A 246,353-nucleotide genomic window follows, 5' to 3' on the forward strand; every position below is an offset into this window, starting at 1 on the left:
AATTGTTTCGTCTATCCACGCTGTGAAGAGAGCTCTTAATATGAAGCTCAAAACTACACACTAAAACAGCACAGAATCTGGAAAATATAAAAGCTAAAACCTAAGGCATCAAAACAGGGTCTGACCTCCCTCTCTCTGCTGGGACAAAACTGCACTTTACACCCTAGACAGTTCACCAAGATATCGTCTTCCACCAAGCTCAGAGAAAAGGACTTTAGAACTCACATTCCCATGAAGCTCTCTTCCTGCTGTCATCCCCATCACCACAGCTCCTGAGGCTTCTGCCCTCCAGAGCAGCACCAGAGAGCAGCAACCAGGCAGTGCTGCACTCATCAGCATCTGAGCTGCTCCTTTCCACCTCCTCCTCCACAGGGGCAACAGGGCCAGCTATTCTCCAGGTGTCCCAAGGCTTTGTAGCTCATTAAAGAGGCAAACAGAATGAACATCTTTTTCTTCTTGCACTGTTTTCATAATTTTTCTTTAATCAAAGAAAAAAAAGCAGCAAATACAGGCTTTGAACTACAAGGGTATTTTCTCTTTTCAGATGGACTTTGAGAAAAAACTGCCTGAAACTGCTGCAAATAAAACCAGAACAGATAACACCTTCAAGAACAATATCAACAAAGAAAATAATCGCCAGATCCGTGGTTACAATTCCGAAGAAAATTCATATACAAATATAAGCAGAGAATCTCGCCTCTAGAAGCTGAGGGACAAGGGACATTTAATCAAAATTTAGCTCTTCAGTTTCCAAAATTAATAACTTCTTTTACTGCACTTACCATCTTGTAGGTGACCAAGAGGGAGCAGCTGCTCTCTATAGCAATAAAGGCCAGATTTTTATTCACAAATCTCTTGGCAGGCCTGAAAAATGATGGGACAATCGGGTTTTAGAAGCACTGCTATTTCAGAAGAAATGCTTCATGAATTTTGTTGTGGAAGCTTCCCCTCAGACACAGCTGCAATACATCTGCATCACATGCTCTATTCAGCAACTCATCATTGAAGGGAGTGTGCAAAGTGAACTTGAGATAAATTAAGACTTTGGAGAAGTTTGTGAGATATCTCACTAATGTGAGTCTGTGAGCTGCCCTCTGATGGAGGGAAAGAAGAGAGGTCAGGCTGAGCCTACACCCAAGTATCACAAAGAGTCTCCTCACAGGAACCCTGTATAGACCAGACTGGTCTTTCAGTCACCAAGGTAACTGTGGTTGCTCCCTCTGGGGAATTCTAGTTTTCTTCATAGCTTCTCATTGTAAAAGCTATAGGACAGAGTAACAAATTTTACTTTGAATTCAGGATAGTTCTTTATCTGTGTTAGTTTTCACCTCAGAAGGATCCACTTCTATGCAATAAAGAAAATAAACCAACATATAATGATGGTCATACCTCTTAATTGATAATTCACGCTGAATTTTTTAAAAAAGACACGTAGTTAGGCAAAATAACTGTCTGGTACACAGTCTTGGAAGCAGAGCCCACTCAGTGCTCAATTCCAGTGAAACACATTTCTTTGACAACTTGCTGGTTGAAAATAAAAGCCAACAGATCACCTCTCATCTTGACTAACTTCTGGATATAATTTTTCAAGAAATATATTTGTTTTAAAACAAAATTTGCAATTCAGTGAAACAGACTGAATGAAAATATCAAAGACAACTCATGGACCCACCTGAAACATTTAGCTTGTATTTCTTTGAAGAGTCCCTCTGTTGCTTTTGCTTTATCAGTGACCATCTTTATTATGATGCAGATGTATGTCAATCTGGTCCTTGAAGTTACTTCCCCTGTCTGGGTTCAAGCTCTACCCCTGGAAATGGTCCCAGGATTTTAATAAGAGAACAGAAATAGCACCCTTGCTTGCATGGAACAGTTCATCAAGAAACTGAGAACCAAGTCAATATTTGTCTTAATCCCTTTTACACGGCTCTTATAATCTCGTTAAAACTTACAGCTGAGTCTGGCTGTAAGACAGCTGCTTGCCATCTCAGGTCACTTGCTTTCCCTTCCTGCTTCCACACTTGGGATTGCTACCAACTGTACCATTTATGTCTCATGGGCACACACCTTACATTTTCAAACAAACAAAACTAAATCATACTTTTTTCATCAAAATACACAAACACTTAAACAAATATTCCACATTTCCAAAAACCAAACAAAAACCATTATTACTACTTACCTTAACTATCAACTTATACAACTTCCTGTTTCTACAAAAACTGTTAACCCTCAAAAATTATAAACTTTACAACTATAACAAATATTACCAAATACCCATCTTTTATTAAATTCAAAAATATTCATATATCTATTAATAGTTTTTCAAATAAAATTTTTACTTCTACACACAAAAAAACCCCAATCATACTTACTAACACTTTCTACAAACTTTTCCTTCATTAAATATACCCCAAAAAAACCCAAACAATAACCCCACATACACAACTCAAAAATTAACCACATTTTTAATAAATTAAATACTCACCACACTTTTAAAATTCCTGAATCCCCCATAAATCAAACAATGATTAAAAATGATACCACACTCTACACACACTTTGAAGCAACAACAAAAAAATAACTGAAACAACACCTCAAATAAAATTAAACAAAACTTTATATATCTTTAATTTTTAATAACTCATTTAGAAAACCTAATCCTCCAATTTTAAACCACTTGTCAAATAACACAAAAATGAAATTTTAGAAAATCATCCAATTTTAATCAAAAACCCTAAAACAAACATTAAAACACCATTTCCACAAATAACTTAAAATAAAAATTATACTTATATTTCCACAAATACAAAACCCAAATAAATCCACACAAAAAACATAAAACCATATCACACTGAAACTCACACCAACAATTCCACAAACAAAAAACCAAACACACAAACATAAACCATACAAAATAACCACAATTCATACCAAACATTTCCTATTACACCTACAAAAACTACAAATCTTAAATTTTATATTAGTATTTAGACTAAAAAAAATTAATATAATAAAACTCTTTAAACAAAAACATAGTATCCATATTTTTAAAAATCCTAAAATATCTAAATTTATAAAAATTAAATATTAAAAAAACAACTTAATACCTTATAATTAACCAAGCCCTAAAGAAATACTAAAAAATTTACTCTCCACTTCCTGAGCCTTTGATCCTTCCAGAAGCAAATCAAGCCTGTCCACTTTGGTTGAAAAACTGAGATTATGAAACTAGGCACAGATAAATCCTAAAAGAGATTAAATTTATGAAATTGTTAGCCACTAGTAAAAGCAGTACAACATAAATGACTGAAAATTTGAAAACTCAGTCTAGCTGTGCCTTGAAGCCAAAATAATTGAATATTTAATTGTTATAAATGCCTGAGCCAAGTATGACCCTGAAATTACTTTCTTACAAGACTATGGTTTGAATGCTCACGAGCACTCACTTTTCAAGTATACAATTGCTTTTAATTATCTTTGAATATTAGGAATAATAAAGCTCACAGCCTTTTTCAAAGAGATCCAAGTTTATTACTGAAAAAAAAGTAGTAATCAAATTTGCATGATACAGCAAGTAGTTGCATTTGTAAATGTAAACCTTGATAAAGTAAACAGCATCCCAAAGACAAATTTATGCCAAAAGTGTCTTACAACAGTTAATCAGATTTACAACTTTTTCCTCAGTGAATTCTTTTACTTCTGGAGTACATAGCTGCTTGTAAAAGCAATCTTAAAACACAAAATAAACTGAAAGCTGACATGTTGGAGGAACTTACAGCTTTTGCACAGAAAAGCAGATTTCTCCAAAAATGCTCTCTGATACTGTAAACTTGTTTTAAATATTACTTACAAAGTGTAGATTTGTGAGTAGAAAAAATAGCTGAAATTTTGTTCTTACTGCTTACTTAGAAATTAAGTTGTATTTAAACATTACATAAATTTCAAATATATACACATTTTAAGAAATCTGTTATGATCATGATATTGCAAGTTAGCCAGTACTATCAGAGTTAAAAAAATGACTGAACTATCTTATTCACCTAGATTTCACATGAGATTATTTCAAAGAACTGAAATTTCAGTGATACTACTCTAGGTAAAAATTAGAGCAAACAGTTTGGAAGATTTTTCAATACGAAACTCCAAGTCAATTAAATAGAACAATAAAAGAAAATTTCATCCTTTTTTTTATTATTATTAACAGAGAAATCATCTTGTTCTCAGTGGTTAAAATCTCACCAGCGTTAGACTCCATTGGATTTAATCCTAACTTCTCACCCTGTAGCATCCGAACAAGTAGCTCATGTTAGTAAGAATGCAAACTCCAGAGAACAGCCAGCAACAGAGGTTGTATCAAGAAGACAGAATGAGCCAAGAGAACTCACACAAGGTCATTTTGAGTGTAGCGAAGAGGGAATACACTGTGACATTTCAAGACTACATACCAGTCCTGGATTTAAAAAGTTCCTGTATACCATGGAGTAGTACAGATTTCCCTTATTGTGCCATTAGAACTTTGTCCTGTTGTGGTAACGTTGTGCTATTATGGTTATGCCAAGTTTGTGACAATCTAAATTTCTAATAAACGTGTTTGCAATGGCAATATCAGATAAAAAAATGTCAAAATAAATCCATTGTAGAAATTGAAAAATTATACAACTGTGTAGGGCATTTAGGATGTATGTGCATCTGTAGGAAGGGACATAATGAGAAAAGACAGTGGTGCTTGGGGAATTGACTAAAAGGACAGAAACAGCACAGACAGAGGTGCCCCATACTTCCTCGCACTGCTTCATCCCACCAAGATATACTGATTTGTAAAAAGCACCAGACTGCTATTTGTGGACTTTCTGTTTTGACATCTCAGTCAGGGACATCCAAAAACAGCGCGTAAAAAAAAAAAAATCTGCTGTTACAGAATTGCCCTGGAAACAGGACTGTCACCAAGAAAGCAGTTTGCAATCAAACACTGAGGATAAGTAAAGAATAAGCCAAAGGAGAAAAAAAAAGAAAAGATCACGAGGCCTGTCCCCAGGGATCATCCTCAAACCCTTATTTTTCATAGCCTGTTGCAATTCTGGAGCAAAACTTGCTGGAGTAAACAGGAGCCCTTTGCTGCCCAGTGCTCATTCTCACCTCCACATGCTGGTTCTGAATTTGACCTCATAAGAATGTGTGTTTTGCAAGCATGAGGTTGAGTATGAAAGAACTCCAGGAATTTTTTAAGCTACTAGATTTTCTACTACAGGAATATTGGTTAGAATTCATTTAAAACTTCCAAAGAGTGTCACTGTATGCATTTTAGTCAGACAAAGCATGCATTGGAAGCAAGTAACAGATCTGCCTAGAAGTGGAATTATATTTGAATTCTAGAATCAGTCTTAACATCAAATAATTATTACAAAACGCTGCCCTTATATTTGTTTCAAACTTTGTCCCCAAACAAGCAACATCAGCACTTCTTGAGGATTCCAAAAAATATAATGCTTCTAGAAGTACTACTGCATTGTAAGTGATTACTGATACCACTATCTTTTTCTCTGTCCATTTTCTTATTAGAAACTAAATAGAAAATGTGTTTTTTTTTATTTTCCATCAACTTTATCATATTCATAAGTAGCTGTTTGTATAAAATGAGTTTTATTGATAAGGCTATTGTCCAGTATATAGAAAAAAATCTAGTTTCTAATAGTTTTAATGAAAATTGGTGACATTTACAGGCTAACTATGCTAATTTGCCTCCAAACAAACTGTGACACAATGCAAAAGTTTGCTAAGTCCCCCAATGCCATGTAGGACTTGGCAGGTAAAGGACTTGGTAGTCCATGGACTCCATGGCTCCAGAAATTCTCTCTGGCAACACTCCCAGTTGGAGTCTGAAGTGGAGGAAGCCACAGCAAGGATGTGCATTACACATATGATTAGGCTGATCATCTTAAGGGCACATTAAGAATAAAACACTACCAAAACTCTTGCCTTTCCCCATACTTGCCCTGAAGCTATGTTTCCCAATGTATTTTTCCTTCTGTATAACTTTTTATGAAGCAAACTTCTGGAAATTTATTAATTTTTCCATTACGGTATTTATCGACTAACCTATATTTACCAGTCTGACTATACATTTTCCTTTTGAGCTTTCCACAGGAGACAATTGAGCCTGACTGTGCCTCAGAACACAATTTATGACAAGCTGTTGTTGGAAAAGGGGTTGTTGATGTGTATCTCATACTAGTGAAAATATGTACTTCCAAAGAAGCAGCTAAAAAAAAAAAAAAAAGCTCAATCGCTATTGAAATTTTAGCCCTGTCACCATTTTTTCTATAAATCCTTGAACGAAAACGGTTAGGAAAAAACTGAATCATTAATGCTGGAAAACATCACCAAAATTATCAGGTCAAATCTTTGACCAAATATCACTATGACAAATAAATCACAACACTAAGTGCCATGTGCAGTCATTTCTTGAACATTTCCAAGGATGATGACCCCACCACCTCCCAGGACAGCCCGCTCCAATGCCTTCAATGAAAAAATTCTTCCTGATGTCCAACCTGAACCTCACTGTGTGCAGCCTGAGGTTATGTTCCCTTGTCTTGTCCCTAGATGCCTGGTAGAAGAGGATGACTCCCACCATGCTACAATCTCTTTACAAGTAGTTATGGAGAGTGGTAATACTCCTCTGAGCCTCCTCATCTAACTAAACAACCATACCTCCCTTCAACCAACCCTTAGTCTCTCCAGATGCCTCCACAGCTTCACTGCCCTTCTCTGGAAATGCTCCAGCACCTCAGTGTCTGCCTGGAACTGAGGGGCCTAGAACTGGACACAGGTTTCAATGCATGGCCTCACCAGTACCAGGTACAGGGGGACAATCAGTGTCCTGCTCCTGCTGGCCACACTGTTTCTGACACAGGCCAGGATGCCACTGGCCTTTGTGCCCACTTGGGCACAGCTGGCTCATGCTCAGCTGCTGTTGGCCAGCACCCCCAGCTCCTTTTCCACTCTTCCCCCAGCCTGCAGCACTGCAATGGATTGTCGTGATCCAGGGACAAGACTTGGCACTTGGCCATACTGAGCACTCCAATTACCTGGGCCCATGGATCCAGCCTGTCCAGGTCCCTCTGGAGAGCCTTCCTGCCCTCCAGCAGAGCAACAGTCCCACCCAACTTAGGATTGTCTGCAAACTCACTGAGGATGCCCTTGATCCCCTTGTCCATATTATTGATAAAAACATTAAACAGAACTGGCCCTAACAGAAGTGGTTCCTTTGGGGAAATCACACTCCTGACCAGCTGCCAGCTGGATAAACAGCTTTCACTACCACCCTCTGGGCATGGCCATCCAGCTTTAACCCAGCTAAGAGCGCACCTGATGCCACCTTCTCCAGGAGAATGCCATGGGTGAGAGTTTCCAAGGCTTTATGAACTCATCATGAGATTTGCCTTGTTTCCAAATATCCAAAGAATGATGCTCAATCAGTGTGCTGGGGGAGTCTGAGCTCAACATTCAGGCAAGTCTTAGCACTCAGTTGTGAATACTCTTAATGCCTCCCTCTTTGTAGAGACAAACTTAGGGGAATCACTCATTAGGATGGCCAACAGAACAGAATTCTTATCTTCCTTTTTTTATTCACCAAAATTCAGATCTCACACATTAGGCACAAATTTAGAATAAAAAGTTGTAAGAAATGAGGTGTATCTCATGTATCTGGACTTTGTGCTACTCCTGAAATGGAAATTTCTTTTGTCTGGATCAAGATGCAGAATTTGATTAAGAATAATTAACACATTTTGAACAAATACTTCACATATAAAAAAAATCTGGTTGCTCATGCAGTCTCTCTAAGGGTGCATGCTTAGAGCAAACTTTTCATAGATTAGATCTGCAATGATCTAAAGCATTTTTGCACAAACTGAGGTTCTAAAGCTTTATCAAATTTCACAAATGCAGCCTGCATGCACAGTCTAGTCATACTAGTCATTTTTTTGAAAAGACAATATTTAAAATATTAAAAGATCATTCACCATTCAAAAAATACATTATTCCTGAGGACAGTGTGTGCCTTACTCTATAGGAAAATAACGTGCAGTCAATGAAAACAGCATACTGAGCAAAGTCTAGCAAAAAAGTTTCTCAGCTTAAGCAACTGGCTAGACAGTGGCAAGATCTTTACACACTGTTGATGTCCTCCAAAAGTAAAGGACACACAGAGTGTTTCTCCAAACTTTGTGTCCTTTCCCAGTGCATAAAATGCACCATGTCAGATCTACATACTTGCCTTTCATATGCTCCTATATCTCAGTGTTGAAAAAAGTTCAAAATATATATTTATATTTTTATATATATATATGTAAATCTCAAATACAAAAAGATTATTTAATGTGGTTTTTCAAGTCCAATTGGAATTTGCCTAGGTATGTATTGACACGTGCCAATATCAATAGCAGAAACAAGAAAGTAATGTTTCTGATTTTTGCCTGATTTTACCCTGTATCTTTATAACTTGGGCCAGCCAAGACATTTTGTTTTTAGAGAAAATATTACAAAGAGCTCACTTGTGACCTTCTGAAGCATTCAAATATTATCACAAGGTGGCGCACAAATAAAAACTGTGACACACGGTTACTGCTGTCAAACGGTGCTTGACAGTCCACAGAATGAGACAAGAGAGACAATAAATTAAATCAAACCTTGTGATTCTATTAGCACTGAACAGAGTGAAGTAATTTTTTTCTGATAATGACTCCTGAGGAACTTAATGCACAACCCAGAAAATGAAGGAACAAAACAGCCTTTCCAAAATATGGCAAGCTGAGTTCCATCTGCCCTTTATCACAGAATGAATGGGTAATGTACCTGACTGGGCCAGATCTTCTAATTTCTTTCCTCCTTTCATGCAGTACTATAGGTACTCCTAAAAGTGCCTTGTTTGGTAACAGAGCTGAAATTAACCAAGAAAGCTCATGAATGTGGTGAAACAACTGAAGAACTTAAAAAGTCTGATATTAGGCTCTCTGGATACAATAGATCCTATTTACTTACTTTGATGGGCTTTGGACTCTTGAAATTAATTTCACTGAAATAAAATAAAATTACTGTGCTAATAAATGCAAGAGAATACTGGAATCACACTTTTTAATTACACAGGATAGTGTGAATAGCAAAAATTCAGGTCTTTTCATATCTGTCAGCAGTGATTTTGCTGCAGCTTTATCCCTAAAAATAATGTCAAAATTTGTAGACTTTGCAGCTACTGTGCTTTGCTGACTCTTTGTTTTTTAGATTTTTCTCATCCAATACAGAGAAGCATTACTTAAAACTGTATGAGAGAAACAGAACAACTGTAACTGTTTATCTGTTCCCTTCCCTGCAAGGCATCCCTTAAATTTGTTTAAACATTAAGTGCTTTTCCTGTATTATGAAATGTTACTAACAGACAATTTCATCACCAAAATGTGACTATTAACCACAAGCAACACTGCAGTATGCTGTTTGCATATAAAAATTGAAATTTGATAATTCAATGAACATCTACTTTTTTAGTGATTTTATCAAAAAAATTCTCCCCAAAGTGTAAGAAGGCATAATAATAATAATATTAATAGTAAATCACATGTGTATGCATTTATATACAATCTGTATATATATTTGCCTGTATCCAGCTCCAATGTTATGACATACTTAGGCCAATAAAAGAAGTGTACATTACTGCAACATTTACTATTACAATAAGAAGAACCTTACTACAAATTGCTCTTCTTCTCCTTCCCTGAACAAGCAAGCCACAATGCTATACTGTATGTCTCATATATATTGGCAGAAGATTGCATACTATAAAGATAGAATTGTATTTTGAAGAGAAAGTCAATTGCACTGCATGGGAGTATGTCAAGTTAGCACTCTGCGAATTCATGGAATCATTGCCCAGGCAGATCAAGAGGAACAGTAACACAGTTAGCATGAAAATGACACTTCTTTCATCCTCGAAGCATGTGGAGATGGCCTTTCACACACAAAAGTGCAAGGACAACTCAACAGCTGTGTAATTTTCAAACAGAAAATTACCTTCTCCTGGTGCTGCTGTTTTCTTTCTGAATTTGGACTTTTTTGTTTTCAACTAGATGTATAAATTATTGACACTAATGTGCAAATCTTATACTGCATAGTATATATTTAGCAGCCACAGACCCCTTTTTTTAGGGTAGGACCACATCCACAATCTCAACAAGAGACTAGGACAAACCTGACAAAACAGTAAGCCTGAAAGATCAAGTCATGGCCACAAAGGCAACAACTGCTCTTTTCTTTAGAGGCATTACAGATGGAGCTGAGCAATCAGAAGCTGTAGAAGTAATGGACATCACGTAAGTTGGTTTTAGTCATGCCCTTACTATATAGGTTCACAGGTAATTTTCTATTTTCATCATGCTGATAGTATCTTCATAAACAGCATGAAAATCTATTGCCTTTTTCAAAATAGTGTCCAGATCTTTACTCTCTCTGCACATTTTTGAATGCCAATTGTCATTGGAGCTCATCGCAGTTACAGGTAAGACTTTTCATTGACATCACTGGAAACATCTATTTCTCGGTGCCCATCAAAGTATGGAACTGTACTGCCTAGCAAGAACATAAATACACCACCATCAAATCTCACACGGTTGCCAGACTGACTTCATTTTGTAACTTCGCTCTTCAATTTCCAAGTGTTTTTGTTGCAGCATGGTAGTGACTAAGGCCATTCATGGTGATACTGTTTCCCATTCTTTTTCCTTTCTCTTTGCAAATGTTCCAGTTCAGCCTCATACATCATTTCCTGGACTAAGTATTTCTCTCTTCTCATTCTGTCACACAAGTCTTTGGGTATGTCTGGAATTAGGTAGGCAATGAAAGACTTTATTCCAAAAACAAGGTGCTGAAAAGAAAAACAAAAATAATTGCTTAACATATCAATAAGTATTCCTTTGTAGGACTACACTTTAGAGCCTAAAAGTCTGTGGCAAAACTGGAACTGAGATTCAATTTGAAAGACAACTCCTTTGTTTGTTTGTTTGTTTTAATAAAAACACTCCTATTGATGTTTTCTAAGGAAAACAAAGGGTAGAGTTAGTGACTTAAATGAAGATGCGTACAACTAGCATACAAGATATGCTAATTTGATCAACAAATACCAATGCTACCTACAAGCAGTCTTTGTTCAGGGCTTATCATGGAAATAGGTAATCAGAGTCCTGGGGAGTTCGGAATACATACTTCAAACTTAGTATATATGTTTCAACTTTTATATTAACCAAGAGTCATGTATCATTTTCCTGACACACATTCTATCTTGTAACAACTGCGCCTAATATACACAAAACTTGCACTTCTTTTTCAATAAAATAGGAATGATTGGGCAGGGAACCAACACGATGTATAAGATGACTGTTAAGGAAATACGATTTTAGAGGAGTTCTACAGCAAGTGCATGCTCTGTCAATTCTGTTTGAAGTAGCTGATAGTCAACAGTTTGGGGAAGACAATTTTTTTTCCTCTGTCTTGACTGTAATGAACAAACAATTGATTAAATTGACAATTTACTTATAGGACAACTATAAAGAATCAACTCAGACCTATAAAAGGTAGAAAGGGATTGCTCCCTTTCACAACTAACCTCAAATACTATGATGAAGGCCAGCCGTGCTGCCAGGACATGCCAAAACTGCAAAGTGAATTCATACGGAGTCGAACTCCATGGTGGGGCTCTGTAGTCTCTGTACCTGCAGAGCAAAGAGAAACCCAGTGAGTTACCAAACCCAGTGCTCTCTTGAGCAACTAAAACTTTTGACTTGGTCAAGGGGTCTCTGGTTAATCCCAGATCTGGCTAAAAGGAAAGAAACTGAAGTGAAAGCAGACTTCAAGAGCAGTTAAACTGAAAGGGAGAGCTGTCCAGGATACAGGCTATTAAATAAAGCTGTTTACGAGACAGTACTTTTTGCTTCCAAAAATCCAGAGCAAACGGTTTCTTTTATAGTTACAAAGCTGAAATGTTAAGTGTGTTGATTCTAAACTGGTTCTTGTCTTTGCTTATAAGCATTTGAGAGTGTCCAGACAAAGTTTGCATAAATGAAATATAATTCTATTTTAAACTAATGCTCAGTGCAAAACTAAGTCAGAAAACAGGAGTGCACTCATATCCTATTTAATTTTTATGCTGTATTTCTTATATTCATCTTGCACAACTGTTTGCAATCTCAATCTGGGTTAGAGAGGCAACAAAAATTTTAATTGGGTATTTTAATTTATTGACCTCCGAATGCTTAACAAAATTGAAATGAGGATTTTTACCCTTCTTGGAAGCTTGTAAAACTTTTAAATTAAATAATTCATAAAAATGTGAAGATAATGGCTTGCAAGAGTCCTACAAAAAATTCAAACACAAATTTCCAGTATGTTAGCAGTGTATCCTACCACACACTCTTTGCACCCGAGGCCTCCATGTTGAACAAACATGAACTCCAATGCTTTTATGGGCAAAAAAGAAATGCCAGCAATTTCAGCACTTTCAATTTACTGTCTGCAATAATGTCCATGCCTGTATTACAGTAAGTGAGAGCAAGGAAACGTACCGACAGTATCCTGAGTATCCCATCCCAAGTTCACTCAAATCAAATACTGACAAACTGCTGTTGACATATCCTTTTAAGCATCTGAAAGAAAAAGCCATGTGGGCAGCACTTTCTTCATAAAGTGGTTATACAATAAACACATCCTCTATGTAAAACATATTCTGCTATCAGATACTGTGACCACAATACTTTATTTGCTTATCAGGACAAAAGCAATTCTGAAATTCATGCAGAGAAGAAAAGTTTACTGGAAAAAAAAAGACTAACATCTGTTTCAGCTATAGTACTGTTTAAAAGTCTACTTTCAGCACTTGTCATGATTTTGCTTCTTACCTGCTGGGAGATATAAACCAAAAATTGTTGCTACAATGTTTTAAACTGTTTTCTAAAATTACTGAACTTTGAAAGATGGATAGAAAGGCAGAGAGCAGAATAATTTAACACCCTTGCAGAATTGGCCACTAATAATGCAGCATATACAAAAAATAACAGGTTTTATGAGTTTTCATCAACAGTAACACGAACAGTGTATATATACCAAACTGTTATATTAAAGGCAAAAATGTATTACTATGTATTACAGAAATTATATAAATATATTGGCTTATGACTGTAGGAGTGAATTTTTGCTGTTGCTTGAAAACCACACAGACATTAAAGATATCCTATCTTCTTTAAATCTGTCTTGTAACTTAACTAAAGCACATTTGAAAGTCAAAGAAGATATAAGAAGAGATGCATGAGGAATGCTTTTATAATCCTGGATCTTCAGGTTTGCTGTAATACCTCAAACCACTACTGACAAAAGAAGAAATAGAATTACTTAGTGCCCTCTTAAATGGGTAGGCTGCATCAAGTAGCCTAGCATTTTTCTATATGTCTTTTTTCATCCTATCCCACCGCACTATTTTTGCCCTTAAACTCTCTTTTCCTGTGACAGCTCAGGAACCGTAAATCACTATTTTTGGGAGCATGTATGTGTGTTTGGGAATGTATTGGGACAAGACAGCATAGACCTACTGCAGAGAAGAGGAAAAGCTTATCTAGAAAAGATGTGAAAACTCATGCACAATGTACAAACTTTTTTGTTTGCATTCAGGAGGGAAGAGATGATTTTCCACTTCTGTAAAGAGCTACTTCGCAAACTCTTTGAAACAGATGACTTACTCACTCTTCCCATCTAGGAAGGTTTGCACAGATGTAAAGAAATGTATCTGATATATGTTATCACAGAAATACAGCAGTAAATTGTGCTTCCATTCAAAAATACATGTATATATAAAGAATATCCTAATTACTTTTCTTGTCTGTACCCTTGATCTGTACAGGGACCATATTTGTATGCATAGACAAAACGTGGAATGTAATCAGAAGTAATGGCAATGACAAAGGCATTGGTGATGACAGCCAGAACGCCAATTCCTTCCAGAATTCCATACCAAATACCTAGAAACAAGACAAATTTCAACAAAGTAGTCAGTTTTTTATAGTCATATTAAGTCATTAAAGTTATATCAGTGATAATAAAGTCATTATTAGTCATACGGTTTTCCTTTCTTGTTGAGAATGAGTTATGAGACAGAAAAACAAGTCAAGATAAAGCCATGTCCCCACATTGCAGCCACCATCCATGCCACCCAAATGAAATCTTACAACAGGGCACACCCTGCTGAGAAGATACAGCCAAGCAATAAAGACATAACAGTAATTTTTTCTTATGAAGGCCAAATAGGAGGTTCTGGAAAGAGATTTCTTATTTAATTAAATTTTATATTAAAAGTTAATTCAGTCCTTTTATTTAATTTCTAAATTCAATTTATTTTAGACCCAGAGTTCCACAAATCAGAAGCCTGAAATACTTTTAGCCTGTTTTCAATATTCAAATTATAATGATTCCTTATTGCAAATGAGAAACAAATGTGAGTAATCCTCTTTGTAAATCAACTGTAAATCAACTAACCATCCTTTTGTTGCCGAAAAGAAAAGCTGTCACTGAAATCTGTTGGTTACGTTACCATCTTGACACATGAAATACTTCAGGAAGCTGTTCTCAAGAGGAAAATCCAAAGAGATGGTAGCTGACAGTCACTGGGTTCTCTTACCTATATCTGTTGCTCTTGCAGGCATGGGTCTTCGCCACTGAGTGACAAACTTGTATGCATCTAACCTGATTTCTATGATGTTGTTGAGCAGTGCCAGGAGAGGTGCCAGGGGGAAGGCAGCAACAAAGATGGTGGTAAAGCCAAACTGTAAAACTAGACAGGCATTTCCATGGTTAGAAATTGGAAATTCAAAAAATCTTTTAACACGCAACATAGTTCTACCTTCTGAAGAAAACCAATACCTCCCAAATTTGCTCACCCATCTCTAAATATTCATCCATTAAACCATGGAGATTCATAGGTTGCAGATTCCAATCCTTTTCCCATTGAGGTAGAGAAATTTTACTCTCCACTGACTGCCCTCTTCTCTTCATTTTGCGTCGTGACCACCAATTCTGTAATAAACTTTATTAGATAAAGAGAGTATTAATGACTGTATCTGCTCACAGATTTAAATATGTTCTGGTACTGTTCTGAAATAAATGGGCCTGTTTTAAATAGCATCTGGATAATTACTTAAATATTTTATGGAAAATTTTACAACATCCTCTTAGATACAATGCAAAGAACTTATAAAAGATCTCATAATTCTGCATTATAATTTTAATTGTCTTTAATGTAGCATGTTTGGCTTTGTACAAATAAGCTTTTTAAGAATATGGAACATGCTTGCATGGACTTTTTTATTTTGGTAGGATTTACCTGAATGACAAAATTGGAAAAAAAAAAATCACGCAAAGCAAGAGTTCTAAAAAATAAATAATGCTTTATTTCAATCCTGTAAAAGACAAACCAGGTCAGTGGAACTCAGTAAGAATGCCATAGTAAAACACACTGAATACTATAATACATACATTTTTGAACAAACCTAAAAGCCTAGATATTCTACAGAATATTTATTTTCTTAAAGCAGGAAAAAGTGTTTAAAAAGGTATTGCTGTATGTGGAAATATTTAAAACTATTCCTCATAAAGCTGTGCAAAAATCTTTTCACAAAGTACTCATAAATATTAAGGAGATAGGCTCATGAACTAAACTGTTATTTAAATGAAAAATATCATCTAGTACTGACACATGGACCAACTAAAGACTACTATTTTTTTCTAGATAATATGGAAAAGAGACTAAAGATGGGAAATCCCTTTCTTGTAAGTATTTTTATAAAAAGGCTGCTCTTTTTTCTCTCAAGCTAATTTAGTGTTTGGCTCTTGATCTCTCTTGTTACTGAAAGAGCAGTTTTTGTTTGTTTGAAAGATAAACTGTTGCCTATGTTGCAAACAATGGTTTTGTCAAAACAAAACATTTATTTCTGTAACAGAATATAAGCATGTTCTAAAATAAATTTTAGACAAAGTTAACATCCTGCTTGGCTGAGAAGATAGGAAGCCTGGCAGTTAAAGTAGGTTTCTCAATTTCAAAAATCCTCATTCCACAACATACAGTACACTGTCCCTCATGTGCAGAATAACTGCAATTGCATGTTGTGAGCAAAATCCTTTCTAACATATTTTCAAGGCTGAGACTTCAATTTGATCAGTATTTGATGATCAACATTTTACAGGAAACATATTCTTACAGTTTCAAGAGAAATGTAAGACTCTTAGCTCATTAGTCATTTCAGAGGCTGAACAACTCTGTATTATGCAAAATGAAATCCTAATAAAGAACTTAACATACCCTGAGAATCGTTATCTCAGAGTGGAAGACAATGCTTTCCTTGCAAATAAAGTGACAATATCTGAGGTGCAATGAGTGAAAACATTCTGCAAACATAAAACCACTTCTCCCTAGCAGTGAATCATGCTAAAATGTATTTACTGTTTTTAAAATGAACTTTAACATCTGAACTTACGGATAGCCTAGTTCCATGAAGTTGTTCCACATTTGTTTTAAAACCATAATAACTCCCATTTGTAAGCACAGATCTATCAAGCAGCCACTAGGATGACACTGAAATGAAGTGGAAGAGATCAACAGCTAAAATCAGAGAATTCATTTATTTTTTATTTGTTCAGTGTGCAAATAAAAAATATTAAGTATGTGTGTTGAAAAACACTAATCTCCATCTGCAGAAACATTAAAAGAACTGTTAATAAAATAAATATTAACAGACTTCAGCTGAACAACCTTTAGACATATTATTAGATATTAGATCATATTGCCTAATTTAAAGGTATGTGTGCTACATATATGATAAATTATATAGACCGTTTCACTTAGACCAATAAGTACTTACTAATTTCAAAAAAATTGAGCAATATTTATTTTGCAATAATCTAAGTCTAAAGAAAGATTCACTAGCAGAATTTCTGGTACTGGTATGTTATCCATATTAAACTGATAAATAATTACAGAACTATTTTTTAATTAATTGACTACAAAGTTATAATATTTTACTCTGTGGCTACCAGATTTCAGTAGAAGAAATCTGATTTTCAGAGAAAAGAAGAAACTTCAGCATACTGGTGAGCTGCAATTCTAACATTCTAGTTAAATTTTGAAAATATTATTTTTCTTTTTTCAGAACTCTATAAAATTATAGATTATTTTGGGTTAGAAAGAATCCCTTAAAATGATCTAGTCCAAACTTCTGCAATAAGTATGGCCATTTTCAGCTAGAGGAGTCCCATCCAACCTGACTTCGAATGTTTTCAGGGATAAGACATCCATCACCTCTCTAGATAACCTGTCCTGGTGTTTCATCATCCTAATAATAAATAAAAAAATATTTAAAAAACCACTTCCCTACAGCTAGTCTAAATCTAGTCTCTCTTAGTTTAAAATCATTAATCCTCACCCTTTCTCAAAAGGCCCTACTAAAAGTTTGTCCCCTTCTTTCGTTCAAGAACCTTTAAGTACTGAAAGGCAGTAATAATGCCTCCTTGGAGCCTTCTCTGCTCCAAGCTGAGTATCTCCAACTCAGCCTGCCTTCATAGGAGAGCTGTTCCAGCCCTCCGATTCAATTTGTGGCCCTCCTCTGGGCCCATTCCAACAGATCCATTTTTTTCTGTGCTAACAGAAATTTACAACGTTGATTAAAAAGCTGATGACTTTATATTTATGTCCTCTATCCAAAAATTCCAAGTACCAGGAGATTCCAATCTCACAGGATTCACAGTGCATGTGAGGTAAGGGACTATTACTGATGGCTGTTCCCTAAGACAGAGGCAGAAAGAACTCGTGTGCCTTGGTCAGAGTACAGCACACTGGAGAACAAAGAAGGAAAAACCCATCTCCTGGATCCTATCCTTTGCTATATATAAGAGTTTAACATTTGCTGCACTTGGAATAATAAAATCTTTAAACTGGGCTTCATCCACTTCCTTTTCACTCATGGAAATATCACAGGAACATAAAACAGGATTGTTTACCTCTTCCAGCCTCCATCTGTTAAAAAGCTTGTTGTACTTTCCTGGGCGGCCTGCAAATCTGGAAAATAAGATTTCTGTTTCTCAGTGGACATTCCAGAAACATCCTGTATCAGTAGCTGTTTCATAACATTCACTGAATTCAGGTAATATCAACAGAATAAATCACACAGGCTTAAATCTGGTGTCCATAGGATATGGAAGTTTCAGAATGCAAACAAAGACCATCATTTTGCAAGTGATCATAAACTTTTATTATGCCCTGAATAAAAATCCTAGCTTCAGAGATTTAAGATGTTAGCTATTCAAACTCTAATCTACTTCTAAGAAGACAAGCAAGCAATTACAACTAATAGGAATTAACTGCAGCTCAGGGATCTGCTTGCCCATGTGAAGCGTACACTTGATTTGGAAAACAAATCCCAGCTGTTGATGACCTCAATGAAAGTTATAAAAGAGAGAAAGAAACCCATGCCTGGTCCTATTAGATACAGGAGAGAGCAATACACACAGAAATTTTGGTATTGTATGGTGAATACACCACTGAATGCAACAAACAGATTCTCACCAACAGTCTTTACTAGGCTTTTTTTGGTTTTGTTTGCTTTTTTCCAAACAATCCTGACCTGAAATTGTACTGTAAAACTTAATAGAAGATACCCCAAAATGTTCTGTAGGTTCTGCAGGAATAGTAAGTGTGCCCATTACAAAATTGAACTGAAGATGAAGCAAGGCTAGATCTGTGCTGTATCTCATGCTCTAACCTAAAGATTCACACAAAAATTGGAGTCAGAATTTCTGCTTCCTGCTCTTGTATAAGTTTTGCCAGACAATATTTACTATTTACAGAAATGCATTATTGGAAATGTAACTCAAAGGGAATAAACAAGAAAAGATTAATAAAGCCTTTTAACACAGGGCTAAATACCCACATTTGAAAGTGGCAGCATTTTCAAAAGTTCTGCTTTCTTATTTAGTAAGAAAGAAATGTACATTAGCATTAAAAAGTAGAATTTTTACTCTTTAGTTTCATGAGTAAACATTGCAATGGTCCAACCCCTCCAAACATTCACAATTATATTTAGTGTTTTAATTGTGCCCAGAAAGCAACTCATACCTAAACCTTATAGTTCCATCTGTCCCTGTATTTTCTTCAAATCTGTAAAATTAGTGAAGATTCTGAGTTCTGTGCAAGTTTTCTTTTAAGTGCAATTGGCAAGCGTAACTTACCTGCCAAGAAAAAAGGCAATGTAGAATATAGAGCTGTTCAAGTTGACAAACTGGAAGAGGAACATTTTCAAGGCAAAGCTGTTTTCCCACTCAGATTCTGTTCTAGGGTGCTCTTCAGAAAGACACAATATACATTATATAAACTACAATGAAATTGAGTTGTGCATAAGTTTGCTCACAAATCAATCAGTATTAACAAAACAAGTGATGGTTTTAAATCATGGTGCCCCATCATGTTGCAATTGATTTCTTTTCATTGCCCCACCATAGACTATGTTGTTTCTATGTGAAAGCAGAAGATAGGAACCCCTTGGTTCAGAATAAATCATAATACTATGGGAAGATACTTGTTTCACTTCCATGAAAAAATCTGGAAACCAGTGTGAAATTTTTATCTTAAGATTAAAGGTATTTTGATTAAAAGAAAAAAACTCACCACAAAAAAAACCCCACAAAACCCAACCAAACAACAACAAAACCCAAACAAACAAAACCCAAAGCAACCCACTGTCGTGGTTTGAGAGGAAGTGAGTTTTTGGGAGGTGGTGGTGGTCAAACCAATAGGTGCTCAGATGTGAATATTGGCACCTGGTTTGGCCATTGAGGATATGGATACGCCTCTGAGAACACAGGGATTAAAAGCGAGGAACTCCCAGGAGAACTCTCTCTCTTGGTTCCGGTGGATGGAGAGGTCAGACCTGCCCTGCCCAGCTGCGGGCTGGGCGGGGGAGGTAGGCCGGAGCCTTGGGTAAGGAAAGGAGGTGAAGGCCCCTGGCCCCGGCAGGACAAGAGTGAGTTCCCCACAGATTATGGAAGGGTGGAAGAACTCTGTGAGGCATCAGGCAGCCCCCCTTTCCCAGGAGGGAGAGATATAGAGAGAGAGAGCTGCCAGTGCTACCTTGAAATTTGATAGCACTGGCCTGGCCGAGAAGGAGAAGGGAGGGCAGTGGGAAGAGTGCCCGGCAGAGCCAGCGTGGGAGTTCTGGACGAGTAGAGACTGTGATTTTAACCCTTCTGTGGGATGATGGAAACCTTGCAAATGCTGATCCTCCGGGAGTTGAAGGAGGAGAGAGACGGAAATAAAGTAAGAGGAAATACGCAAGTGTGATGAAAGCTGTGAAGGTTGAAGAACGACTGAGAGAAGTTGAGAAAAATCCTAGGTGGAGGAGATGATGGAGTGGCTTTTGGCTGGACTTGTCTTGTATGGCCATGGACAGAACCTTTCCTGTAATACAGAGACTGCATTTTAGGGGGAGGCGATGGCTTGGTGCCAAAGGAGTGATGTGAGCGGAGACGACAGGTGATGAGGTGATGGTGAGATCCCTCGGCCCCAGGGGGTGAAATACTGGGGGGGACTAGTGTCCCAAAAAGGTGAGAGACTGTAGTTTTCTCCTGGAACTGGGCGAAGCATCCTTGAAAAGGGAAACCCTAAAAGCAGCTCTGGTCCATGTGCAATGGTGAGAGCACTGAACACGGAAGGAAGAAGTCATGAAGGTGGTTGCTGAGTGACGTGGAAACACAACTGAACTCGGCTGTGTTTCCAGGGAGAGCCTGTGGCGCAAGGGGGACTCTTCTCTCCTTGATGAAATGAGAGGTGATTGTCGGAAGGGTGGAGATGAACTGAGTTGATTATTTGAAGGGTGATGGACTGGTAAAAATCTAAGGTTTTGTTTTATGATGTGGGAAATTGAGTGGGGGGAGGAGAAACATTTTGAAAGGTTTCCATTTTGCTCTGTGTGTTAATTTTATTGTAGTTATATGATAATAAAGTTTTTTTTTCCCTTTATTCACAAGTGGAGGCCTGCTTTGCTCTGTCTCTGATCGCATCTCACAGCAGACACCGGGGAGGGTGTGTTTTCATGGGGGCACTGGCATTGGGCCAGCGCCAAACCATGACACCCACCCACTCCAAAGACCTGAAAGAACTTGGAATCAGTAGAGCTGCCAAGGGAAGCAGAGGTGAAAGAGTCACCTAAAAGCCAGTTGATTTCTAATCCAAGCTTCTCACCTTCTAAATACTTTTGTAAAACCTTTACTTCATCCTCAAGAGCTCCCTTTCATAAAGCTTGAGGAGTGCCAAACAGTTTATAACTCAATGAGGAAAGGACAGAGGTTCTCTCTCAGCTTCTTTTGGAAAGAAATGCAGAAACATGTAGTAGGACTACAAGTGCTCTGTGTGGGTCTGCACTGCCTTGGATATCTTTCCTTAAGATTATTTATGTCTGAATTAGAATTTGGTGATAACGTTCACAAAATAATTTTTACAAAATCTATCTTTGATGGGCATATCAAACTTAGAATATAGTACATTGGTAAAAGTTTTAAAGCACATGAGTTGTAAAAGCATATGAGTTGTAAGTCTAAACTGCCTGGATTCGTCAGTCAAAATTTGTACTACTTAACTACTCTGATCTACTGATGACTAAATTTGGATAGAAATATACAGGATACTACTAGCTTTACATAAGGACAGTTGTTCCCAGAAGGGTGCCCTTTTCTGATGTAAAACACCTTAGCAAGAAGAACATGCTACCTATCTGAAACACCTAATGTTCCATTATGTTTAATTCAAGAAATCTTTTTTGAAAAAAATTCTTTCATGTATTTTGGGAAAAAACTGCTTAAACACTTAAAAAATTATTTTCTTTCCCATTCTATGACCCATAACAATACAAAATACTTTAAAATGAATAGAAATAATTTTGATATGAAAGAATACTTTAAAATATTTTAAGAATTTGATTAAGTTGGCTATAAATTCTGAATTTTTCTAGTCTGTTCTACTGCCTGTTAGGTGAAACACTATAAAGCTTTGAGCACCTCGTTTAATACTTTAACCGAAAGAGGGAGCTGTGGAATTTAAGCAGACAGCTGGCATTTAACCAAAACAAGATCACTTGCATATTTTGACATGGGCTAAAAGTGTGCATGTAAAATGAAACACTAAACAGTAACACATTGACACAGCCAGAGACCTTAAATTCTGTCTTTGCTTTCTTGTTTTCTATAAGCTTGAAAGCTTTATGTCTGTGATTGAATCATGACTAGAGGCTTCAGTATAAAATTTTAATGTTACAGAATTGGAGGTACTATATAATTCATGACTTAACATTTTTATCTGGGACAACTTAATTTTATCTTAACCCATTTTTTCCATCAGAAAGATCAAATTAAAAATTAATAAAAAAGAAACAAAGCATTTGGGGAAAATAGAAAAAACCCTTTAGCATGCTAAGAAAGAATAAGTTTTGACTTTCGCTCCAAAATAAGATTACTATTTTTCAACGTATATCATGAAACATTAAAAGCAGAAGTATAAGAATAAATTCCTTATTTTATTTCCTCACGGAAATGATAATATATTTTTTTCTGTGATATTTATTACTTGCTTAGGGAAATGCCAGAAATGTACTTCACAGATCAAGTTTTCAAAACACTTTTTAAAAGGTAAACGAAGAAGTATACTATAGAGGTATATGCCAGAGCCAGCAAGAACCACACCATTAGAAAGACCTACATACCTAGATCTGTCAGGAGATAGGCAACTTTTTCATACACCTAAAAAATAAATGAAATGGTGTAAGTATAGGACATCCTGGCTGTAGTGATGACAAATCCACATTAAACAAGCATCAAAGCATGATATTGTCTTGCTCTATAGTATCGAGGTGTCACAGTACAGTTTTCCTTTGCATGAATATGGGTACTGGCTTGAGGATATCAGCCTTGTATTGAAAACTTCTCTTTATATATTGACCATCTCAAGTCTTTATTTTGAATGTCATTTAGCCCCAGGCAGTTGCCAACTCTGAAATATATTTCCTTCAGTATACTACAAATAGCAAGTTATTTTTGATAGCTTTGCTTGCTCACTTGAATATACATTTTATGATGTGGAGTGACCATACATAATAACAGAAATAACTAGAGGACTCTGATCTGAAGAATTATTTCTTATTGCAGCAAGTGCAATTCCTTAAGAGAACTAAAAGCCAATGTTTGCTGGGTTATTATTCCTTTTTATGTGTTTGTGCTTGCATGGGAGCAGAAAGATGATAAATAATAATGCAGCTGAAATAATAGAGTTTCTGTCTGTGTAATGCTGTAAGAGCAAATGATTAAACCTGTGCTGTTACATGACAGAAAAAACTTAACACCAAAATCATATATCACAGTGATTTCAGGACTGTGCAACACTGATATCACAGCTGAATTTTAATAAGAACTCATTAATCAAAAACAACCTAGAAACCAAATTCTCAGTCAAGAAAATAACGTAGTTCAAATTAGAACTACATCTCCAATTAGAGATCTACTGCAAAAGGTAATATTAAAAAAACACAAATGTAAAAAGCATTAATCTATACCCCTGTAACTTGGTGACATAAGCAAAGATGTGCAGTGACAAAATAAGGAGGAGTTAGAGAAAAACATTAACAAACATTGCATCAGAGGAGAAAAATCCACTGCAATAATAGCTTCAGATACTGCTACATGAAAAAGCATGAACATCTAATACATGGGTAACTCAGTAAGCCTTTAAAAATTTCTCTTTTTAATTGCTTCTTTAAAAGAACAGAAGACTTACAACATTGAGTGACATGATGATCATAAAATTGATACAGACTCCAGTGCCAGATGTTGCAAACTGCCAATACTTCTTGATGAAATACCACTTGAAAGAAGCAAACTGCTCCATGGCTACCAGTCGATACACCACAACTGCAAACACTGCAGTAAGGACGAGTGAAATCTACAGGTATGCATTTATGAGCAGAGGTATTAGAACAAAAGGAATCACATCTGAAATTATATCCACTGAAACAATAAAACTAGCATTTTAAAGATTGATATTTGTTTTGGAGAGCAGAATTTGAGAGAACAAAAAATCAAAGATGAGTTACAACATTTCTTTACTGGTCTTTTCCAATATAACAATATTCCATCTTGGGAAACAAAGAGACCCCTGAACAAGCAGTAAGACGGACAATCAGTTTTGCCTATCTTATGTAAATCCACTAATCTTAATGAATGCACTCATGCTGAGTTACTATTTATATCAGAGTAAGATGAATTACAATACAACAGTTCTAATATTATTAAACATCACCATGAAGAATATTCCTGAGACAGACACCATCAGTCGACTGAGCTTATCAGGGAAAGGCTGAAAAGGTTCAGATTTTCCGGTGATAGGATTTACTCTTTCCACTTGGGAATATTTAGCTTCAAACTGGGGACGCAGCTCTTCCTGGAACGACAGGGTGGATTCCATTTGTTGTATTACTTATTTCTCTCAAGAATCAGACATACATGTAGAACATGATACTGATATAGATCATTTTTATAATGCTGCAACTCAAATACCTAAATAATTTGCTCTTTTGAAAATATTTGGAAGTAGTGCTGGAGAGCAGCAAAGAACAGAAACCACAGGAGCCTTCCCCACTATGTGAGGGTGTTAAAAAGAATCATAGGTCATATTGCTGATTTGGACACTAGATTGTCTGCAAATATTGGTAACAAAACTATAAATTAGGGCCAGTTATAATGGTGTTGTTTGTGTTATGAGAGCCTTTATTAAAAATAGCCACCGGCTTCTATGTACCCATCCACAAAAAGCTGTAAAAAACAAGTGAAGACTATTGACTTAAACTGCAATTAAATCACCAATATAGGCAGACTACAGCTATGCTGACTAGTAATTTATGGAATAAAAAGAATTATTATTGCTGATGCTGATAGCAGAATGTTCGAGGATAAGCTACACCTTTCCAAGGATACAAAATCTAGTTTCTGTCTTGTTGCTTGTCTTGGTCCTATTTTTATGCAGGATTAGGAATTTCCAGAACAAGAAACCATAGAACTGACAGGCATTTGTGCTGACATCAGAAGCAGCTCCTGTCCTCTGTATGGAAAGTATTTGCACTCAGTTTTTCCAAGGATACTTTTAATAAATGTAGAATTATATTTGGTTAGTTGCAAAGGCAAAGTTAGTTAGGTGCAAAAGGCAAAGTATCCTTGTACAATCTCAAGCATACCTCTGTATTCTGCAACTAGTGCTACAAATACAAATATGATCTGAATGACAAACTCAGATGACTGATATACGATATGGATTGAATACTGAAACTTTGACCATGCTGATAGCATGGTTTACGTGTAAACTTCTGTTTCTTCTTACCTCTTCATCTTCCCAGTCTATGAGGTCCCAGTCGTAAGTCAATACAGCCCTCCGTCTTTTCCAAAACTCTAGAAAGACTGTTGCTGTGGAAAACAACTGTACTTTAATTACAGGGGGGAAAAAAGGGCCATGCAGATCTTAAGAAAATCAGCAATGTAACATATAATTAGCCACTTTCTGACAGTTTTCCTCATAGAATCGGAAAACTCTAAGCAGCTTCAGGATAATCCCTGTTAAATTTAAAACAGTACTTAACAATGTTTATCTAAGAAACATATTTTTCTTGTCTGCAGTAGCTGTACAGAGATAGGTACCCGTCAACATGAGACATTGCCATCCCTTTAAATTCATCATTATATTCAAAATATAGACTCTTCTCTTGAAGAAACAAGGAAACACATACACAATGATATTTATTAATAAAGAGCCAAGAGCTATCTCTGTTTATTCAGTTCAAATAAGAACCTGACTTCTTTCCCAACTATACCAGTTTTATACTGTAGCAGTCTTGCTACTAGAATAATTCTTTAACAATTATTTCTAATCTAGGTGTGAGAGCATAATCAGATTTTTCATGTACTTAGGGGCTTGGGTAAGATCATTACACCTAATAAATAACTCCAAATTTCCAAAACACTGTAGAGTCTGCCACTGAGGATAAGACACCTTCTTTAGGGTGTGACACCTTGTTTAGAGTGTTTTGATGCCTATCAAAACATAGAATTGTCCAATTGTTCCTTGAAAAACAATGAATTCAAATAGGAAGTAAGAAAATTTGCTTCCTTCTAGAAAGCCAACTGCTTAGAAGAAGGATTTTTAACTCAAAATAAACAGGATGGTCACATATTCCTATCTTTATCTATATTTCTGTACTATGTTTAATATCTTTTTGGGTTTCTATACATACTTGATACATAATTAGTTATATATATTATACGTGTATCTACATAATTATACATTACTTATTTATATAATATATGCTCTTCACATTGCTCTTAACAGTGTTACATACAAAGAAGCTAAACTGGGGATAATACACAACTCAATAAAAAAAACCCAAACGAACAAATTAATAAAACCAGCCCTTATTCTCTCTGCCCCCTGCTCAAAACAAAACAAACAAACAAAACCCTAAAAATAAACTTTAAAAAAGAAAAACAACAAAACACAAATGTAGTTATGATATTTTATGAAAATCCTTTTGTCGGGATTTTCTTCTCCTGAGAAGCTGAGGGCCTCAGCTTCAAAATGAAAACAAATTACTATCTGCTGCTGTGGAATGCAACAGGTGCTTTCTTGATTGGTCCATGTGAGGTGTTTCTACTTAATAACCAATCAAGGAGGCAGCTGGTTCAGACTCTCTGGGAGTCATAAGCCTTTGTTATACATTCCTTTCTATTCCTGTCTCATCTTCTGATGCATCTTTCTGTTCTTTTAGTATAGTTTTAGTGTGTTTTTTTTAATATAATATATATCATAATATAATAAACCAGCCTTCTGAAACACGGAGTCAAGATTTCTCCATCTCTTCACCCTTGTCCTGGCTGCCATGAAGACCACACACAAACCCTCTAAAAAAATCACTCACAGGAAAAAGCATGACAAAGTAGGAGAGGCTTGAAGACAAAAGAAATGTTACTTTTTTCAGGTATAAATCTCCTTCATTCAAGTGGTGAAGTACCTACATACATGGAGATCCAAATAATTAATGATGCTGAAGAATAACTTATTATAGAATTTACTGTACTGTCATATGAGAGCTCATATGTGGGAGTTAAAAACTAGATGATACCAATCTGTTTCCTATATAGAAAAAATACCCCTCACCAAAACCTCACTGAACAACATATAATGAACAGCAGACCTACTACAATCATGTGACTTCAAGGTGAGGTTCTCATTTATCTCAATCTAACATTTGAAAAATTAATGCTTATACACAGTTTCCAGTTTTGTACTGTAAAAGAAGTTTACATCAGCACACAAATTCAGCCTCATTCATAACTTCTGGACTGATTTAGTTTTCAATTTTCTCCTGGCAGCATTCTGCCACTATGACACTCACTGCTCAAGGCTACAAAACATTATCCATCAACTTCCCAGGTTAATTGTAAAAAATTCTAATTCTTCACAAGGCAGCATAAATCTTTAGCATGCTCTTAGAATCACTGTCTGCCCAGAAAACATTGCCTTGAGAATACCATCCATATATGTTTCATGACCTCACTCCATAGCAACGTGGATTTCAATTAGCAATGTGGTTTTGAATGATTCCCTTCTGAGTATGAGGTTTGTTTATAGAACCATGGAATTTTCTTATGAAATTAAGCTTTTGTTCCAGAATCATGAAATGGTTAAGATTGGAAGGGATCATCTGGTCTAATCTCCCTGCTTAAGGAGGGTCATCCAAGAGCATATGGTACACGACTGCATCCAGGCAGTTCTTGAATATCTCCAAAGAGGAGGTATTATATATATCCACAACCTCTCTGAGCAGCCTTTTCCAGAGCAAGCAGGAGAGAAGTCCTTCCTCAGATTCAGGCGAAAATTACTGTGCATTAGTTTCTGATCACTGTTTGACACTGAGCAGATACCGGCTCCATCCTCTTTAACACGCTCCCTTCAGATACCTAGATACATTCATGAGATCCCCTTGCAGTCATCTCACCTCAAGGATGAACAGGCCCAGCTCCCTCAGCCTTCCGGCAACTCCAGGAGCTCCTTGTCTTTCTTGACATGAGAAGCCCAGAGCAGGACACACCACTCCAGATGTGCCTCACGAGGGCTGAACAGAGGGGCAGGATCACCCACCTCGACCTGCTGGCAGCGTTCTCCCTAAGGTACCACAGGATCCCATTGGCCTCATTGTCCACAGGCCACACTGCTGGCCCATGGACAATTTGTCATCCACCAGGACCCCCTGCTCCTTTTCCACAGAGCTGCTTCCCAGCAGGTCAGCCTGCTTGGGGTTGTTCCTCCCCAGGTGCAAGACCCTGCATTTCCCTCTGTTGAATTTGACAGTTCTTCTCTGTCCATCTCTCCAGCTTGTCGAGGTCCCTGTGAAGGGATGCACAGCACTCTGGGGCCATTTCTCCCATCTTTATGTCATCTAAAACATACTGAAGGGGCATCTGCCCCTTGGTCCAAGTCACTGATGAGTAAGTTACACAACACTGTGAACCAGTACTGAACGTTGGGGGACACCACCAGAGACAGGCCTCCAACAAGACCCTGCACCAATGATTACAGTTCTCTGGGATTGAGGTGAGGCTGACTGCTAAGTAATTTCCTGGGTCCTCCTTCTTTTGCTTAAAGATTGCGATGACATTTGCTTCCTTTCAGTATTTGGGCACCTCTCCTGATCACCAAGACCTTTTAAAGATGTTTGTGAATAGCCTAGCTATGGTGTCTGCCAACTCTTTCAGCACTTGTGGATGCATCTCGTCAAGGCCCATGTACTCGTGGATGTCAAGTTTGTCTAAGCGTTCTCTAACTAATCATGTTTGAGCAAGGAAACTGACCTTCTTTTACCCTGGGCAGCTGGGACAGAGATTTCTGGGGCTGGTCATGTCATGGAAGACCAGGGCAAAGAAGATGCTCAGTAGCTCTGCCTCTTCTGTGTCCTCACCTACAAGGGCCTCCCTCCACTTAGTAATGGGCCACATGATCCTTAGTTTTCCTTTTGTTATGGATAAGCCTTTGAATAAGCCTTTCTTGCTGTCCATTATATCCTTGACTAGATTTAATTCCAGACGGGCCTTGGCCTTCCTTGTTTCATTTCTACTTACTCTGATCACCTCTCTATATGCATTCCAAGTGACATGACCATGCTTCAATCTCCTGTGTATTTCCTGCTCATGCTTGACAGGAATTCTTTATTAATTCACACAGGTCTTGAGACTGCTTTGCCTGATTCCTTTCTCAATGGGATTCATCATTCTTGAGCCTGAAGAAAGTGGTCCTTGAATATTAACCAGCTCTCTTAGACCCCTCTTCCCTGCAGGGCAAATTCCCATGGGATTTTTCCAAGAGATCCCTAAAGAGGCTAATGTGACCTCGCCTGAATACCATGATTGTAATTTTACTTGCTGCCTTGCTTCCTCTTTATCCAGTACTGACCTCCACAATCATGTGATCCCTGCAGCCAAGGCAGCTCCCAACCATCACATTTCCAACAAGACTTCCCTGTTTGTTAGTATGAGGTCAAGTAACATGCCACTCCTTTGGGAATCCTCTACTACCTGCTTCAGAAAGTTGCATTAAATGCTTTCCAGGAACCTCCTGGACTGTTTGTGCTTTGCTGTGTTGCTTCTCCAGCAGATGTCAAGGTAGGTGAAGTCCCTCACAAGAACCAGTGCTGTGACTTTGAGGCCGCTTCAAGCTATCTACAGAAGACCTCATCCACTTTTTATTCCTGATCAGCTGGCCTGTAGCAAACACCCAGAACAGTGTCACCCTTACAAGTCATCCCCTTTATCCTGACCCACAAGTTCTCAACTTACTCCTACCCCAAGTCAGAGCTGAATACATTTCAAGTCTTGCCTCACACAGGACAACTCTGTCACCATGTGCTTCCTGATCTGTCTACTCTAAACAGTGTGTGCCCCTCCATGACAACATTCCAGCTACGTGAGCTATCCTACAACATCTCCATCAGCAGACTGAGATCAATATTGCAATTGATATTGATCAAGATGAGATACATTTTGTAATCACCAGTATTATTTTAGGTGATTCTTATGTCATTAAGACCTAGGGACATAACGTTTCCAGCATCAACATGTGATAAATCAGTGAGATTTCTATTGTATAACACTAACCTATTTTACCAACTTATTTGGGTCTTCACTGAGTAACTGGGTTTGGTTAAATAAAACCATTAAAAAATTGAATTTCTTGCAGGTTCTGTATAAAATAAACTTTGAACTCAACACGATGCAACCCTCACATGGAATGACTCTCATTTTTCTGCTTGTAAGACTGCAATGGAACAGAAGCAATACTGAGACTGGAGAAGTAAAAGAAACAAGTAAAGGAAATAGTTCAATTACAAAAAAACATAAGTTTCCAGTGCAACTAACTTCACAGAGATTTATTCTGCATATGACTACCACAGTAAGTCCTTCTACCACAAGTCATGCTCCACCAACAGCTGCCAATGTCAAAGAGAATGTGGTGAAAAGAACAGAAATTATCAGTGAAGCAAAAAGCATATCCCTGAGGTCCTCTGATGGCACGGCCTTCTCTTCAAATGTGTCAAAAAAAATGGAGTAACTCAGTCACAAATACCCACAGAATGTCTTTAGCAGCATTTAGAACAACAGGTGACTTTTCTGAAGTGACCAAAAGTGCTGCAGCTACATTTCCTTCCACAGTGACACCGAGTCATTCCACAGTCATCCATACCATCCTTGGGGCTTTAGAGCTCCCAGTGACTCTTCAGTCAAACCCACCACGTTGTTCCCCATCAGTGTCATTCTCACATCACCCATGGTAAAGCATGACAGTCCTACCCTAAATTTCAACCCCATTCAGCAGACAACAAAGCTAAATCATAATTTCAGCAACCCTCCGACTGCATCACCAAAAGATGTCAATGAAGGTAAGTATCTAACTAAAATCCAAGTGGTTTAATAAAGTTACAAAGGTTATATGAAATATAACCTTTTAAAAATTTAACTGGAGGCTTTATGAGACATGTGAACGTACAAGTGACCTAGTACAGACTAAAACTAAAGCTCACCCAAAATAAAACATGTACTTTTCAAATTATTTACACTTTAAATAATTATTTAACACTTCCCAGAGTGGGAGAACCTAGTGACAGGTATTGCCTATTTTCACTGAAATGGACTTTCAAAGCAGATGTGTAGAACTTAGATTTAAAATATACACCTCATCAACTTATTAAAGTTCAGAAATTTTTGTGACCAAAGATGACTTCTTATAAATAGTTCCAAAGGAATTACTCACTGTGCCTTTAATTACCAAGTTAAGTATGCGTGGGAAAACAATGGAACATAAAACTGTCATTGCACTTTTCAATCCTGCTATTCTGAATCAGGTCTTCAGGAAAAGAAAAGAAGGCACAGTAATTTTTTACATTATTTAGCTTTCAAGCTTTTAAACACAGGACTGAAAGTACAGTTTGTACTAAGAACTGAAGGATCATCAGACTTTCAGATTTCCCATCATAGTTAATACATAGCTAATAATTACAAGGCACCTGATTTTTAGCTAACATCAATTGAAAAGGAATGAGAGTTGGAGAGCACGTTCACTTTCAAGAAAAACTGAGTATCTTGAAGACAATTTTCATGAAATTTGAGGGAAAATCTTGAAGAAATGCATTTATTCTGCTAATTGAACAGGTTTATGAAGCATTACTGAATTTTTAACTTTGCACACACAGAAATTGAAATTCAGAGGCTACAATTTTAACTGCTGTCTTAAATGCTTACAAATAATTGCATTCAAAGAAGGATTACTCTTTTTTTTCTTTAATTAAAAAATAGTTGTGGATTCAGTAATTAAACCTGAAACCTTTTTATTTGATTAAAAACTCATTTAGCTGCCTTTTTATTTTTTCTAAACCCCCGTTATTCCCCCAAACTTCAAGGATGGAGATGTCTGTTTTCATTTACATAGGCAGAAAGTTTCTGCAGAAAGGCTGGTTTACTTACAGCTTGCAAAGTGTTTCAGACTCTTGCTGAAAAGTCTCGCTCACTGGTTTTATAGATTTATTATTCCCATTCAACTATTTCATCTTTGGGTTTTTTTCTCAGACAAAAACAACAAAGAAGAAGTAATAGCTGGCATCTCTGCAGGAGCCATTCTGGGATCTGTATTAATTGGCCTGGTTAGATATTTTATATGTGCTACGAAGATGCCGGAGTCATTTTCCCACAGACGGCTCTATGCTGACACAAGCAGTGACCCAGGTAAGGAACAGTACAAGTTTTGCATAAGAACATTTCTTATTTCTGCACAAGGCTGCTTAAATAGTCTCATCTTACTGAATTATTAGGATATCATCAACTCCAGCCAAACTAGCTTTCAACTGACATTAATTTACTATTTAAAAATTTTAGCTTAACCAATACGCCTCTTAACTCTGTATCTCCTCCTTACAAGTTATGTTTTTTATGTTTTTATCTAGTATCAGTGAACCTGTTCAAAGAATTGTGGGCAAGTTTAAAACTATAGCTCAAAAGCTCTCCCAAACCTTGATTAACTGAAAAAAAGCTAGAATCTTTAGTCATCCAATGTCAATTACAAAATTAAGAATGAAGCTATATCTGTTTTCAGAAGTAAAAATATTTTTAAGAGGTTTAAAAAGATGACTACTTTTGTCTTCTCCATGAGTATGTAAAAACTTGTATTGAAGTGCAATCACAGTCCAAACATCTATATCATGTTCCTGGTCCTTATTTTTAAATATTTAAACAAATACTGAGAGGCCAAACATACCCTTTTTCTTATAGAAAATAAAATAAAAATAAATGTTGGCAATATGCCCTTTCCAGCTTAAAAGCCAGAGCTGAAAGCTGTCAGAACATCAGATTAGGAAGCAGCTTTGAAAGCTGACCACCTATGTAAGTGCTGAATGGGTGTTGCTAGAAGGACATGAGTTATCTTCAGAAATAATGAATCAGGGCCCTCATCTCCTCCTGTTCCATGTGTCAGAAAGCAGTTAACTGGACATACATGTGATACATGTGAGGGACTGCTGAATTAAACCATGAGGTACCCAGTAGATAGTGATTCAAATCCTTCAAGCCATATATAAAAAAATAAAGTTATTATGTTATTCCTTCAGTTCTTCACTAAGACAACTCTCTTGAACCATATGATAAGAGTCAGAGGTGCCTCACAGCAGACAAGACAAAGGAAGACAATGCAGAGTGCCCATCTGATGGCATTCCAACGGCTGGCATCACACCATCCCACTCTTCATTACAATGTTTGCTTCACATTATATTCTTGCCTGTTATCTACATCCCTTTCATTTTTCCCAAAACAACATGGCCATTGTTACCTTACAGCCATCACTGTGCAAACAGTATCTTGAAAAGTAAGGAAAAATCACAAGATACACCAACATACAACAGGCAGGGTTCGGTAGCAGAGCATCACTCCTCTACTTTGTAATTAAATGATCAACCTCTGCTTTTCCTGGAAGGATATTACACTTGCTTTGTTAGAAATAACACAGAAAAATAGCACCCAGGTAAGATTCTGCTTTGTGTAACTTTGGTCAACAATGTAACAAACAAATTTGACTAGGATTACAATGATATTTTAGTATCAATACAAAAAAAACATCCTCAACTTCACTACTTTGAAGTGAACCTATTCCATCGTAATATAATTTCTACTGGAAAAACGTCTCAGGTCGTTATTTCCTCAAATTTACATCTGCACCTTCTTCAGTGAATATGCCAAGATTGATTAGGCTTACTTGAATTATTTAATTTGGATTACTTGAAGTTTGCTGGGGAGTATGGAATTACTGAGTAAAATGAGCTACATCTAACCTTTGACTAGATGACACTGATTTAGTATCACTATCAATGGGAAAAAAGATGACAAGCTTCTATTCCTCTGTCAAACAGATCTGTTGTTTGAATTGCAGGCTAGATCTGTGGAAATTATTTAAAATGTGTCTGTATTAGATTAGATAGAAGAAATACTTAACAAGGGAGAAATGGAATTATCTCTGATACATATATAGGTATCCTAAAAAGCATGGTCCAGTTCTGTCCAGCTAAAGAGCAAAACTATGGCAATATAAAGCAATAAAGCTAATTGTAATAATAATATAAAGCTAATTGTATAGCTTATCTGCTTTCAATTACCAGACATGTCTAAATAGAAAGAAAGAATATGTAAAAGAGACAATTGTAAAGACACAGAACAAACAAAATAAAGCGTAGAGAAAACTACCCGTGTGGGATATGTCCTGGTTATTAAGCTCTGCTAAAATGCTTTAATTAGTGTGGAGACTGTGGATCACACTGATGGACTGGAATTATCTCACTGTCTGCAAATGTTGTCATGAGGTTTTATTCAATATGTGAGTAAATTACATGCACATACATCCCAGAGAGAAACTATGTCAGTCATACTGAATATGAGCAAAACAGGTATTTATTTTAAATATTAAAGACTTCAGTCCAAAAACAGCGTATGTCCCATCAATACCAGGGACGTAGTATCCTAACATATCTAACATAGTATCCAGCATGTTTGGTAGCAGACTGAAAATCTGAGACAGATTCACCAATATTACATGAGAGTATCACTCTGATGCTTGAAATGAAGAAAAATGTAATGCTCAGCTTTCACCCTCCTTAGCCCATATAACACCATCTTTCCTGTGGTGAAGCAGTGTCATACAAGCAAATTCCTCCTTATACTTGAATCTTGGCCTCAGATGAAATTGAAAAGAGCTCTCTTGGAGGAGAGCTTAGAGATGAAGAGGTGCTAAGAAGCTACCTCTGTTGTCTGCACTGCTAACTATATAATTAAATGCACTTTTTTTTAGGAATTTTTGACTGTAATAACTGGAAGACAGTAATAGCAAGATTAGCTGTAAATGAAGACGTATCAATGAGGAAAGTAATCAAAGTGTGCCCTGTAGTTACAGCATGGTAATTTTTAACAATCCAATCATAATTTTTGCATGTAGAGGGATGAGCTTCTGTTCTCCATGTAACTACTTGATGTTTGCTGTTGTTCGTATATTGTTACTTGCTTTTACAATGCCAGCCTCCAAAATTTGTGACATTTGTTCTTACTTTAAGTTAGAGTCATTAATATTTATTCATACATGTTACATAAATAAAGTATTGTGTAGCATTTCATTCAAAACTGTGAAACTCTGGGTTGAATGCACACAGCTCTATTAATGTGAGCTAGTGTCATTTTCTCAGTGTTTACACAGACAAACATGTTCATTGGTAGAACCAATTATGTCTGGTTCTGTTCTTCTTCCCTATTTCCCAGCAGCAAAATCCTATTAGCTGCAGTGAAGGCTAATTCTACTGAGAGTTTAATGCTAGGCCCATTAAATCTGTCTTTTATGGCACTATTACACTGACCGTCTACAAGAGGCAGGACTGTTTTTGCCAACTCCTGCTCAGCAGTTTCCTCTGTGGATGTGCCCCTGCTTGGCTTTGAGCTGCACAATACGATGTGCGCAATGGCAGTGGGAACATAACAAGAGATTCAGACTGGGAATTTCAATGGAAATACCTTAACTGCAGTAAGCACTTAACCTCAAACCTTTCCTCTACTTTCCTCTAATTAGCTCCCATAAAACCATTCCCATTTATTCTACAGGAATCCTCTACAAGATGTGATTTTGATATTGGCTCAAGATCAGTAACACAACCCACATGTTTTCCTCTAAAATGACTTTGGCCTAAATAATATAAAATTCAGGCTTAAAGACATTTAGACCCAAACCAAAATCATTACATTAGGTGTTTATACACATACATTTACAGAAAATGTGTAATAAATTACAAGCACAGAAATTTAAGTTAATGAAAATGAAAAAAAATTAGTTTGTGTGGCAGAAACAAAATCCTTCTTTAATTTTTATCAAGAGCTATAATTTTTTTTATAATCATATAAAAGGGTCAGGTGAACTAAAAAAAAAACAAAACAACTAAATAAAAATGTACTTACCCCAAATTGCCATGAAAATTGCAAAGAAGACAGTCCCTCCATTATCAAACAAATGTGTAACCTGAAAAAAAAAAAATGAACACATCAGGAAAAAAATAATACTGCCACCTCATCTTTTGCCCCAAATAGTCTTTTGTACAAATAGAGTACATAACTGGTGTCAGAAACCAGAAGCTAAGCTTTCTCATAAGTAGTCCTACTAGCATGTTTCTTCTGCCAAGGTTTGTCAACGTCACACTCTGACTTCCAGTATAATTTGAAATCTGCTGTTCCAGACCATTACTTCATGCATCACCAGTCATTTTGTTTCACAGACACTGAGCTGTTTTGTCCAAGTCCAGACAGACTAAAATTTTGTCCAGAATTCTTGTCATATGGTAAGTCAAACTTAATCTCAACCATTTCTATTTTAAGGTTTTTATGAGCTAAAAAACCATTTCACTTTTCTCCGTCTGCATACTTACTGTCTCTTGATTCCATTTTGTTCTTCTACCTAGGTATTTTGCAATTTCTGGTGTGATTACTTAAGTTTGAAGAATAGCTTCTTGTAGCAAAATATTTAATTGTATAAAATCTTCGCCTTAGTTTGACAGAGCAAAGCAGGAGCAAAAATTCAAACAGAAAGTAAGCAAAGGAAAGAGGGTAACAAGATAATTACAGAGGAAAAACCTTAGGAAAAACCTAGGAAAAACCTTAAAAAGGTTTACTTATGACGTCCTCACAGAGGAATTTAAAAGTTGATGAAAATAATACGAATTTATTAATAAGGAAATGCTCACAGAAAGGAATTTTAGAAAAACTCCATATCATTTCAGAGCACTCCCTTATTAGAAATATGTATTACAAAGGCTGAAAACAAAATCTGTAGAGAAACAACAAGTGCTTTAGGAAACTTGGTAGAAACAAGCACAGTCATTATACAACCACAATTATCTTGATAGTAATAATACAATAATTACCTTGGCATATATGCAGCTTTCGTTGAGTTTTTGTAGTGTGCAATTGCGTTCACACATAGGGCACATAATGGTTTCATTTGCTTCACAGATCTCTTTGCTTTAGTAGGAGATAGGAAAATAAAGGTTATAAAAACACTTCTAGCATTCACAAGGTTTTCTGAGATTATGCCATTTATATTCTCTGTTTGTCAACAGTGTGTACACCACATAACTCGGCAAATAAAATAAATTAAAAGTGAAGTTTTGGCTTGGAAAGCCTAATCCTAAATCAGGAACCCAAACACTATGGGCTATATAGTAGCATACAAAATTTCTGGGCATCATGTTACACTTCTCACACTAGCAAATTCTCTCCCAAATATCTCAAACAGAAAAAACAAAAAATTGCTCACTACCCTTCAAATGCATTTACAGCCTATTTTTCTAAATTGTTATAAGATACCAAACATTCAGAGGATATACAACACTGGTACATATACAATGACCTCAATCAAATGACATCATTTGTATGTAATTGAGCAAAGAAGAGAGACACTATGACAAGAGGCAAAAGTCAGTATGAGAAAGGAATATTTGCTCCCTTTTGGTGGCACCCGTCCTTCTTCTCCATTTCCAACTTGCCCATGGCAGCCAGAGAGACGAACTACAGAGAGAATCTTGTTATACACAGAGACTCATGGCCCTGTGCTGAGCTGGGCTCCTGACATAGGCTGACACATACATACATACATATATATGTGTATATATATACATATATATATCATTCACATGTAGCATATATTAATATAATGTTTATATATATATATATATATATAAATACATATACATATATATAGAGAGAGAGCGAGAAAGAGAGCACCAACTGCTAGCAGACCCTGAGCATGGAGGAGAGGCAGGCACTTTGACAAGTCATAAACGAAACAAACTAATTCTTAGATGTGACATCGTGCTGCATCACCCTCAAATTACAAAACTTATGGCTGGCATGGTAAACAATGTTTGGTTCTATGGCAGTACATAGTCCTGTATTTGCTTATTACTTCTCTACTGAAACTGTGCTGGATATCTGGAAAAAAAAAGAAAATGATCGTTTCCTGCCTGCAGCCACTAGATGGGCCCATCACTGAGGAAAGTATCCTTCTGCAAAACTGATTTGATCATCTGGTTAGTTCAGATTTTGTAATACACAAGACATGAAAAAGAGGGCTTTGTGATGGAATTTATCATACTTAAATAAACACTTCCTAACAGCCATGGATTCCTCATAACAGGCATAATAAACCTGTTTCATATGAAACAGTGTTCAGCAGAAAATATTGAATGTGGGGCAACATGCCAGTTCTGACATTGCCATAATGCCCTAACACTGTGTTTCAATTTCTAATTTCCACTGGGTTTCCTGTGTTTAGATTTTTTTAAGGTAACATATCCAATTCTGTTTCTTCCATATTGCCATTGAACACTGCATTTGTGTATGGTGATAACTGAAGTGCTTAAAATCAAATGATAGATTTTAATACTCTTACAGATGCTTATCTAGAATTTTCTTTAAAAGAATGCAGAAACACCAGGTAAATAATCTCTCAGTCCCAGACTACAGCAAGAATAAGAACAGGTGTGCAGTCCAGATACCTGCTAATGGATGACCCCTGTCTGCTCTAGGTACAAAGTTTCTGTCTAATCCTCACTAACACCTTCCAGGCTAAGTAAAAAAAATATGGCAAGGATATGGCAACAATATCTGTTATCAGTGGCCTTTAGAATTGCCTAAGTACATAAGATGATACAGAAAACATCTACATATATTTTATCAAGCCAGGCATAATCAGCTCGAGTCACACATTTCTTCACACAGCTGTTCTTACTAACACAGTCGTAAGCAATGCACTGACAGGACAGCGCTGTGTCATGACTGACCAGAGGGACTGCACACATTCACACAAAGGCAGGTAGCACCTTCTCCACAGAATTAACACAACCAGATTACAGATGTGAGGCTGGCACAGAGCGCGTGGTTAGGACTTCTGCCGTAACCCATCCTCTGACAGTACTGTGAAATGAACACTGGTTAATGATAGCTACAAATAAATATATGAATATTCACCTTCCCTTGCAGGCATATAGGGCTTATGTGAGGGTTTACCTAACTTTCAGTCTCTTGTTTCTGACACAGAGCACAGAGGCCTGGGTCCACTGGCACTCTGTGTAGCACAGAACAACTCTGAGGTGCCTCAGGATGAGACACAATAGATCCAGCCCCACAGGAACACACTCAAATGTGCTTTGTCTGTGTTTTCTCTACAGCTACTAAGCAGCAGCCAAGGGAAAAATCTGAGGACAGAAACCCTCAAAAGCTAGCCTACCTCTGTGCTCATTTACAACACCCTGCAGCAAGGAAGATAACTGCATTTTTCTGTTAAAAAGGAGTCGTACCTGCAAGTCTTCCTGGGAGAAGCATGTGACACACAGGAGGTGATTGTCCTGTCTATTCTGTGCTGGTGCAGCCTCATCTCAAATATAGAGTGCAGTTTTGGGAGCCATAATGTAAGAAAGATATATAGCTCTTAAGAGAGTCTCCAAAAGAGGGCCACAAGGATGGTGAAGGGCCTACAGGGGAAGCCATATGAGGAGCAGCTGAAATCACTTGGCTTGTTCAGTCTGGCAAATAGGAGACTGAGGGGAGATCTCACAGTAATCTAACAGTTGGAATCTAACAGCTTCCTCTCCTTCTGGTTACCAGTGACAGGACCAGAGGGAATGCATGAAGCTGTGTCAGAGGAGCTTTACGTTAGATGTTAGAAAAAGGTTTTTCAATCACAGGGCAGCTGGGAACTGGAACAGATTCCCCAGGAAAGTGGTCACAGTACCAAGACTGAAGGAGTTCAAAAAGAATTTGAATTATCTCAGGCACATGGTGGGATTCTTGGGGCTGTCCTATGCAGCCCCAGGAGCTGAACTTCAATGATCCTTGTGAATCCCTTCAAACCCAGGATATTCGATGATTCTATGATATAAAAGTACATAATAGCTTACTGTTGGAAAGAATGAAATTATTAAAAATTTTTTTTCTTTCTCTCAAAGAGTTGCCAGTGATACACCTTTCTCTTCCACAAGGAAGAAATACTAAGCTATACCTTGATAATAGTAGATTATGGCCCCTTGCTCCCCCTTTGATGGAACTGTGCCATTGTACATGTGACAAATATAGATTGACAGCTCAGCAGCTGTGGTCCCTGTGTGTGGTTGTGATATTTTGTGAAAATCCCTTTGCTAGGATTTTCTTCTCCTGAGAAGCTGAGAAGGCCTCAGCTTCAAGTGTAAACAATTTGTTATCTGCTACTGTGGAATGCAGCAGGTGCTTTCTCAATTGGTCAATGTGAGATGTTTCTACTTGGTGGCCAATCGAGAAGGCAGCAGCTCTTGGACTCTCTAGGAGTCACAGGACTTTGTTATTGATTCCTTTCTATTCCTGTCTCGCCTTCTGATTATTTTCTCTCTATTCTTTGTAGTATAGTTATAGTGTGGTCTTCTTTAATGTAATATATATCATAATATAATAAACCGGCCTTCCAAAATGGAGTCAAGATCTCTCCTTCCCTTCACCAAGTCCAGACTGCCCAGAAGACCCATGGTAATAAATGGTGACCCCAGACGTGGCAATACCTGTGCTCTAAGAACAGCCTGACCCTCAACTTTAGATCCACTGCATTTTGAAGATATTTATGATGAAAAACAATCCTAATACAGTATCTTAAAGATAGCATCATTTCCTGGCTGTTACGTTTATTGCATTTAATGTGGTTTGAATTAATACCATTTCTCAGGAGTTTGCTTTACAAAGCAAGCTTTAAAAAAAGTGTTCATTAGAGCACTGTAGAATATAACTCGCTGTGAAATAGAAGTTAAAGAAAACTCCTTAGATAAAATTTGAACATGGTCTTGCTCAAAGCCAGAGAAACAACTTTTTCTATGAAATCTGACTCCAAGTATACATGCAGCCTAAGCACCCAAACTGCTTGGAGCAACAGCTGCAATTTTAAGAACAGATACTGATACTGTCTGATAACAGCTAATGGAATACTTTGCAGTACAGTGGATCGTCAGAGAGTTCCCAGAAGTACAGTCAGCACTTGAGCACCCTCATCACAACATCTCAATTGTCATAAACCCTTCCCAGAGCAAAATCACAAAAGTGGGAAACTTGAAAACTAGGTTCATTTTATGAGGTTGCAATCTCCCTGACGCTGAGTCTCCTGGCTGCAAGTTACACTGACATTAATAAGAATTTTGTTAGAATCCAAGTTTGCCACTATTAATGAAGAAGGAAAAAAAGACATGGGTAAAAGTTGAAGTTTAATAACTGTACTACACTCTGGAAGTTATAGGAAGATGTAGGTAATGAGGGAATATGGCTGTTTTTTCACCCATTAGCCTTAATTAGATCAACAATTACTGCAGTATCTGCAACATAAGCATTAGTCCTTACAGTCTGGTCTGTTTTTCCTTAGTGGGAATCACTGCAATGCAGTGATAAGAATGGCCACTGCCAGCAGTACACATTTGCTTGATGCAAAACAGATGTACAAAGTGTAAATACTTGATTCAAAGACCCAATATTCTATTTTGGTTATTCTTACATTATTACCATATCTGCAAAACATTTAAAAATACAGCAATCTAAGTTGTGCCAGACTGTTCTTAATTAACAATAGGCTATTACATATTACTGAGTAGAATTTTACCTTACTTGGCTGGAATCCATTGTAAATAATCCATAGAGGAAAACAAAGAGCCCAACCAGGGCAGCAGGAATAAGCATTCCAGTATACCATCCCAGCCAGGCAAAATACAGTCCAATTTTTTCACCAAAGTATCGCCTACATGAAAAGGAAACACATATATTGTTTAAAACTAAATTTTATGGTGACCTCCATCTATCTCTACCATCACAGTAGTAGAATAATTCTAACAAGGAACTATCATTACAAGTTTCTGACAAAATTGTCACTTTAACAAACAGGGTTTTTTTGGGCTAGCATTAATATTTTACTGACACTAACTGCAGATTTATGAGAACAAGGACATAACTGCAGTGCCTTCATAATTGTCATGTTCTTGCAATGACTAAGTAGGTGGACTAGTAGCAACATTACTAAACGCAGGATAGACAGATAGATGGATGGACACAGACAAAAAGATCTGGAAAGGGATAAGGTAAGTTAGTATAACCTAAGTATTCCATTTAAAAAAACATTTATGATAGATAATCATATATAGATAATATGACGTATTTCCAACTACTAGTAGTGAAAACAATGGTCTGAAAACACAAGCTGAATACTGAACTTTAATTCTTCAAAACCTGGGTATCAATTGCTAGAACAGATGAAATAGCAGTGATCAGAAAGTCAATCAAGAATGATACAGCACAAAATTGTCCCATGGCACATGCTTAGCTCCACCAATAATTGGTTATGACTCAGATCAGGAATAAAAACTTACAGTAAGGAAAATGAATTGCTGGTATTCAATGTCAGAGGAGGAAACTGTGAAACCCAAACATCATCATTATTTAACTTATATGTATTTCTCTGTTTTACATCTGGTAACCCATGACACTAAATCTAAGACATATAAATAAGAGATATTTAAACCCACATGGAAAGGTTAAAATTGGGTTGCATTTTAAATCCTCTGCATCTGGTAACTCTGACTGTCCATGTGGATAAGAGTCTGCTTTCAAAGGTGCTCTCACAAGGGGCAAGTGTGTCTGATCAGCAGACTACATTATGGGTTTGTATTTTAAGTTTCACACTGCAAATTCTTGAGCAGTTGGAACTACATGTTCTTTAAGCAGACTCATTTGAAAGTAACCTACAAAAGACCACCCAAAATAAGCAACTTCGAGAACTCCAGCCTTATGCAATAACAGGGAATATCTAAATGTTATAGGAAAGCATAAGGAATTTATGAATACAGTTAGCACACTCTTGCCAGGCTTTTTGTACCAGAGAAAATCTTCAAAGTACTAATACCTGATTAAATCAAGAGGTTGGTATTTGTACCACATTCCCCATCGTGCCCAGCGCTCATACAAGAGGTGTCTGTGATTCTGTGCTCCGTGTGTTTTGATGGGATGCCTGCTTTTGTGGCTTCCCTGAAAAAAAACACAAAGAAATGTAAGTACAATTCCAGGCACTACATAAAATGTATACGTTTCTTAGATATTTTTGATTATAATTTTAATAGAAATGTTCTTTATATTTAATAAATAGGTCTCTTATTCTGGGCACATCTGGAACATGTCATCAGGAGCTAAGGTAAGCCTGACATAAGAGGCAGGGTTCCATACACTTCTGAAATGGCCAGTTTCTCTAATAATTAATGACTGAAACATATTAATACAAGACTTTAAAGAAGTACTCAGCTCTGTTTTTATTTCACTAATAGATGCCTATTTGTATGCCTCCGCCTATTTCAATTTTTCAAGAAATGCTTGTGGTATATTTTTATTTCTTCTATAAAATTTAAGAATTTCTAATATGTCAGCTCTCTTCTCCTAGACATTTTCTATCACTTTCTTTCACTACTGTTGAAGGTATAGAAAAACATATTCTTTCTGTAGTACATACTTTCTAAGATGAAGGAAACTGAATTGGCATTATTTTGAAGCTTCATAGGACTCTCGAGGCATTAAAAGCAAAACAGAGTCAGTCTGATCCAAAAGGAGTCCTTCCAGGCCATGTCTGACATTTACAGACCACCTAACAGACTAAAAGAATAGCCTCACGCTTGGCAGTCAGAAGGCATCACACAAATTTGCTACAATAATCTTGAGCAGAATTCTCTTGCATTTGTAATTTTGCTCCAATTCTGAAGCAGGACATATCCCTTAGCTGAACTTTTTCCCCAAAAAACTTCCATCACTCAGCAATGGTAAAGAAAATACTTCATCAATTGTTGACTGCACGTGAGCCAAGTAATTCTTGTGAGGAGAGCAGAGCTCTCCAGAGGCCACCTCAGTTAGTGATCAGACACATTCTTGACCTTGGCAAATGCAGTAAACGAAGCCATTTAGATTTTTATCAGGTATTCGAAATCTTGAGCACTTCTCGAAGTTCAAAGAACACCATCAACTTGTTACAATCTGCTGATTCTCTGACTTAAGAATGAGCTAAAACCAAAGCTAAAAAATAGCAAAAAGTCCAAGTCTACTCCTTTTTCCTTACAGTCAGTGCAGCAGCATACCAAGATGTCAACACCAAGTGTGACTTTTGCAGCATCTAGGAATACCTAGGAAGAGCACATCAACTTATTCTCACAGCAGGCTGGATAAATGACTGCAAAGCATTACCCAGTATTACATGTTTTCTTTTTTTTTCCCTGCTTCTTTCCACACTGTTATCCATAAAAGAGTTCAAGTCTTAGCATTCCCGCTGGGATCCTGCTGGGATCCGCTCTTATTTGTTCATGTGGGAAAGAAAAAAAATAATAAATTGGGTGGTCCACCACCAGTCCTTAGCATCAGACAAGGAGCAATTAAGGTAAGATTTCACTAATTTTAACTGAGATGCAGAAACAGTAGTTTATGCCATAACAAAGGAACATATAAAATAGGTATGACAGCACGGCTTTAATGCCAGAGAAAGCTTAACAGGCTTTTATGGCAGTACAGCCAGCTTTTCCCTAAAGTCAGTAATGCACAGCTGAAGCATAAACAATGATGTTACATTATTTATCTAAAATACTCCTTTTCTGTATTCCTACTAATTAATTATTAAAACTAAAGTATTTAATAATTTAAAAATTACTCTTAGCCATTTGTAAAGCCTTTGAAACATGAAACCAAGTCACAATATTCAGCCAAAACACCCAGAGTTCAGAGCTGCAACTACCATGCTCCTGAGAGCATTTCAAAGACTGAAGATGTGCAGCTTGCTTCTTCTTTTCAACATTAGAAGATTTTCTGAAAACCCTCTTAAGTCAAACACGGGTTTTTAGTTTATTTTGTGGGTTTACAGTCTTTAGTAGAGTTTTAAATACTGGAAAAAGCATTGTCAAGTGTAGCAGCGTGGGGTTTAGATGGTGGTTGCTGCTACCTCTATCTTATTTCCCAATGAGCATCTCCTGTGGAACAGCCGCTTGGGTGAGCATTCAGGCAAGGCAGTCAAGTCCACACACCACACTCACTACAGCTGGCTCAGCCAAGACAGGCAGAAGGGCTTTTTACAGGGTCAGTTCCAGCGAGGTTTATTTCAGCATGCTGAAGGGGAGCCAAGGACAAAAGACCAAGCATGTGCTCTGCACAAGGCTTTTATAGGGGGGCCTATGGGGGCGGTGCCAAGGAAAGATGAGGCCGGCCACAAGGGTACCACAACCAGTGAGGAAACAGGGAAAGGAGAAACCAGGGGAAGTTGTGACAAATGGGGAAAGGAACTGGGATGGATCAGTGTTGCGCAAGACTCCATGGGGAAGGTCTTTTCTGTCCACCCAGGTGCAGGGAGACTCTATGGTAAGCCCTGGGGATTTCCCTGAGGGGAAAAGATCCTGAGGATTCCACAGCTCCCCTGTTTTTTCTTAATATGAAGACTTCCCCAGTGGACATCTGCAGACACTTAACTAAACAGGGAAACATGAGTAAAACAATTAAAACCAAATCCAGCTCCTTCAACAGTCTGAATAGTAACCATCTCTAAATAACAGTCAGTCTCAATGCATATTAGAAATTATCCAGAACTATTCTGAAAATACTAAACAGGAAATAATTAAGCAGTCTCCCTGTGATCAAGTGGCCAAGTTATTAGAAAAACAAATCCTTCTGTAGGTGGCAAATAAAAATAATTTAATACAGCTAACTGGAACAATTTGGAACAACTGATACTCTCCTTAAGAACTCAACAGGCAACGCGCAGTTCAAAGAAATCAGAAAATAATTATAATATTCTAGTCAAACCAGAAAATGTTCCAGGATGTTATTATAATATCCAAATTATCAAAATATGGAAAATTTTAAAAGCCAATATCAAAGTAAAAGCTATAAATAAAAGAAGCATCAACAAATTACAATATGAAATTAAAAGTTTGCAAGACAGAATTAAAGTGAGATCCCATACCACTAGTTGAAGCTTTAATCTAAATATGAAACTAAAAATCAAATTAACCAGGTTACCTCATGTGGTGGAAATGCTGCTTCATATGTTCCATTATTTAGTAACCTATTAATACCTAAAAATCCAAAAAAGCATTAGTTCTGATATAAATTTTTCATACACATTTATCAAGTCACATTTGGAGAATGTACTTAGTGTTAAATTATAAGAATGCTGCTGAAGATGACAATCAATAACCCCACCAACTACTTCAGCAGGCACTGCTGATCCTTTCAGATTTCTGGCTCCGTCAAACTAGAGAGCAACTTGCCAAAGCACCAAAGCCTGAAAACTTCCTCTCAGGGTTGAGTGCTTATACCAGACTGATTGTGAGAAAATAGTTACATTCACACTGTATTCCTCAGAGCATAAAATTCAGATTTTATGGGTGATCACATGATCTGATATACAGTGTGGTATGGATAGACAATCCTTTAAGGCAGTGAAACCCCTGCAGGGTTAAAAGCTATTAGGTAGCTATTTAGCTACCAGCTAAAACCTGGTATTTTTTAAATATAAGCCAGCTGACAAGTTCATATCAGAGCAGGGCTTAGTGCCAGACTGACTACTGCATTTTGGATCAGTTTCTAGAGTATTCCTAAAACCAGATTTGTTGTACTAGCACACCACATTATAAAAATTGAAAAAAATAAACAACCGTTGATAGGTACAACAAAAAGATTCAACAGCCTTTAAGAGCAAATCTGTAGCCAAAAGCTTCCCCAAGAAACAGGTACATATGGTGGAATACAGATTTGTCTCTTCAAATATACAAATTATACTAAACTAATCTTATAATGAAATTTCCCATCATCAGCTGCAAAGGTGTTAGATATGAACACTTATTCTTCCTGTTTTTCTTACTACTGCTTTTGTTCAGAAACTCAAGCAACATTATTTTCTGTAATTGAAATCATCCAAGCCTCCGCATATTCAATCTTTAATTTAATTCCTGTAGAAAATATAGAAAATCACACATATATTCCCTGGTCATTGAAAATGGGTAGTTAGACGTTCTAAAAACTATCACAGTATTATGAGTGTTGATGTAAAGCAAATTTAGTCTTAGATCAGCTATCTCTGAGCTACGCAGACAACTCAAATAAACCAAGTGTAGCATACATTGATTCTACTGGACTGAAACAGATGGATAGAAGCTGAAATACTAGGATCAGTCCCTGAAAACATTGTCAGCTTTCTGAGGTATATGTAACCCTTACTGTGGTTCTCAATAATGTAAAGATACAATAATCTCTCCATTTTATTTTAATGAATGAGTAATTAAGTGAAAAATATTGCAAATTTTCATGGAGATATGTAGGTAGAAAATGATGGGATATTGCTTCAACCCTGTTACTGTGTGAATGAAAAGATTTCAAGAGGAAAAAACTGAGTTTATTCAAAAGATATTTTTCCAGGCAATTAAAGATGAACAATTTTATAGCTTTGGGTTAGGTAAAAAATACATCATTCTCACCCATTTTGGATTTTCCATCTTCATACTTAGTTCTCTGTAGCACATGATGCACAATTCTACTTCTTGTGGAATTGCTGAAGAAACTGTCTTTGTTGTTTATCGTAAAACTATTAAAATAATGAATGTCTTAATATTCAAAACAATGCACACACGTTGAAACATGGCTGTTCAAGTGTTTTCTTTTTACAATGATTTAGTGGATGTTTACATTCCTTAAGATATAAGGTTATACACCATTGCAGCCAGTCTAATAAAGTTATCCTTATCACAGACTAACCAAAAATATCCTACTATCTAGTTAATTTCCATTCTGGATATAATTAATTAAATAAATATCTTTAGTTACAGTGGTGGCCTTAAATTCAAATTACTTACGAGTTGCCAGTTTTTTGTGCAGTGGAAACACCAAAATTACTATTTTAAAAAAAAAAAAAGTTCACGCACTGGAGACTTGGGAAGAAACTCCACAACCATTTTCCCTTAAAGGATCAAATAAAGCAACCTTGGCCAGATGGCTCCATTCTGGACATGAGAATTCTGATATGCAGGTGCTTCTTCTGCTCAGCTGTGCCAAAAGTGATGCTACTACAATTAATTACATCAGCTGAGCTGATTGAGAAAAAAACCACCAAAACCAGGGGATTGATTCAGTGCAGTATGGTAAATTACTGGAAAAAAAATTGAGACTATAATGCAATTACTCTGTTTTTCTGGGGTAAAGTCAGTTCACTACCATTTAGTTTCTTTACTGAGTGGAAAAAATCCCGTTTATCCTAATTCATATTTCTACTTTAAATTAACTTTTCTCTCCTAAAACAGTTATCATAATAACTTTATGATAACTTTAATAAGTTAAAGAAACAGAATTTTAAAACCTAACTCTATAGGTACTGAAAAAAATTTATGTCACATTTTAATATAGCATTGTCAACATGCTGATTTGAACACATACAGTTTTGTTGTATATATATTTGTATTTTCAGAGGCAATAGATCTTTTTAAATGCAGATCTGCTAAGAGAGAAAAAAAAATCATCACTTGTCTTCACTTGCTTCTGGTGTTCCAAATCTCAACAGGTATTTGCCTACATAAAGTAAGTAATAAGCAAAGAAAACTTGAGCAAGTATTTGCATTTTATAATGTAAGGGAACAAAAAACCAAAAAACTTCTAAACTAAAACGGCAACATTCATCTTTCCGTCAAATTTCAGATTACGTTACTGAGTGACCATCCAATACCAAGTAACAAAGAGCAGATTTTCACTTTAAGAGAATAAAATCAAATATGATACTTGGTATTGCCAGTGACCATCTGTCAGCAGCTACCTCTCTGGCCCTTGCTCAGAAGTGAGAAACAGAAACCCTTGTGGTCCATGCACTGCCTTCCCACCCCAGCACTCACTGGTGGATGCGAGCGCGGCTGAAGGGGGCTGTGTAGCAATCTGTTTCCTCCAGATCAGGTAGGGCCTCCTTATCCAGCTTCATGGGATTTCTTGGCAACCAGCTTTTCAGCTCTCTAATATTCCTCTGCAAACTGAGACAAAAAGAAGTCAGATTTACACACTCTCAATTCCTTGTCATTTCTATCACCAGCACTGCGTATTTATTGACATAGTACTAGAAATGAAATTAAATTAAAGCAGGAAACTTCCACATTAAGTAAACAATACAAAAGTAAACAAAAAATAATGAGTCAAAAAGCAAAATGAACAATATTTATTTGCAATCTATCTTGAACACTTCACTTGAGTAAAACTCATCCTAAAATTAGTGGGATTACAACTCAAAATGGGACTGTGGTACTGAGTCTACAGAAATTAATTTTCCAAGGTTGTTCATCTGGCAGAACTGCAGATGCTTATGCTTTAGCCAAGAGCATACCTAGCTGCACTGAACAAAGCAAATGAAACTCCTCCCCACTCTCTTGCCTGGCAATGTGGACACTAAAATTCATAAAATTTTTAAGTATATTTGAGAGTACTAAGGATCAGATTATGGTTTTCTGATTGCAACAAAGTTTTTCCCTGCAAAATTTTCTTAAAAATCCAAGAGCTGATATTGCCTTATGAAACAGTATACCTAAATATCAAATAAAATAAAAGGATATGTTATGCCAAAATGGTCATGCAGTATTTAGGCAAAAAAAAAAAACAAAAAAACAAACAAAAAACACCTAGATATGGCTTCCTCCAGATTCTTAAAAATTGATACTACAAAACACAAGCAGAACATCAATGCTGTATCTTCAATTAAATTACATACTGGCAACATAAATGTTTTTTTTCTCTACTGGCACGTTGCCTAAATGATGTCTCAGGACATCATTTATGCATGGATAAATCTAGTCAAGTGCAGTTAATTTTTCAAGTGAGCAAATACTCACTTCAATTTTTCACCTATACCTTTTCATATTCAACTGCAACGCAGCATGGTTATTTAAGGAGTAGATCTCAAATTAAATGTGCCATATCATGACACAATTACCACACCAGAGATTCAGAAAAAATCTAAATTTGAGAAAATCATTCCCCAAATAGTACCTTTTTCAGTGGAATTTGGGTTCTACTCAATGAATATGTATGCATGATATATAAAGCATATATATTTTTCATCCATAAGAAGTGTGAAGCCAAGCAACAAATTCTTTTCTCTGAGGTGAATACTTCATTGCCGGTGCTAAGCAGAAGCACAGCTACACACTTCATAATGCCCATAATAAAACGATATATTTCATGTTAATAATATTTCATAATGTGAATGTACCACATTTCATAATGTTAGGTAAAGACTAATAAGTAATGATGTGGTAAATTGCTCTCATGCAACAAACTAACCCTTATGAAAATGTACTTCTTATTATCAACATCAGCAAAACCAGAAAACCCCTATTTCGCACAGTATCAGATAGAAATTTCAGCCAAATGTGGGAGAAGGATTTTACAGTTACATTTAAAATTCTCAAAATTTTCTTCTTGCTATACATTGCAAGATATTGGTGCACATTCTGTTGTAACTGATACTGCACTTGAGGGATACCACTTGTGTTCAACACCAACCACTGTAAGCCAAAGAACATAGTATGTTCATGAAATTGGAACATAGAACACAGTTCACAGGCAGGTGGATTATTTAAGAGTCTCCTTAATAATACCTTAGTGAGTTGATTATCTTTATTAGTTCAGCAGAAGCTCTCTTAGTACAGTTTACATAAGCGCAGTTTCCCCTTTACTCTCTTGAACCCTTTTTTTTGTTGAACACTTGGTGACTTTTTAGTCAAAATCCAGAATTCTTTTTTTAATGCGGGAAATATGCAGATGTATCAGGGAGAAAAACAATGCATCTAATTTCAGATTTTTCATTATGAAAGTACTTTAAAATTGGTTGTGGGAAATCTCTCGATCACTTGTAGAAAAATCTAAAAACCGTTGATAAATATTATGTTAAAGAAGACTGCTCTTGTTTAAAATTCATGGCTGCTTCTTTCAACATGAAAAGCAGAATTGGAATAAATTAATGCTTATGTCCACATTACATTTGCAGTTTCTCTTCAGAGAAAAAATGTAGTGCCTTAAGTGCTAGATAGCATAGAATTCTGCAACTGAGAAATGTATAAAAATTATCCAAGAGAGATATTTTTCTTATGTTATTTTATGGCTGAAGAAGAAACTGAATTTTCATAGAGCTTGCCTTTAAATACAAATTTTTGCCTAAATTATAGGACTAAGTATTAGCATTTTTACTCAGAGTGGCTTTCTAGGTTAAAAGTAGCAGTTTAAACAGATTCCTGACTTAATCTGTTCAATATAGCCTATTTAGAGACAGTAAAAGCAGAGACAGCTGCTCTGGGGAAGTCAGTAGTTCAGGCAAGGAGATAAAAAATGTCCCAATGGAATGGTGCTGCAAAGTTAGGGGATACTGATTCAGGTATGCTTTTACTGAAACCACTCCAGCTGGTGCTACAGGAACACCCCAGACCAAGGGACAGCACTCTGAAATGCATGTGCATTTAATTCTTAGATATACAATTTAATATTTTATGAAGACACTTGTAATTTCAGCTTTGCTCGACTCCCATTCTCAGTTTGACTCTTCTGATTTATTTGGTTGGTTAGTCTTTTTTAGCAGAACAACTTCACCCAAAAATCCTTGCAGATTATGTTTACTCAACAGACTGCAATGTAAAGGAACACAGTATATAGATGATTTTAGCATTATCTGATCAAACTCATGGAATGAGATACCAGAATTAAGCAGCTTCACCAGTTATGTTAGACAGCTTTGACAGCAATCATCACCCAGCAGTTTGCTTGGCGTTTCTGTCTCTCGAGACTGGCCAGAAGTGTCAGCTATATGCAACCAAGTTACCTGGGCATGGTGTGTTTCCATGTAATGGGAAGCACATTAGTGTTGACAGATTCAACATACAGACACAATCATCACTAAAAAAAGAAAATTATCATACCTTTGTTTACTGGAATGATATCAACAATTTCATTTCAGTGTGCAGACTGAAATCCCAAAGATTTTAAGTCCTTTTGCAAAGCAAACTTACTGCAAGTCAGGTGCTGAACAAAGTCATTTTTCATTCTCTATCTTTAGAAGTATTAAGTGATTTTACACGTCAGTGGGCAGAGTGCAGCAGCATACTAAGACAAGTGGTTTTTTATTTTCTTTTCCTTGATGCCATCCTTTACCAGCATGAAATCAGGAGGTCCAATGTGGCAAGTACAAGACAGTTTTAATAGATTATTCAGTCTTCAATCTGAGAGTTCAGACAATTTTTGCTATCTACCCTATTTACATGTATACTTATTTCCTTTTAGAAGAACAAGGCTTTCCAAATACTGCTCATATTGAATATGATACATTTATTTCTATAGTGTGGTTCTATGGATAGAAATCAAGCTTCATAAAATTAAATACAATGTTAAGAGCTTTTTAAAGGTGTATAAATGAACAGAGACACCATATAGATACCACATAAAAGAAATTAAGTATTACATTTCTCTTGTCCTTTCATTAATGCACCTAATAATCTTTTGCAGACCTTTTGAAGAATATTTATAGATACATATCTACCTATCATTATATGATGCCAATAAAGTTAGAGAAGTGTACATGTCACAGCAGGTCTAATATACTAGAATTATACTAGAATACTTTGTATTCTTAAATCATAGAAACTTTATAAACTTAATATTTTGATATACAAAAATTTCATTATAGTTCTTCACTGTAGCTCATATAAACTCTATTTAACTTAGAAACTTTAACAAGAGATTAAATAAATTACAGAGAAGCAGTAAAGTTCGAAAAGTTGCAAGATGCAAGGTAACAATGACAGCTGTAGCATTGAAAGTATGCATGTGATGTGCATGTCAGCAATTTTAGAGTTAGCTTTCAACTTTAAATATAGCTTCTTTCTATATTTCTCTTGTTTCACACAATTCTTCTGTGCACTGAATTATATAAAGTGCCAGAAAATATGTGCATGAAGATATTCATATCCAAATTCTCACAAAGCAACTCACAAGTAAAAGCATTCATCTCAAATACGAAATCAATCTGGCATGGAAATTACTTATTACTTGATTCACAGGTACTGTGCAATTTCAGTTGCATCTTTCAGACATCTGTCCTTCTAAATAAGGAAAACAAAATGTATGTAATATCCAGGACCCACCAGATGGATTATAGATGAAACGAGACAATTTTGAAATAAAGCTTGTTGATTCTGCCTTTTATTGCAAGCATTTCACATAGACTTTTCATAATGCATGCTAAAATGGAGCAAGCATGGGAACTGGGAAGAGGACAAAACGCAGTTGTAAATCTATGTTATAAATTGGTTTACTTCAACATATGTTATGAGCTCATATGTTTAAAGTTTTCTCACTTTACCCTTCAACATTCTGCTGTTGTTAGCTGATCATCTTGGAAACTGTTATCATGAGACTCCCTAAATTGCTCCAGAGAAACGAGAGCTCTTTACCATCTGAAGTGACAATAAGAGAACCTAAATCAAAAGTGATCTCATCTCAAGATCCATCTTAAGAAAACCTGTGATAGGGAACTCTTCCGGGAGATTTCCCTAAGGCGAAATATTTTCAGGTATCCTTTCTGCTGGGGATTGGGATTTAGAAGAGAAAATTATGTCTGACTAAAGTGATGGGGAGTAACTACAGCTCAGTGTCCCCAATTCTCACTCCCTAGCACTCTCTGGCTCCTTTCCCCTGCCCCTACAGCCTCTTGTACCCTTTTTCTGGCAGACAAAAACACCAACAGTAGCAGCAGCTAGCTACAAGTGAGTTTTGCAAGTTATTCTATCAGCTAGCAAACAAAAATTCAAAGCAGCCTTCAGCATGTGGCATTAATTTGTTCCTGATCACGAGGACACACAGGAGATAAAGTACGTTTGCATATCTAAGGAAGTAGCTGACTGCCAGAATCTGAGACACACACTCAAAAGTATCCTTCATGCTAAAGAGGTATGCCTTGGTGTCAACAGATATAAGGGCAGAGATAGATCCGGTATAAAATCTTCGCTGTGAAGATAAGGTCTCTTTTTTGTTTGTTTCCCAGGCATAAACATTTTTACATTTTAAAAATGAGAACTGGCAAAGCTTTAAAGATCCGCACCTTATTGCGGATGAATATTTTAGCACTTTGGGCTGATATATTTTGAGTTTTCAGGAGAATAATCTAATTTTCCATGTTTCACAGATAAATTTACAACTACGAATGGGTTTTCTTTAGCAATGACTATCTGACAAAATTAGAAGCTACACATCACCCACCAACCTGCCCATGGTTTTGCTCCTCCAATCAGTGTAATAACATTTCTTCCTGAAAGAACAGCAAAAAATCATCTGAGATTAATCAAGTAGGAGACAGTTGAAAAGGACATATACATTACAAAAGAATGCTAGACATTTTAAAACATGCATTTTCATAGACAAAAACATGAAAAAACACTTTTAAAAGGCAAGTGAAATAGAATAAATCATTACAATAACACAGTTTCACATTTTTCACATTTGTTCTAAAATAACATTTTAGATTTGTAGCTACTGACAATAATGATAACTGATCAATAAGTTCGTTCTTTTCTCTCCACCCTTCACCAGTTAGAGAAATAAAACCAGAAATTCCCAGTAAAGTCTTCTGAGAACAGTCATTTTGAAACCAAATGGAGACGTATATGCTACATGGTTATATTTCCCATATCTAGTTTCAGGCTTTCAGGCTTTTTTTTTGGTCTCCTCCTATAATTTCACATCACATTTCAACCACACAAAAGCCTTGATATTGCAGATTACTCAGGAGTTAGTAAGATCTGCAACTACACACCTGGGCAGTACGTGAGATTTATTAAATTGCATTACTTACATTGAAGATCCACTGAAATTAATACCTTAAAAAGAGGGTGAAAGACTCCTTGCCTGCAAAACACATGGCCACTGGAAAATTATGTATCTACCAATCTGCAGACTGTTGGCAGCCTAACACTTGGTACTGCTAGGGAGGATTGTAAATGAAGCAATGAAGGGTATTAAAGGATTTTCAGACTTTTTTTAACAAAACCCTTATTTAATTCCCTTTGGTTATCCTTAGCTGTTTTGCACAGATGGAGTTCAGCTGTTACAGATACAAATAACTTTTTAACTACAAACAATAATAATTATGCGTTCCAAGATACTTGTAGACAACATTAAAGCTTTGCCTCAGTTCTAGAAACACATAGTAGTTGTATTTCTACTGACAGACCATATAATTAACAAAAATACCCATAAAAGTTAAAAAACTGTAATTCAGTCATGACCTAGCTTTGATGCTTACGCAAACCCTGTTTGAAACCATGTACATATGCTTCCAAATAAAGTGGCATTGCAAAATCAGCCATATATACAAGACAGTAATGCTTACTACACACTGACTATTGAAATTTTAGAAAAATTTCATTCTGCAATTGAAACACTGAGATTCCATCAATATTACATATATGATACATATTATATATCTGCCAACACATGGTATAATGCCGTGCTAAAACAGTTCTGGGGTGTGGATGAATCTCAAAAGTATTTTTACTTTTCAGAAACAGAGAGAAGTAGCCTGTGTGATAATAATTCTGTTGATTTTGTTTAGATTCCTGGATTGAGCAAAATGAAACTAAGAAGTCTGAATTGAATTCTTCATGTGTTATTCATACATGATATTAACATATGGTATATTTTAGTGAACATAACTAAAAGTCAAAATTTTGCAAAACTGTGCAAGAGCAAACAGGTATACTGCATTAAAGTACTGCAGGGAAGGTTACCTGTCATCTTTAACTTTGTAGTAGAACCAGTCAGAAAACACTGATGAAACAGATAAAGCCTCCGAGAAATAATTTGCTTTTTAGAATTACAGAATATCTCAAGTAAGAAGGGACGCACAAAGATCTTTAAGTCCAACTCTCTTCTCCCCTTAGGCCTACTTAAATCTACCTGAGGATGACCTAAAACTTTTTGGGAGGAAGATGTTCTCATTCACTGAGTAATCACTAATTGTGGGAGAACTGTAGCATTTGAGGTTCCTTTGTCCATTGAAAGGTTACCTCAGGAAAACAATATACACCATCCAGGTAGGAAATGTTTCATCAAAAAAAGCAAGTTCAACACTTCAAACAGAAGTGTTCCTAACAGAATATGCAATTAAATTATAAAATGTGGGGTCACAGGATGCTGTTACAGGAGTGTCGGTTTATATTTTTGCATCCATGAAAAAGCCATGTGGGCAAATATGAACAAAGATGAAGACTTGAACTCTGTCTCTGCAAGTTTCTAAAGCACAGGCTTCTATAAACAGAGAAGGAAGGTATCATGAAAAACTGCTCATCACCTGCAGGGGACACTTTAGAAAGGCTGCTGGCAAAGCAACACAGACCATTCTTCAATTCTGCTACATCCAGCTTGTGTTTGTAACAGAATTGTGTTGAGTTTTCTGTTTTAAAAGGTAAAGAAATTCAAGAAATATACTGAAACAGTCACACCAGTTCTAGACTGCAATATCATTTAAATTCCTATTAAAATATTTTTAAAGATAACAGAAATATTGACCAATTTACTATTTTTCCACAGTTCTATCATGAAGATAGGGGTGGAAAAATTTCTTCCCAAATACATATATTTCATTGTGCAGCAAAACTACCAAAAAGGTGAAATTGCAAAATTTAGTATTTCATCTACTTTTGGTTTACTGAAATGAACTGGATAAAAAGAAGCCAAAGCAACAGTCCAGGAATAAAGACACTTTGGGGAAACACTAAGAGAATATATTTACATGGCATTTAATAATATAAAAAACAAACATGACTTAGAATGCCATAATTACAAAAGCCAGCCTTTTTTGACCTATAAATCTATGAAGTAACTAACATTATGAAAAATCCAAACCATAGCTAACATTAATTTGCAAAATTGTGGTTATCAAAAGGAGGAAAAAAAAATTTAAATGCAATTTTGATTATGTGTGTATACCCATAGATAAACACTTCTATATTTAATATTCTGGCAAGTATTTTTTGAACTAGATAAACTCAAATAGCACTATAATAATATTTTTGAACATATGGAAGATGACTATTACAGAAAACATTTTTTTAATGGGAAGGCCTTTGAAGGCTTAATGGGATGATGCGATAACTCACTACAGAACTGGGTATGTAGAGCAAGATTTGATGATTCACAAGCACTGTTTCTGTCTTAGGACCAGTGCAGGAGAGCCACAGTGCCGTAGCATGAAAGACTGAGCACTTGGCAGTTTGAGTGGGAAAGGAGTGCTGCAAGGGCATTTTCCATGGGTCACACAACTTCGGCACCTAGTTACCACTTTAACTCATGCATACTATATGCTCTTCTCTCTCTTTAAGAACATTATTAATCAATTTGAAAAGGCACATTTTCTCCTTTAAAGACTTAGGTATTGTTGCAGAAAATATTAACCTGTGCCACAAATTAATAACAAAAATAATTTGTCAATATGATAGAACTTGTTTTGCACTCAGACAAGGTAGTCAGTTCAGGCCATTATTCTCCCTTAAGAAAGCTACTGGACCTCAGTTTACTCAAATTGTGACAATATGTGTTATATTAGAGACATGGAAGACACTGTCATTTCATCTGCCTTTCTGTAAGACTCCAGAAAAACTCAAAAATAATGGAGGATAGTCTCCATCTGAGCTTGAGTATCTGAAACTCTGCCAAGAACATCCAAAACAATGTGTGAACTACTGTTTTCTAAAAGACATATGCTCAACTTGATATAGAGGGCAAGTTTGAAAACAAGTAACACAGAGTACTGTGTAAAAATGAGGAAAGAACAGGACTTATCACTTGTTTCTCCTCTCTCCCTATCACATCACTAAAATAAATATGAGCATGCCTGGCTACAGAGCAGTAAAGAATGCATTTTTAGAGTTGAGTAAGTGATGAACTTTCAATATTAAGCACTAAATCATAGGTTTCTTAAAATAGTTTCCACAATACCTGAAAGGCATCCTGATGTTCATTCTTTCTGCATATTTGCACAATGTCTCCCATGGGCAGTGAATTTTAACAAACATGATATCGCTGTTGGTAACAGCTGGCTGTAAAGAGCAGTAACATGCAAATACATATTAATAATTTAAACCTACAGCAACCACCCTTCTAGAAGCATTCTTCAGGGTCAAATTCTGATTTTGGGCCCAAATTGGGCATGCAACTCTGAAAATAAGTGCTCTTCTAGACAAAGGAAAATCAGTAACCTTTTTCCCTTACAAACTCTGTAGTATGTGTAGACAAGTGGGACAAAAGGAGTCTGTACGGAAAGCTCTGTGGTCATGAACATAAGACCTTATGCAGTACCTTTTTACATGGAATAAATTTTACATGAAATTAATTTGAAATCTCAAAAAAATCACCTTAGATAAGCAGATTGAAGATCATTCTGTGTATCTCCCATTAAAGGAGAAGCATGGTCAGTTGCTAGAGACATGAGAACAGATGAGAGAAGGCTCCAGGTTGCCAAAATGGTAACTCAAGGGAATGGTTCAGTAATTCAGTTATCTGCTGGGAATTTTTAAATGTGTATGAACTGGGATGGTTTTTTGTTCAAATTACAATGTGTACTCTACACAAACGTTTTTCATCACTAATTTATTTATACATAAGAGTTTCAGCCTTACAGATTTCTATATTCACGTTCTCTTGTGAACACTTCAGCAGTTCCCCACCCTCTTCCCAGATGTATTTGCTTGAGATTTTATAACTAGATATTTTGATATTTGAGTTGAGTCTGATTAAAGGCTCCAAAAACCTGACTTTGCAAGGTTTGGTAAGTAAAGGAAAAAGAAAATGTAGTTAAACTTAAAATGTTTACAATTTTACCTACCTGTTCCATAAATCATATCAGTTCCATACTACTACCTCAAATATTTTACTTTCTTAAAAGATGGATAAAATACAATACTTGTGGGAAACAAAATATTTCAGATCTTATAAACCCATTTGTTTCTGAATGTCAGTAATTCTGAACTGACAAAAGCTAAGATTTTACTAATTATTCAAATTGGAACAAAACCAGATATTTTTACTACCATACTGTAACAATTCTTAAAAGCCTTAAAACCAAATTTTAGTCAGGTTAGCTGTTTATGAATATTCAACATGCTATATTGTGAGCTATATCTTGCAAGCTCACTGCTTAAACCCAGAACACGTATTCCAATTCTACTGAGATGAAAAATCAAGATGAAGGACACATGAACAATAGGAGCTTACATCAGAATAGACTAAATATATACCTGTTCTGCAGGTCATTCATGAGACAGCAAAAATCCAAGGCAATGTTTCCCTGGCTCCATTTTCTTTCATTTTTTATTAATACTACTATTACTAGCCACAGATTAACCAGAATAGTGACAACCTTAACCCCTTGAGAAACAATGAGACATTTAACATCAGGCATTCTGCTGAAAGACATAGAGGTTATATATTAGAGCAACAACATGGGTTACTGAAGCTGCTTCTGTTCTGCAAGCATGAGAAGCTGGAACTTCTCCCTCTGTACTGCACTACACTTCTGTGTACAAGCATGTACCTCCAAACCATTTTAAACACACACTACCAAACTATTCTTCTTATTAGTTTAATAGAGTTAAACAGATGATGAGAACAGCCTGATTGGAAAAGCTTGTAATTTCGTCTGGAATCTCTTATCAGTTCAGTAAAGTAGGATACTATTATAAAGGGATTTTTTTATGCCACATAAGCTACAGGACTCACCTCCCGTTCTAACATCAACCCTTCAGCTCTCAAATTCTTCTCAAATGTGCTCCTTTTTTCTACCTGTGGGCTTGATTTCTTGTAGACCAAAATGTAGTCAATGCGCTTTTTGCCATCTTTGAAGAAGAGTCCTGATGATGCCATGGCGTCACTCTAGCAAACATAAAAGAAAAATACTCTAAATATGGCATCTATAAAGGTGAAAAGCCCCACTGTGAATTGTATATAACATAGCATTTCCTAAACTATGGAAACAGCCACATATCTAAAGGATGATGAATACGCAACAAATTCAGGAGAACAAAAAAGTGATACGCATCAGTTGCTCAGTATTTCAAATTAATTAGAATAAAACGAACTAAAATGGCTTTGCAGAGCCCATATTCCAGTTATTTCAGCTGTGCTGAAACCTTAACATTCTTGAGAGGTGTGTATTGATATGAACTTTTGTATATCGCTACTTTCAATTGGGAATTAAAAAGAAAAATAAAGAAGTCAATTAAAGCAATTTTTTCCGCTTTGCACCTGTGCAAATTTTATAAAAGAAACATACCTGTGTTTTCTCCAAGACAAAAATAAATCTAAACAATTAAAAAACAACGTTATTTATCAGAATGTTTGCATGGATAGTCTAGTTGAAGTGCTTTTTCAATGTCATGTTAGCAATGTTTCCATCTTGACTAGTTACTTCCCACCACGCTTGCAAACACAGGGAATTACCAGACCTTGATATGGAAAACGCTGCTTTACATGCTGCTGCTGCTAAGGAGCTATTTTTGCATTCTGTGCTTTGCATGCTTCAGAACAGAGACAAACCAACTGGTGACAGACGACAGAATGATAAAATCATTAGGTTAGGATGGACCTCCAAGATTAATGAGTCCAACCAAACACCACCTTGTGACAACTAAAGCATAGAACTATGTGCCTCATCCAGTCGTGCTTTGAACACTTCCACAAATGGTGACTCTGCCACCTCCCAGGGCAGCCCCTTCCAATGCTTCACCAACCTTGCAGTGAAAAAATTGTTCCTGATGTCCAATCTGAGTGTCTCCTGGTGCAATTTGAGGCCATTTCCTCTTGTCTTGTTGACTGGTAAAAGGGGCTTATCTTTATCTTGCTACAATCTTATTTCAGGTAGCTTTAGAGAGAAGGATTCCCCCAAAGCTCCTCTTCTGACTTAACAACTCCACTATCTCCACCCACTCCTTGTAAGACTTAATCTCTCTAGACCCCTCACCAGCTCCACTGCCCCTTCTCTGGACACACTCCAGCACCTCAATGTCTCTCTCTCCTGCAATGAGGGGACCAGAACTGGATACAATACTCAATGTGTGCCCTCACCCATGCAGAGTACAGAGGGACAATCACAGCCCTGCTCTATTTCTGATACAGGCCAGGTGCCATTGGCCTTCTCGGCCAGCTGGGCACATATTCAGTCAGCTGCTGATCAGCACCCCCAGGTCCTGAAAACTTTGAAATCTGAAAGAGTAAACTGAGAAACTATCATCATCTTCTGGAGAATGCAGCACTCATTTAAACATGAACCATTCAGAAGAATGTTAGTTTCAAGAAGTATACATTACACCCACCATAAATGGGTCCAAGTGTTTATGAATGCTGCATCTCCTGAACAATGGGATTATGTTGGTCTTACAAATTAATCCTATCTGGATTATTTAGATATGAAATTTACAATACTTAGTTATACCCAACAGGGTATTCTCTATTCAAATCTAGAACCATGTATCAGTGCATGATATCAGCATTATAAATACTGGATACCAGTTCACTTGTTTCTATGTGAAATGTTTTCTTACGCCTACATCTCTCACTGCCAGCTTTCTACACAATTAGTGCTTCTGAGAACTCCTCAGTCCGCAAAACCTAAAGCATTCTAACAAGATATTTTCCTCTGCCTTTGCTTTTTTAACTCCCAAAATAAACAATAACAGCAGTCTGTCTCAGACCCTCTACCGTTACAAAGGAGTGTATCATCTTACACCTGAGAACATTATTTAAGTACATTAAACTTCAATTTAGAATCATAGACCTCTAAGATCATTGAGTCCAACCATTAACCCAGCACTGCACCATGTCCCCAAGGGTCACATTATACACCTTTTAAATTCCTCCAGGGATGGTGATTCCACTTCCCTGTGCAGCCTGTTCCAATGCTTGACCACCCTTCCAGTGAAGAAATTTGCCCTAACAGCAGATCTAAACACATCCTAATTTAACCTGAGGATGTTTTATCTTGTCCTGTCATTTGCTATTGGAAAAGGCTGAGCCCCACGTGGCTAAAGCTCCTTTCAGGTACTTGTAGAGAGCCATAACCCCCTGCCTGAGCTTCCTTTTCTCCAGACTACCACCTCCAGCTGCCTCAGCCACTCCATGTAAGACTTGCGCCCTGAATCCCTCTTAGAACACACTCCACCACCTCAATATCTTTCTTCATATTCAGGTAAATAATATCTGAAGTCCAAATTAAGGTAGTCAAGAGCGTCAACCAAGACTGTTAGTGCACTGAATATAGGGCCTGTCACCCCTTCTAAGAATTCTGGTAGTAAAACCATTATTTTTTACAATGTTATAGATTTAATGATCTAAATCTATAAGACCCAGAGGTTTGAGGGTGAGGCAGTAGATTGAAGGTTCAAAAGTGCAAGTTTGAATATGCAAGTTTTTAAAACACAAACTTATTCAGGTTCAAGACATGAACAATGAAGGATTCCTGCACAAGTATTCTACAAAACCAGACCAGGCTGCTTTTATGGTTCATGAAGCAGGCACAGTAAGATACAAAAAGCCTGGCCAAAACTCCCCCAAAGGGGTGATCTGGAACTTCCCTAAAACATTTCCTGCTTATGCAATTTCTGTACAGGCATGCTGCAAATTACACCCACCTTTTGTAATACACTTCTACTGCCTTTCTTTGGATTATTATTTCTAGTCTTTCTTTCCTCATTTCTGAAACATCTGATTTTCTTCTGTCTTAGAAAAATATGCTTTGTTTCTCAAATTAATGACAGTATCCAAATATGACCTCACACTTATTAACATCAAACAGAATTATTTGGGGTCAATGTTAAAGACACAATGAGCAGTGAAGACAGTAGAAAGAAATCTTCTATCCCAGTTTATCCCAGACCACTTTCAGAGAACAACCCCCACAGGTTTAGAAGTGCAATACTGAAGCCACTTACCACATTCATGCAGTGAACCTGGCCTATATTACACTGTTTCATGACTGAATCACTTTAATGCTACTGGCACCATTAGTTTCACTTTTGTGCTATTCACAAGCAATGTTGACCACCTATATTAGCAGTAATATAATAATTACTTAAGTAATTAAGTACCAGTAAAAGAATTTATATGGCTGATTTGTGTGGATTATTTAGTTGGGTTTTTTCAGTTGATCTGAAGGAGCTCCATAACATGAAAGGGCAACAAGGAGCAGTAATTTCAATTAAACATATAAGTCAGGGTATATTATCTATACCTAGCACAAGGAATCAGCTGTTAGTACAGTGAGCATTCACGCACAGATCATTTATTATTTATCTGCTGGTTTAGACCAATACATTAATTCATTCTTTCACCTTTTTCAAGAGAGAAAAGAATCAGAAAAGGAGAAAAGCATCAGAAGAAATGTTTCGTGCAAAGTCCTTACTCTATTCTGTTTAAGATGTCCTGTTTCACCTGAAAAATGTTTATAAAAGAACTAATCAAAATTCTCTTATTCTCTCCACCACCTTACTCCTCCAGATTTTCTGAAACAGTATCCATCTGTTAAGCTTTCTTACACTTACACACATATGAAAACTCGTTTGTTTTGAAAAGTAGTTTTAGAGCATTGCAATATAGTTCAGATAGTAAACTCAACAATTTAACTTAACCTTGGTTCTTTCATAGTCTTTAAATAGAAGAACTTCAACTGTGAGGCTGTGAGACACCACTTCACTCAAGCTTGGCCATTATGCAGAATCATAATACAATGGCTTGCAACAGAGTAAACTATTACCTGAGGCTTAATCAAAAAAAAAAGAAAAGGCAGAATGCAAATATTTAGCAAAGCTATAAAATAAAAAGATTATATTTTCATTCAAATATAAAAAAAGAACTTCCTTGGATTTAGGCAACATGGAGGGATTTTTTAATAAACTATTTTTCAGATTCTAATTAATTAGAAATGCCCTTTTTACAAAGTGGGAACATCTGGTTTACTGGATCTTTCTCTCCCCAGTTAATTTAAGTAGCACAATTCACAGTAATTGTAACTATTTCAACTTCATTACGTCTCACTATTGTTCTGATCTGTAAATTAAACTTTTATCATTTTTTCGCCCCATACACAGAAACAAATATTTCTAAAGAGTTGAAACCATTCTCAAAACAGGAGGAAATTTTAGATTCATCTAATCACTGTATCCTAACTCAGTTGTATATTTTGTTTTCCACCTTATACTGGTAAAAAGTTTAAGACAGTGAATAATATACTCTACTTAGGTTAATTTAGAGGTTAATGAGAACCACACATAGGTACAACATATATGTTGTAACCATTTATTTCATCTTCAGTCCACCACTGACAACTTTCCCCAAAACTAACATAACAGCAAGCTTAAAGCCTGACAAAATCTCTATAGGTGTTTACATTTTAATGGCTGTTAAGAAAATTCCGATTCACTTGTTAAAATATTTGCAGCTTAAACTGTGCAACAGCTAAATACAAGTACATTCAAACCACTATGAAAGGCTCTAATTTGTTTATACATTAAAGGTACAGCCTAGGAGAGAGCATGTAACTAAGAAATGTAATTAATTACTTCCCTCTACCACCTGCTCAGGGTTCAGCCAGGGTCAGCTCAGATTTCTATATATTCAGTAACTTTCTATAACATGGTCCAGCAGCCCTCAAACCCATATAATCTCAAAAAACCCAGAAGACCTCTGATAAGGATGTTCACAGCTCATTTCTGGGAGAACTACTTGCTATTCCTTGTTCTGAATTCAGGACAAATTTGGTTTTTTTGCAAAAACCACCCAAAAAGTGATGTTTTATACATTCATATGGTATCTTAGAGCCCAAAAAGGCCAGTATGGATTGTCATATATATACATATATTTATGTGTATTTGTGTGTATATATGTACATACATACACTCAAACATACAGACATGTATACATGCATATACACTATCACACTCTACACTTGTAAGAAAAATCGGCTAGGAACGGAGTAAGAAGAGCAGAAAGGCACTTAAAATGCAAACACACACTGGTTGCCAGAGGTGTATCAAGAAAAAGCAGTTTTCTGTACATCTTCATGCTTTTAAGACAACTTTCAGAGATAATAATGGATTAATTCAGGGCTATTAAATCAGGAAGTAAGCAAAAGTAGCCATGGAAACAATTTGAAGAACTAGGGCTGAAATTTTGACAGAGGTCAAGTCAGATCTGTTAACTTCTTAAGCATGGCAACTACCTAAAACTGAAAAATCTACGTGAACAGCTTTTCTGTTCTATCTCTGAGAAGAATGGTTCTCGCTAATAAAAGAAAACTTTCTTCCAATATAATTTATTAATCATTTTGATTGATTTATCATCTTCATAAGATGCTAACAGATTGAAAGATTACCGGCTGATTGATGAAAACCACTTCATTTGTTAAGATTACTAATTCTCTCAAACACTGTTACCATCAACTTGGCATTAACATCTTCAGTAATACTCATACCAAAGGATGTCACCATTTAAGTGGTGAGTGTCCACATCCACAGCTTATGGTTCATCTTACACCTGAAGTATTTTCTGGAAATAAATCCATCTCTGATGCTAACTATAGTAGATTTATTCCCATGAACAGAAGTAGGATATCTAAATAATGCTTGCTTTGTTTCAGGATATTTAAAAATGAAAGCTGGGACTTCAGTGAGTTTATAGACTTCTTAAGTTACTTGGAATTAGCTGTGAAGTGTTTTTAAATAGTACTAGACCCATTTTTTACATTCTAAAAACATACTCTGATTAAGAATAATCTAAGGCGTGCTTTATGTGAAATTTTCTAAGCATACATTTAAGTTAGACTTCATCATTTTGTGTTTGTAGGAATGTCTAAACCATTAACAGATTTAGTAGAATCATCCTTTCAATCACTTAATTTCAAAAACAGATTGATGATTTTAAATGTATATTTGTTTAGCGTTTTTTCTCATGCAAATAACCTAGGAAAGAAAACTGGGGACATATTTGCATATGCAAAGACATCCAAACTATCCTGGGCATCAAAGACAACATGACAGGCTGCCATAATTACCCATGCTATCGAATTTCTGTGAGACTACACTGCTGGGCAGAACAAAGCTTTTTTTCTGTGGAGACAAAGACTTTCAGAAATATCTGACCTTCCTAATTAAACCGCAGTTTAAACTTTTAGAATTTACTAATTTAACAACTACTTTAGCTTCTTCACAGAGGATTTTTTTTCCATTTATAGTCTACTCAGACTTAGAGAGTAAGCATGAAAAATGCATTTGTATATATTATGAAAAACATACCTGACTTCAGGAAGGGAGTGGGTAAGGTGATATGCAAAATTTTTAAAGGAAGTCTGTTCAATATTACCATTTGAGGGAGCAGCAATGGAGGATGTTTGGAGACAGGAGGAGATTTTTAATATTTAACCTCTTCTAATTTGCTCTTCAGGTCTAAGAGGGATGTCTTAAGAAGCATACTAACATGACCACTGAAATTTTTCTTTACATGTTTCTTTTCAAACATTTTCAACATTAAGTTGAAATTGCTTGCCACTTACCCTGAATTTCCTGAATTTTTCTCTGAGCTTTTTTTGGCTTTTTTTCTTTTTAATAAAACCTCATGGGAGATGAGAGCCAAGCACTAAAAGCACAAGCATGAAGTCAACTTTTGTTGCACTTTATCACAACCTTCCATTCTGGGATAATGATTTTTATCTGTTATCATTGCTTTTAGGTTTTATTCACTTCTTCTGTGTTATTGGACTGCATTTTTGGACTACCATAAAAAGGCAGTAAATTAGGCTATTGTATAGTTAGCATTTCTTCATAGTTCCTGAATCCACAGTGATAATAATGCAAAGCTTTGTTCCAAAAATTTCTTATTTACCTTCCCAGACAGCAAAATGCATTACCTATATAAAAATTTACAGGATCAAGAAGAGTAACAGTGATATAGTGAATGAAAACATATGGAAGAGCAATTTCTCAAATATTCCCATCTTGCTACTATACATGCAATAGCAACAGGTAAAGATTTGGCTGCAACTGATTTTGCTACTTCTCTGGGAAAACATTGCCTTCCACTCAAGATAAATCTGTTTAAGCCTGCTTCCCTTTCCTAAGGAAACTAGAGCATTGCAAGTATCAGCCTTCCACTCAGGGACCTTCTCATTTTCTACATTTCCCTTGCAAAGCAGATACTACTCATTTTTGCTCAACAGACACTTGCTGGCCTCATTTTTCCTTGTGAGACCCCTTGGCAGAACTACATACATAAAGTGGTACTTTCTGTGCAATTTCAAGAGCAGCTGGTGATGAAAAGTTGGCAGGGATGGATAATGATAACAGCTTTTTCATGAGTCTGAGCGACTCACAATTTTTCAGTACAAAATCTGCGGATTCTGAAATATACCAACCTACACTATAGGAAACTACCAGTTATAAATCATAATCATGCAAAGAAGAACATTAGAATACACTGGCAACCTGTTGCTATAAGAAAATTCTCTGATTTTTTTTCAAAGCTTTAAAATGTAACAAGAAGTATCAGATTTAGGGAGGTATCATGCATGTAAGCTGAAAAACTAAACAATTCCTGAAAACAAAATGTGTATTGGCTTTCATCATGTCAGAAAGACATGTTCACTACCACTGAAGGATCCAGGCATCTTACTGCTGAGAAAGATAATGGCACCAAGAAGTAATTGCAAACAAATTTTTTTGCAATTTTCCCCATAATCTCTCAGGAATACAACAACCCTTCCAAAACAAGAAAAAATTAGAAACATTAAAAAGAAGTGAAGAAGAACATGCTTTTATCCTTGTACTCCTGGTCAATGCAGTGTTTCTCATTCTCATTATCCGGTCAGACCGAGGAGGCTTTTTATTGTGACAGATCAGTTTACACTTTAAATATGTTAGAGTACTTACCAGTTGTAAACCTGTACTGCAGCATTCTGTGTTTGCAGCAGTCTCAGAAAGAATTAGAAGCCTTCTTTTGTTAGTTTTATATCAATTTGGGGAAGAAATTTCCCTAAGGCTTTTTAAACAAATTGCCACCTATAATAATATCCAAAGGCAAAACAGTAGTATTCCTTTCTACGACTAATCTAAATTCCCCTTGCCTTTTTCCTGTGGAAGCAGGCAAAGATAAACAGAAGGAGAATCCTACTTGGTTGCTTCGGGTGCTGGCTTTGGCTGGGATAGAGTTCATTTTCTTCACAGTAACTGGTACTGGGCTGTGTTTTGAATTTTGGATTTAACCCAGCTGGGGTTAAACCAAGATACCTCATTTGCAAAAAAACAGTCCTTCTAAATGCAGAAGGAAGTTTCCAGAGTAATTGTTGCGATAAAAGGAATTCTCAAAGTTAAAAGCCAGAGGCACTGTGATAAGACTGTTTTTAAACTCTGAACCAATTTCTTCAGGAGATTGGTACATACAAGGACTGTGACATAAAAAGTGTATTTTTGTTTAAACTTAATACAAATATAAAACTCCTCTTTGAACTTTGAAAGGAAGTTAGCTTACTGGCTAACTATGAGCTTCATAACCATCCTGAATGCAGGGCTTGGAAAAAAAAAGAAAATAACCACTAGTTGTATATTTCACATGGAAATAGGAAAAAAAGTATTTTGCTTTAGCGCAGTGAAATCCCTGTTACTAGACAGACAGTACAGCATCTGTTACTAGATTGTTTTGGCAGCAGCCTTACCTCTTATTAAAACTATTTAGTGCTCAGTGATCATGATCTAAATTCTACAGACTCCACATTGCTTTTTCAGCCCCAATTAACATAAAAGGCATTGCCTATTTAATCAACAAAATCAAACAACAACATCCATTATTATTTGTCTTCGTTCAGCTAGTCTTGCAGAAACAGACAAAAAAAAAAATCTTTGAATACAAGAAGTTCTCAATGCAACAGTTTAGATTAAAATGTAACCAGTAAAGGTTATAGATATATGACCTATATATATGTCATCCCTGAAGTTTTGTTTTCATGTCACAAATTTCCAGTCTGTAAATACAATTTCCTGTACGTCGGAATCCAGAACATCCCTCTGGGTGCCCTGGATGGCCAGAGCCGCTGGCAGGGGGCTCGGAGACCCTGGCATGCAGCCAAAGACACACGTGGGGTTTTGATCTTAGCCCGTGGAGCAAGTTACTAACTCTGTATGAAGAATTACAAGCCACACACACAAGTTTAGGTATTGTAGTAGAAGTAGTCACGAAGTGAAAGGAAGGATTTTTTAGTGCTGTACAGGGGAGTTTTAAGCCTTGTACGCAGGGGTCCAAGTTTTGTACATGGGGGTCAGGAGTTCTAAGATGAAGGGATTTGGGTGTGCCCTGTCCTCTTTCTTTCTCCTTCCTAACCTCCATGTCTTTGGTGATGTTGGCACTCACAGATTGGTTTAGAGTAGAAAGTCACCATTCAATATAGATAGTAGGTATTGGGGAAAAGTATAAACATGTAGTACGTAATATATGATATCAAAGATGGCACCAGCCCCCTGGGAGGGCAGTGTGCCTTTGTCTGAGCTGCTGAATGGGCCACAGCAGTTCAGGGAAAAGAATCTTTTAGATAAACAACAATAAACAACCTTGAGACCAGACAACAGAAGACTACTGAGTCTTTCTTCGAAGGCACGGGTTGGAGGAGGGACTTTTCCATCTTTCAGGGGGCCCGCAATCCGGGGCTGGAAACCCCACACCTGTAAACCTATTTAAAAATTATTACATAGCTACTAAGCATCCTATGAAATGAAGCCTCACAGGACACATTTACCTGTGTTCCAGAATACTGCAGTAATGAGTGTGAGTAATGATGAGGAGCGTGGCAAGCATTAGAGCTGTTGAAGGACTCGTGAAGAACGCATTCAATGCCAAAATCACAAAGAGCCACAGGTACCATCCATGAAACAACTCTGGAATGGTTTTCTGAAGAGAATAGCACATGTGCTGTGAGTGCAGCAGAGAAGCTTACAGTAATTCAAGCATTTCTAGAGATTTGTAATACAGGATTACTGATGCTTACAGTAAAAAAACTGTGCTGCAGAATTCACTATTTCTACAGTGTGAAGAAGAAAATTATTCAGAACTTTTTGAGGTTAAGTCATTTCTCATATGTATGCAAGCAGTTAGGCTTAAGGGAAAGGAGAATTAAGGGTTGCCTAGTTGAAAGTATGACTAAAAAATATACATTTTGTGAACAGAAAATCCATCATAATTCTTTGACATTATAGTGGATTAACTGCTGGAGAAAACACATTGTGATGAATAGTACCATTATGCAATTACTAAGCAAGATAGCAAGCCAGATTTATCTGCTGAGATGAGATGGCTTTTCCAGTGCTTTAGTTGAGGTTCGTGACAATGCTCCTACACTCACCTATACATAAGTGAGTGTTATCTTTCATTCCATGTGTCTGGATATCATTTTGATACTGCTTAGAAGGTGGCTCTTATACTCCATCTAGATCACTCTTGACTGACCATTTGCTACATGAACATACTTCTTCTACGCACTCAGAATTTTTGAGGCCTCCCAGACAACATGAATTCCATTCCATGTTCAGAATCCTATATCTTAAATTCCACGCAATATACCTTTATTGAAAGAAGGCTACTATCGCATAGATGAGTCAATAAAAAATATAAGAATCCTTGATTTTATATAATTTTGCTTGATTTTAGTACAGAGAATTCCATTCACTGATTCTGTCACTCAAACTATAATATTGTTACTAAAACCCTCCAAAATCATCAGGATGAATAAAATCCTCTAACACTGTCTTCCTAATGTTAGCAAGCAAGTCAGAATTCCAGCCTCCAAATAAAAATTCATACAAAAACTTTTTAACCTATTTATACATTTTTAGCAAACAAAGAAATTTGTGTTCATTAGTTCTAAATTACATAATTCTCTTTCATTAACTAATATGCTATCCTCTATTGCTTATTTAGTTCTCTTTGAACATCCTAATTAGTCCATATTATTAATATCTCTTTCCTCCAGCACACATACTTAGTCTCTTCTTTAAATTCTAGTTGCTGCAAAATGCCCTTGTGATGCAAAAATCCTGCACTCCTTGTATCCAATTTCAATAATATAGCTCTCTTCTCCCTGGCTTTCTTCACTGAAGCATATCAAGTTCAGTTTAACAATAGCAAGTTCAGTTTAAAAAACTAATTTCAGTAATTTTATGCATTTGTGTTCCTATAACAGCAGCTCATGACAATTTTGCTAAATGGTAACTAAAAGTGATTTAAGACTTAACACACTGCTTATGATTAATTAAAACAATTAATTAGAAGTCATTTTAAACCATTACTAAAATTATATTAGAAGTTTCATAATTTCCAACCATTTGGGAGCAACCTAAATTTCTTACCTTGAGATGCCTGTTTACTTAAGCTGCAACATATGCTGCTTTAAAAATCGCATTTTAAAAATATTGAAGCATATTCTGACAGTTGATACGATTTAATAGAATTTTGTGTCCATTACCTTTAAAGATGATTTGGTTCGAGGTTCTGTTTTTGGCCTGGTGAGCTTATTTTGAATAAGCAATGACTGATCTGTACGAGCATCATAATTCCCATGTTCTGAATCATCTGTGTATGTATCTCTGTCCTTTCCTACATCTGAAAGAAAACCAGAAGAAAACAGTGGGCTCATTTTAGATCATAATGGATAGAAAGAAACAGCATTATTACAGCCACAATTGAGTATTCTTTTTATGTATGCACTTTTTAATACACTTATTTTCCTGTTCAAGCTTTATACTTGAAATGTTACAATGTTCATCTTAAATTAGAAGTGACTGCTATTTTTAGTAGAAGGTCAATAGAAATTTATTTTTATTAGCCTTCAAATAAAAAAGTCCATAACCTCCTTTACAGTAGTTCTAAAAAACAAAGTAATATGAATATTCAACTGCTTGACTCACAGTTGTTGAGGCTCAGAATGTTTCACCAAACAGGCAGCACAGCCTGCAGACTAGAGTAACATCTCATGTTTTAAATCTGAACAATCAACTGAAATGCCCAGTTCCCCTACACACACGCAGATACACCATTTGAAATTTTGCACAGTAAGATATTGCAGTAAGCGCTTCAAAACACATTTGAATAGGTGTACCTGATGGTGGTAGGAAGTAGGAGGTCTTCATGGAGGAAGCGCTTGCTTTCTCACTGGATTTAGTTTTAATTGTTCAGCTGAAGATTTTATGAAAACTTAGTTGACTACCATAAGAGCTGCAGGAAACTGAGGACCTCCCTCAGAGATCACCCATACTGTCCATCAAAGAACCATGACAATTCTTGCCCTACACACCCAGCAGGAGTAAAATGAAGGGCAATGCCTGTGCAGTGCTGGACTGTAAAGTTTTAATCAATGTTGGAAAATGGCTAGTCTTGAAAAACTGTATTAAAGATTAAAAAGATGGAATAATCATTGCCACACAATTTTATCTTGGACAAACTGGAAAAAGAAACATATTCAGACAAATCCTGAGTCAAGTTCCCATCTCAGCTTTCACATCAACATGGGAAAAGTCAGGTGGACTAGGAACAGCATTTAGCTCAGTAATTCAAAATCCTAAACAGAAGCCAAGGAAAAAGTCGTGGTTGCTGTGGGAACCACAATCTTGAATTTCATGGACTTCCAATTCGTAAATGTTCATCTGCAACATTTAAGTATTTTTTATTAAGTTGTTCAGTTAAATTCTCTACACTAAGTACTACAGAAATTTAAAAAACCAAATAACCACAATAATCTCATGCACCCTAAACATTTCGCATTTACTGAGCGCTATTTTTTCCTCAATTTAGTTACTACATAATGATTATGTAAAATGTTCCCTTGATAATGTCTAACACTGATATTTACCATGGTAAATCTGTGATATGATTTCTTAATGTACAAAACAGCTCATTTTAATTGTCAATGTGCCTAATTCATGGGTTTTACTTATTTTAAACAATGATGTAACTTGATATACAACTTACTCTCTGCTTAACAAAAATGAATGTAGTTAAAAGAAGGCTTCAGGTAAGTATATAAAAAAAAAAATAGTACTTAGCAACTCTGCAGATTTGACTTATGCCTAGGTTTGAAGTCTTAGTTTTAGGAGCCAGTAAAATGAAGAGACAGGCCTATGAAATCTAAATTAGGTCATTTAAGCTGAAATAAAGACTATACTTATATTAAGAAGTCTATTTCTATGAGGGAAGTTTTAGAGGATTAGACATTATGAATACACCTAGTAGTAAAAACCAAAAAACCTTAAAACCTTCGCAAAACCTTTGCAACTTTTTAAATTTAAGTAATTTGAAGTTATTCATAAGTTTTCCCTCTGTGCTCAACACACTTTAGCTGCTAAACATTCTTATGCTTTCAAGAGCACATATTTCAAACTGCAGCATCTCCCTTCTGCAAAAAATTCTTTCACCTGGAGACATCTGCTATTTTGCCTGAAACGTAGTCAAAATTTGTTTTGGCAAAACAAAAACCCAAAACAACCCTTAAAATTAAAGAAATTTATAAAGAAACATTTTCTAAAATTCAAAGATACTTCCTATTCTATCTTTCAGCAGTTGATGACTTATTTTATACATAAAAGCACTCTCCCATGATGTAATGATATTAATACAGTAAAAAGGGGAATATTATTTAGCACTTGAACAAGCCCCTTGAGGCTGTAAGCTGCTGGTCCCTGCTCCACCGTGGACCTCCCCAGGCTCGAGGGGCACATCCTGCCCCACCACAGTCTTCACCACAGGCTGCAAGACAATCTCTGTTCCAGTTGAAGTTGCCCCTGTGTATTTTTTTCTCCCTTCTCAAATCTGTTATTCCAGAGGCACTTCCACAGCCACTGATGAGTTTAGCCTCACCAAGCAGCAGGTCTGCCTCAGAGCTGTTGCCATTGGCTCCACCAGACACAGGGGAAGCTTCCAGCAGCTTCTCAGAGAAGCCAGCCCTGCAGCTCCATCAGCCACCTAACACTGACCACACAGACCCAACAAAGCTGCCCAGGTAAAAGAGTCTCACCGACACAAACACAACATGCATGACCCTTTACAAGACCTCTCTGTGTGAGTTTCCAGAGTACCTACTAACAGGAGAAAGATTTAAACATCCATCTTTTTACAAAGTCTTACGTCTCAAAGACCATGTTCAGAGGCTGATCTCACAAGCAGAGGCTCACCCCAGGGCAGCAGAAGCAGCTCTGGGCTGGGCTCTGGAGCAGCAAATTCCCTCCCCAGCAGCAGCTCCGACCCAGCAGCCACCTCAGCCCCATCCTTTACCTGCCCAGCTCCTGTGCTATCTCCCCCCTCAGAGAGAAACTCTGGGATAAGTGCAACCAGACGCCCTCCTCCCCTGAGGCTTGGCCACTTCTTTGGTTTTCATAAGTACTCAGCTGTTAATGTGTCCTAGCAAGTTATGGGAAATAATTCTATAAGTAAAAAGGAACAAAAGGAAAGAAACCCAAACCCCAACAATCAAAAAAACTAATCAATGCTTCCTGACATATAATTCGGCAATACTTAGCGCATGACAGTAAGATTTTCCCTATAAGGTCACTTACATGATAAAACATTGAAGACAATTTCATTTCTGGAAATTCTTTACACAAAATGCAGGATAGAAATAGATAGAAAAGTCCACATTTCAAATCTTATTTTAGGGTCTTCTTAACTGCTTGGCTATCTTTCTTACTATCTTAGTTTTCTGAAGGGCCAAAACTGCATTTCAATTTTATGACAGGGGATAAAAAGCACTTGTTCTGATTTCTCTGTATCCTGCAATCCAGCGATCTATTTTATATATACACAGTAGTGTATGGTAGCAAATGTTTTTCAATTGAAATGTAGCATAAATATTCCTAAATAGTTTCTATTTCACAAACTTTGATGTGACAACTCTACTCAATCCTTTGAGCTTTTACGCATTTAAGGATAGGCTTTGCAAATCTTCAGTAAGAAAGAGATTATTGGTCAAGTAAATAATCCCCTTTTGTCCTAATTTAGATCATAGGAAAAGCATGGAGAAGAACATCACTAGACACCTAGATCAATGATATTGTGACGGATTTAAGTCTTATTTTATTTTGCTGTGCACCAGGAACACTGTATTATACAGATAACATGGAAAGGTTTTCACCTACCTGTGTATGTATATTTAGATATGAAAAACCATCATAACTACCAGAACAACGTTGGAGCCACAACCTCCACCAAGAAGGCTTCAAGCATCTGCTGCTTGTTGCTCTTCAGCCCAACCTTTTATATCACTCATGTTGATGCACTGCACCTGTGTGCCCTCTGTTCCCTGTGTGATTGCTCAGCATCCCTGAGCACTCCATGGCTCCTTACCTTCAGCAGCATTCACCTGTCCTGCACAGCTGTACCCATTAGGGATCAGCCACTGCCCCACTCCCAATCACCACAAACTCTGTGCCTACACAAACAGACAAAGACTCTTCTCAATGTACAATTACTTATGACCTTTCAGACAGTGGTAACTGTTACATAGAATATTTTTAATTTTTTTAAAAGGGAGCCAGTCATATATTTTTGCTCTTTAGAGGAGTTAAGATGGTGTACAAAAATGCTAGGGGCTCATCAATATTTTGAACTGCATACTACATCCAAAGACTAATCCTTTATTATGTTCCCACGAGCACTGAACAGATTACATAGCTTCTTCATCCATACTGCCAGCTCTCCAGGCATGAACCAGCTCCAATATGGGAGCTGGACAGCTCTGGATATAGCACAAACTGTTCTCATGCAGCTTTTCAGCCATCTCACTACACAACTAGAACAGATGTGACAGCCCCTATTTATGTAGGCACTGGCCACAAACTTAGGATAAAATTATTCTAGAAGGCATAATGGAAACACCACATTTCTGTTGAAGCAGAAACTGAAGCTGGTTTCCTTGAATCATATCTTCTGTGACCTTTCAGTCCCTCTTTTTATATAAACATTGTATGTACTGCACAGGTTATACATATATATGTGCCCATTTCAATTTATCATAACATCACAAAATTGACTTACAAACACTTCAATAATTGAGCACCGAAAAGCAGTTTTTATCATGCAGTTATTATGATTCCTTGTTGTCTTGTTAGTTTTGGTTCAGCTCTTCATTTGTCACTTCACTGTATTGCAGCATAGCATATAAATACCTCGGGTTTTATATATAAACTCTGTAGAAATTGGATTCAGGATACATTCAGAATACAAGGCATCTATCACAGCAAAATTGTTAATTATCTAGGAAGGCATTCATGTCCTGCTAAGAAAGGTGAGTTATTATGCACAAATCCTCATAACTAATTTAAGTTAGGGGAAAAAAAACAGAAGTGAAAAAAGAATAAATTAGTTAGTGATGTTTTACTTGCTACTGAGTGTTACTTTTGTTCTTATTTCAACCCAGTAATCTCCACCTTCTGTGTCTCCCACCAGAGGTGGGAGGCGAGTGAATAAGTCAGAAAGAGGGGCATTCCATTATGCCTGAAACCTCAAAGTTCACGTTTTATGTTACAGAAGCTCAATATTTATGACTTGGATTGAACATACCGCCGCCTCAAACTAAAAACACTACTTACCACCTATAAGTGGCAGAGGAAAAGTAACACAAATCCATAATGTCCTTGATCCCATCTATCCTATTTATTTATGTATAATTAATAAAGGTGTAATACATTGTCTTTTTACTTCATAAATCCATTAACAGCATTAACTAAGCTTGTCTGACAGATTTACGGCCTCAGCTATAGCAAACTGAAATAATGGAGAAGCTTTCCACTGAAGTCCTTTATTTGATGCCTGTTAATCTCCTTCGCTCAAGATAATTTTGTCTACAAACAATTCAGAGGAGAAAGCCATTTGGCCTACAATTCTACAACACTGCCTAATTAAAAATTCACCACATTCACTTAATTCCAACTTCCTTTCATGTTCTCAGGAGAGCAGTTTGAAAATATTCACTAAGATGACGATACCCATTCAACAGCTTCTTTTCAAACTCTATGAAACTGCCTGAGTACCTACAACAGCATTGTTTTAACCTATTTGGTGATCAAAGCTGAAGTTGCAATATTCCTTTTTCAGGTTTATTTTTTACTTCCCCTCCCCATCTACATCCAGACTCAGGATAAAATTGAAAATTTTAGACTTGGACACAAATTCTTATCCACATAAACACAATACTTAAGGACCAACAAACTATATTTTGAAGGTATACAGGCCATTTTGTAACATGCACCTTTTAACTGTCCCTTATTTCTCTTCATGAATCTAACAGATAATGCTGATATAAAAATATGGCAATTCTTAGTACTGACCTCTGGCAGTACTGTATTAAATACTGTTTTCTCTTGTGCTTGTAACTGACTAAACTTATCAGTTACATTTCTATAACTTCTTTAACTGTGAATAACTTCACGGATTTCACTTATCTAATTTCGGATTGACTCAACATGAGCAAATTCATTAATCAAGTTAGTAAAGGGCAACTATTTAAATACTTTTTCTTCCACGAGCATAGCTGTAGCCAGAAGAGAAGAAACATCCACCCCAAAATTTAACACAATTTTGAACTGAAAAGAACCAATCTATCTATCTTCTCCTATGCCCTTCCTGTATCTTGCTGAGCCCTCCATGTATCTTTTCAGGTTAAAACTAAGTAATGGGAATGAAAACCAGCATCATTTATTATGAGAAAGAATTACTGCTGACATATATAAATACACAACAACAACAACAGCATGTCTATGTGTAAGCAATTCACAAACATAGTAAAATAGAGCAGGATATTAAAAATAGAGCAGGATATTAAAAAGAAAAAAGAAAATAAGGAGATCATAACAATAAAATCTCCTAGTATCCATGCTTGCCAACCAATTACACTAGGAAAGGGCAGCAGCTTTTACAGGAACTTCACCGAGACTTGATTTTCTTATATAATCTTCATGCCAAGTTTTTGGTCTGTGCCATGATTTTGGAATATCTGGTTTTGAAGAAGTATCAATTTCACTATTTCCAGTAATTATCTACTCAGGAAACTTTGAGAAGCCCTCTTATCTATCATATATTTTAGGCATCAAGAAAAGTCAATGCTAAATTATGTGAGAGGTGAGCAGACCTAGCTTTCTGATAGCAGATATCTTTCATTCAGTGTGAAGATATGATTTCTTGTTTGATGTTCATCAGCTGTGAGCAAAAATATCTTTCATAGTAGTTGTGCAAGGTGCAGAAATATTTTTGTGTCTGTATGGGTAATATAGGTGTCAACTACTTCATCTTGGAACTTGTAAATTACTACCCATGCGGGTATTCACAGATTCAATTTGCAGTTACAAGGACAAGATTATTCTAAGAATAACCTTTTTCCTATTTACTCTGACTTAATTACAATATCAAAATGGTAGCAAAGCAGTACAAAAAGGGCTATTTTCTCCATTATGTTTTTTTTGTATGTAAACATCTAAAACCAACATACAAAATATCTATAAAAAGCCCAACAATAGAACTGCAGCCACGATAATAGTGAATGACATGACTATACAGGAAAAATAAGTGAATAATAAAAACTTTAAAGGAATTTCAAGTACATTGTTCAAAATTATTGTTTTATGAAGAATTGTTATGGGAAAAGGATACACTCAATATATGACACTTCTCTGTCTTCAGTCCCTACTTTTAGTCTAAAAGGTATCAGGAAATTTATGACAGCACACATTTCTTTAGTCACACTTAGTCTCCTCTTTCAAAAAAACATGGAAGTTCAGGGTAAGTATGGCCTTTCCACACTTAAATACTGCAAGCGTAATCAAAGAATCAGTAATTTGTCATTATCTCAGTTCAGACAACAACTTACCTGAAAATGGATCACCGTATTCTGTATTAGATAGCTTAAGCAAGTTGCTTTCCAAAGTCTCCATCACTTTAGCTGAAATAAATGCAATATTTGTATCAGCATTCGCGTATGTTTTCTAAGTAAAAAAAAAAAAAATCTTTACTGTAAAAAAACACTTTCAAAGCGGTCAGTAACTCAAATAAAAAACTTTGGACTGAAATTCTGAAGAGCACTTTCTAGCAATAGAAAAAATAGCAAGATCGCTTTAATGAAGACTGTCTGTCTATTACTAAGAGAAGTTTAACTCAATAAAATAACTCACTAGAACAATAATTAGTGCCTAGTTTCTATCAACAACGGAAAGACTTATCAAAATCTACTACCAGATGAGTTAATCCTACAAAGCTTCACACACATCTGGCAACAGAGGATGGCAAGAGTTTGCAACAGGTGACATACAGTGACTGGGATTCCAACTATACTAGTTTCTCTGATAAGGTATGTGCATCTGTTAAATAAGAAATCCTAAAATAAAAGTAGATCCCTATTTCACACAAGCTAAAATTTGGAGGGATTTTTTTTCATTCATTTTCATCCTTTCCATACCACTCTTCCCTGATTCTACTGTTCGTGAATGAATGCATCTCCTCCTACATGATCATTTATAAAGACTTTTTTTGCCTAAAGCCTATTATTTATTCTTTCTTTCTCCTCTAGGACAGACTACAGAAACCTTCATACTTTTCTCCAGCATAAATGAGCAAGACTTTCTTGTCTTATTACCAGTGAGAAGGAAATAATACAATCATTGAGAAAAATAAAAATTAGTTTAAAACTCACTTCAAACACTATAAAGATTTACCCAAGAACCTGTTAATATAATATGTGTAGGTGTTTTCTGCAAAAACATTTATTCAACAAACCATAGCTATCTAAATAGATCAGAGTTTATCAGAGCTGGAGCAACCTCCTGAAAGAGAAAAACCTCCTACCTCGTTCTGACACTACATCCACTGCAGCTGCCGACGTCCCTGCGCTCAAAGGCTGGGGCTGGAGCTGTGGCTGCACACGGTTTGGCTGCAGAAATGATGAATGCTTGCTCAGGCTCTGAGGATGTGTTTGGCTCTGGGCAAGGCATGGCATAGATCTCCTAGAAGGTTTTAATGGGTGCTCTTTCACTGTCTCACTCTTGCTTGTATTCATACCTGAAGTAGCCAAAAGAAAAATAACATAATAAACTCTAGTATATTGGGCCATGACAAAGAAAGATGGCTAATTACAAATCCACTTAGTAAGCCACTCCTTAACTAAACAAAAATGCTGTGCTAACAGGTTTGCAGTTATTAAAAAAAAAAACAAACAACATAATGAACTAAAATACAGATGCTAATAGTATTCCATTCTGTAAATTATTCACATTTTCCTTTCAAAGCTACAAAAATTCCCCCTTCACCATTATGGAACTAAATTAATGTTCTTAATCCTTTGACCTGTTGGGTAATCTTTGTAAAAATAACACCGGAGAACAACAAACAAATGTGGCAAAAAAAGACCCCAAGCATTCCAGGGTCAGTTAGAACAAAGCAGCTGTGACAATGATTTGTCTCTTATGAGTTGTTTCTGAGAGACCCAGAAATTAAGTAGCTTTCCTAAGTTTACATGGAAGAAAAACTCATTATTATATACCTCCTGATTCAATACAGAGCAATGACACACACAATCCTTGTAAAAGTTAATTCAACATTGTGCAAAATCAAAGTCCAGTAGTGCAATTAGTCTCTTTCACTGTACTGTTTCTCTGCTTGACAGAACAATTTACTTTACAGACAAGTAAGCTTCTGTTGCCTCAGAAGATACCATAGGTCTTCAAATAAGTGTGTGCAGAAAGAACTCTGCTTCTTAACAAAAAGGCTGCTGTGTGCCAACAGAGAACACAGCGGGCACTAGGCTGGCGCCCTTGACAATGCCTTGCTCAGAGCAGAGCAATGCCACATGCGTCTGTTGTGCTACCTGGAAGGTTTCTAGAGAGTCTCCTTTATCATTCTTCCTAAATGGACATTTATTAGACAAAAATCTGCAGTAGTTAGACACAGCGATGGATAATATAGAATAATATATAAAGACAAACTTCATAATTGTTCTGGATGGCTTCAGTGATCGATTTCCTAAGCAGGGATAGGCTGCCAGTAACTATGGACCCCACCGCATAATTATTAGAGTTCCCAAAGAGAAATGTTTCTATCATCTACACTGGAATCAGTATGTGTGGCAAGATGAATCACTATTACCAAAGAAATTTATGATAATGCAAATAACACCTACTGACATTCAATTTTAACCCAAATTTAAGTGATACATATAAAAAAACAGAATGTAATTATCTTGACATCACACCTCAATTTAAAAGAAAACTATTCCCCTTTGCTCTCTCTTATTCTATATTACCCTGTGTCATTTCAAACAGATTCCTTAAGATCATGCTGCTTCTGCTTGAAAGTGAATCACAGCAAAGTAATCTCATAGCAGATTTGCTCTTATGTTATTGGTATGAACCACCTTAAAATTTGGAAAAGTGAATTCGTACTCTGGTAATGTGCCAGAGTCCAGTTCTGTGATAGGCTAGTTTTGATGGCACTTGCTGCTGCATGCAAATGCTTACCCAGGACAGCATGTGGCTGATACCATCAATTGGATCATTAAATTGATTTACTGAAATTATTTTCATTCCTTCCTCTCTTTTCCATAAAGTAGTTTTCTAGACTATATATTTCCAGCTAGAACTTTGTTACACAGTCCTTGCTTGTTCAGGGACCTTTTAATCTGCAATAGTAGACATATATACACCTAGCAGAAAAAGCCCAATAGACTTGGTTTTCTATAACAATTTCATTTATTCATTCTTTCCTGACATAATATTCCTCCGGCAGCTAGCATGAGCATGGAAACAATTACAGCATGAGTGTAGAAATTCCTCATGTCAGCAAAAAAGGTAAATAATGATTATGGTTTAATTAGATGCTGCCTTTTTTATTTTAGCACTTCTGCCTTGGAAAGTCTTCTTTCCAAGGGGATGCTGGGGATTCCTGTTACAGAGGCAAATCTCTATGTGGCTCAGAGCCAGAACAGAGAGCTGTACTACAGCTGTAGAGCCAGAACAGAGAGCTGTACTACAGCTGTAGAGCCAGAACAGAGAGCTGTACTACTCACAGCTTTCTAATAGGTCAGGCAGGAAAGATGGAGCTAGAATATGATGAGCTTTTCTGGTTTTTAAGTTAGTATGCACAATTTAATTGCATGCTCAATATTATGCCAATCTAGAAAGACTAAATAAAGCAACCTCTCAGAGGCCTTCAGGTTTTGGCCATTAGAAACATAAAGGAAAAATTTTGCTATGCCTCATTCCATGAAGTACAGACTCAGATAATAATTTTGGTACTGTTAAGAAAAAAAATTGTCTTTCATTTGCTCCTTATTTTAGATGAGGAAAGTTTGGCAGCTAGTCTCTATTAATTGTTAACTCAATGCTAGAAGCAAGGCTGGAGCAGTGCAAACCTCATAAAGAACAGACCAGTAACTATTCCCCATTTAATCTAGCATAAATCTTACCATGAAAAACGAGAAGCTTCTATATAAGCCAAATCATAACATCTGCTTTTGGCCAATTAATGAGGTACACATCACGTGTGCTGTGCTGCTTGAGGCCTTGCCCTGAACAACTCTTAGGCACCGACCTACTTACAAAAACAGAAGTCGCTTATTTTGGCCACTGCATTTTCAGTCATAACCAATACTGCTCTATATATTTCCAGTTAGATCTGAAAAAATACCCCTAACCCTCCTCCTTCCCCCCCCAACCCTATCCCCCAGATTTCATTTACAGAGACAGACCTACTTGTGGTTTATAACAAATGCCAAGCTCTTGGTCCTATTATTCAATTCCAGTAAGGTTGATTATATTCAGCTGAAAACCTGATGCTAGCAAAACTTCAGTGGAGAACTGCAGATAGGCAGAGGGTACTCAGGACAATGACCTGGCTAAGGCTTACAGTATTTCCATGGGAAAAGTGCTGCATAGCAAAACTGGAAAAAAAAAACTAAATTTGTGCCAGAAGATATTTCTTGGGGGGGATATTCTTTTCCCTGTCACATGGTTATTTGAAGTGCTTAAGTTATATTTTTAAGTCTTGAAAAACTTCTGCAGAAAAGGTGCATGTATTTTACTACTACTACTTTCAAAACTCTACGGTTTCAAGCATCTGAAGCCTGAAAGGGATCATAACCTCTGGCATTACTAATGGCTACACCAACCAAGCATCTCATTAAAATATTTATTTCTCCTAATTATTAATTTCATGAGTTTAAAAGTTTATATTTTTTCACAGTCATCTCATTACTGAAAAACACAGCCCACCAGATGGTTAGAAATTTTACTGAACAAACAAGCTATCCTAAGGAGCCTCAGTCATAGGACTTGAGTTTTCCTCAAGCAGAGATGTTGGTATCCTCTATTCAGTATGGGCAATACTACTTTTGTTGTGTGGGAATGGCTTTGAACAAAACAAGGAAGAGCAATTGCTTCAAATACTGCAAAACACACTGTGTTTATGTTCCATCAGATAGATTGTGGCTCCATCTAGACCAAGACAAAAACTTAGACTATTCTAAATCTTCACATGATGAAGCAAGCTCAGAATCTTAAGACCGGTATCTTTAAATTTTCTTATTTAACAGGTCTACTTTTCACTGTGAAACTCAGTGCAACTCCCAAGCTTTTTAAAATGGAAGCTTTAAAATTGATACCTTTGTCACAAAGTCAACTAGTACCAAAATCAAAACAAAGTACCACTATCTAGAAGCAGAGTTATTATACATTTCTCTCCTAAAGACATTTGGGTGAGACACAGATCTCGATGACTTCACATCCAAGGTTACAGATAAGGGTAAGGAAGAGGCACACAGTATGCTGATGTGAGACCCAGAAGAACTGATGAGTTGGGATACTTAGAAGAACAGAGGATGCTCCCTAACCCCAGCTGCCACTTTGCCCTGTGACTGTCAGTTTTTGTTCTCCCACATTTGTTTGCTCACACTGAAACAAACCGAGATGCTGTTTTGTTGCCCATAGCCATGTATGAAAGTCACACTGATTTTGGCAGTTCGTGGCTGTACAACTATTGCTCACCTGAGAACTCCTCTGCAGATCCTTAGAGCTCTCAATCCTGAAGAGCTGAGCATTTTTTTCATGTTTGAACTGCAGTGCAGTTTCCTGGTAGCTTTAAGTGACTGCTGAGAGTCAGCATGTAAAAAAGGCTGCTTGGAGGAAAGAGCAGGATACAATGGAAAGCCTGTTAAAAAGACAGCTCTTTTTTCATCTCCTTCAGCAACCTTTGTGCCAAACTCAACTCAGCTACTTGAACATTAGGCCCTCGTAGGCAGCTCAATGCTGTGGAGGTGTACAGAGCTATTTAAAAAATCTGTAATATTACAGTTTTCCTAAATTACAGGGAGAAAGTTGAGATTATTACTAAAGTACTTAAAAACTCTAAAGGTTAAATTCCTGGAAAAAAAAGTTACCCATGCTCTTTCAAAGCTTATTATTTAAAGAGAAAATTATATCCTTTCAACAAACACAATTAAGGAAAATGTACAGAACTATATAACTCTTCTATGTTCATCTTTGCACCTGATTAAGATTTCAATATTACTGGAAGATGTTTTTTCTTTGCATGCATAATGCATTTAATTAATGTTCTGTAACTTAATGAAGTTACAGAATTGCTCATATAGAACATAATTCTTATCTGTTTCAAAACTAGATGCAAACGCATTTCAACCATTATTTTGTCACTTTTTAAAATATACACTGCATCTCCTCCCATAAAAACATGGAACATCCTTCCACCCATCTCTGACCTTTGGTGGAAAAAGATTTAATTTGCAACAGGTTCATGAGAGGCTGCAGAACAATACATCCTGCAGGATACATGTCTTAATACATACATATACACACAAGAAATTAGGAGTGACAAAAGGTCTTCCCTGACAATGCCCTTCGCTGAACACACACCCCCATCACAAATGCATTCAGATTGATCTTATCTTTTACAAATGAAGCATCCTACTGAACCTATCAGGCATATTAAAACACTTTAGTAAGAGTTATGAAATACCAAGATGACCCTGATCAATTAAAAGTCAGTTAAGTCAATTAGATCATCTGAAAGAAAAGACAGGGAATTGTGTTTATCAGATGTTATTAAACTCATACCATCTTATTAATTTACATTTGAAAGTTTTAATTTACATTTGCAGCTTTCATTTCAGATTTGCAAATAGTTCTTACATGTTAAGAAGCTTATCTAACTTTTCTAGTTATGGCAGCAATTAAAAGATACTTTCTCTAGCACTGCAAAACTTGCCTCACTTTCTTTCTTAGAGCACTGTCCATAAAATTATTAACGTTATAATAAATTCTGTGGAATTAAATACTGTAAGACTCTGTCCAAAATTTCTCTCATCTGCCTCATGATCATCGTGAAAAAAGGCAGAAACTGGGACCACCGAAAAAGGATCCCATTTTGACATCCTGGTTTGGTGGGAGCGTTCCAGGGTCCCGAGGCCGGAGCAGAGCTTCTGGCCTGCTGAGCCATTGTTTGCAAGTGTGTTTGCTGTATTGGAACACGGGACCTAGCGAAAGGAGAAGGGGCACATTGACCTTTCTTCGCCTCTATCTGCTCTGCGACAATGGCCTGGAGTTTTCCACCCCCAAGCTTGGCTGGACTCTCTTCTGGAATTACCCTTTGGTGGTCTCCTCAGAAGAACCTTCATCTACTGTACAACCACCATGACAGATGGACTGAGATGGGAGAAGCCACTCCCTCCAAGACTGATACATGAAACCCCTATATGGAAAAGACTCCTTTTCTCCCCAAGGACTGAAAACTCTAACCTGGGAGGGGAGGAGGGCAGTGTGTGTGGGGGAGAACAGCTGATCAAACTGAGATGTTTGCCTGCAGGTAGTGACTACTGAACCAAGAAAACAATGGCTCTCCCCCACTGCTGACCAGATGACATCATAAGACTATTGTATCTTTTCTCCCCTCCTTCCCAACTTTCAGTAGAAAATTCTAATAAAAACCCTCGAGTCAGCTAGCTAACTCGAGATCTCCCCAGTGTGAAGGCGACTCCTCGACTGATTTCGACTGGACTGGACCTCGAAGAATTACATCGCCTCTACGTTGGTAGATACACCTATTCCCTCTTTCTTTTCCTTTTCTTTCCTGCAGGGTTTCTTTCTCTCTCTCTCTTCCCCAATCCCCTCCAATGCATTTTGCTGTGATCATTCAATAAAGTATACTGATTTTGATTGTTACTGCAAACCCCCTTGCCATGTTGGTGTTTTGTACCCTGAGATCAGATAATGAACCATCACAATGCTGTCTGTGAGGGTGGATCGTGACAAATACAAAGGAAGCATATCCAACACAAAATCAGAGTTTAAGTTAAATCCACAAGAAGCTTTTCTGGAAGTGATTATTGAGCTTTATAAATTTACTTCTTCCCTTTCAAGATTTGAAAACCATGTCAATATATGTTAATGCATAAAAGGGGGAAAAAGTAAATAATTTCATTTTTTAAGGATGTAAAACAAAAGTGAATATAATATTAAGAATAGCTGGTGCTAAAGAGACTGGAAAATTTGTAACTTGCAATTAACTCATTTAACAAGAACACTCATATACCTATTAATTTTTTCAAAATTTCCTGAAGCACAACTCAGAACAGTAAAACCTGACTAAAAAGCCCACTCTAAACCCCAAGCAGAGTGTGAAAGCTTAGTGGCCAACCTTTGAAAGGATGCTTTAGGAAGGGTAAGGATTTATTCTCTTCGTTTTGCTACTTTTGTCCTTTTAGTAGGACACATGACTTGACTATAGGGCTTTTATTGCTGGCAGCTTTTTAGGCCCAATTATTAATTCAGTGTGTTGGGTTAAAAGTAAATTAAAATAGCACAGCTCATCTACAGCTGGTAATCTGCCCTTCTTTGAGTCATCTATGCCTATAAGATCTTCCAATAACAGCCAGAATTCCAAATTAGCAGGCATTCGGTATTTAAAACCTTGAGACCAAAGTTTCATAGATGACTTGTTACCTATTCAGTACTTTACAAGCTTTTGCTTGTCAGGACAAACGTAAACAGCTCCAGCAGCCAAACCATTCATCATTCACACCAACTGCCAAAGCCATGCATACCTATTTTGAACAGTTTCCTCCTCACTTTGCTGGTGAAACCAACAAAACAATTTAATTTAGAAATTCATGGCACTGGCTATTTGCTGTAATAACTGGCACTGCACTTCTCAACAGGTTTATTCCCAGTGGTGTCAGCACTGAAGCCCTTGCTGAAACAAAGGCTGATTCCTTCTTGAGCTACTTTGACAAGTGTGAAGCTAGGAGGTCAAGGGAAGAAATTGTTGACTCTCCTGCAGCCGTATTTCAAACAGCATCCAGCTTTGGGGTGCTCCTGGTAAATAACATGGAGAATATCAATTTTCACTCCCCTTGAAGTTGCTGAACAGAGCTTCAAAACTTACGCACAAAAAAGATAAAAGGATGCAAAGGTATACGCACACGGAACCACTGGAGAAAATATTAGAACTACAGTGGGGTTTTTGGCAAGTTATGTAACAAGGAGCAACAGCACATGTCCAAAAAAAAAGTTCAAGGAATAACAGTTGCCTGTAATATCAAAGCATTCAGTCAATACAACCACCTTTGGCGGACCCTCCAGGGCCATAAAATGACCTCCAGTAGGAGGAAGATGTATGCAAATCAGTTCTAGGAAAGTGATGTTTATGTATTAGGTAGGAAGTACATTGTAATGAATGTGCATGATTAAGATGGATAAATACCTAGTCGTGAAGTCTTGTCACACACATTAGACTGAAGGAGACAGCCTTCTAAATGTCCAGCACTGATAAAGAATGCCTGCTTCATAATGCTTCCAATCGTAGTAGAAAGTTTATTTTCCAGCCCCATTCAGTATCAGCTCTGTACAGGACATCCCAACATACTGAAGGCAGGGCAATGGACGGTGACAAAGATGGTTCAGAAGCTAGAGGGCATGGAACAAGAAGAGCAGCTGGTGAAGCAGCACTTTACCAGCGCAGTCTAAGAAACAACTTATCTGCACATCCAGGCCACTCTGAACACAACTCCACCACCTTAAGAAGGATATTACAGAGAGAAAGGAGAGCAACATAGATGCCTCTCCCTTTATTCAAATAAAGTTACAGAACTCCTCTGTCTCCTTTTTGGACATAAACCTCTGACATCATGGATTAGTTTTCCTGATAAAAGCGAAACAGCATAGTAAAGACACCACATAGCCAAAACCACATTAATACACATTTCTAGTGGAATATGTATTCAATAATCACCTAACAATCAGTAAAAAAAAAATGACAATAGTAGCAACAAATGATGTTGCCCCTCGCCCCTCTAGCCCTTAACCTATGGAAAACAGTGTAATTCAAATGGACAGAGAAAAGAAAAAGAGGAAATTACCCTAATGAAGATAAAATAGGCTAAAGTAAACTAGATGTCCAGCTAAACCTACTTTTCATAAAGGTATATGCTTTGAGGATATTCTTGAAGAAATCTATGAAATGTTATGGACAAAACTTCTGATTTGAATTCAGCTGTTATAATTTCTTTTTGAATATTAATGCTCACATAATTAGTCTTCTAAACAAAATACTGGAAAGTTGGAAAAGAAATTTGAAAGCCTCAGACAGTTTATCACTGGTATAAATGCTTTTCAAATTAAAGGGGTAGTTGTTTTGAAAGCACTTCTCTCTTTTTTTTCCTTGTTAAAGGGAAAAAATACTGAAAAGCCAGTTTACCATTACTTGGTGCCTTGCTTTGCCTTCTTTCCATTCCAGGCTGCAAGAAATTTGGATTCCTTCTGCTTGGGCAGAAAAGACTGACAGCAAATACCTATGATGGCCACAGGTATGAAATTAATAATGTCTAATAGACTATACATGAACAGAATGATGGCACTAGTAGGCCCCTAAGATAACACACCAGAACCAACACGCCAAAACTGAACAAACAGCTACAAGTGGCAACCAAGAGCAAAAACAGCCCAGTCAGAATGATGAACAGATCACTGTCACCGTGACATGAAAAATCATTTTTCTCTCTAAAGAAATTCCTTCCATTAAAGTACAAACATTTAAAAATGCATATTTCAAAATATTTTTTTATGCCTCAGCTTGAATACAAGTCAATCTCAGGTTTATTTGGAGATTTCCTACAATATAAAGTAATAAAAAGTTGTAGATGCTCCCTTCCAACACCACAAAAGAATAGAAAGTTTTGATTAGTCCCTACCAACACATTCTATTTAATTCAAAGTAATATCCTAAAAGGTGTTTGCCTATGGTTCTGGTTGGTGTTGCTGCCGAGGTTGTTTGTCTTGTTACACATAAATATACAATAAAGAACTGTTATTCCTTTCCCCATACCTTTGCCTGAAAACCCTGTAATTTCAAAGTTATAATAGTTTGGAGGGAAGGGTTTCCATTCCAAGGGAGGTTCTCACCTTCCTTAGCAGACACCTGTCCTTTAAACCAGACAACAAAATAGCCCACAGCTAAAAACAGACTTTCTTCTCCCACAAAAAAAAAAAAACCAAAACAAAAAAACCCCAAAAATCAAAAACAAAACAAAAAACCCCCCAGAAAACTAATGCTTCAGGAAAATTAATTAAAAGCACTAAGTCCACTAGTTTAATGAACTAGAAAGATAAGAGAATACAATTATTATACACATTAGACCTTCTGGATTATAAAAACATATTATTGATAAAGCTACTAAACAAACAGTAAGGAGTATGGAAATTTTTGAGCAAGAGTAATTCTACTGAAGCAGACAGGCAGAGAATAGGATATGACATCTCAAACATATTTTAACTCCAGAGCTTGCCATCACCACAGGCACTTTCTGGAGCATATGTGACTAGCTACAAGTCTTGTGTAACTGTGATGTACTTAAAATTTTTTCTTTCTTCAAATGCAGATTTCAGTGAGCTCTGAATTCCTTTGTTTGCACATCCTTCTTGTGCTAAGGTGCCACACAGGAATCCAGTAAGAGCAACAGACAAGATGCAACAAAACACGTGTGGCTTTGTCCTATACTGTTACTAGCAAAATCAATGAAAACCGTATGAACAGTGGCAATTTGTTGTTCAAAAGGGATTTCTACAGATACTCTTCAAAGTACATTTCCTTCTCCTGAGTTAGTGATGGAATCTAGCTCAGCAGGCTTTCACGGTATCTTTTTTCCCACTCACAAGATCCTATCTTTAAGCAGACCAAACAGTTACATAATAGTAAGGCTATTTGTCTGATGTATGATTAGACATGACCAAAGGGAAAACCTAAGGTATCAGTTTCTTCAAAACATCACTTAAATACTCAAATATACTGTGAATTAAACTGTGACCTCACCAGTCAGAAAAATGAATAATTCCTCCCTTAAGTAACTGCACTGGCTAAAAGCCCTCACGACACAGATGATCATCCAAATTGAGGCAGACTCGGACTCTCTTTCTGAGAAAACAGTGATGAATTTGCATTCATTGTAGCTCAGAGCTGCTAAAATATATTGCGGTACACTGCAGTTTGGTTTTGAGTTCACCTGTCTCTAATAAATAATTTACTGTAACATAGGCTGTAGAATATATAGAACTGACCTAACTCCAGAACAAGTCTGGTAAAGATTTGTAATCTGGGTAATATATATACATATTATATATATGTATAATATATACAATGCTTTCTGCTAATGTCATTGCATGTTTGACTCAAGAAAACACAGACACTCTCTTCAGTTTAGACAAGCCAAAGCAGAAAACAAGTAATGCTGCACAGCAAACTTGTGAATTTAGCACATCCACTTTCTGCTATCATGCAATGTCTAAAATATGGATGGCTGGGGGTTTTTTTTCATTACTTTCCCAGATACTACTTAGCCATCTGCATTGACTGTAATGCAAGGCTCTTGATACTATTAGCTAAGACAGTGTTTCAATTTCTCACAGTTTTTGGAACTTCAAAATATCTCTAATCATAAAATATGCTGACTAGTCCTGATTTTGAAACAAAAACTGATATATTCAAAATGCTACTACAACAGAATACAAACTGAAAGGGCTGTTTCATTTATACTCATTTAGCAGATTTCAAAAATGACAAAAAGCAGAATAAATAAAGCAAAATATGGAGGCAGATCAGGAACTTGCAACTTTGTGGTATACCCAGTGAATTAAAACTGACAAGGGTTCTAAAAAAAAAGAGTGGTGGCAAGGGTTTCCTATTTTCACAGGTCCTTATTCAGGAAATTTTGAAAAGCTGTGGAATAGGTACAAGGTTTGTCCACAGATATAAGTACCAGAACAAAAACATGAACATAGGAAATGAAACAGAACATAGGAAGTTAATGCCCAGATATCTAATCACAGCAGCAGCATCATCTTTAGCAAGAGAGAGTTATGACACATCCCAAAACTTTCACATATCTTTAGGTTTCTCGTTTCAAATATCCATTCCATAAAAAAAAAGTTACTTTTTTCTATGGCACTCACACACCTGCATAATATAAAGTTTAATATGTCATGTTTAGTGATTATTTTCAAAAAGCTCTATATTTTTTCAAGTTACAACCGACAACAGTATAATCTGGAATAAAAAGACACATTATGGGCCCTTCAAAGGTGTCTGAGTGAAAAAGATGGAGTGCATCCTAGGTTGAGCAGTTGTATCAGGCAAAAGAAGCAAGAGCAAATATAGTGTTATTAAACATTGGACCTTGCATTTCAGTGCCCTGAAAAAACATTTTAAGTAACACTGTTTAAATATAGTATTGTTTTAAGGGATTGTACTAATAGCTGCATTGCTCTCAGCTTTCTGAGTTGAGTATGGCACTAAAATTTTCTGTGTATGTTAGTGCTCCTTGGAATGAAAACTGAAGTGCTGAGGCCACAAAAAATTGCTTCATTCACACTGACACGAAAACTTGGCCTTTCTGCTCTGGAGAACAGTGGCAAAGGGTCACTGTCTGTCATAAATTTTTGCGTGACAGAATTCCATCTTCTAGTAATTTCAGCAGTCTCTTCAGATTATTAAATTTACTAGGTATACTAATGCCACAGAAGCACCAAACATCCTTGGATAAGTCTCCATGAGATTCTTAATCACAAGTCCAAGTTCCTGAATACTGAAAACTCCGGAGCAATATAAAATGTGATGTTTACAAAGTCTCATTGAAATTCACAAGAAATGAAAGTCAGTTTCACATGCTGTTTTATAAAGAATGCAGGTCATTAAGAGCTTAAAATCTGAGTAAAGGAACCATAAGCTTTACTCCACAGCAACAGTGGTTCTCAAAGTAGCTCTAAGTGTTTTAACAAAAAAGTCAATGACGCAACAAGCTTCCCAGTGAAGGCAGAGCTATTCGAGATTCTCAAACCAATCCTCAATCCCTCTAAATCACACTACAACTTCAAGTGGCAATATATAAAATGAAACAAAATATTTGGCAGAGATGAGAACTGGAATGCATCTAGAAACACACCTTTTATGAAGATCCCTAATTTCTTCAGAAGTCTCAATTCAAGCTATTCCAAGATAAATCCCTTTTAGACAATTTAGAGGAGAGGCTAAATCAGTACTCTCAAAGACTTAATGAGTATTGAAGTTGATAAACTTCTTCCTGCCTTATTGAACCAGGAAAACATTGAACTCCTTGACCAGACACATGAGAAGCACCCCAAGTTAGCCACCGGATTTCAATCTGCAGTCCACGTTCTCAAATCTCATACACCAAGATGAAAGCAATTCCATTTTAAAGCACAAAACATCTTTCCTTCTTCCCAGCATTGAACTCCTTCATTAAAAAGCTTTGATAGAGGTATTAAAAAAACAACACTACTCAGTAAAAGCACCCAGCAAAGTATGCAAGAAAGTGTAGTCTGTGTATTGGGATAAAAGTCCTAGACATTTAAAATTTTAAGCATAGCAATTGCCTTGACCTACACCTTAAACACTGGTTTATTCAAACCCACCCACCAAGTACCTGTTACAAAAGCCCGTTGCAAATCATGTTGCCTTTCCTTCTGAAGAACACAAGTTTTCAGTAGAGTCCCCTAATAAAACAAGCAATTGCTTGGCACCTGTCCCACACCTATTATGGACACCACAAAATCTACCCTAAGGCTGCAGCATATTTTTATGTCCTACATGTAAAAGATTATGATTCCTAACTAGCTGTCTTTCCCTGGAATTATTAAAATAATCTCCACAGTAATTTGTATCTTTGCTCTTATTAACATTATCCTATTTCTCCTTTATGAATAACTATTAATTACTTACTAGTTTTAAGCAAACCTGTATATTAAAGAAGTATATACAGTAATGTATAGTATATATTGCCTGTATATTAATCTTTAAGGAAGAGCATTATTCTTTTGTAAAAGATAGTTGGGACGAAACCAGTAATTAATAAAAATTTCTTTCCCTTTCCTCTGACATAATTCCTCAGAGGCCATAGGTTGCATCACCTTTTGAAAAAGAAAGAAGTATAAAGGTCTATACTCACTAATATGGTTTTTATCTGAGAATATTACTGAGGAAAATAATTTCAGAAAAACCAGTTTCCGCCAAAGCAGAGGTTAAAAATAGCCAGAAAATACTATACAGATGGCTAAACAGATCTAACACACTGTGGTGTAAAGACACAGATTAGTCTACCTCTACAACACTGCTCTTCTCTACAGACATTATCTTTGGATACAAGAACAAGAATTGTGGGAGTGAAGAATGAGATGAATTTTTTCAACCCTTTCTGTGTCTTTTTATAACACTACACTGAGTTCTGCTGCAGGTTTTGAAACTGAGGGTTTCATTCTGCATACGCAATTTGAACAAAGAGCAAGACAAAAAGATGGCAGCAGCCTCCTACTCTGAACACCTCCTCACTTTGTCAAGAAGTGAAAGAAATCAAAGGAAAACAACACCTACATTCTAAACAGTAACAAATCTTCAGGATGTAATTCTTTTCTTTCTTTCCTTCTTCCTGTTGAAGGCTCCTAGATACTCAAGAGACTGGAGAACTTAATCTTCTTATTCCTCCAAACCTTGTAAAAACAGCTTTGGTACTGAAACCACAACTTCTCAGCTAGAACAAAGTGCTCAGAGTAGGTAAAAGGAAAAAAAAAAAAGGTCTCTACCCCATTCTGTCTCCCATTTTAAAAGTAACTCCTCTTTAGCAATTGAGTTTGAATATTATGTTACCTGGCAATAGTTAGGTTCTGTTTCTGAAGAGTTTAAAATTATCTCCTATTTGTTTTCAGGAGCTATGAGACTTGCTGGTGTGTGGGGGGATAGAATGGAAATAGTATATAAAGTAATCTTACCCCTAAGGAGTTGCAGCTGGGCAGATTATCAAAATGAGGAGAAGGCCTAACTTCAACAAGCCACAGCTGTAACTAATAAGAACAATAGGAGCTATAAAAGAGTGGGTTGGCTTGTCAAGAGGCCACACCTTAAAGCAGGAAGGGAACTGGAGATCAGTCAGTTACCTGGTGAGAGAGGAAGGATGTGCTCAGAGGAGCTGCTCACCAGAAAACACCGAAGAGGTATGAAACTTTGCTAAGAAAGAGATGAAAGCATTAAATTCTTGTTAAATATATGCATATATGACGAGACTGGTGTGTATTTTTCCTGTATGAGTGAGAATCCACAAAAAAAAAAGCCTTTTCCATGCTCCGCCAAAAAAATGAAGCTTAGTCTTAATGCAAGTGAAGCATACAAGGCACAGCTGTGATGGGCATTTAGCATTTTATTAAGATTACCACTGATTCTGTAAAGAAAGGGAATTTAGGGCACAATTTAGTGAGCAGCTAGAAAACAATGCATTTAGTCAAAATCTCAGCAACAGTAAACTAGAAATTACAGTAAGCAAAACATTCAATTTTAAATAAAGACTGATATAAAATACTAAAATAAATGGAAAAAAGACACAACATTTTTTGCTGAGATCAGCGTCCATGAACTTCAGAGTACCAGGTGCTCAGTTTCTTCTCAATACCTCATGGTGAGATGATGAATTCTTGATTACCATTTATGTTTGCTTGGTTTTGCTGTGGCCTTTTGCTCAAGATTTCATGCTATCCTTCCCCATTCCTAAAAGCTTTAGGCTGAGAAAAACAGACAGAACTCAGGTACATTTTGTACAAAGCACACTGCATTTGAGAACTCTGGGGAAGCCACAGTCATGTCAGTCAATGCTGTGCAGGTTACCCAGCTCCATAAAACAATCTCTTTTCCAAAGCCTGATGACTGGCAAGGTACCTCAATGAGGATTTTTCAGGAATGAGGAGATAAGAACAACAATCTTCTCAAAAAGTAACTGGCAAAACTCACTTAGTTTTTACAAAGTTTTACGATTTGTGTAAACACAGAGTTTCATAAATCACAAGTCAAAGAACCTGAACATAGTTAAAGTTGACAGACATTGTTGAGAGAGAAACTGAATATGAAACAAGTTTCAAAGGATGGCCTTACCAAGTAAGACTGGATACTCTGGAGAAACAGAACTATGAAAGATGCATTGTAGTGGGACCCACAAGGGGTAGTTTTAGATGATTGGCTTTAAGGCAGTTACAGCATGGTGTGGCAAAAGCTGATAGGCCAAGAAACACTTATAGCGTGTTGTAATTAGGAAATAGCTGTCTTCTGATTGTGATGGTGTGAATTATAATAGCTGTATTGTCTCACCCTTCTCATGGGACTGAAAGTGGAATAAACATTTTTAAAATGCCTCTCAGTCAAAGAGAAGAACTTGAATGAGGCAAAATCCAGTAAGTGACCTCATGAGTTATGTATAAAAAAACCATTTCCTATCATAATTTACAGCATACTGCACTATAAGAATAAAAAAAAAGAAAGTTTGTCAATGACTGAAAGAGAACAAAGTGAGAGAAATCTTGGTTCATCTGACCCATTGAAGTAGAACTAGAGAGAAAAAAATATAGAAAAATATTGGTTCCATGATGAAGAAATTAATAAAACAAGTTCATTGAGAGAATTACCTTTTTTCCTAACATGAACACAATACAGGTTTTACAGTGATGGTAATCACAACTGGAAATTCACTTTTATATTTGCTGACCAGCAAAGAGCTTCTGTTTGGCAATTAAAATCCCAGACAAAAAAATAATTCAATACATAGACTGAACCTAAGTTGTATCTGCACCTACAACACCAGAGCCCTGCTCACAATTACAGCTAATATTCTTCCCCTACTTTTGTACTTGGGTAACAGGATGACATGATGACTGAAACCTAAAACAAACCTAGTAACAACGGCAGTGAACTCTAGAGGCTGAACGACCTGTCTGTATCACGCATATAGGCATCTTTACACTCACCTGTACGGTGAGAACCAAAGCAGTACTGCCTTTCGGGAAGAAAAACGGGCGGGGCCGGGCCGGGCCCTTCGGCCCCCAGCCCCGGGGCGCGGACAGCTCTGGGTTCGGCCCCGCCGCACTCCCCTCCGCCGCAGCCGCACTGACGCCCAGCAAAGCATCCGACAGCATCAGTGCGCCTCCAGAGCAGAAGCGGGCACAGCCGCATGCCAGCACCCCCGGGCAGAGTGCAGGCACGCACACAGAACGCGCCGGCATCGCGGGCGATCCCGAACGGATACCGCGGCCAGACCCGCGTGCCCTCCCTGAGCCCCCGCTCTCCAAGGGCGGGCAGGTGCGCGGGGCCTCCCGGTGAGCGGGTACGGCGGGGCTCGTACTGACCTTTCTGCTGGCGAAAGGACTGGATGGAGCCCGAGTGGTGAACCATCCTGGCGGAGCGCAGCCTCCCGGCTGCCAGCCCGTCGGCTGCGGCGGTGAGGGACGGGCACCCAGCGGTGCGGCACGCCGCGCGGCGGAGGCCGAGGGAACGGCCGGGGCAATGGCGCCGGCAGCGCCCGCGGGGGAGGCGGGCACGCCGGGCCCGAGGGGCGGGCGCGGAGCCGGGGCTGTGCCTCCGCCCGCACACCGGGCCGGGAATGGTGCCAGCGGGAATGGGTGGGTAGGGATGTGCGCGCTGCGTTGAGGAGCGCTGGCCGCAGCCCCGTTATCCCTACTGCCTTGCTGTACCCTCGTCTACCTTTTTGGAAGACGTCAGGTGTTCCTATTTACGTGAAGGACAGCGAAGCAAAAATTGTATCTCCTTCACGCGGTAACGGTGGCATTTAAATCTCAACGTGGTGAGTTAAATTGGTGTTACATCGCCTCCATCCCTGTCCTCACAGCGCGTCCCTAAGTTGCGTCACAGCCTTTTTTTACTTCTATGTATTTTATAAAAATCTTATAAATTTTAGAAAATTTTAAATTTTATAAATTTTATAATTGTTTTTTAAAAGTCTCAACCTTACCGCAGAGAATTTTTTACAAAATACTAAGTTACAAATTCCAGCCTGATGTGGCCCATTTCTATGCTATTTGTATCACAATTTCCCCTTTTCTCTATAGTGTATGCCTGTAGCTCCTTCTAGACAACAGAAGATTCAAACTAAATAGGGTTTTATTTCTTTCCTTCTTGCTCTCTGCTCACATTATTCTCTCTGGATGCTGAATAAGTTTTATGATAGTATCCTTCAATTCCTGTAGAATGTTTTGGGTTTATTTTTAAATTTTTTTTCTACCACAATAATCTGGGAGGGTTGGTCCTCCTAAATTAATTCAGTCAAATATTCTAGCCTGCATCTAGGAGCATCTATATCCTCTTCTCCATTTAGGGATACAAACATTATTTACGCATCAGAAGTTAATTACTACAGTATTCCTTCAAAGTCTGTGGTTCCATTTGTGTCCTGTCAGCTTTCCTCTGACAGTAAAGGTAGAACTTCCCCATAGCTGACTGGGGCTTGTCATGTACTATCTGCTAAAAAAATTACATAAATGCCACCCCTACTACAGTCTGTAGTACTACAAATTCTACTTAATCTATATCGGTGTAGTTAAGCAAACAAGATGAATGCACATGTTTTTTTGTGTGAGAATGTTTTTCCACTATGAAAACATATTCAACAACTGTATATAAACCAATACATCCATGCATGTAGAAAGGCAGGCAAAATAAAAATTGCATCCTAACTGGTAAGGTATTCCCCAGCACTTTTTTACAGTACAACAGACATTGCTCTTACATAACACGCAGCTGACACATCCAATTGATACCATTAGGGGAAAAAATAAACTTACCTCCTCAGGATAGCTGACCACATTTTGGGTTGGTTTGGTACATTTGCAGCAGGTTTGTTGTTAGTTTAAGAAAAGATGCAGAAGCTATAGTGCTATAGTATGTATCTTACTCCTTTTTTAGTCTCCAGTGGCAGTCTGCACAGTGAAGGTAACAGATGAGGCATTCCTCTGCACTCCTGCAGTTTTAGAAAAACTCCTGAGAACAGCTTTTTCCTGCTGAGATACAACACTATAAATGTTGCATGGCAGAATAAGTCAGCCAGCTGACTTGCTGATCAGAAAGTTCTGGCAAACTAAAAGCAAGCTAAAAAAGAGGTAGAATAAAACCTTTGTTTTTTACTTTCAAGCTTTATTGTAGACATTGGAGTGGATTCATAGAGATTAAAACCAAATCTATACCTTGAAAGTCAGCCAGAAAAAACAAAAAGAGAGTATAATAAAAACTATAAAATTTTTAATAAGCATATGCAATCTGCAACAAGCAAATGTAGTTCTTCCACTGTAATAGTCTATACCTTTGTCAGGTTCTAGGGCAGATCTATTCTTTGGGAAACCTTGGCTGACACCTTTTGACTTGCCTATGAAGTAGAAGAGCAGTGTACATTATGCTCCTTCTCTTAGCAGCACAAAACAAAAGAGCGCCATTACTGGCTCTCCAGTGATAGGAATTACAAAATGCAGAGGGGAAGAAGAGGGGCTCGTAAGTAAAATTACAGATGAAAGAGATTATCATACTCTGTCTTGGAAAAGAGGCTGTCAGCTGCCTGGTACTCAGGGACATCCTTCTAATTTCTGGTCCACAATCCTCCACAAGGACTTACAGAATTCCTGAATTCAAGCAGATTTCACTGACACTAGTGAATTTCAAGTAGATTTCACTGACAATACACAAAACGATGGGAAGAGAAAGTCAGGGTAAGGCAGTGCTCAGAAACCCTGTACCGGATTAAATGCTGAGACTAGAAAATCATAAATTATATCCATTATAATTATAAAGCTCTATTTCTAACAGTAGGTGGTATGTATACATGAAACTGCAGATAAGACAGCTGAGGCTAAGGTCTGCAAAAGAGAAGAAAAACTACCTCTACAAAGGTAATTAATTTTTAAATTAAATTCTTCACACTGCCAACTGACCAAACTTAATAATTGTAAAATATGATCATATGAGGATCTTGAAATACAGTTCTTTGGTAAGTAAGGAGAGTTTGAAGATCTTTTTAAAGTGCAGATAACAGAACAATTAAGAATTAATGGCTAAGATATGTAAGAAATGCATATATTCTTAGGCTTAATATGCATTGGCTACATTGGCTTTGAAGGTCATTGAAATAAAAATCTACCCTCATAAGCACTGTCTAATGAAATATTTAGTTATATTATGCTATGTCTCACATTTATCTCTGTGTAAGTTTTTATAAATCGTTTGTAAAACCAATGAAAGATGGAGAGGATCAGGATCAAACAGAACTAGATTAAAATCTTCTACCTTGACAATCAACAGAACCAAAATCATGACTTAAAAGCTTAAGATTGATCATATTGAATTTTTAACCTAAGTTTTAGGGTTTTAGTTTTGACAGTGAGATTAATTCTCTGTGATAGACATTGTTTTTCATGAGATAGTCTTTGTCAGAAGATATAAGGAAATAAGATTGGTCTTGCTTCATCATAGTACATCTAGCCTTGTGAAAATCTGTATTATTTGAGATCTACAAAACTCTGAAATTATAAGAACAGGAGGACTGGGTTGTTTTGCCACTAGAACAGGCCATGAGAAAGAAAGGCCTTAAATTAAATTTTGTACTTTCACAGTACTTTTCAGTCAGTTAAATTAGAACCCTAAATTAAAGGCTAATTCACCTGTGTTGTGTCCTATGCCAATTATTTCCTTAAGAAATATAACCACCTCAAAAGTTGACTATGGCCAGTGTTAACTATTGTCCAGAAAGAAAATGGAACTTACTCCAAAGAAATTCATGAGGTTTAGCAAGTGCAAAATCCTGCCCCTGAAAAATCGGCATACATCAATTCATGCTGAGCAGCAGCTCTAGGAGAAAGGACCTGAACATTATGGGAAGCACTACCTTGAACACCAGCCAACTTTGCACTTACATCATAAATAAAGAAACCTTAGGAGAAATGGAGCCAGTAGATGAAATTGGTATTAATCCCCTTTACTTGGCATGACTGTAGCTAGCTGTACCTGCAATTTTGTGTCTTGCTTTCACGCCCACTCAATTCAGGAAAGGTGTTAGAAAATTGGAAAAGGTCCATAAAATGCTACTCAAGAAGGTCAGGGGTCTACAGTAAATAAACTGTGAGAAGCTGAATAAACTAGGTTAATTTAATATGAAAAATAAATTAAGGAGTTCCAGGAGCCTACCACTACTGGGAAACCACTTGCAAAGGTTACAGTAATAAACCCTTTATAGTCCTAAATGGTCTGGTTAGTGACAATAGCCACACCTGATGGCATCGGAGGCTCAGACTGAGCACTAGTAACGAGTTTTTACACATTGGTGATACATCATCAGAACATGTAACCCAAAAAGAGGTGAAATACCTGTCCTTGAAGGTTTTCAATATATGCCTTGACAAAGCTGTGTCTGACCCGGTCTGGTGATGGCAATGGTAAAGCTGCAGAACAGGAGGTTGGACCTGCAAGGGCTATAATAAAGGACGTAATAAAAATAAAATTCAAGGGAGTTGGAGCCAGATTGATTCAAAACAGGAAGTAGACACACAATTTCAATTTGTAATTAAAAGAAATTATAAAGTTAATTTTTCATATCTACAGTGAAGGATTTTGTTGACTATATGCTTATGCAGCTTTTCAAAGAACAAAATAGCAAGATGATATTGAATGTCCTTTCTCAAACATACTAACTTCTAAAATTCTTGTGGAGTACAGTTTCTTATAAATTTGCAAGAAAGGTTTTGAGACAAGGTGATTCTTTATTGTAAAATGTCTGAATAAGAGCATTAAATATTTACAGCAGCACCCAAATTTACTTATTTTGTTATCAATTTTTATCCAATACATTTAAATAGTATGAAAAATCAGTGTTTACAGAATTGTTGAGTCCACCTCTCAAGAAGAGCAGTTCTGTACTACTTAAAGTTCTGCAATGCAAAAATCATCTCTTTCAAATATTTGCAGTAATGTTGTTCCCAAATTTTTTGATCTTACTGAAAACAGTGAGAATTTAGCCATAGAGAGTAACACAATGATTCTCTCATGAAGCTGTCAGTCACTATGGAGAAGGTCTAGAAAGCAGATTTGCTAAAGTATGTAGTAGATTAATTTAAAAACTGAACAACATATCGATAAAGATTTTACCTTGTGTTGCTAAGACACAAACTCTTGAAATCTCACTGATTTCCATATTTTAATATTTCATTTCTATGGTAATTTAAGACATATTTTCTCCTGGTATAGGTAGAGTTTTGTTACATCCATGGAACTGTGTTTTCTGACTGATATAGAGTGTTTGGGATTCAATTCTGTAGCTCACTGCAATTGCATGCTTACTTTAAAGCTTATCGCTTATTTCTATACATTCATGTTTGCATCCTGATCATCTCCCTGAATGGAGTTACTTTTGCAGTATGAGATTAAGTTATCAAGCTAACATGAAAGAGAACCAAAGAAAGCAACTTTACAGTCCATATTTTTAGTAAAATTTCATTTTCCTCAGCAAAGAAACTCAATTTTGTTGTTAAATATTTGGTCAAACACTAAACTAGAATTCTAAAGAGTTCCTCCTTCTTGTGCCTAGTATACACTGGAATCACTGGAACCTATATAAAAGTGAAAACATGAGTTAATTGTTCACTGGTAAAAACCCTTATGTTATAATGCAAAAAGATTATCAAGAAACATTAAAATGTGTAGAGGAAAAATTGAATTTTAATAGCAGCATCCAATTTATGTACCTATACACATTTTTCAGGTAGGACTACCTCTATATTGTGATATTTTTCTCTTCTATTGCGCTTCTCAGTTTTCTTATTTCACATTTTATCTGAAGCAAACAGCAAGAAAGATTATTCTCCTCTAACTCTGCAATATCAGCTGTCAATCTGCTGCAATATATTTCTGAATCACAGCCTCATTTTTCAAGTAAGGAACAAAATAATCAGCTAGACTAATAAAAATCACTGTCAGTGATGAAACTATCCCTCATCTAATTTGTTTTCACAGTGTAGACCTATTCTGCAAATGTGCCCATTGTTTCTTTAGTATCATGTTCTTAGTGCAAGGAGCTTTAAGAATTACAGTGCTAGATACTTTTAGAAACAAGATGTTGACATAGTCCTTAGCTGCATAGTCTAAATTTGCAGGGTTTTTTTTAAAAGCTGCCATTTAGGCATTTCTTCCTAGATTTAGAAAAAATTCTTGTCTCATCTCTTAGAAGATCTGGTCTCCTGTGTAGTCAGCTCTTTGGTTTAGAGATTAACCCTCTATTACTGCTTAGTGCAGTTTTGACAGCCAAGTCTTTCATCACCTTCAAGTTAGTTCCATGTAGAGAACCTCTTAGTTCTTATAATTTATAATGGATTTTAATCCATTTCCTGTTTGCTGATGGCTCATGGAAAAATTCAATGCAAAAGGAGAAAAGAAAAAAGAAAACTTACTTATAAAACCATACAAAGTATATTCATGTTCAGAGCAAAATGTTGCAGAGGATGAATAACCCCAAGAGAACAAATCTAGCTTGACAATTACAGAGTTAAAGTTTTTCACTGCTTCTTTAAAAGTTATATAGCTCTGCCATCACGTTTGTTTTTTTTTTCTTCACCGCATCCCTAAAGAAAAACCTCATCATACTCTCTGTAAACTGACTGTCCTGTTAGGAATGTACACAAAGACATACAAAAAAAATACAATAACCCCTATTGCTAAAAGCATTATGTACCTAGACCTATTCCCTGGTGGCGTCTGGCAGGGAAAATAATGGCAGTAATACACATTAGTTCACCTTGACCCTAAGGAACTGTTCTGCAGGTAAAGATACACAATGGGGAAAGCATTTATGCTGCAAAAAGGAGCCTGTGTTTGCAGAACAGAGCAGCAGGTGAGAACCTGAGGGAAATAAGGAATGTGGCCTTGGATGGTTGAACCTTTTTCTGTCTTTTATTTCTGTCATTCTGTAAGTACTGGAGAAATAAAATGTGTGAAACAGTGCTCAAGGATGGTGGGAGGAAAATGCTCGCTGATACCTCTGTGCAATAACTGTTTGAATATGAGGCACTTGTCAGTTTTATGTTGATGCTCTGAGAAGCAGATTTTGGGTGAGGCATCAGGAAAAGGAAGCATGCTGCAACTGCCTGCAGAGCTTTGTATTTATTTCAGACAAATCGGCTAATTATTTATCTGAGTTATTTATGCCATGGACTATTTCTTTCAGTGTAAGAATACTCAAGGATGACTAATAAAAATTTTAAAAAAATTGAATGCTCACAGAGCAGCTCACAGGTAGTGTTCTTCCTCCTTCCCAGGGGATTGCTCACACTAACGCTGTGCTTGTGAAGCTGTATCAACCCGGCACCTAGAGCCTCTTATGCACAGAGATAGATTTATTCTCCAAAGAGGTAAGAGACTTGAAGTATCCATGAAGAGCATTGATGTAGCCTCCCTTACAGGCCTGGATAGAGAGAACAACAGAAATGCTACCGAGGTAACGTAACAATAACATGGATGTAGATTTTACAATTGCTAGGAAGCAGACAATTGCTTGCAGAAGGCAGTGTGGCTGGCAGGAGCTACTCCAGCTTTTTTCCTTTTTTTTTTTTTTAACCAGAAGCTGCTGAAACTAGAAAATAATGCAGCTACAAGTAATTGCAAAGAACAATTTAAAAACTGCACACTGTTTACATCCATGAATTTTGTCTTCTAGGGAGCAACAAGGCCCTGTTTTAACAATCAGTGGAGTAAGGGAGAGATAAGATATTAGGGATATTAAAATTAAAAAAAAAACTCAAATGTTTCCTTTCTGAGGCTTCCTGGCCTTGGATTTATCTGTCTGCACCCTACCCACACCTGGGCATTCAGTCCTAGGTTTTCCTCCCCTTTTCCTTGGTTGTTAACGGAACTGCATCTACCAGTACCAAAGTATCATGGGGAAGGTTCTGGAAAGTATAAGAAGTAATTAAAATCTCTGCTCTCCCAAGGCCTATTTCATACCAATTGAATATTTATGTGACCACAGGGAAGGTATTTGATGTCATGTCATTCCAGCGGAGTGAAAATTGTTGCTGTGATAAACATTTAATAATTTATACAAAGCAGTGGCTCCCAGAATAACTTCTATACAAGTAAAAAAAAAAAAAAAAAGAAACATCTGGTAGATAGGAGACACCTGGAATTTGGGAGGTTTAGTCAACTCTGTATGAGACATAGCACTGCCACTATCACAGACAGCTATGGCAGCTTCTACATTCTTCAATTCTTGGTCATGACCTGCCCAGCTGCTTTGCTAAAGCAAAAGTATTGATATGTACATGCCAAAGGCATTAAGAAGTTTTCCTGTGGAGTTGTGCTCAGTATGAGTTACACTCAGCTGAGGGGTTGAGTAAGCATTCTGACAGGACCATGCTCCAACAGCCAAACAGACAAGAGGATGCCCACTGGTAGGGCTGGGGTTGATCTGGGTAAGTCTGCTTACAGAAGAAATTTTGGCTGGATTAATACCACATGTGGTGCTGGAAGATCAGAAAGGAAGTTAACTTCCAATTTTCAAGTTTTCTGCAATATCTGGGCAAAAAACCTCCCTTGCATCTCTCCAACGCCATTTTTCCTGTAAGTATCTACCAAAAGAAAGACACATTTGGAGAGCAAAATAAAATTAAGCTACATGAATATCAGTTACAATTACAAGCAAAAGTTGATTATGCACTCATGACATGCAAGCTAGTTACATCTTGTAAGGCTGAAGAATTGAGTAAGATCCAAATACACAGACTGTAGTTTACAAAGGGGAAGAAAAAAGAGTGGAAACTACAGGTCATTAAATATTAAAAAGCATGAAAAAGAAGCTAAATACTTAAGAAAATAGATTGGGAAGCAATATGTGTGTGTGTGTGTGTATATATATATATATATATATATATATATATATATATATATATATATATATATAAATGAAAGGTGCATAAGGAGTTTTTCCTCATTATCCTGCTCTGATTTTGTTAGTAATAAATTCACTTTGTACCTCTAAGAGGAGACTCTCCAGGTTTTGCCCCTGGAGTGTTTTCCTTGGGTCCTTATCTCAACTCATGGACCCTTTGTTCCGTTCTCTCTTCTCTGCCCAGCTGTGGCAGGGCAAGTGAGCAAGCGGTTTGGTGGTGCCTGGTGTTTGGCCAGTGTCAAACCACAACAAAGCTTTTCCCCTCTCTGGCTCAAAGGAGCTACAGTAGTAATCTTTCAGCTGCTTTGAGGTGAACTGAAGCCTACTTGCTAGTTGAAGACCAGAGACCTTGGACCCATGGGAGCAGCATCACCCCATGCCAGCCCCAAGCCTCAGGGAGCACCTGTACACTGAGACAAGAGGCCAGGCATGAGGCAGCAAGGTCATAAAGCTGGAATTCAGAAATATGTTTTCTATCTGAACCAGACATCTTCCTGTTTATTTGTGATTAATTAGTAAAATCATCATAATGGCTCCCACAATCAAAACTAGAAGATCTTCACCATGGACTATGAAACCCTATCTCTTACATCCCATTGCTCCATGGTGTAAACAGCTATGTTTGGTTTAGCCAGAGTCACTACAGACATTTTCATTAACTCAGAACAGCACCTGCTGAAAGTGTAATAATACAAACTGAAGTTCCTGTGATCTCATTTGTAAAATAGTGTTAAGCAAGTATTGTCAGCAATACACACCAAGTATTGTCAGCAAAAAAAAAACTGTCAAAGCTATAATTGTTAGGAAATAAACAGCTACAGATTATTTTGTAGTAGATCTTGACTTTCTTTTTTTTTTTTTTCTCTGCACATAACTGATCTTGGTTGTACTCTTCCTCCCAAACATATTTAGAGCTTTTAATCATAATGGCAGAGAGAAATATTTACACATCTTTTCAAAGGCAACATGTACAAGTTGCCTTTGAATCTGCAAGTCATCATGCCAGCAAACTATCAACAATACCAGATGGCAGGGGATTTCTTTAATGCTTTCCATTCCACTATCAGTCATTCCTTGCTGCATAACATATGTATGTTGATTCTCATCTAAAATCCATTGAAGGGTTTAAATACATTTGGGCATTGTTTGTTGCAAAGCATCTTTTCACCCCAAGTATTCTTATGCCATCAAGAGGTAGCATACCTCCCCAGAAGGGAAGTTCCAACCCAGCAGAGGACTTTGTCCTTGGGACACTTGGTGCTGCTGGAGAACCAAGTGACACTGGGACAGTGACTTGGACAGGCAAGGTCCTGTGTGTTTGCAACCACAGCAAAAGTTGGTTTGTTAGTTTGGGCTTCAAGCAGGCAAGAAGAAAACAGTGCCTTCATAAAATTATCTGTGCATTCTACATGCTGTGAAAGAAAGCATGCAATTTTTCTGAGAAATTTTCTAGACAGTTTGTAACCTCAAGTTTAAAAGGCTAACATGGGGTTTACATATTATATAAACTGTTAATTGTATTCAATTCTTCCCTTCAAGAGCTAAACACAGAGGATTTTCTGTTTATTTGAAAAGTAGAGACAGCATTTTATCAAGCGTCGACATGCTTGCTCTTAGAAGTATGACATCTATCAAGCCAAGTCAAGCTACACCCCAGCAAGAACAATTCTTATTTGTTCCATTCTGGCATCTGGGCCAGGAAGAACTTGAGGAAGACACTTTTTCAACTAGTTCCACCATTTGTTCTTTTAGGCTACTACCTTATTGACTTCAGAAGCCTGAAAATAGCTGGTAACATCTGCTCAAGGTCTCTCCTGGGATAAGGACTAGAGCAGTAGCTGGGTTGTCATTCAGCCAGCCTTTCTTATGCCACTTTCATGTTTCCAAAGCAAGAGAAGAGAGAAAGCCAAAAAAACAATCTCAAGGTAGTCTATAAATAAAGTAACAGCCTTCAACCTAACTCCTCTTTCAAAAATTGAACTCTGTTAAAAAAAAAAAAAAAAACAAACAAAAAAACCCCACCAAAACCACACAAAAGCAAGCAGAAATACATCATAATTCACACAATATGAAGCAAATACAGAACTTAAAGGCATAGGTGCAAAAAAATAAGCTTTAACTGCCTTGTGCCTTACTGGACAGGAAAAAAAAGTTTTTGTTAGTAAAAATAATCAAAAATGCTTTTCTGATACCAAATATATTTCCAAAGATAATTTAGTTTTCAATCAAGAAAATCAATCATGCACCACCAGAAGTTCTCAAATGCTTTTAAAATTTTAAAAATACATGCCTGTTGCTTCATGAGACACACGTGTATGCAGTTCAATTTAGTTGCAAAGATATTTGTGAAATTATAGCTTTTATATAGGAAGATTGTTGCACAGAAAAGAACAGTGGAATTTGCTTTCATGTAACAAATGGAATATTAAAAGTTCCAGAACAGTACACTTAAGTGTAACCTAAAGGCCAAGTTTCAAAATTGAAACTTGTTCTGAACAATACAACTGAGTCCTCTTGATGACTGGGCACCTTAAAATACCATTCTTGCCACTAAGACAACATTCAAAAGAAAAAAAGTGGCATAAAAGGTAAAAGACAACATTTTATCAATTGATTATTTCATCAAGTTACATGAACCAGGAAACCAATTATTGCAGTAAATTAGTTCCTTAATAAAGCTCTTCTTTCTCCTTTCAGAAAACAAACGCCTCGATCCCAGAAAAATTTCAGCCAGCAAAGAATTGCAGACAAGATTCTGTCTTTTGCCATGTTCTTATAAGCCACCATCAGGTTTAATACTGACTTAAATTACCATTTAGTCAAGGAATACCAGAATGGTGGCCTGCACTTACCTTGCTAAGTCTATAACTTGTTCATTTTTTAGCTCAAAAAACCCACCTCTATTAGATTCTACTTGGCTTGGATATCACATAGTCCAAACTTGAAACTCATTGTCCAAAAATTTCAAGGAAACACAGGCTGAGGTTTTGTTTCTTATAACACTCATACAAAGAAGTGAATCAATGATTCTGTGAACACAGATGTAAAAAATCCAAAGCACATTTTACCTATTGATCTGTACAGTCACACATCCAGGCACAAATCCCCCATCATGGAAGTCAAAAGGGAGTCAGAAAGGTTATTGATAGGAGAACGAACAAGACAAAAATAAATTAGCCTTTAAACTATGCCTAACAATCAATTTTATGTTTTGCAGAAAGATTGCATGATAAAAACAGAGGCAAAGTTCTCAGAACCACCGTGTTAACACAGTAATTTCTGGTAAAGTAAATCAAAGATGGATTCCAACACCTAAAAAAGCAAACAAAAAAATTACCTGAATATATTTCATTATGTAAGTAACACAGTACTATTGTGAATCACTATTTCTAGTGATTGATTCCAGAGTCCGTTAGTCACGTGCACATGCCAGGATCATATCTTTAATGAAACTATCGGATCATTTTTTCAGTGTTGGAGACGGGCTTCCTCACCATCAACAGACAGTAGCTTTTCCACCACTCTCCAGCTTTTGTCCTAAAAATTCCACATGGAGCTGCCAAGTTCAGCCAAGGCAAAATTCTGCACTCTTCCTGAGTAAATTCAGTACAGTTTTCTAAGTGTGTTGCTTAGTGTGGAACTGTGTTTTGGATTTGCTCTGAAAAGAGGGTTGATAATGTGGAGATGTTTTCATTACTGCTGAGCAAGTGCTCAAACAGTGTAAATGACTTTTCTGCTGCTCCCTCTGCCCCAGCAGAGTAGGCTGGGGGCACACAAGGAGCTGGGAAAGCACACAGTGGGGACTGCTCACCCCAAATGACCCAGAGATATCTCATGCCACATAGTGTCATGCCAAGTGTATAAAGCAAGGGGAAGAGGAAATGGGGAATATTTGGAGGGATGATTACATTTGATGCAGCCCTGATTTCCAAGAGATGGCTGACCACCTGCCCACAGGAAGCAGGGAATGAATTCCTTTTTTTTTTCTTTTCTTGCATTCACTGCTTTTGCTTTGCCTATTAAATTGTCTTTATCTCAAACCTCAAGTTTTCTCATTTTTATCCTCTGCATTTTCTCCCCCATGCCACTGGTGAGGGAGTGAATGAATGGCTGCATGGTACTTAGTTGCCTGCAGAGATAAATCACAACAAAAATAAAAAAGAAAATATTAAAAAGTTAACTTTTGCTCCAAGTCATACTTCTAAATAAAGCAGAGACAGAGACCACCTCTATGACTTCATCTGTAGTGCAACTGTAAGACTACGATTTCCATGTTAAGAAAATACTGGAAACTCCAGTCTCAATACTGGTCATGTCTGATTTTTTTTATTAGTAGAAATTTTACAAGCATTCCTACATTTGTATACCCTCCCAAACACTGCCAATTACTCTGCCTCTGATTCTAGTACCCAAAATCATGCCAAAGGATGTGCAGTGAAAAGGCATCTTGTAATTTATCAGTACCTACTGCAAGAAGTACAAGAACTAAACCTTTAAGATATCAAGATGGTCTAAAGGAATTACAAAATGACAGATGTTGACAGATGATTGCAAACTGAATACAGTTTCACAATTATGTTCTTCCTCTTTTAAATGTGGAAATAGTAACAAACATTGGTAGCCTTGAAACACCATGAAAGGGGCAAAATGGGAAAGGCTGAAGAGTAAATAAGGAAGTCAAAACTTAAGGTCCCGTTGTTCTCTAGCCCAAATTAGCACAAAGCCTTACAGTTTTTGTGGAAACTTGTCCATTTGGCACCACAAGAAAAAGCTGTAGTCTCAAAATGAGAAATAAGTCAGAGTACTAAAAAAGTAATGAAATAAATGTTAAGGTACTGAAAGCAACCAAAAGGTAAACTACTGGTTTTAAGGAAGAAACCAAAGATGCATGTTTAAAATATATTATACTTACAAATAATTATCACTTCAAAAGTGGAAAGGAATGAGAAAATTGATAGAAAAAAAACCCAAACCAAACAGAACCACAAACAAACCCAAAACAAAACAAAACACCAAAACCAAAACAAAAACCAAAACCAACATGTAATGTGAAGTGAAATTCCCAAATGAGATTAAACCTAAAATGTTGATGGGCAGATGAGGCAAGTTACTTTTGTGCAAAAGCCCGGAAAAATTTAGGAATTTGAGCAGAGAGGAAGATTGTTTCAAGTGCTTTATAATGAGTAAAACAAAAGGAAGAAGGTAATATTTTCTTGTTGTGAAGAAAAATGAGAGTAACAGACCTTGTTAAACCTTTAAAAATATGAGATATACAGAAAGAAAGGGATCAACACTGGTGACAAAATGGGAAAACGCGATTATGAGTCAAATTCATAGTGTTAGTTAGTGTTTTCAGGGATAATCATAAGATGATCAGTTCTAGAGAGTCTTTTTTTCCTCCTAGACACATTTTGCACCCTTTACCCCAGGCTGGGACTAGGTGAAGGCAGTAGTGTGGGAGCATCTACTTCAAGTGACTGAACTCTGTATTTTCCCCAAGCTGAGTGCCGTAATTCTTGCAGTGCTTCAGTGCCGCTAAGTTGGAACAAGTGGTAGGATACGTTTGAAGACAGAAACCTCACCAAGATGCTTTGCTGTTTTGCTCTCTTCTGAAATAGTGGATACTGATTGTTGCCACCACAGGATATCAAACAAGTGATTTTGACCTTAGCAAACAAGTGATTTTGACCTGAGTCTGTATAGGAATTCCTTTGGGTTATGAAGGGCAGAAGATAACAATTCCCTCCCAGACCTCCCCATTATCTGTGCTTTGCTTTTCCCAGCACAGCAAAGGACTTCAGAAGGAAAGCATAAGGAAATCAAAATTAGAACAGCAGAAAACAAAATTTTATAAAAATAAAAGTAATAGGCATCACATTCAATTCTACTGTAACAAATACTATTAAGAGAAAGACAACATGCCAAAAATGTGTTTTATTAAACTCTGTGAATTTTGAGGATGAGAAGATGTCTATAAATAAATTTAGAAAAACTATTTATACTTTTTTGAATGGCCCTCACAATTTCCTTCCTGAGGTAAGTGAAGAAGGCAGTCATATCCTGTGTGAAAACTATGTACAAACTGCGTTCTTCCAGAAATGAAGAAAAAAGGTGAAACCCCTGAGCATTTGTTACATCATTTAATTAAATTAGCCAGAGGACAAGGCATTGTCACTCTCAAGTTTATTTGGAATAAACTCCATTCAACTTATTTTGGTTGCCTATGAATATAGAAGATTTATGTTCTCCTTAGGTTTTTATTAGAGAAAAATAAAAAGAGTGCATAAACATAGACAGTTTGTTATTCCTAATTGGAGTATTGAATTACTCCAATTTCTGTCTAGTTTTGACAGAACTTTTAGTCAATTGAAGTGAGCAGCAACAATTGGCAACTCATACTAGGTGTTCTATAGAGTCTCAAAGAGCAGGAAACCCAACCATCCTAGCAAATTAATATTCTATTTCCATTGTTTTTCATTTTATGGGAGAAAACTTCCAGAGTTTTCTAAGAAACACAGAGGTCAATATAATTGCACTTCGATTGATACACTTCAAGAACTGCCTTTCTGAAAGACTGGCTTTATTAAATCCAGTCTTTATTCCGTCAAAGTGAGTTTAAAAAAAAAGCATTTTGCCTTGCCAAAGCTGACAGGGCAAGAACCTCTATTCATTAGTATTTTCTCTTTAAAACCACACTAACAGAGCTAGCCTTAGCCAGGATCCTGGAAGAGAAAGCATGCAGACCCTGGACAAAAGAGAATCAGGCAGTAGGAACGTAGAATATGCCAAGATGAGATTTTGATGGTGGTTCAGTTATATAATTCATTAGTTCCCTTAGGTTCAGCAGTGTTTTTTGGGTGAAGGAAGGATCGAGTAAACTAATACTTCTACAGGGGTGTTTTCCTTGGATGTTTATTGAGTGTCAAAATCAAAACCTTTAGAATATAAAAGGCAAAGGTGTACCAAAATAAGATGAGAAGAATCTTAAATGTGTACTGACTCAAGTTATTTTAGTGATTTAATGAATTTCCAATATTTCATTCTTTCTCAATGCCTAGGTAGGGAAAGCATAAACCACTTTTGACTTCTTACTCATGGTCCCAGTGCCATGCCCATTATCACTGGCCAGTTATTCCTTATTAGGTCAGGAAAAGAATAGGAGAAAAACAAATTAAGGAAAAGAACAGTTAATATACCTACCAGAAGAAGACTTTGCTAACAAGAGAATTTATTTTCTACAAGAAAGCACCAGAAAAAAGTTTTTTCAAGATATTCAAGAAGGCACTTCTTGAATAGAAATTAGCATGTATTTCAGTACTCAGGTAGGACAAACAGCTCATCTTCAACATACATCATTAAGTGCTTTCGAATCAAATTTGGTAAACAATTTACCACCTTTTTCATTAACACCCTAAAATAATTAATATTGGCATCTGACTACAATATGAGTTTACAGAAAGCCTGTTGCATTAAAATACAGAAGTATAGCAGCAGAATAAGGAGGACTATTGCTTACTTAAAAGATTTATGATACATCATGCAATTTAGGGTGCTATTTTGAAGTGCTGTTTTCATACACAAAAGAATGTATGCATTTAGAAATAATAATCCTAAATAGTCAAATCTTCAAAACAGAAGACTGAGGCTACTTGATTCCAAAAATTATACAGCTAGATAGCTTTGACATAGTTGTCCTGCCACAAGAGGTGGATGTATTTGGATCTAAGTGACTCCAACATGCCTTCCCCTCTTTCCCTGCCCAAAGCCAGGAGCACAAAAATGAGAGATCTAAATGATTACAAATACTTTTGCATATATAGATATATAATTCCTCAAGATACCATTCCCAATTTCTTTTACCAGCAAAACAGCACACTTTAGGACTGAGGTTAATAGGCAGCCAAATCCTTTCTCACCATACACTTTTGGAAAAAGACACTTCAGTCTTCCAGAACCACTCAGAACTTTTTTTTATAAAATTCAGCTCCTGCATAGATAATTCCATATAATTCTCTCTCTCCTATGATGTCCTTTGTACTACTTTGATGTACTAAACTTGTGTTTTCAGGAAGAAAAATTAAAATAGGGGTTTTTTTTCTTTGCTTATTGTTTTGGTTTTTTAAATCAGATTAATGTAGATAATATTACAATGCTGGTACAAATATCACAAGGGTTTATATAGTCTGCCAGAGTTTCTACATATTTTTGGTAGTGTAATAATGAAACAACCATATTTGGAGTCTCTAACACTGGTAGCAGTAACTTATATACAGTGTACTAAGTGACATCATTTGTTTCCTTACTGCATATTGTCTAGACACAGCCATCAGAATTTACAGTTAATTCAGTGTTCAAACATGAAATACAACTATATTCTGCATCACCAGAGGAGCATCCTTTACTTGGTAAAGTCATTGATTCATGGCCATCCGTCCATTCTACTTATGATGCTCACAGGCTTTAGACTTGGTTTTTTAAAACACGTTGTTACAATTACATACAGACACATAACTCAAGACTTAACTTGTAAGTGACCCCCCACATCTACACTGAGTCATTTGGCATCTTCTAACATACTGGAGACCTGCTTATCAATTTATGTTCATTATTCAAGTAAAAAGGACTTAAGCACACAGATAAGATGCAAGTATTTCGCTGTTGTGTTCAGGCTTTGCAAGTGTAAGACACACTGTGGTACAGGAGGAGTGCTCAGACTTCACTCTGGCTTCCATTTTTTCACTGTTGTTACCAAGCCTACACTCATCTGTTTTGCAAGTATTGACCTCACATTTCAAATCAAGGCAAGTTTGATCTGTGGCATCAGCATATTCTTTACATGGACATACTTCTATTGCTACTGAGATAGTTTGGGAAACAAACTCCACTATTACAAGTCATTAGTGTCTTTTCTTGGAGTCTGCTAAACAGTCCCATTCTCCATTGAAAGTAAATAGCCCATTAAATGAAGGAAGTGCATGTAAATGAAGAAGATAAATTATGCCTCTGGGAAAAGTTAAATTTTTGTGTTCAGTTTAGTTTCCATTTATCCACACCCTGTAAGGACAGAAGTCATGACTCCTGGGGCAGAGGTGAATGCCTCAGTGTGTTAGGCCTCTCTGCTAACTCTGAATTATTCTTTAGATATAGGCTCATTTTGTGTATTATTAATGAAATTCTAGTTCAGAGGGTAGTGCCAAAGCGTGATAGACCTTCCTGTTGGAGCTCATGGTACATCTTTACTCCATACATATTAACTCCATGTATGAGCTAATATTCTCTTCCTCCCCCTTTCTCTTCACTTGCATTCACCATAGAAGATGCTCCAAAAAACTCATCAGTGAAAGAACCAAATTAAAGGCAAAACCAAGTAGGTGTTCTTCTAGCCTACTAGAAGAACCATTGTACCATTCTAGTAAAAGTCAGAGTCAAACCCATGTGGTTTCATGCATTTCTAATTTTGGGACAGTTCGAGTACTGCACTCTGACTTGACCAATGAAGATTGTAGGTCAAGTGTTTTCAGTCTATCCCAGAATAACAGGAGATGAAGTGAAAAAGCAAATTATCAGGGATAATAGGCTTTAAATCTGCACAAATATTTACATCTGCAATATTCAGATAAGCTTTGTTGGCTGTGAGAAGTCTGAAGAGCTAATAGACCAGAAGTCTGAAGAGCTAAAAGACTAATAATTTCTTGGAGGAAATTCTACTCTCACCAGTACAACAGAGAAATGGTTGTATATTTCTGAATCAGGAACAGCCTGCTTTCCATTGCAGACAAAGTGCTGTGGCTGTGACACTTGCATTCATGCTATATATTGTATTAAAGATTCTTCTTGGCAGAGTACCTTAAAAATCAAGATGGGCTTGAGTTTTTAAAGATTGCTCAACATCTCTAAAATGTCAATTCCTACCAACCCCACATTATCTGCCATGTCTAAACTGTCACTGTTCCATTCAAGCTCTTACTCAGAGTCCAGGTAATCTGAGCACCATGGAAGTCTCCGATCTGTTCCTGGGGCATTCATCAACTGATCTTGGTTATGCACTTCATTCCTCAAACCAAGGTCTCAATATTTTTCTGCTAGGGATAAACACCTAAAGATTTCAATAAGGCTCTACGTGGAAAAAAAAATTCTGTACTCTGTACTCAGAACCTATCAATACTTTAGTTCTTTTTCTTCTTTTGTTATAAATCTGCAGTGTATTTTGATGTACGTGCAGATCACAAAAAAAGACCTCAGGATTGGTGCTTGCATCAGAATTGAAAATAAAACAAAATAAAAATATGGTTAATATTTTTCTCTCCCAGCAACATTTCCTGAACATCAGAGTGTATTTCAGGATACCAGTTTATTTTGTCAGTGTTCACTTTTTGTAAGTCTTATGGTTAAAAGTAGCAACACATCAGTACTATGTGGAAAGCTTTTCTTAAGTGAAATCTCTCTGTATTGAATCCTCTGTTTATATACCAAAAGAATTATATGACAAGCACGGCATAATAAATTTTAAACTACAACCTCTCCAAAGAAACAATATTGTGAACAGCAAATTGAACAGAAGAACAAGGAGGTCTTCTCTGTTACTGCTTTTCTGTAGGTTAACACTGAGTACTTAACGTTTTCATAGCTTACATACCTCTTCCTAGCATTTCCTGGTGATTTGAATAATTTATGTGAGTCCTTGAAAAATTCTTTTCAAAATAACAGTTTAAAATCTAAAGTCCATTGACACTAAATACAGAGATTCCCAAGGCTGCAGCTGTGGAATTGCAGTCCTCTGGGGCAGAGAAGACACACCTCAGGGCAGCACACAGACATAGGATGGCCATTTCCCTGGAGGTTTTCATATTACCATTTGAAAAAAACCCCAAACAAACAAAGAAACCACACCAACCCAAACCTGAATTTTAAGAGAAAAATTTCTGTCAATTACCATAGCTTGAATTTTTTTCTGCCTGACAAACAGCATTGTTGGTAAATAGTCTACTCAAAGAAATAGGGTCCATCATTTTAGTATAACCAAGAGCTCCTTATTTTTATCAATAGCCATGGCTGAGCAAGCAGAAGTTCCTTTTAGGAAAAGACATGTGGAAGCCAAATAGGACTTATTTACACGTCTCCATTCAGACTTCAACCAACACAGCATGACACTAGAAACTACAAAGGGCTTGCCTAAAGACTGGTAAAATAAATATATCAAGGAAAACTTTACAAGGCAAAAAAATGAGATGGCATTTCCTTTAAGTGATCATTCATAACACCCCAAAACCCCAAAAGACAATGCATCAGTATTCATTTGATTCCGCTTATGATGCAAAAATATAAACCAAGAAAATCTCCATACTCAGACAAAATATTTGTCAGAGATGTTTGTGAGCACTCTGATTAGATGTTTGTTATTCCGCTCCAGGAATATTAAATAGTGTTTCCAACAAATACTCCCAAGACAAAATCCTTTTTAAAAGAAAATAATATTTTTTCCTGAATGGAAGAATCAAACAAGGAAGTGTCTTTTTTTTTGTTACCTCCTTCGTGCAGAATTATGAGCAGCAGTATGTTGCTTGTACAGGAAGTTCATTTAATTCTTTATCAACAAGACAGGCTAAAAAGGTTAGTTTGTAATTTAAGGAATATTTAAGCTAAGCAAATCACCTAGTACACACACAAGTTCTTTAGTGACACTTGTAGGGGTAGGAGAGGTATTTTGAAAATTGTGTAATAGGATCCCAGAGGAGCAGACAGACACCTATTCCTGACCTGACAAACCCTGCTGACATACCAGAGAAAATTTCAGAAGTGCATTGACTATGAAAATTCCATTTTACAAAAGTTACTGAAGGCTTCAGAGAAAGAGAAATTCGAAAAATTGTATTAGGGAAGGCACGAGCCATCTGCTTTTCTTGCAAAGGAAAGATCCCAACCATTCAACCATTTTAATGTGTAAGAACTGAATTGATAACTAGAAAATGTTCCAAACACATGTTGCAAAGTTGAAAATATAATTTTGATTTATTTGATTCATATCTTTGCCTACTTCAGCCAATCTGAAAGGTGCAGACTTGCACTGCACTTCACTTGTCCTATTACAGGATGTAGAATATCAATTATATTCAGATATTCTCCACTTGCGAAGTCTGTTTTTTCCTGGGCAAGTGAAAACACGATGAAAATAAAATTACTCTTTGGGAGTTGTGAAAGCCATAATACATACGTGATCCAAAAGAAATCAGAGTAGCCACTCTCAGAATGGGTTTCCCATGTGAAGAGCTATCCAATACTTAAGAAGATTTTTAGGGATTAACTGAGATTCCATTAATTACCTGCAGATGTGTCCCCTTGGTTATATTAGATAATCTAAGGCAGTTACAGTCTCTATTTTTCATGACTATGAATTTTTGGAAAAATTTAAGTGTCATGATGCTCACAAAAATTGACATTTTTTGTGGATCTATTCTACCTGTACATAACACCTGCCCAATACAAAAACAAGCAATATGCATTTGCCTCTTTACATATGACAAAAAAACCCAAAAACAAAAAACAAAAACAAAAACAACCCCAGAAAAAAGCAGTCAAGGAGCCACAGTAATGGGCACTAGAGAGCACAGTTTACAGACACACTTGGCCAAGTCTCCTCTCAAAGCAGCAGCTCAGGCTGCTCTAACTTACACAAAAGCTGTATCATCTCCTATGGAAAGCTCATCTTTCTTTAATGCCAAGTTTTCAGGCTCCTGGACCACCCCTGCCACATTCTAGAGAGTTCAGGAGACACAGATTCTTTTTAAGCAATCATTTCTTTCCACCCTTTGTCTGAAATAAAAAGTAATTCCTATAATGCTTACATGACAGCAGCAATTCCTATGTTTTCCTTGTTGGGTCTTACGACTATAAGTTTAATTGCCACATGTTACATGAGTAAATAGACAGAGATTTGAGGAAACAAGTCATATAAATGCATGCTTACCCACTGGTGCAGAACGTGAGCAGTGAAGTTGAAAACCATGATGATAATCCACACATGATTGACTGGATTTGCCTTGCTTAAAATCTGGCTTAGGATCTCTTTTGCTCTCAGTCTCATCTGATGAAATCTTACCCAGTTCAATTGTAACAGCTGACATTTTGATAGCATCAGTAGACATCAAATTAAAAAAAAGAAAAACTTAATAAAAGGAGAAGTGAGTTTTAGTTCAGCTTGCCCAAACTTGCAGTCCAAAAATAAAGAAAAAAACACAAAAAACCCCAGACTGTAACAGTGCAGAAAGTTCAGGTCCTTTTTTTTTCTTTTTTTGTTAAACCAGTGACAGAGAAACTCTAAACTCTATTTCCATGAAGCTGTTCTTCCAGCTCTGGAGAATCTGATAAACACTGCAGCTCATTTCTAAAATGGAAAACTACTACTTAAAAAAGTTCTTCTGTTCTTGCAGTGAGAATCACATTATGAATAGCTGCCAGAAAAACAGCAAGGATAAGCAGAGACATTTGTACGCCTGCTGAATTGGGGACTTCCTAACTTTGAGAGTCTAACTCAGATTTTGTTCCCCAGCTGGGAGGGGCCAATGGGAATGAGTGCATCCCAGCCCATCCTGGCACCTGTGCCTTGTCCCTTGTGCCACAAGTGTGTTTCCTCAGTCAACACCCAAGTCATTGTATGGCATGTGTGCAGGACGACAAATCATCAAAAACTATGTAATTCCTTGAAAATAAGTAAGAAATGCATCACACTTTCTCTGCTTATTATTTTATAGCCTTGAGTATAAAAAGGTGTCTTTCTAAGAAAATCTTAAGTAGGAGTAATATTAAGGAAAGTGGTTTAAGCTCTCAAACTTTTTCATTATTACTTTTGTTTCCTTAACTGCAACTAAATCTCAGCACAACTCAAGGCATGAAAATGATCAATCTCTTTCTAACCTGCCCCCCAGAGTCTGAGCACTCTGAAGTGCCAGAGGAGTCGCCCACCTGGAGATGCTGGGAGCTGGCAGAGCAGCAGGCAGGGGCAAGGACCTGCTCCAGGGTAGGCACGCTGCGCTAAGGCACCTGGAAGCACACTGCAAACTCCTGAATCCCTCAAGAATAGCAGAGGACACAAAGCATGAGTTAGTTATTAAAACAGGCCACACAAGAAACATTGCCAGACCTAAGCTCCAAGAAAGGGGATGTGCAGTTGCCAGCCATTAGTTTGCTATCCCTTTCTTATTTTCTCTTTGCACAGTGGGTAAGAGAAGAAAATAATGCCAAGAAAAACAAAAGTTCTATGCAGCTATGCAGCTTTTACTAAGCATTCCCTTGTCCTGCAAAAGCAGGACAAATCCAAAATCTTAAACTCAACTTGAAAAACATTGCAGCATTAGGTTTAAATATAAGTCAGGTTTTAAACTGAGCTGCTGGCGGTGCTATCCTAAATAATCTCAATGCAAGCAGGGAGCAGGTGAAGGTTCCATGTGCTTGCAGTAGGAACATATCCTCAAACAGGAGCCAGTTATATTTAAAAAGAAATAAATAGATCTATTTATCAGAGGGATATTTCTTTAAATATTTAGGTTAAGTGAATTTCTATGAGATAATGGGACATGATTGCAGCTAGGAACCCAACTGAAGTAAAAAGGCTAATACTAATAAGTAGAAAAACATGGAAATGGGACTAAAAATCAGTCAGAGGGGAAGCTTTCCAAGGAGACCAGAAATATGTGACAGTTTTGCTTTCATTTCACTTCAATTAATGCACATCAGGGGCAGGAAAAGCTTGATGCAAGTGTCACAACACTAAACAAAACTTTAGAAAGGATTATATAACAGGAAAAACAAGTGTGGTTTTTGGAAGGCAAACCCAGCATGGCTTACACCAAGAAAGGGAAAAGGCAAAAATATCAGACAAAAAACATTTCATCTTTTTTTAAAATAGCCTTCCATTTCAGTCCCTCTTAAATATGTAAAGTCTACTTGTGTCATTTATGCTGGCTGAAGTAATCTTACTTTGTCTTCTGAAAGAAAGTTCCCCAAATGAAAATGTTGGCTGCCAAATTTCTCCGAAATTTTACAGGAGGTAGCAGCCCTATCAATTTATTAAAAAAAAAAAATAAATCCATAGCTTAAATTGCACTTCTCTGCTCATAAAAATTTAAAATATGTCTTTTACATGGAGGTGCTACATAAATGAGTCCAGTGTAGTAAAACTAGTAAAGAAAGCTTAATCCTCTAAAGGCAGAACACCTCAAATGCCCAGAGGCTGGATAATTTCTTCAATATTCAGTGTCCCAAGAACTATATCTTAGCTTTTGCTGGATTCTTGTAACATTTCCTGGACATGTAAGCAATTTCACTTCCTGTACAAACCTTTACCTGACGGGTTTGTGTTTCTCCAGTAACATTAATATCAATGTGATTGAATTTCTTTTTCTCCCATTACCATGCTGCTGTTAAGTTTCCCATGTAACTCTGAATATGTAAATTAGTCAAGAGCAGTCTGTGACTGTCACACCCAGGTCACCCAGACCCAGGGCTAAACCAAGGGTGTTTTGCTCTGGGTAGGTGCAAAGGAGAAAATTCCACCGAAATAGTCTCAAAAAGCTACACAAAAGTTTACTGGCAAACTATAGAAAATTAGGGAACATTGGCAAAAGACTAAATACAACATAACATCACTTATCACAGCACAGACTTCAGCCCACTTAACACAGAAAACCTTTAAACTCATTTGATGTTATGTTCCTTGAGAAGAGAGTTAGAAGAAGAACAAAGGGAGAAAAACAGAAAGGCAGGGATTTTTTTTTTTGCAGCTAATTTTGACATAGCTTTTCTGTTAATCTGAGTAGGAAATGCAGGCAAATTAAATCCTCCCCTTGGGCTACACAGGTAATGTTCCTGCCACTGCTACCGCTGGCTCAGCTCCACCTAGCACAAAAGCTGGAGTAGGAGAGCTGGATAAAGAGAGTGCCAAGGAACTTGTACGCATTACAAGAACCTAAACCAGGATGTGCTAGGTCTGCTGCTGCTCAGGGCTAGAGAGCTCAGGGATGAGATGCTGACATTCAGCACCTGGTGCACCACTTGCACTTCCAGCATGGACACCGGGAGTTTGACAAGCCCTGGAAATACAAGAGATGTTATGGGCAGCAGGAAAGGCATCCAGGCAGTGCTCCCTGCATCCCCTCAGGCCCCAACATCAGGGCAATGTCAGACTGCACAGGTAACTCACACAGTTCTGTGCTACTCACCACTTGGAAACAAAAAAAAAGTGAGATTTTTCTGACTTTCCAGTCCGATTTTTCACCATTATTTAACCAATTTGCACACAGTAACTGTTGAGTCAGTTATTATTATGAGTCACAGGATGATGTGCTCACCAGTACAAACAGTGATACTGAAGGAAACAGTCTCCTCCTCATGCTGACATCCAACATAAGAATGCAAGGGAAAACTGCTCCTAAACTTCAAGGGTTAAAATAGAAGAAAATAAACCCATGATTTTTCACTAAGTATGAGACACTTTTCAACTGATTCTCATAATAGTAATCAGTCAAGTGACTGGTTTAAAATGTTTATTCAACCAAATAATCAAGAATTTGCTATAGTAACACTAAGATTTTTTATAGTGAGCTGTATTACTACTGAGTGTAAAAAAATTTACACTTTACCTTTTCACAGTTGCAGAACTACCATAAGAACTGAGAAAAGCCTTTTTAAAGTATGAACTTCTGGGACTATTTGTTTCCAAGTTAGAAAAACCAGCTGAACAGCTGTAGATATAGGACATTATCTACTTTGGAGTAACCATAAAATCATAGAATAGCCTGGGTTGGAAGGGAACCATAAGGATCACCTAGTTCCAACACCCCTGCCGTGCACAGGGATACCATTCACTAGACCAGGTTGCTCAGAGCTCCATCTAAACCTGACCTTCAACACTTCCATGGATGGGACAGCCTCAAATTCTTGGGGCAACATGATCTAGTGTTTCACCACCCTCTGAGTAAAGAATTCCTTCCATATATCTAACCTAAACGTACTCACTCTCAGCTGGAAGCCCTTCACCCTTGTTCTATCACTTCATACCCTTGTAAAACATCCCATCTTCCCTGTAGGCTCCCTTCAGGTACTGGGAGGCTGCAATTAGGTCACCCCAGAGCCTTCTCTAATACAGGCTGAAAAAACCCAATTCTCTCAGCCTTTTTAATTAGGCCCTAAAACCAGAGATTTCACCTGAATAGTAAGGGAGATTAGGTTTTGATGCCATGCCCCTTACGTTAACTTCTCACCCCATATTCTCTGCCAGCAAATAATCACCAGCCAGCCCTAGCAGGCTGACAGAAGGGAACTTGATGGCTAGCAAAAAAAAAAAAAAAAAATCATATTGTTTCCTGTTTATACTAGACATGAGCTTTATATAATTATTCCCCCACTTAGTATTGACTGGGCAATTATCCTGGCAAACAGTGGCACATTGATGGCAGCCAGACAAAAGCATCTCAGAGCAGCTCCTTTGCCAGGCCACTGCAGCAGAGCCCCTCTGAATTCCTCAGTTCTGGCTGCCATCCCAGCACCATCTGCACTCCAACAAGGGCTGCACAGTCATGGTGGAGCAGCAAGGGAAACAGTTTTCCTAACCTGGCAGCATTTAACAGCACAAACATTTTTCCTCACCACAAAAGGAATTGAAATCTGGAGGGAAGAGTGTGCACAGCCTGAGTATGTGCAGCAGAACAGAGTAGCTGGGGAGGGCAGTTTTGCTTTCTATCCTTCTGAAATGTTTCCATTAGATTTGCATCTCCTTTATCCAAGTGAAAGCAGCATTTCAGCAGCGGAAGGGAACAAAGAGGAAGTATAAAAATTGGAATGTCAAAGGACTTTTTTTTTTTCTTGAACTCAAATCCATATAGCAGGAGCCTCAGCTAGCTGAATCTTTCTAGGCAACAATTCCATTTCAGTGAATTTACTCACTTTGTCAGGAGAATTGTGAACAGACACAGTCCATAGTTCTCACAAAACAAAGGAATAACACAGCAGTCATTCCCATGACTGTTTCCAGCAGCCAGGACTGCTCAGGGGAGGCACCAGGCTCTGCAAGGGCACTGCTGCATCTCCTGCCACTCCAGACCCAACCCAAGCCAGAGCCACAGAAGGTGATCACTGACAGCTGAGTAGAATATGGGACAAATCCTGAGGGCTACCCAACCTGCACAGCCATGCAGCACAGTTACAGAAATGAAAGGAGTTATTCCAAACACTGACATTGCCTATTTCTGAGGCAGGTGAAGGCTGGTCTGAGGTGCACTGGTGCCTGCTGGTCCCCTGTTAACCCAGGATTTCCAAGACACCAGAAGTTGAGATTTAATTCATCATCTGGTCAATTCTATTTAGCCTTAATGCTTTCTCTTTTGCACCAAGAAAAAGGATATTTCTCTTATTATCTGAACACAAATGAAAAGACTGCAGAACATCTCACACTAAATCTTCAAACAGCTACTACCTTATGTACTTAAAACCCCAAATCTTTAGCCAGAGATTGAACATCTACAGCAAAATTAATCTTTAAAATCCCCACTACTGAAATATTTCAAACATTGTCTCTATGGCAATACCTACAACCAGTGTCTTGAAGAAAATCAGAGCTGCAATTATGTGTTGATTATCCAAATTCCAGATTTCCTAAGGTAAGTGAACTGCACTGTGAGAGCTGGTGCTGTGCAGTTGTGGACAATGCTTATTCTAGCTTGAATAATTTCACTGCCTTACTGAGGCATAAGTAAAAACTCCAGTAAAACAACCTCATGCCTCAACCAAATTAAAAAAGGGACAAATTCTCAGTTTAGTGGATCCAAATTAAGAATGAAATCTAAAACTCAGTGACTTCAGTGAATTTAAGTTGCTTTTATTCTGTTCATTTTTTTCCATTCTGGACACTTGTAGCCACAGACAGCTCTGTAATCCTCTTCTCATCCACTGCAAATGTATACTAAAGAAATAAGTTTCCTTCACTTTAAGGAAACTCTTTACATAGGCACATTTTCTTCCAGAAATTGAAGAAAGCTGTGAGAAGATAGGATGGTATTTATCTTCTTCCTTTGTCATTTTGTGTTTGATTTTTGGTGGAATTTCTGAAGGTAAAGAAGTATAGCAAAAAATAGGGAAAAAAAAGTTTTGAATCTGCTTGAGTTAGCAAAATACACTGGAGAAAACAAGAGAAAGGATCTTCACCATTCCACACTTTTAAGCAGGAAACAAGCAGAGAGTGGATGCTTTTTAATGAGTGTAATGCTGCTTTTACCTCCCTGTTCTCTGGAGACCTCTGTATTTTGGTTTTGACTGATGATAGTACATTTCCTGCCACTAACAACGAGGTTCCCTGTCCCTTCCCAGCTCATCTGGGTCTGCCCAAGTTACCTGGCCATGCACACACCATGGCTGGCTGGCTGCAGAGCCCTGCAAGAGGCATGCTCAAAGCACACACCAAAATATTTCCTCTGTGCTTCTCCTGAACTTCTAAAACTCCAGTCACTACGTGATCCAGAGCAGAGTGAAATCCATTTTAATGGGGCCTTGGTTAAATCAGTCAACTGAGTCCTTGCTGAGTGAGGCAATCCTATGCAGAAATACATACAAAAACCAACCAAAACCAAACCAAAATAATACAACAAAACAAAAAACCCAACAGCCCCAAACCCAGTGAAAAATACATTCCTATTTCTCTTGGCAGATTTAGAAAGCAAGGCTAGAGGATGTTTTCAGTTGTAATCCCTTGCTTCACTGTCAAGCTCATTCAGCACTACCCAAATACTGCCCATGCCACCATGGTGCGTTTTGACTCATGGCAGTAGTGCTCAGTGCCTGCTCCTCCTCTGGGCTCTTCCACACTGGGAATAGCTCTGTGAAAGTCAGTGCTGACAGTCAGTGCTTCTGACTTCCACAAACTCAGTAATGATGGCACCTTCTGGTGATGACACATTCCAGCAAGGAACAAAACTGAGAATTGCAAAGGAACACATCCAAGTTGGGTAAAAAGAAAGTAAGAATATGCCTATTTTCCACCAGAATATCAACATTTTTATCTCTTGTTTCAATCTGGTACTGTAAGGAGAGAAGCCAGAGCTGTAACAGGAGATGTATCACATTATCTCTGTTGTGCTTTTCTCTGGAGCAGAAGTGCATTATGTTTAATTGTATTCTAGAAATTTTAAGATTAGTGCACAGAAAAAATACCAAAGAAGGGAGATGTCTTAAAAGACTTATGTTATTTGTATTGTAAACATCAATCATCACACATCCAAACTCCTACAAGTATGATAAATTCACCTCACAAAATTAATGCATTCTTTAATCAAATTTTAATTTGAATCAGAGTAACAGTGACAAAAGAGGCTAGTTTTGTGAAAAAATATGGCAAATTTCAGCCCTTTGTGTTTTTATGTGTATTTAAACAAAATCAGTTGCACCAAAAGAACAACAAAGTGAGGAGCACACCTTTCCTACTGCATGAGGAACAAGTAGCCAAGGACATGCAGGAGACAGTGGAGAGGGACCCTCCCCACAGTCTTACTCTATACCTTCTCGCTGAGTATTTCAGTCTTCCATCAACCTTGAGGTGCATCCCTGAGAGATCCAAACCCAAACCAGCCACAAGTGTTGGGACTGCAGCATCAAAATAGTGTTGAGCAGTTTATTTGCAGTCTGAAAAGTTTAACTAAATCCTGCCACATTCACCAGGGATTCAGGCTTCCACAGCCACAATTCCTTGAACAACTGCACATTCTCTTCATTCATGTATATTGTGTAACACTATTCTCTATGACTTCAGCACACATTGCCTCAGGTCTCCCTTGCCTTCTAGTATTTCTACATCAGCAGCCTGAGTTTCTACCAATCCACAGCTACACAAAATGTACTTCGTTCTGGCATTTCGTCCTATCTTCAAAAACATTTCAGGAATGAGACCAAGATAAATAAATTTTCTCAAGTACTGAGCAGTTTCTGATTTTGAAAATCTTAGCATGTTATTTAGATGGCCATCTATGAGCCCCTAGGCAAATTTTCAGTACTGTGAAACAAAGGAGACATACTCCTTTCAGCACCACCGGTATGTGATTGTTTATCAACCTTATACATTTTGAAATTAAGTCCTTGAAATTTTTACTCTATCCCCAGGCACTCTTTAAACAAAAGGTGCCTACATTTACTGAGTGGAAAGATGATAAGAAAAACTTCTTACACCGAAAACCACAGAAACAAGGAAAACACCAGTTTAAATTTTGAGCCACAGCTGGCAACCAAAGGGTCAGCACCTTCAGCAGAAAGGAATCCCTCTTCCACTCCTTATATTATTTATCCAACTAATTCCTGGACTTCACTTAAACAAGAGCACCATTTCTCCACTTTTGGTTTTGTTTCCCTCTAAATTAGGTCGTTTAGCAACAGCTGGTCTAAGCAAGGAAGTTACTAAAGGCTGTTATGACCCTAAATGCCTCTATTTTCTTTGTGGCTCTTTTACCCAACCACCAACACCAAGTTCTGCTCTTTCCATTACCCATAACTTGGACACACTACATTTAAACAATCCCAGTCCTTTCAATTACTCTAGTCTAAAAGCAATCACTGTCCTCAGCCTTCATGAACTTTACAACTTGATGGATTTTTCTTGAAATGTGTCTGCACTCAAAAGCCAAAGCAATGGAAAAAGAACTGAAACCAAAATCCACGTGATCAAGCAAACATAACACATGAGAGCCTGAAAATAACAGGAGAGGCTGTGGCCATGTCTGACCTTCTGAACCTACACATGGACTGAAGCAAACAGCTCATAATCACATCTCACATGCTGCATACTGCTCCTTTGTTTGTAGTTCAGAAGATCTCCGTTTACAGAGCCAGGATTTTAAAACTTCATGGACTTGCTTCAGATGCCAGAAACTCCTTTACATTTGGAATAAGCTTAAAAAAGGTCACAGTTGAATTTCATTAGCTTATATGAACAAAACCAATTAAGCAGGCAGTTTCAATGGCTGCAGACATTCCCTCTGTCTCCTACCATGTTTCCATCTGAAAAAGGAAGGTGCATGAGTGGATTTTCTGTCCTATATCTCTTTAAACATAGAGTTACTCAAGCTGACCTGAAAGTAACAGGTCACAAATTTTTATTTAAAATCTACTGGCAACACAAATTCAACAAGAACTTTCTGACAGAGGTATTATCAGCCTGCTCAGATCTGCATCCAGCCCTTAACTCAAATAACAATAATGTCAATCAGTTACACTCTGATCATCCCTGTACAAACTGAGCACTTGTAGTCCTACAAATAGGACTACAAATAACTACTATCACTACTAACCAAACACACAGATTATGTTGCTGCTGACAAACATAATCTAAATTATCTAAATCTAAATGATCTAAATGAATCCTTCATTTAGATCCATATATGCAGGGCATTATGCCACCAGTATACTTACTGACAAGAAACAGTGATTTTTGTGAAGATAAAGGCCCCATGAACTGTCAACAAACTGTAACTTGAGGCAACAAAGTTTTGGCAGCTTTGTTGGGTAAGATCCCCCTGCATAATTATCCAAATTACATGTACAGTCACTCAGGATGTTCAGTAGCTGTTACTGCTTTGAGCTGAGCTAAAACTTGGTGCAAACTATAAATGCTGTGCACTAAAGTATAAATGCTACCCTCAATCTAGCCTAAATACTTGAGATACAAGACACAAAATCCAACTGCAGACATGCCACCTTCACTCCAAAGTAAGTATATTCAGATTTTCTCAGGAATTAATAGATCTGTTTCCCGGGAAAGATTTTAAACAGGCTGTGCAACTGTGACACCAGGAAAGGAAAAAACAGGGGAGGAAAATCCTGATCCCTTGTTGCTGAAAGTACTGCAGCTGGCAGCATTCCAGACCAGATTTTCGTCATGAACAGACCTTTACTTTAAAGAGTTTCATTGGAGCAGAGAGAGGAGCCTTACAAGAACAATGTGCAGTAGTTTCCTCTCTCACTCCTCCTAGGAGTACAGACATACTTGTATGCCCATCCTTACAGGCCTCCTGCAGCAGAAGCTACCAAAGGTCTTGGCAGAAGTGGCCAAATCTTTTGGTAAAAAATACCAAAACTGTGCAATTTGTCATTCTCTGCTGGATAAATAGTTATCTGAAATAGACAGTCTTTTGAAAAAAAAACAGTTTTGACAAAAAAGTGAGATGTGGCAACCAGACCACAGAGAAAAGAAAATGTCCAACGCGAAAATAAAGGAAACTCCCGTACACAGATAGGACAGAATGGCCAGCAGATGAACTGTTAGAGCAGTTGATTTTGGCATGAGATCCTACTCCTCTGTGCTACTTCCTGCAGGTCCACTTCTGCCAGAAATCCTGCTGGCCAGAACCCAGCCTTTCCTCTGCCCGGACTCACTGAGCACCAGCAGAGACCATTCACACTGAGATGGGAAGGGAGTAGATTAAAAATATGAATCACCACTTCTTCCAGGCCTCACAAACAGATCCACATAAAGGTACACTTCCTTTGCAGGACCTTATTCAAAATCCATGGAAGTCAGTAACGTGGATGTTTCTAGCTGTAAAGAGGGATACTTCTATTTATGTTGTTTGGGGTTTTTTTATCATCCATCAAGAACACTAAATTTTTCTTTCTTCTCTGTTACAACAGCAAGAGAGAAGATGAACACAGGGAACTGAGAGTGGTTCACACAACAAGGCACAGGGCTGACCCCAGGTGAATTCAGCTTGTACCAATACACTGTTTCACCATTCTGCACTCTCTCTGCTGTTGGCAGCATCCATAATGCTCTTATTACAACACTGCAAAATGTTATTTTGCACAAATGTAACTCTGCAGGCAGAAAAAAAGAACAGTTGCTGCAAAGTCTTTCTTCTAAAGTATTACATTGTAATGAAAAGTCCAATAATTTAATATGATCAGGACAGAAATCCTTCAGCTCTGACATCTGCCCACTCCTATGACATGAAGGATGACCCTGATCCCCAAAAAAAAAATCTCTCTTCATCTGCCTTCTCTCCCACCCTTTCAAACCACCAAGTTATTCACAAACACTTGTATAACTGGAAGAGGAACCTGAACCAAGGCCAACATTCTCAGCTTCAAAAATTATGTTGTTCCCTTGTGCTGTATCACTTGTTCCCTTTTGAATTCTGATAAAGTACAAAACAGAACATGCATAAGCTTTGCTCAGCCTCAGTTTTTAACACTCAGGTTTAATTCAGGGCTTGAGCTCAAGGGCCTTACTTCAGAACACTGAATCTTAGAATCACCAAGGTTGGAGAAGTCCTTTAAGATCAAGTCTGACTGTCAATCTACCACCATCACTGCACCCTCTAAGGCATAACACCCAGGAATTTTTACTCACACAAGATTTTAAATGCTGTAATTTTTTATTTCAACAAAATATTTTAACTCCTCTGTATACCGTGCCCTCTTTCTAAAAATAGCTTGAGCTTCCTGTCTCAAAAATTGGTCTGGCTTCAGACACTGAAATAGGATAATGCTGAAAATTTCTCCTCCAGTCATCTGATAATTCAACAAGTGCTAGAGGGCAGCAAATAACAGTGCTACTCTTCATAATAATTCTGACTGCAGCTATATCCTATGAAGTAAAAGTCAACAAAAATGCAGATCAGTCACATAATGACTCTATTAACAAACATGTTAATATTATTATATTAATGTTACTATATTATTATATTAATATTAAACATTTATACATGTTTAGCAATGTCCTATCCTGGACAAGATGATTCAGGGAAAGAAAAACTACTCAGGTTTAGCCTCATCAAGAAACACTTAATGAAAATTGTTAGGCTTTTTCGTAAAAGATTCAGCACTCCCCAGATCAGAAATGCATGGTACTGTGTTAACATTCGGCTTTGTTAACTGCATGTGAAGACAGTTTTGTAATTACAGAAACTATCTTGGAATAATACTGGCTTACACACTTAACAGTAGCTCAGTCCTCCCCTTTCACAGCTTTCTTCTGCCCTGCTGATCTGCCTGGTTTCTGTGCAGTGGTAGACCTGTCTGGCTGCCCCCAAACCACCTGAAATGAGCCTTTTTCTGCCTGTAGCACCTTAATTACAATCCTAAGAGGGTTTGAATTGGAAGAGTGTTGTTTCAATCCCCCTGCCATGGACAGGAACACCTTCTACCATCCCAGGTTTCTCAGAGCCCCATCCAGCCTGGCCTTGGATACTTCCAGGCATGGGGCAGCCACAGCTTCTCCAGGCAGCCTGGTCCAGTGCCTCATCATCCTCTGAGCAAAGAATTCTTCCAAAGTTATATCTACCACTTTTCATTTCAAAGCCATTTTCACTGGTTCTGTCACTATATGCCCTTGCAGAAAGGCTGTAGGAAAAATCAGCTTGTCAGGAACGGGGCCAAGTGGGAACATGCAGCTCAGAAGTCCATGGCAGAGGAACAGCTCCCCTAAAATGTCAGAGCAGACTCCCGAAATCTTTGCCATGAATCTCTCTTTTGCTGAGGTACCTCGATCTCAGCAGTCCTGCACTTCAAGTCTTCCTACAGACACCAGCTATAAAATGTGCTGACAGCACAGATGTCAAAGAGTGAGATGTCATACCTTCCTCTCACTCTGACAATTTATCTTTTTAGCAATAACAAGTTCTTTTCATGGATTCCTGTGCCTAGTTCATGACAACAGCTAGAAAACAGAGTGAAACAAGCACAAAGGCAAGCCACAAGAAATCCTGTCAGCTGGCAGCATCCCAACAATTTGGGGAGCAGAATGAAGGGCTGCCTGTAGCTTCCTCCTGCTTGTTCCATCATGTAAACAAGAACCCAAAGAACATTTTAGAAATGTTTTTCCATTAACTGGGGTTTCCAGAGCTTTGCCACCACTGGACTCTTGCAGGAGATGACAAGATCTATATTCACATACACAGCATGCAGATATGCACACAGTGTGGCTGTGTTAGCAGGGGATGTCACAGAGCATCCCCTATTAACATATTTAATTAACACTAAAATGCTGAATGGTGTCAGAGTCTCCTGCCCTCTGGTCCTGGATGTGCATGGCAAAGGTTAGGTTACCAACTCCAGAGCATTGTTTTACTTCTGAGGGGCATCCACCCAAGCGAAGCTGAGGACAAGATGAGTATTTACAGCTTAAAACCAGGATGAACAATTGTCCTGGTTTAGAGACGAATTTAGGAGAAAAACACTCTGGAATAAGTGAATAAATGCTGAATAAATGCTAGATACTGAATTGTCATACCTTACCCCCCACATACACACACACAGTAGAAAAAAAACCAAAGTGCCAGGGAAAGAGGCATGGCGGGGGAAAAAAAAATTATGCTGGCCCCCGTCTCAAGGGAAAAAAGAAAACAAAACAAAACATTCATGCTGCAGCTTGGGCAAAACAGATGGGAACCTGGTGGAATTGCTGGTGTTGGTCCCCTCTTAACAGCTGTCTCAGTTTTGAGACAAATTTGAGGAAAAAATGGCCTGGAATGAGAATTTCATCTAAAGAGAAAGAGTTTCAATTACTCTCTCTTCTTCTGCCAATGACAGAAATGGATACCAGTGAGTGAAAGTGCAACAAAAAAGAACTGCTTATTAACTAAAAAAAAAACAAAAAAAAACCAAAAAAAAACAACCCCACCAAACAAAAAAAAAAAAAACAAACCAAAAATAAAAACCAAAACCAACAAACAAACAAAAAACCCAAAACCAACCAACCAACCAACCAAAAACCCCATATTAAAAATATTATTTTTTGTGTTGTAAAGAGAATTGACTTTGCTTTCAAGGTCTCGGGTTCAGGGTGCCCCCTATACAGACTGCAAGGAAGGCCAAGCCCAAACAGTTCAAGGAAGAAAAAAACCCCAAACAAACCAAACACACAACCCCCTCATCCCCCCGCCCCGAAAAGCCGCCAAAAGGATTTGCTGGTGAAAAGCCTTCAGAGCAGGGGAAGAACAAGAAGCTCCTTGGCCAAACCAGCAAAGGCAAGGCAGAGACAGCCTGGGCTGCAGCCGAGCTCACCTGGGCAGGGGCAGCCTGAACAAACCCGGGCGGGTCCCCGGCTCCCGTTCAGCCACAGCAGCCGTTCCTGGGCACACAGCGGGGATCAGGGAACAGAGCATCACCGCAAAACAGCCCAAGGCAGCAGCAGGTGAAGAGGGGTATTGGGATTCTTTCCTCTCGCATGGCTTTGCCGAGCTCTGGAGCAGCCCCCGCTGTCCCGCCCGTCCCCGCCGCCCTCGGACCAAAACCAAACCGTCCAATTCGACACAAAAGCCACCCGAGGATTGCTGTCCCAGCCCCCGAGGCCAGGCAAAGGAAAAAAAACCACCCTCCTTGCCTAAGCTAACAAAAAACCCTAGCCAGCAAAGCAAATACCTCCCCAAAACCTCAGTGCAAACAGCACGACAGACACCCCCGGAGTGAGGCTGTGGAAGAGCCCTGTGAAAAACGCCAATCACTTGTTTTTAAAATCTTTAAAAGTTTGATAGTAATAAAAAGGTTATAAAATACTACTATAATTAGAGTAATAAAAATTTGGACAATTAGGATTTAGGACAATACACGACAATAAGAACAAAGAGTTACGGATGGTCCGGGTACCTTTTTCTGGGCAAAATAAGCCCGATAAAGGACCCACGTTAACAGAGGATTTACCCTTAAAAGCAATAGCCTGTTGCATATTCACACACCTCATACATGATACATAAATTCCATTCAAACAAAGGATTCTCTCTGGTCAGTGTCAACGGCGTCTTCAGGGCTGAGCGAGGCGGGAAGAACTCGATAAGAGAGCAATAATTCTCTTTCTCTGAAAGATTTAGGTGTGCTTTGGCTGCTATCTCGGTGCAAGTCCTCTCTTTTTTAAAAGAATCTTACATAGCATAGTTTCTATTTTAACATTATGTTATAACCTAAAACTATATTTAACACACTACTTAAGAAAATTAATACAACATAACTTTCTAACATAACACATATAATATTCATTTTAATATTTGCAAAAAGCCAATCACAAAATACACATTTTTCACAGCCCCAAGGCTCCCTTCTGTCCCAGACCCAGCTTAACGCAATAGCAACCACCCCTGGGCATGGAGCGAGGGGCAGGGAACAGAAAACCTCCCCAAGACAGCAACCCATGCCTGTACTAATGTGTTCCACTTAAAAAACAAGCAGAGCCTGAATGTTTGCAGTCTAATGAGACATGTAAAATTTAGAATGAATCTGACATTTCATCTTCACTACACAGACTTAACGTATAGAATGTAATTTCCTGTATTTCATGTGTATATCGATAGAGAAAATACAGTCAGATCCTTTGCCAGACATTGAACTGCTCTCCTCAGCTGCTTTTAATTTTTGGAACCTCTTTAGATGTGCAGATTAGTTCTTTTGTAAATATTTTATCCAGTCACAAATATTCAGCAATAAAAGAACAATAAGGTCATAGTTTTGCCTTCCATAGCAGTTTAGCTTCCCACAACATTTTATGAAATATTTTGTGAAAATCAAGCCTCTAACAATGAAATTAAATATAAGCTCTCTTTCTGCTTTTATTAGATTAAAACATACAGATTAAGATTTAAGCAACTGGTGAAAGCAACCCTCTACAGTGTTTAAAAGTTGCCTCCTTAATCTGAAGAAACTTGGAGAAGTTTTTTAAAGCACATACACCAACACAAAAGTTTATAGGTAATATCTACAGGAAGCATACTACTTCCCTGAAATAGGAATCCAATGGAAGCCCACAACAGTGTGGGCTATGTGTGTAGTTAAGACCATGCCAAACTAGCTGATGTCTCAGAACTGAGTGCACATTAATTGTTGCACCCCTCCCTTACACTGGCCTCATGACTAGAGGAGAAAAGTCCTTTTATTATTTCCCCTGCCTTCCTGTACCCTGCCTGTGCTATCAAGGCCTACCTGGAAGAGGAGAAACAGGAGATAAACAGAATATTGTTAGGGGGTTCAGAAGAACTCCAGGACAGAAGGCCTGGCAAGTATGAGGTGTCCCAAAGATGAAACATTTGCATTCCAAAGCACTTGAGGAGAATAAGCTTCCAGCAATAAGAGAACCTAGAGATGCATCAGGGCCCAGAATTCAACTCAATGAAAGAAAAATCCCATTCATTGCTATCATAATTTTCATCTAAACAGAATAGATTGAAAATGTCTTTAGAGCCAAACTCCTTGCCATTTGCCTAATGCACTGATTAAGTGGTATTTTCTTTTAATTATTTGCTACACAATATTTTTATTACTTAAGTTGAACAATTCCATATTGTAAGAAACTAAGGCTAATGGGACCAGTAACATTATTTACTACTGAGTCAATAACTGGACAAACATCACAGACCTTTATTGATGCTAGGACTGTTTTGTTTGACAGAATTGTTTTCAGATCCAAAGTGCCCATCTCTTCTTAAAAAGTAAAATTAGTGCTATAGGGTATAATTATATATTACAAGGAATGTACATTTTAGGTACCTAAATCCAGAGAAGGTTTTCAAATGCAAGCGTAGGGGAACGGGACATTTGCCAATTATGATTTCAGAAATATTGAAGAACCCAGTTATGTCATGTCTCCATTTCTTTTCCAAGACTTAATTTACCAAGGATCATACCATGTACTGGATATTACAGAGCACTAAGACATCTAGTGAGGGAAAAATATACTGCAAGTAGAATTACTGTATGTTACGTAAACTAAGCAGAGTTGGTTTAGTTATGAGATGTAGGCAGTCTGTGGGATCACTGCTGCAGGTCAATTATTACCTCATGATATTACCTCATTTTTCACTGTACATTTAAAGTTCTTACAGCTCTCAGGGAAAGAAATGACTGCATCAAAATCCACCTGGTGCAAGATCTCACTGCAGTGCTCTGGGCTTTTATCAGGATCTCGCTTTAGTGAAGAGCTCATGTCACACCAGCTCAGAGAAATCATGTCTACTGCTTTTGCCAGTGTGCAGGTCTGGCAATGAGTCCTACCCCTAAAACACATACCTGGCACACTTAGCACTGCAGACCCTGTGTATTCAAATTACAGTTCAAAACCTGGCATGAATCCCATGGCACAGGATGTCTAAGCCATCCTTTCTAAAGAAAACACAAGCTTTCTAAAACTTTGTTGACATAAAGTATAACAAAAACCTGCAATTGCTTAATTCCTGATTCAATAAAAAGATCAAACTAATTATTTTCCCTATGGCCCTGGCAAACACAGTTCAAAAAAATTTGCCATCATCAGCTTCAAATACATCAGAACTACTTCTTGGGACTCACAAAATAAAGAACATTGGTTCAGAGCAGATCCCTTCATGTTCTGCCATGAAAACGTGTGTGGAAAATGGCGTAGGAAAGATGTAACATCAACACATGAATAACACTCGAGAAACAGAGATGTACTCCTTCAAACTGAAGCTGAAATTATCAAATGATCACAACAAAAAATTGGAGGGTAAAAAGAAACTGATCAATGTATTGTAACAGGTTCAAGTTCTGTAAGTTGCAAGGTTTGGAAATTATAAGAAAAGTTCAGACGCCTTGAAATTGAAAATTTAGGTCAGATTCCCCAATTTACGTAATTTTCTTCACCAAAGTCTCTTTTTTCAACCTAAAAGAAATAGTATTCACTTTTGTTCACAAAAAATAGCATTTACTGTTTATGCACCACATCTATATTTCTTTCCCTATCTTTCACTAAGAAAAATATATTCTTTACAATAGGAGCAATAGTACAAGGATTTATTTTTTCCTTCAACAGCTTCAGGGAAAAAATACGTATTTTCCCTCTCTGCTGACATGTAGGCAGACCTTGCATTACCTATAGGCTGGATGTTTTGCTGGGCAGCCATTCTTGGATTAGGACTCTGCTTAAGTTTTAATTACTTATGTTTGACCTGGTATTTTCAGATTTCTTGGTATTTAAATTTTGCTTTTTGTGATGCGAGAAAATTTTGGATTGAAAAGCATGAGAATCCCATAAATCTTGAGTTCAGACTGACTTCAGTTATCTAAGAGAGTTTTCTGCCTCACACTGATTAGGATTCCATCATTAGTTATTTTTACATATCAAATTATTTTTTTACAAATCTCTTCTATTGCAATCCAGCCAGAAACTCCTCAGCCAGAATTTCTCAGAAATTTCTAAACATTTCACTAGTTGCAACACGTCTGTATTTAAAAATGTGTTTGCACAGCTTCTGGGAAGCAGGAGAAAACAAAGTCAGGTAAGCTAGGAACATTAGTGAGTCACAGGCCTAGTGACAATGAACACAAAATCAAAGGTTATATACTGGATATTTCACTCTCATGAAAGAACATATTTTAAAGTACAGTAATCAGATTTAATTTAGAAGATCCTGTTTTTTTCACATACCACAATCTCCAATACTGCAATATCATTACTACCCTGCACTCCAAAAATTTATGCATATCTTCAACTCCCTATGTCACCACTGCCACAACTACACAGGCTCCAGAAGTCTCCTACAGATTTCTTCACCAAAATAACCTTCCAGAAAATTTGCAGGGAGTTTAATTTAGCACAGTAAAATTTTAGGAGCATTATTTTTTAATTTTGTTTGTTCTGGTGCAGCAGGCAATGATGCTGGGGACCAGATGCATGACCCACACTGACCATTGCTCTGTGACCCATTTTGGTCCTGCTCAAGTGACACTGGAAACTCCTCAAGGACTGAGGATACTCTGTCCTACCCAAAACCTACACAGTCACATAGACAAAATTTGTCTTTCTAACTTCTGAGACCTGCTTCTCAGTTTTCTCCATCTGACTGAGAGTTTGACAGACAGGGGCAACTTATGTCTGGGAGGAACTGGAACCCAAACAAATAGAAACTGAATTTTGATTTGCCAGTAGCATTGCTTACCAAAAAGCACAACATGCATTAGTTGATTCTCAGTAGATTGCTGGAACATTAGTTTACAAATCACAACAATAAACTTCCTTGATTTTCACAGCAGCTTTAGATTTTGTTCTTTGCTTGTTTTTAATCAAAGTGGGATTCGATCCAGGATTGTAAGGAAAGAATACCACAGGTAAGGTTTAGAATGAAGTTGGGACAGTGACTATAACAGACACAGCTTATCTCAAGACACAGCAGCTGCTACAGAAGCCACAGGCTGCAAAGGCACAGGTTGGACACGTGGGTCTGGTGAAGCAGCAGACCCTACACAGCAGATGCCCCCAGAAGAGCAGTGGCACACCCTGGAAAATCCACACACTTCTGTAATAATCTGCCTTTCTCAAAGGGCACTGCTGCACCCTGAGCATGCCAATCTGTACTCACAGATACAGAACAGCATAGAGGGAGCAGTTTACAAGGTAGGGGGCTGAAGTTAGGTGAGATGAAAGCCAACCCAAGTAAATTTCATTTTCCCTTTGCCTCCAATTACTTGAAAAAAATTTTAGGAAAGGCTTATCAGATTTACACTGCTGAGCAACTTCTCAAAAATATACCCACTTTGACACATACCATAAACTTATTACCTGAGCAAAAAAACAGCCTTTAAAAGCACTCTTGCAAGTACACAGCACTGCAACCAGTGGTGCTACAAATCAAACTACATTTGATATCTATGACAGGCTCTCATCCCTTCCCTCCCTCCTCCAGCAACAGGGAGATCTTGTTTATCCAGAAAGCTGGATTACAAATTCTGCCTCAAGTTGCTGTGAGTCAAGGTTTCATTTGATTGGTTGAGCTGCCATTGTTTTTTTGTCTTAGGTTTTTGCTTTTGATTCCCCTAAAAACTACTGAGGGAATTTGGGGTGGACTTAAAGTGCAGAAAAGTAATCTACAAGTTATTTTTTGTAACTGGGAATAGAAAGCAAAACTTTAAGTAATAACTTTTCTGTACATAGCATTTATTTGCGTGGTATTGCACACACATAATTAGTTATAATTTACTTTACTGCCAAGGTTTTTCTGGGGCTTTGTTTTTGAAAGGGCAATCACTTCTGGCTTTTAGTGTTAGTTCCAGACATTGTTTGAACTTGGTTTATGCTCTACCAGTAAGTTCTTAGTATATTATTTTTGGTAGTTCACATTTCCAATTAGATTTAGTTGCCTAGCAGAGCATGCCTTTAATCATAATCAACAACAACAACATGGCAGCAAAGTAAGAAACAAAATTAAACCAAAGTCATTGAAAACATGTCATGATCTGGTTCCTAGATAATATTAAATTGCATTTGCTTGAGACAGTGCCTTTCACAGAGATGTATCACTAGAGTAGTCAAGCAGTCCTTCACATGCCAGCCATTACCAAAAAGCCAGATTGTTTCAGACAATTGAAACAATTGTCTGAAGACAATGGAAATCAATGGAAAACAATGAAATCTCCCCTCACTCAGCTGGGGAAACATGGAAAAGCACACATGTGCTTTGCTCCTGGCGAGCCAAAGTGCCTTTTATGAAAGCTAGCACCTTTCAGACATGCTATAACTTTGGCAGAAAGAAGTTATTTAACATGTCCTAGATCTCGCAAAGATTTAGATATCTAACTCGTGAATTTTAAATCAAGTTCTTTGATTTCATTACAAGGCAGCATTTTTCACCCATTATATATTGTCTCAATGTTAAAGAGCATAATGTGTAATTCTATGAACTATACACACCTAGACAAGAATTCTTTTTTGAGAATGTGATTCAAAAGCTCATGATAATTTAATTTACTTTCCTTTTGTGTTAAGAAACTGAAGTACTACTAAAACTCAGCCAAATGTTTTTCATACATTTAAAAACACGCACATATATTAAAACCATGAGAGAAGTATGTATGAAATCTTTATGCAAATAAAAAAGTCATTTCATATATGTTTCTACTCATGAAAAAGTCCCAAGATAAAACAGAACAAAAATGCTTCATAGTATTAGCAGAAAGGAGAAAACAAACCAATCCCCAGACAGGCTTTGTAGATCATATCATCAGCTCATGAGGTGTGTCTTTTGCTTCCCAGTGATTTGGTCTAGAAAGTCTAGACCGTAAATCCTTCTTGTGCAGGACTTACACAAAATTTACAACTGAATACGTGCAAAATTAAAAGCAAACAGTAGCACAGTATTGCAATACTTGTGAAGTCAAAATGCCAATTAAATGTTTCTGAACCTAGAGAAGAGAAACTGTCGAGCACACAGGAAACACAAGTGCAGTGCACAAATATGTGTTACCATCTACACATCCATATCCTGCCAACCAGCTGTGTGCAGCAAAAATTTAACTCAGATACCAAGGGAGACAGTTGTAAAAACAATTAGGGCTTTAGCATCAGTAGAGGATCGTCATTTTCATTAGCATCATCATTTTCCCACCTCAGGTATTTCCAGTGAAATATCATTTCCCTGAAATATCATTCAAACTGCATCCAATCCCAATCTAAAACTTCCCACAGAGAGCCAAAGACTAAAATATTGTCCACTCAGCATTTAACACACAATTTAAAAAAAATCATAAATATGATTTAAATATTTTTCACAGACCTTCTGGGGAAAAAAAACCAAAAAACAGAACAGTATCTCTCAATATTCACCTTGCTATTTTCATTCACTTCATCCATGGTACTCAGGTGAGAGAATATATTACCTTGAGCTGTTTAATCCTTCTGCTGAAAGTATTTTATTTTGCATGTATAAATCAAAGTTTGTGGATCAGAGACTGAAACTCACATATCGTATTTTCTAGGGCACTGGCTCTGGAATTACTATTATCTGTAAGCTATTTTAGAAGAATCACAACCATTGCAAGAGGAATATCAAAAGTTTCAAGAGGAGAGAGGTTAAATTCTGTAAATCGACAAGGACAGTAAATGAACAACAAATCACTGGTCTAACTTAACTAAGCATGAAGCAGATGAACATTTTAATAGACTGTACCAACCATTTAAACTGCTTTACAAGGTGATTATGCTTTAAAAGTCTCAGAGTCTTAAAGGTAAGTGGCAATGACACTTCTCAATAGTTTTAAAAGGCATAAAGTTGAAGCTTATTATCCTTACTCCTGTTTAAGCATTTTAATCCTGAAATCTTACACCTCTGAAGCAGTCTTAGAAGAACCCTAACAATTTTACGTAAGGGCAACACACCCACACCACCTGGAATAACAAAAAAGTATGGAGGTTTTTTTTTCAAAGACCTGTTTATGTTGGACTCTTGTGAAACATGATCAGCACTCAGGAAATTACATAAAATATTCTCAATTTTTAAAGCTGTTCAGCTTAACAGGGAAGCAAAAATAGTTCCCTGGTCAGCATTTAAGCATGGACTGTACAAACAAATAAATAATAACATCAGCCTAAAAATCTCAGTTAAGAAAAAAAAGAAAAATAGCAGCAACAGCACCTAAATCCTAGAGTTTCTTCAAATTACATTTTCTGTAACATTTTGTATTAGTATTCCTTGCCAAATTCATTTAGGTTATATTACCCAACTTTCCCTCCACCAAGAATGCTGGTAGTTTTATCCTCCTATTTTCCTTCCTGAGAAGTAGAAGAATTTGGATATGAAACAGAACTAAAGTCTGAAAGCCATTTGAGTTTGAAGTAGGTACAAGGAAGTTCCACAGAGATTATGTAAGCTGCAATGGGCTGGAACATTATGAACAAGAACCAGCCAGAAACTTCAATATTCATCCCCGGATCAGTGCAGCAGCTTTGGCACTTGGCTTAATAAATATCCCTGCCCAGATTCTGCTGTTGCCATGCACATTTGTCTTGAGACACCTCTGACAAACTGTGCATACATAGAGTGGCATTGGAGAAAGCACTGGATGGGCACAATAACTCACTTTTCCCACTGCAAGACTGCATAAACTTTGATATCATGTGAAATAAATAATGCAGCAGAGGCATCATATTGTGCTCAGTAACAGCTGCAGCCTCACCTGCTATCCATCTACCTTTCATCTTAATTTCCTGCATCCTGGCATAGAAATTGCTTTTGCAATTTTGTTATTGACATCTTTCTAGCCAGCAAAGCAAGGCACAGCACTGTGAGGATTGCTGTGGGGAAATGAACTCCAGCTCAGCCAGACCCCTCACACATCCTACAGATCTGCCACTGCCTCCCCTCAGTACACTGTGAGCTATGCTCAGCCTAGCAGATATCCTAACAGAGAGAGAAATCCCCTCTTATCCGTGGAAATCAAACCATTGCTATCAACCCTTTAAACTAGTTTTTCTAGTGTCATGATTTTATCTTCTAACATCTGAGAAAGAACGGTGTAAATTATTTGCCACAACAGCATAAAATTATAGCCTTCTGTGGCACACAATCTGAAATGATGCTACAAGGCCAACCCATTTTATTCTATAGTTGATTTCTCATTGGTAAAAATCCAAACATTATTTCTCTTCTTTAGCAAAATCATTATGTGTATTGAATTTGGGCCAATATGTGCATTCAGCAGCCATCTTCCCTTAACCTTTTGCTGTAATTTAGTTAGGACAGAACTGTCTTTACAATTCTGTGGATAAGCTACAGCAAGGACCTCATTCTACTTTAGGGCTTCTAAGTCCACTAGTTAATTTTATTTCACTACAAAAAGAAAAGAAAAGAAACATTTATGAAAAGAAATACAAAGCCATCAACATACACTCAGGTAATTACGTCAACACACCTTACTGATGGCCACATTCAGAGAACCTGTTAGAAAAAACACTAAAATAGTATATGACTCTTCAATTAAATCAGTCCCAAAAAATCTCTGTAAGCTAATCCAAAATTAATCACTTGCTTTACAATAAAATACTGTCCCTTGATCTTAAACGTTCACAAGCTTCACACAGCTTACCTAATATTGGGGCAAAGGCAGAGCCACGACAACACCAAAGGAGGCATCAGTCATCTGCCCTTTATTGCTCTTCAGCCCAGCCTTTTATACCCCTCATGTTCAGACACTGCACCTGTGTGCCCTCTGTTCCCTGTGGGATTGCTCAGCACCCCTGGGCACTCCATGGCTCCTTACCTTCAACAGCATTCACCTGTCCTGCACAGCTTACCCATTGCTCCCAATCACCACAAACTGTGTGCCTAAAACAACATCATTATAGGCAAAGATGGACCCAGAGTTCTACATCCTGAAGATAATGTGCAGACTTCTGTGTGCTTCTACTTACCAGAAACACAATTTCATGTTCCATGTGTTTTACAGACACCAATGTCTCCTAAATGCATACAGTAAAATTAAAACTTTGTGAAAGTCTAAATGCAAACACAAACCAAATAATCTGTAAGTGCAACTGTAACCTGTTGCAGTCTTGTTGGCATTTGCCACTATCTAGAAAGAACAGACACAGGCATATTGCATAAACTGATTCACTCACAGTAATGGTACAAGTAATGTATTAGGTATAAACTTGACATGAGATAGTTTAGTATTTTTTACAAGTTGCTCTGAGGAAACTGAAATATAATATTAAGCCTAGAACTAGAATCAATAGAACACATTCCAGAATGTGACTTAGTGTGTTTTCTTACCACATAAATTTTATAATGTGCAATATACTTTTTAATACTGTAACTTTTTAAGGATAACAAGGTATTTCTCAAAGTGATACGACTACAACCGGAAAAACAAATCTTCTTTATTTCTGCTTTTCCCTTTTCACCATTAGTAACAGAATTGTTGAGACTGGAACGGACCTCTAGAAATGGTCTAGTCCAACTCTGTTGTTCAAAAGAGGGCCAGCTGGAGAAGGTTTCTCAGGGCTATGTCCAGTCAAGTTTTGAGTATATCCAAGAATGGAAACTCCACAACACTGGGCAATTTGTTCCACCATTCAATGACTCTTCTTTTAACATTTTTGCCCCATACTTAAATGGAATTTCCTGTAGTTTGATTTCCACTCCCTGCCTCTTCTCCTCTCGCTGGGCACTGAGGAGGGTCTGCTCTCTCTCTCCAGCCATCAGATATTTACAGACATTGCTCTGACATTACTGAACTTTCTCTCCTTCATGCTTAACAGTCACAGCTCTCTCAGCTTCTGTCTGTCAGATGCTGCAATTCTTTAATCATCTTTGTGGCCCTTCACTGAGCTTGCTCCAGAACATCAGTGTCACTTTTTTCCTGGCACATTCCTGCCCAGGAATGGGCCCAGCACTCTAAATGTAGTCTCACATAGTTATGGTACAAGGGACAGACTCTTCCCTTTGTGGGCAGTGCTCTTCCTTTGCAGGCCAGGAGGCTGCTGGCTGCGTTGGCCAAATCCATTAGCTGTCCAGGTGACTGAGGTGAGGCTGACTGCTGGCCTGCAGTTCTGCATACACACCCCTCCTGAAGGCTAGCTTGACATTCACTTCCTTCTAGCTTTCAGGAACAGCCCCTTATCACCAGATCTCTGAAAGATAATTGAGAGTATCCTTACAGTGACATTTGCCACTTGCTCAGCATTCTCAGGTGCACCCTACCAAATCCCACAGATTCACACATGTCATCACTGGCCCCAAACTTCACACCCCTGACGAGCTCTCCCTGGTTTGTACATATCAGGGCCAGCAAAGAGCCTGTGCTTCCCTCAAGAGGCTGCATCCACTCCTTGCAGCACTCCAGCTATCCCACTAGATCTCTGTAATCCCAGTGACACGATAACCCTGGAACTGAGGCAGGCCAATTACTTCTGCATAAAGCCAAGAACTGTTTTAAAGTTTGTTACAAATTAAAACAAAACAAATCAAAATAACCTAGTTAATACTGTTGTCCAAAAGAACAATTACATATACAAAATAACTCCTTCAAGAACAAGAGAGGAAAGGAAGAAACAGCCCTGTGCATTTTATTGGCATTGAGGTACAGTCCATTACAACTAATCTTTTCCTTTTTCTTAAATTAAAATGCAATATAGAAAAAACATTAAAAGCCTGATTCGTCAACTAGCAGTAAACACAAAACCTGCCCCAAAAAATGGAAAGAAAAAAAAAAAAAGAAAGGCACAAAGCAATCTGCACTGGACATATAACTACACAGAACTTCATATTTATGGCCCAATTTGGTCAAGACTGTATGAACATTTTTTCTTGACTGTATCTTCTTTCTTTCTGCACAGGGATCCAATACAAGGGTTACTCCTGGGCTTAGAAATCACCACTGGTAAAGCTGCACGTGGCTGACAAGATACAGGTCTTTGACTCTTCTTCATGGTGAGAACTGTGTCTTCCTTTGTGGGAGGCACCTGTACCGGCTTCCAAGGAATGGGGTTACAATATGCTGGAGCTGGATACAAATTTCTATCAGCACTCCCTAAAACATTTAGAAAATAGACATAACTAAGAAGGAATATTTACACTACAAGCTTGCCAATGCAAGCAGTTACAATAATTATCTGGACTAAATACAACACAACATCGTGTTCAGAGAAAGACAGCACAGGCACATCACATAATTAATGTGACTCAAAATGATAACCAGTCCATCCTCTTGCTTTTTAAACAGTAACTGGTATATTCTTCACCTCTACTTAAATAATAAGCAGGTTGAATGCTCAGTCCTTTGTGTTCTTAAAAACTGTAAATGTCTACAAATTGGCTACTTTGTTTTACCCAACCACATGATGGATACCCTTCCAACTTTGTAATATATTACACTGAATGACACAAGTGAGTAGACAAATTTTCCTCAAAAATCATTTAAATAAATGATTGCAGCTGTCAGTACATAATGCAGGTCCAACCAAAACAGGAAGGCAAAGTATATCACTATTTACAAATAAATGTAAGCAGAAGAGTAAAGGCTGTTCACCTGCTTTATACCTGTCTTTTAAACAGAGATCAGAATTTTGGTATCAAAACTATTTCTGTTGCAAAGTCAAATAGAAGCAATTATTTTAGTTGCACAGAAAAAAAAGATGTTTTCAAACAAAAATGGAACAGGATTACTGAAGCCGAGGAGGTTCAGTGCAGGTGAAAAGCAAAATTTTAGCTCAGAACACAGGTTGATGCCCCCGTCTCCTTTTTCGGACTGGACTTCTGTCACCTTCTAATAGTTCTTGTGTCTCAAAACCCACCTCTTTTCTAAGGGGGATTCAGGTGTGCTGACACACACCTTCTGTAACATGAAAACTAACTTGACAATGACATAACTAATTTGCTTCACAGGACCCAGGACTTTGCTCTAGTGATTGCTATACCTGGTAAGAAAAATCAGATAAAACCATCCTTTGGTACACCACATAATTATCTCAAATAATGTCATTTTCCTCCCAAATAATAAAAAAAAAAGAAAGGCTAAGAAAAATACACAAAGTTTCCCTGACTTATAGCATAGTAAAAGTAACCATTCCTATGTGCCAAAACAGGTATTAAATGAGTGTCTTAAACAGTGTTCATTTTATACTAAAATACTAGAAGGAAAGAACCACAAACCCAAGTCACTCCCTATTTGTGTACTGTACATACAAACCTGTAGACCTTCCATGTAAGAAACCATAAGCATTTAAAACAGGTTGTGGTTTATTTCTAGCATTTTGCAGCCATTCCTTAAAGATTTTCTCTGATCTTTTTCTCTTCTCCTGTAGCTCAGCCTCCTGTTCTTTTTCTTTTTCCTAGAAATAAAAAAAGTAAAAGGTACTCCTAGACAAAGCCCTGTAAAATATACACAAAATAGTAAATAATTTTTTGCAGATTTCCAGACTGCTGAATACAATTCAAATACTTCTTCAAATACAAGCACCTTTTTCTAACAATGGAAAAGATGCATTTTTTCGTTTAAGACTGAAAAAAAAAACCCCAACCCCTAACTTCTATGTTAATCCAGTGTCTCCCTAATCAAAGGCTATTAACAAAAATGTATTAATATGCATCTTACTTTGCTGACCATACCACAGTGCCTTTAATGCAGTAACACTGTAACTCTTGAATGGTTTTTCTTTATGTACAACACTGCCATTTGATGTCCACATATTCAACGTAAGATTTGAATATATGAAATCTGAATCTGCAATAAGTTGCAGATTAAGTAACTCCATTCAAATAAATTATGAGTTCATTAGCACCTTCTCTTTTTTCTTCTTTTCTGCCTCTTCAGCTCTCTTCTTCTCTAACCATTCTTTATACTTTATGTCAGCCTTTTCTTTTAACTGCATTTTTTCTAGTTCCCTTGTGGCTTGTTCTGCCATTTCTTTGCTCAACTTTCGTTTCCTTTCTCTTCTTTCCTATGTGAAACATATCAAAGAAACAGAATAGAAATTGTTTAGTATATTTCAATGAGCAATTCTTTTGAGGAATACAGTAAATTTTATTACACAATTACAAAGAAAATTATCATAAACATGAAAATATATGTGATACTGTAAGCTCTTTGAAGTCAGAACCTATTCATTGCTAGACTCCAGGTATGATAGACATATAAACTTGCCAAAAAAAAGATTATAAAAATTTTACTTTCAGATCTCCTCCGGTTTACTCCTCTGTTTTATTTATTCTGAGATTTTTTAAACACTTTAGACACATCTCCATATTTCTGGGAATGAAATACAGGTTGCAATTCTCAACAACGGTGTGTTAGCTTTACTTGTCAGTGAATCTAGAGCAAACTACAGTTCCAAATGCAAGTCAGGTAAACTGCCCCATTCTATTGAGACGTGTGCAGATTGTTCAGCACACTTTGGCACAAATTAAACAGTAAAAAAAGTTCACATAAAAATACAATTCATATTTTGTGGCATTCTTTTAAGTATTTTATACCCTTTAGTTTATCCACATAGGGACTACTTCAATAAATCAATCCACACATTTCTCCTATTCAAATTATGAAAGGGAAAATGAGAAAACACATTCCAGGGTAGGCAAAATGGTAACTTGAGATGAAGTGAAATTGCTGCCTGTGTGATTTGGAAGATAGAACACACCAGTGGTGTCATTCACTTCTACATCTTTTCAGTGTGTGTGTATCCAAAAATGTGTTCTGAGGATCTTTCTCTAAGCAAACAATCACATATCCACTGGCCTTTGCCTGATCTGGAGAGGGAGGTATTTTCATTTGAAGAGTGACAATAGCTCTCATTTCTGTTCCTTGTAACTTTTATGAAGTGTCTGGGATCTATGATTGAGTCTATTTCTGCTTAACTCACTTAGCTCTGAAGCAACTGCGTACATGTGCAAAAGCAAAAATCTTCCAGACAAGCTGTGCACATGCCTTGGAAGAGAGGCACAAGACTAAAGACCAGTTCCCTCTTAATAGAAAAGAGCTGTTGAAAAAATATGTTGTTTTTCTTTTAAGAAATCTACTTACACACTTCCCTGCACACTCCTTTTGAACAAAGGACATATGTAACTTAGCAGAAACTCATCCTGACTCAGAATTATTACAGTTGGCAGTATGGATATAAATGCCTAGAACTACAGCTGCAAACTATAATAAATAAATGAAATATGGGAAAAAGACATTCTCAAGAAAACCAGAAATACATTCCCATTTTACCATTATATATTACCATTTTTCCCATTAAAAGAACAAAAAGGTAGAAATCTAGAGGTCTCCCCGTGTGTCCTTCCCCCAACCTTTTTCCCAGGTTTACTGCACTTATGGAAACTCCAATTATGCATAATGAAGCAGAGGCCATAATACTGCACTGGGGACCAGCACAATTCCCTCAGTCTGGTATGAACAGGATGGTCTAAACTTGCTGGCCCAGTGCTTGTGCCCCCACACGAAAACCACCAGGAATCCAATAAAGCAGCACAGAGAATAAAAACCTCAGCTTATATCGCTCTGCAGCACACCTACCTGATTTCTGCCAGGAAAGAAGCCAGCTCACAGAACCACTGGAGTTAATGTGTCCTCTTCTGTTTGCCAGCACCAGGAGCATTACTACAGCTTTAACATCAGCAGCTGTATTAGGCACTGTGGGATTTCCCCCCACCCACCTCCTGTTACAAGCTAGGCTTTAGTAGCTGAATTTACCATAATCTCCAAGGGGGATGTTGGTTCACCTAAAACCATAAGGATACTTTCAGTAGTACTGCTCTGGCATACTCAAATAAGAGTATTTGACAACAAAAAATTCTTTGTGGACACAATTTCACAAAACAATTGCAACTATCATTTTAGCTCTATTTTCTCCTTGATTTTTTGTTGTTTAGTGGGGTTTTTTCCATTTCACTTTAATACATTATAGCAATTATCAGCTTAATCTGTTTTGTGGTGTAGGGAAAATGGTCAAATATTAATACAATCCAATTACAATGCATATTCTGGAATGCAAAACCACACAGAATTATAAAACAATTGGTCTTATTAAAACAACTTCATAACAGTGATGCCTGTACATGTGTTAAAACAATTTACAATCAAGAATAATGAAAAACTACATTTCATTCTGGGAACTAAGAAGAGTTGAGATTCTGAAATGCTTTTATGCTAATGAAGCATGGAAACAAGATCTTTCCTAAATGAAACAAACGCTTCCATATTTTAAAATGCTGAAAAGAAAAAAACAATGTATTTTTGGCAAATTATTTAAACATCACCTTCCTGAAAATAAATCAAATAACCAATTGTCTAGGTTTTCCCTCCTTCTTCATCTACAATTCATCTCAATCTCTTTTATTCAGAGCTGTTTCTCTGTCTCTTCATTACTAAATACTCCCCCCAAATGTGCCAACAACTCCAGTTTTGAGACAATGGTTGTCTGGGACACATAAAAAGCATTAATGTAGATGAGAGACATCTGTGAAATCAGTGAGGTAAACTACGGGAAAAGTGGCTTACAAAGATTTTGCACATTTTGTTTTTTTGCTGACTTACCTCTGATGTATGTGAAAGTTACAAAACTAAGGATCATCCAAAACTACAGTATTTAGCTAAGGGTCTTATTGTATAAAAAGACATGAAAATAAATATAGGAGAAAACTGAAAAAAGGGGCTACTTCCATACCTAGGGGAATGGTTCCATAATGGAAGATCATTATAAGCAGAAAGTAGACTAAAAATCTTTGTAAATACTATAAAAGAAAGGCAGGGAAGCTTCTTAACTTAAGTGTCTCAAATCACAATATTTAGATGAGTTTAGCTACTCTCTAGGCTGACTCAAAGTTAAATTAGGTCCTATGTAAACAATAACATGCCATACACACCAAAGCCACAAGTATTAGTAAGTTTTACTTCCAGTGAGACACCCCTAAGACAGGGGACTCCCTGCAGAATTGCAGACTTTACACTGCCTAGAAATTTTTCTGCAGACAAACCAGAAATGCTTCCTCCTTCTCTCACAATCAGAACAGATTTTCCTTCATATAGTTAGTGTAGACCACATTCCCAGCTTTAGTAACCTGTTCCATGTCAAGCTTCTGTCACCCTGACTGTCCCAGCTTTTTTCCCATCCTTGTTATAAAAGTCTACCAAAAATGCTATCAATGTGCATATCCTCCTTCTTTTCCTTTTCTTCCATGCATATGTGAAGGGAGAAATTACTTGTTTATGCTTGATGTTGTTTAGATTGGGTTTTAAAAATTCTCTTTGATCTTGTGTTCAAAACAGTCACAATCTATTCACTAAACCCCCAGCAAATTTACATACACTACTATACGGTTGTGGGTATTACCTAAATTAAGGTACTGATTGTAAAACATCCAATTACTCACTGCAAGAAAGGCTTGTTCTCCTGCCACCCTGGCCAAGCACATGATCAAGGAGAAAGGATAAATATCTACCCTGAAGGTTCAGTGCTCTGTGCTGTGATTCTATGAGGTCTCAGAACCCACTGAAGCCTGGCTTAGGTACGTCCTTGGAAATTCCCCACCCCACACAAGCCACCTGTCCCACAAAGCTCTCTGTGATGGTGACTCTGCCCACAGCATGTGTCTTACTGAGTCAGTGCTAACTACTAACTTCTCCAGAAAAATCAGACCTACATGCATGTGGTGAATAGTCAAAGGATTTTAAAATCTGAAGAAGTGCCCCACTTCCTTCCTGACAGAAGGTAGAAACAGTAAGTAATTTTCCATGCAAGGAAAAAGCCCCTAATTGCTTCTGAAACAGAGGCATTATATCAAACTAGAAGAAAACTATTAAATTATGTATTTCTGTATTTTCACATTAGTGAGTAATTGAGAGCCTGGAATGTGTAAAGTGCAGAGGTGCTTTCTGTTCTGCATTTTCTATATAGACTGTCACTAGGTGGAAGTATTTCCAGAAATTAATGATGCGATTGATATTTTTAAGATAATTCTGAAAGCAATCCTTTCCATCTTATGATCTGCAGAATGAGACACTTTTCGCAGATAAGTGTTCTACTTCACATCTTAGCTAGCATATTCTAGCATCAGTTAATGCTGACTGATGGCAAAATATAGGAAAAGCCCACATTGCCAAAATCAGAACACACATCCTAATTTACTTGTTTATCCTCATAATAATTGTGGACATCAACCACTTCTAGCAATCTTGGAAATCTCGGTAGTTCAAACAACTGTAATTATCTTTTCAGCTTGGCCCCATAACACAACTCAGTGACCAGGCCTAGTCCACATGAACACTTCTTTAATCTCTCTAGAATTTCCATGTGAAAACAACAAGAGCCTAGAAAGGAGATCAGCAACAGCCAGAGCTGCAAATGGCTCTTGACAAGCTGGTTTAATACCAATTTACTGCTCAAGTTCACAGAGTCAGGACAGACCCCACTGCAGTCTGGGAATGGGAAAATTACTGCATCTTTCTCCCAGACTGTGTTCATTTCATGTGGTGACTCAATGTACGTGACAAGCACAAAGTTTTAGTGTACTTGTTCCTGGAACACTCTTGGGATCTTCAGAAGAATGTGGACTCCACGAATGCTGCTGAAATACATAAACACTCATTCACCTGTCACACTGAACTCCTCTTCCAAAACTCTAAAGCTCATTCTAACACTCACCATGAGAAATTAGTTCATTCTACCTACAGAAAAGTAATTAAGATTCAGGTAAAACCTAAAATTATAACCATGGCATCGGTCATGCATGATACCACAGAAAAATTCTGTGTAAAGACTTTTCAGGTCCAGAGAGCAAAAGACCCACAATATGTGGGAAAAAGTCCTTAAGAAATTAAGCCCAGAGTCAGAAAAAAAAATTAGATCTGTAAAGACAGACTTAGGTATGTAAACAGAAAATTTTCATTCTCATATGCAGTTGGTTCTCATGACTGGAAATCATTTCTACTAGAAGCTTCCCTCACAAACACACTTCTTGAAAGGGTTCAGTCTTGAACAAGTGGACATCTTATCATCTCTTTCAAGTCTAAACTGTCAGCAAAAACCAGAGTACATCACGCTCTCCCTTAGCAACCAGAGTTCAGCTGTAAGAATATTAACCTAGACAGGAAAGATCTGTATTTCATCACATTTCTGCCAGAGGAGATTCCAATTAACATGTCCCCAGGCTGCAGGCTGGCATGACAGGATTCTCCAGCCCTTCTGTGGGAGTGCTACCATTCCTCACAAAATCAGTAACAACCCATTGGATGAAAGAAAGAGAGCATGAGCAAGCATAGCTTTTGAACTAGAAAGTCATGGTCAAGCTGTGGAACAATCTGTGATATGTATTAACCATGCTGAGATAAAATACACATTAAACAAAAAGCCTTTGGTGTAAGAGTTGGCACCTGGGTGTCTCTTCTGGAGGAACCAGCACACCAAAAAGGGAAGTCTGCTCAAGAACACTGTCATTCATTACTGCACACTGTGTTGGTTCTACGCTTTCATATACTCCTTAATGCTTTTTGCTTCTCATAAAGACTATCAGCCAACAGCATAGTAAATGCAAAGAACAAAATCTTCAATGAAAAAACATTCCAACAGAACTTTTCCATCCTGTACCTAGCTTCCATTAAAAATTATATTTTTCAGTAAGTAAAGGGGACTTATTGAAAAGAAAAGAACAATAAAAACTGCTGAACATCCAAATTCAATTTTTAATGCCTGCTTGGTAATTTTTACTTTCATGGAAAAAAAAATGTTGCCTTATTCTCTATTCAACAATGCAGAAAGTATTAGAAATGCTACAGCCAATTTTAGATTGGCATTAGAATAATTGGTTTTTCCAATGGAAAATTCTAACTTCACTACTTGTGCTCTTACAACTTTGCTAGGTATCACATTATTACAGGATAAAGCATTACATGCAAAGACTAAATACAGGGATATTAATAAAATGAGTTTCAGAATTGCAGTTATTTTGGAATGCAAGTATTCCTCTTTTGGGATTTCCATCACTGCTGCAAACACCCACACAACACATGTAGTGGGTTTTGGTTTGGATGGAGTTAATTTTATTCATAGCAGCTCCTGTTGTGCTATGTTTGGATTTGTGAACAAAACAGTGTTTGTGATAACAAGTTATCACTAAGCAGTGCTTACAAAGCTTCAAGACCTTGTCTGCCTCTCACCCCATGCCACCAGGGCACAGTCTGGGGGTGCACGAGGAACTGGGAGGGGGCACAGCCAGAACTGACACCCACCAACCCAAGGGAAATCCCAGACCATGCTGCTCAGCAAGAAAAGCTGGGGGAGCAAGTGGGATCTCAGCTGCCTCCTGGGGCTAACACACAACAATAATAAATATTTACATGTACACACATGTATATATTTGAATTGGATACTCCAGATATTTCTAAGTTCACGCTCTACTGACATTGTAAAAATGAAGCACTTTGCAGAGCCAGTAAAGGTGGATTAAATATGAAGATACTATATTAGATTGCAGAAGGCAGAGTGCACTGCATCACAGTTGATTTTTTTAATATGCAATCAAAAAGCTATTGTCATCAGGCTTGAGCTTCAATCCTAATATTTTATTCAGCATTAATTCCTAAGAGATTCTGACTGTGATGACAATGATAAAGAATTAAACTGTCATGGCAGTTTACAGGGTCTCCACAGTTTATGCATTCACAATGCATTTCTCAAAAGCTTTTCATACTTTGACGTGAAATCAGCAATTCCACAATTACAGGTACCTTACGAAAGTGTTCAGTCCCACAGCTGATGACAGGAACGAAAAAGACTTCACATCAGAAGTTTACATAAAACAGGAAATGAACACCAAACTTACTTGCTCAGCATTTATAACCATAGCCACTTCATTTTTATCAATAAATATAACAGTAACTCAGAAATAAACATTTTAGGTTACATTAAAAAATCATGTTATGTTCATTTTCCTTCTGGAATCAACAGCCTGCTTAGCATTATTTTAGAGTTAAAATATTTTAATTGATGCTTGCTAAAAAAATCAACTAACAATTTACTGTCTGTCCACAAATGGCTCAACCTTAAGAGGAAGACAAAGTAAGACTATTTTTGTCCAGGAGGGATCCAGTATATTGCTAAAAACTGTAAAGGCATTATTAGGTCCAAGATAGTGCCTAAAAATTTTAGGCACTAAAATTTAGGTTTTATTAAGCTTTTAATTCCTAGTGAGCTTGAAAATTTTGCTATGAACAAATGTTTGTATAAACATATTTCATGGCTTAGAATGTTCTTTGATGACTCATATTTCAAAATATTACTTCTAGTTCATTTACCACCTTTAAGAACCACAAAAGCTATTTACATAGAAGAATACCAAATAGCTAGGATTTCTTTACTTTCAAAAATAGTTCTCTTAAATGATTAGAAGTATAAGAAAACTGTAACAGCATATAATTTTTAATCTATATTAAATAATTTTTAAAAATAGTGGACAAAAGTGGATAAAAAGTGGATTAAAAAAAAAGTAGTGGACAGAAACAGTGTTCAAGCTTTGCTTCCTAACCTCACCCTAAAGGACTATATTTCATAGTCAGAGAGAACAGCACAACTAAAATTGCCATGCAAGGATACTGGATCGAAATACACAAGACCAGAACTGTTTTATGCATATACAAACATTTTACTTCTGACACAAGCATCTCTCACATTCCCAGTACAAAGACTGTTCCAGCAGCATCTCCTGGTGCTGGATGCTCAAGATGAAGGAAGAAGATTCATGTGTGCTCTCGTGTGCCTTCCTTTTTTTATCACTACAGTTCTGAGCAATAGGAAAGGACACAGACTTGAGGGGATTGCAGAGGTGAGGTCCCTGAAAGTACTGCATCTTCCAAATAAAGCACTTTCTGCTCTCTGCACACAGGGCTCAGAATCAATAACTCTCAGCTTGAAAAAGGTGAGTGCTTAATGCAAATTTCAGTGAAAAATACTGCAAGCTTTGCCCCAAGAAGGATCTTTGGATACTTCTATGAGGAAATGAAGTGTTTTCCAAACAGGAGATATGTACACACTCCCCAAGAGAATTATATCAACTGTCAGTGCTCATGACTCATACCTCAATCACAGGTGAAATCTTGATGCACCTTTAAACATCTTAGTCACTGAATTGACATATTTGTCCTTCAGTCTGTATGCAAATCCACAAATAATCTCGCAGAAACTTGAAGTGGGACAGTCTACACAGCACAAATGTTAATATTCTATGGACAGCTAAGCTTTTAAATTCAATTTATCCTTGATTTGACTGTGGTTTATAGGAAAGACTAGCCAACGAATCATCTGATTTAAATGAAAATCAGCTTACTTTTTTCTAAACACTTGCTCTAAAGATGACCCTATGCTTCCAAAACATAATTTTATAAAATCCAGACACAAGCATGTTTTTTCTCCTGTCCCCTGGGCTGCTGTAATTACCCTAAAAAAGACCTCCTAATCCCACTGGGAACAGAATATAAGTTGTTAACCAGTAAAACCACAGAGGTTCCAAAGAAAACCCAAATAAGTAGAAATTTAGGGAAGTTGAAGGAGGTGGCAGGGGTCATGAGGAGGAGACAGAAGGAAAACTTCTGGTTCTGAACTTGAAATTCTGGGTGTCTGTGACTATTCATTGGCTTGAAGGAGTAGGTCTGCCTCTTAAAATACTTCATTTTCATTTAAATTTCATTTTGGAAGAGGAAAATGGAATTGTATATGCTGAATAATAAATCTACTTTTTTTCTGTGTACTTTAATTAGCAATATAAAACATAAGAAATTAAAAGAGCAGGATAGGTTCTGCAGTGGATTTCTGCCAACTACCCAACCAGCATTAAGACTAAGATGAATTAGGTTAGATCCAAATATATGTTATTCTAGTGGTTCTAGGCTGAATCTGAAGGAGTTCAAAAATAATGAAAACAAATGTAGGAGGTCTGCCCACCCAACCCAGCTAGTGCTGTTGTGATATTTTGGGTGAATTTTCATCTGTTTTTGCTCAGAAGCAGAAGTTAATGCAGTGAGCAGCTGGTATTGCTGCAGACCGTAGGACTATGAACACATGAACTGCCAGGGCTGGACACGCCCTGGGCTCTCAAGGGCTCCCATTGCTGCCAACCAGGGCATGTGCTCACCTGGTGTGACACAGCTGTCACACAGCCCCACTGAGATCACCATTCTGTCTGTTTCTGACCCTGGACCCAGGCACTCCCTCAAGAGAACTTAAAAGCCTTTTGATCCCATCCAGAAATTAATTACTGACTGAAGGAATTCCCAGTTGCTAACTGTGGTCTACTGAGAATTCCCTCCATCTGGCCCCATATCTCAATTACCCCTCCTAAACCATATCATCTGGTAAATACTCCTTGCCTACCCGTGGTGATATTTAACTAAATCCTTCTTCTGGCTCTACCTGGTCTACAAAACATTGCACACAGTCAAGATGTACACTTACCCAAAAATTTTTGGGCACTGAACCTGGGAAGTCTGGGTGCACTGAAGACCAAAACCCCAGCTATCATCAGCAGAAGGCTACTGCACAAGATGTACACCCATTGTCAGTTATGTGACTACTCAGAAAACAAATCCCTTTGTACCCTACAGAAAAGAAAAATCAGTCTTGAAAAAATGTTTGTTGCTTTGGCATGTTTTTATAATTTTCAATTAAAGCAGCCATTTACTCAGCAAACTGAAAACATGGACGGCCAAACAGACTGAGTAAATTTTACACAGGCTTCCTCAAGCATGGCATGTACTAGAATATTTCCAGCCAAAGCAATATTTACCTCTTCTCTCTTTTTCAGGACCCATTCCTTGTGTTTCTCTTCAGCTATCCTTTTTCTTCTTTCCCATTCTTGATTTTGCTTTATTTCCTCAAGCTGTTTATTCATTTCCTAATTACAAAAAAAAGTATACATTTCAAATCTGTGGTGATCATTTACAGCAATACTGGCAGTAGTGCTGCAGTTAAAACAACGTAAGCATTAGATTTTGGTATATGTTCCTTCATTAAGATTTTGGAGAATAATAATGGCAGTCAACACAGAAATACTATGAAATACAATTATTGAAAATGTATAATTTTTAGGATATTAACTGGAAATACATATTTTAATTAGGCTATGGAAGCAATTAAATGCATCAAATCATTCCTCCGTTTATTGAAATCCTTTTTAGTCAGTAGACTCTTAATTTGCAGCAGTACTTTCCTACAATACTTAAAATTTACACTGTGTACTGCTCTGCACTGTGGATGGTATGAAAAGCTAAGTGAAATATTATTCACCTGTGATTTTTAGTACAAGAACTACTAGAACTTTAGGGCGTTACCCAAGGCTTACTAAAGCCAAAATTATTGCAGATTCTAGCAAATTTTCAAACAGGAGTTTTAATTTGAAGATGAGAGAAGAAATTTTCAAAGTATATTTATATGACATACAGTATATATGCAACCATTTGTACCTCTCCAGTGAAGTTAATAAAGAAAAAAATATAACTAAGGAGACAATTTGAGATGCCCAGCTTCTCCAACAGTAACATTAACACAAAGTATTAATTTTCAATGAAAATTCATACCTTCAAACACAGACAGATGGAATTATTTCCATGGAACTGACTTTATGGTCCCTACACTGCAGTCAGTTTCAGAGAGAACCCCGTTTCTTATGACATAGAATTTCAGTTTAGTAGGACATCAACAGAAGTGTACAGAAAGCTCCAACACCCACAATACAGACATAATTGGAAAATACAGTTGTTGCTGTATTGAAGCAAAGTTACCTCAAATAACATCTCTTTTGAGTTCCAGGACACCTGTATTGCAGGGATCCTGGTTTCTGTAAAAGCTGATGGCACTCTAAGCACCTTACAAGACCCAACCTAATTCCACTCCAAAGGTTTATTCACCTTTTTGACATTCAGGGCAGACTTGGTACTAATGTCAGCAAAAGATCTAAAACTTCACTGCTGTTCCTCAGGATATCAGTTTAGAATACTTTTATAATGCAAACAGAGCAATATTTTCTGTATTAATATCATATATTTCATTCTCTTCTGGCAGCTTATAAAAATGTTAATTATATTTTTCCCCCCAAATATAAGGTTTTCACACTGCCTTGCTGCAGTTCAATATCCAATGTTTTCAAAATCTCACAAACTATATGGCTATTTTCTACACGGCCTTAAGTGATGCTTGTTCTATGACTGTTCTTAATACTTAGTTGAAAGACATCTGCTAGCTTACATTTACATTACCAATCCAGAATATAAATGGGAAGTCATGAAACGTTTGGTGGATGTGGATTAACAGATCAAAGCATATTCTTCAAGCTTAACAAACTACTTTGGTGTACTGCTGACCTGTAAAATTCTGTTCCTGAACCTTCCAGTGGTAGGTGTTTTATAAACAACATGAGGTAGCCCACATAAAACTTAACAGATAATCCCAGAAAGGCTAGGAAAACATTCAAGGTCAAATAGTTAACCAGTAACTAAAGTAAGAAATTATCTAATTTTGATGTGATTGTTCTAATCACTACCCAATACTTCCCATTTGATTTTCAAAAAGGGCATAATTTAACCAACTGCAACTACAAACAGAGTAATCAGGAAAAGATAGGGTGCTCTCACTTAATTGTGTCCCAGCTCTGGTTTTTAAGAACTGTTCATCTGCAATTGGGAAAAAGATAGAATGAGGGAAAAAAATTGCAGCAACAGAGATCCCTTTCCTGGGAAAGGACACCAAAGAGTTGTAAAATTACATGCTAAGTGGGTAACAACATTGTTCCTCAAAACTAACCTAGTAGCTTGGCATACTTACAATCAGCACACACCTTGTTTTCTTTTACAACCTACCTGCAAGCCTATATACCCATGATGAAAATTAAGGTAGTAATTATATAAATGTTTTAATCTTCAAACATGGAACCATTACCTGACAGTTGGATAAACAAAATATTATACAGCACCAGTTCAATGAAGTACAACATGCAGCAAAAGCAAATGCACATAACATGAATCACACCAGCACTGACAAACACAAACACTATGGAGGCCTAAAACACTGCAAAAAAAAAAAAAAAAATCACACACACACACAAAGGATTAAAAAAAACAACTATTTGTGTGTCTACAACAAAGGAAAAGAAAATCCTGTGTCTGCTCTCTTCTGTTAGAATCAGAAGAGCTGGATGTAATCACCTCTGCAGCTCTAGCCTGTAAGCGGGCACGCAGCTCCTTCTCTTTGCCAATGAACCACTCTTCCCATGGGGAAAGGTTATCTTTCAAAGGTGACACTTTTCTCCCCCCTGCTGTTTCAGAATGTTCAGCCCTTCTGAATTAAAAACAAGAAACAGAAGAGAATATTATCTATCATGTATTTGACTGAAAAGTTAAAGTGTTACTGTCTTGAAAAAGTACTTTTCTTTCATGGCATAATGTGACAACAATGACATAATTTTTCTACTTGTTTAGTAATCTCCATAATGGATAAATGGCATCTATAATGCACCTCTGACCATCCCCCTTACGGTCTACATTTCTCTTTCTAAATTCTAGCTTGTTAGTGATTTAAACTGTGGAACAGATTCCAACATTACCTTTTAGGAACTAAACTAAAAGAATACCCATAACATCAAAGTGTCCCTTTGCTTCTCACAGACGGAAGCTAAGGAAAAACAGAGATTTAACATTAGCATCTTGTCCACGGTCACAAGACCCTCCATGTATCCAGTGGTCTTTAGCAGAAGCAAAGCAAAAGCAGAGAATTTTATTTTCTTTATTCAAGTCTTACACAGGGGGATTCATGGTATCAAGCAACCTCAGCATTAAGAGTCCATTCATTACGAATCCATCTGTTCAATCCAGGAAGTTTTCCACCTTAAAACACTTTCACAGGAAACATGCTTAAGAAATACAGCCAGCATACAACACTTGACAGTATTATACAAGGTCCTATTAGACATTAATAGGATACCTTATGTAAGTCACTCATAACTTCTTTACTCATGAATAATGAAGCATTCCTAGCCCCAGGTCACAAATATCTTTTATAATATTCTATATATGTACTATTTCATAAGTAACACAGTATATTAGGGTCCAAGTCAGCAAAATTTGAAAACAAGTAAAGAGATTTCTTTAAAAGATTTCTTCTATCTGCCACAGAATTTTTTCTTGAGAACAAAGCAATGAAACTAGACTTCACTATTTCCTACAGATGTACAGACTCTGGAAATGCCTACCTACATACATATTCCACTACAGTGAGGAATTCTGTTTGTTGAACCTAAGCTATAAAAAAGCACCCAACAAGCATATTATGCTAATACTCCAGAAATAAAATGTAAATGTAAAGCATTTGTAAATGTAAGGCATCTGTATTTTATCAATATAAAAGCACATTATATTCAGGACACAGCAGTACTCCAACACTCAATTGCACATTTTCTGTCCCAGTCATCTTTAGAGTACATTTCTGTGCTAGGAAGCATTTGGGGACAATGTCAGTGTTACAGTTCATCCTACTCTTCCCTGTTGTTTTACCCATGTGTGTTTGCACTAACAGGACTTTGCTGGTCAGATCAGGGTAACTGATTCACACTGAAACCTACCTGAAGCAGGTTTGTTTCCCCAGACAAACCCACTTTTACGGTGTGAAATGCAAAATAACAGAACTGACAGGGACACCCTGACACATAAACAAATGCAAGGACAGACAGAAGCAGCACAGACCAAAGACTCACCAGCCCCACACATTCTGCTGCGCTCTATGGCTTTTATGCTGCAGCATTAATAAAGACCAAAAATGTAACAGAGACAGCTCTTAAACACATGCATATATTAAGAGATGCCACTTAAGAATGCCTAATAACACATTTTGGGAGAAAATAAGTCTCTGAAAGTTCATTAAAGGACAAAAGTATTATACATTCACATTCAGGAAAAAACCCCATAACTCTGTACAGACTTGACATTTGGGGCAGGGATACTTCCTCAATACATTCTTTTGCTTTGTGTGATTTGCATTATGGCACCTAGTGGAACACGACTGACAAATTAAACATTAGAAAAGGTACTAGGAGAACAAACAAATTAGGAAAAATAATAATAATTATGTCTTTTCTTCTATCAGTATTCATGAAATTCAAGCTGTCAACTTCTCAAAAAAAAAGTTATTCACAGTAATAGATTAAAAACTTACTGTAGACAAGTAAGAAATAACACAAAATCAAACTTAAACAGAGGAAAACACAAACTCAGTATTAAGACTGTTAGGAGAAACACTTCTCCAACACTGTGTCTAAAGCTCTCCAACTGCACCAGAGCCCAGTCTTCCTTGGTGTGCATTGCAGCCACCCGTCACACTCTCTTGGCACACCAACCATGCATTTTAAACCACGCACATCTTGAAATTCACAGGACCATTTTCTGAAACTCTAGCAGTTAGGAACTTCTTCAAAATAATTAAAGTATTAGACTTCTTAAAATAACCCATTCTCAAGTGCACATTTAGCTGTAAGTAAGTATCCTAAATCAAACTAGACACATTTGGCATTAGATCTAAGTCTGATTAATAGGGAACAGTGATTATCATTTACTGTATATTCACTAAGGTGACACATCAAACATAACACTGGATCCACAACGGAAGTATGACAATGCCTAACACCATTAACAAAGCCTTGCTTTTACCCCTTTTCTTTTGCAAATATTGCATTTCCCACATTGAGTACTTGCCTCCAGCTAACTTTTGAGTAGTTTTAAGAGGACAACAACAACATTCAGAGTGCATGCATACATGGGGAGCTGCATAAGAAATGGTTTTCGTTATTATACTTCTGAAATCTTGGCAGCTACAGACAGAAGCTGCCATATGAACACAAGGTAGGCACTTAGTGCAGCACAGCAGCAGTGTTACCCAGCAGCACAGTGTGTATTTAACCCACTGTTTAGTCAGACTGCCAGCTCAGGCCCTAAAAGTGGCTATCTTCAGCTGCATCTTACTGCTGCCAGAGAATACTGCAGCAACAGGCCCGAGTGGGGAGCTGCTTCCAACAGCCTCTGAAGCTGCAAAGATGTGCTGCAGCTTGAACAAACTAGAACTCCAGAGGGCAGAAACAAAATTGCTCATTAGGAAGTAGTATAGAGAGAGTTAACAGAAAAACTGAAAGAAGGGACCATAAACTGGCTGATTTCTTCATTTAGAAGCTTCTGACTACACTTGAACACTCTTTCCCTGGACTTTTAGCACCTTTTTCAAGAAATGCTTTTAAGTAAAGTGCAATGTGGTCCATATTCCCTCACTGCTCTCCATGGAAATTTGTGAACCATGCTGGAAACCTGCACCCCGTGAAGCTCTGCTATCCTTCCTTTACTTCACCAGCCCTTTCAGCTCAGTTCAGCCTCACTAGTTACATTCACTCCCAGTTAATGCACATGTCTGTGAAGTTTCTATCATGAAGCTGTATTCCAGATTAGGATAGGCTCTCCCTGCTCTTCCCCCTTCTATTTTAAAGGGAAGAAGAATTATTCTCCTGTCAAGCCGGCGAGATCCAAAGTAAAAAGAATGCATTTTATGTTTGCATATAATTAAAATGGAGTAAGATTACGCCACGGGAGCAGGAGCTGTGCAATGCTTACATACAAAACTGACTCTGGATCCAGCTACATTCACTATGCAAACCCTGTAGTCTGCAAGCACTTTTAAATCAAGGCAGGGCAGACTGTAGCTTTTTATCAGGCTCATCTCAACTGCTTACAGACAATATACGAGCCTATAAAAATACTCAGGTGTCCACAGAGAAGACATTCCGAGACACTTAAAAAATAAAAAAGTAACAAAGCGCTTAAAGCGCCTCATCTCTGCAAATAAGGCTACATTTATGTAAAATCATCTTCTGTCTCCGGCGGTGAGCAGCGAGCGCAAGAGCAGCCCCGAGCCCCGCCGGAGCCCGGTCCCTGCCGCAGGGGTTACCTATGGCCCGGCGGGCTCCGGGACGCTCCGGGAGGCTCCGCCCGCTCCCGGTCCTCCTGCTCCTCACGGCCCGAGGAAATGCAGCGGGACGCGAGCGAGAGCGGCGAGCCCTCCGAGGCGCTGGAGGGGAGCTGGCCCTCAGCGAGCGGCGGGCTCAAGCGCTTGGCCCTGCCACTCATGGCGGGGGCCACGGCGGGAGGCGGCGGCGGGCACCGGCGGGAGCGGTTACCGGGCACCGGCAGGGGCGGGCACCGGCAGGGGCGGGCCCTGCGACTCTGCCTTGCCCGCCCCTTCCCGTCCCTGCGCGCCTGGGTCAGCCGAGGCACGGCCTGGAGAAAGACACCGGGCAAAGATCGGGTGAGAACTGGCGGCCCCTGACCCGTTTGTGAGCAATGAGCGGAGGCCTCGCAGCGCTGGGATCTGCCGGAGGCACCCCGGGCCGGGACTGCCTGCCTGGCACCGCCAGGGCGAGCACTGACACGCCTGTGCTGATCTATAGCAACTCCTCGCAGTTCTTTATTCCTTAACGATTCTGCACACGTACCAGTCCAATAAACAGGAACCGGTAACCTCATCTGCAGGTGACAATCCCGACAAATCAGAAGGAGGCATCTTAACGTTCAAACAGCCAAGTCAAAATTCGTAATCTATACTGGCATTGTATTGCAAAATCCTATTTCAGTCCTCACAGTTACTGTCTTGTTTCTGATTCAAAGTTATAAAGCTTGGTTTTCATACACCTCTTCTAGGAAAACGGTGTCCTTTGCCTTCTCCATCAGTTAATTTTCCACTGAGTCTACAACTATCTGTAATAAATAGGTCAGATTATATATCTATATAGATATTCCTATCCTTGTTGGCCACTACATTCTTTGTCAGCCTTCTATTTGGGTTTCAAATCCCAGGAACACTGTCCCCCTTCATTGCTTATGCTGGGCCACCCTTACACCCCGCCCATTTAGCCAAATCTTAAGCAGGATCAGCAACAAACATTTGCACAACCAAAGATTTTCATTACCTTCAGTAACCAAGGAGATAGCTGCTGATCAACATTTGTTAAATTTTTATAAAAGTTTGAGTAACTTTGCTGTGGCTGACTAAGCAGAAGCATTACTGATATTAACATGAGATACAGAAGTTTGAAAATCAGTGTAAATTTGGCTGCTGTATTAATTGTTCTTGTGGAGATTCTTCAGGTGAGTTTAACAAGAAATGTATTTTTAATTAGATAGGCAAGTTGAAAAATAGGAAACAGTATTAGAAATGCTTTGTCTTAATCAGGAAAATCAATTGTGACATCTGAGGCAATTGACTTCCCGTAACAATTGAATTTCAGCAGCTGAATGATATAAAAAGGTTGTCTAACATATACAACCAGTACCACCACCAAAAATGAGTGCTATGAGGGAGGAGACATCTCAATGCCATCATTAACAGTCCTAAAAGATGCCTAAAATGATCATATTGGAAAATTTTAAGAGGGGATGTTTGGTGCTTGAGCTGCAGACTGACAGGCACCCAAATCTGTAATTTCTCTGACGAAGAGGCTGCATCTCTCCTGTCTCTCAGGAGCACGTACTTCTCCCTCCCTCTTGCTCTTTGGACCCTTCACTGACACACAAAACCTTGCTAAAATGGTAGAAAAACATATGGCCAAACAACCTGTGGGTCTGAGCAAGCTAAAGCTCAGGATGCATCGGAGGAGACAACTCCTGAGGCCAAAACCAGGCAAGCGACAGGAACACAGCCACAGACTCAAAGGAGGAGGCAGAGGTGTAAGGGATTTGGGATTTCCCCCTTCAGTGGTGGAGCTTCTGCATTTAGCTTACCATTTCACAAGGAACTGCACTTTTGACAGGCTGGAGAAATAACATTATGGTTCCTGTAAGAAAAGAACACATGTTATTGCATTGCTAATAATCATACAGAACTGTTTTCTAGCAAGCTGAAAAACACAAAAAAAGGCCTGAATACCTCTCTGATCTAAGCACCCCCAGAATACATCACTATGCACCAAACTGATACGCATGCTGCTTAAATAACTCCATCCCGTTGTGGTAGATTGTTCGTTATGTTATGATTATCATCAAATAAATAATCAAGAACGATTAGCCACAGTATCTCACAAACAAATTATACCTGTTGAAATAATTTGATGATTCAAGTATAGCAGACAACAGAACATCACTAGAATTAAAATTTCATGCCAAGTAAAGTTACAACAAGAAGAAAACTTGAAATTGGTCTCAATTCTTAGGATGCAAGTTACACAATCCAATGCCTCAGCTTTGTTCAACACAAACCACCTATAGTTTTATAGGCACTTTTGTATATGTGCTGCATTCAGCTGAGAAATAAAAGCAGCATAAAAGTTGCTCACTCCATGGCTACCCCAGCACTGTGAGCAAAACTCCGTCTCATGGCAAGCAGGAAAACCTCAGGTATTTCAACAGGATGCAGACCAAGGTAATTTCAATACATCTCAGGAAGGTCTGAAAATACCTTCCCTGACCTTAAAGCTCATCTCACAGTGAAGAGTGGCAACAATCATAAATGAATAGGAAAAATGAAAAGCCTGGTGTTGTCTCGGTGAATTGAGGAATTCTGGAACTCATTGTACTGGGCATCTCTCACTTCTAATGGAGGCCTACACCACCTGGAATGGCCAGAAACTGTGAAATGGATGTTTCAAGGCAGCAACTTTGCCGAACACAAACATTTCAGCTTGTCTATTCTCTTCATATCCTGTTATACAGAATATGATAATTTCTCAGGATGCTGGGTATTTGGGAAAATAGCTTGTATTAACAAACCTTCGCATTGGGACAAGCTAGTGGAGTTTATGCATTGAGACTGCCCATAGAGAGGGTGGCAAAAGCAGTTCACCCTTTGGGAAATTAAAGCATGACTGCTGGAATGGCAGAAGCACTCCAACTTTGAAGAGATGTGAAAACATAAAATAATATTGTTACTATCCTGCTTACCATTGTGCCCAACTTGTCAAGCCAGCTCCACAGCCACTGTGCCCTAATTAACACAGGGAAGGTATGAGCCCAAATAATGTAATTTTGTTAAAAAGCACTGACACAACAATCCTGCAGGTTCAGTACACAACTTCTATGGCCACAGAAGGACTGACAAGATAAATGGCATGCTGCAAGGATGGCAAATCCCTAATTCTGTGAACTGAATGCCAGAAGCAGCAGCCCTGGCAAGAATTACATGCCAACACTGCTAAAACCCATAGGCAAAATCAAACTGCCACAATGAAGCACAGAAGTTGCCACAAACAACTGAATGAAGTGAATAAATATACACACATCCCTACGGTTGATACCAGTGTGCAAAGCCATCCTAATTTCTCAGTAAAGAAACTACAAAAACTACATTCAGTCTTTCAGTGCTAGCTCACTGTCACAGACTATAGAATAAGCACTTGGAGCTATCTAGCAACAGTGAGAAAACTCAAGAGTAAAAATAGCATGATGTGTTCACAGACCTATACTTTGCATGCTTGTGCCAATCAGCGTGTCTGAACAACCAAATGCTTGTGACAAATTTCTCAGAAGTATTCCCCAATAGCCACCCACACTATTTTAAAAAAACATTTTACACATAAAATATCAAGAAAGCAATTCCTTATGTAACAGACATAGAAAATATTTATATTCTAGACAAAAATCAATTACTCTGAATCACTAAGCACCTTGATTTGCCAACTCTTCATGAAATCGTTCAGTTTTAGAAATTCGACTGTAATCTGATGAACTCGGTCTCTGAAAACACAAGAGCCAGCAGAAGGAAACTTCTCAGTTCAACTTGATGAACACTAGCCAGGTTTAATGGAAAGAATGAGATCAGACTGCTTGTAGATGTCATGTCTAATTCCCCACTAGACATTAAGGAACACAGAAGCATAAAAATAATCAAAAGGGAAAAAAAAAATACTAAATGTAGGGAGAAACAGAGGCTTAGACATCAAGCTTTAAGCTTGGAAGAAAAGACTATTTTACTTGCAACCTTGAAAAAAAGTAGAAAATTTGAACTTAATATAGTTGAATTCAAGTCTCCTAAAGTCTTCAGATGTTCCAGCATAAGGAAAAATACTGTGGCAGGTACAGGAGCAAGGGAGAAAGCTACTTGGCGCACCCTCCATGTCAGAACTCAAGGAACACTGCCTGTACTTGTCTGCTGGCTATTTTTGTGCCTGGATATGTAGTTCTGCTTGATTAGAGGCTGTGAAACCTGAGAGGTCCTGGATTGCTTCACTTTCCTTCATGGTATGATGTATTCTCTTCCTTGCAGTGCACTGTACACACTGCCAATCCCAGCCCAGGTTCTGCTGCCTGCAGATGTGGAAGGCTCTGCTTAAAAGGGACAGGGCCTCCAGATAGGAACTCCTCTTGTCTAGGGGAATGTGCAAAACCTCTGTGCAACACATTTATGTTAAAGTCACATCTTTGTGAATCACTAGCAGGATTCCCACTCAACGCACCTGTTTTATGCTAGGTGGAGACCACAGCCCTCCCTACTTCTTTTTAATAGTTCTGCATAAAGTCTTTCTCTCTTTTAAAAAGCATCAGCTACTAAGAGATTTACTTGCTCATTTTCAGGCTGGAATTTTCAGAACACAGGTTATGCTTTTGTTACTGGAAACCAGTGAGGCACTTTAAATTTTGTTACCCTCAAATCAAAATTAGTTCCCTATAGCAAACACCCCAGTGACCACTAACTAGTATTTCATATGGAAAACCTATACTGTTCCTTTATAATGGAGTAGTGCCAAAAGTACAATGTATGAAATATGTCCATTCACCTTCCAAGTTCTTACAGTATACAATGGTACAGAAAACAGCAATGTGTACGGTGATATATTACCCCATTTCACATTTCATTTCCTTATTGAATCATCTTCAACTGAACCCTAGTGTTAAATCAGACTCTACAGTACAACGTGTGAAAGGTAATATTGAAAAAAACTCCTGCTAAAAAAATTAACTTATGCTAGCAGTAAATAATCAAAAGCATTTATGTAATTAAAAATTGAGAGCAAATATAAAACAAACTGTGCATTGTGCTTTTAATTAAAAATATTATCCTGTAAATTGAAACTGAAGGCTTAAAAACAGTAATCAAAGTGAAAAGAATTACTGAAGTATCTCTGTGTAAGTTGGAAATTTTTGAGTAAATTCATAAATAAACAGGAAATTCTACAGGAAAGAAATTTAAAACGGCAAAAGGCATCAAGATCAAAAAGTTGCAAAGCAGATGCATTATTTTTATAAGAGAATGAAAAAGCTCCATTTCAAACAAAGAGCTCTTACCAGCATATTGCCATAGAGCAGACTAATAGCCATCTGTAAGAAATTACTCTTAATGAGGGAAAAATATTTTCGGCAATTTTATTTGTGACCATCTCCCTGCAAAAAGGTGCTTCCTCCCAACAGCAGAAGGAAGAAAAATAACAACAAAATGCTCTTGTTGCTCTGTGTTTTTCAATTCGTCAACAGCAAAGCCTTTTTGACAGCTAAACCCAGCACTGGAGCTCAGTATGGCAGCTGTGTAGAGGTCCAGAGGCAAGGTATGTGACAATGCTGTAAGAACAGTTTCAGCTAGATTTAGACTCTAGAAAACCAGAGTTCTTTTCTGTGGGCACCCCAGAAGGGTGTAACTTGTGGTTTCACTTGTTTCAGTCTGAAAACTGAAAGCTCTGCCTACCTGAAGAGATTGCTGAGGTGACAGATTGGAAAGCTACTGGTACACAGGTAACAAAAATCCCACACGTTGCTAACACAGAACAGCTTTAAGGCAAGCTGTCCCAGGTATTTGACACTGCTTTTGGAGCAGCAGCAAGTTCTCAGTGGATGAGAACACCTGAACACTCTACTGTGCCCTGGCCTGAGAGCAGCTTCCCCAGCAAAGACACAAAGTTGGCATTTGTTAACTGGATCCGTCCAGATTCTCCTGTGGCCATCACCCATGGGTGTCACGCATCAGGTCACATTGAGAGAGGCAGGTCTGCAGCACTGCTTCTGAACAGGCTCCAGGTTCCAGGAGCTGCTGCTCATATTCCTTCCCCTCCATCAGTGTGTGCAGCAAGGCACTGGGCTGACTGCATTAAAGAGTTAATTGTAGGATAACTGAACTCCAAAAACATCCTGAGATACAGTGAAATATCAGAGCTTCAAATGGATCACATCACCTCTGTACACAGCATGGCAGCAAAGGCTCACTTGTAGAACAGAAGAAATAAATCCATATGTAAAAACATTGAAAACACAACAGGCTTATTTCCTATCCCACTGATTATAAATGGCAGCTAGCATTTACAGTCCTTTTTGAGAAGCATTCTTATTACCTCTGACAGGTTGGCCAGCAGAGGCAATGTGGGAGAATCTGTGACTCTTATACAGTGATGGCTTAAAAAAACCCCAGTTTTCAACATTAAACAGTATAAATATGAAAAATTTAATCTGTATGATTATTCATAACATACTAAAAATATTTCCACACAAACACAATACACAACCTTTAATCAAGAGATTGCTTTCTAAGAGGGCTAAACACTTCACTTGAGGTTTTTAACCTTTTGTATGCCAAGAGCCAGAATTATTCTGAAATCAGATCCACTTGTAAAATGGCAACTTTCTTTTTTTTTTTTTTTTTTTCCTTTTTCTGGCAGTTCTTTCCTGAAACTTTCACTACATGTAGCCAAGAGCAGATAAAACATAATTTATGCTCAATAATTCTACATGTGCACTGTTTTCAGCTTTAAGTTTTGAAAAACAGAGATAAATAACCACAAGTATTCATGTACCCTTTATTTGCTTTAGTGTAACATTCCATGCTAATTGAAGATGCAATATTCATGAGTGTAAATATAAGAATTAACAACTCTTGCATGGTTTTCTTCCCTTTTTACACTTGAATATTTTTGGCTTACAAAATTAACAGCATACAGTAAATATTCCTCCATACTTTGTACAAACTACATGATTTTGATATACAAGGATCCTGTTTTTATTATAGTGACAATATACAACCACATCTATTTACAATGAAAAAAGTACATAAACCACATTTTAAACATTCTGCTACTGGCAGCCACTATTGTTCAGGAGGTAGCTTTAATTAAGAAAATGAACTGAAGCCACATTTCCCATCATGGGTTCTATCAAATAACTTACAATACAAAGATAAAAATTCATTGTATGAACAGTATGTACAGTTTAATTCTCAAAACAGCAATCTAGCTTTAGATCTTAAGAAGAATTTCTCCAGAGTAACTGGGATGGCTGTGGATTTACTCTTGATCTAGTATATCGTCCAAAATCTTACATAATTACTTAATAATGCATTATTAAATTTGTATTGCTCATATTTCAAACTAAATATAAAAAATTGATCGCTGGTTGTACTTAATTCATTTGGGTCTCAGAACTTTAATGCTTTAAAAAGCTTGCACTGATTTAGGTGAAAATCAGTGACTTTGCGCAGTGTACTTCACTGTCAGTAAAGTATATTGGAAACATGCTTTCTTTTTCAGTGCCAAATTGCACTGCATATTCCCTCCATTTCCTGAAGTCTCAGTCTATCATAGGTATTCCTGGAGTGCTGTGACGCTGAGCAGGCTGCAGAGCACTGGCAGCCTGATGGCACAGACACGAGCTGTGTACAGGGGCAGCTCTGCTGTCACCCCACACCCCCTCACTCCTGCCAATGCTGTGACTCGACTCATAATACTGAACAAAATTGCTGTGGTTCACCTGAAGTGATGAGCCATCACTGGAAAAATGTGTTAAACCCTACTGTTCCTGACAGCTGTTAATATTCTTATTCCAATAAATGTACAGAATATTGGATTACAAGTACTTTACTGCAACAAACTTTTTTTTTTCCTAAATTGAACATTACCTAAAATACAAAACAAACACAGTATTCTGATATTGCTGTCACAGTTACATATGGGAGAATTAATCCCTTTTATGGCCCTGCAATAAAATGCATCCTGAGATTCAATGCTGAACATACTATACAAAGCTAGCAATACATTTTTTTGCTTAACTGTAGAAAAGTCACATTTAAAAATAATTTTTATAATAATAAACAGCTGTCCTTTATATTGTGCTTTCTCAGGGGGGAAAAAAAATCACCAGAACTTACCTCATCACTAGAAGAAGCAAAGTACAGCTGCAGTATTATGTGGAAACACACTATGAGCATGTAAAAACTGTATAAAAGAAACCACTATTGTGTGAAAAGAGTAAAAATATTTGGTAACAATTTTGGTTTACCAATTATTTACAGTCAGGGCAATTGATTTATTTAATATTTTAAAAAATGTATGGCTCAAGAAGTTACCGCCCACTTCCCTTCTTTACAAATGACACTAAATAACAATTACAAAAGTGCTTCCTGCTTGAAAGGTCAAAACAGGTGACAGTCTGCGAAACACAATACCTCTTTATTGGAACAGCTGAGGGCAGAAAGCCTTCTCAGTCTTTAATTCTTGGTATGTTGTAGGCGTAACGCACTAAAGGGAAGCCCCTGCTTTGGTAGAAGCAGGCACGGCCGCAGGCCTGCACTTGGTCTGAGCTGTCCGACACGAAGGAGTCGTCCTCGTCCACGTAGTCTGAGTGGGCCGACTGTGTGCCACAGTCTGACCAGTAGCCATCCAGCCTTTGGCACGGCACCACTGCCAGTGCGGGACAGCTGTGGGACTTCATTAAATGTTTACAGGGCACGGGCTTGGACAGCAGCAGTGACTCACAACACTCACAGAGAGCAACACTACCGCCCTGCAAGTGAGAGTAAATGCTGCAGTCGTAGTAAAAGTCCTGTGCCACGTCCCCTTGGGCACTGACAGCAATCGCCACTGCCCCATTCCTCCTGCTAAGGTGGCGCCTGAGCAGCTTCCAGTCTTCCTTGAACTTCGGGTTGAAGAACACATACAGGACTGGGTTCAGGCAAGCAGGCAGTGGGAAAAATATCAAAGTGACAGACTTCATGATTTCAGGGCTGATAGAAATCGCCGTGATCAACGGTGCAAAGGAAAAGAATGCAACAGGACAGAAGAAGATGCAGTTGGTGAAGATCAGCCAAGCAACATGCTTAATTGTGCTGGACTGGGAGTTCTCGGAGAGATCCTCCTTCTCCAAGTTGCAATAGAGTTTAGTGTAGATAACAGCCATCAGCAAAAACGCAAGAGAATTCAGCAGCACTAGAGTTACTGTGAAACCTAACAAAGGTGTTTCTCCAGTGGGGAAGGGCAAGCAAAGGGGTGATGCTGAGTACTCTGCTTTATAAAAAAGGGGTAAGCAGCCCGCTACCAGAGCACACAGGAAAGCAAAAAATGCTGCAATTTGAAATTGTTTTTGGCGGTTGCTTTTCCCCTTTTTAATAAACTCCTTTGCAGACAAGCTCCGTTCAACAGCTGCCAACATCAGGAAAATAATGGCACTTTCTGAGGAAAAAACTGCAAGAAACCCAGCAATTCTGCAACCACTGCCAGTCTCCCACCATATGCCAAATTCAGCAAATCTTCCCCAAGATACAGCATCCAAGAAAGTTAAAATACCAGTATAGACTCCCATAAATAAGTTAGAGACAGAAATTAGGCCTATAAACAGTTTGGAAGATGGCAATGTAGTACAGGATGCAAATATTGTTAACATGACAAGCAGGTTGAAGAACAAAGCGACCAAAAAAATAAACCAGACAGTAAGGCGAATCATCCAGCTGCCCAATAAATATTCACACGGCTTAAAAGCACCTAGAAGAAAACAAAAAACAAAGAGAAGGACAAGCAATTTAGGAAAAAAATTCTGCCTTAATATGCAAGATCTTGAGATGGTCTTAAAAGCAAACTCCTCATTAATTCATGAATAGAATACACAGCTGAACAGCTAAATAGGTCGGCTCAAAGTAAACTATTCTGCTGAAGTTATTTACTAATTAATTATGTCTGAAATAATAATTACTGTAGTGAATGGTCACTTGAGAACATTTTGTATAAACAAGCAAGCTAAGCAAACTTAATTACCTTTTAGCTATTCAAAATAGCTTTAATTGATGTGCCCTAAATACTTTTTTATTTTATGTAGATTTCATTATAGAAAAGGATGGCAAAAAATACAAAAGTGAATGTTCACAAGCCCCTTGTAAGGGAAAAGAATTTTTTAGAAGGAACATGTTCTCTCAAAAAATTATTCACAAACATGCCTGCTGAAGTAACTTTTGGTGACAAGGAAATATCTGTAGAACAGCAGACAAGTTCAATTTAAGTAGCTTTAACAGGGACAGGAATTTACCACAAGCCCTGTCCCCCAGCCTCACCACTGAAAGGCACTGTGAGCTTGAAAAATCATATGAGAAAATTATTTTTTCTTCTTTTTTTTGCCACTTAAAACAGCTTACATAATAAAAATGTCCAACAAACAAAATATAAGGACACAAGACAAAGAACAAAGCTCACTACTATTGCATATCCTACTAATCCCCCTAACTGCCCTTTATTCCATAGGGAAATCCTACTGATTTTAAGTAACCATTAGAAGAATTTAACCTCTCCTATATCCCCATTAGGCACCTCTAATTGTCCTAAGCACAGTAGCTCAGGATTCCTCCCTGCAGCTGAGGACCACTCAGGGAGCAGATGAAAAATGCCAGACTGCAAAGGGTGAAGCCTCTGAGCTGGAGTCAGCCTGTGACTGAGGGCTGCACATGCCTTTCCTCTAGGCGGGGGAAAGGTAAGGAAAACCCATCCCTGCTGTGGGCAGGAACAGAACTGACAAGAATGATTCAATGGCAGTGCAAAAATCTCCCAAGGCCTAAAGCAACTTCCAGAAATTAATGAACTGACAAGGAAAAAAAAAAATCAAAATCTTTTTGTTTGTTTAAATGATCAAGCTTCATTTTTGGGCAGAAAATAATGAAGCCCACTGGATTATCAGAAAATCAGGAGTAAAACCCTTTTTTAGCAGGTCTTGCCAAGTAAAACATCCACGACAGAATAATTAACCTTACAATACATTCGTGTGACATAACACTACCTGCTAAGCTGACCTACTTAAAAATAAAAACAACTTCCTACTTATGAAATTTTAAAATGTCAGTTCTGTGCTTCCAAAAATCAATTTGAAGCTATTTTTCTAGTAGCTGTACTTGAGACAAGTAAAAGCCACTACCCTTTCCTGCCTTTCTCCCAAATCCTTTGAGTTAAAAGTTACCCTCCTCTCACACTGATATTCCCAGCCCATGCTGGGATGGGGCAAAAATTCATGCTTGGAAGGATGTTTCAGGAAACTTGAGCTCCTTGAGCACCACTGCTCAGCAACCCATTCTTTAGGCAAGGTGCAAAGTGGATCTCTAGGCTGAGCAGTGATTCAGAACTGACATGGTGGGTGGAGTATTCTATGACCAGATGGCAGCATGGAATAGAAACTTGTTAGTACGAGAGGGACAGGTGAAAAACAAGGCAAACTGTGAACCTGTAGAACAAGCTCTTTCTTTCAGACCTACTACAGCATTTCTGGCAGGGACAAAAAGAAAGAGCTAAAGACTTTAAAAATTTAACCCATGTAACACACCATCTCAATTCTCATTCTGTAAACAGGAGATCAAAAGCAAATAAGCACATTTAACAAATTAACTTTTAGATTATGTACAATTACATTAATATATTTGACTTTCTGACTACATGTTTTTTTGGCTGTGATCAAGAAATCCTTATGATATTCTGGATATTAAAGCCAGAGCTAGCTCAAAAGATAAACAAATTTGCATAACTAAAATAGCAGTTAGGAGAAGAGAAAGAAGTAAGACTTGGAAAACTCCTGCTCACCCAGGAGTAACTTCATTGGAAGCATACTGTATCTGCATGTTCCTGTTTATACAGACAAAAGGGTGCAGGATGTAGAGAAGGAATCCTCTGGAGAGGCAAAGGAAGAAAGCAAGAGGCACCACAACAAGTGGTTCAGGAGCTGAGTGAAACTATGTACAGAAATTGGCAGTCTGACTAAGAGAAACAGAAGGGCAGAAACAAAGCTGCCTAGAATGAAAATATTCATTGCAAGATCAAAGACTTTCAACACTCCTGGACTGTTCAAGCCTGACTTGGAGTAAATCTGGTATGCCAATAAGACTATTCATTGCACAAGTGTCTTGAGCAGTTTAAGATGCTGCTGCCTGCTCCAGCTGCTTGTAACAGCCTTCTGCTCACAGTTAATGCAGCTACAGCAGGGCTGGGGAACAGATCACAAAGCTGCTCCTCATCCTCTCTCCTAGAAAGACATCAAGATTCCTTAAAACCACCAACAATAGACAGCAGTTTTTAAAGCACAGGCTGAACTCTCACTGAAACAGATGACCATTCACACAGTCTGCTCCAGACATCTCCTTGGAGAAATAAGGCAGAATTGGGAGGCAGTGCATTAGCATACTCCAAATATAAGCATTACAGTCTTGGTTATTCTGCTTATGGAAAGAAATTTTGGTATTTTTTCCAGCACAGTTCATCAGTGAAGGGCTAATGTGTCTAAAGCTGAGTCAGATTTTTGTGATTGCTTGTCCAAAACAACACTGACATCAAATCAAGTTTCACTGAAAGCACTGGAGAATTTCATCTTCTACATACAGAATGACTACCAGGAATCAAAGATCTAATTCACTCAACTCTTTGCATTAACACCATGCCTGAAGTTCAGTGTGGCTAAAGCACATGATGAGATTTACCTGTTGCTGGTGTACAGTGAATAACAGTCTGTCCTAATTCCTCATTTTTCTCATTTCTTAGAGTATCTGCATTAGCTGTAAAAGTGAAAAACATGTTAGTTGTAGGAAGAAAAATAAGTGAAATAGCAGTGAAGCTGCCTAGGATGGAAGTAGTTCACTGACACCCGAGCCTTGTGACAAGTGAAGTAAGTGGTTCTGGTTTGCCACATGAGGTCAGATGCTCAGTGAAGAAATTGCTGCTCACAAGGCTTTATAACCAGGCAACATCTTTGAGCACTGAAGGATCTGTGGAGCCTGAAATAGTCAGGGGAAGGACAAGTCCTGTCTGAATAGAAAGACTGAAACACTGAGAACGATAAAACCATGACAGAAGCAATATCTGCAGTTTGACTTTTTTTTTAATTACTTTTTTTTTTCCAGACAGGCAAGTCTTACAGTGTCCAGCATACCTTTCACGTCTTTAGAAGGAACACAGCACTGCTGATTTGTAAACAATTGCTAAGCACTTTCAGAGACCTCTTCTGTATCCCTATAAAGACTTATATTTTTCCTATTCCCTTATTCAAAGGCAACACACACTGTTATTCTAGTCTGGTACAAAACAATACTGCTGGTTAAGTACATGAAGCATTTACCCTTCTCATGATCCATCAAGGCACCTTGATCTTGGTGACTGGAATCTTCAGCATTGGAGTGTAGATAAGAATCACAACCCCAAAATGCACAGCACTGATAAGCATATGGTACAGAGAGTAACCTGAAATACACGCGGGACAAGGAAGACCATTAAACTTTGTAACCAAAGTTAAGACTACCACCTATTAAAAATATTTCAGTAGCACACTTCAGTGCTAAACTCAAATCTTCTTTTTCTCACAGTGGCTGATAAAAACTGTTTCAAACTGGATCACGTATAAGCATTTCTAATGAACTCTTGCACTGAGATAAAGGACAGATGATGTTTACAAGTGAGAAGTACAAAGATGATGTCATGATATTTAGCTCTCTACTATTCTTTATACTTCATATACAAACCAAACTCTGATCAGGGTTAGTTCATGGCATTGCTGTAGAAATTAAACTGAAAATTAAGACAGTTCAGTAACAAATGGAAATCTACCCAAAGCACTACTCTCAAACCAGATGATATCTTGCCCAAAAAGTGGTGGAGGATATTAAAAAATCCCAAGAAAATTATTTGTAACTGGCTTGTATCCTAGAGCAGTCAGATGCCCTTTCTACAGAGCAGCACTGAGATCCTGCAGGACTCAGCAAAGACCATTTGCCATGGGCACTGCACACACCAGCTCCATTCAGCACACACTGCTGGGCACTGCAAGCACCCTGGGGTGTTCTTTACCAACGTACCGCAGCTTGGCAAAGTTCTTGGCTGCCAAAGCTTCTTTCAGTTCAGAATTGCCTGTGAGTTTCAGCTGGTTCAGTCCACTCAATCCTTCAGCTGGAACTGAACTGAGCTCGTTGAAACTCAGGTCTCTGGAATGTGAATATTAACACCGTGTTATAAAGTAAGTTTGAAGACCCTCTGGCACACATTTCATTAAAGTAGGGAAGGGCTTTACCACACGAGGCTGTGGTCTGGAAATGCCTGTCAGTGCAGCAGGCACTCTAAAGAAATGTGCCCTGCATGTATTCAGCTAACAGGAGCCTTCCTGATTCACAGATATTAAACAAATTATGAACGCATCACTTTTAAGCTAAAAACATTTATTATCTCAGCAGCTGAATGCTAGAGAGAGGCGGTGACTACACAGAACAGCCTACTTACAGGTTAAGAAGCGCTCCAACAGTGATGAAAGCTCCCTTGTGGATCTGATGGATCCGATTTCTACTGAGGTCCCTGCAATGAATGCCAAAGGAGATTATTTGGCAGTTTCACCAACTGTAACAGCCACTGTACTGAGAAGAAAAGCTAAGGTGACAAATATATCATGCCTGTATCAGAAAAGCAGAACATATCCCCTCTCTTCCCATTCAGCCAGGTGCAATAGCAGCCAAATTCCTTGGTAATGCAGCTGTATCCTGCTCCACCTCATCTCCCATTCCTGCTCCCTCTCCCCTTCTCTCTGACACTACAGCACAAGCTGTGCTCCCAAGGCAGATGCTGCTTCTGGCATCACCTATTCCAGCATGAAGGTGCCAGGATGACCACTTTAGTGACAACTGCATTTATAGCAGGGCACATTGGCAGAGATGGGGGAAGACAACAAAAGAACAAGCAGAGGAGCATCTGGTTTGCTGCATTTCAAATCCAGCTCCAGCTTCTGCTGGACCACCATGAATTATAACATTGTTCTTAAAATATCTGTCTATTTCTGGATTGCTCTTCCTGCTAACTTAATATAGCTTGAGTTGTAAGGGGAGAAGATAATTGTTTACTTATCTGCTTCTCCTGAGGAAAACAGATAGGATCTCTCCAACAAATACTATATAATGAAATAATACAGTGACAATGCAAAATACTGGACCACTGAAAAAAATCTCATTTTTTAGACTTTGTATTTATAAAAATATTTTTATAGGCTAGAAAAATAAAATGGAGAATAGAAGGAACAGGGCTGAAACTGGCTGCTGGCCTTTTGCCATCAATCAAACTTCTAACACCAAACCCTGACATCAGTTTACATAGGAAATCAAAACCAGGATCTTGTTTCACTTAGCATGCAGCTACATCTGCACTCACAGGACACGAAGGGAAGATAGTCCTTGAAAGGTGTCCTCTGCAATTTCATGGATTTGATTATGCTGTAAGGAACTGCAAAAGGAAAAAGCAGAAACAGAACTTTATTAGCTGATTTCAAACAAAGGGTAGCTTGGTGTCTGCTAATGGATGGCTTTAGCCTTAGCAGTGCAAGGTTTTACTCATTTCCCCTCCTAGACAGACTGTCAAGTGTTTTGCATCAGCTATGTTCATACAACCCTGGAGCACTTTCCCAGCACCTCTGCCCAATCCCAATTCACAACTCATTTAATTCAGAAGAAACTTTTAAGTGTGGACTGAATTACTTTCAAGCTAAAAGTAACACCTTGCAAACCCTGAAGAGTCATACTGAAATTTAAAACAACTCCCCATCCTGCATGGAATCTTTGGGCATATTCTAACCATTCCATTTATGTGCATAACAATACTACTATGAAATGCAGGATTAAGCTGTCTCTTTCAATACTTTTGTGCCACAGGAATAATTAAGCATTAGATAATTAAGGAAGGCACAAGTGGTTGAATTCTCTGTCTCACTTCTCATGAAATCTCTCTGTCCTTAATTTTTGAAAATTTTTATCAAACATGAAGGAAAAACATCTCTAGAGACATGGACTCGGAATACTAAAGAGTTTATAAAAATAAACAACACTTATTTCCACTTACATTTCTTCCAAGGTGTGGCAGCCCTTAAAACTTGGGAGGTCCTTTATATTGTTATAAGACAAGTCCCTTCAAAACAGAAAATGGGAGAAGGATGCTTAGCTCAACTCCTTTCTACTTGAAATATCTCATCATTTGCAACTATTAAATAGATTGACAGAAAAATCATCCTGTTAGTACCATTCTGCTGAGAAACCAAGGGTAGTTTAGAGAAAATCACAAGTGTGAACTCTACATCTCGCTATACACATACCCTAAAAACATTTAGGACATGTTCCCTGGATTCTGAGAGTTATAATCTAAAAAATTTATTCGTAACCTGCTTTTTTTTGAACAAACTAGGTAAATTGCATGTAAAGCACACAAATTTGGTGCAAATTTTGTTTAGTGTGCTGGTGATTGCTTAAGCAAAGCTAGGAAGGCTCAGAATATTCCGTGAAACAATGAAGAAAAAAAGACTAGAAACAAGCAAACAATCTTAAAATTTCTATTTGAAAGGTAAATGGCTGTTAGAAAATAAATCCCACCTCATCATTTTTTCTCCCCTGTTTTTCTTCTATCAAACAGAAGGTATTTTTTCTCCTCCCTTTTTCAAGATTTGCTTTTCTTCCACATTTTCCTGTGTGCATCCTTTGCAAACATGGTTTGTTCACATCCCCTAATGGTTTCAGTTACCAGTTTGGGGTTTTTTGCATTTATTGTAACACATCCTCACTGTTTTTTATGTCTAACCTTTGCATTGTTATGTTCTTCCTAAATCTCATCTCCATTTCTTTGGTTCCTGATGCTCTCTCTCCTCTGTTCCTGAACACCAGAAGCTGAAGCACTGTAACTACTCTTCTTTAACCTCTGAATGTCGCTGACTACGGTTCTGTTAACAATGAGTGCTGGCACAAAAAATTTGAAGATTGGTCTCTGCAGCACCACCTTACATATCTCTTTATCACATGAAAGAAATGCAACATATCCCTATAAAGGGGACTCTATTTAAGGAATGTAAGGCATTAAATCAAAAAACAATCAAGAAATCACATTTCCAACTTTGGTAGAACTATTAGGATGAAAAATTGAAATTTGTTTTAAATGAGATTTAAGTTTCTTTCAAAACATTCTGATGATGAAGAGAGGCACAATATATACTTACAAAGTTCGAAGCACCTTTTGCTCTTGGCATAAAGTAACAGGAATACTGTTTATCTTGGTTCCTGTAAGAGTTCTGGGGGAAAAAAACCCAACAAACTCACACATATAAATGCTTGTTTTGTTTATGACAGATGACATAACAAGGATATATAAGAACAGAATGCTATTGGAGTGCTAGATTCACCCACCAAATTTTGGTTGGATGGTTAGTTTGGGGTTTGGTTTCTTTGGGTTTTTTTTGGTTTTGTTTTTTGGGGTTTTTTTTTTTTTTTGTTTTGGTTTTTTTGTTTTGTTTGTTTGTTGGATTTTGGGGTTTTTTTAAGAGGACAATTTTTCTGTTTTTCATTTCTGGGAGAGGGATTAGTATCAGTGGCCTTTTTCATAGGCCTTTCTCAGCTTCCCCTACTAAAAGAGAACCCACTTAGTGTCACCCAGGTATCAGAGTGAGGAAAATGGTATTGTTACATTTATTGACAGGAAGAGAACATACATGCAGTTGCTCTCCAGATCCACTAATCATATTTCAATTACTTCCTAAGAGGCAAACCCATGAATTTATTTCTGCAGAAGCCACTTACAAGCTCTCCAGATTTACGGTTCCTGTCAAATTAGGAAACCACTGCACCATGCTGGCACCCCGAATGACCCTGGAAAAAATCCCCATGAAAATCAGGTGTGAACTACTATGAAATTGAATTTTGACATTCAGTCTTATTATCAGGTAGATATTTACACCAAGGAGACATTCTAATGTTCTTACTGCTTTTAAATTTTATACTTGAATAATGTGTGAAAGGCTGTCTTTTCACTGCTTCTTATGCTGCCCATTTGCTTAATAAATTACTCCTCCACGAGCAAACAATTGCAATTCATCAAACTGCAAAGAGTGCTATCAACACACATTAAAAATGCAGCTTGTAGTTCCAAGTCTCACTCCATTTTGCTTATTCATCACCCCTGGAAGTGGTATCTTTTAAGAGCATACACGCACTAACCTGCAAAACATTCTCACCATGTGCATCCCTGCTCAAAAAACCACCAAGGACATATTGCAGATTGTTTAACTAAGAATCTGAGCATTTAGCCTTGGGTTATGTATCTCATGAAAGGTAATTTAATAAAAAAAGTTGTGGAGCACATTTAATAGAGCTTCTTAAGGAACTAGATTTTCCCAACAATAACAGTATTTATTAGAACTTACTGAAAAAAACCCTCTCATGTAAGAGGGAGTCAGAGAATTTATTTGAGTCCTTAGCTGCAATATTTCATTCCCATTTATTGTACAGTATTGTCAAAAAGGTACTTACAGGGAATGCAGATCTGACAGATTCTGAAATGCTGAGTTCCCCACAAAAGACAAAGGATTATCATACAAATGTCTGGAAAAAGAAAAACACATTTCAGTGTTTGTTCTTACAGTCACTGTCTGCTAAAGGCTAAAAATAGACAGATGAAAATTACTTACATCGTTCTCAGAAGGGGGTTTCCTGCAAATGCACCATCAGGAATTATGGAAATGTAATTACTGTGAAATCCCCTAAAGATAATAGCAAAGAAAAACACTTAAGCATTAGCATTTAAAACTATACTGCCAGCAGATTCAACCAGTAGTCATTTTCATCATACCTACTCAATTCCCAATCCTGCCTTAACAAGGATTGCAATAGGACTAAGTCCATCTGCAGGAATAATTTTAATGATTTCTGTCTACTGCATAGCAGCTAAACTGAAAATATTTCATTAGAAAGGAATTATTTTGACCCAACATGATGCTGTACTTTCACTTTTCCCTTTCGCCTCTTAAGGAGGGCACAAGGACAATGGGCATCATCAATGAGCACCAACCTGGAGGCCAAAACCCTCTCCTGATTCAGATCTATGCTAATGCTTCTCCGGCTTATGTAACTCCAAAATAATTTTCAACACATGCCCTCTCCAGATGATGATTATATTTTCTTTTAATTATAGCCTCACTTAGCATACCTTAACCTAATTTAGGCTCCTGCACAATGAGGCAAGCATTCTTAAATCCAGGATTTTTCCCCCCCTTTTTATTTATGAAAAGGAGAAAGAAAACTGGTAAAAAGGGAGAATAAGTGATACTCACAACTCCTTTAGACTTGGAAGTGCTTTTATGGCTTCAGGGAACTCTACCATGTTATTATAATTTAAATCCCTAGAAGAAATAAAGCAAGAACATTATAAAATTTTTAACAGTAGCCATGAATTGGCAAGATAATTTTTGTTTAAGACAGTCCAATGAAAGAAAAAAGTTCTCAGAACATCTTTAACTAGAACAGAATAACCTCAAGTTAGATTTAAACTTCTGATGTTTTACATACTTTATAACCAGCTAATAACTCAGGTAAGATATTTAATATTACCCAGAGGATTATTCATATTAAGTCAAATAATATTTCCTTACAGCAAAGCTCAGTATTTTTCAATACCTTGTAGATTTTTCTTCAACAGAATTTACACAGAAATGAACTATGATTGCAAAGATTTTTTTAAAAAGTAGATACAAATGACTACTCTTGATTATCATCTGACAAATACCTTTTGTTAAGGCTTTATAAAACAAACAATAAATAAGCCGTTATATAAAAGCAGATCTTGCAGGAAAACCAAATATAAATACTGACTGGAAGCACAGAAAAATCTCATGACAGACTGGTCATGGGGATCTGTTGAATTCTCAGTTAAGCTGTCACTATTCCAGCAGTAATGTCAGGACCTCTGCAAAAGGGATTCCTTATAAATGACAAAAACCATTTTCAGAGTCCTGTATCAGCTGTATCTATTTACCCAGCACATCATTGCTTATTTGAGGGTAAAAGAGAAGAAGTAAGTAGCATCTCTGGACTCCTCCAAGCACCTCACATTAACAGAGCTTGTCACTGGCTTGCCCTGGCCCTCCTTCATTAGTTTCACTTCTTTAGCATTCCCCAAAGCATACAAAAAAGGCATTGCTGAGGGAGATTATCACTTATTAGACATTCCCTGAGTGAGCTGCAGAGAAATGGGAAATGTGACCCAAGCAACTGAAAGCCAGTCCTTGCCACTGAGGCACTTGGGAGGTTCAGGATGACGAACAGTGGAGCAAAGCCCTCTGAGACCCCCATCAGAAACCTCCTATTGTCACACAACAGCTTTGGCAACGTATCCTATAGATATTTAACCCTACAGGAAATCTGAGAAACAAGTGTTTGTCCCCTGTCACTCATGGGGCCACTCAAACACTTGTGATCTGTCCACCTGGCGCAGCAGAATGCTATGCAAAAGCACGCCAGCTAGACCAGGGCTAGGAACACTGAAGCCACGTCAGCCAGCATGATATCTCACCCAGGCTAGCATTTACCTGCTTCTCAACGTAGTTAATTTGGTTGTGGTGGGGCAGTGCACTGATACCAGCCTTCAGTTCCAAAACTGAGCTGGACCTAAGTGTCAGTGCACATACACCTGATTTGCAAAACTTTCATCATACCAGCATGGCAACCTTGATTAAGCTGAGACTGAGAAAAACACTGACCACAAATTATTGTAGGAAACATACTTACAAGGTTTCAAGGTTGTCTAATCCATCAAAACAGTGTTTTCCTATAGTTTTTATTTTATTATTATGAAGATGTCTGAAAAACAAAACCAAAACAAGTGAATGATTTCATGTAAGTTAACAAATCAGCAGATATTTCTAGGAAATCAAAAGAGTTAAACAGTTTAAGAAAAAACACTGAATGGGGTGGATTACACAGAAGAATATCTTTCACTTCCAGACAGAATATTTCATCCTCATATGGAAAAAGAATAGATTGCAGTCAAGACAACCTATTTTAAATCTTTACTCACTATTCAGAAATGTGATAAAAATATAGCAAACACAGAAATCAAACAAATTTTTCATTTTATTCCACACAGATTTTTAAGATTACAAAGAGACAGGTTTCAGATAAAATAATTTTTTCTTCTTTTCGTATCTCTAAAAGCTTTCTCTGACAATCATTGTTTTGAAGTATTCATTATATAATGAGATGTCAGAAATCAAATCTCACTACCTACCGCTATTGTGGCTTTTTGTTTAGGAGAAAGTCTTTAGCAAACCTTCAGCAGGTTCTCTATCATACATGGTATCATCTCATGTTGGCAGTAGCCAACTGAGCTAAAACACAGCAAAAGAACCATTTTCATTTTCAGTGCCACCCTGGATTAACCAAAACCGGAACTGCGGAGAAAAGCAAAGTGCCCTGCAAAACACAAACACTCACAGAACAACCAGGCTGGAAAGGTTGGTGAATGCATAGTCAGGAATGTGAGTTATCCTGTTGAGAGCCAGTGTCAAGGCTTGCAGGGAGGGGAGATTGCTGAGCGGAGAGATGGGAACTTCTGTCAAGCTGTTGTCATCCAGCCAGAGGTGCCGCAGCTGCGGCAGCCCCTCAAAGCTGTCCTCTGGGATGGCAGTGATATGGTTAGCATCTAAACGCCTGCAGTGGAACAGAAATTATTCATCAGCAAACTCACTAACTACACATCAGCAAAGTCCAGCTGAAGTCCTACTATTCATGAACATCTCTTTTCAAGCTTATGTCTTTCACTGAAATAATTCAATACTTCAAAGTTTGACGTTTTATAGAAAGATGCCTGAAAACCCTTTTCAAGGCAAATGAAGAGCCCATAAAATAAAGTTTCATAATAAACTTTTCAGACATTTTTGATAAAACATTTGAACAAATCAATATGCTTATAATCAGCTAACCAAAATGAATTAATAACTCTATAAGGCATCTCCCACAAAACCTCTAGCTTCTAACACAGAAAAAAAAATCTTTAAAACAGTAGCTTGACAGCATGTCTAAGACTGCAGAGGCATTTAGTCATTTGAATGGATTATCCCTACATCACCCTTGTTGATAGCATCGAGTACGGTTGTATGCTTTGCTTTGTGTCACTGCTAGGCAGTAACAAAGCACCTACTTTAGATAATAAGGTTATTCAAAGCTGTTTGTGAACAAAGTCAAGTTATGAATTATCCCAACAAATAAAACATCTCAACTACACCTGATTGTCAGAAAATATGAGGGGCAAGACAGCATTCTCCAGAACAAAATGCAACACAGCACATCAGCACTATTACCTACTGTACGCCACTGGATTTTGCCATCATACTTTTTCCCTAAATGAATGCCAATTGCAAAATTAGCTATAGTAACTGTCCTGGTTCCAGCCACGGCAGAGTTAATCTCTGCGGTAACTAAGTGGACATATCTAGGACCCAGAGGTTATTCAATATGCTGGGAAGAAGCAAAACATTCATAGTCCATGGACCTCAGTGGGTCTGAGAAGGCACAGAGCAGAGAGCACTGGGCAGTATTTGATGGTCCTCTGACCTAAAGGCTGGCTTCTCCGGGTCACCACACAGCTGCAGCATGGTGACTTCCCTGCAAACACAAGGAAAGCACCTTGCACAGCTGGTATGAAAGGACTACTGCACCAGCCACGATGCAGGGACACAGGACACACACACCCTCCTCCAGTAACAGGGATGCTCATTAAGATATAAATCAGCACAGCTCTGGAATTACTTAGCACTCTCAAGTTTCTAAAGCCATGATCAGATATGCTCTTGAAAGTCTACTTCTGAAACTAACCCTGCTAATTTCCCCCAGCCCTTCACCCTGTCCATCCTGTCCACTCGGTCCACTGAGTGTGGACCGAGTGACTTCACTGCATTTGTCCCCAGGCACAGTCACAACAGATCTGATCCCAGCACTTAAAGGACATGCATAATTCAAAGGGAGAAGACAACCCTGACTAAGAGTTAATGCAGAAGACAAGCCTGATCACAAATTTAACATATTTAATCTTTTTCCTTAAAACAGAGGTTTGTTCTTGTGATGCATGTGGTTTGCATGTTTCAAATTACTATGAAAAAAAGTCATCAGCTGAATTTCCATGTAAGAAAAAGTCCAAAAATACACCAAATTAAGCAACAAATATGCTATTACAAGTGGGAACTTACAAAATTGTCTGCAGACAAAGTTCTCTCCTAAGATGAGTGAGGTGTCATTAGCTCTAAAGCTGTACATCAAAGAGTGAATTCCTATGGTTCATATACTGGCATCCCCTCATCATTAGCCCATGGTCTGACAGGTGTGTACGATCTTCTATTTGAATGCTCTTAGGCTGCATGGAGACTAAAACATCTCAGAGAAACTGAAGTCTGATGGTAATAAAGGAGGAAAACAAAAAGGCTGGGGGAAGAAAGGAAAAAAGCCTGAGGCACTGCTTCAGAAAAAAAAAAGCAACTAGAAATGACCTTTCTTCTCTCCTACATTTACACAGCTCCCTGAAGATCAAAGAATTATTTCCCAATGAAATAAACATATCTGAGTCTTCTAATTTCTCCCATCCCTCTCCTCCCTTTTTTTCCTGAGTTCTTTTTGTTTGGTTGGGTTTTTTTTTAATTTTTTGTTTGGTTGGTTTCTGTTTGTTTTTTTGTTTGTTTGGGGGTTTCTGTTGCCGTTGTTGCTGGTTTTGTTTTTTGGTTTTTTGGGGGGTTTTTTGGTGGTTTTGTTTGGTTTTTTTTTTGTTGGAGGAAGAGGTTGTTTTGGGCTTTTTTTAAGAGAAGAAGCATACTCAAGAGACAGGCCTCAATCATTGTCCCTACTCGCCTAGTCCATCTGTATTTCCACTGGCACCTTGCTAAATTCCATTTATTCTAGGAAACTGGAAAACAAAAGCACACAAGAAAGCCTCCCGTCCTGCTCCTCCTCTCCCAGCCTTAAAGGAGGAGGTGAACAGAGGAAGGATGGACACACACAGTGAGGAGCTGAACTCAGCCAGGGAGATCAGAGATAGTCATGATGTCTCACCCTGAGTTTTCAGCTGGCTTTGCCAAGCCCTCTGTCCCCCAGAACAGGAGGATTGAGTACCCAAGTACCTCACTTTAAACTGATGACTCCCCACTGCCACCGCAGCTACAGCCCACAGCAGCAAAGATGAGGGGGAAAGAACATCACCATCCACCATTGACATTACCAGGGAGGTGTGAAAAGTGAAAGAGGTATTTTTTAATTATTTGGCCTCATTTGGACAATTTTTTGGGTTTCTTCATTTCTCCTAAGAGCCTAATATGCCATGGTTGTTTTTCTTTCTCTTCCAAACAGCTGAAGCTTATCCACATGATACTGAATGCACAAAACACAGCTGAAACACTCCTATGTAGTGTGAAATGCACATAACAAAGCGCTTAGTGAAACAACTGAAACGCCAACCTAAAATATTTGACAACCTTCACAAAACATTAACAATTAAAGAGCACAACTTTTCTTTAAGGGGCATATTCCCTAGCTCAAATAATTAACAAAGAACAAGCAATATTCTTTGCTTGGACTGGACTTTGTACAAAGACTGTATTTTTCCATTATATTGTTAAAGATACAAGTATATTCTTCAAATAAGACCTTAATCTTTCAGAAGCTACTTCAATTCTAGCTTTGTTATAGACAGTGGCTTGTGAGAGACCTTTACATTTTAATCTATAAATTAAGAGTTTAGTTGTGGAGTTGTCATCCTCACTTTCATTCCTCTCATGTTCCCTCCTCACACAAGCACCAACTCCAGAAGAAGAAAAGAGCAGAAGGATGATAGAAACCTAAACATTCAGCAGCTCTTACATCAGTATTTGATATATTGTTAAAACAGGACATAGCAGGTTCTTAAAACAATTGACTCCGCTTTAAGGAAACCAGAACTAGTAAGAACGCCTACCCCAATTCAAACGAATAGGAGTTCCAAATGTAACACACACATATAAATGAAATTTTACACACAAATGTATGCACACTGCTTAGGGCAACTGCCCTACAGCCTGCATCCCCCATAGGTAACACCTGAGAGGCCTCCAGAACCAGCCTCACCAGCTCTCATCTGTGACCACAGGCAGTCTTCCAGGCTTCAGCGACTAGGAAATTTTAACAGCCTTGTACTAATAGCCTAATTAACAGCCTTGTACAGCAGGAGTTTACTGCTGATGTTAATAAAAGGCAAATCACTCCCAGCTCTTGTGTTAAACCACTTTTGCTCAATGGCAATCGTTAAAGAACACTGCTCTTTAAAGAGCTCCTTCAAAAACCACCAAGAAATCACTCCAATAACAGTGGAGTAGGTTTTTAGTCTCGAAGTTGAGTACCGATAAGCCTGGTACCTGGGAAATCCTGCTGCAGGGGGAGGTAGTAACCCATGTTAGCAGAGGTACTTTAGAACACTCGAGAGTTTGCTCACTGCATCAAGCAGTGGCTCTCTGCGCACTGTGTGTTGAGAACATCCACACAAGGATTTGCTTGATTCAAAGAGAAATTTACAGCAGCCCTCAAACTAGTGATACATGCTGAAGCTGTTTCCATCACTAGTACTGATGGGCCAGCACAACTGTTTCTCCTCATCTGTTCACATGGTACCAGTCAAAGGTCACAGTTTGCTGCCAAGTCCCCACAGAGGATTCAGCTAATTCTGCCTACATGCCATTTAACTTTCACCATTGCACTTAAGTTTCTGATCATTCAATTTCTAAATAATTCCCTGATTTTATTTAAACTTAGCAATTCCTTAAGCAAGCCCAGACAGTTAAAAAAAAAGCTAGAATAATGCCAGAAATTTCTGAAGTTCACAAAAAAACCCACCCCACTTTCAATAAAACCAGAACACCTTCTAAAGGTAAAGATGACATAGAAAAATATGTGAAGTATACAAAGCAGTATATTTAAAGATTTTTCAGCACAGATGTGCTCAGAAGAGTTCTTATACATTCTTAACTCTAAACATTCAAGTAACAAAAATATATTCAGTGTATTTAAGTCTGTAGTGGTTTTGCAGGTTGAAGAGGAAATGCGTCAATTTCTTCCATTCTCATTCTGATTAATCCCATATCTTAACACAGACTAAATCTGAGGGCTGATGTCCTTTAATCCCTTAGTAACAGCAAAGCAGGAAACTAGAAAACATCTGAAGACAAATCATTAAAAGGTGCTTAGCTGAAAAGACACCAGCCACAGTAAGGGGTGCATGCTACATATAACACCATTTAAAGCTTCTTAACTTCATCTAATCATTGCTGTTGATGAGCACCTTCCACAGCCTCCCAGACACTACCGTCCCTACAGACATGTCCTGTCCTTCCAAACTATAATGCAGAATCACACAATTATCAAATGGAGCCCTAAAGCACTCTTTAAGAAGAAGACAGCAGAACTATGTATTTTTTGATATAAGATTATATTTGCATTGTTCTCTCCAAATTCAGGGATCTTCCCTTCTGACACATTTTGTGTTTATGGTTTATGATACTGAAATTGTCAGCAGCATGAACTATGGCTTAAAATCGGGCAGTTTCATTACCAGCAGAATGTTTCTAGATTTGACTTTTAAAATAAAGACAGCTACTAACTTGATCTGTGTAAGGAACCCTTCCTAAAATACAAAAATACAAAAAAACCTTGAAGTTCAAGACTGCAGCTGATATGTGCTATAGCATAAATTTTAAATATGTCTGAATTTATTTATAATAATTTAAATTTATATTAATTTATAACGAGACATATTAAAATAATTTATAATCAAAAATATTTCAGTCATCTTTATATTTTTTAATATGATTGACATATGCCTCCATTCTCTGTCCCATGCTTTTACCATACATTTTACCCTCCATAGCATGATTCTGCTCTCATTCCTTTCAGTTCTACATCAGGACCCCAATCTTTCCCACCTGGGTTGAGATGATTCCCACTCCCAGAAAACATTATCCCATGCCAGTTCAGCACATTCATGCCTCCTGCCTTATCCTGCCTCAAGGCTGCTCCAGCCTCCTAAGATAGGGAAGCAGACTGAAGAACTGGTTACGGTCCTGCTGAACAGATCAGGCTGTTCAGGGAGCCAGAAGTGTCAGCAGGTAGTGCAGAAAATGCCTGCTGACCACAGGCATGGAGACACTCACCGTGCAGCTCAGGTGAACACCCACACAGCAGGAGAGGCAGGAGCTATCACAGCTCAGTATCATGCTGGCAGGATCCCAAATCCCACAGTTTGGGAATCTGGCAGAACGCGAAGCTGCAGTGCTTTCAACTGCTGCTGCAGAATGCTCTAGTGTTCCCTTCATGTGGACAAGTGTGCACATGTGCTGGGACTACAATTACAATAAATCATACCTAATACATTAGCAGATACTGACAGGCTTTAAGAAGACTCCTGGGTTTGATGGCAAATGTACAGTGGCAATTAGGTTTGTGGGTTTTTTATTCAAGTGGAATAAAGTTTTCCTTTGTAAAGTATCTGAAAGTCTTTGTTTAAATAGTGTAATTCCAATATTTGTCATGCACTGGGGATTGTACCAGAATATTCCTACTAGTACTATGTAGCTGGGTTTCTGTGGTCAATCAGAGCACCTCTAAAGATTGCTGCAGTTCACATTCCCATTTTACAAATCCCCAGATTCTGGGTCAAAGTCAAGAATAAATACAAAATAAATCATCACAGTCAAATATGCCAAGGCACTTAGAGGAGAGACTTTCCTCAATGGCTTCCTGGTGGTTCCCAGGAAGCAGCTCCACCACTGTGCTGCTGCATCTCCTGCTCTCTGTGTCACCCTGGGACTGCCCACAAACCTTACCAACACCATCTCCAGACCTAAAACACAAGGTACTTCATGGCCTCATAGTAACAAAAACATGCTGTTGATGCTTTGCAGTAACTATTGTTTACATTTGTGAAGCTCTTTGTCAGGTTGTTCTGATACTGAAAGAGGCACAAGCTGGACAAACAGTGGCTTCTCCCTCGGTAGAGCTGTCCCACAGCCACACCTATCACAGCATCCTGCAACGTGAGCACACATCCTGCCAGATAAACTTTTCTGGGGCGCTACACAGCAAGCTTCCACTCAGTACAACTCCTTAATTTTGCTAAATTTCATCTCCATATAAAGAGTCCTATTCTAACTCTCTTTTGCAGGCCAGAACTGGGAAAAAATATTCAATGCAAACAGGGAAAAAAAAAAAAGTTGCCATTCAGTATTCTGAACCAGGCTGGCTACTCACCAGCTGTAATATAAACACTACAGACCACAATGCCCCTACATCCATCTTCTTTATTTCCACCCAGGTATGTTTACTGAGTCTGTTAATGCATACCACATTGTGACAACTGCCTTCCTATGAAGCTAAAAAATGGAGCACATTAAGACAAAAAACACTTGTAAAGGCGCTTAAAATGAAATTATTATCAATATACTATAAAGTTTTGAGGAAAGTAATTTATGCCTTGACCAAGGAAAAAAATACCCCTGAACCATACTTCAGAGCAAACTGCAAAACTGCCAAAAGAGGGACAGTTCAGCAATGTTTAAACTTGCAGGTTTGGGATGGAGATCATATAGAAGAGTAGAAGCAGGTTTTTCTAACATATTCTGCAATTAATTATTTGTTTTAAAAGAAGCTTGCAGCAAATTGGGAGATCTGAATTAACAAAAATTCCTTAGGGAGGGGAATAAAGCACTTTTTTCCTTTTTCTTTATACAATAAAGCAGGATGCTGACACTTATGTTTCCATGTTCAGACACAAAATTCAGAGGACCACTCTTAAATTCCTTTGCCAGAAGGTGCTATCTGCATTACTAGGAGATATGCATAACCAGTGTAATTATGCATGAATAATGCTAACAAAGTTTTCCTGAAATTCATTAAAATCAGAGAAAATGCATTCTGGTGAAGTAAACAAATTGCATAGAAAAACTGCTTTTGATCTCTCACTACACTTGTCTCAAAACACAATTTATTCTCAAATTCCTGCCCATTTCTAACAAATTACAAATCAAAAGCTGAGTCACGTCAGTGGATGGAAAAAAAAAAAGCCCAAGATAAAATCCTCCTGAGCTTCAGATGAGCTCGGCTGGTTAGAGCATGGGGCTGATACCACCAAGGTCATGGCTCCAATCCCTGTGTAACTCATTTATTCATTAGTTCAATTCCCTGACCATTCAGAAGAGTGCTGGATGTAGTGATCCTTCCAGCTCAGAACTGTCTGTGACTCTGATACCAGCGACTTCCAGACTGGACTTGCCCACCATATTTCCAATGGCTAACAGGAAATCTCAATTTGCTTTTCCTCAGAAAAAGAAGTAACAAGAAGCTTGCTACTACTTTCAAACCTAATTTCCTTATTTTTCACCATCCTAAAATTGATACATTTTATCATTTGCCCTTGAACAATGAAGCTCCTAGAAAGGGAAATCTCGCCACATTTTAAACTGTTACTCTTATATCTTAATTGCAAGGATGTTTTGGTCAAGTGATTATAATAATTACATTATACAATCTTACATAATCATCATTTTTTCAAAATTAAAATGTTTGCTTTTTTAAAAATAACTCTAACATAGTCATCTTTCCAAAAATATTTAAAAACATATGATTTTTAAAAAAAACAGATAATGACATAATTTATACATTCATTATTTTCTCTCTTAAATTTTGTTCCTTCCCTTTTGCATATAAAATTATCATCAAATTATCATCTCCAGCAACTGGAGATTTAATATTTAAAACTTTAATTAGAGAACAAACATTACTGTAAATAAGTATAGAAAAAAAGAATGTTCACTGAAAATGAAATAGATTATTTGTAGACAAACATTTTTACTAAAATGTAAAGGTATTTTCTCTTCCATGCACATGCTAAAACAAGAGTGAAATGTGGACACTGAATTTCCTGCTTACTGGAATATCCAAGCAGCTGCAACAAGCAGGGCCAAGATCCAAGATTAGGGAATGCAGAAAAGCACTTTTGCTTAAGTTGTGCAATAGTTTGCAAATCTACTTTGAAAAATGGATTTTTTTTTTCAAAAATCCATAATCTGAAAGAAACAGGGTCTTGGGCCAGAAACCTGAACTTTGGCACAGTGAGAATAGATAATTTACACTCTCTCTCCCCCTCTCTCTCTGGAGGTAAGTGGGAAGGAGGAAATATTTTGCAGCCCCTCCCACCTCCTCCTCCCCACAGTGATAGGTATCTACCACCTAGAGAGCTGTAACTAACTATTAAGGTCTGATTAAGATGCTTTATAAAACATAGTAAGCCATGAGATAGGATAAGCACATATGAAATGCCTTATGTGCAACTGGCAATAAAGGCTGAGGTATTCATAACTGTCTGTGAGATTTCAACACCTTCCTGTAAAACCAATACTCTGCATGTCTCAAGTTATACTTCTTCCCAGAAATCCCTTTTCCTGCTCTGGATACAACAGGTTTGGGCATCATTCATTTTTACACAACATTTAAGAATTGCTCAAATAGCCTAGGATGTGCAAGAGGGTTCAGAGTTTAACTACATCACCGCTGCATTCGCACAGCAATCTTATACCTGGTGTTGGAGTTTTGAAAGAGTTTGCATTTGGGTCACTCCACCAAAGATGACAAATAAAATTCCTCATGAATTTTAATTGTGAAACTTTGTTCCAGTTGCAATTGCACTTTCAGAAACTCCAGGTACATTATGACACATACATTATTATAGTTCATAACTCCATAGAATGAAGCAAAGGTGACAGAGTGACTGAAAGTGTAACTTGGAGAGCAATCCCAAACCAAAAGCAAAGTAAGGCAACTTACAAGGACTGCAAGCTGCTCAATCCTCTGATGGCCTCATTAGGTACGGTCTTCAGCTGATTGTTCTGGAGGGTTCTGTAAAAATCTACTGTGTTAATAAAGTAGAATTGGACAATCATCTTTATCAAAGCTAGAGGTAACAAAAGCCCATAGTCCTGTTATGGTTTCCCAGATTTCTAGTGTATATAAAGGCATGTAGAATTCTCAAGACCAGATGTCCAAAGGCAACAATGAAACAATGGTCTATTTCAGTTTTATTTACAATTCATTCATTAACAGTATTAATTTGCAGAGAACAAGCTGTGACACAATATGCTGAAATTCCCTTGGGAACTCACTGAAGAGATTAAACAACTTAACACTAGGACAAATTTGCTACAAGAGATATGTTATTGTCTTGTGGAATTATCTTACACATGCCAGAAAACACAAGAACCTCTATTTTTCCTGAAGTTGCATCAATACACAATCCATCAACAACCTAATTTATGAAGTGTGCTCAAAACAAAGCACCACTGGGCCAAGCTGAATTAAGCTATACTGTTGTGGGTTTCTTCAAAATTCTCTTATAGGACAATGCACATCATGTGAGCTCTTTTATAGAGAGAATGTAAATGACCTTGTAAAATCTTAGTCAGTTTTGGTGCATACTAGGGTAAAAATTCAAGTCACAGCTTTTAATTAAGACCCACGTCCTACATTTTTCCAAGAACTGCCAGAATTTCAGGCACCTCCAGTGTTAGTATTGCAATGGATATGTCTTCAAGAGTTTTGACACTTTGCATTCAATTTACAGCATATTGTATTAAATGGTATTGCAAATGGGTAACTCCCTAATCTGTACCCTGGTAATAGTGTCTGTGGTTTTTTTCTTTAAAACCTCAAGGTCTGCTATTTTTTTTAATTCCTCTTTAATTAACTACCTATTACCCTGCTAGCATTTGGAAGTATTTACATCATCAGAAACACTGCAGTTTTCAAACAGTTTTTTAAAACCTTAAACAACAAAAAGCTTTTTTTATCCTTAGCTATGGAAAAACAACTGCCATAAAAACTCTTATTTCAGAAGGAAAAACAAAAGATTTTTTTTTTTTATAGTAAGCCATTTACACCTAGAGAAGCATCAAGCTATAGCAATTTTTTCTATTTGCCAGTAGGGAATAAGTCAAACTGTGTATTAAACCTTAAAGTATAGTACCACCTGATAATGTCAGGTACCTGACAGAGTAGGCTGAAGGTGTGGAGAACAATAAGAGCTTACATGTCCTTTTTAGGATTTTTCCTCTGATTCTTCCGCTGCAAGATATACTTCAGAAACAAATATGTGTTCTAATAAAATACAGTAATTATAGTTTAGTCAAGTTCATCACTGTCATCTTGACCACATCCAGCAGGCTTTGTAATGAAAAAAAAAAAAAAAAAAGTAGGAGAGTTCTACTTTAGGAGGACAGAGGGCAAAAAAATTTCCTCCACCTACCAGTAAACAGTCTGGCTATGCACTAAGAAAGCATAGAGCAAGCTATGAAGCTCTAAACCCCAATTACTTACAGAACTTTGAGTTCTTTCAACCCGGACAAGGCCTTTGGATGGATAAAAGTAAGGTCATTGCCAGCCAGTCGCCTGGAAAAAAATTGCAATAATAATTTCAGTCACAAAATACAGTACTTCTACAACCATCTAACAAGGAAAATCACTGCAATATCAAATCTTGCAAGCAATTATGCATTTTGCATTCAATTACACTACATTCACAATCTTCCAAGTTTGTAACAGTTATTTTACTTACAGCACATTTTTAACAATGAGGATGCATTACTCAGCCTCATGGATACTCTTTTGCAAATGTGCTAGAAAAAGCACACCTTAGAACGATGAAGAACCTTCTTATGGTACTAGGTTTGAAAGTGCACTTACCAACATAATCCTCTGGCTTTCAGCATTGCTCCACTGAAACAGGCTCTGGTAGCCATATATTTTTAATCTAAACAGCAGTTTCTAAAGGAAGTATGAAGTTAAGTAAAAACAGATGCTAGATGCTACAGCAAAGCAGCAGAAGTCTCTATGAAAATCCCAAATACGAAAACAATATTCACACGCAAGTGGTATGTTCACCCAGTGTTGACAATTGACAGGACACCTGCTGATATGACCAAGACATAATATTGGCAATATTTCATCTTTCTGGTCAGCTATATGGAGGAACTGTTGAAGAAAGGAAACTCTTTTGGGGCAGGAAGAAATGGAACAGGATTCTCAGGCATATACTCTCTCTCAAAATGTGACTGGTTTCAAATCTAGACTGCTAGACATTAACACAAAGTAAATTATTAAGATCAATGTGATATTAGAAGCAATCGAGACGGGAGATGGTGCAGAATACAAAGCAGGAAAGCAGAAGCAGCAGCCAAAATAGCTGCTTCCAAACGTTCCCCCTTCCCCCACTCCTCTTCGTCAACGTTTTACCTCTCCCCTGCCCAGCAGATCTGTGCAGTGCAGCTTTGGTTGAGCTGTATTCCATCAAGGGTAAAGACAATAATGCAAAACACCTGGTAATCCATGACTGACAAAAGATGCAAAAGTTTCAGCCAAAGTATTTGGTTTTAGACATGGGTTTCATATCCCAGATAAGCGAAAGCAATGTTGGACAAGGCTGTGCAATGAAATCACCCACGGAAATACTACGTACAATCCAGTAAGTGTTAATAATTAAAAAACAATCAACATGCTTTAACAAAGGTTACAGAATATCAAAACCCACCTCTGCTGTTACAAGGCACTGTGAAGCAAGCCAGACACAGCAAAGGGAAAATATTATTTCAAAGAGGCAAACAAAGGAAATAACAAGAGCAACACCTAAAGGATCAGCTTGCCAGAACATAGCAATGTTATCACATTTTTATCTCCTTCTCTAACTGCATAAAAGAGATTACCAAATCACTTAATGCTTACACAAATCTGCTTGCAACAGAATTAGTGACTTAATAAAATGCTGCCTGAGAGAGAGGATGCTAGTTATCTATATTAAATCTATTTCTCAAATGCAGATGGTTATATTTATAAACCAAGGGAGAAGAGGACAAGAACACCTTCATGAACAAGAAGGCGACAGCAGAAGATGCTACTTGTTCTTAGAAAACTGTGTTACTCTTGCTTAAGAGTAGATTAAGGTGGATTTTGGGTTCTAGTCCTGGTATTTTCACACACCCCCCAACTGCTATTGTTCTGGCATCACTACAAGCATGTTAAAAAACATCCTCATCTGCTGACTGCCGAGAAAAGTTTGTCTGCATGCTTGAGTATAATCAAACAGCTCTGAAACTAGAAGGAAAATAAGAAGAATCTAGCTATGCTTATTCTTGAAATCTCCTGTCTGCAAGCAACCTCAGAATTTCAGAGCTGGGACATGATTTTTCAAAAACTTCAAATTTTTAACATTAATGGAAGTTTCCAGATGGCAACTGAACAGTCCCCTAAAATTCATTGTGTTGTCAGTAGCTGTCCAAATCAACTGATTAACTTTATCTGGGGGGATGTGGAGGAGGTTTGCAATATTTCATGTCTTTCCTCCTAATAATTTATTTATAAGTTCACTGTAAACAGAAAGAAGTACTGATGAAACATGCTGGGTGTCTCTACAGCAGAGCCAGTAAGCTGCAAAACACCAGTAAGCTGTTTATGTTAAAATGTGTTTGAAACAGCATAATAGAAATCCTTAAATCACACAAAATTCAACTGAGGCTGTTGCATCTCATCATTTTGCATGCAAACATGACTATGATTACATATTACACAACTCAAGGAGTGGCAGCCCTGGTAAATGTGTCAGGCAGCTCTGGCTGCAGCTCTGCCAAGGCTCCCCATTAATCTGCTGCGTGTGAGGCTTGTCAGGCATCTTCTCCCTCTCCCAAAGAGACTGGGGATTGTTACTTTAGCTTTAAAAAAGCTGAACTAAATAGTTGCATAGTCTCCCTCAACCTGAGTAGCACTAACAGCAACCTAGAGAGCACTGGGAACAAATGACAGCTGAGCCAGAGCAACACTTGCATGACTTCAAATAGCAGGACTCTGCTTTCCTCAAGGAAGCTCCTGCTTCTTCAGTCTTTTTCCAACCAACCAACAGAAAAACCCCAACCTTTGTGATCAATTACATTTCCATTTCTCCACTATCTGGCAGTGTTCCAGGCTTTACTCATCAGTTTGCCAAATACACATTTTTAATTCACATCCTAGCCTTCCGGAGCTGCTCATGAGGAGGTTCCAAGGGCAGCTCCCAAGCAGGCAAAGATCAGTATATCACACACTGCTCTCAACACATTCCCCGTGCAGCAGCTGGAAGGATGGAAATGTTGCTCTTTACACAACCAGGTTCATTTTAAAGAGAGAAGTGAAAAATAAATAGCATACAGTATAGTACACGTACAGCATTATAAATTGTCATTGAAATCATCCAGTCAGGTTTTCCATGTTACCTTCTTTCAGCAAGTCTTAAAAATATTTATTATTAAATAATGTAAAAGCATCTCTGCTTCTGTCTCACTCACGCACATGCATGTGTAAATGGGCTAAGGGAAATCACAGTTTTACCAAGGCGAAAACTCTAGCACAACAGAAAATACACAACTTTCATCTCCTTGCAGCAAGACTCACTATCCTGCTCGAGAACAGCCCTGGAAATTCCTGCTCTATGGTGGGACAATTTCACATTGTCACAAAGCAGCATCTTAAGGCAGCCTCACATTTACACTATCAAGGGCTGAGTGCCTATCCTTCCCCTCATTCTGAATGGAAATGGTTACAGATATCTAGTCTGAAATCCACCTGTTGCCACTGAACCACAGTACATCACCATTAATTAGAGCTCTTTCTCTAAAAGGCAGCAGGCTGCAGAACAGATTCACCCACAAAGACAGTAAAAATTAAACAGACAAATGTAAAGTGCCCTGCCATGCTATAAGGCCACAAAAAACTTTGCTATCTTTTACTTCCCAAAGCACAGACACAGCAGCAGGCATCATCTGAAGTATAAATGTGTATCACACTGACCATGAGTTCCTCTGCTAACTCTATCCTGGCTCTCCTTGTTTGGAGACTCTGCCAAGGAATGCAGCTATTATTATTATTAATTCTAGCTGGAATTAAACCTTGGAGGTTTCTCCAGTGGAGTCACAGATGTAATGTATGACCACAGTAGGTATTTTTCTTGTAACTGCTTAGCATTGAATCTTGTAGTCTTTTATTTTTACTTTAAAAATAAATATTGAGTGTTTTAATGGTAAATTTCAGCAAATTCAAATTTACAGATTCAATTTCAGCATAGCAGGATAACAGAACAGGACACACGGAGAACAAAATCCTTCTGCTAGCCTGTCATAGAGAGGTGAGCAATATCATTTAATCATTATTTTAGTGACCCAGTAAATAATGTCCAGATGAGGAAAACACCTGCTTATTACAGGTATCAGGATGCAATGCAGCTGAAGACTAGCCTTTCATGGTGTCTCATTCCCAGAGTACACACCAAGCCTAGGTTCTTGCACTGAGCTGCAGCTAATACGGTTTTCTCTCCTTTGGGAAATTAAAACTTGTGCAATTACGAGTCTGGCAGCCCAGCTGCATGTTAACCAAGCCAAGTAACCACTGGTGTGGCTCCAAAAGTCAGGGGCAGTGTTCCAAGGATAGATTTTTGCCTGTAACAATTAAAAGCATCACTCTTATTATGACAGGACGCAATAAAACCTCTTGGAAACATCTCTTCTTGTGTTGCATCCCAGATGGCAGTGAACTCTTGGATCCTTGAGCAAAGAGTTTCCTCTTCTCCTTCCATCCATCTGAAAGTCTAATGCAGTAAATGTTTTTGCTGTAGATTTTGGGTTGGTTTTTATTTTCCTCTTGGAAATATGCTCCTAACCTTCTGTCTCTCGTCTCTGAGAAAAATATAATGGCTACACAGAACAAATTCAAAGAGTGACACAGACTTGCAACCCTGACATGGCATAATAAAACACCTGAATTATTATTTTTACTTCTACATTAGCTGATTTGTGGTAAGAGCCAAGACTCCTTATTTCAAGGTTTAGCTGAGCCTGAGCCTCCCATATCCATCACTGTTCCTCTGCCTGGCCAACATCTACTTTTAGCTATCCAACTTTTACCTACCTATTTTCATCCCATTGGAAAACACTGCACTGCTTCTCCACCTGTACTTTCACAAACTCTACTTTTTGTGCTGTCTTACATCGAACTCTTCTGTTATCTTTACATGCCTGTCCCTAACTTCCACTTTTTCTGGGTTCTCTGTGTTTTCCAAATACAAACTTGAATTTTACTTTAAGTTCTCCCACAAGAGAAGTAATCTTTGGAAATGCCTCATCGATAAGTTAATCCAGGATACCCAGCAAGTGTTTCCTCAAATGTGAAAGCTTCAGCTTCCATCTGTGCCAAAATAGCAGCCACTTTGGAACAGAATTCAGTTTTTCTCAATAGATGATGCCTATTTATGTGCTACAATTTATTAATCAAGGTTGAAAGCTCTACAGAAGAGGTACAGTAATTTGCAGGAAAATACAGGGTTTTGCTGCATGCCTTGTGCAGGGGTGGGTGCCCTGCCTGGTGAAGGCACATGCCTCTGCAGACAGCTCCTAGCCCAGATGAGTAGCTGCAGAAAGGAGGAGCTGGGAAATGGAATCTGGGTCTCCAGACTAAACCTGGCTTTGCTTATCTGGGAGTAGCAAATGTCCCCTTGGGGACTTCTGTCAGCTGCAGCCTGCTGCATTGCTGGGAAGCCAATCTATTGCCTCCAGGTTACCCCAGATTCCTTCACACCAATTTAACAGAAGTGAATGGATACTTTACTTCGCTGATGCTGATAGAAAACGCATTTGTCTCCTCCTTTTCTTGCAGCAGTTTTAGTATTATACAACCTCCACCATTATTTATAAAATTGTGAGTACTACACCAAGACACATCATGACTGAAGAAAGAGAACTGTAACTACAACAGCACTGAAACTGCACCAACTCCACTTGTTGTCATGATCTCTCCCTTTCCAGCATTAACAGCTTTCTCAAAGTTATACTGAACTTTAGGATAATTGCTTGTTTTCAAAATGCATTTTGGTCTAAAAAGCTAAAATATCTAAGTAAACGAAACAGACTGATTAACAAGTCTAAAGCTCATTCATGAGTTCTATGGTTAAATTGTCAGCAAGAGTCACCAGCATCTATCAGAAGACAAAATATGCTCTATGGTAACGTTTTTCATGGACTATCAAAAACAGGAAAATAAATTACAATGGATTTTCAGGAAAGCAAGCATTTACAACCATGCAAAATGTGCTCTATCCTTTCATTTTCAAGCAGTAGGTGTATTTGGGCAAGACCTCGAAGTAGAACCCACAGACTGCACCGAAAGAAATAATATAACACAAAACAATTCTTATACACTACAAGTTGTTGAAACAAGTGGTCTCTGTAATCTCAGCTAGTATTCTGCAGCAAAAAACCCTCCGATTTTAGCATAAATTTTTTAACATGGACATATTTGTTGTAAACATAAGCAACAATACCATGGCATCTAGAAAACTGGTTAACATCTACTATGCAGCAGAAATGCTGAGTTGTTGCAGAAAGCAATTTTGTAACCTTTTGCCTTCAAAGCAAAATGTAGAATATATTTTATAAAATATATTCTTCTCCTCTCCCTACTTGCCTTTGCACATCTTGTACTAAGTAGTGGTAACTTTGCTTTGCTTTACCACAGGCCAGATAGACCTTTCTCTTGATAGCCATCTCAATACTCAGGTAATAATGCATTTCACTTACCTAGTCTGCACAGCAGAGACAGGGGTGAAAGCCACCAAGTTTGGTTTTGATCAACTGTGATGCAACAACTCCATTAACTACAGATTTGTGCTTTTAGCAGATAGTGCTATCCGAATGCTCAGAAGGTTTCCAAGATCATGAAATATGTTAATGGTCAGACAAGAGAGGGTGAAAAAACTGCTGCTGATATAGCAAATCCTCAAAGTTGCTTTGGTCTGTTCATACAGCCTTGTCTCTTGTCCTGGCATTGGACTGGCTATCCAGGCATGGGATCTTTGAATGACCATACACTGCAAAATGGGAAAGTGGGTTGAGTCTACATGTATTTGGCAATAAAACTTTTGTTACTGGTTTTCTAACCACTTCAGATGCATATTGGGTACATGCAAGACAGAGGTTCTATCATTCTAATGAATGACATTAGAGAAACTGAGGTAATTTTCAGTATGATTCTTTGATTCAGTTTAGGTTGACTGTTAGCTTTTTTCCAGCTGAAATAAAAACAAGTATTTTAACTGAATCATCTAGAATTTTACTTTTATATAAGAAGGGCAGGAAAAAGAACTTTATAGGAGTCTGGTTACTATTTCTGTGCCAGGACATCTGCCAAGGCTAATTAGCCAAGAAAATCTCTGTACTAACAAAAAAATAAAAGAACACAAATATCCGAGCAGAGAGGAGGAAAGGAGCTAAAGGAATGGCATCACCACGTCTCCTCATGGTAACACACAGCATTGTACTATGAAACTATGATGACAGAAAATACTCAGTTACTTTCTCAGAGGATAAGGCATTTACCTTCAACGTACAAGATTTATTTTTTCTCCTTTTTTGTCTAATGTTTTCAGGGCTCATGTAATGACTCTTGAGAACTTGGCCTCAAACTGGCTACCTGATCACTCACACACACCCCTTTTGTTCCACACTCCAGTTTCTGAAATGGAAAGGAGAAGGAGGGAGAACTGCATGGCACAAGCACCATTTGGAGAACTGTACTTGAAGAGACACAGCTTAAGAACGTCTCAAGTTACTGCTCAGCCTCCAGAAGTTTCTTATCTGGTTTATACCTTCAGACAGCCCCAACATGGCAACTCAGACAGTATAATAAATAAGGCTTGTAAGACTGGTCTTGAAGTGTAACACGGCAAAGTTTAGCCTTCAGGCCATTCAGCTAAGCCAGCTTCTGTGTGTATGCATGTGAGCAGAACACTGAAACTCAAAAAACCAACAGATAAGGAAAAGGTTTTGTTCTCCTCTAAAAGTACTTGCAGCAGAATAACCAGTCTTGGGATCCTAATATACGACCATGTCAACTTTGGAAATCGACGTGTAGAAACAGAAACTGGAAAGAAAGAACTTCCTCATCTTCCAAAAACCAATGGAATTTACTCAGCCTACTAGCATCTATCCCCACAAACAGGAAAAAACATGCAGCTGTCAAGCAGAGCAAGAACCTTCTAAGCTACAGAAATATTCTTGTATCAGCATGATTAAAAGTCATCCAGAATCAAATTGATTTAGGACTCACAGAGATAAGAAAACACTAATTAAACACAGGCTGGCCAACGTGTTTTGAAACATCATTAGCATTTAATGCAGACCAAGTAAGTGATGTGTAAAAATATCTTAGCTGACTGTGGTTAATTCTACTTGGGAGTCTTTGCCTAAAGGTTTGTCTTGACTAGAATATGAAGGTGCAAGTTACAACACGCTGATGGCTTTCTAAAGCTCCAGTGCACACAAGCAGCAAGCGTTTCTAATGTAAGCAGACTGGTCAAGTTAGGCTTTTAACTTGCTACCACACAAGAAACCTACCCCTTGCATTTTTTTCATTAACATTTTACCTCTTGGAATTCAGGCAGGATCAACTGAGGAAATCACCTCCGGCAGCTGTTCAAATATTCAGAGCTGGTAGATCAATGAAGGGCACACAATGGCTTCCAACCCTGTGTCATATTGCTCTTTTTGAGGAACCAACAGCTGGTATCTACACTGGCTGGCTTTGTAAAAAAGCAGCTGGAGAAAGATCTCTGCCTGTTCCTCAGACTCTGCTGGTGGGGGCTGAATGGACAGAGATGGGGCAGTAATGTCTCCAATTGTGCCAGCCTGTTTTACAGGAGGATGTCTAACCATAGTTTTAATTATCACATGTGAGCTAACACAAGGCATCAGGACAACCTGAAGATTCATTCTTACCTTTTCTAGTCAAAGTAAGTCCTTTACCTCCAGTTTCTAACTATGAACCTTGGGATTTCTCACATACATGAAAGAGAAAAGAATGGCACCATCTCATCAACATTCACACACTACCTTGAAAATACTGCTCTTGGAAGACCTAGCACTGAAGGACAAGGCAAGCCTTTCCATCAAGTGTTCCACAACCAGGTGAGAAAAGACACAGCATCTTAACCTAACAGCCCAGCCTTGGCATAGCTCCAAGACATGTCTTACTCATAAAATCCAGGTAATAAAAAAGACACGATACTCCTTCTCCCTGTCCAAGGATGATACAACTTGGTGCTGACTGAGAAATCAGGAGGAAAGGTACCATCTAAATTACACACTGAAACAGATACTACAAAAATAAGCAGCTGTGGCACTTCAGCCAGGTGGTCATCTTCAGCTGCAGTCAAGAGGGAAAATAACTCCAGACATCTCCCTTGCAGATACTTCCTGATTACAACCTTATGGCAAAAACCACCTCATTTTCACTGCTAGTATACATTTTAATCATTCCTTATGTTCCTAAAATGTACTTTGTAAACTAAAAGCCATGAGCAGAGACCCTGGAGATATTTAAGCAAGACCTCTTAAGACTTGTAATCAACATGGATACAATTAAATAGTCAAGCAAATACTCAGTCACACTATTTTCTTGCAAAAATTAGTTGCACGTGTGTGGTCTCTTGTTCACTGTTTATTAATTTCTCAAAAAGCAGATTAGCATTGTGTTTCAGAAAAGAGAAGGCTTTTACTAAGCTAACTCTTCCTTTTATTTCTTATTTCCCCAACTATTTTCAACCAGCCATTAAATAAGGAAGTTTTGCCCTTGCCAGATAAAACAAACAGTATCTGAAGGTAGCATCACAGGAAAGAGACTATTGCATATCAAGTATGAGCAAAAAACAAAAACACAACAGATCTTGGTATCAGCACACATCTAGAAGTTGACCGAGCCCTCCTGTCTGTTGGTGCTTTCAGGAAGGATTACTTTTCTTGCAGCATTACTGGCTGTGATATGGTTTTTATACTCAACAGTCCAAGACTGGACTCCTCCCTGACCCCTGCAGAAAGTCAGGGCCCTGTCCAAGGCTGACTGGCTGGGAAATCACCTGTGTCGCCTTTGGACAATCACACCCTTCTGTCACAAGTAACCCACAGACAGACATGGAACAGATTGTAGTCCTCTGCTTCTTACATGGACCAGCAGCCACACAGCTAAAAGCTGATCATCTAAGTCTTGCCCATGAGTGCAGGGCAAACAAGATCACAACATTCTAAAGGGTGAAGAGTGGAAATCAAAACAAGCTTAAAAGGTCATTAAGTCAAAGATTCTTCGGCATTATTGGAGTGGTTCAAGTTTCTGAAGACAGACTAGAAAACTGGCCAAGAATTAAAATAATTTTAATTTTGCCTTCCTCAATAAGATACTGCCTTTTTAATTAATCTAGCAGATCATTCACAAATAAAGTGTAAAATCCTTCAAACTACTTTAGATAACTTTACATATTGGAAGGGACTGCCACCTTCTAAAAAGGCCATCAACCTGGATATTTTAGTTAAAAATTCACACTGGAAAGTTTCTACTTTCTAAAAACACTGCATTATCTAGTTATGTTTTCCTCTTCTAGCTTTCTACAAATACTTCAGGTGTGGTTAGAAAACCACAGCAAATTTCTTCAAGAATTTTTAGTTTCCATATCATGTTTTAGACTCCAGCATGTTTATGTTAGCATTTTCTGAAGAACACACATCATTAACTGCTAAGGCAAAACCCTTGGTGGTCTGCTTCTCCCTGACTCTGACCATTGCCATTCCAATAGTTTGCAAATTACTTCCAGCTGGGTATCGGTTACACAGAGAATTTTTGTAACATTTATAAAGTGCGCAGTCCTGCTGCCATATGGTGAGTGCGCTACACAGTGACATGCGTGACGAGGCTGTGAACGGGGGCACACGGAGCACTCAACCCAATGGGCAGATTCCGCCCCTGGACAAGGCAAAACCCCTTTGCTTGTACCTGTGATGGGAGTAATGCTCCCATAGCACACTACCTCAAAGTTAAAAAATCCCAGATTATTCCTGGAAATTTGATTATTTGCTGGGGAGTCAGTTGCCTTAACATGGCCATTTAGTGCTATTTCAGACGTCCTCTTCCACCTGGGCCCAAAACTGCCATTCACAGCACCCACTGGTTTCCCATCTGTGTCAGACCTGTCAGTCTGGTGCAGGTGTTTTGGATAATCTAGAACACCTAAAACCAGCCTGGGATGCACAGCTGAAGCACCCGAGTTGCTCCTCTTTGGTGATGCAGAAGGTACTTCTGAATTGAGCAGCCAGCTTTCCCAAGTCTGGTGCTCTGCTTCTTCCACTAGTGTTGTTTTTAGGATTTGGAAAATGATCCTCTGAAGCCTCTGCAGACTACCAAATAATTTCATTGAAGAAATGACAACCCCCATTTCACATAGCTCCTACTGAACATTTTAATCTCAGCCTCTCCGTACATGTAACTCAGTTGCCTAAAATAATACATTCTAATTGTCTCCTATTTCCATTCCATTAAATTCTATGATATTATTGTGCAACATTAATTAGCAACCTCTGCCAAGGGCTAATTGAACATGGCATTTGACAGTGGCAGGGCTATGGCATGGTATGAAGATAAAGGTGTCTGGGGCTGTCTCCTTGATGGAGACCCAGTAGACTGCACGCTAGAGTGGGTACTTACTACATTCCAATTAGTTGGTGGGATTTTCATTTTCTTTAGTGTAATTCTTGGGAAAACTTCTCAATGAAAAGTCACTTCTAGCACACATTCTAACACCACTTTAAGTCTTTTCTTTAAATCACTTTTCTTTGACATGGACACCAACTCCCAGGTTTGTGTGCTGAAAAAGCAACTTTGCTAGGGCCTGGCAGTCAGAATTTTGATCTGTTCAGCAACAAATTAAAGCCAGGAAGAAACTTTGACAATCATAGAAAGGAAAAAATTGTGATTGTACAGAAGGAAGTATGAGAGTTCAGTTGCTCCTGTTCATAACCAGCAAAAATAAAGAATGAAACATTTTTGTACCCTGTCCCATAGAGAAAAGGGAACAGGGAGAATGAAGCAGAAACATGTCATATCTGCTGCTGGTCATTTCTATTAAGGAGGAAAGCTGTTTTGTTTGAACTTACTTCATTATAGTCCCATTTAAGAATTAATTGTGCTTTAGTGTGGGTGTTTTTTTTTTCCCAGAAGTTGCTTTAACACATTAGGTAAGCATGTTAAGAATAATTTAAAGCTTCTTGGTGTTCACACATAATTCTGAGCTTAATGCTAGCCTGTTTTTTTTTCAAACTAGAAAACCTGGAATTTAGGGGGACAATGAGGTACATGAAGCAAATGGCTCTTAGGCAATAAGCACAACAGATGATGGCTGAAGGCTCTGCCTTTCCTCTTTATCTCCTGATGCACCCCAAGGTTTATGAAGTTACACAATAACATCCACCCATTAGGTTTTATTGCTTAATTACTTATTGGAGAAAGAAAATGAAGTCTCCCACAGTCATCTAAGTTGAAACAACAGAATTGTTTGGGCTTTTCAAATTCTTGTGTGAAACATGCCTATGAAGAATTAAAATTTAAAAAGGGGGTTACAGATCTAGTCTAACAAAACATACAGACATACAGAAGCACATATGGAATGCTTGCTAGTATCTATTCTGAAGCCAACCAAGCCTTCCTAGGCCACTTTTTTTTTTTTTTCCAGCTGACTACTCATACCATAGAGTATGAGTAGTCAGCTGGACTCATTTAAGAAAATGAGTCCAGCTTTCTTAAATTCTGCATATTACACAAAAGCACCATCTGAAAATCTGTTTTTCTCCATAAAGCATTCTTGACTATATCACAGATACAAGCAATATCTTAAATCAGACGGAAGAAACCAGAACCTGTTAAACATGAAATGAGATATGAGATCACACACAATTTATCTGACATAAATCAACTCAACTGCACTTCACAGTTGTAGTGATCTGAGTCAAAACTGTTTAAAAACCATTTTTAAGGTAAAATGGAGTTATTTAAGTGCATTAGTAAATGGTAGCTGCTACATTATCAGGATGTAAGAGAGACCAAAATTCTAAGGAGAGCCGGAACACTTATTAGAGTAACTAGTGAGGCAAAAGTGCAAAGAAGCAGCCTTCAGGAATCGAAATCGTTCTTCAGAAGCAAGCAATCCATCTCTTATCAATTTCTCATATCTTTGTTCCAGTGAGGTGCAGTGGTTCTACTGTTTATAACAGATAACCAGAGTCAAAGGGTTCAGGGCTTTATCTGCAGTTTTGCTACAGGGTTCATTCATTCTTTTGCCCTCTAAAAATGGTTTTCATTCTTTGCTTGTTTCCTCCTTGGTGAAGTCAGAAAAACACTTCCCTACCTCATAACAGTGGTGCCTTTGGGAAAACGAGCTGTTCTTTCCCTAAGGTGATTTACTGAAAAACCTCTCAATGCAGTAGCATTCATAGTCCTAGTCTTGCCAAAGTCACAAACAGAGACAGCTTTAATTTGTACTTTAAATGCTCTTTAATAAAAGAAATCCTACTTTGTGACTGAAAATATAAAAGAGGAAAAGCAAATTGCAGGGGTTTTGTCTTATCTATTGCTTAGTACTGGAAGTTCTCAAAGCTCTCTTGCACAGGTTGAACCATTACCCTTACCCTCTCTTCACAGATAAGGAAACTCTAAGGCACACAAAGCACGTGTCACCTAACAGTACTTAAAGCAGTAAGTGAATGTCAAACCTGCCTCCCTGTGTACTGACTCTGAAACACAACCTAATTAAGGACAATGCTATTGAGAGCATGCTTCAGCTTTGCAAAGGCATCTTGGCTAAGACTTCAGCAAAATACTGAGCACATGAGGTCAAGGATTCAGAAATCCAAGTATCAGTAAAGTAAAACATGAAAAAAGAAAGCTGAAATGAGCGTAGGACAAAAGGGAGGTGGGAAGTGGGAAAAAAATTGCAGCCAGAGAGATTGGGAAAAAGAAGCCCTGTACGACAGAACTTCTGATATAGGTCAGGATGGGCTTGTGAGCATTGCATCTGCAGCCTACAAGGACAACGGAAGCCAGCTGCTCAGTAAATGAAGCAAGACCTATTTTATGGAACTTATGCAACAGCTATACTGTAGCTCCTTCAGAAATAATGGTAATTACACAACTCTTGTGTTATCTTTGGATAACACTGTAATTAGCATGTGTCATCACTCTAGCCATGATTAAAATAATCACTATAAAAAGTCCCTTGTAAGTAGCATTTACTGTCCTGGTTTCCAAACATGTACAAGATTATATTTTTGAAGTATAATTGCTTTTTCTGTTCACAGCTCAACTTGTCAGTGTTTCTCCACCCACCTTCCACTTTATACAGCCATATGATGCTGCAGCAAAATTTTAACACGTGTAGAATACTTACAGCTCTTCCAAGTAGGGAAAGTTCTTGAAGGCATCTTCTGGTAGTCTTGTGATGTTATTCATGCTGATATCTCTGGAAGAGAACAAATACAGATATATTAATAACCAGGAAATGATTTTTACACTCTGGGAAAAGGATACAAAAAAGAAAGTCTCATCAGATAGTATGGTGACAGAAAAAAAAATACTCTGGTATCACACAGTAATATCTCTTTCCAGAAATTTGCATGCTGAACTTTCAAGACACTGTAATTTGAGAATCAGGTAGCAACAAAGACCTATAAAATGGGAAGTTGACAAAATAAAGTTTTCCAACACCTCTAAACAAAAATAATTGCTGTGAAACTACAGGGAAGACATGCATGGAAGAGGCTCTACAGTACTGTTATCTACAGTACTAATTTTTACCAACTTACACTTATATACTGTTTTAACTCAGATGATTAAGAATACTCTAAAACCACAAGCATATGAAAAAAAATATTGTGACCACCCACCACGCGAATTTTCATCCCACAGTGTCTTTAAAAAAAATAATACATGCATTAGGACTTAATAAATAGCTTCTGGCAAACAACACTTCTGGAACAACTGGCAAGAATAGCAGAAACATGTCCTAGCTCTACCACAGTCTTTTTTTGTTTTCTTTTGTTTTCCTTCTACAAAACATATAAAGTCCTCGAGGTAATAGTTTTAAGCAGATTTCATTCTCAGTCCATAAGCAGAGGGAAGCTGGCAGCAAGTGCTTACATGATAGGTATGCGGACCTGCTCAGCTTTTTTCTTTACAAAGCAGCAGCAAGCGGCAAACTTGGTGCCATCACCTCACTTCACACCTACACAATGATCACAGATAATCCAGTCCTAAAGCAAGTTATTACTCAATGTGAATAAAAGCAGCATGAAAACAATTTGGTTTGATAATTAAACTAACTGCGTAACAATTCATGACATAATCCAAGTTCTTACGTTCCACTCGGTTGCTGGTTTGGGTTTTTTCAGTATGTAGTTAATAAGTAATTCCGTAACACTTGTTAGTAGAGCCTTCCCTGCTTGCTGTCTTCCACATGTTGTTCTCTAGTGCCTACATGCCACCTCTACACCATTCAGATAAAAAAACACAAACAAACAAAGCCAAACTCTCCTTTTATCTCAATAATGGCCAACAAGTACCACTGAAGCTCCTCCCTGACATTAACAGCTAACTGGCAGCTGATCTGCTGCACCACCTGTGCAGCAGAGACCCTCAGGTGCTGCCAGTGTGAAAACTGCACTCTCACACTAAATCCAGAGACAGTCATTCCTCTAAAACTGCCCTCTTACACTAAATCCAGAGACAGTCATTCCTGTAAAACTGCCCTCTTACACTAAATCCAGAGACAGCCATTCCTCTAAAACTGCCCTCTTACACTAAATCCAGAGACAGCCATTCCTCTAAAACTGCCCTCTTACACTAAATCCAGAGACAGTCATTCCTCTAAAACTGCACTCTCACACTAAATCCAGAGACAGTCATTCCTCTAAAACTGCCCTCTTACACTAAATCCAGAGACAGTCATTCCTCTAAAACTGCCCTCTTACACTAAATCCAGAGACAGCCATTCCTCTAAAACTGCACTCTCACACTAAATCCAGAGACAGCCATTTCTCTAAAATAAATGTTAATGAAACAGTAGTCCAAAACCTCCATTTCTCACTTCACAGCATAAACTAAGAAAGTTGCTCCTCAGCAGCTGCTAATAGTATACTAACCTAACTCAAGAGCAGTAACATCAAAATAAGGTTCAGCATATACAAAACAAACCCAACTGTGCTAAGAGCCAAAACAAATCCACTACGGTACAAAAGCCTCCTTCACCAAGCTCCAGAAGGAGTTGAACTGGAGATGCTTCATCCCCAGACTCGACAGCCCACATGCTTTAAACAGCGTTTTATGCCTTGGCAGCAGTCTGGTCACAGTAAAATGTTGCTGTTGAGGGTGTTTTTCTTGTTGTGCAGGAAAGTAGATAAATGTATCAGGTACATGACCTGTCATCTGTCTGCTCCATGGGAGACTGCAACAGCTATTCACTCTCATTTTTCAAATTCTCATAAACACATTTCACACACCCAGGCTTGTCCTCTCCTTTTTAGAGGACTGCAAATCCACTTTTGTTATCAGCTGGAAAGCATTTATAAATATGGCAGAAGAGTAAGAAGAGAGTGGCGACCCTAATCTTAAGAATCACTTACCTGTGTAAGAAAATCCCAACTCTGAAAAAACAGTCCTGGTGATATAAAACCCTACTATCATATGCACCACAATAAATAGTGGTAGTAGAAATAAGTCAACAGCACATGGCATCAGAAAGCACTATGTGAAGGCTTATGCGTCACTTTGGCAAAGATTGTGGCTGCAGCCACATTTGTTGCACTGCACAGCAGCTCTTTGACAGCTGAGGCAAGGAAATAACATCCACCCGAAAGCAAAGGTCTTGAAATTTCCAGAGCCATAAATGCCCAGTTTCAGAAGTGCCCTATGCAATCCAAAACAAAGTCAGTGGAAACCATGCAGACACACAGAATGGTTGACATCCAAATTCAAAGCAATTTTGGCTTCCTCTGGGATCTGAAATCCACTGAAAAAGGTTTTTTCCTGAAGCTTCAAGGATTAGGCTCTCCAATTTTAATTTGGGAAGTAGATTCTTTGGATGTAAGCATGAAACAGATCACCTTAATAATGAGAACCATCATCAATATTCTCAAATTCTACTGAAGTCAATTTTCAGTGAAGCTGAATTTGTAAAAAATCCAGACAGACATATCAACTGCGATTGTCTTTATCACATGAATCTTCAGGGCCTGCTTATCATGATGCCTTGCTAAAAAGCTGAAACTTTTACAAAGTGTCCGCATTTGCCTTCATTACATGTGATAGTAATTCTTACTAAACAAATAAGTCAATCATTATGGCACTCATTTGCAAACTTTGGGGAATATCCAAGCACCAGCTCTGAAAGTCTCCTAATGATCATCATACAAGTCTTAAAACAATTCTTGCTTAATGAAGAACATTATGTAAAAACAGCTTTGCTGATATATATTTTTTGTTTGTTTTTTTCTTTTCATTTCACTCTACAGAATCTCCTCAAAGAATAAGTTCATAAGCACTATACACTGGCAACAAAATATTAAGTAGTTCATGACCAAGAATTTTCAAAGAGTATTAGGAACACCCATGACACTAAAATTAGATTACTTAATAACTAGTCTCTATAAAATTTACCTAGTTTATTTGGGAAGATACTCTTAATAACAGATAATTAATAGAAGAATTGCAACAAAAATGGTGGAGCACATATATACTATATATATATATATAAAAAATATACCATAACAAAATAATAACAAATCCCCAAAACCACAGTCCAAAACAAGAATAGCCCTTGCTAAATTTCTACTGTTTGCATTTTAGAAATAGTAATTTCATTACTCCTAAATGTTAAAAAAAAAAGGATCAGTCTATGCAGTATCAAGAAGGCTGTCTATTTAATAAAGATAAATATTAGTATGTCCCTTGACCTGTCAAAGAAATCTCCACTGAGAAGTTGTCATACACCACGTGTTTCTCCACTAAAAATCCCTCAGGAATATAAGCCTAGAAATCATTTAGGGTGCTAATACATAAAAAAAGTTCCTTAGAATGAATAAAAGAACATTAATAGTACTATCCCAACCTCTAGCAGTGTTCATGGGAATGATGCTATCACACAACAGAAGGATCATGCCAGCAGTTGCCTAAAGCCCCTTTTCAGCAGGATTAGGCTAGAAGACCTGCTATGAATTGGGTTACTACATCCAGATCTAAGGCCCCTAAAAGCAGCACAACACCTGCAAACCTTTGAATTGCCACCAAGCACACCAAACTCCCAACAAAAAAAACACCAAAGCCTCCATATGTTTGCCCTAAATTTTATCAGTGAATTCTAGTTCAGACTCTGTACCTAAAAGGCTTGTCACAGTTTTCTTGTTCTCCCAACAAGTCCCTAGTATGGTCTGTCAGCCCAGCAAACTACACCTCTGCCTTAATTTTAAGTTCAGACCCACATTTATGCTTGGGACCTTTTCCCCAGAAAGTGCAAAACAGACACAACAGCTCTAAGAGAGTTAAGACTATGGTAATACCATGGTTTAAACTTCAGATTCATCAGGAAAAAGGAGAACTGTGGGTAGACCTGCGCCTTTCACGAGGTAGCCATTAACTGGGTTTATCTGTACTAAAGAGCCAGGCTAACTCTTCACTCATTGACCAACATTACCAAGGCAAAGGTGGCAGATGCACCATTCCTGGAAACACTGAAAGGGCATGATGGGGCAAAGAAGCTGGCATTGAAACCAAAAGGATGGCCAAGAAGCTGGCATTGAAACTAAAATATGAACTGCCAAAGGTGGTAACCCCTTTAGCAAGAGGCTGCATCTTGGGGGGTAACATGAATCACAATCTTATATTTACAGTTAGTGTCACCATTTCAGGGAGGAGAGATGTAACAAAAAATAAACACAGTTGCACTCCCTCCTACAGTGCATGGCTGCAGTTTTGAATGATAAATAAGGCTTCTTACACTCCGCCAGAAGCTTTGTCCTTCTTCCAAGAAGGTACTACAGAAAAGAATAAAACTAACTAAAATTAGTAGCTTGTAGCTCTGAGTGTTCTTTAGCCATCCAGGTCATGCAGAGATTGATGTTTACAGGCAAAAGGTGAAAAGTCAAGCCAAGGTACACCAGCACTCATTTGCTGTCTCCAGCCTGCTCAGGTAGATCCTTCCAGGTTATTCTGACAACTACTTGAATATTCACTTCCACCTGAGTTTAGCAAAGTTTCCTGCTTTCACCTAACACAGAAACACTTTAAAGTCATTTAAAATACTTATACTAACTGGCAACCATAGTAAAATCAATGAAACCCTCCCTCTGCTGAAAACAGGCATCCAATGAGGTTTCTGTGTTCTTCTAATATGAAACTGTTGGGTTTTCCCCATTTAAAGCTGTTGTGTCCATTTTCCTTCGAAGAGGAAAGCAGCTTTGCTGGACACAGTAAAAACACAATTTCATCTTGCATAATGCCAGATATTGGAATCACTTTTAGATCAACAAGCAGTGGAGACTTCAGAACTGAACTAGAAAACATAACACACTTGAACTTTTTATTAAACTCCTTCGGCAAGAATTCCAGTTCTTGATGTGAGGTTTTAGTTACTTGGATTTTTTTTTTCCAAGGATTGTTGATTTCACCACTAACCAAAGTCAAACATCCCCAGGCTTCAGGATGAGCAGAAATACTTTGTCTCTTGGATGGCAACTTACTGATTCTCTCATATTTTAAAAACAGAAACTCTCATCTTTAAATAATGGCTTCAATTACAGCTTTCATAAGTGGCATCAGACAGAAGAGCATTAGATGCCACGCACAGCATGTCCCAGTGTCTCCTGCACGCACAGGTAGCCTTCTCCATCATTTTAAAGCACTACCTCTGCCATAAAGGAGCCTGACCCCTGTAAGATTTCTCTCTTACACTAACTGCTTGAGCATGATTCTGGCTGGAAAGAACAGACGACTAGAGATGATGGACAGGGAGAAGTGGGATGATAATTCTTTCATGAGAAGAAAAGCTGCATCAACAACAAAGGGACAACGAAATGGGAAGTACAGACTTCCTGTAGGACAGAAAGGACAAAAAACAATAGATAAACTGGCCCGAGATATAAGCACAGAATAAAAGCAAGTGACCCAAAATAACTGATGGGTATTGAAAAGGAAAACAACACCAGTCTCTGAACTGAGGGACATTTAGCTGCAACAGTCTTTTTTTTTAAAGACAATACCTACCATTCCTAACTGCATCTCCCCCAAATGTGTGCACACCTTAGGCAAAGAAACTTTCTGCAAAGCTCTGTTGTGCTGGCACATCTCCTAAAATGCACAGGAGATGCCAGTGTTACACTTTCTGTCCTAGCTCACGCTCTCCTCCCTCAACACTTGGATCTGCACCAAACTGGGGACACACGCGCCTTCCTGCCACATCCATGCACTGCATGCTAATGACCTAAAACACTCTGCTTTGTAAAAAAGGTCTTAAGCCAAACCATGAAACACCAAGCTACAGAAAAGCAAAATTAAATCTCAACAAAACCAAATTGAGATCGGCTGTTTAAAACAGACAAGATCAAAATACATCCCTGTGCTTCCCGGCAATTTATTAATAGCTATCTACTTTTTGGCTTTTTGATTCTGTCAAGTTTAGAAAAGAAGAGAGAAAGGGAAGGAGATTGAAAAAGAGAGGGGAGTGTTGGTGGAAGGAAAGAAGATCATGTTTCAACAAGGCACCTTTAAATTCCTATAAAATACTGCCTCTGAGCAAGCTTAACCTGTTTGTTGATAGATAATAGCATGTAATACTGTAGGCTCCATTCAGTCTTTTCCAATGTCTGGGCCGTCTGCCACTGAGTTATTTAATTATAACACGTAGAAAATTACTAAGGCAGAGCTATCTATATTTGAATAAAGTCCTCCTACCTACTAGTACAAAACTATTAGGTTATAAGTCTTAATCTTATATAAAATTCCCCAGGTAGTAACCATGATCCAGTTTCAGCAGTAGGAAAAGCTGAGGCTGTTAATATTTTTAGCAACTACATTAAATAAGCCAGGATATTGCAAATGCACCTCAACATGATGCTGGGAAGTACCCAGCAGCAATCAGCCATCCTTTACCATTTGGGCCATTGATAACACGGATCATGACCTGATTATAGTAATGCTGGTGAGGATAAAGACAAAGTGACATAGATTCTTCTTGGCATACGAGATCAACAGCTCTTCACCAGTTATCAGAAACAAAAACAAAAACAAAAAAAAAAAAAAAAAAAAAAAAAAAAAAACCCCAACAAAAATCTCACAAAGGAACAAACAAAAAGGACTGATTATACAGCTGCATGGCAATGGTCAGTACTCCAAGTTTTGTCCAGGTGTTAACCTGTATCTGTGTTAACCAAGAGAACTTCCTGGTGTTGTGGCAGAGGGAGAGGCAGAGAGACTGGAGCCAAGATGAGTGGGCATGGGGAGAAAAGAAATCAGACAAACTCAAGCTGAGACTAATATTAAGTTGTACTGCAATGCTACAGTCTTGAAAAAATACATTCAGTGCCCAGCTCCTTGTAGGAACATGTTCACATAATGAAAACCAATGTGATTTTCATCCAAATCACACCCCTCAGCAGCCAGTCTCATGAGAGAGAAGGAACTAAATTACATCTCTGGTTTAGATCTTCTTTCCCATTTAGCCAGTTCCTTCAAGATGGTGATAAAACTACTGAAGGGACAGAATAAATGAAGTCACATTAATACTGCCACATATCTTAATTGTATTCAGTATGTAATGAAAGCATGGAAAGCCTAGAGGATCAGCAAGAAATTTTCAATTCAATTAAAAAGAAACAAATTTGGTAGTAGAGTGTTGTTTCATATTAACTTCCTGATGACAAGAAGCCAACAATTCTCTTCCAGAAGCACCACATCACAACTACTGCTTGGAATGGTAACTGCCTGCACTACAAATCCAAAGAGCGCAGCTAAAATCCAGAAATACACATTACACACAGACATACCAGCCCCAACAGTGAGAAATCATGAACAGCAAGAAAAGAAATACCAGGCAAAGATGATGTTTAGAGAGGAACCTTCACTTGGAAAGTGTTTGAGTTTGCAATGAAGTTTGAGTTCAAAATAAAGTTTAAATAACACGCTGAGAAATTAATTTCTTACCTTTTATCTACCACCTATATCTATTACTGCAAGGTAGTAGTATGATACCTATACTATTACCTAACATTTCTATGGCGAGAGGACCCCAGTGTCAGACTGGCATTGTGTTTAAAGTTTGCATTCTCTCCATTTCTGACAGTCACAACCTGTGCCCATCTTCCAGTGGGAAAGGTCCACTGGGTATTCCAACAGCCAGAACTCTGCAGTACTAACCATTCCTTATCTCCAATCCTTACTGCCTGTCCCAACATATTTTTTCCTTTTGATACTTATCTACTGTTGCTTTTAACGTGGACAAAGCTGTTAATGACAAAAGATGATTTTAATTAATACAGATTTTTCTTCTTATTTTTCCATCTCTCCCCAGCTATCTTAAGCATGCTCTGACAAGATCACAGAGACCTCCAAAACTTAAAGGCACACAAACCTGTGCGTACTCACAGGCCATTCTGGAGTAACAGAAAGTCTATGAGACATGACATCATTTACAAGCATGCTTCATTTTCCAATTCTTTCAGGAAAACACTCTTACAAGAAAGAAAATATCCAAATATTTAAAGCCTCAGTCAGTACCTGCAGTGAATGGCTAAGTAGGACACAGGGTGCATTCCCACCCAGCAAGTCCACTTGCCATTTCCTAAGTACCCGTGCTATCTCACTAAGGAGCACAAGGTCTTATCACCTGTTGATTGTATTGCAGGAGAAGCTGAGGGCCCCGCTCAACACCGTCAGTGGATTGGTGCTGTACAAATACACAGCTGGAGGCACTCCTCACCTAGAGGGGTTTGCTGCCTAAATACACTGAACAAACAGCAGGGCAAGGAAAACAAGTGTGCAGAGGCATGTGAAGTAAGCTGAAAAAAAGAAAAAAGTCACCAAAAGAGCCTGAAGCCCCTTCCAGCTAACCAAGGCTGCTCTCATGTTCTATGCCCAGCTACCACCTACCATGACCTTTCCAAAACCAATTAATTACCTTTCCTCCCCTGCCCTTTTACTTGTCTAACAGGAAAACAGGTCAGGAGATTGTTCTGACAATTTCTTGTTGGCTAGATAAGTAGGTTCTCTCCATTTGGTAGCAGCAGAAAGAAATTATGCTCTGACTTATATGCAACGTTTCCATTCACTTTTCTGTGAATCTAACTGGAAACTAAGTGACACCACCTGACCTGACTTTTCATGGAAATAATCAAACTTCAGATTACCCACCATCCCTGGCTAGTAAATAAGATTTTGATTATCATAAATTTTAGTAAATAGTGGTGCACAGAACCACTGTGGTACACAGAATCACTTTTTTTTTTTTTAATTTAAAAAATAATAATTAAAAAAAAAACCAAAAACACACACACAAGAAAACCAGCATATACACCCTGTAGATTTCAGTAAGCTTTTAGCATTTTGCTGAAGCAGGACCTACAACGTTTTCACTGGCAGCAACTGAAAACCTGCAAAACTTCAGGCAGGCCTGTTCCTGCAAGAGAAGTAACATCTCTCTCTTTCTCCCTCCGTATCTTTAAGTTATTTCTCCTGCCTCCTCCTTCCCGTGTCACATCAACCCGTTGCTGGTTTTTTTTCTTCCAACGTGGTGTTTTAGCTTTCTTTCAGACACAGTAACCAGCTCTAATGTACTCTATTCATGTGCCAGTCAAGCCATCATCAAAATCTTGGCGAGAACAATACCTGTTTGCAAAGCCCTATTTTGAACTGCTATTTGAGTCACTGCGGGCCAGCCATTAAGCAATCACACATACAGTTAATGGCTTATGTTGACACAGGGCAGGGAATTAACCTAGAACAAAATTCCACTGCATTATTATGAAAGTGATCCCGTCCAGGAATATGAATATAGTGCATGTTAATATGATCATCAGTTAATTTTTAAGAGACACACTTTGAGAGCAGATTACAGCCTAAAGGAAGGGCTTATTCTAAACTGGGGGAGGGAACAAAATGTCTTTCGGTGCAGGAGTATTTCTTTTACACAGAGATTTACACAGAGATGATTTACAGCAGAGTAAAATTATGTATTGTCCACAGTTTCATAATTATTTAATCTATGGAATACAGTAATGACAGGGAATTGAGTACAAAAAAAAAAATCAAACCATGTGACAGGCATACTAATCAGCAATCTAAGAGCAAATCTGTACCAAGATACTCCTCCTGTACCTATGAGTATTCGTCACAAAATGTGAATAACCAGTAAGACCACAAAGAGGTCGACAGACAAAAGCAGGTGGGAACTCACATCATGCACATCCCTGATCTGGAATCAGTTTGCATGTCCTGCTATCAGCCAAACTCCTGATAGGAAATCTTTCAGCATGGTTACATCACAGCTACACTCTAACTTGAGACCTTTTAAAAATAATTTATACAAAGTAAGATCATCTTATCTCAAAAAATATGCATCTAAAAACCATACGCTACAACCATCATTTCTGGCAAGACTTGACATTATTTGTAATAGCCAGTAAAGGAAAGCAGAAATATTTCTATTTCTTTTAATCCGTAAGTCTCCACACATAGGGAAGAGGGGAATGTAGCAACAGGTTACGTAAGAATTCAACCAACTATACCCTGGCTGTATATTTCTGGGCTTTTTTTTTTTTTTTTTTGTAATCAGATGGTGTTAGCTGCCTTTTACAGAGCAGGAGAGGAAGTAGGAAAGTACTGAAGAAGACACTAAGAAAAAATGCCACATGTAGCTCATGCCTGTAACAAAATCAACAACAGAAAACCTAAAGGAGTTTTATGGAAGAGTATTTGTTGTGTTTTAAAAAAAATAAAGTTTAACACTACACCGGCAAGTAAGCTAAAATAGGATAGCATTGCCAGTTGCATCAATTGTCCTTACCATAACGGAATCACCAGTCACTGAGGTTAACTATGTCATTTTTCAACAACACTACCTGATTTTTCTTTATTGAGTTGTCAGTTTCAGGTTTAATCCATATCTGTGTTTGAAGTTAAAACATACTGCAAAACTCGACACCAACACTTCCCACACGACCAAGCCACAGTTTTGTTCATTAGTGCTGAGGAAGTTCTCAAGCCCTTTTTCCTTATCACAGCCCTGCAGGAAGCCCAGGAACACGAGGGCAGTATGTAACCAAACCAGTTCCATGAGATCTGGGTCCGTCTGTCCCACCCCCGGCCACCACTCCAGTCTCAGGTTTCTGCTGCACAACCCCCAGCACCTACCAGGCACGCTTCACTGCATGTATCAGCTCCATGGGCAATGCCATAAAACCTAACCCGCCCTAACATGAGCCTGGGGAGTCACACTCACCCTTTGGACTCTAAGGACATCATTTCTCTCTCCACCTAGCAACACCATCACTAAAACAACAAATGCCTCACACCATAAATCCCAGGCAGCTTCAGCGCCTTGCCTTGCACCAGCAGAGACAGATCTCCTGGGTTTAGACAGTTTGCTTTCCTTCCCAAGTCTTGGATCCAGAGGAGAATACTTCTGCATCTCTGCGAGGGAGGAGGAGGCTAAAGCTACCCATGTTCCTGAGTTGTCCAGACAGAGCCTTAAACCTACTTACTCATAAAAAGTAGTGATATCAATTCACACATATATTCATGTAAAAATCATCTGCTGCAGTTTCACTGTGTGTTTTTGCTCTGCTGCAAAAAAAGAACATAAACAGCTATAAATCCAATTTCATAAAAATGCCAACTTTACTAACAATAAGTACTTTGAATTTTATTCTTTTTGTTCTGGTTTATTTTGGTGTTCTAGTCTGTCCCGCCCAATGTTTTGAAAGCAACCGGAGTCTCAAAAGTCTGGGCAACACCTACATTTTTAGAAGGCTAAGAACAAAAAAATAGCAAAACAAAACTGGTGTATGAACACAGTCACTGATACAATGAAGCCAGATGACAAAATCTAAATGTTGCGCTTAGTCCAAGTCTATATACAACAGCTTAAGCATTTAAGCATTTTTTTCAATCACATATAACACGTACCTCGGATGTAACTAAAAACTATTTCTGGCAAAAAAACACTCAAAATATCTATACTGTGGGAAAACTAAAAGCACATAGTACAACTTCCTAGTGCCAAAATAGACTTCATGGCAGCACCTGGAAGGACTTTTTTAGAAACAAACATGCTTATATGTAGCAATTTTCAAGGTATCTTAAATAAAATTATGAATAACAACCAATTTTGATGAGATGTAAAACTTAAGTTTTGAACATTTTTGGTCATTAATTACTGCGTAGCATTTTAACATAACAGTAATTTCTACTTTATGACATTTAAAGGACTAAAGTCTGCCTAAATTTTCCCATGTGGCTGAGTTCATGGGTGCTAACACACAACCTGTGTTTCTCTCAGGAAACTGTGCCTTCAACAAATGGCAAAGCTGCTGCCTATTGACAAGGAGGGTAGCTGAATACAAGAATCCAAACAGCCTCATTAGCCTTCCTGCTCTGTAGAGTTATGATGGTTTCAGCTACATTTTTCTTCTTGATTTGAGATCCATGTCCAAGTTCCTTATAGATACATATGAAGACATGGGTTAAGCATCCACCAGTGAATCAGTGAACCTTAGACATGAATTAAAATGAAAGCTGCCCAAATCATCTGCCAGGATTAGAGAAGAGCCACAGGTTCACCTTCTATTTCAATAGTACAAGACTGAACAAGGGACACCAATCAAGGGAGTATTCAAACCCCATTTTATTTCTTTTCACACAGAGTGCCAGGAATTATCTTGTTATTATATGATTTATCACACAGCTAATTATTTCATTTCAAGAAGCCAAATCCACATATGTGTTTTGCCTCATGAAAAAAACACACAACTCTTGTCGGTTCCCTCCCTGAGAGCCAGGCTGCCTGCCCATTCCCTCAGCCAGGCAAGCCCAGCTCCAGCCCCAGCAGAGTCACCTCAGCACTGCTGGCACTATGCACACACCACACATCTCTCCTTCTCACAAGTTTGCAGAGCACAGTCCCACAACTGACACCGGCCCAGGAATGACAAGTGCCTCCAAGTCACATCCTCTGAGGATTCACTGAGCGTCAGACAACGATGCCTGCACCAGGCTAAGCTCATGGGGGCACAACTAACTTCAGTCCATGTGGGTGAGCAATACAGCAGGATGTGGCACCAGCAGTCCCATCTGTGGGTAACAGGCCATTCCACACACACACACCAAAAAAAAAAAATCTATGAAGGAAAAGAATCGGTCTGGATAAAGAGAAACCAAATGAAAGCATAAAAACTCCTCTTTATTCACCAAGAGATGAAGGAGAAATGTACTCAGCATTTCCACTTCCAAAGGTCAGAGGTCAAAAGGTAGACTCTCCTCTCACCTGCAGAAGAAAGCCATATAAGCTGAGGAACATCACCCTTGTCCCCGTGTTTAATACTGTTATCATGAATTATGCCTAAATGCAAAGAGGCTTCCAAAGCAGCCCACCTCAAGCACTGACCGGCCAACGAGCAGCTAACACAACAAGAAGTCTGCTGGTTTAACAAAAGCAGATCAACTCTGACTGAGACATTGGCCCTTGCTCTAAATTTGCCTCTAACTGGAGGGGACTTCTCCAGAATCCCAGTCAGAGAACTTGGTTCTTAGTCCACTGAGCCTCTTTACACATTTAAACTACAACCACTGAAACAAAGGAAATCTGCAGGGAAAAGAATACATTTTTAATTATAAAAGAAAGGGTTGGGGAAAAGATTTTTATAATGTACTGGACCAAGCAATAGAGATGTGGGAGAAGGGGTGACAAGTTTCAGGCACAGATACTTCCTGGGTCCTTAATGGTATGCTGACGTGCTTTGCTGTTGTAGGGCTTCCCACTAACCTGCAGTGGTTGTCCCTCTGTCATTAGTGCATACAGAGGAGCCAGCACGGCCTGAGCTGGCAAGCCATAAGAGACTTAAATGCACACTGTACACCAATTAGAAAAACTCTACCGTTAAAATCAACTGCAATTTCAAGGTAAAAAAGAAAGTAAGAAGAGAGAAGTAAATTAAAAAACCCTCACTCAATTCACACACTCACAGAAAAAGGGGAGTACACTGTTAGCATGGGGAATCCAGTCCCTCACACGTTCCCATTCCCTGCCAGCATATTCACAGTAGTTTTCAATAAACATCCACACAAGTCACTGGAAGGCAAAAAAAAAAAGTGTTTTCTTTCATACAATTACACAAAAATAACTGTCATCACAACCATCCTTGTGGTAGAAGAGTCCATATTTGCCTGCAGTGAAATCCGTCTGCAGTTGCCCTGTAGAAAAGATAGCCAATAATTGGCTTCTTTCACCTCTGTTAACCATGAACAAAAGTGTCATTCAGCTCGCAAAAGGATAGAAGGCACCAATAGATGGTCAGCTCTCTGAGCCAATGGGCTGGAATAACAATAACCCTGTAGCATTTTCTTTTTCCTTTTGTTTAGTGTTTCAAAGCCCTTAATTAAGTCCCTCACAAAGCACCCCTACAGGCTTCTTTCAGTGAGGCATTACACGCCTGTTTTCTTGTATTGAAAGAAGAAAAGTAACAGGGATTTCTGAAACACATTAAGCAGTACACACAATTTCCACGTATTCACAACTGAAATACGGTTACATTTTAGCTTTTAAATATTATCATCAATGATAAGAAGTTCAAGCTTACTCTGCTCACTCTTTGCTGTACATCCCCTGCTAATACAGGTAGTCATAAACCCAGCCTATCTGCAACAGCTCCCTCAAAGCCATCACAAGACAGCGGCTCCCGAAATGAGAGCATGTGGAAAAGGCATGCTGATGAAACATCCCTGGGCGTCCCGAGGCACACAGCTGAGAAAGAACCGGGAACTGTTGACACTGCACATGACACATCAGCATGCTCTGAAAATACAGCTGCTGAAGGCTCAAGCGTAAACCCTGCGATCTAACTAGCCTCTCATACAAATAAATATCAGCTTGCATTTAATATAATGAAGGTAGTCTGTACTCACTATTTAGGACCAAACAGATGTAATACTGATGGTTATGTATTAAACAGGTCATTTGAGGATTACATCTGCTTTTCAGCAGTGCAGGCAGATTCTGTTTGGCATAAATGCTACAGAAACTTGTAATATTTGAGCCACAAACACGAAACACAACAGTTTTAAGAAAACACCATTGAAATATCATCCTCACAGATGCAGCTGGTTGGAGGAAACCTAGTCATCTAAACCCTTCCCACTCCAAACCAGCAGACTAATGTGGTCACTGTTTTTGGGGAGGCATCCAGTGCATGTGGTGAAGGGCTCAGGGGTGAGTAAGGAATACCAGGTACAACCACCACTTGAAGCCACCACCTGCCCAACCATGGTCCAAGCCCTCCAGCTGCTGCTGCCTCATTCCACTATCCTGTAAAATGCCCCTGTCCTGTAAATACAAGCAGCTTCCCTGTGGGAGACTGGCCCAGCCAGTCCAGCCAAAAGCTACCAGAATCATTACTAGAGGATATTTTTCACATTAAAGAACCACGGGCTGAGGCTCTGGTAATCTCTAAAGCACTTTCTCCCCGAGAGAAAACTGGAATAGCCTTTTTGCAATTGACAGAAACTCCCAAAACACAAACAACAGAAAAAAACATTTTTATTACAAACACCAATCTGAGTGAATGCAAAAAGCACTGTTTTAAAATCCTCTCTCCACCACCTATGTATCAGGCAGGCACTATTTAACATGAACCACATGCTATAAAGAAAACTGTGTCTAAGCAAAACCTGGGATTGTTCACCTTGGAAAAGAGAAGGCTTTGGGGTGACCTAACTGCAGCCTCCAGTACCTGAAGGGACCCTAGAAAAGAAATGGATAAAGACTATTCACAAAAGCATGAAGTGCCAGATGCACAGTGAATGGGATCAAACTGAAAGCAGCAGGCTCACATCAGATATCAGGAAGACATTCATTACTGTGACAGTGGTGAGACTCTGAACAAGCTGCCCACAGAAGCTGTGGGTGCCCCATCCCTGGAACATCCCTTGCTCAGGCCAGGTTGGATGGGAGTCCGACATGGTCTAGTGGAAGGTGTGCCTGCCCACGGCAGAGGGGCTGGAACTAGGTGATCTTTGGTCCCTTCCAACCCAAACCATTCTATGATTTTATGAAAATGCAACTGAGTACAAATCAACATGGACCTTTTTATTATTTTTAAAATATTATATTTTATAATTTTATAAAATATTTAATATTATAATATATTTCAATATTTATTCTATTTTATATTTTATTATTTTTAAAATAATAAAAACCTTCTTGTATTTTTTAAAAATACATCAAAAAGTCAGCTGCTGGTAACTCAGTTCATGTAATCAAAGAAGAAACTTTCCTTTCAGCAATGGTCATCTAATGGTACTCAGTGATTTTGCTTTTCAAAGGTAAGATGGCCTACTTAGGTATTATACACCAAAATCTCTTTCTAGTCTTACCTTAGACCACTGAATTAAGGCCACAACAAATAATACATGATGACCACCAGTCCTAAATGGTGTTCCTGTTTCCTCCTCCTACAAGAAAATATGATGTAAGTATACAACAAATAAGGAGGAAAAACCCACAGCAATGTCTGCATGGCTTGGTTTGAAGGCCTAAGTCCAAGCACGTATTTTTGGAAAGCCTATTCACAAGCCTTTATCAGAATGTCTCATATCCTTGACCTTAACGGAGTTCAACATTGATAAAGGACTAATTGCCCTCAAGTTCTGTTACACTATTCTGTGATTATTTACCACAGCAGTTCAGGAGGAACTCTTCCCTAGCAGCAAATGGCAAGAAAAGTAATTCACATTCTAAAACCATGAAAACTCGTCCTAAGTGCATCCAATGCATCAGCGACAATCCAAATTTGCATCAAGCTAAAAATACTTCTAGAATATCTGATAAAATTGCAATATAGTGTGAGAATATGACATTGCAATATAATATAGAAAAGCATAACAAGACCCTCTCCATCCTGTGCAACTCAAGGCCCACACTTTGCCTCTCACTAGCTGCATGGCTCAGTGTCTAATCTGCTGTTGACAAAAAACAAACTCTCTCCCAACCAAACAACAAAAAAACCAACAAAAACTCTCAAACAAACCAAACCAAAAACCACCACCCAAACCAAGCAAATATGGCCATAAACTAAAACACAGAAAGTCCCATTGAGGGAGCAATGTGAGGAAGTCCTTCTCTACATTGAGGGTGGCACAGCATTACAGGAGGCTGCCCAGGGAAGTCACTGAGTCTCCCTCTGGGGACATTCAAACCCCACCTGGACACACATGTGCCACCTGCTCCAGGGTACCCCGCCTTGGCCAGGAGGGTTAAGCCTGGATCATCTCCAGAGGTCCCTCCAACCCCAACAATTCTGTGAAAAAAAAAAAATTAAACCAAACAAATGCCCCAAAACTACTCAGACATCAGAGGCACTTACAAACATGACTATTGGTTAGGAATTGCATCCCAAATGGGATAGTTGTGCTAACCAAACTCAGTAGGACACACAGCTCTGGACTTCTGGATTCTACCCTAACAGAAATAAAATTAGTAATATTTACTATTGTTGACACGACAATATAAGCCAATAAAAACTTAGCAAATTTTCTAATTTTTAAGGAAAATGTATACAAACATATAGACAGGACATTGGAGGGTTCACAGAAACCCTCTACCAAAAAGAACAGATAGCCTTCACTTGCAATTATAAAAAAGTCAAAGAAGCTCTCATTACTAGTTATTTTCCTGAAAAGGTTATCTGTTCAGTTTAACTTTGTTCTCAGTATTTAAATGACTACACTTATTTAAAACCATCAGGATTTTAATCACTAAACTGTCAAGAAAAAAAACCAGCTTACTTAATGCAAACAGAACATTTCAAGTATTCACATGAAAAACAAAGACCTACCACATTGACTACCTGGTCCACACTCTTTGCAACAAAGAATAAGGTTTGTCAACTTTGATCGTGTACATAGAATCAATTTTTATACAAACACACCTAATTCATGCGTGAGTGAAAAGAAGCAACCCACAGAAGGCAAAATTTGCATGTATTTCCAGCTTGCTTATAGGCAGAAACAGTATGTGCATTTTCCCAGCAATATGCATGTTACAGAAGAACTCCAACAGACAAACTTGGCTTAGGAACACTTGTCTCCTCGGCTATCTCCACAGGACTAACATAGGCATATTTTCTCATCATCACAGCTATTCTACAGGCAAGGCAATGCACCCCAGCTCTTACCTAAAGACCACTGACCAACATAAATTCACAAGAAGACAACTAAAATTGATATAAGGTGGAAAAAAGGTATCCTTGCCAAGCTCCCTTAATAACATGATCTGGTTTGTCTTGCTTTTTGCTTATTTTTAAGAAGTCTGGTTCCTCCTACCTTGAAAGACTATGAATTTTACTGGATCAGTAAACCAAGGCCAGCAAAACTTGCCACACAGCTTGAAACCGGCTCCTAACAAACACACCTTTAAGCTATTGACACCTTATTTTCTCCTTACCAATTTAATAATTTGCTTCCATTAACACCATTAACACACCCATTTTTCCAATTTATCACCAGCAAAACTATGAAGGTAACATTGAAAAAAATAAATGAACACCCTGAAAGTTCAGAGTGAAAAGGTTTCTGTTGAAACTGGCAAACTATTTTTAATGCAACAAATGAAATAATGCTCTGCAAATACAGTGTCAGATAGATTGTTATTTATTGCGCAATCTTATATTCATTTCCCAATCTAAAAAGTGTAAAGCAGATGCAGTGTTTTATTTTAAATTTTAGTCGAGGGACAGGTGATCAGATTAGAGACTTAAGAGACTACCTTAGGGGAAAAGGTGAGGAAATGGGCAAAACATGATCACTATTTGTGTTTTTGTGCAAACACAAAGAATGAAGAAGGCAATTTTATTTGAAAAGATCCATAGCTTTGTCAAGTTAAAAATTTCTTTTTTCCACATAAAAAAGACAGTCAACTTCACAAATATTTACTGCCATTAACAGCAGAGTTAATTAATTATTCCATCTTAATAAGAACACTAAATATTCAAAGGTTCAAGAGAAATGGAACCTTTTCCTGCTTTTTATTATATTTACCACAAAATAGTTAGATATAAGGACTATTTATAGTAAACACAGCAACCATCCCTTACATATCAGACTGTATTTTGTACAGCATATAGATTAATTATTGAAACAGCTTTCTGAAGTAATTCTGTACCACCCAGCTCAAAAAATTCTCTGTTCTAACTACCACTGAATTAAAATAAAAATTGTTTTGACAAAAAAAGGTATGCATTTTGTCCCTGCTGGTCTTCATTATCTATATTTTCTTTTCTTTCATCCATACTATGTATTAAGAAGGTCATCATGGAAGGCAAACAGAGGTATATAATCCTGAGAAATTTCTACAAGATTGAATATGTATTTCTTTGCTACCACAGGAGCAATCTGTCTGGCAGCATTGCATCACATTCATCTCATAAATACATTTTAATACTGTATGACTAAACAGCTGCCAGTAGAAAGCAATGGTTGAATGAGTGGATTTATGTTAACTTGAATGTCTTTCTACCTGCATTGACCCAAGAGAGTATTGAAGGGCAGAGTCAACTGGTGCTTTCCTGATGAACTCACAGGGCCTATAGCTCAGGGAGAAATGTTTACAGCTTGCTTATTCAGTACATCTAGTAGTTTACTTTCTCCAAATGAAGCTGAATATGCTATTTAAAAGGTATAATTTATGTTTCCAAGACAGCTCGAGGCACTGCCTTGTTTGGAGTTGCTTACCAAGCAACTATGTTTCTCCAAACAAACTAATGTGCAGAAGGGTAAAGGGCAGTAAAGGTAATTATTGGAAGGAAATCTCTCCCTAGGCCAGAAAAGAGTAACTAAACTTGTGTGTGTTAAATCACATGGGGATCTGAACACTGAAATAATTGAGTGTAAGTGATAGCAAGATCTATCTACAATCTTCCTGAAAAGAAATTAGAGCAGGGATAATATAAAGTGGGATTGTGTAGGCAACACAAAGGCAATGTCCCCAAACTTCATTCACAGTTCTTTGTATAAATGTTCACATTTTCCCTTACACAGACACTCCCCACAGCAGAGAAAACCTACAGTAACCCAGTAATTAAATGAGTGTGCTGAAACCTAAAGCAGTTAAACTGCATTCTGCAATTCTGGATTCAACAGTTTACTTACTGCTCATTAATCTCTCCACAGATGTTATCTTTGTAACAGCTGAAAAAACTTAAAATATGACCAAGATTTTCCATGTTTAAGAAAGATGCCTCTTGTGCCTTATTCACCACCTTATCTAAATGCATGCAATATATGGCAATAAGTGTGGTGAGTTTCCAGCCCCGTCTTTCCCCAAAAGCCTTGGGCTACTCTGTGAAAACTGAATGAAAGCTATTTGCAGTGAAAAGCTGGTAAAGAAAAGCTGTAACAGAATCTCCTCCTTCCAAGGAGGCTGCACACCTGGAGAAAAGATGCTTTCCAAAGCATCTGCAGTGCACTGCGGCTGCTGAGAGGATGGCAGCACAACAGGGCCTGTTTGTGGTTTTACCTGCACATGCAGTGAGGCTTTGCTGAGGCTTCTTGGGTGATCTGCACATATTCTCTGAAATTATACCACACTTTAACTGCTTTTAAAATACAAAGCAAATAGGGAGCAATATCCTGTATTTCTAGCAACCTGTGCAATTCAGAGACACCTCAACCAAAGACTGACTATTTCATAAAGACAGGTTAAGAAGTAATCCCATTTAATGCTACACTTGTATGTTTGAGCTCCCAAAGGAGTTAAGCAACATCTATAACATTGACAGATCTTAAGGCTTTCCCAGCAGTTCTGTAGATATGGATTGCTAAGATATCTGCTGTCAGCCTCAAAAGAAGCATCTGCTAGCACTGCTCTGCTGCAGGAACCTGCCTCCTTCACCAAATATCAAATTTTTTAAGTCACTCACTCTAAACTCTTCTAGCAAAGCCCTTCGAATATGTTGCTACACCAGATATCCATATGGTCCTGCAGATTTCCGCTGATGTACAGCAGAGCTAAACAGAACTCACCACTACCACACATAAGGCTTCTACTTCAACACAAACACGAGCAGGGCTCAATCCCAAGGGAGGGTGCTACTACTCAATGGTTTTTCTTTCTTTAAATTAGAGATGCAAAAAACTTGTAAGGCTGAAAACGGTCATATGCATAACCACCTCTGCACTTTGCCTGTTGATTCACACTGAGATTCATAGGTTCTCTTAAGAAACTACTTTTCAATTTGATAGTTCAAACAATCAAAACTTATTCAGTACATGGGATGACAGTAGGCACTGTGTAATTCTTGTTCTGTTTCTCAGTAACTGCACAACGCAACTAATGTATCCTCTTTGGAAAGAAGTGGATTTTTTTGAAAGAGCTACATATGAATAAACACTGTAGAATCCTCAGTTTCTCCAGTACCTCTAAAGTATATCTCCTAATGGGCATTTGCAGGCCAGAGATGAAACACAAGCTGCCCATTCCTACTGAAGATGCCAAAAGACAAACTGGTGGGAAAGTCAATTTGCACAGTGAAGTGGCCAGCAGTATCAATGCTGACCTTTTTATAAAAAAACAAATCAGACTGGGCACCAAATTCACTGAGGCAAGTTCAATGATAAATGGCACAAGGGACACATTTTTTTTATGTTTACATTATTATTCTGCTATTCTCTGTTCTTGATGACACTGAACAAACCCAGACCAGGTGATGCACTTTGCCCGAAGGACATGGGGAATATATCTGGTGAGGCAAATACCAAGGGTATTTGAAAATTTATCTGATGCTTGTTACAGAATTTCTCCCATTCATGCTTTTAGACAAAAAAACCTATTTTGTGTAAGTGAAGATACAATCACAGTGCAAGCAGTCCTACCCTTAAATGGGATTTCAGGTATATTATTGTTTTCATGCTAGCCTCTTTTGAATACAGACTTGTTTTACTAGCGTGATTACTCAGGAGAGCTGAAGAGTTTTAAGGAGGAAAAACCGGTCTTGCTGCAATACTGCAAAGTACTCTGCTGAAGAAGTAAACAACTGCTACTTATTATACCAAAAACAAATTAAATCCTTGCTTAATCCTCTTGAACATTCAAGATATTGCTCGTTTTTGATCTGAAAACTAGAGATCTGCCTTTGCAGTAAGCAGGTTACAGAAAAAAAACATGTAAACAAACTAGTTGAAATTTCTGAAAAAAAGGTCAAGCAGGAGCAAGTAAATTCTAAATAAATGACTGACCTGATATTGAAGAAATATAATGCCTCCAGTAAACACTTAGCCATAGTAACACAGAGCCAGATTTGCCCTTGCAAAAGACATGGATTTTCTACACCCAGCAAGACTCACACTAGGTTCTGTAAAGTATTAACAGTTTGGTCAATATTAGCCCATCCACTTCCACTGTGTTTTTTTTAAACCCAAATGTTAAAGCCAATAGCAGTAAAAAATTTCCAAAAGGCAGAAGCCTGTGCAGGCCCAAATCATCAGTAACTACATTCTCAAAGTAGGACTCTTTACAATGAACCATTTCCTTCTCTCTCCCCAGCTAATTCCAGGAAGGCCACCAAGACCCCAAGAGGACACTCAGCACAGCGAGCATTTCATGTCTCAAGACAGCAGCTACTTGAGTGAAACTGTAAATAAAGGAGGTGAACAAGAAATACATAGATTGCTGCTGACAATGGCTTTGCAAAATTCCCTTAAAGAACATTTAAGTCAGGCAACCATCTTCCAAATGGTGCAGGGCTCCTTGCAGTAGGTTAAAGGACTCCTAAGCTGCAGGAGCAGCAGACAGAACTGCTGAGAGCACTACTACAGGCATGTCCCCTAGTCTGGGAAAGGTTTCCTCTAGTTAAAAAAAGAAATCAACATATTTCTAGGGCTTCCAACCATGGCACCTGAAAAAGACGGCAACCTCTTCACACCTTCTACACGCCTGAGTGGAGTGAAAGTCAGATCCACCATTTCTGCCACATGGAGAACACCATGCATGTTTCCAGACAGAATGTCCCACTGCACCAGAGAGGGGCCTGCATTCCAGAGTTACAGGTTTCAGTCTCCTCACTTTTCCAGGTGAGGAAACTACATCCGCTACTAATCTGGATCAGCATTTAGGAAACAGCAAGGAAACTTCTCCAGTAAGTTACTTCTAAAATAACATGAGACTAAGTTTTAAAAAGGACAGCCAGGATATCCCACATATCAAACTCTAATAACAAAGAAAGGACTGAGGCTATACACCACTGACTCCTTCTGACAGGCAAGGAGCAGCCAGTTTTCCCAAACATCCTTTCCTGACTTGCACCATCTCCTCCTCCAGCAACAGGAGCTAACTGTGCTGCTTTCCTGCCACAACCCTAAAGCCCTGAGTGCAGGGAAAACAAATTCTCCCTTTACAAGCTAACACACTGCCACGTCCTGTTTGGACAGCAGGGAACAGCATTTGCATTTTGTGCTCTGAAAGGGGAAGCAATGGGCATAGGAGACACCAACTCCCAGGTACATCCCAGCAGGACCCATATCTGCAGTCATGTCTTCTGCATCTACTGAACACCAAATACAACCCCTACAGTGCCCAAATGGTTCAGAAAGAAATGCTGCATAGTATCACATACAAAAGAATGAAACACAGCCACAGTGAACTGTGCTGCATGGTCCCTGCAATACACTGCATTACTGCAATGCCAAAACAGCATTGTTCCACATCTGGGCTTCTTGTGCCACCACTGACCAGTGCCAGGCAAAGCACAAGAGCTTCAGCAAGAGCTGAACTGCTCCCAGCAAACTTTCTGGCTGCCTTACCAATGAGCCATGAAGGCTGAAGGCCCAGCCCCTGCCCGTCCTGCTCCACACATGGCTTTCAAGGATGGGATGAAACAGTCCATCTGTTCTCACTGTCAGGGACATGGCTATTGAAAGCACAGCCATGCTGCTCTCCCCACTTGGCACTGGGGCAGGCTATTAATCTGTAACCCTGTGCATGTCAACAAGGTAACAGCAAAACCTCCCAGTTAAAACACATTTTCGGAGAGCAAGCTTACCAAATATACAACTGCATCTCCAGCATTATTAAGCTAAATTAAACAGGTTTAGGCCTTCTCTGTGTACCTCTGAAATTGCACATTCATTTATGATTCACTACTAATCCTGTAACCGTTTAAAAGTCCAGACACATCTGATTAAAAGTTTGAGGGTGAAAAAAAGTCCTTGCAAGACCTAGCATTTTACCACAACTAGTTGGATAGTTGTAGAGAAAAGGAGGAGGCACATCACTTTAAAAGAAAAAAAAAAAAAAAAGCCTTCATATTTTAGTAAGAAAATGTTTAAGTGATATTCCCCAAAATCAAACATAAGCCTGACAGATGTCAGACCACAGTCCACCAGAAAATACCAACATCACCTGGTCAAAAATAGCTGTCTCTATTTTTAAAAACACCTTACCATATTGGCTGACATGATGCATAATGCCATAAGTTGGCTATTACCCATTCAAATTCAACAGCAGTTTTCAGACATTGACTTCAAACTGTTATTTTTAAGATCACTGCAGTCCTCTCTGTGGTTTTGTAAGAGATGTATAATATCATTGTGCCTTCACATTCTTGCTGAAGCTGAAATACAAATTTCCCTTACTCTTTCAGCAACAGGAGTATGTTTCTGGGAAGTGGAAAGTGCTGACCTTGTCACAATCCTGTAACAGTTAAATCATTCAAGAGTAAAATAAAATGGATCCTGCTATGTCAAGTATGCATTTTAAAACAAATGACACAAAATTTGAAAATATTGGAAACTTTCAACTCCAGTGAAACTCACTGACAGGAACTTAGCACTTAAAAGGCAAAACGGTCAACTGTTTTGCAGGTACATCACAGGGCATTTTTTCATTGTTTAATTATACTTCCCAGGTACCCTTATATCTACTGCTGCATGTTTCAAATTTAGACATACCAACTTTATTTGGAACAAAAGTGAATGAATCTGGGCGTGATTCTGAAGAAAAGCTCTCAGACATATTTATAGTGAGGACAGTATTTACACAGTAACACCAAGATCATCCTGTTCTCTGTGTGAGCTCCTGTGACAACCATCCCTGCACACAATTCCCCATAAACATTACCAGCTAGCCACCTCTCAGCAAAGGAAATATCAATAGCTACCTCCACTTCTTCAGCAGGGCTGTGCAGGGCAAGCTAGAGGTGGAAGTGCACTGAGAACCAACATCACATGACTAGAAAGCTCTTTTCAGACCAAAGTTTGAGAACATCTTATCACAAACTGAAACAGTACCTGAAAGGCAGACATGAAAAGCTACAGAAGAGTATTTCTCTGTAGCAAAATCCTAGGTCACTGTTGAAGCAGATGGTGAATCTACCAGGTGGAGAGGATGGCCAGGGCCTCTAATCCATGACATACTACTGAGATCTCTGTAAGCAAAGGGCTTGTAGCATTTAAAACTCTGCTGCTTCAATTTACAAGTTTCAGCCATAGGAATGGCTGCTTCTGCTCTTTCTACCTTTGTCTTCTATTTCTAGGATCATACAAATCTCTCTCATTCATCTTTAAGCTATTTTTGATGTTCTGCTTCTTCCATAGAGAGACCCAAAACCACAGTTTGGCAGCACAGAGCTGCTGCCTGAAACACATTCACCCTTAACAGAGTAACTACTGCCATGAAGTTTCAGCAGCCCTGCTGAAATGAACCAGTCCCATCCATCTCGCTCCCTTGCTTGTTTGTAAAACAAGGAGCAGGCAAATCCGGGCTGTTGGTAATTACCCCACAAAATAAACAGAACACCAGTTCCTACCCATTCCCAACAAGAGGCTTATCTTTAGGAATAAGCTTTTAGGAAAGGCACGGGGTGGCTGAGAGGAAGATCTTGGACATTCAGAGTTACTCCCAGAGCCCTGCAGCCACCGTGCTCTCTAAAATGTGATACGGGTGCTCAGCCCTTCGGAAATCTAGGCCAGTAATTTTCTCTGGGTAAATAAGAGCTTGTGTTCTGCAAAAATTGCTGGCCTAGATGTAGAGTACAAAACAAACAAAGATCCTTGCAGAGGAGGATTTTTTAGTTTTGTTTTTTAGTCCTTATATTACAGCTTCCGTATTTTCCTTCTCAAGTAGATAGTTTCTAGCAAATTCCTCTCAAGAACTGAAACGGTAATTATTTACCTCCTTACTAGCACAAGGACTTGCTTACACTAAAGTCCAACTTTATTCTATGCTGCAGACTTATCTTAGTATTTATTCCCCAAAATCACACTTCCAAGCCTCTGCCAGTACACATCAAACAAGAAATTACATATGATACAAACGAGCTCCATGTACAAAACAAATGCCAAATACCTGAGAATTACATGCTATGGCAGAATGTTGGGTTTTTTCAGGGGGGATAAACAGCGAAGAGGAAAACACCAAATTTGATACCAACAAAAACATTAAAAAGGTAAAACTATTTAACACTGAAACACCAACAGCTTCACTTTGTGTACACTACCTAATAGCATTACTTTTTTACAATACTGACAGATAAATTGGCCAGCTTAAAATGAAGATAAAGACTACAGTCCTTGGGTGATATATGCTGGAAAGACTGTTGCTGGAATCACTGAATGTTCACCAAACTGAAATACTCCTCCTGTCTGTCAGATTTCATCAGCCTGTACAAATGTAACAACATTTCTGCTGACTTACAGGAACATTCAAAATGAAATGACATGACCATGTCTTTCTAAAAGAAATATGGAATTACTACTTGCCATCATATCGCCAGTAGGCAAATGAAAAACTAAATGGTTTACCTGCAAAGCCTTCAAACCTGCAATTAGATAAGGCTTTTCCACCTCAGAAGAATTGCAATCATGCTACATTTTCCAGACTCAAGGTCGCATCTGGACATCTTCACTTTTCACCATTACAACTCTTAATCCACGAGAAGCACAAGCACATGTGTATGCCTTACTGCAATTTCCTCTCACGAGCATGAAGTTTTCTAGAACACGGCATGTGAAACCATCATAGCAAAAATCAGGAGCATACAGCATTGAAAAAAACCCAAACAAAACCCATTTTCATATGCTTTACATAGTGCACAGGCACCACTTACTCATATCGGAAGGACGGTGGAGCCATGACCGACACCAAAGGAGGCTTCAAGCATCTGCTCCTTATTGCTCTTCAGCCCAATCTTTTATAACCTTCACCTTAAATGCACTGCACCTGTGTGCCCTCTGTTCCCTGTGGGATTGCTCAGCACTCCTGGGCACTCCATGGCTCCTTACCTTCAGCAGCATTCACCTGTCCTGCACAGCTGTACCCATTAGGGATCAGCCAGCCCCACTCACAATCACCACAAACTCTGTGCCTATAACGTGCACATACTACAGTTATTTTGCAACCAAGCAAACTGAACCTTCATAAAGAGAAGAACTGGCAGATGGCAATTAAGAGTTACCTAAACATCTACCTAAATTATACAAATTGTTGCCTACAGTAAAAGTATCAAGCATTTATCCTTGCTCATGTCATCCCAACTCCCTGCGGACTCGTCCCTATCCACCCCATCCCCTCAGAAAGGTCTGATCTAGTGTTGTCATCTATCTTTTCTGAGCACTTGTACATCTCCCAGTAATCTCTTCACTGAGTTGACTGCAGCTGGGACAGCTTTATTCAAATTCTGCCTCTCAAAGTTCACCAACGACTGAAAAGCAGTGACCAGATACTCCATCCTTTCGAGCTGCTCAGTCTGAGAGAATTACCTTCAAGAGATCTCATCATTCTCTGGTAATCATATAATCCCCCACTATCACACCAGCCCCTCTCTCCCTGCTTTCAAACCACCACAGTGAGCAAGAGACAGCAGGGGATCAGTCAAGAGCTGAATAAACAGAAATAAGGAATGAGAAGGGTATTCTGTAAGGATATACCTTTAAGGCTCTACAGAAACCCCTGTCTGACCATTCATGGCAGCACCTGGGAAGTTAGGCTAAATGATTAGACTTAACACAAAGAAATTGAGACTTCAGGAAAACAGAACTAGCAAAAATTAAATACTGGGTTCCTTCCATAATTCTCAGCTACCTTGGAACTCATTCACTGCCAACTTCAATTGTGAGCAGTTCTTCTTCAGTTGCTTTCTCATGGCCAAAGCAAAACTCTGGGCACACCTTTGGTTTAGTATCACAGAACATCACCTGTAACGCTCTTTCAGCCACCTCTAATGCTATAGGCTCTCTGCTGCCATGGCTATAATCAAAAACTAGCTCAGTAGCAATGCTGAGGAGCTCTCCTGACATCATTAAGGGGCCTGACATAGAACACAGAAAAGTTTTCTTCTCTTTACATAGCTAAGGTGCTTTGCCATGACACAAACATGTCACGTAGGAGCGTGATTTTATTTTTCTGTCTTCTTCTTCCACACTAACCAACTGAGCATCTCTGGCAAAACTATACATTGTCCAGTCCAAACAGGTCAGAAGTGAGTTTTTTATTGCCTCCAAAACTGTCTTCTACATACCCTAAATTTCTAGTGCCTTCACTACAAGAGAGACTGGTTGAGCTCAGAAGCACCAAGAAGCCATCAATTATTTTCCTTCTGTAAATAAGGAAGCAGGAACTGAATGCAAACGGGGATCAAGAGTATCCTCCACTACCACAGCACCAGACAGATTCTTCTCAAGTTCAAGAAAAATTCTTCTGAAGTTTAAAGAGCATAAAATCAAAAGCTACACAAACTCATTCCAAAGCACATTTCAGTGTGTGCAGGCCTCCTCTCACTTTTGCCATAAGTGTCACATTGCCTGTGTGAAATTTACCTGCACAGTAAGGAGGAACTTTCAAAATGAAACTCTTCGGCAGTTTTATCTCTAATGGGTGTTGGCTATGGCAACTTGTGCCCATTAGGCAACTTATGTCATGTTGCAGACACTCAGGGATGTACCAGTCCATTTTATAAGACAGCCAGACAATGTAGGAGCCATAAAATCTTATGCTTAAATGCAGCTTTTACCAGAGAGACTTCAAGCACCTTATTAATTTAGGTAACTTCCTTGTTTTATCTGTAAAGAGAAGACTGTTTAGCAGTAATTCCAAGGGTTCATGATGGCAGGGTCTAACTCCCTACCCCAAACACTCAGAAATCACCATTTCTGCCACAGGAAAAACACCACAAAGTGAGGTCCCACTCAACACCTTACAAGCTCAAAAAAAAAAGAACAAAACATTTAAGCACAGATAACAACTGAGACCAGATGCAACTTCTATCATTCATCAACTAGTACACAAGAAAAAAGGCCCAGTAATCTTTCTCCACCCAGCCTGAACAACTAAAAGAAACAATCCAAATATGTAGGAGAAACTGGAAACCTCCTCAGTAAACTAAACACCCAGTAACTATGAATCAGACTCCCTCTGCATATTAAGCGTAGGCAAACAAAGACAAAGAAAAGAAGTGCAATTTTCGAAGGCATACACCTCTGCTGTATTCTGACAAAATAACAATTCAGTACCGATCTGAAACGTCGCACTATCGTTTGCCGTAGTGTGCTGTATTACATGCTGCAAACACGGCAAAGCTTTAGTAATACCAGACTTGACCACTGGCCCATACAAGACCTTGCTCCACCCTATGAAATCTGCGCTGAGAAGTGGGGCAAGACTGACAAGTTTTATTGCGAAACTTAACAGGTTTGAGGATTAGCAAAGCCACCGTACTGAAAGCTGCAAATCCCTCCCCGGTCATGTCTCTACAGAACCGTGCTCATTCCTCAATGAAAATTTTATATTAAAGTTGCCAAAACGCCACACAAGACCTACCAGTTTCTGCCTGCTTTACAACACTGTCATAGACTATGGGATAAAATGGAGGGTTTTTTTTTTAAGAGTTTATGTTTTTCTTCATTCACGAGCAAAACTCGACAAACCACCGATGTTTGGCTATGCTGTTTTTTCCCAAGGTTCCCCTGTGTTTTACCATCGCGAAGATTTTGTAAAAGCGAAGGCACCGTATTTAACCAGACTTACGCGTTCTTCGGATTGAAAATGCTTTAACTTTTGGAAGGAAACTGACCGGCAATGGCAACCGGTTTCTAGAAAAGAACAAGGAGAAAGGCGACCCGGGGCGAGGACGCACGCTGAGGCGCACTCACTCAAGTGAGAGCAGCAGCTCCCCCCCGGCTCAGGACGGAACCGGCATCGACTCGGGCCCCACCGAACCCCGAGCTTCGCCTTTCACCGCCGCAGGGTCCGAGCGGCTTCCTCCCAGCCTTTAAACCTCCAAGGCCGGTCCCTTCGGGGTCGGCCGGCTCCCGTCGGCCGCCCGGAGCCGCGGAGAGCCGCCCCAGGCCCTGCCGAGCTCACCTGCCCCAGCGGGGCGCCGGGCGCTGCCCGGAGGCCGCACCGCGGGCTCGGCCAGGGAGCGCTGCGGCGCCGGAGCCGGCCACGTTAGACCCACGCAGCAACAACCACCGCACACACGCAATTATCGGGGGTACCCGCCGCCGGTGCCTCCCCCTCGCCGCGGCTATTTGCCCACCCGTACCAGCCCGCGCCCCGACTCACAGTGCGTGCGTGAAGGCGCTGAGTCCCGGAGGCACGGCCGCAAGCCCCCGCCCGGAGCAGTCCACGCCGCGGTCGCCGTCGCAGCTGCAAGGGGCCGGGCAGGGCGGGGGGGACGCTCCGCCGCTGTGTCCGGCCCAGCTCCCCAGGCCCCAGGCGACGAGGCCAAGCAGAGCGAGGCACCGCATCGCCGACCCCGCCGGCCGCCCAGCCCCCCCAGCCCGGCTCGGCCTGCGACTCTGCGCTGGCGCCCTCCGCCTACCGAGCCTGGCCGGCTGCTGAGAATACGTATAAAAACCCACCAAAAACAACAACGACAAAAAATTCAAAATAAAGGGGCTCCTCCGTCCGGCGCAGCCCCGGGGCTGCCTCAGCGGGAAGTCAGCCCTCCGCCGTCCGCCTGCCCTGTGCACAGCCCGCAGCGCTGCTCGCCACCGCTCATCTCAGCCGTGCAAGCAGAGCTCTGGGGAGGCCGTGCCGGCGGCGATCCCGGGTCGGCCCCAGGGGCTCCGCTGGCGCTCCCGCCCCTCCCGGATCTCTGTCCTGCGGCCGCGGCAGCTCCGCGCCCAGGGCAGAGATGCGTATGCTAATGAGACAGCCGCACCCGCGCTCCAATTGGAGCAGAGCCGGCAAGGGGTGGGAAATATGCAAAACACAGCCAGGCCGCAACCAACGGGCGCAAGGGGCGGGGCCCGCGCGGGCAGCCCGGCCCTCCCTCCCCGGCGGCCACCGCCCCCCGGGGCCGCTCCCTCACGGCGCCGGGACCCCCGGGCCCACGGAACCCCGAGCGAACGGGTCCAGAGACGGGGCCGGGCCGGTCTGGGAACGAGGGCAGCGCCGGGCCCCGAGACCTCAGGACCATTTCCAGCCCTACCATTGCCGCGGCAGGAGCGGGCGGGCGCCTGGGCCCGCGTCCCCCCGCAGCCGGCAGGCACCGGCCCCAAACAATGCACGGGAGGAGATAAAGCCGCGCCGTTCGGGGGCCGGGACCGGAGGATTCCAGCCGGCATGGTCCACCCATCCCCTGGGAAAGAGCACGGGGGCCATGCCGTCCTTCTGCCTCAGGGACACAAAAAGCACTTCTCACTCCTGTTCCCAAAGCTGCAGTGACTGCTGCACAAGCTCTCCCCAAAAACGGTTTGCTTTGAAAGAACTGTTTCCTTCCCACACAAAACACTGCCGTGGTACTTGGCTTCTATACAGCTCATACATCGCAACCAAACCTGTGCCCGTCTGCGTCCTTTTCTCCTAACTATCTCAAAAAGAGTACTGAACAAAACTGAAACCCCCTCTATCCTTGTTGTTAGTGCCTTTCATCACTTGACTTTTTTTTAAATGCTTTCTTTTGGACGCTTCTACCCTGCAGCCACCACCAGGAAGGAACCTGCTGCATTAGCTTAGCTCACTCATGCACCATGCTCCACACAATCACCACGAATCACTGGTTTTCTGCCAGATTTACCCTAAACCAGGACAGGATGTCACAGCAGTCCTTGGGTAACCAGCTGGGACCTCTCAGCGCTGGCCCGCTCTGGCCCAGACCCCAAAAGAGGCTCTGAGCCAGCAGAGCCGGCTGGCGAAAGCCTGGCAGAGGCACGGGCTCCTGCGCTGGTACGCAGCCACATGGCCTGTTTTACATGTTGGGCCGGATGCTCTGAGCCTGCCCGGGAGCTGCCAGTCCGGCTGAGTCCCGCCCAGGCAGCTGTCTGTGCCGCCCAGCCTAAAGCCCACAAACGCCCGCAGAGCCCACGCCAGAGCTGAGCAGCCTGGCAGAGACCCTGAGGAGAGAAGACAAAGGACTCTGCAAATTCAATGTGAATCAAGTAAAAGCCGTTTATTGTGCTTCTAAACGTTATATACTTCTTACCTTGGTCTACATAGTCACACATTGTTTGATTTGTTGCTCTGCTTTGTCCACACATCTCGATTAGTAGCTCTATTTTGTCCACGAGGCAGCACATATCTTTTTCTAATTGGTAGAAGCTGCAAGTATCATTTTACTTGGGTTGACTATCCTTTGTCTGTCAGTAACTTCTCCACTTCTTCTTACATCATCAGCTTTTTTATCCCCAAAGATGACCTTGTTCTTTAGTTACAGATCAGGCTGGTTCATTCAGTACATGTCCATTTTCCTGTAGATATGATCCCACAACACACTTCTGACCATCCTTTAGGTAAATGACAGAAGCACAGACAGAGCTCAGTGGCTGACAACCTGCCTCTGCCACAGCAGAAATGGGATGAACCCACCACCCTGTACACACAGAGCTCTGCCAGCTTTCCCTAAAGCCAGAAGCAGATCTGCAGTGGTAACTGAACCTTAGTCCAAAGTAAAAGCACCTTCCAAGGGTGTCACATGGCCTGGTGGCACTTACTTCAAGCTCCTGCAATTGCATATGAAAAATCCTGAATACCTGCAAATATGTGGTAAGGCAGAGAGGTCAAGGATGAGGCAGACGCCAACACACAGTGGAGAGACAGTGTCCATAGCACCCCTGGCCTGGCACTGCTGCTCTGACCACGTGCTGCTCAGCCAGGAGTTGAGGAGCTCACCCCCTTACACTTCACCTTCCAAGGGCTGCCTGTGACAACACTGATGTCCCAGAGGACATCCTGTGCAGGGCTGAGATCTGTGCTAATCACACCTTTCCTGAGCTGACTGAGGGGAGGGGAAAAAGCAAAAAGTCTTTGCTTAAAAAATGGTCACTTGGTGAAAATTAAAAATCAGGCATGTCAATGGTGGAGACCTGAAGATTTAAAATCATCTGTCCCCAAGAAAATACAGTGCACAGTGAGGACGCCAGGAATACAGATCCTCCAGCCACCACCACCCCCATCTCCTACATTTCTCCTTATCATTTTTGAACGCTGAACTCCCTTCTAAAAGTGTTAAGATTATCTCATCTAGTTGCAAAACTTGTTATTTTCTTGCATTTAGGAATCCTGTTCCTGATGCACTGATTTTATATGAACATTATCACTTACCTGTGATAAAGGAAGGTCCCTTTAACAACAGGCTGTGTGCTTGTCCTGTACCTTGTGAGAAATATGAAGTTCTCAAAGTGGAAGCTACCCATGTGTGCTATAAAATACCAATGTTTGCTGTAAGTACAGACTCGGTTATCTTTTGTCCTCCCGGCTGATCTTGGCTGAGGAATGCTGCTGTCAAAGCCATGTTGTTCTAAGAAATGTCAGGGCCAAAGCCACCATGCATTCATGTCACTTTCTGTGCCTGTGCTCAGGGATAGCAGTGGAGGCGCAGCAACCAGAGCAGAAGGGGAAAAAACCTCAAAGGAGTTCTCTCAACTTCCTTCAACAAAACAGATGCAAACCAATACCCATAAGAAAAAGTGACCTTTTTTTCTTCCACTACTGGCAAAGAAAAATAACAAAGCACTTACACTCACTCTGCAAGTACTCTCACTTCACTAACCAAAGATAATGGGAGCAGAAATGGCCCTTGGTGCCTACCTGGATTTTGGAAGACAAATAGTAGCATGGAGGTTACTCTGTACAGCAGCAGTGGTACCCTACAATGCCCCCAGAAGTTCTCTAGACAAAAGGGCCCTAGTAAAAGCAGAATAGAAGAGCTTTTTTTTCTGCATGCTTTGAAGCACTGGAATAGTCTAGCTTTTCCTCTCAATCCTTGCCTGATTTCAATTTTTCCTCTTTCTTTTACCAGCACCACTTCAGATTTCTTTCCTTAGTGCAGCTCTCTGAAGTCGCCACATTTGAAACTCCTGTCCTAGGAGCAATCCACTTCCCCTTTTTATCCAGTTAATAATGCTTTGCTGTTTCCAGTTAGTCTGGAACTCATACTGGCAAATTAATACTTTCCTTAGTTTTTCAGCCTCTACCTCTCTCTTGCTGGTACTGATGGATCACTGCTCTCTCCTCTCCATCAACAACTCCCATTTCTCTCACTTTCTGCTTAGGCAGACACCTGGTTGCAGGCATTTATTGATTTTATTTTCCTTTATAAATCAAACCCAAAATAAATTCATTTTCTGTGAAGCTGGCTTATATGTGTAAGATCTACATGCTAAGATATTTTTAAGCTGAAAAAATATGGCCATATTTTACTAAATGACCTATTTAACTAAAAATTATACCATGAATTTTGAAATTACCATAATTTTAAAATCTGGTCTGAAGCCATCATTAATATCACAAATCTCAAGAAGCATCCCCAAAAATACAGCATAAGGCAGCAATTAGCTTATTAAATAATAATAATTTTTAAAAAACTGCAAAAGAGAGAAAAATCCTGAGGTGTGCTTTAAACCATGTGAAGATGAGGGTCAAACTATCAAGTCAATAAAAAAATAGATAAAACTAGCTCATTTTGGTTGAGCTGTGGAGAAACTATTCTCTGTTCTTCCTCAGGGAAAATGGGAAACACCATAAACTGATCTATTACTGCAAAAGATCTCCAGGATTTGGTGCCTGATGTACAGGCACAGGGTTTTGAAACTTCTGCCAGACATTTGGTGAAAAGGCATCAGGAAAGCTTGAGAGACATAGAGGGAAAATATAAAAGTATGGACATGGGATTTTTTTCTTCTATTGGCACAAAACTGACAAAACTGTCCAGTAATGTACCTGCTTCTGACAAAAACCCCACTTCAGAGACACGAATTCATTTGGATTTAATGGGAGTCTGATGCGGAAGAGCGCGCAGATTAAAACCTGCAACACGGACACAAAAATAAATACAAAGCGAAGGCAGACTGGAGCATCAGAACTCCTGCTGCTAGAGCTGTGCCATGAGAGGATGGCAGGTGAATGGGAAAGTGAAGATCATAGTCATGATAAAAACATTGATTTCCTGTAAGAATTTCTTAGACTTTACAGAAAAAACAGGGATTTGCATGGAGGTTTTCATTTCTAAATTGGGATAAAAACGCAATCAGTGTGTTAGTCCTGCAAGATGAGCTGTTTCACACATCCCAGTTATCCTCCATCAGAAATGCTGACTGTGGCAGGATGTGCCCCAAGGGCTGTTCTCCTCCCCAAGGATTGCCCAGACCCGGTTTAGTATGCAGATGTAAACACAGAAATGTATGCCATTTAGAGCAGCTTTAAATTTTATCTGTCTAGTGATAAAGATTGACTTTATGCTCCGATGGTTTGGAAATAGACATGAAGGATTCATCCAAACTGTGAAAGAGGCATCACGTGCCAAAGCTGCTGCTTCTGTTATTGAGCCCCACACTGCTGGGAAACTCAATTACCCCTTGGATTCTGCCTACATGGTGTGCTGGGTTTGGCTGGAGTTAAACCACAGCACCAGGAAATTAAAGTTATGCTGGAGAACATTACACAAGGCTGCTGTGTGTGAAGAAAGAACAGTCTGGAATACCTGCACTGACAAAGCAAGCCCTCTTTAAAATGGAAGTATACTTCTTCCCACAAAAAAGGCTGAAACTTTTACTCAGGTGAAGTAGAACTGAAAGTCACTTCAGGTCAAAGCGACAAAAGAAAGGCTCAGCCAAGTTCAAAGCTTTGTTAAGAAAATGAAGGTAAAGAGCCAGACCTTGGTATAGCACAAACACAGAAAGAATTTAAAGCTTCAGAAAAATTATTGGAAAAAATTATTTTGGTAGAGTCAAAAATTTGCCCAGAAAATTTGTTTCCCAATGTCTACTTCATGCCTCTGTAAAACAACAAAGACTAATGAGGACAAGCAAGACCACTGAAATCCACAGTTTAGAAACAGCCCATGTAGAATCAAGGAAAAAATATACAAGTTAAATAGAAACCTGAGAGAAAATTAATTTTAAAATTGCTTATGAATAAATATTACCTTTCTAGGCAAACAATGCTCAACTTCCAATGGCAGAGTGTCTCTACCACCTGTCCCTGTGTATGCATTACCTAGATGATCCACAGCAGAAAGTATTTTGCAGTTTGGCCTGCTGATTGTATCCTTGCTCCATTATTCCAAAAGATGCCTCTGAAATGCAGTGAGCTGGGCTGCCAGTAGAAATGAGATGTTAGACCACAGCTAAAAGAGAATAACTGCAGGCAGCTTATTCAAACCTTCTGTAAATTGGATAGAGCAAAGCCAAAAGAGGACAGCTCAAAAAGTCTGTGTGTAGGGTTGTTATTTTTATTATTTTGTTCTTTTCTTGTTGGAACAAGATGTGTCAGGTCTTCTCCTGTCTGGAGCTTCTCCAGTACCATGTGTTTCCCCTTGAAAAAAGAGGGGCACAATAATAGCATCATAACAAATTAATTTTTTCTTGTCGCTCTAACCCAGTCATCAGCTGAAATTAGGTAGCTATACAGGAATTGAAAAGCAACTTAGGACAAAACTACTGGAAATTAAATTCAGGGTTTAGTCCAATATTCATGTCAGTCGTCTAGCTAGAAAGTTTTTGTAATAAAAGACAGGCTTTAATTTGTATTTTGCAACTTCTAGAGGCACTCCACTGTAAGTACACAGCACAAAACATCTCAGTCTTACTGTATGAAAGCAGGAGGAAGGCAGAAAACATCAAGTCCCTGTTTCTCAGACACCTTCCCCTGCTTCCGACCCCCAGCCAACCCAGAGCAGCAGTGGGTAGCCTGACCATGGAATGGTTTGGGTTGGAAGGAACCTTACAGCTCACCCAGTTCCATCCTCTGCCACAGGCAGGGACACCTGCCATGA

At 38.4% G+C, this 246,353-nt stretch overlaps 4 protein-coding genes across 13 annotated transcripts in view; 1 reads left to right on the top strand and 3 right to left on the bottom strand.

The window, feature by feature from the left end:
* Positions 1 to 1,370, top strand: part of SLC5A12 (solute carrier family 5 member 12) — a 16,431-nt gene extending 15,061 nt beyond the window's left edge. Inside the window, exon 15 of the mRNA XM_038137807.1 lies at positions 545 to 1,370. Coding sequence (XP_037993735.1) covers positions 545 to 703 — 159 coding nt within the window. The 3' untranslated portion in view covers positions 704 to 1,370. The remainder of the gene's footprint in view (positions 1 to 544) is intronic.
* Positions 1,371 to 7,614: 6,244 nt separating this feature from the next.
* ANO3 (anoctamin 3) lies at positions 7,615 to 132,942 on the bottom strand. Of its 8 annotated transcripts, none has more exons than XM_038137800.1 (27): positions 132,711 to 132,942; positions 80,213 to 80,425; positions 79,242 to 79,313; positions 71,856 to 71,992; positions 60,086 to 60,238; positions 58,307 to 58,407; positions 54,576 to 54,620; positions 49,177 to 49,308; positions 47,776 to 47,882; positions 46,319 to 46,374; positions 43,185 to 43,306; positions 41,892 to 42,026; positions 37,150 to 37,246; positions 36,191 to 36,251; positions 25,496 to 25,578; positions 24,422 to 24,562; positions 23,900 to 24,064; positions 22,833 to 22,869; positions 19,312 to 19,423; positions 18,085 to 18,142; positions 16,566 to 16,663; positions 14,973 to 15,118; positions 14,714 to 14,866; positions 13,910 to 14,057; positions 12,612 to 12,692; positions 11,657 to 11,762; positions 7,615 to 10,918 (listed from the first exon to the last, which is right to left on the bottom strand). In XM_038137800.1, the coding sequence occupies exons 2-27, from the start codon at positions 80,421 to 80,423 to the stop codon at positions 10,736 to 10,738; spliced, it is 2,940 nt and encodes a 979-aa protein (XP_037993728.1). In that variant the 5' UTR covers positions 80,424 to 80,425; positions 132,711 to 132,942; the 3' UTR covers positions 7,615 to 10,735. The 8 variants fall into 8 exon arrangements, with proteins under 8 accessions (XP_037993728.1, XP_037993725.1, XP_037993727.1 ...); XM_038137797.1 differs by lacking the exon at positions 132,711 to 132,942 and adding an exon at positions 118,645 to 119,185; XM_038137799.1 differs by lacking the exon at positions 132,711 to 132,942 and adding an exon at positions 98,548 to 98,855.
* Positions 132,943 to 144,457: 11,515 nt separating this feature from the next.
* On the bottom strand, positions 144,458 to 164,691 carry CCDC34 (coiled-coil domain containing 34). Of its 2 annotated transcripts, XM_038137808.1 has the most exons (6): positions 162,877 to 164,691; positions 159,102 to 159,234; positions 156,689 to 156,796; positions 146,698 to 146,856; positions 146,106 to 146,247; positions 144,458 to 144,947 (listed from the first exon to the last, which is right to left on the bottom strand). In XM_038137808.1, the coding sequence occupies exons 1-6, from the start codon at positions 163,449 to 163,451 to the stop codon at positions 144,685 to 144,687; spliced, it is 1,380 nt and encodes a 459-aa protein (XP_037993736.1). In that variant the 5' UTR covers positions 163,452 to 164,691; the 3' UTR covers positions 144,458 to 144,684. The 2 variants fall into 2 exon arrangements, with proteins under 2 accessions (XP_037993736.1, XP_037993737.1); XM_038137809.1 differs by lacking the exon at positions 146,698 to 146,856.
* A 4,988-nt stretch (positions 164,692 to 169,679) lies between these two features.
* LGR4 (leucine rich repeat containing G protein-coupled receptor 4) lies at positions 169,680 to 240,293 on the bottom strand. 2 transcript variants are annotated; one of them, XM_038137805.1, is made up of 18 exons: positions 239,702 to 240,293; positions 209,291 to 209,362; positions 195,337 to 195,408; positions 193,792 to 193,863; positions 184,399 to 184,614; positions 183,694 to 183,765; positions 182,241 to 182,309; positions 181,599 to 181,670; positions 181,441 to 181,512; positions 180,712 to 180,780; positions 180,135 to 180,206; positions 178,994 to 179,059; positions 178,310 to 178,381; positions 177,395 to 177,466; positions 176,977 to 177,102; positions 176,244 to 176,365; positions 175,609 to 175,683; positions 169,680 to 172,648 (listed from the first exon to the last, which is right to left on the bottom strand). In XM_038137805.1, the coding sequence occupies exons 1-18, from the start codon at positions 239,884 to 239,886 to the stop codon at positions 171,372 to 171,374; spliced, it is 2,853 nt and encodes a 950-aa protein (XP_037993733.1). In that variant the 5' UTR covers positions 239,887 to 240,293; the 3' UTR covers positions 169,680 to 171,371. The 2 variants fall into 2 exon arrangements, with proteins under 2 accessions (XP_037993733.1, XP_037993734.1); XM_038137806.1 differs by lacking the exon at positions 193,792 to 193,863.
* Between the last annotated feature and the right edge of the window lie 6,060 nt (positions 240,294 to 246,353).

This window comes from Motacilla alba, chromosome 5 (assembly GCF_015832195.1).
Source record: "Motacilla alba alba isolate MOTALB_02 chromosome 5, Motacilla_alba_V1.0_pri, whole genome shotgun sequence".
Lineage (NCBI taxonomy): Eukaryota > Metazoa > Chordata > Aves > Passeriformes > Motacillidae > Motacilla > Motacilla alba.

Excerpts from the sequence above, each read along its gene's own strand:
- ANO3 (XM_038137796.1), bottom strand. The coding sequence starts at position 96,922 with ATGCGGCTGTGCCCGCTTCTGCTCTGGAGGCGCACTGATGCTGTCGGA. Across the intron at positions 43,307-46,318 it reads CAGCATTTCCACCACATGAG|GGAAGCCACAAAAGCAGGCA; the intron begins GTAACCTGGTTA and ends GTTTTTTTTCAG. Across the intron at positions 15,119-16,565 it reads TTCATGGAACTAGGCTATCC|TTTATTACAGAATTGGTGGT; the intron begins GTAAGTTCAGAT and ends TATCTAATAAAG.
- CCDC34 (XM_038137808.1), bottom strand. The coding sequence starts at position 163,451 with ATGAGGTTACCGGTTCCTGTTTATTGGACTGGTACGTGTGCAGAATCG. Across the intron at positions 159,235-162,876 it reads CGGAGCCCGCCGGGCCATAG|AAGGGCTGAACATTCTGAAA; the intron begins GTAACCCCTGCG and ends TTTTTAATTCAG. Across the intron at positions 144,948-146,105 it reads CTTACATGGAAGGTCTACAG|GGAGTGCTGATAGAAATTTG; the intron begins GTTTGTATGTAC and ends TAAATGTTTTAG.
- LGR4 (XM_038137805.1), bottom strand. The coding sequence starts at position 239,886 with ATGCGGTGCCTCGCTCTGCTTGGCCTCGTCGCCTGGGGCCTGGGGAGC. Across the intron at positions 184,615-193,791 it reads TTGAGCAGCTTGCAGTCCTT|GCGTTTAGATGCTAACCATA; the intron begins GTAAGTTGCCTT and ends GTTCCACTGCAG. Across the intron at positions 178,382-178,993 it reads TGCCACACCTTGGAAGAAAT|TTCCTTACAGCATAATCAAA; the intron begins GTAAGTGGAAAT and ends TTCCTTTTGCAG.